The sequence below is a fragment of the Ambystoma mexicanum genome, chromosome 11, assembly GCF_040938575.1.
Source record: "Ambystoma mexicanum isolate Mex_15411 chromosome 11, UKY_AmexF1_1, whole genome shotgun sequence".
Lineage (NCBI taxonomy): Eukaryota > Metazoa > Chordata > Amphibia > Caudata > Ambystomatidae > Ambystoma > Ambystoma mexicanum.
Genome location: NC_090934.1, coordinates 682,809,255 through 683,097,612, shown reverse-complemented (window position 1 = coordinate 683,097,612; position 288,358 = coordinate 682,809,255).

The following is a 288,358-nucleotide window of genomic DNA, read 5'->3' as shown; positions in this document are numbered from 1 at the left end:
CGAAAGACAGCAAATGGTGTGCTAACATTCAAGCAGCCCTCCTAAACAAAATCTCTATGCTCCAATCTAAAATAAAAGAAAAGCAGGACTGCCTGAGGCGTGACAACCGCTCATTCTCCCCTACTAGGCCCACCCCCTCCAACTCTGCCACCATCAAACCTTTCACCTTTGCACCGCTCACTGTCACCGAAGTAGAAAACATCATCCTCAGGATGAAACCATCCAACTGCCAAGGTGACCCGTGCCCAGCTCCCATCATTAAGGACTCCGCCCATGACCTAGCCCCATTCATTACAGCCTTCATAAACTCATCCTTTGAAACAGGTATTGTCCCGGTCAACCTTAAAGATGCCTGGGTGATCCCGCTACTAAAAAAACCTTCCCTTGACCCAAGCATACCCACGAACTTCCGACCTATTACTACAGTACCATTTCTGCTGAAGATACTGGACCGTGCAGCTTACCTGCAGATCCAAAACTATCTTGAATCAAACAATCTGTTAGGTCTACGACAATCCGGATTTCGGCCCAGACATGGGACCGGAACGGCTCTATTAGACCTAAAAACCCAGATCGAAGTCCTGAAGGACAAGGGCAAATTAGCAATGCTATTACTCCTCGACCTTTCCGCCGCATTTGATTTGGTTAACCACCAGATCCTTTGCAGGCACCTCCACTCTGCTGCCAACTTCTCTCCCTCCGCAGCGGCCTGGATCAAATCCTTCCTGAGCAACAGATCTATGAGGGTCTTTGCACCTTCCGCTGCCGCAGTTCCCTCCCCTATTCATTGCGGTGTTCCTCAGGGTTCTTGCGTGTCACCTGCTCTTTACAATATCTTTACGAAACCACTCTTTGATGTGCTTGATTATCTGGGTGTCTCCTACACCAACTATGCGGACGACACCCAGATACTCATTCCCATCTCTGGTGATTATATTGATGACACCAAGGCCCTCAATGACGTCTACTTGGTCATCCAAGCCTGGATGGCCCAGCACCAGCTATGTCTGAACGACGATAAGACGGAGCTACTTATCCTGGGTACATCACAACACCTGAGCAAACTTGAGCCATCCTATCAGTCATTCATCATAGACGGCAACTCCATACAAGTCTCGAAAGACACTAAAACACTAGGCTTTTACCTGGATTCCACCTTATCCTTGTCAAGACAAACTAATGCAGTCATGTCCACCTCCGCCTACACGTGCAAACTCATTTCAGCCTGCAGACCATTCCTCACCACCCACAATAGCGTCACACTAGCGAGAACACTTATCATGGCAAAAATAGATTACTGCAGTGCTCTGTATTTAGGCACCAGCCAAGAAAACCTGTCCAAACTCCAAACCACCCAGAACAATGCAATTCGAGCGGCCCTGAACATCCCTCGTAACCACATCTCAGAAGCCAGAACTAGCCTAAAGTGGTTACCCGTGAAGCAGAGAATTTCCCTAAAAACGCTTGCCCTCACGCACAAATGCCTAGCCAACAAGGCTCCGATCTATCTCTGCAGTCGGCTTTCGCGCCACTCCACTGCCCGTCCACTAAGAATTGCTCAGACTCACTGCCTTACTATCCCTAGGTATAAGCTCCAAAAAGCGGGAGGCACTAGCTTCCCTGTCCTAGCCTCCAAACTTTGGAACACCCTCCCCGCTGCCATCAGAGCTGAAGACTCCTTCAACACCTTCAAGACTAAAACCAAATCCTGGCTCTTTGACCAGCAATAGTTGTGTTAGACATCTGTCCTACTTACCCAGCCCGCCTGTTCCTCTGCACGATTTCCGGTCTGCTACCTTCCCAACTACCTCAGGGATACTTCCTCTGCGGAGCCTAGGGACACTGTACCATGTGTAATATATGTAATTATTAAGATTGTTATTATGCTGTATTGGTATACTTTTATTGTAATCTATCTCCCTGTATGTTCTTTTCTTGCAACCCTGTACAAATTGCGCCCTGATGCCCCCGGGCCTGATGGTCTGCGCGTTATAAATAAACAAATACAAATACAAATACAAATACAAATACAAATAGCATCAGTTTTCAGGATTAAGTTTGATAAGTTGCTAGGACCTGGAGCTGCAGACTTTTTAGATTTCACAATCAGACTGGTTATATTGCTAGGGGAGATATCCAAGTCCCAGTTACATTTTTGGAAGAGTTTCTTGTACACTTCATTAAGAATTTCATATTTTTGCGTATCGTTCCCTTTCAAAGGTTTGCCAGAGCAGGGTACTTCATATAATTCAGTAAAGTGTTGTTTCCACGTATTCTCACTGATTTGAGTAAGTAAAATCTCTTTTTGTTTAACCAGGGTATCGTTTAATATCAACCAAAAGTTAGAGATGTCTTTGACCTTAATCGAGTATTTTCTCCCCATCAGTTTGATCGCTAGCCACTTTTTCAGAGATTAACCAATTTTTATATGTTTGTTTTAAGCCTTTTATCTTTTTTTTCTTTTCTGAAAGCGCATCTGTGCCATTTTTTAGCTTACGAATTTCATGTCTGAGCTCTTTTTTCTTAAGTAAAGTCAGGTTATCAAAGACATGAATGTGGGGTTTATTCTTAACCTTTGTTACCCTATTTTGACATACATTCCGTGTAATCCCATTTATGTAATCATTAAAGCTGGCGGCCGACAGACTTTTAGCGTTCTCCTCAGCAGATAAGCAGCTCAAGTCTTTGTATAACACAGATGTACATTTTTTTGTGTTAGAGTATGACCAGCATATACGAGTACCAGAAATATTAGTAAGTATCTCTTCATCGTAACTTGCATAGCAATCTATGTTTTCAGTATGTCGAATATCACCAGCTATTAACACAATATTATTTGACATTGTTTCTCCCCATGCGTCAAGTTTGGTTGCTACCTTTTTTAATTCTTTCCGCAATTGCAGTTCTGTGTGTTTAAGGGGTTCCAATATACATTAATGATACATACGTTGACTCAGGTCTCTCCTAATTTGATGTTACAAGTTACTGCCAAGAAAAATTCCAGCTCTACCCAAATATATATGTTTACCGCATCCATCGTGAACTTGCAAGCAGTAAACAAGCCACCCATCGGTCTCCCTTTTTCACCTTTAGTGGCAGGTATTTGCCAAGTATCATAATTCTCCCAAGTCAGTTGCGATGTAGACCATGTTTCTTGAATCAGAACTAAATCAAATTTGACCAAACAGTCTGTAACATCTGTGTTATTCAGCAATTGAAGCTTTGTGTTTGCACACAAAGTTAATTTTGGCTCTCCCTGCTATTGATGCTTTTCTGGTTGCCGACTCTAGTTGGACTTTCCAGGAGAGATTTGGGGTAATAACTACTCCCAAATATGAGAAAACTTCCACTACCTTAATAGATACACGATTTAACTTTAAACACGGCTTTGATATCCCATGATGAAGGTTGTTATGGATCAGAACTTTAGACCTGGATTTGTTCAGTGTTAGATGGTTTAAGGTGCAATAAGATGATAATGCCTGTAGTTGAGCTCTCAGAGTATTTGACATCCAGGCAAGAAGAATCACGCCATCTGCTGCATAAAGCAGCATTGACACAGGCTTCCCTTCAATGCTGGGAATATCTTTTGCAGCGTCTTCAACAAACTTGGACATCCCATAAGATCCTCGGCAGGTGAGTGCTTGTGGCCCCTGACCTCCACTTTCTGGCCTCCAGACCCCCCCTTCCCACCGCATCCCTCCCCAAGCGTGTCCCTGCTCCCTCCCGCCTCCAAACCGCCCACCGCCCATGATTGGTGACTGGGCTTCCGGGCCCAGGGTCTAGCGACCCGCACTGCAGGCGCTCACTGCCTCCCATAAGATCCTCGGCAGGTGAGTGCTTGTGGCCCCGACCTCCATTTTCTGGCCTCCAGACCCCCCCTTCCCACCGCATCCCTCCCCGAGCGTGTCCCTGCTCCCTCCCGCCTCTCAACCCGCCCACCGCCTGTGATTGGTGACTGGGCTTCCGGGCCCAGGGTCTAGCGACCCACGCCGCAGGCGCTCACTGTCTTTCACCAACCAAAGCCCTCCTCTCCTCCTCCCCCAGCACCGTTCTCATTGGTCCCTCCAGCCTTTATCACCGGTGCCCCCAGGGCAGCCCTCTGCCCGGCAGCCCCCAGCGGCTAAGGGCCCCGAGGCCAAGGGCGACTCCAACAGAGGCGACTCCAGGAAGTGTCAGCAGGTGTCCGCAGGGGAAGCCAAGCCAGTGGCCAGCCACTACACCCAGCAACTACAAGGACCAGTAAGGTGTGGGGGCCAGGGTTGGGAGAAGTACAGCTTTACACTAGATACCTAACCTCGTTGCCCCAAACTGCATTTGATAGAAGGGCCGCCGTGCCCAAATTGCATTGTCTGTTCTCCAAACTGCATTGATAGGAGGGCCGCCGTGCCCAAATTGCATTGTCTGTTCTCCAAACTGCATTGATAGGCCTCTCTCCTACTATACAGGTGTCTCTCAAACTTAGCAGATAGAAGGCCGCCATGCCCAAATTGCATTGTCTGTTCTCCAAACTGCATTGATAGAAGGGCCGCCGTGCCTAAATTGCATTGTCTGTTCTCCAAACTGCATTGATAGGAGGGCCGCCGTGCCCAAATTGCATTGTCTGTTCTCCAAACTGCATTGATAGGCCTCTCTCCTACTATACAGGTGTCTCTCAAACTTAGCAGATAGAAGGCCGCCATGCCCAAATTGCATTGTCTGTTCTCCAAACTGCATTGATAGAAGGGCCGCCGTGCCTAAATTGCATTGTCTGTTCTCCAAACTGCATTGATAGAAGGGCAGCCGTGCCCAAATTGCATTGTCTGTTCTCCAAACTGCATTGATAGGCCTCTCTCCCACTATACAGGTGTCTCTCAAACTTAGCAGATAGAAGGCCGCCGTGCCCAAATAGCATTGTCTGTTCTCCAAACTGCATTGATAGGCCTCTTTCCCACTATACAGGTGTCTCTCAAACTTAGCAGATAGAAGGCCGCTGTGCCCAAATTTCATTGTCTGTTCTCCAACCTGCATTGATGGGCCTCTCTCCCACTATAAAGGTGTCTCTCAAACTTAGCAGATAGAAGGCCGCCGTGCCCAAATTGCATTGTCTGTTATCCAAACTGCATTGATAGAAGGGCCGCCGTGCCCAAATTGCATTGTCTGTTCTCCAAACTGCATTGATAGGCCTCTCTCCCACTATACAGGTGTCTCTCAAACTTAGCAGATAGAAGGCCGCCGTGCCCAAATAGCATTGTCTGTTCTCCAAACTGCATTGATAGGCCTCTTTCCCACTATACAGGTGTCTCTCAAACTTAGCAGATAGAAGGCCGCTGTGCCCAAATTTCATTGTCTGTTCTCCAACCTGCATTGATGGGCCTCTCTCCCACTATACAGGTGTCTCTCAAACTTAGCAGATAGAAGGCCACCGTGCCCAAATTGCATTGTCTGTTCTCCAAACTGCATTGATAGAAGGGCCGCCGTGCCCAAATTGCATTGTCTGTTCTCCAAACTGCACTGATGGGCTTTTCTCCCACTATACGGGTGCCTCAAACTTAGCAGGGCCACCGTGCCCAAAGTGTATTGTCTGTTCTCCAAACTGCACTGATAGGCCACCCCCACACTGTGCAGGTGTCTCAAACCTTGCAGGGCCGCCGTGCCCAAATTGCATTGTCTGTTCTCCAAACTGCATTGATAGGCCTCTCTCCCACTATACAGGTGTCCCTCAAACTTAGCAGATAGAAGGCCGCTGTGCCCAAATTGCATTGTCTGTTCTCCAAACTGCACAGATAGGCCACTCCCACACTATAAAGGTGTCTCAAACTTAGCAGGGCCACCGTGCCCAAATTGCATTGTCTGTTCTCCAAACTGCACTGATAGGCTTTTTCTCCCACTATACAGGTGTCTCAAACTTAGCAGGGCCACCGTGCCCAAACTGCATTGTCTGTTCTCCAAACTGCATTGATAGGCCTCTCTCCCTCTATACAGCTGTCTCAAATTTAGCTGGGCCGCCGGGCCCAAAGTGTATTGTCTGTTCTCCAAACTGCACAGATAGGCCACTCCCACACCATACAGGTGTCTCAAACTTAGCAGGGCCGCCGTGCCCAAATTGCATTGTCGCTAAGGGAGACAGAGACTAAAGAGAGCCACTGTTAGAACCCAACCATATAACTATACAACCCTTAACTCCACCCTTACACCTCGACCAAGACAACAACTAGATTAAAACAACTCGGAATCGTACAATGCCGCGCAAACGACCCACCCAGAGGGAAAGAAGAGAAGAAAGAACAAACACCCCGAAACTTCAACTAAGAACCGCAACAACAGAACACACCCCCACAGACAGGTTCAAAGATCGGACCAACACTGAAAGAAGAGACAAATCCCTTTACCTAACTCTATACCTCGCTGAGACCTACTCACCAGATTGAACCAACGCGACGCCAAAACCAACTACACTGAACAACCTACCAACATCACGAAGAAGGACAAACCCCACCAGATACAACAAGCACACAACTGAAGCAATAACACCATACATCACCAAATCAAAAAGAACGCCCAACCCACAACCATGTCCCCTGGAAGACGAACCAGATGAAAACAAAAACCCTAGACTAAACCTAGAAGAACTACTCGAGAACGCTGACAACCTGAAACCTGCTCCTGAACAAGATCAGAAATCGACCCTAACAAAAAAAGGCAAACCAAGCTACACCTCTAAACTCCACTGCAATCTAATAAATGCAAGATCCATGTCAAAACACTCTACAGAGATCTTCGACCTACTCGACGACAACGGCATCGACATCCTCTTCATCACAGAAACTTGGCTGGACGACAACTACACAATCACACTCCAAAGCTGCCTTCCAGCAAACTTTAAATGCCTTCAAATAAACAGGAAAAACAAAAAAGGAGGAGGCATCGCAATAGCATTTAAAGAGCAGCTGAAAATAAGAACAGACAAACCACTCAACATCCCCAACTGCGAGTCCATGGTCATACACCTAACAGCTAGCCCAAAAACCAACATCACATTCATCCTGGTGTACAGACCCCCAACTTATGATGCATCCTTCGTCGACAACTTCATAAAAGCCATAACCAACATAGCCATCAACCACGAACACCTAATCATACTGGGGGACTTCAACATCTGGTTCGAAGACAGTCATGCCAACGCCCAAAACTCACTGATTGAACAACTCGCCACCATGAAACTATGCCAACTAGTAAAAGGGGCAACTCACTCGGCAGGACACACCTTGGACGCAATATTTGCAGAAAAAAAGCTCATCACCACGGCACTGCCGATACAAATACTGTGGAGTGACCATCTCATTATCCCATTCGTAATCACTCTGCCTACTCAAGTCTACATCCAACCTCCCAAACTCAGAGCCACCACAAAAAGAAACTGGAAAGACATCAAAAAAGGCAACCTATTAGAACAGCTGGAGTTAACCAAGCCCTCAACAACAGAACTAGACCTAGCTGACCTAGACGGGAAAGCTGAGCTACTACACAAATGGATTGCAGATACAATTGGACAAGATGGCCCCAGAAAAATCATTCACACCATCAAAAAAGAGAGCAATGGCAAAATGGTTTACCCCACTACTAAGCACCATGAAAAAAGAAAACAAAAAGATGGAAATGGAATGGAGGAAAGATTACAATCCAGACAAAAAAACAATGTTCCAGAAGCACATTCGCGCATACAAAAGGGAAATTCAAAAGCCAAAGAGAAGGCATTATGATGACAGAATCACAAATGCCACCAACACACAAAAAGAAATGTTCTGTATCATTAAAGAAATGAGAAAACCACCAGGCTGTGACAACACCCCAAACCCCTCGGAGAAACTATGCAACAACCTTGCAGACCACTTCAAAAAGAAAATCAATGACATCCGACAAACCATCCAACAGAGACCAACCAGCAGCGACTTACAACCAAACAAACCTAAATCAGAACCGCAGCACAAACTCAATAACTACCCTGAGGCATTTGCAATGCTGATAAAACACAGCAAGAAAGCGGGCTCACCGATGGATCCCTGCCCCCCGGACATCTACAAATCAATCCTCAGACAAGGAACACCAGCAGAATACTTCAGAAACCTTCTAAATCTATCACTGGCAACAGGAACAGTACCAAGGATCTTCAAATCGGCTTACATCAAACCACATCTGAAAAACACAAGCGGGGACGTAGATGACCTCTCCAACTACAGACCAATCTCCAACATCCCCTACCCGGCCAAACTCCCGAAACCTACGTATACAAACTAACCCAAGAATACGTTGAAGAACACCACCTGCTAGACCAAGCTCAAGTCGGCTTCAGACCCACAAGAGGTACAGAAACAGCACTACTATCCATCTGGGATGACCTAAAAACAAAAGCAGACTCCAACACAACATTTGCCCTTATCCTACTCGACCTCTCCACAGCCTTCGACACAGTAGCCATGACACCCTAACCAAAAGACTAGAAGACATAGGCATAACAGACACAGCGCTACGTTGGACTAAATCATTCCTAGCAGACAGAACTGAAACCGTCTGGATCAAATTCTTCAAATCCACCCCACGAGTCAACGACTGTGGAGTACCACAAGGATCCTCACTATCACCACTGTACTTCAACATCTACCAAACCCCAGTAATCAGAATCTTCAAGAAACACAACATCAAATGCTACAACTACGCAGACGACACTCAAATCATCTACAAGATCGAAGACACCCAAGCCGATCATTCAAACTTAACCGACTGTCTAAAAGAAGTTTTCAACTGGATGAATGCCAACAACCTGAAAATCAACCCAGGAAAAACCGAAATCATGATCATATCCAAAGACCAAGAGAAAAAAACCGCCATCCTGTGGCCAACGGAAATGGGATCTACACCATCACCATCTAAGGTAGTAAAAAATCTGGGAGTCCTGATGGACAACACCCTAACCTTAGAACCGCAAATAAACGCAACAGTCAAGAAATGCTTCTTCCTCCTCCACACGGCAAGAAAAATACCACCTTTCCTCTCCTTCACACACAAAACACTCACCATCGTCGGCCTCATCATGTCAAGTATCGACTATGCAAACAGCCACTACCTCGGTATACCGGAATACCTACTGAGGAAGCTACAACAAATCCAAAACACTGCAGCCAGACTACTCCTCAAACTATCCAGAAGAGACCACATCACCCCGGCCCTAAAAACACTACACTGGCTCCCAGTAAAACAGCGTATCATCTTCAAAACAATGTGCATAACGCACAGGGCAATCAGCGGACAAGGAGCAGAATTCGTACAAAAAAAAATAACAATCTACAAGCCAACGAGACCGCTCAGGTCAACCAACGAAATCCGACTGGAACAAAAACCTTACATCAAGAAGAAACTCGGAGGCACCGCTTTCTACCACTTAGCCGCGAAAACCTGGAACAACATCCCAAAAGTAATAAGGAACACCAAAGATCACCTTAAATTCAGAAAATTACTAAAAATCTGCCTCTTCAACACCAGAGACTAAAACCGAAACTGCAATAAGACAAACGACTCATCAAAAAAGGGACTTTGACAAACCCCTAGAATCCGACAGAAGTACCCTGAGCACCAGTAGGGCTGACGCTGGACACAGAGGTCCACCCGCGAGACCCAGAGAAACAGAGGCAACTACTCCAGCCAACCCTTACCATCCCCCACCGCCCGTACAGCCACAACTAGGTACCACGGGGCTGTGGAGCGGACAAGATACCACCAATCACCACACAATCGGAAGTATGGACATTAGCAGCTGCGCTAGTCATGTGGAGGGGGTGAGGAGCATGCAAGGTTATTAAGGGAGCGGGCGGAGGGGACAGCTAAATCCTCAAACGGCCTCGAATGAAAAAACAGGCACGTACCTCCTGAGGCTCAGGGTGTACAAGCATCCCGTCATGGAAGATTACACAAGCCCAACCGGTTCAGTCCAGGATAGAGATACAAACTAACCAATACCATTAACAATAACAATTTCCTTCTCTGCATACACCTCTCAAACTACAAACTAAACACAACCACAAACCTCTAGCGCAGCAAACCGCACGAACTTCACTACACTGCAACAACAAAACAAAAACACACAGACTCGCACATCAGCACACGACGACTACCGGCCGCATACACCCCAGGCCCAGCCGATGGAACCACCGGGCTGAGGCTGCCAATAGCACATCACTGCAATCTTGCACTTTGCCAGCCTCCACCCACTAACCCACCCTCCCTCCCTCTTTCAGAGCCGCCAGAGCGCCAGGGGACCACTCCGGTGGTGATAGTGCGCGGTACAAATGACATTTAACATTAACATTAACATTAACATGTCATTAATGTACAGGTAAAAGTGAACCGTGGCAAGTAGGCAACACTGCTTGAAGGCTCTCTTTGTCTGAATTGCTGAGTGAGTTGATCATGGGGGCCAAACTTGACCTGCACTGGGGTCCTCAAATATAGAGCCCTGGTAATGCTGAGCAGGTGGTTGTCTATTCCCATACATGCCAGCTTCATCCAGAGCTTCTCCCTGATCACTAGGTCAAAGGCTGAGGGAAAATCTAGGAAAGCTGCATATAGGAACATTTTCTCGGTCATTGCATATTTGTTTGACCGATGCCATCGAACGAAAGCGTGGTCTACCATAGAGAGCCCTGATCTGTAACCACCTTGTGCCCAATTTAATATTCCATTTTGAGCTATCCACCAGCTCAGTCCCTTGTTACTTCTTTAAGGGTACTGAACTTCTTCAATTTCAAAAACATGTGTTATCCTTACCTTCCAAGCAGCATGCAAAAAAGGTCCCCAACATCCAGGTGGCGACTTCATCAAAGTCTCACAGCTGGGATATCATCTATGGTCCCACATCACAAAATCCTTGAGGTTTAAGGAAAGGAGCTATTCGGATTCTTCATAATGTTGCAGCCATGGTTTGCTGTTGGGAAAAAAAAATAATTGCTGATTCACAGACGAGAAAGACATTATTGCTGATTTACTTATGAGAACAAATGAATTGCTAATTATCTGATGAAACAATACATTTTTGACTTACTGCTAAGAATGTCCTTGCTGATTTATTTATGTGAAATAGAACTACTAGTAACGTACTCATGTGAAAAAAATTGCCATACTGTACCTGTCACCAGCCACCCCTTCACATGTATCTCTCCTTCCCCAGTCACCGAGGAGGCCACCCAGCCCTGTTACTCCAAAGAGTATGCTACTATGCTGTCAGCAACATTATCAGATACTGACATCCTCACCATGCTGAAATACCTTCTTTCATTCCTGAGCCTACAAGTAGCCTGGTACACGCCACCTCTGTATGTTAGGATGTCCATGACACTATCATGGGATGCAGTTGTGTTCTCCACTCCTCCCCTTACCATCCTCAGTGCACATAGTTACTCCATGACTCACCCAAACAAACCCTCCCAGCAAGATGGAAGAGTAACCATCCTCCACAATTCTTCTCTTTTCGAATTTGCATTTGGAGCCACCCTAACCTGCTGATAATGATTGATAGCACTCCAACTCGGAGTTAACCCCGAGTCATGATTCCATATTCTTATCCGCTTTGAGCTTCCTCTTGCTCAGTCCCTAGCTCAGCCAACAGCTTCATGTAAGACTTCCCCCCACTATTCACACAATTATGCCAGAGCATTATTCACATCCTTGAGCCAGATATTTTAACTTCCAGTTTAAGGCGATCCCACCATGTCCCTTCTAGGGATCATGCTTGTGTTCTGGGATGCACTGGGCTAATGTTTCACCAGCCCAACCCAAGGTAGGCCGTAACAAAGTGAGAGCATTGGCAAGGACTTGGGGATGTTACTGCAGCAGTCCACCCCTAAACTTTAAAATATGTATTTTTGGCAAATGAGCTCCAAGCATATTTTACCTGCCCAGTTGCCCTAATAGATCTATACAACAAGATGGCTGGCATGGAAATAGTAAGGGGAATGCTGTTTAGGCAAGCAGGTATGTGGGGTGGACGGTGCAGAGGTCCAAAGGTGAGGGACTCCTGTAGGGTTGCGAGGCTCCAACAGAGGTGGCAAAGGTCTTGTGGATGTGGCCAAAAAACAATGGTAGATGCAGAGATAGACACCAGGGGCTGGGAGAGAATGCTGATGGTTGCTAGCATGTTCCACCTGCGTTCCAGGGCTAGGGATTGGCTGGTGCTTCGCCCAAGGGTGTGAATATATAATTCTTTCAAACATTGAATAGCCTTGACATTGAGATTCCCTCTATAGAACCCTCCATTAGAAGAAGAAACTGCCTCAACACAATTCTGTAAGGAGGCCTAATAACTTTGGCTTCTTCATCTTACATGTAATCTGGTCACTTCATCCTAATCAACCTATCCCTTACCTCCCAAACTCCTCCAGCTGTTACACTCTAATTGAAACCCACTCTCTTCCAACTTCAAGTAATAGCTCATGACATGCTTCTGAAACTTCCCGCCTTCACAGACCATAGCTGGACAATTGCTGAAAGCATTCACTGTCACCTTTATTAAAGTCAACACTTGCACAAGCCTTCAAAAAGCGAAATACTCACCCTCTCACCAAAGGCCATGCTAAGACCCACGATAACACTCATCCTATCTGGTCTCACTCCAGATAGCAACTCTCGACCATCAAAATACTTTCCGATCATGCCCTCTGCTAAAGGGCCTCCCAGTCCACCCACTACTGGGCTCCATTTTTAGCTATTCCGAATTCTGAAAAAGAGGCCACGGACCATAACTGGACAATTTCTTAAAGTATTCACTGCCACCTTCATTAGCACACAGCAGGGGGAGCCAACCAATCAGATGGCTCGGAACGTGGGCTTAAACTGCCGGTCTAAGCCGGCATTCCAAGCCGCCTAAAGGCCGGCTCCTCCCGCCACCATCTTCCCCCACACCGACCCCAATTTGTAATCCCCCTGCAAGCCCCAAACGTACTTTATTGTGGGTGCGCCAGCACTTTCCACCGCAGCCGCACCTTCATCTCTGCTCAGAACGGCCACCATGGAAAGGGAAGAGGGGCTCCGTACAGAGCCCTATCTTCCCTTTCATGGCGGCCATGATGGTAAAGGATTTTACCTCGTACAGTGGGTCCCGTTGTAGGAAAGAAAACCCTATTTTTAGCACACCGGGTTGCCTCTTTGGTAACCCGGGGTGTTAATGGCCTTAACACCCGAACCGGCCCGCCGGATTGGGTGTTATCGGCCCGGGCCCTCTTAAAACACTCTAGCTTCGCTCTGACTTTTAACTCAGGCTAACACTTGCACATTCATTCAAAAACGGGAAACACACACCCACTCACCCATCAAAAACTGATTTGTCAACTCCCTTATATACTTCAAAAATACATACTTTAAAGCAAAATCGGTCTGGCAGTAAACTAGAGACTCCTACTGAAGAAGCCTTCAGAAAGTCAGAACCGCATACCACAAAGCCATCTTCAAAGACAAACAAATGTACCACTAACTGCAAATATTATAAGCATTCGTTAATATATGAGAACTGTTTAACAAAATTCAAACTGTCATTGCACCCAACATTTCCTCCGGATCCATCCCACAAAATCCAGAGCTTTGTGGCAGCCCATCCGGTTTTCTTTTCGTGAAAGTGAAAAGAATGAATCCAAGAAGTAAATACTTCATCCCATTAATCATGTTTCCGTTAGAAAACACCCCTTCAGCTCCATTTCCTTCACTATCGCCACACAACATATCCCCTTCCAATTCCCCGGACCTGATGAGTCTTCTACTCTTCCCCTGCTGAAGGTCTCAGGCCAGCCAAGAAATACTGGAAAACCTACCCTGCTGCCATACCCCTGCTCCTCGCAAAAGCCCTGGTAAGAACCGTGATAATGCTCATCGTATGTGCTCTCACTCCAGATAGGAACTCTCCAGCCTCAGCATACTTACTCATCATGCCCGGTATTAAAAGGCCTCCAAGTCAACTAATACTGGGATCAATTTGAGCTGTTCAGAATTCTGAAGAAGAGATTACTGCACAGCTCCAGGCGCATATGGAGACCCTGCCATGCAACTTAAAATGCATTGGTAACAATGTGTGACAACCCATTGAAGATTGCTGAAAATGGCAGCCTCTCCATGCTCTTCCTGCTGGACCTAGCAGAGACATTTAATAGATCAGACACAAATATTCTGCTGTGTCTTTTGGTAGATGTAGACCAGGTGCCATGTGAAGGTCTCCAATGGCTTGCCTTCTGTCTAGCGGAAAAAGAACAAAGAGTCCACCTTGCAGACATTATCTTCACCTCCACCGCCACTCACTGTGCAGCCTCCTGGGGGTACCCCTCGGGGCTCTGCTCTTTCCCTTCTGCTTTTAAAGAAATACATTAAGAGCATCCTCGCCATCCCCCACCTCATCCACACCTTTGCATGCAACCCACAGATCTAAATTTGCATGTATAAGCACAAAGGCCAGTTCTCCAAATAACGTATGTCCACCAAGACAATCAATGAGAACAGTCTAAAACCTAAGAGCTCCAAATGAACAATAGTTGCATAAGACAACAATGGTATGAAGTGATTTTAATTAATTCAATTACAGCGAATACTGTAATAACGAAAAGTTTCTAACAAGAAAATGTCATTTCTTTGTTTAAAATGTATGTGGGGTAGGGTAAGGGGTTAAACGGGTTTGGATGGGTTTGGAGTGGATTTTAAATAAGGAAACGAGAGATTTCAGCAGGGCCCTCCAAAATATAATAAAAATAAAAAATCGATATTTTTCGTTATAAAATGTTCGTTATTACAGCATTCTCTGTAATTTCATTCATTAAAATCACATGTAACCGACAAAGACACCTCAACAGATCAATACACTCCGCCCTTCATTGTTCCAGATTGTCTTCCCCGTTTTAGAAAAAATCAATACCTGGTAATATTGCCACTTATATTGCCCTTCCCCCTTTAGCATTGGGTAAGTACAAAGAAGCGAAACAGTTGCAACTGTATGCACATGCTGGGAAGAGGTCTGTGAGTAATGATAGTGATGCTGGTCCCCTTCAAACTAGTTGCAGTAACTGAGCATACAGATGACACTTCAGAAAGTACACAGGCTATCAGGAAACATATCTGAGGCAATTGAAATGCTGCCAGAACTTAAATAGACGACTTAGTCCAACGAATGTACGGTATTCTGCTTATACTTGGTAAGCTAGCTGAGCAAAGCACTGAAGTAAAGAGGACTTTTGCAAGTATAAAATATAATGTATGTAGTTGGCCCAATCTAATACACGAAATACATGGTTAGAGGCATCACAACAGGCAATTGCAGCTGGTGTAAGATAACTTGAAGGGGAGTGCAGAATGAATAATGAACCACATGTCTGCTACAAGCAATAGAACAGAGTAGGTTTAAGCATTAGTTGGAAACTCTCCTGTTGCCCTGTGCATAATGCCAGTCATGATACGAAGACATGTCCACCCTTGCTCTGCGGCAGCATTCCCACGTAAGAATATACTTCTGTGGGCGTTGCCTTTAAAAATACAATGCAACAATAATAACATGTGTCTGAACTGGCTGCACAATGTAAGCCAATTTAGACAGGTAATAACACTTATGTTTGCTTTACCCTTAATTCCCAGTAAAAACATGTCATGTCACAGTAAGAAATGACTATACTGGCTGCACCAACATGCCAGTCTAGCCACGTAATAACATACATCATGCTTCTTTTATGGCAGATGATAGATGCCCAGTAAAACATGCTGTTGATGCCACACACCCCACCACCATTGACAGCGACCCAATCTGTTTGTGCAGAGAGGCACAGGAGTTGCCCCATGCACATTCAATCATGCTGTTCAAAAGTCGGCATCCCCAATGGGCCTTACAAGCCTTGGGAAGCAAAATACCCTGTTCTTGCAAGGGCCATTGGAAATGCTCACTGGGGAGTTAAACTGTCAAAGAAAAACCATGTTCCCTCTCAAGAGTCAAGTGAAAATAATGCATTTCAGGGATATACATACCTCTTCTCTCAATCAAACTCACTCCCACAACCTCCCATTTCCCTTCCAACCTTATTTGTCCTCCCCGCAGGTTAGCCATTACAGGAATACCCCTCTACTATCCATATTCACTATCCCATTATCACCTGTTTCCTAGGCATGGTCCTGTTAAAGTCCAATAATACCAGGCAGAACAAAACAAAACTCCATCTGGGCAGCAATTCCTTCAGCTTGATCCAGCTGTTTAGCTACAACCTTCAACGCCTCTGAGGAGCAGCCAGAATCAATAGCAATTTTAAAAATTGAAGTAAGGTCCAGCAAGCACTTCTTGACACATAAGAAATAAAAAGGGAGCACAGCCTCTTGAACCAGTAGAAACAGAGGAGTCTGTGGCCAATGGCTTGATAGAAACTCAAACCAGTATACCTCCCCTTGGTTTCCCTCGTCTTGGTGGAGTGGCTGCCATGTAAGGATTTAGATATCTTACCGTATAGATGGGTGACTGACAAGGTTTCCTGCAGGACAATAAGCTTGCCAGTCCTCGGTGGCCAATTTCCTGGAGACCTCAGTAATGTTCCAGCTTAACACTTTAAGCTTTCACTAGCTAAAACCCGTAGGGCATTGAGGACACAGTAGTCCAAGACGGGGAGGAGTTACACTCTACACCCCTACCATATCCACTTCCTCACACAACGGGGAGACCAGTCAGGAAAAGTCAGCATTTATATTCATACCTAAATCTTCCTGTACTGCCAGTCCAATAAAACACCTCCCTCTCTACCACCATGTGTATCTCTCCTGATGAGGTCTTCATCATACCCCCTATGGGGTAATCCCCTGATGAAAGTAGTCTGCATTGGGTGATTTGAAGACTGATTCACATGCCAAATCACGTGCTCTCCCTACCTTATGGTCCCTTTTATTAGCAACACCAAAATCAACAGCTGGGGTACAAAAGGATTTATCAGCCTAAGCTCAATCCCTTTGGTGTGGAGCCAATGTTCCTCTACCTTTATAAGTTATTGAACTAACTCCCTATGCCTTAAGCAGTGCCAGTATTAGATGTCAGTCCTACCCAACTGACTTTTCTTGCCATAGACCTCTCCCTGGGATTAAGAGCACCACCCAGTCTCTTATTATTTAACCACTGGGTAGTCATGTTGATTAGTGAGTCTTTATCCTCCCTAAAAAACTACACTGATCACAGGGAAGGATGTTAATCAGGACCACCACCAGTAGAGTCACCTCAGGAGGAATAAGCAATCTCAATCTTTTGGTGAAATCAGTAGCAGAGTATTGCACACAATAGGATGTATAGGAGCTAGCTGACCCCAGATGTAAAGGAGTAGGTTGAGTAGGGGACCTGTCTGGAACCCAAATAGTGAATCTACTGGCTGTAGACTAGAGCAGGAAGGGACAGTACCAACCTGCAACGTTTCAGTTCCCAGAGTGTTTGCTACTTCAAAAACTCCTTCCTCATCCCTCTTTACTAGCACCCTCAGTAGTGATTTCAACCACATTCAATATTAACATGGTTAGCCTTCATCCCCAGTGACTCCAGACTGTTACTATACTTAATTGGCACAAAGACCCTTACCTCTAAATTTCAACAAGAAATATTTCTTCGTTCAGTATTTCTCAATATGCTCCATGAACATTGTCACCAAGGTTCTAGGAACTTTGTCTTTCAGTTGTAGCATGCAGTATTTCTCAGTTCAATATTTCTTAATTGGTGGTAGCACTCTTATTTCTGGCATGCAGCGGCTCTTCATTCAGTTCTAGAAATGTCATCTTCATGTGCCAGCATACAGTTCAGTCTCTTAATTGACCCAGGGAACTCTTGCTTCAAGTTGCAGCATGCAGAGGTTCTTGGTTCAATTGCATTATCAATTGTCTCTAGGAACATCAAGTTCCTGCAGTCACCATTTTTCAGTTTAATCACCTTCTGCGTGGGCACCAGCAGCAATACCTCTATTTCCAGGCAAGAGTGTTTCTCAATGTTATCACTTTCTCAGTTGGCTCTATGATCTTTCCTTTAATATTCCGGGATTGAGCTCTTCTTCATTCTATCTATCCGAAAGTGATGTGTGAATTTTGTGTTCAAGTTCCCATATTAAAAAAATCTTGAATGGAAAGTATTAATAAAAAATATCAATGAACAAATGAAATGTAACAAACTAACCACATTTGAAACTCAACAGATATTAAGCTACAAAGTTCCTTTAACTAGTTCATAAGCACCCGCATTTAATTACTTACAAAATACATCAACATATCAAAACATACAATAACAGAATAAACAATATACACAAATTTAACAGAGAAGACCAATTACAATATGTATTGCTATCTAAAAAACAAAAGAGTACTGCAATTTAAGAAAAGCTGCTGTTTGGTATTAGCAGTCATGGAAGGAACCAACTACGTTTGACGAAGAGCCAACATTTTAACTGGCTTTGACTTCCTCAGGGCAACAATCATACTTGAATGGCAGACAACTACATCTGTTCTTGATCAGATGCAAGGAAAGCAGAAAGGATCCACTTCTGTCCCTCAGATTCTTGCAAATCTCTAATTATAAACATTTTGAAGTCACAGTCACTCCTTTTCTAAAGCTTTCTAAAATATTAGATACCTGCTTCACAGCAAATGTTATGTGCTTGAATGTCTGTTTTGCACTAGATAAAAATGTTTGCAGTGGTGGATCTTGCTTTTTACAGTAGCATGCTAGACATCTATTAATTATATTCAATGTTTACATTGTTCACTTTTGGGTAATTGATCTCATTGAAGCTAATGGCGCATGCAGTTTTGTTTTCCTGTATGAGTAATTGGGACTCCCCGTTTTATATACTACATTTTCATTGTAATTCTTTACCAGGCTGATCACCGGATTTACTCCTTTGGAGTTTCTTTTTGGTCTTTTCACAAGTGCAGATCGTGGTTCATTTATATCCTCTCTAACTCGTGACCTTCACAATTTTCCATCTGTACGTATGATGGCATCTGCAAACCTCTCTCCCATCTTGAATATTCTCACTGCCTGTTGACCAACTTTTCTGTTGGCCACTTGTTTACACCTCTTTGTCAGATACCACTCGTGCAGCTCTGTGTTTTTCCGAGTTCTTGTGTTCCATCTCTGCCTCTTGCTCATGACTCCTGTTAACAGTGATAGGTCTCCTGACTTTCATTTCACATATTTTCCCTTCCCCACTGTGGTTCACAAGCTCTCTGTCTGACCTCTCCCACGCTCAATCTGTCTGCTAAGTCCCTTTGCACCTTCTCGACATTCTCCTGCCAGAGGCATCTCTCTCAAGACAATGCCTCTTCCCCTTGTCCACATCTTTTATTTGTTTCACATTGCCTTGATCTGAATCACATAACCATTAAAAGGAAAATAAATGTACAGCTCAGTTTGTGCCTTGGTCTTATGAAGGTTACTTCGCCACACAGCTTTTCTGTCTAATTTAATCAAGAATGCAGGATGGAGGTTTACAGTTGGACCAGCTCCCTGTGGCTTTCATGGTGACATCATGTTTCTTGTTTTCTATACCTGGAAGGGGAAGTGCTTCGTTCCTTGCTCTTTTAACGTTTGCTTCTTTGTGTTCCTTTCGAGCCTGTAGTAATGTCTCGTAGCTCCTGAGACGTCATGCATCCGCTTCATATTGTTGAGCAGTTGCACAATGATCTACCTGAGGTCATTGTTACTAACAAGGCTTCTCTCAGCACCGCCGTTTTAGTTTACTGCACAAAATACCCAGACTAGTGGAAAAGGTTGCTTTAATGTGACAGGTCAAAGCTCACAATTAACCGCTAACCTGGCTCCCTGGCCTTACAGACTAACACAAAATGTTTTAACCAATTTAATACTTCAACACTTTCATTTCCCCACAACAAATAAATAATTATTAGATCCACTTCCTCCCTACCTATCCCTTGGTCCCTACCGTCTCCTTACCATCTTCTCAAGGCATCCCGCTTTCTCTTCGCTCCTTGCCCCTCCATCTTCAAAACCTGTTCCCCTGGGGTAGCCCGTTTGTGCAAACAGCCCCACCCCCATTCTTTCCTGTGCTATTCCGCCATTGTGCTTCACTCTCCCCTCATCTAAAGGGGCCATGCCCCCGGCAACCAACAAAGTAAATACCATATAACTCCCTTCTACACCAAACTCCTCCTTCCTATGACCTGCAGCCAGGCCGACCTGCCATATGAGCAACGAAAAATTTCTACATCACAACTTCCCCAACTAATGCCCAAGCCTGTCACACCAAAGCTGCATACAAAATCCTTCATACCCTTAACAATTAATCCCCTGGAAACTATTGGAGGGGAAAAACCCGACCAAACTTCCTCATTAAGAAATAAAAACCCTACCCCTGACCTGGAAATTTCAAAAACCTTTCTCCTGCTAATAAAAAAGAGGGTGGGAGGAAAGGGACAAACGAAAGTCCTAACCTTTGCCTGCTCCAGAACCTTCCCCGCCCCCTTAAATACCCCATGGGGCGCTCTAGCACAGGCCAGCTCGCTGGCCTGTGCAGCACCAAAAATCACCCTGGGGGAAACGCTTTGTGTTCCTCCCGGTGCCCCCTTTTGGCTTACTGCACAAAATACCCAGACTCGCTTGTAGTGGAAAAGGTCGCTCTAATGTGACAGGTCAAAGCTCACAATTAACTGCTAACCTGGCTCCCTGTCCTTACAAACTATAACAAAATGTTTTAACAACCAATTTAATACTTCAACACTTTTGTTTACCCACAACAAATAAATAATGAATTAGATCTACTTCCTCCCTACCTATCCCTTGCTCCCTACCGTCTCCTTACCATCTTCTCAAGGTGTCCCGCTTTCTCCCCGGGGCCATGCCCCTCTATCTTCAAAACCTGTTCACCTGGGGTAGCCCGTTTGTGTAAACAATACCACCCCCATCCTTTCCCGCGCTATTCCCCCATTGTGCTTCACTCCCCCCTCATCTAAAGGGGCCATGCCCCCGGCAACAGAAAAACCCTCCACCGAGGTGTTCTTTCTGCCCCACCCCTACCACTCTTTCTACCTCTAACTCCTTACCATCTCTTCCACCTGCAAGGTCAAATCCGCCAAGTAATAACTATTCCCGTAAATAGACAGGTGAACTCCATCATCCCTGAAAATCTTAAAACCTTCATAAACTATTTGTTTGTGCTCTAAAACCTTCACTGCCGCCGAGGCACAAAACCTCTCCATTTCTCTATTTATTCCCTTCCTAGCACGCTCTATTGCTCCCTCACTTCTCGCTCCCCTCCAAACTCTCAGCGGCAACAACTTTGACCAAACTACCTGTGCTTTGGGCCATATCTCCCTGACCCATACCAAATCCATTTGATTTTTTCTAAGAATAGCCACACCTGTATCTCTTACAAGGTCATTTTCCCCCGCATGAATTATCAGCCCCTCTGGAGACCCATAGCGTTCCTTCAGCCCGCCAGCTGATCCCAGCGAAACACTCCTAAACCAGACCACCTCACCAATGCCGCTTTGTAGCTGCAACCCACCTGCCTGCCGAAAACTCTTTTCTCTGCCTCTATCCCCGCCCACTCAACAATAGAGTGCCCCACAATCCAGATCTGCGCACCACCCACGGCCTCTGAGCAGCATCTGAAAAATAAATTACAATATCACTCTCCAATCACAACCACCCCACCATCTTCGACCCTCCTTAACTCCCCCAAACCCTATTTCAAACAGCACCTTTTCCCAGGTCCCTGACATACCCTTTGTATTTCCCAGACCTTCACCGCCCCAAACTTTTCACCTTATCCTCCGATAAGCCCAATCTACTTCCTTCAGATGCCTCACCCATCCTAAATGAATGAGTTCCAAACTCCTCCGCCTTTTCCCCTACCGCTACCAATACCTTCCGTAGCACCCCCAAAACTTGCACTGCTGATACTGCTGCCCCATCTTCATGCTGAAAAACCAAACCCGTCCTTACCCCACATAGCTCCTCCTTCCAAGCCAGACCTTTCTGCACATGGCACAACTCCTTGCTCCCCCAGCCCAGCACAACCCAAGAGCCTTTTCCTTTTTGATCTGTCTTAGACCTCTTAATACTGATGTCCAGCCGTAACTCCGTAAAATAAACATCTTCCCAACACAGTCCATTTACTCCAATCTTTCCTCCCACCAGCTCAGAAACCCTGAAGGCCCCTAAAAACAGCCATGTAAAGCAAGTCGCGAACAACTCTCCTTCCCAAGCCGACCAGCAAACCCCCCCGCCCACACCGCCCGACACAACCTGGCTAGTAGATACGCCGAAACCAGTCTCCTCCTGTCCTTCTCCCTCTTACTCTCCCTTGCCCATCCTTCCAACATCCTGCTCGCCATTTCTCCACCGTTTGGCTGAACTCCCCAAAACCATTTCCCATAGAAAGCGATCCCTGCCTTCTTCCCCGTTATAGGTGCCTTAGACCAACCGCTATCCATGCATCTCAAGAGGAAATTAGTGACATCATCCCTTGTCTGCTCTTCCGCATCCCCCCTACCCTTCCAACTACGAGCTCCCCTTTTATGAAATCCTCCCCTGCTCTCCTGTATGACTCCCTAGATGCCAGGGCATGCGAACCCTCCACCAATGAAAGCACTCTCAGCTTCGAATCTTCCACAGCTCCTCCGGAATCCACTGCCCCTCCTGTTCCACTCCTGGAGCCAATCAATGGAATCTCTGCCATTGAAAACGAGATAATGCATCAGCGATGCCATTATCCTTCCCCGGCACATGTGCTGCCTTAAACACCATATTCCATTCCATGCAACCCAGAACGAACTCTCTCATCAGTCTCGCGGCCCTCTAATCCATTGCTGACTGCCTATTCACTACATGAACCACACATTCGTTGTCAATGTTGAAATTCACTTTCCTGTTCTGCAACTCTTTCCCCCACAACTCCATTGCAACCAGCAAAGGAAAGAATTCAAGAAATGCTATGCTCCTTCCTTCCTTCAACCAACATGATTGCCACTTCTCCGCTCACTATTTTCCATCAAAAAACACTCCAAAACCTCCCGTACCTGCTGCATCTGAAAATATCTGCACTTCCCATGACACTAGATCCCCCTGCAACCACATGGACACCCTGTTAGAACTCCAGAAAACACAGCCAAATCCTGGAGTCTTCCCGAACTGCACCTGACACCCTTACCCGCTGATGTGGGCACTTTGCTCCCACCATAGATCGCAACATGTTCCTACAAAAAGTCTGCCCTGGGGCCACCACCTTGCATGCAAAATTCAAATGCCCCACCAGTCTCTGCATTTCCACTAACGTCATCTTCCGAGCCCCCACTGCTTTCTCCAGCAATCCTACCAGTTTGCTCACCTTGTCGTGCGGCAAGCGTGAGGTCATGGCCACTGAATCCAATTCAATCCCTAAAAAGGTCAACACCACTGCCGGTAACTCTGTTTGGTCTTCTGCCAAAGGCACCCCCAACTCTCCCATCAGGTTCTGAAACATCCTTAGCATCTCCCCGCACTCCCTCTCTCTGTCCGCCCCACTAATGAACAGGAAATCATCTAGGTAATGTAGTACCCCTTCCAAACCCGAGCTATATGAGAAAATCCACTGCAAAAAGGAACTGAAACGCTCGAACAAGGCGTACAAAATTGCGCCCCCCATTGGCAAAGCTTTGTCAATGTAGATGCGGTCCTCAAATTGCATTCCCAGCAGCCAAAAATCATCCGGGTGCCCGACAATAACCTGAAGGCCGCCTTAATGTCGCACTTGGCCATGAAGGCCCCACACCCCGCTTTCCTCACCAAACCAACTGCCTGATCCACACTTGCGTATACAACCCCACACTCTTCTGGAGCAATAGAATCGTTGACAGACATGCCTTCAGGCCATGACAAGTGGTGTATCAATCTAAATTCCCCCAAGACCTTGGGAACAACACCGAGTGGGGATACCACTAAATCTCCTGGCAGATCATCAAATGGCCCTACCACCCTCCCCACACTATCTCTTTGCCCAATTTCTCCCTCACCACCTCCACATGTTCCATGGCAGACTTCAAGTTCTCCGCCCAACGCCCGACCCCTGGCCCCTGGTAGCCCAGCCTGAAACCATGACGAAAGCCCCCTCCCAAAATCTCAGCCCCCTCCCTGTTCGGAAAAAATTCCAACCACCTCTCCAAAACCTCCAATTTAATTGGAGTAAAAGCCTTTCCTCAAAACCCCTCTGTTGGATCCTCTCCCCCTCTCCATGTCTCCTTGTTGGAAACACTGTGTAAGTGGGTGCTTCAATGCACACTTGCTACATTCATGTCTGAACCTACACACATTCCTTGTGCAGCTGTCCTTATTAAAGGCCCAGCATGCCGCTGAGGGTTGCCCTCTGCCTCCCCTACCACCCCCTTGTGGGCAGGGCAACCAAGAAAGGGCCGGAAAGGCACAGGCAAACCACTTGTGTGCAATGTCGGGGCAGGCCTCATCGGTGCCATCCACTGCAGCCAGAGATCCATATCTATTTCACCCCAGACCACCTAATTGTCCTCTGCCAACCGTGCCCTAAACTCTTCATCATAACGCACCCATGCAAAGCCCCCAAACTTGTAAATGCCTTTCTAATTACATCCATGCATTTTAGCAAGGCCACACACCAAGTTAAATGAAACATTTGTGTATGAGCGCGATAGAAATAAAATATCAATATCAATATCAATACCTCTCTGGAAATTTCTCGGAAAAGACACTCGCGTGAATAAATGCTGATGTCCAATTTTCGATCATCACCGGAACCCTTGGGCGCGAGGCCAGCTCCCTTTCCTCCTCCCTCATTAGAACCCTCATTTGCTCTCACTTCCCTATGGAGCAACTTAAACACATACACAAATTCCCCTGCCTGTATATTCTCCTTAGTTGATGTCATTAAATGTGCCCCCAGAGGTTTCGTGATACCCATGTATGGTAGCTTTCTCTCCTTGCCCTTCACCTCTACCTCTTTTTCTTTTGAAACCTGTACCTCGAGCGCCACTGGCTCAATCACCTTGTCTGCCTGTACCTCTACTGAGCAATTTTCCCTTTCACCCACCAGGGCTCCAATGGCCTGTACACCAATCTCTCTTCTCACCCCTTGCAATCCTAACCCTTCCCTTCTTGCCCCCGTTCTCATGTCCCCCCTGCCATGCAGTTGACCAGTCCCCTTCCCGCTCACCTCTTTCTGCCCTGCCATCACCCGTCTGCGGCCTGGCCTCCACTCCGATGCTCCTCATCTCTTTCCTTAATGGGCTCCTGCTGTGGGGACAAAACATGTCAGCAGTCTCACCCAGCCAGGTATTCTCCTGATGTCTTGCCCACCAAACCCATTGCTCCTGTCTTTCACAATCCCGCCTAGAGCCCTTCTCGACCTCCCCCTCCTCCTTATTGCCCTATATCCTTCATCCTCCCACTGCCCCTCATATCCTTCCATTCCTTCCTCATCACCCATGTCATACCATTGCTGCTGCGAGCGACACCCCCTGGGCCAAGTAGATCCTCCTCTTGTGAGCCTGGGGCGTCCGCCCTGCCACTCCTTCTGTGTCTTCTCGGCAGGTCCGCAGAAACCCCTTCCTGGTCCTCTTCTCTCGGGTGAGGTGTCCTCTCCTCCACCTTGTGGTCTTCCTCTCGCTAGGGGCCATGCTGTGCCCTCTAGACTGTCCCCGCGCAGTTCGAGGAGGAGCTGTTCCTAAACCCTCTCCATATTCATTACTAATTGATGGGGATCGCTCTCTCCTCCTCCCACCTGCACTATTCTGCAGGTATTTTTCACCCTTGCCCCTCTGCCCTGACACCCCTCTCTGCACCTCGTCACCTCCACCTTCATGCTCCACCTGACCAACACCTTTCTGGGCACTCCTGACGTCCCCTTCATCCGCCCGATCGTTATCCCCCAAGCCCCTTTCCGCCCCCTCTCCCAATTACACTTCCCCCCTGGACGCTCTCCTGTCAATCTCCATCCTCATCTTCCTCCCCCTGGATTACCAGACCAGATAATATTTGAGTAATTTTCTTTAATCCACAAAATTGTGAATTGATAAATGCTTGTCATTGGTTGAAAATAACCAATTTCTAATTTGCTGTTTTTGTAGGCGAACAAAAAACCCTATGGCTAATGCATTTCGAAATACTAATTTCCTTCTTCAGAGCCGGGTAAATCAATTCACAATTTTGTGGATTCAAGAAAATTACTCAAATATTATTTGAATTGAGTTTTATTCATCATTATACATTTTTTGACAAAAAATAAAATGCAAAATATTTAACCCTTCATGGTAATTACAGGTGTGCGGCCGACACCGATGGCTAATCAGACTATGTCCTTTTTTTCTTCAGTCCTATCAGCCAATCCCCATCCCAACTGCAAAGGGAGACACTCCTGAGTTCCTGCAGGCCAGAGAGAGGCTAGAATGTGGAGTCAAGGCCTTATACAAATATTGGCATGTGGCAGGAGGAAGCAGTAGTCAGGAGGAGGGAAGCTGGGGTAAGAAGGAGATAAGAGGATGTATGAACGACCCAGGTGGCTGGAGAGAGCAAGACCCAGGAAACTGCTGGAAGAAGGACACAGGAAGCTGCAGTTACTATGGCCTGGGAGCTTGGGTTAAGCAGTGGCCAAGAGGCTGGAGGAGAAACCTGGGGGACTGGGGAAAAAAGTCCTGGGAGAATAAGGAGAGGGAGAGACACGGGGGAATGTGGAGTGGTGGAACACAGAGGAGAGAAATGCTGAGGCTGAGAAGAGAGATTTAACCGGTTGGGGTTAACAGGTCCGGGAAGCTGGGGAGAGGCAGGTCCATGCGGTTAAAGAGTGAAGGTGGTGCTGAGTAATAGTGACCCAGGGGGTGGATGAATAAGTATTTAAGCAGGAGATGTTGGGAGGAATTAAGGTGGTCTGGGAGACTAAGGATGGAGATATGATATGTGTCAAGAAGTGAGTGGAGAGAGGAGGAGGAGGGGGTAACTAGTAGAAAAGTGGGTAGTGCCCAGAAGCCTCAAGGGTGAGGTAGCAGAGAAGCACACACTGGGGGTGGATTACAAGGGAGATCATTTAGAATGAGGTGGCAAAGAGGCAAGATGTGGAGGAGGAGGTGAGAAGAGGAGTTGAAGAGGAGGAGGGGGAATGAAGATCTGAGAAGAGTGAGGGAACCATATACCCTCAATCTTAAACTCATCTCCTTACACCCACCTTGTAAGTAATGGGGGTATAAGAAACAAGGAAATGACAGGGGAAGACCAGGTTCAGGAAGAGGAAGACATGTTATTGATGACTTCCTTACGGTTCAGTACCAAACAAGATGGCAAGGTGGGGTAGCTTTTGGAGCTGGAATGAGCCTTGTGGACAGTCTAGGGAGGCCTCCAGTCTTCCTTTGGATATGGGACTGGGCCTATGGCCAGCTCCAATGTGACTCCCACTACAGAACAATCAACAGGCTCTAATGCAGACTTGTGGCATAGGAGGTGGCAGTCTACCAAACGTCACCTAGATTCAGAAGAAAAAACAATAATGTTATGATTATTTAAGCCTGGAACATTGCTGAAAGATTGAAGAAAATGGGGAGGGGCCATGAGAAGCCATGCAAGGAATTGTGAGAAACATTGTAATTGGAGTTCTTTATTTTGTTTGGATCCACCTTCACCTATTCATCACATTTGTTTTGTTGCGTTAACTTGCTGCAAATGACCATGCCCTGGGCTTAGTAAGAACTGACAACATTTTGCTTTGAACACTTTTGAACCTATCCAAAAGACATTCACTTTTGGATTTTTCATGCAATCTTACAACATCCTGGTCGATGACTTTCCTGACATGGATTTAGTTATATTGTGCACATCCTCGGCCATGAAAGAGTTGAGTTGGTTTCCTCTGTAAACTACCCCTAGTAAATAATTATTAATGACATTGTTTGCATCTGGTCTGTGTTTGTGATAATTTGGTTTCATGGCATATGGTGTCAGAAGTGAGATCAAATGGCCTAGACAGTGTAGGCTAACTACGCCGTAGTCCATCCAGGCCAGATTGGTAGATTTTGACTGTAGGGTTCAGACGGAAAAGAGGGAAATCCCACATATGAAGCCCTTCTATAAATGCTCCACCTCTAAGAACTAGTTGCCCACCCTGTCCTGGCTTCTCCACATATGCTGATCATCTAGCTGAAGAAGACAGATATCCAGATCACCAAGACCTGTGGGCCAAACAGAGGGATGACTGGGAGAGCCCTGTGACTACACTCTAACTGCTTGATGTCCAATGTTCTGATGTCCATCAGATGATGTCCGACGTGTCCAATCTATGAGTTTTTGTCTCTAGTGAGTCTATCCTATGACATTTGATCTGCATACAATTATTTTATCGCTAAGAAGGAGAGGCTTTGATCAAATCATGTGTGCTGGCAGAGATTCCATCAAGTTAATGTGGGATCATGTTGCCATCACCCATGTCTGGATTCAGATATCTAATCAATTTAATGTCTGCTAAAAATGAATATAACTTTAATATTGCGCTCGATGCTGGAATTCAGCCTCTATGCATGTGACTGGGTTTCGAACATGAGCTGCCCTGCATTGTCTTGAATGCAAGACAATTGTTTGCCCTTGAGCTATGCTAGAATCTCAAATAAGCATCCGGGATGTCTGGTGAGCCTGACATTGAATTACTCTGAAAACCCTACAAGTGAAGAGAGAGGATCACTTCACTAATTCCTCCTGTGAGAACCTGTGGTTCACAGAAGATCTCATTAAACACACGAGACTAGGTACAAGATTCTGCAGAGAGGACTGGACCAACCGAATACCTGAAAATGGAATACCGAAGGCCTCCCACCATTGGACATGAAAGCCATTTCCCAGACTTCCTCTTTTCTGAACTCAGAAATCTGGCTCTACCCTGGCGTTCTATGAAGTAGTGCATCAAGGGAAGCAAAAAGGAGACTGCTAGATCACAAATTGGAAAAATAGCTCTGTTTCAATTCGCGTGTACACCTGGAGTATTGTCTTGTGGATTCTAAGCAAATATTTGGCAGCCTACTGCACTCTATTGCAGCTGATAAACAGGGTTCCCTAAGGGCATTGTCATGCTAAGTCCCATGAGTCACAATGAGTAAGCTGTCAGAAAGAGTGAAGAACAGCCAGTCTTTGGTAATCTACAAAGAGAATCTTTCAGCCCAGGAACGAGAGAAACTTTGTGATCTGGTGGAGTCCCATTCACCATGGACCCCAAAGAACTTAGGAATGTTTAAAACTGTGGGCTGAGCTGGAAGCAGAGAATAGTGACTAAGAGGAGGAGCTATCCTTGGAAGAGGTGTGTGGGGGAACAACTGTCCCAGACACCTCAGAACTCTGGACTCTGAAGTTGTGCGAAAAAAGACAAAAACAAACAAGTAGATACTGATGAGCAAGGCTGAGGCCATTCTGATAGTTATTATACCAGAGTAGGATCGATTTGAGGGGGGAATCCTTGGTGAAACCAAAGGAGATGGAGAGAATGACAATTAGCACAGGAAGATTGTGGGAAATCAAAGTTCCACTAGACTCTCTGGGTATAGCAAAATCCACTGGGGACATCCTGCGAATTGGAACCCAAAGGAACCTCAAACACCACCCAAGAGGGAGCCTGAAGGAACAGGGTCTGCTTAAGGGGCCAAGTGTTGCTGGGCCTGATGTGGTATAGTGAGGATGCCTGCTGCCCACCAGCCCCATGCTATTACCTGGTGGAGGAGGTTTTTCACATTTCTGCCTTAGAACTCCAGTTCCTTGAAGGGAACCAAGTGGAATGGGTGGTTCCGGAGAGCTGGCAACACATGCGTGCATAGCTCACCTCATGCTAGTGCAGATATTCTATATACAACTGCAGGAAGAAATAGCTGGAACTGAACTAGGACTGGAAACTAGAGCTGTCAACCAATTACCTCAAAAGGTCTCCACACTCATATACCTGAGATGGGTTAAGCTAATGGGAGTTCACCCTCAGGTCAGGGCCAGTGTCAGGGTGGGGCAAGCAGAGAGGTAACATCTCCTGGAGATGGACCAGCCAACCCCAAGTGCCACATCAGAAATATAAGCCATCCACAGGAGCGGGACCCTTCTGCCAATCCCCATTGCAGCTCCATAGGGAAACACATGAGTTTCCTTAGACCAAAGAGTGGCTGGAAGGTGAGGTCAAGGACTTATGAAAAGGAACCAGGTGGCTAAAGGAAATGAGTGTCAGGAGAAGGGGCTCAATTGGAGCTGGCTGGAGAAGAGTGCAGAAGGAGCTGGAGCCAGGGGAGAGAACCAGAGGCTGAGTTATGGAAGAAAGTAGAGGCTGGCTGGGGGAGACACCCAAGGGTCTGGGAAAAACACATTCTCCCCAGTGCCTTGGAAGATCCTAAAGGCTGTGGAAAGGAGGACCCTGAAGTCTACTATAAGCAGGAGATAGTAGGCCTGGGGAGAGACCCAGGTGACAAGGAAAAGAAATAGAGACTGCTGGGGTGAGGAAGACTAAGGACTGGGGAAGGAACGACTCAGCATGCGTAAAGAGAGACCCAGAGGACTGGGTATTGAGAGACCTACAGTTCAAGGGAGAGGGCACCCAAGTTGTTGTGTAGAAAGAAACCAAAGAAGCTGGGGAAAGAAAGACTCAAAACGTTGGGTAGTGAAAGTGGCACTGAGTATGCGGTGACTCAAGAGGAGGGAAGAGGAATTAAGCCAGAGGTGGAAAAAGGAGTGAAGCAGGTGGCAATATAGACTAAGGAAGGGGAACAAGAGGAACCTAGTTAATGGTGTTTAGAGAGGTTAATTGGGAGAGGTATAGAGAAGCTAAAGAGATGTTGGCAAAGGGGGGCCTAGGAGTAGGTGGCGAAGATGCAGGCATTGGGGGTGCCTAATAGGGAAATATCTGAGCAGCAGATGGCAAAGAGGATGACGAGGAGGAGGAGGAGGTGAGAAATGGTGCAAGTAGTCTACACTTGCTAGATTTTGAAATAGATCTTATTTCCAAAATTTCGTTGGTAGGAAGGAGGTTTAGTCAAGCTCTTAGACAGGTGCTCCTGAAAGTCTAATTAGGAAATTTCTTGATGTATTCTTGGACTTGGTTACATTTTTTTACCGTTGTCCGGAGGTGGTTTAGCAGTTTGTTTTCAGCTGCTGCTCCTTCAGTATGGATCCAGTCCAGTTGCTCCATTTTTTTTCTTGATTATTATCTGGTTTGTGATGAACTATTTATCGGTTCATTGCACCGATTCCAGCTGGAGTTTTCTGTTATGTTATTAATAAGACATTTATGAATTTGCAATGAAGTGCAGTAGGATTGTGACAAATGTGTTGCCAGTGGGGGCATTGCTTTTTCCTCTGTTGTGGGAGGAGGCACAACCAGCTCAGCAGAAACCTTGAAAGACTGAGGACCTTGGCCGATACATTAGGAACATTTCAAACAAACACTGTACCTATGCCATAGAATTTAATGGACCCTTACTATAAGCCTTTCTTTTATGGTCATGTCAAGTACAGTGTTATGCCTGCAGGGCTAGTATTGTTTTTTCCGATTTTCACCCATAATCCTTTACTGGATTCTAATCGACAAATGTTACATATTTTTTTATAAATCCCGGTATGTGTACCTCGTGATCGTTATCTTTTAATTGTTTCACATTGTTCTTGTTTTGTTCTTCACTCGCTAACACTTTTCAGCTCAGTCACACTTCCTAGAAGGACATGGAAGGGTACCTTACGGAGACCTTTTCTCACCTCTCCTTGCTAATTGGTGGATTTGGCCAGAGGGCGCCCGGAGACCATACAAATTGTAGCACCTGCGTTAAAAATCAACATGTATAACATATTGAGGAAACTTGGATGGAGAACATTAGCCATCTGTGTTCTCTTCCGCTGATGCTCTTCCAGTGATTTCTAGTGATTTCCCGACACTGACATCCCTTTTTCAACCTTTGTTTCGAACCATAATTATCGTGTCAACAGATGAGCACAACAAATGCATCAACGGCACATTGCCAAGTGCCTACACGCGCTGACTTGTTTCGGCATATATCAATGTGATGTTATTAGGTGACGCTCTCTCTGATGTTTATCATCAAACTGTTGACACTTGTGTGTACTATGGCACATGAATTAAAGACAAATCCTGACTAGTAATTGAATCGTGTTGAACTGCTGATGCAGAGAGTTGATGCAAATTGAGCAATACTTGAATACAACATACATGGTCTCTGACTCCCAAAATGTACATTTGTAAACTTAAAATCTCAAATATGGTATCACACTTTTTACTTGCAGCAACAAGTAGGTTATCTATTTCCCAGAATCTGAAATTTAATTTTGACGTCACTTGAAGATGACTCAGGCAATGTAATGCTCTCTTCCTCTCCACTGCGTATGTCCAAAATTATCTGCAGTTTTTTTTTTAAATTGCAGAAACAAATATGTTTAACAGGCTTGCTAACATTATTAATTATTGCAGTACAATAACATTCAGAATTTTCCTCCAGATTGCTTAATATTAAACTGAGCAATGTGGGTTACAAAGGAAATTACATCGAGGTATTAAGTCAATAAGAAGCACATTCATAATAATTATAGGTCTGGCCATTATTGCATCCATATCGATGAAATGATGAACATAGTACACCCCATTATTGATTACCAAAAATTGTACTATTTGAGGTCTAGCATGTATGTAGTTTGTAGTAACAACTTCCCTTTTAACCTGAATAATTTACCATTGCATTTCCATGATCAGTGTTGGTTTAGCTGTGTATGTTTTTTGCTTGCATCTGAATGTTCGATAGTGCTGCAGCCACAGAGAGGTACATCTGTATCCAAGCCAATAAGCAAGTATGTTGCTTGTGTGCAACCAAAAATACAAAGGTATTTTTGAGGCGAATGTACCCCTCCAACTGTGTTACTAATTCTCTCAAAATATGCCTTTAATCTCAAGGGATTAACATATCAATTTTGCAGTCGGATATGTGCGCGGAGGGGTGCAGCTTGAACATTCCATAATGCCATCTCTTATCCCATCCTTGCGCAAGGCTCCTGCAGCTCTTGGTGGAAGAGGGCAAGCAGGAATATAATGTTGAGTAAACAGTAGTAAGGGTGAGGAGGGACACTTGTATGACCGTTTAACATCATCGGAAGAATTCTAAATGTCAGTGTTTCTTTTGGCCAGTCAATGGAAGCATGTTGAATGTACACTCGCTCTTTATTGAGGATTTACTTACACACTGGCCAAACCCATTTCTTAAATTGTATGTGCAGGACCCCTTCGGTATTTATTTATTTTTACATTTATATAGCGCACATACAGCCCAATGGCATCGCAGCGCTGTTACTTGTGGGTGGCTTGGTTACAGGGCAAACTTATACGTGTAATTCAGTTAGACATTTCAAATGAAAAACAATCGCGAGATACATAAATACATTATACATTGCAAGGCAGGTGCTAAGGGGTTTGTGATGGACAGAACTAGTCTGCGCTAATGTAAAGAGTAATGTTTTCACGGCTTTGCGGAATGCTTTGCGGAATGCTTCAATGTTACACCTGTAACCTGTGATGGAAGCCCAATTCCAGACCCTCCATCATTGCATCTAGACAAAACCATTATCATCATCTTGAGTCCGCTAGCTATTCTGGCTGGTTAGGAATGCACATGTTCGTGCTTCACTAATTGCACAAATGTCCTTGAGCGTAGCACATTGTTTTTGGTGGAGAAGAGCGGATCATCAGAGTGAAAACAATGCTCACACTGGTGCACAAGAGTGTGCCGGTGTGAAAATAACGTGTCAGTATTTCTGATTATCTGCATGTTTCCGCACCAGCACACTCCAAGTTTGCCGGTGGGGTGCACAGAATAACTGGCAACTCTGAGCTGCTGATAATTCCGGCACCCCACCAACAAAAATGCTGGTATTACCGGCACTGATATAGCCGGTGCCAGTAATACCAGGAGTTCCAACCATGGAGTGCTTTGGGATTCCATGGAATGGGGAATCCCCCCCCCCCTCCCTTTACCGGCGGATTCTCAGCAGACCGAGTGCGGTTAACGGTAATTCTGTTTGTTGGTGGCGGGATACCAGCAAACATGCAATGAGGCCTCTGATCTATTTGGCTCTCAACATCTCAGCTAGCAGCAGTCTAGCTCTAGAATCAGTACTGTACGCAGGTCACTGAATTCAACGAAAATATATGTATTGCTCATTTGTAATGTGGTCCTGCAGAAACAATTTACCATTTCTGAGAGCGAATGATACATAATCAGGAAGGTCAGCAGTGCGTATGAGGTGAACTTTTGATCTAGTGCGTGAGGCAGAAGAGGTGTTTTTCCAGTCCTATTCTGAAACTCGTGTAGCTTTCCATGGAGATGGGAGAGGAGGGCGGGGGATTACTGGGTTCTGGAGTTTTGACTGAAAGTCTGACATTTCCATGGTGTGTTTGAGAAATATTGGTGTAGGAAGAAATTGGAATCTGGAGAATTAGGGGTGGCTCGTCGACTATGTCTTGATGAGATGCCACACGTCGGAAAGGCCCTTGCTCTACATCACTCTGTGGATGAAGAAGTGGGTCTTGAAAAGTATACAGGGGCAGAGGGAGAGCTAGTAACAGTGTTTCAAGACCAAAGTTGTGTGGTTTTAAGATTGTAGGATGAAGTCAAGTTTGGCAGCTTTGTTCTGTTAGGCAGCGATGGCACTAAGAAGAGAAACTTAAAGGGAGACTTTGTAGTTAACTTTGAAATCTCGATTTCCTTTGTGGGTGAAGCTTGGTGGTTGGTAGGATTTTCGGTGGTAGTTGCAGGCTTTCCAAGCTCGTTTATTTGGTTTTCCAGACAGTGTTTGTTGAATTTCACTCCTGAATTCTGAACTGGTTTGTGGAGAAGCATAAAAGACCATTCTTTTCAGGCAAGAGAACTGGTGCGAAGGGCGGAATATATGAGTGGCAGAGAAGAACTGTCAGGACTAGGACGACCGACAGGTGGTGTTGAGTTCCTCAGAAAGAAATGTCTGGATGTTCAAAAAGAGTCGATACAGTGGTATTCATAGACCTGAAAAAGGAGAGTGGTAATTGTCAAGGCATGGCTTTCCTTTAATCAGTTGTGCTAATATTTAAAGGAAAGCTCCTCCATAACGTTTCCTACGGGACGGTTGGAGATTTGGTTTGCCAATGCAGATACAGATAGGCTTGTTTTAGTAGCATGGATGACCATCAGATATTTGATTCTCTGTGAATAGGAATGCCTTGGAGTGGATTTACTCATAACAGTGAGATACTGTATGCCACCATAAACATACGCAAATTAGTCATGTAGCCATACACCAATAGGAGCATAGTGAGCCTCATTATGTAGCAAATACAACTGCCCCAGAAAGGGATTTACAAAACAACACACATTTAAAGTCGTACCACAGCCTTCCAACAGGTAAGTAGGCCTTTGTGCGCCTTTATTCAGCAACACGCTACTGTTTTTTTTTATGTGGGCAGCAGGAAGTAATATTGCAGTTAAACTGCCATGCCCTGCCACTCCATGCCACTTCCTTGCCATGCTCTGCCAATGCATGTGGCTGTTTCCCTGTGGGACTAAACTAGGAGGAATGGCTCCTCTGTCAGCAGGGACTTGCTCTGCCTTGTTCTGATGGCTACTTCTAGCAGATTCATGGCCTTGTATCGGCTCAATGGCACTAAACAACCACAATTGTATCCTGCTTGTGCACTTGTTCATCAGAGGCTACAACTGTTGCCATCCATTATTCCCCAGGGTCTCCATTTCATTACAGGCTGAGTCCAATCTCATGATATGTTCCTCATTTAAAGGGTTTATTTACATACATGTCTGACTTTGCACTGGTTCTATATTTTTTGGTCCTGTATGCCACTTTTTCTGAATTTTGCTTACCGATTTTTATTTTTAAATGAATTGCCCACTTCTCTCATGAGGGGCTTCCCCCTTCGCACCTATAATTTAATTCTATTTACTTTACCTCCGCTCATGTATATCACTGTTAACTCCATGTTTAGTTCCCTATTTGACTTTAACAAAAATGCTTTTTTCTGGCTTTCAGGAAATGTTGCTAAATCTGGGGCATTTACTTTGGGGTAATATACGCAAAACACCAATGTCCAGTCATAGGCATCTCAGCACCTGCATAGGCATGATAAACATAATGTAATGTAAGTGGTCTTGCATATTGCCCTTCTGCCACTTTATAAATTATAATTGGTTATTTATAACACGCTTAATACACATACGTTTCTAAGCATGGATCTGGGGATCAAACCTGTGTTGCTCCGCGTTGTCTTGCTTCCAAGGTGTGTGCGTTGCCCATGAGCTATCCTCCCGAGACCATTGGGTATTGGTGGCCTCACTGTGCTTGGCTCTGTAAAAGAAAAGGGGGGGAGGGATTCATTAGTCGGATAGTGGGAAAGGCAGCTACGAAACCTGTGGTGCTATGGGTGCACAGCGGAAGTACCCTGTTCCTGAGTGCCATTTTGCTTTGTATGGGTTTGGCGGAAGAGACTTGGGAATATGTTATTTATAGGCAAGAGTCCAAGACCTGAAAGACCACAACATTTTTGGGTCTGGTTAGCCACTGATTTGGGAGATTGCAACAGGGTTAAGGAGGAGAGCTCAGTCATGGCTCAGTTAGTGTTGATGTCCTAACGGCTGGGCCTATGGTGGCGCACTGTGGGGGGTTTGCGTGTGTAGTGAAAGGTGGTAGGTGATCTTAGAAGGAAGCTGATTAGTTTGGGGAAGGTGGGAGTAGGACTTACAAGGCAAAACAACCCCCAACCCTGCACTCCTTCCGCAGGCCATTTTAAAACAGGTCCTATTTCTCTAGCTCCCATTCTCTCTCTCTCTCTCTCTCTCTCACACACACACACTCCCTCTCTCTCTCTCTCTCTCCCTCCCTCACCCTCTTTCCCTCCCTCTCTCTCTCTCTCTTACATTGTACCCCATTAGGGACAAAATAAGCACCTGTGAGATTGCAGATGAAGGAGAGGTGTGGTGTGGAAACTCAGACATTACCATAACCTATTAAGGTTTATAGAAGGCAAGAACTTAAAGCTCAGTTCAAGGGCAGCTTAACATTTGAGGACCACAGTCACCGATGTCTTTCTGCATATGTTGGTTATCCGGCTGAGAGATGTCTCAAACCTCACTCTATCATGCTCAGGTGCTAAGGGCATTGGCCTGCTGCGACTTTTTCACATCCGGGGCAGGCCAAGGCATTTGTTAGGCGTTGGTCAGAGCAGAGATCAGAATTCATACACTGAGAACCAACATTCTCACATGCACGCAATCATGTGCATTGTCTCAGAGATGAATCTGGTCACCAGTCAATCCCTTCCACCCTCATTGTTCACAGACTTGCTTGACTTGAGGACAGAGAAGATGGGAAGGAAATGGCTGTCCTACCAGAAAACTCTAAGACCCAATTTCGAGGGAGCAAACAAAAGAAACAGAGTTGTGTTAAATACTGTCCTTACCACATACCCACCTAACACAGAAATTCCCCAGCACAGCACCTGAGGGGGGTGATGGGGATGTGGAGTTGGTGACAACAGAAATCTACAGAGCCAAATGGCATTAGATTGCAAAAACAGTCCAAAGAAATCCAAATAGTCTGTAGCACAGTTCCAGTGATGCAAGGCTGTTTTAGGGTGAAAAGTCCAACAGATTTCCCAGACACAATGGGAGAGTCAAATGCCCCCAGGGGGAGGCAGGTAGGCCAGGAAAGCCTGAGCATCAGGGGGACCTGTTATCTTTGATACAGCCCAGGTTTGAAAGTAAGCTGCTCTCACAGTAAACAACACAGAACATGGATACCTCATGCCCCATCCAAATGTAAATGATGTTTTAAAAATATGTGTTTAGAACAAATTGCCTTTTCATCTCTTAAGGCACAATTAAATGAAAGTTTTGCGTGGCGCGAAGGTACTTTGTGCTGAGAAAGTGCAATTTGCACCACGTAAAACTCATGTTGCCAATTGATGGATCGGACTTTGTGTGGGTCTGCACTCACTTTGCGTGGTTTCTTACCTACCTTGCTTGGTGTTGAGTGTTTTGCTTGACACACAGCGCAAAGAACCAAATAGGGGTGGAACATGCATATTCCACATTCTTTGCCCAAAGTGAGGAAGAAGGAGGAATACCGTGGGCATGTTGAGGGATGTGCCACATAAAATACTAACATGCCCAGTCAAGCGCAAACATAACGCAACTCATGGATTCCTAACTGCAACTTCACAGAGTGAAAAGGCACACGCAAACCACCTGATCTCACTACCACATGACACACGACACAACGTACAAAGTACAAAGACCATGTATAATATCACGCAATGCACACCATTACAAAATCAGACTTCCAGGATGAATCCTGCTGTAGTGTCAGTGATCGTACATGTTTATGGAAAAAGGAGGGGGCTGGTGAGGGACAAGATTTTTGATCCTCGCAAAAAGCTTTGTGGGATGCCAGATGACGAAGGGTATGCAAGGTACAGATTCCCTCCCCATGTCATCCTAGACCTGGTAAGGGATTGGACGGAAGACCTTGCATCACCCGCCATCTGCTCCCATGCACTCACACCCCTGGAGAAGGTGCTGACAGCAGTACGTTTTTGATAGGGGCTCATTCTAACACACCTCTGCCATTGTTGGGAGGCATATCAAAGGCCACACAATCCCAGTGCCTACACCAGGTATTGTGTTGCACAACATCATGTGTGCATAGGCACATATACATGCCAAGCACACTGCAATCAAGGCAGAGTGTGTGCCAGGAATTGTATAACCTAGCACATTCCCACTCGTACTGAGATCCATTGATTGTGCGCATGTTGCGCTACAGACTCCACTCACCTCCCAGAGTGAGCGAGCACATGTACCGTAACTGGAAGCATTTGCATTCAATTAATGCATGTGTCATCTGTGATGCAAAGGGAGTTATCATGCATGAGAATGCAGATTTCCCTGGAATCACACAATAGCTTCTTTTACTGCCTATCTCCACTATGCCAGCCCCTGCCATCGGGAACCTTTTGCAACACCTGGTTCATCAGTGAATATCAACTAACAACTGGACATCCTTTAAGTGTGCTGTATGGAACAAGGTAACTTGACAGCTTTCGTCTACCCAGTGACACCAAAGGTTGGGGTTGCACCCCTCTGGATGCAGGGCCCTGCCCTCGATGCCTTTGAGCTTTGCCCTCCAGAGGGGGCTATGTCACCTGTGAAGAAATCTGTTGAGTATTGTGGCTGGTACACTGCGTCAGAGTAAACTTGACAACCATGGTTTACTGAGCAGTGCCCTTTGCATGCCTGGGGTGGGCCCCTGGCACTGCAAAGCTCCAATGCATTGAGTAGCTGCCTGCCCTGCTAAGGTACCCGCAGCTACCCCCTTCACCATAAAACCACCTGGGCGTTCAGTCCTGGGACAATACATAGGGGGTGGTTCTGTGCCCGGAAAAATCTTGTGGCCTGGCCTGAGCTCAAAGACATGCTGGGGGGCTGACCCCTCCAATGGGCACCTGCCTCGAATGTTAGTTGACTGTTTGCATGACCAGCAGCAGGGAAAGCACAAATGTACCCTGGCCAGAGCACCACTGTTGCCCCTATTCACCTCTGATCCTTGTGCACCAGGATCACATATGAATCCGCTGTGACCCCTACCCAGCAGCCCAGAGCGTTCCCTTTTGAGGGGTGCTTTTACAGTGTAACACAGCATGGTAGCCCAACAGGATTTATGTATCCTGTCTTTTAGCACACTGTGTTAAACTGCCACAAGTGCTATAAATAATCCAGAAATCCCAGACGAGCCCCCAATCTGTAAGCGGTTTCAACCCAGCACTCCACCTAAGTCAATGCCTAGTATGGGATGCCCAATGGAAACCCTTATTTATATATTTTTATGTCAAAGGTTCTTTTAATTCTGGATGATGTACCCTTATATAGCACCCCTCTCTTTGAATTACCCCGGTCTCACTGAACCAAGAAATAGGTTTGTTTTGCAAATTAAAAGATTTTTTTGAGGAATTGCACAATATATGTATCAAACTTTTATGAATATGAACAATACCTGAATATCACACTTATGGATATTTATGCAATGATCAGCAACGGGTAATCTCACAATATCAACAATCTCTTTAATCAATTAGGAGTAAGAATGGGAAGATTAATTTAGCAGATAATACTTTGTATGGGTTCAAGGAAATGCAATGATAGAAAAGAATGCAACACACAAATAAAACTTGATAGGAATTCAATCAAAACACAATATGATCAGTCTTTCCCCCTGTCACTACTCACTCCCCCCAATATGCAATATGAAGAGATGGAATGTCGGGTACACAGGTTTCAGGAATACAATCAACAATTGCAGTTTCAATCCCGATTCCCCCAGCAAGCTTAGAGAGAACAGTGATGATTTTAAACAGGTCAATTGCTTTTAATTGTGGTTTGAAATGAATGGGAAAATGCTAAAATGATTTTTATTAGCTAAATGAGATTCAGAACTAGTGAGAGTTGCTTTGGATTGGTTCAGGTTACTAGCAATGATTGTTGGATGATTAGCAGATGGAAAACGAAATTCAGAAGTTGAAAGCAAGAAATAGCTGTTTTTACATGCATTGAAATTGAGCCAAATGCGAAATCGTGGCAACTTTTCCGCGTGCGAGAAATGCGATTATGGATAAACTATAAAAAATGTTGTTCTGGGTTCCTTTGAAAGCTGAGGAGGTTGGCTTCAAAATTACATTTACATTTCGTTTCTAGGACGTACGGTTCAAAGGTTACAGAGCTTTTAGTGAAGGTCGATTTTTCTCAAACAGGGTCAAGATTTTACAAATGGGATTGCGCTTTTGAAGATTTACAAACAAGAATGGGCTTATACTAAGGGGCTATGAAGATGCAAGATACCCAACAGCCAGCCACCAGAGCAGCGGCGCCTCCGCTCTGGCTTCTGTCTGCCAAGACAATTGACTTTCTTCAGAAAATATATTTAGCGCAAGGATGATTTATCGCTACAGTTATCACAAGACTATATAATGAAAAGGATTCAGGATGGACACAAGATTCTATAATGCAGTTCTGGATATGTTGAAATGGGTTGAATAGGATTACTTTAAAGTAAGAGATGATTATGGACAGTTCTATACTAAACACTCACTACTATGGCTTTGGAATGGAATGGGCCCGTCAAATATCTAGTCAAGGGTATGGCTGGGATTCGCTCGCCACCGGACAAGTCTCAGGTGCTTGGTTCTGCTCTCAGCAAGGCACTCTGGTCTGCCTGGCCTCTTAGACTGGATCTGACGTGTTCTGGGTTACAGCACTGCTCTACCGGTTTGGATCTCTGGGTTATAGCACAGGTTTGTGGCCAGAAGCAGCAAAACAGCTCAGCCAGGCTGTTGGATTTTGTGGTGCCCCTTGAAAGTTAGGGGTTAGAATCAGTTTGCAAAAGATGGTAAAGGCCAGCTGAGAAGGGTTCAGCTTTTTGGATTGCCCTTTCTGCTTCACAGTTCTGGAGTCTGGATCTAGGTTCTGAAGTCTGGATCTTCCTGCAGGGTGCTTCACCAGTGGATCAGTTGATGAGTGAATGTGTCTGTGTGTGGGTCCTCAACTGTCCCTATTTATCCATCTTCCAAAGGGGTGGGGAGGCTGATTATACATTTCCCAACCCTCTAAGGATCTGATTGGTCAGAGAATTCCTATCTCCTGATTTGAGAAGGGAACAGTGTGTCATGATGTGTCATCATGTGTCAGAGTGACAGTGTTTAGGGTCCAGAAAAAATTCCTCCCCTTTGTTCTTACCCAGAAAATCTATTTTTCCCCAAAACATATTTCCAATGTCACAAACATGTTGATAATGCATATTTACATTACAGATTACGTAAGGTACGCTTCTGTCAAAATCTCATATTCCTACAAGTTTTGGTTCACAAATTACAGTTTTTCACGCTTACACATTTTTGGATCTGTACAATATTTTACACATACATGCACATACCATCTGGGCATATTCCTGTAATTTTTCATTTTCCTAACATAATCACAATAGCTAGAATATGAACTTTTTCGTGGTTCAGTCTCTGAATGTCGCACAGATTCCAGATTAGTTTTAAACTGTGAGTGAATTTTTAATTTTAATAACCTATAAATCCCATATTTTTGTCATTTCGGTACAATATTTTATAAGTCTTTTCCCAAAACATACAGTTACTTCAGTTTCAAATCCACATTTTCAGTCTGGCCCGCCTCCAATGCTTGGCTGAGTCAGAGAGTCACATGGGCTTGTCTTCCTGTGCAGTTGGTGTCAGTCACACCTGAATTAGCATTTTCATTCATCTCAAGGGAGTCCTTTGTCTTCACTCAGAGCAACATGCCAGAGTGCTCCTCCCATTTCCTTTCACACTTGCCTGTCAGATATTCAACAGAGCACAGGGGAAAAGATTACTTTGTTTAGGGAGAAGGTGTGGAATGTGTTTGAAGCTCAGTGTGGGAATCCTCTTGGAGTTTAGCTGAATCAGGTTACCTTATGGTCAATTGTGACATAGTTTCTTGTGGAAATTAAAGTTACAAATTTAAAATAAGCAAACATATCTTCAATTCTGGCCTTTTTCAACTTGAAAATCAATGTGTGGCACCCTATATTGCATTTTATGGAAGTACCTTCTTTGGCATATTTAGCTTCTGAGACACAAGTTTCACCTGTCAGATTTAGAGATCGCCAGCATCTGACAGAGGCGAGTAATGGTATTGCACCCATTTTTGACATATTTCTTTCCAGCAAGTATCTTTACAAGTGGATTTTGTTCTGATAACATATACTTCTGCTGACATTATATTTATGCGGATTCTTGAAGTAGAATGATGTTCGGCACCCAACAAGGATGTTGGATCTTTTGGGTGGTTTGTGAGCCATGATATTTGCAAATTTGACAACCAAGAAAAACTGATTTTCACACTGCTCAGTGTTTCTTTTGCAGTAATTCTGCTCTGTGGGTAGCCAAATGATGGGGTTTGGCAGTGATCTCTGTGTTACCACTGGCATGGGCAAAAGTGGATGGCGGCCTATTTTTCAGATTTTTCCTACGCACTTCAGGGTGATTTTTAGCGAGCAGAATGCTTTCCGGCGGCCATTTCTGATGTTTCTGATGCCAGCAATGCACAGTAATGTTGCAGGGACTGGACTAGTGGGGGAAAACATCCCGCAATAACAACCAACATTGCCTAAGCCAAAGAAGGGCAATTCTAAATAAAAGGGAAAACAACTTTCCTAAAGAGCAAAACCTGAACCAAAGACATTACCAACAGTTACCCTGTGTGATAGTAGGAACTCAAAGGTGGCAGGAGAGAAGCCCTACTTGTAGAAACCATTAAGGGGAGAGAAACATAACCTGTATTGCAGGTGGCAAACAAATCAGTGGAACAAACAGCATCAATGTGTATTATATCTTAAGGAAGAAGTTGTGAATCTCAATGTTGAAAGGCAAATACTTTTCTAAAGTTGGGAAGCAAGCCTCATCACAGAGTATTTGTAGTAGTGGTAGGAGTTTTATCCTGGCAGGCGAGTATACAAGCAAAGGGCCTATTAGTGGTTAGTCCAGGTTAGTGGGCCAGGAAGTAGTTATTGAAGTATTCCGTTGTGGATGAAGTTTGTGGTGAAAAGAAAGTGGCAAGTCCACTAAGGTGTTGTGATGAACTGTGGTAAAAATCATCCTGAAAAAACATAATTGTTTATCAAGAAGAAATGTTAAAGTGGTTGTTCTTCAAAGATGAGAGGTTGTATTGAATACTGACTATAAGTGTGAAGACAAAGACTTTTTTGGTTTTGTGGAAACTTTGGACAATCATTTTGAAGAGTAACAATTCGTGTTTAGCAATTAGACAATCTGAATGCCAAATGAAAGACTCATGGAATGAAATAAACTTTGTATTTCCATTGGAACATAACTTGGATATTGAAAATAATTTTCTTGATTGGTACTTTAACTTGTAAAATCCTGCATTTATCCTGGGGAAGGAGATCCGACCCTTGTTATAAGGATACATGGTTACAAAGTTTTTGTTTGAATATAACTGTTATCTTGTTGAACTGAATGACCATATGATACGTGTATAATTTTGTTGTATGTATAAGTTCGAGGGACAGATACCTTTTATTATAGTCTTTTCCTTTAGTCTTAGTTTAATAGGTAAGGGAAATCCTCTTTAGGTTAGGAAAAGCGAGTCATTTTTCACACCCTTATTATTTAATAAAATGGCTACTTGTCCACCTCGCATTTCTATCCCTCACATATCACACATTCTCATGCTCCACTTCCCTGACCGAGTATTGTGGAGGGTTGGTGGGACAGCCACCATAATGCCATAAAAGGGTCCCTCCTCAGCTGGTGAGTACCAGCCCTCACCTTCATTGTGCCAATGGTTCGGTAGAGGCCTGTGACAGGTACACGTGTTTGACTCCATGGTCTGTTTTTGGAGATGGGTTGGGTGGGTAATTGACATCATCGCAGACATCTGGTGCCATTCTTGGCACTCCTCGCCCAGTAGCACAATGCGTTTGTGATGCACTGAGGACAGTCCACCCACTCAACAGTTGCTCTTTGATCAGGGGACCCATCCCCCATTACTGACTCAATGACCCCGAAGAGGGGCCAGGATGGTTGGTGGAGGGCACAGCAGTGGTCATTCACCCTCAGCCCCATGGACATGGCGAGACTGCTGCCAGGGGGCTGTGACATTCTCCGCCAGATTGAAGATCCACTTTCCCCTGGGACCTTACCAGCCAACCCAGGGTCAGTCGTAGTGCTCCACCATGGAGGGAATGCAATGCAGGGGCTGTGTGGGCCTGGCCAGCGGTCCCACAAGAGGATCCACCATTGTGGCCAACCAAACAGACCCCTGTGTTGAATCCTCTTAGCAAGCTGCACAAACCACACACATTTACCTCTTGATGGTTTCACTCCCTCTTGTAACTGTCTTCTGGTACTTTTTGGTTATCTGTCTCATGTTCGTATTTGGCTAACACAGAGTTTACCAACCGCTTTGGCCTGCATTCCCAAACAACACAACTCAAAGATGACCCAAACCCAGCATGCTGGGGAACACGCTACTTGCTTACCCTGCCTCTGGACATTGATTCTCCACTAGGTGCTTCACTCTTCACTTGACATTTGTGAGGGAAGCCTGGTTAGTATCCTTTCCTCCACTTAGTACTATGGTTCAATTCAGTGGGTTGCCATATTGCCATGTCTGATCTGATGTCATGTTTGGACAGCCAAATCTTGGGCCACCGGCTTGAGGGCCAGGGTAGTTTGAGGGGGTTTCACCAAGCCCCATGTCTCTGGCACAGTTTCTTGTGCACTGTTCCGATCAGCTCCAAAGGACGCCTGGGTTGGCCATTGGACACAGTCACAAGGCATGCACTCCAGGGCTGTCCCGCGCAGGCAGATGTAGGACACCACAGATGGTGATACATGGCATGGCCAGCTGCCCCGGTGTAGGGGAAGGTGTGTCCGTTTCCTATGCTGCTGCCACTGCCACCACCACCAATGGGGCAGACAGGGAGACCAGGATGCTCCAGCACCAAGCCACCATGCCAGGTCCATGGATCCTACGACAGTGCTGATCAGGGTTGCATCATAGGGGGACAAAGGGAACAAGGGCCCTTCAAAAACCCCAGCCATGCACCTGGGAGGGGGCAGGGTTATTGACATTCAAGCGACACTCAGACAAGCGATGCCCCAGGGGGCATGCAGGGAGACAAGGTTTGTTCAAAGTGTTGATCAATGTGTCCTGCAGTTAACACTGATTCTCACAGCTAGCTGCGTTCGTCATTGACATGCATGGTGAGTGATCCACCACCAGGAGTCACAGGCACATTTTATGTTCAAACATCAGCCCAAACCTGCAAGTGCAGGAGGGCTGGGAGGACACAGCGCTGCCTGTCCCGCCCACCCAAGCAGAGAGGCATGCTGACACATCATCTAGCTTCTCCACTGGGAGTTGTCCAAAACCATTGCTCAGCCCAGGAAGCCTTTCCTCCTTCCACAACCTTGTCCTTCAGCTCCCCTTTCAGGGAGGAGCAGAGGAGGGCAAGAGGCAGTCAGGGTGGGGGTTGGGTGGGACTGCTGGGGTCTTCGAACCCCAGCTCAGCCACACAGGGTCAAGCTCCAGGTACTTGGTCACGTCTCCTGCTGCACCGACAAGCACGGCCATTGCTCACCCAGCAGTGGACAGCCAGAACCTCAATGCCCATCCATGGAGTAGGCCTTGCTGCACCATGGCTCTGAGGTCAGCCAGTGTGGCAGGCCACCGTCCACATGGGGAGGCATCCTTTGAGACCAGCAAGGTTTCCCTCAGCTACCATATGCACCCATTCAGGACCTACCTTCTGACTGTGGTGACCCCAGGTCAGAGGGAGGAGTGCACCTGGTAAGCACTGCAGTTCCAGTGCATGGTTGGTGTTCTCCCAACAGGTTAACCCAAACCCGCCAGATGTACCCATCCACCTGCTGTGGCGCAGACCACTCCACTGGTCAGATAATGGCAGAAGGGGCACCCAGGGATGTGGGTGTGCATGTCTGAGACACAAAAGCTGCTCCACCATTGATGATCCTTCCACAGGTTCACCTACAGAAACCTTGTTTTGACTTTTGCTTCTCTGTATGATCAAGTTTGATCCTCTTCTCAGCGCTGTGCCGGGGCCATTGCCAACCCCAGCAGGACCAATCCAGGGAACTCAATAAACCATCCAATCATTCAGTTATAGAGAGGGAGGGTGTTCACAAAGAGCAGGGACGTAATCAAAACCAGCTCACGGCCTACACTTACTGGTAATTCCTAGTGCATGTGATATAATTGCAATCCCTGATCCAGGTTACAAACACGGTTTAACGGGTTAACCGCACCTATCGGAAAAGACACACGCAGATCCATTCAGTGTGGTGCAGTACCAGACATCTGACAGCATCGCAGATGTGTTATTGATCAATATTGTGTCGCTGAATGCCACTTGTCCCACTAAGAAGTTAAACGCCAAACACTGGGGGTCACATGAGGAGTTGCATGGAAGAGTGTTGTTCATTATCAGAATTACCCAGACAAATTAATCCACTAACTTGGAACAGACAAACACCAACACACACAAAATCAAGAAAGGGCTACCTATCTCTGAATCCTTTCTGTGTACAAGCCGGTTGGGGTTTCACATGTATGGTCAAATTGACCTGAAGTCTCCACTCCTGGTGGTGCCCTTCTGTCTATTTCTTTTGGTTTCAGATTTGAAACCATACTCCCCCTCAGTACCCAAAGACTATGGTTTCCTATAGGCAGCCTAGCTAGTCATTGTGCTTGCAGGGTGGAGCCACACAAATTGAGAGGCCCTCCCAAGGGGGCATGCTGTTAACACAGTCCCAAGGCAGTTAGGTCATTGCTTGGAACAACAGTGGAGCCCTGCCAAGCAGTCCAACCCTAGACAAGCAAAGCGTGCCAAATCAGTCCTGTGGAGTGCGGGAAGGGACATGGGCAGACCACCCTAACAAGTCAGTTGAGGTTCTTTTGTCAGTCAGGCACCCTGCTGGCCAGAAACATGGTTTGTCTCTCGGAATGCCACCACAGGCTTGCTTCCCCCCCACCGTGAGATGGTAGGACACCTCCAGCAGGCCATGCTCTGAGGTGGCATTGCATGGGTTTCTTCCCTTGGCCAGCTTGGAAGGTTACAGTGGTTTCAACACAAAGCCCACCAGCACAGTTGTTTCACCACTAAGCCCAGGCTAGCCTGGGTGACAGAGGGGGAGTTCTGGTCAAAAGCATCCTGCCTCCCTATGGACTCAATGGGAAATTGAATTTTTAAATTGACAGCCATCCAGACTTTCAGAGGAGGCCGGCCGCCTGGTAGTGCATTGCATTCCAATGGTCCTGGGCAGGAAGGTACATGTGGCCATCTGGCAAAGGGCCAGAAGCCCTAAGGTTTCTAAGGAAACTGTCTGTTTTGTAAAAATAAAATAAAATAAACTTCTGTAAATCAGGAAGGAAATCAATATTTCCAAAATGGCGACATTCTTAGACATCAATATGGCTAGAGAACACCTTTTACATAAGTTATTTGTGAGAGGTGAGTGGACTGAGCAGGATCAGAATGTGTGGTTGCAGGCAATCACATAACAGATCACTGCAACAGGGTTAGATATCTGAAAAGACCACGGTCCCTTACATGTGGCCCTGAGTGAACTATATATAGCCCCTAAGGCCAAGGATGAGCAAAATAAGATTGCCAAGATAGCGGCGTATCTATATTTATCTATGGGAGCCATACAGGATAAGGCCAAGATCTGGCAAGTAGGCAGCTGATGGCATTAGAAAAGGCCCAATCTGATCTGGACTCTTCTGAGCAGAGGCTGCAGAGGAGCCAGGAGTCAGAAAATGAAAGCAGGCAGTATATAGTTACAATAAAAGAGGATATGGGTATCCAGCAACAGGAAAAGGCAGAACAGGATACCAGAATTCTGGCCTTGCAGAAGGAGTACCAAGAAAGTTTGGACTCCCTACTGCAGAGCCAGAAAACGCTGGAGCAACAACTGGATTTCAACAGGGCATGCACAGAGCAGGTAGCCACCCTGCAAAGCCATCTAGATAGAGAGAAGGCATAGAGCAACAAATTCATTCTGAAAGACCTGGACACCCAGGCAGAGTTTGAGGAAGAGCGACAGAAAGCTGGTTCCCTTCAACGACAGAGGGACGACCTGGCGGCACCGAGGCAGGCTCTTGCTCAGGAAAGGGACACCTTAGGCCAGGAAGTCTGTCACTTAAAAGGGAAACTGGAAGAAAATCACCTGGCCCTCCAGGGACTGGATGACCTCCAAAAAGAGCATAATAGATTGTTAGAGCACACAAGGAGGCTGGAAGATGCTCTGGCAAGGAAGGAGCAGGCCAGTATGGACAGGACTCAGGAGGTAATCCTCCTGCAGCAAAAACTGGCCCAGTACTCAAAGACAAACCAGGAAGCACAGAGAGAAAATTAGGCTCTCTGTCAGAACAATGATAGGCTCCACAGGCAGGTAGCCATGCAAGAGAGACTGATAGAGACTAGTAAGGCCTTGATTGAGGAACAGAAAGCTCAGGTTCTTGCATGGCAACAGGGAGCAGGGGTTGATAGAGATGAGGTTTGCTGGGAAAGGGAAACACCTGAGCATAACCTCAGGAACCCTAGTACCAGAGGCCTTCATCTCTCCCAGTCCCTGGACTCTGCCACCCCCATGTTCCCTGGCGCACATGAGCCCAGGGCCACAGGAATGGCATATTACTATCCAATCAGAAGTATGGGGCTCATAGACCAGTACCTCCCAGGTATGGGTGGGCGGGCATCTGGGTATGGGTACCCAAGTACTGTGAAGTTTAGTGGGGAACTCCAGGAGAGTAGGCCCACTAAGGGCATCCTAAAAACCTCCACCCAGCTAGGACAGCGGGGGGTACCCATCAAATCCTGGGAGCAAGGAGGAATCAGAAGATTCCTCTGAGCGCCCCAGGCCCAGCCATTTTAGGCTCGCAGAATCCGGAAGAACCTAGAAGACCAGACAGGCACCTCTGGAAGCAGTGCCTCTGAGTCAGAGGATGATTGGACCTGGGTCACCCGAACCAAGAAGGCCAATAAGGCAAAAAGGGCCTTGCTTAAGGACCCCTTAAAACAGATCAAGGCAATAAGGAACGTCATCACGCCTTATCATAAGAATGCTAAGTATTCTGTTTGGGCAGATGATGGAAACTTTCCATCTGAAAGACAGCAGTAGCTGCATTCAGTATGTGAAATGGACATTCTCACTAGAATATTCCAGTTTCTTTGCGGGGCTGGAGGACCAAAATCATTAAAGATGGTCCACCTATAGGGCGGCCATCTTGAAGCATTTTCCTGTTCACAGAAATCCCCAAGAGGCTCGCAAGGCAGCCTACAACTTGCAATGTGGGGAGGATCAGGCCCCACAAGAATTTGTGCAGGAGTTAAAGCGTGCCTTTGCGCAGACTACCAGAAGGGTGCGCATGGACAGCAATGAATTTGTTAATACTTTTTTCCATGCTCTACCAAAGTACATCATGACCCAGCTAGTGAGAGATTTTCATGAGAAAAGATCACTAGACTGGGTCATTGAACAGGCTACCCGGATCTATGAGGTGCAAAAGCCCATAGACAACAAGAATAATCAAAAAAGCCCCAAAACAACCAACCCTCCCTGCTGCTGCTAAGGTGGCAGAGGTACAGGTTGCCCCCATTTTAGATTTGGAGATGGGGGGCCTAAAAACTTGCCTGCACAGCAGAATAATTCCAAGCCCAGAAGGCCCTTGGGCCAGTCACAGACAGGGAGCCAAGGAGGTAGTCCCACAAATGGGATCCCTCACTCCCCTGACTATATAAGTCCCCGCTACAAGGGGAACATACCCATCCTGGGTTATGTGTGGACTCCTCCAGCCCAAGCGGGGGGGTCCAACCAAGCACCTAACCCAGGGAACTTCCCTCCTCACAAGACTTTCAACCCCAGAACAATCCGTCCTTCTTTCCCCAATTCCCTGAGCCCAGACAACCTAATCCGGGAGAGGGGAGGCCAAGGGTGGAGGGGTACCCAAATCTTCCCAACCCGGGGTATTACCAAAGAAGGGATAGCTACCCTTCCCGGGATCAGCCCAGGGGAGAAATGGGAACCCCCGTATCAGCCTGAGCGGGTTTCACAGCTAGACCGTCAGGTCCAAAATATGGCACAGGATCTGGGTGGCATGCTGAGGGCTCAGCAGAACCCTCAGATGAGCATGCCGGCTCAGAATGCCCCAAACTCTGGACCTGGTGCTCCAGAACAATGATGGGGGCAGCACCCCGACAACCCACCGGTTCCCAGGGAGGAGACACAAGGGGAAGGGGGGTGTAAAGCCTTGGAGGAAGCTTCCTTCCCCACTTGTAAAAAGCCCCTGGAAACCCAGGAACGGGAACAAAAATCTCTTGCTCCTGAAAGTCTGCCACCCAAGGAGCAGAGAGGGGGTAGGAGAAACAGAGAACCCAAACCGACCCACTTTGTGGAAGAGGTACAGATCTTCCAATTTGAAGGAGAGGGATCCTCGGAGGATCCTGGGAAAAGGATCTTCTCCTTCAGAGATGGGTGAACTCCTTCCAAAGAAAAATGGGTCCCAACGGATTCCAATCCAGACTGGGGAGATGTGGGGACTGAGCTAGCGCTGTCCGTCATCCTACCCCAGAACCAACAGTATGAAAATCCCCTGGTGGGTCAAACCCATCCTGGTGACTGCCTCCAAAAAGGGGGAGGGGGCAGTCCAGAACCGGAACCAAGGGAACTCACAACTTCTCCCATCTCTAGTTGCCACCTTTTCTTTGCAGATTCCCTAGACTCCCCACAGAATTCTGCCCAAACCTCTTCTCTCTCAATGTCCAAAACTAGAAAATTAACCCACCAGTTGTCCAAAAATGTACATTATCTGTGCCCCCTTGCGGATAAGGAGGGAAGATACAATGCCCCGGTTCAAGTACAGGGTCAGGGTACAATTTTGGCACTGGTGGACGCTGGATCCCAAGCTACCCTTCTGTCCAAAAAGGCCTTTGATAAACTGAATTCAGGAAGGGGGAGAAATACCAAAAATCCTCTCACCTCTCTTCCTGGACAACTTCAGAACTTTGACGGGAAGGAATTTCCCGTCGAGGGGACTGCGGATTTGGACATTAAAATTGGGCAACACAAGGTGAAGCACCCGGTCATAGTTGTGACTATAGAGGGCACCCCTTGTTTACTAGGGAATGACCTGAGAAGGTTGTCACCCCTAATAGATCGCATAAACAAGGTCCTCTGGACCCAGACTAGCCGACCAATAAAGTTAAAACAGAGTGTCAACCATGTTAGTTTAAATGGCACCTGCCAGATGGTTGAACAATAATCTGACCAAGTAGAATTTCACTTCCAGAACAACCAAATTCCAGACGGGACAATAATAGCAGTAGGACAACAGACTGGTGATGGGGGGTCCTCTCTATTTCTGAAAATCAACCTTTCTTCCAGTTTAAGGTGGCATTCCACACTGGTAGGAAACACTCTGAAATTCTTTACCAATCCACAATCAGACATTCCCACTCCTACAGTCCAGAAAGATGAGAAATCAGCTGATCAGAGCCTGGCTGATATTCAGCAAATTGGAGAGCATTTGTTCATCCCTGTTCAGTTAAATGAAGGGAAGGACTCTGTTCTCGCCCGAGTGGGTGTGAACAACGGTAAGAGCTTCATCAGCAAAGCCATGTTCCGCCAACACCCAAAAGATCCAGCCATTCCCACATTTAGACTCATAGACAAATGGGAAATGGATCTGGAAACACCCAATTCCAAACATCTCCTGCCAAGCAGGTGTATGCTCAAAATCTCCATAGGCAACAAGAGCATAGTCCATTGTTGTTGGGTCGTGCGAGACGTCACTGCCGCCTTTTGCTTAGGCAGTGACATTCTCAATCGCTTTGCCATTAGTTTGGACCTAATAAACTTCAAGGCTTGGTCCCGATTAGCGGATAATCCCATGGGCTTTGATGATCCAGAGAAAGCATTTAGAACAGCACAATTGCTGCCTCATGCAGTTGAAATTCAGATTGGAGAGGAAGTCACCATCCCAGAAAGGACCCGACAATTCTCCCTGGAATTGAAAGTTAAAAGAGGGCAGAAATTGAAAAACCCTGATGCCTATATTCATCTAAATGCTTCTCTCCAACAGCAAGGGTTGGGGGTAAACCCAACACCACTAGTCAAAAAAGAACATGACACCATTCCAATAGAGGTGGATAACAGCGACTTAAAGAGTATCACTCTAGCCGCAGGCACCATTATTGGAATGGCGGTTGATGACCGACATTTTTCTATTGATTTAGGAAATTAACTGTTAGGACCAATCCCCAAGGACTGTTTTGACAGTGAGAGTGATGACAACACGACACCAGACAGGATCTTTACTTGGCATGGGGGAAACTTCCTGGTGTACACTTCCTGCCCTTATGGTAAGGAAGATGTGACCTGTGACTTCAGAAGGGATGAGGTGATTTTCCAGGTCCATGAGGGCTGCCTTTCCCCACTTGAAGCCACCAGTCCAAATCAGCACTCTGACCAGGGACTTCTCCACCCAGCTGGAGGAGGCCGCTGAGATAGCAAAACCAGAAGTCTTTCCAGGCTTCAGGCTGATGGTTGAAGAGAGAGTCAACCTAGCTGATGCCTGTGAGACTCTGGAACAGAAGCAAAAGTTGAAACAAGTTTTCTTGGATTTTCAAGATCTCTTTGCGGTGGACTCATATGACTGTGGTCGCACTGACATCCACACAAAAATAATTCGCATGCACGGACCCTGGCATGACTCCAGTGTTTGTGAAGCAATATCGCTTGCCTCTCGCATCAATGGAGTCCCTTACTGAAATAATTAAGAACCTTGAGTCCCGTGGCATAATCCGTCCAGTCCACAACACCTTCAATAAACCGGTGCTGGGGATGTTGAAGCCAAACGGCCAGTGGAGACTCTGCGCCAACCTTAGGGAGCTCAACAAACGGGTCCATACTTCCCGATGGCCTCTTCCCTACACTGACCAAGGGCTGGCCCAGATCCAGGGGTCACAGGTATTCACTGCAATAGATCTGACCAATGGATACTGGACTGTGCCTGTCAGTAGGGAGGACCAATACAAGCTGCCTTTACCTTTGGGGGGCAGCAGTACACATGGACCCGGACTCCCTTCGGATACATCAACTCCGGCAATGAGTTCAACATTTTCCTACATAAGGCCATGCCCGACCTGGGTGAGAGGGGTAACCTAGCCTATGTAGATGATGTACTCATTAAAAGCTTGACTGTGGAGGAACACATAGTGGAGATCTGTTATGTTCTGACACAGTTGAGGGCTGCTGGAGCAAAATGTTCCTTTCAAAAGGCACAGTGGTGTAGAACCCGTGTTAATTTCTTGGGGCATGAGATTACAGGGTCTCTGTCCCCAGGAAAACAAAGTTGGAGCCCTCCAGAAATTGAAAGACCCCACAACTCTGCGGGAACTAAGGAGCCTCCTTGGACTGACTGACTACAGTAGAAAGTTCATTGAGGGCTACGCAGAGATCACAAGACCCCTGATTCATCTTTTGAAGGCGGGGGTCAAGTGGGAATGGGGCCCAGAACAAGCCGAGGCAGTAAGACAACTCAAAAGAAGCCTCTCACAAGCGCCTTGCCTAGCTTACCCTGTCAGAAACAAGGAGTTCTTCTTGGAGACAGGGTTCTCTAATACATGCTTGACTACAGTATTAACAATTATATGATGAAGGGGGTGGAATTGCGCTAAACACCATTAAGATAAGAATATGAGTATTGTCTCTGATGTAAGAATTCATTTGGACTACAAACATTTTAAGTGCCTCATCCAAATATTTTGATAGGCCCTCTGTGGCCCAGTTGATTCCGCTCATAATCGGCCTTACTTCAGGCAAGATATCAAAAGATTTATGAATCTTGGGCAAAAAGTACATTGTGGGTAAGGTGGGATCTTTGATCAGTAAAAATTCCTTTTCCTCATCAGTCAGCCTTGAAGACGACCCGATTGTCGAAACACGTGTCTGCTGTTCTTCATCTTATTTCATTAAAATACTGTATCTTGATTGTAGTTTCTTATCTTAATGGTGTTTAGCGCAATTCCACCCCCTTCATCATATAATAGTTAATATAATATCAACCTGTGTGGCCAGGTTGACGGGGATTGGACTGCTGCTCACACCGTTCCATGGATTTATTTTCTTTTAAATCCAAACAGTGATAAATAGCGCACAGGTACCTTGTTGCGAGTCCACAATCCTGGTTCTCTGACTGCAGTATTATACCAAAAGCATGACAACGTCAATAAAGTAATCTCCTATGTGAGTAAAACTTTATCCTCTGTGGAGGAAAAATTCAACGAGTGTGAGAAGGCACTCCTGGCAACGGTGTGTGCATTGAAGAATTCCGCCCGTTTATCCAGGAGGAACACATCATAGTGGAGACCAGCCTCTGCAATATCTCCAAAGTGACAGAATACGGGCCGGAAATGTGAGTAATTCCCGAATTACTTCCTGGATTCTGTCAATGCAAGGCTTTCCTGTGGAGGTCAGATATGGCCAAAACAAGAAGAGTCCCCTTGCACAAGGTCTGGCTGACTTGCATGATTGTGCCAGAGAAAACTGTCTCGAGGACGAGAGTCTGAAAATCAAGGACACCATGGAGGCATACCTCAATTCCCCACACAAAGACTTTGAATAAGACAAGTGTGAGGGAATGCCCACTGTCTATGTGGATGGATGCTCTTATCATGTTGACAGCAACGGGGAAAAAGAACTTGTGGCCGGCGTAGGGAATGCATGGGTGAATGAGACCCCAGAACCCTCCGCTGGGTACAAGATTGGTCCATGAAGTAGTCAAGTGGCAGAGTTGATGGCTGTGCATCAAGCCATCCTCACTGCTGTCCAACATCAACTCCACGAACTGGTCATAATCACTGATTCGGATTATGTACGGAACGGGTTCGTGGAGTACCTGGTTAATTGGAAAATCAAAGGCATGCTATGTGCTAATAACAAACCCTTGAAACATGTGAAATTAATTCAAAATATTGATGATCTGGTCACCTCAAATGGGTTGACCATCTACTGGAAAACATTCAAGGGTCATTCCAAAGTAGAAGGACCAGACAAAACTGGAAATGACTTAGCTGATCAGCTGGCCAAAACCGGGGCCATCCAAGGGGATCTAATAGAGATTGAGTCCCTGTTGGAGGAAATCCAGGTCACTGCTATCACTAGGTCCCAGACAAATGCTCACAATGAACTCTCAACTGCACAATGGAGTAAGGAGACCCCAGATGCTGATTTGATTACGGCTCAAAAAGGGGATCCAATAATTGGTAAGTTTTAGCAACACATTTAGGACCCTGAGAACTTTCCCCTGACGTATACCGATTACATTGGGAAAGAGGACCTCAGAGTGTTGATGAAATGTCCAAAAATGTTCCCAATCCAAGATGGTTTGTTGGTGAGGAGATCCCTAGCTGGCCATGATCAGTGGGTGGTCCCTACCTCATTCGGAAGCCTGATGTTAAGGCACCCCCATGATGCGGCCACAGCCGGTCATAGGGGGTTTCATACAACACTTGAAATCTTAAGAGATGTTGCATACTGGCCACACATGGGGCAGGACCTTCACCAATACTTGAAGGGGTGTCTTGTGTGTGCACAATTTCAGCCAACATCCCTCACCCACCGTGCGCCTCTCCAAAAGAGGGGGATGACACTGCCATGTTCAGATTTGCAAGTCAATTTCATTGGGCCCGTGATTCGCTCCACTAGGGTAAACAAGTACATGTTGACCGTGACATGCTTGTTTACTAAATGGGTGGAATGTCTCCCGGCCCCAAACTGCAAGGCAGAAACAGCAGCTGCCCTGATGATCAACCACATATTTTCGCGTTTTGGTCTACCCCAAAGGATCGAGTCAGACAGAGGTAGCCATTTCACCAGCGAAGTAATGACAATGTGTGGGAGATACTTGGGGTTAAAAGGAAGCTACATATTGCTTACCAGCTAGCCTCTAGTGGTGCAGTAGAGAGATATAATAGAACAATTGTGAGCATATTAAAAAAGTTTGTGGCAGATTCTGGGCCGATTTGGGATATTCGATTACCTCTTGTCCTAATGGCCATCAGATCTACCACTTCATCTGCAACTAAAATGTCACCATTTGAGCTGATGACTGAACACAGGATGATGCTTCTCCAGCATCTGCTCTACAGAACCCAAGAGCAGACATTGATCAATGCCTCCACAACTCATGAGTATGTTGAAAATCTAAGAAAACACCTTCAACATGCTTTCGCCTATGCTCAGTGAAATCTAGAGAGATCTGCAGACAGCATGAAGACCCACTAAGACTTAAAGACTACCAGAAAAGAATACAATGTGGGAGACCAGGTCTACTTATCCAATTTCCAAAGGAACCAGGCCAAACAGCGCAAATGTTTGCCTACCTGGAGGGGTCCTTTTGAAATTGTAGACAAAATCTCACCAGTCGCCTACAAAATCTGCATCCCCAAAGGCAGTTTGGCAGAAGGGGAAGATAAGTGGGTCCATATTAATCAACTAAACTGTTGCCATCCTAGGCACACTCTGCAGCAACGGGAGGAGTCTTCTGGAACCCCAGAGGGGGTCACTCCAGATCCATAACATTCCAACTCTAAAATATTCCATATATAGTCTATAAAATGCAATAACAAAAAGGTGTCCTGACTTATCAAAATGTATGTGTCCGCCCCACTACATTAATAGTGGTGGGGAAATGTCTACAAATATGTTTTTGCTTTGTCATCCTAGGATAACCTATAGTTGTTTGGAAACCATGGAGACTAACCAAGGAGGACTACCCGGGGACCGGGAGGAAAGATCCAAAGGGCTCGGAGTATCGCTCAATACTCACATCAGGACTGGCGAGGAGAACCGATCGATCCACCCCTGATGGAAGAAAAGAGGATGAACTTTGCAATTTGTGGAATCAGAAGAGATGAAACTTATTCGCAGTCTTGAGAATTCCCATTGATGGACGATCAATGCCAAATCGCAAGAGGGGGGGCTTGTGGGATGTTTTCCCCCACTAGTCCAGGCCCTGCAACATTAATGTGCATTGCTGGCAACAGAAACATCAGAAATGGCCGCTGGAAAGCATTCTGCTCGCTATAAATCACCCTGAAGTGCGCAGGAAAAATCAGAAAAATAGGCTGCCATCCACTTTTGCACATGTCAGTGGTAACATAGAAGACCACTGCCAAACCCCATCATTTGGTTACCCACAGAGCAGAATTACTGCAAAAGAAACACCGAGCAGTGTGAAAATCCATTTTTCTTGGTTGTCAAATTTGCAAAAATCATGGCTCACAAACCACCCAAAAGAGACAACATCCTTGTTGGGTGCTGAACATCATTCTACTTCAAGAATCCACATAAATATAATGTCAGCAGAAGTATATGTTATCAGAACAAAATCCACTTGTAAAGATACTTGCTGGAAAGAAATATGTCAGAAATGGGTGCAATACCATTACTCGCCTCTGTCAGACGCTGGCGATCTCTAAATCTGACAGGTGAAACTTGTGTCTCAAAAGCTAAATATGCCAAAGAAGGTACTTCCATAAAATGCAATATAGGGTGCCACACATTGATTTTCAAGTTGAAAAAGGCCAGAATTGAAGATATGTTTGCTTATTTTAAATTTGTAACTTTAATTTCCACAAGAAACTATGTCACAATTGACCATAAGGTAACCTGATTCAGCTAAACTCCAAGAGGTTTCCCACACTGAGCTTCAAACACATTCCACACCTTCTCCCTAAACAAAGTAATCTTTTCCCCTGTGCTCTGTTGAATATCTGACAGGCAAGTGTGAAAGGAAATGGGAGGAGCACTCTGGCATGTTGCTCTGAGTGAAGACAAAGGACTCCCTTGAGATGAATGAAAATGCTAATTCAGGTGTGACTGACACCAACTGCACAGGAAGACAAGCCCATGTGACTCTCTGACTCAGCCAAGCATTGGAGGCGGGCCAGACTGAAAATGTAGATTTGAAACTGAAGTAACTGTATGTTTTGGGAAAAGACTTATAAAATATTGTACTGAACTGACAAAAATATGGGATTTATAGGTTATTAAAATGAAAAATTTGCTCACAGTTTAAAACTAATCTGGAATCTGTGCGACATTCAGAGACTGAACCACAAAAAATTTCATTTTCTAGCTATTGTGATTATGTTAGGAACATGAACAAATACAGGAATATGCCCAGATGGTATGTGCATGTATGTGTAAAAAATTGTACAGATCCAAAAATGTGTAACCAACCAAAATCGTGAAAAACTGTAATTTGTGAACCAAAACTCGTAGGAATATGAGACTTTGACAGAAGCGTACCTTAAGTAATCTGTAATGTAAATATGCATTATCAACACGTTTGTGACATTGGAAATATGTTTTTGGGAAAAATAGATTTTCTTGGTAAGAACAAAAGGGAGGAATTTTTTCTGGACCCTAAACACTGTGTCACTCTGACAGATGATGACACATCATGACACACTGTTCCCTACTCAAATCAGGAGATAGGGAATTCTCTGACCTATCAGATCCTTAGAGGGTTGGGCATTGTATAATCAGCCTCCCCACCTCTTTGGAAGATGGATAAATAGGGACTGTTGAGGACCCACACACAGACACATTCACTCATCAACTGATCCACTGGCGAAGCAACCTGCAGGAAGATCCAGACTCCAGAACCTAGATCCAGACTCCAGAACTCTGAAGCATAAAGGCCAATCCAAAAAAGCTGAATCCTTCTCAGCTGGCCTTTAGAATCTTTTGCAACCTCATTCTAACCCCAAATTTTCAAGGGGCACCACAAAATCCAACAGCCTGGCTGAGCTGTTTTGCTGCTTCTGGCCAAGAACCTGTGCTAGAACCCAGAGGTCCAAATCGGTAGAGCAGTGCTGTAACCCAGAACCCGTCAGATCCAGTCCAAGAGGCCGTGCAGACCAGAGTGCCTTGCTGAGAGCAGAACCAAGCGCCTGAGACCTGTACAGTGGCGAGCGAATCCCAGCCTAACCCTTGACCAGATCTTTGACTGGCCCATTCCATTCCAAAGCCATAGTAGTGAGTATTTAGTATAGAACTGTCCATAATCATCTCTTAGTTTAAAGTAATCCTATTCAATCCATTTCAACATATCCAGAACTGCATTATAGAATCTTGTGTCCATCCGGAATCCTTTTCATTATATAGTCTTGTGATAACTACAGCGATAAATCATCCTTGCGATAAATATAGTTTCTGAAGAATGTCAAGTGTCCTTGCGGACAGAAGTCCTAGCGGAGGCGCCGCTGCTCTGGTGGCTGGCTGTTGGGTATTTTGCATCTTCATAGGCCCTTAGTATAAGTCCATTCTTGTTTGTAAATCTTCAAAATGTCATTTTGAAGCTAACATCCTCAGCTTTCAAACAAACCCAAAATGACATTCCAATTCCTTATAGTTTTTCCGTAATCGCATTTCTCGCATGCGGAAAAGTTGCCGCGATTTCGCGTTTGGCTCAATTTCCCTCCATGTAAAAACAGCTATTTCTTGCTTTCAACTTCTGAATTTCGTTTTCCATTTGCTAATCATCCAACAATCATAGCTAGTATTTACCTGAACCAATCCAAAGCAACTCTCACTAGTTCTGAATCTCATTTAGCGAATAAAAATAATTTTTTGCATTTTCCCATTCATTTCAAACCACAATTAAAAGCAATTGACCTGTTTAAAATCATTACTGTTCTCTCTAAGCTTGCTGGGGGAATCGGGATTGAAACTGCAATTGTTGATTGTATCCCTAAAACCTGTGTGCCCTCATTCCATCTCTTCATATTGCATATTGGGGGAGTGAGTAGTGACAGGGGGAAAGAGTGATCATATTGTCTTTTGATTGAATTCCTATCAAGTTTTATTTCTATGTTGCATTCTTTTTTATCATTGCATTTCCTTGAACCCATAAAAAGTATTCTCTGCTACATTAATCTTCCTATTCCTACTCCTAATTGATTAAAGAGATTGTTGATATTGTCAGATTACCGTTGCTGACCATTGCATAAATATTCATAAGTGTGATATCCAGATATTGTTCATATTCATAAAAGTTTCATATATATATATATTGAGCAATTCCTCAAATAAATCTTTTAATTTGCAAAACAAACCTATTTCTTGGTTCAGTGAGACCGGGGGAATTCAAAGAGAGGGGCGTTATATAAGGGTACATCATCCAGAATTAAAAGAACCTTTGACATAGAAATATATAAATAAGGGTTTCCATTGGGCATCCCATACTAGGCATTGACTTAGGTGGAGTGCTGGGTTGAAACCCCTTACATTATCTTGTTCAAATATTGACTCCTGTTTACTTTGGCACTGACGGTTATAGCCTTGTTCAAATATTGCCTCCTCTTTACTTTGGCAATGAAGGTTATAGCCTTTTTCAATTACTGCTCACTCTTTACTTGGGCAATGATTGTTCCAATATTCTTCCTCTTTCTTCATCTCAATATGAGTATCATGAAAAAATGCTTTATTTCATTAGTTTGGTATTCAAATCGCTGTGTGCAGCCAGCGGTCTGCTATGGAGCACCCTGGGGTCACCTAATGTAGGCTAACTCACTGGTCTTTCCCTGCAGATCTGTTTGATCCTCTGCTGCTGCAACTTCTTCTTCCATCAGGACCTGGGTGTCTGACAGCTTTGGTCACACTCCCGCGACCCACGCATTTCAGAAAGGGAGCTTCTCTGACTCCTCGCATACTCCGGTGAACGCCAATCACTGGAGTAGAATGCCAGATTAGGAGAGCTTCTTTCTCCTACAGGACAGTCAGCAACAATGCTGGTTCCGCTGCAAATCCTCTGCACTTTAAAGTAGTCCTTTCTTTGACTCTTCCTGCACTGTGTCCCACTACAAACATGTTGGCTGTCCCGGCGTCTTCTACTTTCAGCTTCTGCTGCTTCCACCACTGTGGTTTACTTCTTCTACTAATGGCCTGCACCTGAAGGGGTTTTAAACATTTGAAAGGCCCGCTCAGTTGTGGGTCACTAGAAACACTAGACTGCATACTACAGTTCTGCACCTCTGAGCTCCTCTTCTGCATCCCACAACCTAGAGCATTATGGGACTTGAAGTCCCCGGTGTTCTTGTTTCTTTTACATCATTCAATTCTCACTGTTTAAATGATTTATTTATAAAACAGACCTTTAGAGGAGGTCTTTAAAGGAGTCAATAGTTGGTTCTTGAATGTATAGTTCCAACCCAAGGGGGGAATCATATCTATCAAAAGTCATAATATTGATTCTCTGACCCTTACATATATAATTCCCCTGTTGACCACAAAGGTTTTCACTACTAACAATGTGGGTAATTTTGGGGAGGGAAGCCTTACTCTGCCATCAATCCATTCGGTATTTCAGTATTATGGAAATCTCACCCTCGAAAGAAGATGAATAATACGTCTCTCCTAACAGAGTTATCCTAGTCCCTTGGTGGCCTTCTCCTCCTATGTGATCCAACTGGCTAATAGCACTCCCTAGGTTAATGCAGAGTCCATGATGACTAGAGGGTGGAGTCTATCAATGAGAACGCCATTGTTGATGGTGTCAAAGGCTGCTGATGGGTCAATCAGGATACGTGCAGCACAGCCTTCTGAGTCTGCTGTCCTTTGTGCAAGTGCAACCAGTAACCCAAAGAACATGCATGGATGATGAAGGGGACATGCATGCTCACAGACATGTGGCCCAACTCACCTCTTTAGTGACAGTCGCCATCACCAAATCACATTATCTATGCAAAAACTGTGTGCCACTGCATGCACTATTTGGGTGCAAACATCCCCAGCCATGAACATGATTGACAGTGCAAACCCTTACCAGCTGGCAGAGCTGTCTGCTGTGATTCCCTCACCACCTCCACCTAACACTCGGTTTCCGCATTGGGGAATAGAGGGCCAGTGTGCGGCAGAGAATTTTGGGAGAGGGGTGGAAAAAGGGTGATGGGTGGACCTCTCAGGTAGTGCCGGTACTGGATGAGGCAAGATACCCATAACAACATTGGACATTGGATTGGACCAGCTAAAAGAGTCATTCATGCAGACTGCACATGTGTACATCAATGCAGATTGTAATCTGCACCTGTATGTGTGAGTCTGTTGCAGTCCACTTAACCATGGCAGTTGACTCCACTATGCATGGCTGCATGTCCAGTCCTCCACTCATGAAGGCCTCAATGGGGCAATGACACATCACTCAAGATGAACAAAACGATAAAAGAAAAAGTGTCCATCTTGGATGGGGATACAAAATAAATATGTCCACTCTGAGGTGGTTTGGGGGGACAGTGGGATTGTACACATAGCTGAACAAAAGAAGTCAACAGAAAATCAAAAAATACAGTACTCCCTCCATGGGCATCAGGGCACAGATGGGAGGATGGCATAGGTGGTTTGGGACTGTCATCCTGTGGTGGATCCTCAGGAGGTGGTGGTGGTGGTGGTACACTTTGTCCATGCAGTGCCAAAGCCTGGACTTAACTGGCTAGGGCCACTCGTGATACAGATGCATGCATGAGTAACCGAAGGGTGGCAAGGTCACAATGAACTTCCTTCCGAGTGACTACAGAGTCCGAAGGTGCTGGGAGAGCATCTGCTTCAAGGTGTCCAACCCTGGGCAGTGGAGGAACCTTGTGGCCAACAGCTCATCATTCAGGGAATTTCTCAAGCTCTCCGTGTCATTGCAATTATAGGTTTGAGAAGTTAACATCTCCAGCTGCAGGCTTTTTTTCTGGGACACTGCATCCCTATGCAGGGAATACTGCAGGGACGCCATATCAGCCTGTTGGCTTTTGATGTTGGGCTCCACACCCAGTCTGTGGGAGAGCTTTGAGGACTGCATCTCAGCATGCAGTGTCCTCGTCAAGTTGTCCATCAACCTCTGCTGATCATCCTGAAAGGCCAGATGCTGTGCATCCCGTCCAGCTGCTGAGGGGATTTTCTTCTCAGCCAGCTGATGGATGTCCCTGGCCATCTCAAGAAAGACCTCAACATGTCGGATGGTCGCAAACAGCTTATGCTGCTCCCACTCCGATGTCCATCATGGGCACGGCCACCACATGTGTGGGGCCAACGGCGGTGGGATGCTGCGGTCCAGGCCTGTCGCAGTGGGACCCTTGTCATTTGCTGCAAGTCTGCAATCTTCTGGTGGACAACAGCCCCTGCTTCTGATTCCAGCACAGGCAAATGGGATCTTGCAGCCGTAAGCACCGTAGACGTGGGGCTTCCCACTGACTAGACTGGTGTCTCCTGACTCAGCTCCTCTGACTCAATGGACCCATCCAGACTGCCCATTGGGGAACTGTCCATGTCCCTCAGTGAGTCCTCCACATTTGATTCAGCAGCTTCATGTGAAGAGCATGAGGAGTAAGAAGAGTCTGCAACCCTACCGAGGAGTGCCTACAGCACCTGGGGGTTCTCATGGGGCATGAACGCCCATCCTCCACTGGTGGTCTGTCGAGTGTCTCCCTCCTTTTCCTCCTCCACCTCTGCATCTACTGCATCATCACCTGCACAAAGAGAGACAACAACATTCTGAGGTATGAGTACCTGGCATAACATGCATATGTGCATTACAATTTATACAGACATGAAATGGACAGCCACACATGCATCACACATTGTAACTGAGCACACTGTGACCTGTACTGCACAGATGAATGGCATTCGGTGACCTGTGCAATTATGGCAGGGCATAACAGGCCACGCAACATGGCATGGTTTAAGTGATTGCCATCAGTGTGAGAATGAAGGTTTGTGCATCATCAGTGAGCCCCTACTCTACTCCGATCTTGACTTATTGCAGCATGTGTTTTAGCTGTACATCTGCTGACCCAAAATTGCATGCAGGCTTATCTGTTGCCATGATATCCTCAAATACCATTGCAAAATTGCCCCCACAAGACATGTGGTTGGTCCAGATCTCATGCATCTCGACCATGTGTGAGGAGAGTGCGACATGGAAATTACCAAGGCACGCTTGCAGGGCCACTGTTCCATTGGGTATCCGGTCATATTGTCGAAAAAAATGTCGAATGTCATTTCGTCGAAAAAAATGTGCCCAAAAAAACCATTTCGAATGCATTTTTTTAATGTTATTTTTTTGGGGTTTAGCTAGTAAAAAAACTGTAAATAAAAAAAAAACAGGTGGTTGGGGGGGAACCCCCCATTTAAAAAGTGAAATAAAAATGAAACATTCGACGTTTTTTTTCCGACAAAGTCACTATTAACCGTTCCATTGACACTCCAAATGCGGAATGTGCTACAATGAAACTATCTATTGGCCATCCACATCTCATCCAATCTGGAAGACGGCCTCATGCATCTATGCACAGGCATTGTTGCTCATCCCTGTCTACTCGCAGCCAGGGACAGAGAATGGATGACTGTGACATCATGCACACATTGCTGTGATTCTCTGTGAGTCATGATTACCATTCACAATAGACTATATGCATGCATGACACTGTGAATGTGTCTGTTTGAGATGTGTGTTCCATGCCATTGTCACACATCTGAGTACTGGCACAGCAGTGCAACTCAGCAGACAGTGATATGTACTGTCACACCAACATGTACCACACACAGAAACTGTGCAACTACCTCGCTGAGTGCAGGTCATGTAATGGAAGTTTACATGGTAGCATTCATGCAGTGTCCATGGATTGCCTCCAACTGCAGCCCACTGTACCCAACACATATATGAGCAAGTCATGAAAAATTAACAACACATATGATACACACGAAGGCCATTCACCAGATGTGTTGACATAGACGTCCATGCCTCCCACAGCAAGCACCTGCTCGCTGCTGATCATTCCACTTGCAACCTCTTCAAATAGAGTCAGTGGCTTATCCTCTGGTGGCCCCATCCAGTGGCCTGGGCAGAGGCCAGGTTGCCACTGAGCTTCTCCTTTGTCCTTCAAAAGAGATTATCCAGCCACTTGCTGAACTGTTTAGCAGTGTGCCTCTCCACACCAGAGGCATTAACGAGGTCTGTGATCTCCTGCCACATCCTTTGCCACTGAGTGAGGGTACGTGTGTTGCCAGCAAATTGTTAGAGGTCCAGATGGTGTTATTGAGCATTCTCCATGAGGATTTTCAGCTTCTCATTGGTGAAGCACTTCTTCCTCTGTGGCCCCTTCTCCTTCACCTGTGCCTCATTATGGGGTGGTGCCTCTTCCTGTGCTGCTGCAGGGCTGCCCCTCTTGCTCCAGTAACTTTGGGTGGTGCCAGCCACCTGTAGGCCTCCAACCATGTCACCTGTAGGCTGAGGCTCACCACATCCCTGTCCTCAGGCTGGGGCACGTGTGTCCTCACCATGTCCACATCCTCTCCCTTTCAGAGCCTTCCCACTCATGGTGCAGCAAGCGTAAAAGCACACCCCAAAAAAATGACACTGCATAAAAGTACAGGCTATGTGATGGACAATGTAGATGAGTGATCCTTTGAGGCTCCAAGGCACCCAACAAAGGAAAATGTTGTATGCGATGCATAGAGGGCTGTGCAAGTCTCCCAGAAAAACAAAATGTGGTATGCGATGCGTAGAGTGTGCTGCAAGTCACCCCACAAAAAAGAATTCATTACACAATGCTGTATAGGCAACCACAGACAAAAAATGTGTACGCAATGAGGTATCACCACCACCTTCTAATCCGAAATATTTGTATGTGATGCCGTATCAGCAACCCCAACCAAAACAAATGCAAACAAAATGCTGCATAGGCACCCCCAGCCAAAAAAATGCAGTACACATTATGTGATGGCCACGGCTTATGAAGCACCCCCAAATGTGTGTTAGCGATATTAAATCCTCTGTCTATGTACCTTCTCGGGCACAAGTGGAAATGCACATAACGCCTCTTAAATCTCCCCGTCACTGCTGTTTTCTGCATAGGCATGATGCATGCAGTGCATAGCACATAACTTATACGTTACAGCTCTTTACTGTGTTAGCTGCTGCGTCAAATGCGACACGCAACAAAGACCTCCCATTATTTTTGCTTCCTCCTTCCCTGTATTGCCACCAAACCTCACCAACTGCTGCTGCCTGGTAGTGTATGAGTGTCTGCTTCCCAGCAGCACTACTTTGGAGTGGCAGCGTCTCACCCATTGCCTAGTCTCCTGTGTCGGCCCTGTGACCAGATCTGGCATCTTGGGACTTCCACCTCTCTGTACCACTACCACAGCTCCATAGCACATTGTCAGGACCCAGCTAGCGCACATCTGCCTCAGGGCTGCCATGTCTGCTCCATCCTCCTCCTGTCGATTGAGCGGTATCCCCACGGCAGCGGGGCAGAGGGCCGCCAACTTCACCTCCACTGAAGTTGGCATCCTGGTGGATTGGGTCCTGACACATTTTGATTCCCTCTTCAACCCAGCAGTGCAGCTTGGGACAGATGGACATAATTGGATCTGGGAACTCATCATGGCTGCCATCAATGTGGAAGGGGTCACAGTCCATTCTTTAAAGACTGTGAGGATGCACTGGGAGGACCTAAAGCACCAGAGCCATGATAAGGCAAGGCAGCCCTCGTGGCAGGTACCACCATGAAGGTGCATCATGCCGGTTGCCAACGGATGACCTCTCTTCAGCTCTGGGTCCTCCAGAAGCTCTACCCTGCACTCCAAACCCAGGTCCTTGAATGGAAGGCACGTCTGGAAGCTGCTGGTGAGTACCCATGGGGTGCACTGCTCTACAATGTAGTGTGTAATGCTTTGGTATGCATGATTTCAGGTCCTCTCTTCTGTACACAGCATGTGTGTTGCATTGATCTACACTGACATGCATGCCAATGTTTGGCGCATATGATGGCAGACAACTGTGAAGTGAACAAAAATGGGTATGTGCACTGTGAGTACTTGGTGAGTTGGTGCACTCATGTGCATGCATTGTGAATTGGTGACAAGTGCTCTGACATGTACAGATGGCAGATTGCAATGTTAATGGCATGTGAGAGACATGCATGCACAACCTCTATGAGTTTCAAATTTGCAAGTGAATATTGTATCAACCACACTCAGCAGCTGAGACTGACACAAGTGTATGGATGTCTGTAAATGTCATTTTGTTTCATTGATCTCGCAGGGATGGGAGAGTGATCTGTCAGCCCACTGAATGGGGAGCCAGATATGATGGGTGACCATGCCATTTGGTTGGGCTGGTAGCAACAGCATAGGTGCATGTACCTCAGCAATGTGTGCTTGTAGGTGTTGTATGCTCACAGGTTAAACTGTTAGGGGTGGGTGTTGCTACATGTAATTGGCTTTACAGGTGCCCAAGCAGGTGTTGAGACCTCTCCACCCGCTCACATGGCCATGATGTGCATAATCAAATAATTACATTCTCTTGTGGTCCTGCATAGAACAGGGTGGCTTGACAGCTATTATGTTCCAACAGTGCACCATGCATGCCCAGGGGGTCTCCCAGACCAGCTATGCTCCTATGCATTCAGTACCACCCTACCAAGGGGTGGTGGGAGGTGTGAGGACTTGAGGGGGCAGCCTGGGGTAGTGGGCAGAGTTGGGTGGGGGTGGTAGGAGGTGGGAGGACTTGAGGGGGCAGCCTGGGGTAGTTGGTGGAGGTGCGTGGGGGTGCTGGGAGTTATGTGGGCTTGAGGGGGCACCCTGGAGTAGAGGGTGAAGTTGAGTGGGTGTGGTGGGAGGAGGACAAACTAGCAGGGGCTGCCTGAGGTAGTGGACTGAGGTGAGTGGGGGTGGTGGGAAATATGAGGACATGAGGATGCAATCTGGGGTAGTGGGCAGTAGTAAGTGGGTGTGGTGGGAGGTATAAGGAGTCGAGGAGCAGCCTGGGGTAGTGGGCGGAGGTGATTGTGGGAGGTGGCAGGTGGGGGGACTTGAGGGGCAGCCTGGGTTAGTGCGGGAGATAAGAGGGGGTTGGGAGGAGGGCAAGCTAGCAGGGGCTGACCGGGGGAATGTGGGCGTGGGTGAGTGCGGTTGGTGGGAAGTGTGAGGATTTGAGGGGGAAGCCTGGGGTGGTGGACAGAGGTGAGTGGGGGGTGGTGGGAGGTGTGAGGGCTTGAGGGGGCAGCCTGGGGTAGTGGGCAGAGCTGAGTGGGTAGTGGGAGGTGGGAGGACTTGATGGGGCTGCTATGACTTAGGGGTGTAGGCCCACAGTTTAAGTGCTTGAACTTAGGGGTGACGGTCTGCAGTTTCGCAGGGGTGCTGCTTTCAGTTATGGGCGACAGTCCGCTTTTTTTGCCAAAGTGCTGGCTTGCATTGCATGGAGCTGTCTGCAGTTTCACTGGGGTGGTGGCTTGCATTGCAGGGCACGGTTCGTAGTTTGGCCGGTTTGCTGGCTTGCCTTGCGGGGGATGTTTTGCAGTTTCTGTGGGGTGCTGGCTTGCGTTGCGGGGGTTGGTTTGCAGTTTCACCAGGGATGGTTTGTTTTGCCACAGTGCTGGCTTACGTTGCGGGGGATGGTCCGCAGTTTTGCCGGGGTGCTGGCTTTCATTGCAGGGGACAGTCTGTAGTTTCTCCTGGGTGCTGGCTTTCATTGCAGGGGACAGTCTGTAGTTTCTCCTGGGTGCTGGCTTTCATTGCAGGGGACGGTCTGTAGTTTCTCCTGGGTGCTGGCTTTCATTGCAGGGGACAGTCTGTAGTTTCTCCTGGGTGCTGGCTTTCATTGCAGGGGACAGTCTGTAGTTTCTCCTGGGTGCTGGCTTTCATTGCAGGGGACAGTCTGTAGTTTCTCGTGGGTGCTGGCTTGCATTGTTGGGATGCTTTGCTGTTTTGGCTTGTGCTGGATGGTGGTGCAAAGGCAGGCGCAAAGGTTGTTTGTTGGTGCTAGTTTTTGTTTGCGTGGAGGAGTGTTGTGAGCATTCTGTGCGCAGCTCGTTCTTTGCACTGCAGGTTACTTTGCACGTTAGAATTCATGAATCAGTGAACAGTCCTAAACTGTATGCACGTGCAAGTAGGCGCAATGTTCTTTATGGCACGCAGTAGTTTGTGAAGACTTAGTGATTTTTCTATGAATTAGGCCCTTAGTCTTTAATGTTTTAGGAAGTGCCATCCCAAAATAAGTGCGTTTGATATATGCAGGAAGTGCTGATGTTCTGCCAAGGAAATCACTCGTCCACATTCTGAATATTCTTTCTCATGCTGTGGCACGGTTGGATTTTAGATAAAATCTGTACTTCAAACATCACACAGTGCTACAAGCATTTCTTTTCTTTTTGTTGCACCTTCTTAGCAGTTCCGCTGCGTGGTTATCTTTGGCCCGCTGTTGGTCACGAACGCGCCGGCATTAAGTAGATTGGTGTCACATTGTCTGCTGCGGATTATTCATTATGAATAATTGAATGCATAATATTTGAGGTTATTCCAAGCCCCGCAACAGGAAAGTGGATACAGAAACAATGTGGATCTTGCAGTTTTTTATCGGGACAATGCAAGCAGATTTCAGCAAGGTTGGTTCCAACTCATCTGTGATAAATGAGAAGATAAGGCAATCAGTGCACACCATGACACTCGGTGCAGTTAGTTAGGCACACTTCAGAACTATTCAGGTGTGTTCACAAAGCTTAGGCGCCTTAGAAGGGGGCGCCTCAACAGAAACCTATCATTCATGGCGGCCACTAGCCATGCAGGGGCTTCCTTTGGAAGGCTTAGCCCAGGTCAGACAGAGTTAATGCATGCTAGCTGGCACTTCGGAATATTGGGGGCTGCACTGTAGGCTCTGAAATCCACTCAGGTCAAAGGGACATGTTTTCCTTTCTTGTGTGTTCCCAGTGCCTCTGCTTGAGAAGAGCCTGCAAAATGCCACAACGCCTCTGCGGGCACCTGTCTGGGTCTCCAAAGGACAAGATTTCAGCCCCTCAGGGGCCAATGTCTATACCCAGGGGGCGCTCACGGCCTTGCACCGACGATTACAAACTGAAAATGAAAAGGGCTATAAAAATCAGGTGAGTGATGCCATTTTTTTTGTACCATTTTTTTAACGCACTAGCTGTATGCAGACAATGATTGGCACAAAGAGCTGTGACATGTGTTGTGCGGTCTCTAGTACCTGTTAGGGAGCCAGAACGCGTCCCCTATAATCTGAAAGGCAGCAGCAATGGGTCTAATTGTGCCTGCCTTTCAGGGTGGGTTGTCATATGCCGCCTCTTCCCTTTGCTGCACACTGCGCGCCGCGCAGGCAGCTCCGTATGCGGAAATGGGAAGAAAGCATTCAGCTCTCAGAAGGGAGTGAATGGGCTGTCTGCTCCAGCAGTTTGAAATGCACGTGCATTGTTTCCTATCAGATGAATGGCTGTAAAATGGTGGCCAACGTAACGCGATTTTATCTGAAAACAATAGCAGGAGGTTTGCAAATAGTACCATCGAATTTCAGGCACGTGGACCGAGAACCACAGAAAAGGTGACCCTCTGCGCGCTCTGCGCCTAGAGTTTTAGGCTGTTTTCTTGTATTTACATTATGGATAGCCACAATATTGTGAAATTATTATCCACACAGAGTGATGTGACATTCCCATGTGTACCGGTTTCATGCTTGGTGGCACACTCAAGAGCGACCTCCGTTTTTTAAAAACATTTTTATAGCTTTAGTGAGTTGCTGTTTTGGGGAATTCCTCTGAGGATGCGAGCAAAGTGTCAGCGAAACGTTACCCGGAGGTATGTTTTGGCTGCGTAGCAGTTCTATATCAACTGGGCTGTGAAAAGGTGAAAGCGTTGAATGGGGACCATTTCTCATCCGTTGTCCTCTGCAGCAAAGAAAGGCGCAGACGAGAGGGACGACATTGTGCAGCGCCTTTCTGTCTGAGCTAGGAAGAGAAAACTAGCATGACAATGGGATGGAACTCTCCCTGCATGACAAAAAGAGCTAGGAAATAAACGAACAAAAAAAAGAGAAACCCACAGCAAACCTTCAAAAAGGAGGGCTCTGTCAATCCGAGACAAGCCCAACAATAACTGTTTGTGTTCACTTTGCGTGTGTGTTGAGAGTGCCGCACCATGGCACCATCTGGAAGCGAGTGGCCATGCTTTTGGGGTGTGGAGTGTCTTAAGTGGGCCGCGGGAAATCGCCAAGTGTAATACTGTCCCTAGAGGTGCATTACCCGCTGCACGTTGGCAGTGCGCCGCTAATGGCGGTGCGGGAGCCTCTCTGCCCAGCCTTGTCCGTACTCAGTCGCCGCAGCAGGGGGCTGATGGATGTGCCACTCGCGAGTTCGTGCACAGATCTGGGGGAGGGGTCTGATGCATGGGTGATTTAGTTTAAAACACAAAAGCATTAAACCTGTCAGACAGTGTGGTTATTTAATGTCACTCAACATGTCCTCAAGCGTACCCCGTTCTCGTCGGGTCTGTTTTAGATTGTGTCATCAACAAACGTTTGGACTGTAGCTTATTTCCGTAAAATAGGCATACGCCACATGTTCAGACATTGTTTTGCTTGGCAAATGGCCTTTCTGTGCATGTGACCCTCATGTATGCAGGAATCCTGCCTTTTCATATCACTTCAGGGAGTGCATTTTACGCCTGTAGCGTTAACTGGGGAGAAGGTTTGATTACACGTGGGGCCTGATTCACAGAGCGTTTTCCTATGGGATTGCGTCATTATAAAAAAAACGCTTCTCCACAAGAAGGGGCGTTAAACTACAATTAATGACCCAGACGCTGCACACATGCTATGCTATGTTGTTGGGATTTGCACTGCACACCACTGTCATTTACACAATCTCAAGGCACTTTGGCGGATCTGACATAGAAACGGGTGGGTTTGGTGAGTTGGTAGAAAGGAAAAATGCAGGATATGACCAAAAGCACCAAACCTGAGTGTAGGATAAGAGTAAGAGGAGGGGAAAAACACAGGATTCCACAACCTGAGAAATGTCACGAGAGATACATTGCGTGAGAGTCTGTGGGTTCCGCCAGAAATGGTTTTTCTTTTCGTTTTGAAGTAGTTGTGCAGTTTAGGAAGTGATAGCATCTACAATTGTGAACTTCTTTGCCGTTGTTAGCTTGTCTCGAACTATAATTTCGACTCCATCTTTTAAGCATTTTATTTTTCTCCCAGAAGATATGCATTTAGAAATTACAATTAAGCGTTTGCACCTTTTAATTTCCATGTAGCGCCATTGTTTAAAAATATCACCTTCTGAAATTATTCTCTGTTTATTATGCATGTCTACCTTAGGAAGACATCGTTTCATTACAATGGAAGTGTCTTGTGGATTTCATGCAGAATTTTGTTCTATACGACTAAACGCAGTTCACTTGAAGGGCGTTGAAAGACCTCTTTCTCCTCAGAAGGGCAACGGATTCTAAGAAAAGGAACTGTTTTACAGTCTTGCCCCAAGGTGTACTGTCTTAGAATGCATTTAAATACATATACTTTGGTCAAAGCGCTGCTTTAGGTTAAAGACGCCAACAAGTGTCTACAGAGCCTCATGTTCTCAGTCCAAGGAAACTACATTTTCATTTGTAAAGAAAGCGTGGGCATATTTGGGCATATTTGTACACAATGTATTGTGGGGATCCTGGCTTGCCAAGGCTGTAAGTTGTATGTGAGACGTTTCACTGCACAGGAAGAACGGTGGTGATTCGCTGAAGTTCACTAACCCTCCCCACCTTGTCTTTCCACTGTGATGGTATCTATTTGTTATGCACCACTATGCCTCTGGGATGCTTTGCGCGCTATACAAATGAAATAAATAAATAAATAAAAATACATGAATATACTGCACTGATACATCACCCAATACAAGGTGCAAGGCACACTTCTTCATTGACCACAAGCAGGGTCCATTTCCAGCATCTAATGAAGGAAATGCACATACAATGGGAATCAATGGGACGCATTCGGTTTTGACTGCTTTGCTTCACCAAACACGCCGAGTTGTGAACTTTATTGCTCTCCTTTAGTTACGGCCTCTGTTTTTTTGTCATTTAATGCTGCACTTGACATACGGTGGGCAAAAGCTATTGAGATTGCCAATGTGTATTTGCCTGGTAAGTGGTTTTCCTATATACCATATAGGTTTGCAGTAGGATTGGTCTAATCAACCCACCAGGTACAGCATTAGATTCTGGTTTTCAGAATGACCCACAGGCATGATTATACTATCCTCTAGATCGACAAGCCCAGCTCTTGTTTCTAGGCTTAATGACATAATTAATCTGATGGCAGCCTTCTTACCCAGCAAATGTAAGACTCCAGGATGGCAACTTGAAAATAATTGTGTTGTTATAACTCCCCTTATCTGCATTAAACAAGTAGCAGTCATTGAGACTCTACCGAAAAGGAAGCTGGCTTAAATATGAACTGAAGATCTTATCCAAACCTCAGACCTAACCCATCATTTGAATGAAAACAGAAGTACATTTCCAGTGGGCAACCTGGCCATAAACCGTACGGACAGATGTGGTTTAACCATTACACAAACTGTCAAGATTCCTTACAAGTATTTCACAGATTGCAAGTACTTTTCAGGAATGTATCTTTCCTTAGTGTACTAGCTGCCCATTGAAGATACTTATGGAAGTGGTGAATATTATTCAGTGCGCCTTCCCTTTCATTTAAAAAGAGATAAGCTTCTCTTTATCAATATTTTACGAGTATTATAACTAGGAATGTATTTCAGTATTATGGCCTGGCAGCAGAACCTAGAAATGACAGGTATTCATTAGCCAGTCAGTAGGTAAAACTGGAAAAAATGGGTTTAGAAGGTTACTTGTGTCCAGCCTATTATGGCTGACCCGCACGAGTAGTATAGCTCAGTGGCAACACGCTTGTCTTGGAAGGAAGCAGAGCAACATCGGTTCGAATCCCGGGGTCAGCGCTTAGAAACCTCTTCAGTATTAAGCGTGTTTTAAAGAAAAAAATTATAATAATAATTATAATTTCTAGTTCACAAAGAAAGTGTAAAGTGGTCGTTAAGTAATTGGTTGTTAATGGATGAGTACCAAAAGTATTGTCCTAAGTAAAATTGTGCCAACATACTCCATTTGGATGCACGTGCAACTGTTTGGCCCGTACCCGTGCTTTTTCAAGGCACAGTTGTGAATAAGTGTACAATATTGTCTGTGCTATTACATTATTATAGTTCTACATAACATTATCACACAATACACACTCAAAATCATAGTTAAGTGTTTTTTTACACAATGATCAAGCATAAGTGATTCATATATATGATTGCATGAACTTCAGAGCAACAGAATGCTAAGCAGACACGGTTAGTGGATCTGTAGTGAGAGGGAAAGGGAAAATATAGAAAAGAGTAGTGTTAGTAATAGGTATAGTTAAATATATCTTTTGGCAGGTCAATAATGTCAATTTCACAATTACGTTCAGATTAGGCCTTACCTATGAAATTCAGATCAGTTTCTTTTCATTCTTTTGGGTTATTTACCCTAGTTGTGTCACAGTTAGTGAGGCTAGCTAGCAGTGATTTAAGATGACCCCATTGCAATAAAGCATCAGAGTCCAAAGCCTACGGAAATGTAAACATTATTTTGTAAATAATTCATATGTTTAACATGGAACTCCATATAAGAGTTTGGAGTTTCCCCAGTTTACCTTCTGTGATTGTTTGTCAGGGTTTCCTAAAGGTTAATTCGGGTATTGGTTCCAAGTGTTCCTTAATCTTGGTTGTCTGTAAGCAAACAGTACCCATATTAGCCCCGTGTTTCTGGTTTGGCACAATGCTGTGTTTTAGGTGTTATGGATTTCGTCAGGCAATATACCCTGGTGTCACTCTAGTATGCAGTACGCAAATACAGTACTTATTTTATTGTGTCTGTAGGTTCAATATTCTGAGTGATATACCACTCATATCACACCCCTTCTCAAAATACCCCCAGGTCAGAATAGAGCAGGAATCGGGCTGGTTGGTAAAGATAATAAATATTTATTTATTTATTTATTTATTTAAATTTCAAATCAAACATATGCTTTAATATATGGGGCAGCAATCACCAATGTGGTGACAACACAAATAGGAGAGTAAGTAAGGCAGTTGAATTCACTTATAGCAACGCAGAATATAAAACACAGAGAAAAGAACAGTTTTGACTTGTTTGAAAAGATAGTGCTTAAGTTAAGATTTCCCTCTGCAAATTTCTCAACTCACAAAGAAGCAATTCTACATAGAGGTAAGTAAGCAGCAGGTATTCAGGAATAAAGAACAGTGTACAGGGTTTGAATACAATCTTCCCTCCCCAAACAAGAGAGAAAAATGTTTTGGAAAATGTACACTTTTAAAATGACATTCAAAAATGGTTGAGCAAAACAAGGAAAAGTGTGCAAAAAGTCCGTCCTTAAATTGATATAAATCTCTATGGGAGCAACACTGAAAAGATCCTAACAAACATAAGCTATAATATGATCAACAGTACACACTTTGAATCAGAAAGGACATTTGGAAAGAATTTGAATTGAAATTTAAACGTGAAAACTTTTGCAGAAATGCAAATTCCCGCCTAATTTTCACTAAACAGTTTTCAAATACACTGTTTTTGGATGCAGTTTTTGGGTTGGGGTGTAGCTAAAGGTCTTAGATCTAAGTCTGAGTTGAAATTAAGTCTCTAGCTATTAAATTGAGGAAGTTATGCAAGTTAGAATGAGAGGTATTTTTAGGAAAATAGAACAGAGAAAAACAGAAAATACATAACAAGTTGCTTTTACTTACACTAGATTAAGGGCTAAGACAAAAGAAGAATGCCACCCGTGAATCTCCACAGTTACACACGGCCGCATGTAACCCTTCATGTGGTGGATATCCTGTTTTCTTTATGGGAATTACTTTATTTAATCCAATTCACTAATGGCTTATGGACTAGTAAAACAGAAATGAAGAGAAATCTGCGCTAACACTCGGAATCACAAATAGGGTTTCAAGAATGGTACTGACAATATTACAGTTTCTTAAGTTAAAGATGGAATAGGTTATAGATTGGGATAGGACAAGGCAATATATGCTATGGTTAACTATGATTCTTATTGATACTTACAGTCCACTTTAATTTAAGGTTTTGTACTGTCAAGGCCTCTGATCATCAGGGATCGGGTCTAAGGACAGCAGGGCGCATCTGGTGGAATTGGATCAGTGGACTGGCACCTCGGACTGGACTGGCACCTTGGACTGGACTGGAATGGATTGGATCAGCCTTCTGGTTGCTGGACACTGTAGATCAGTGGTATGGCGAGTTTCAGCAGGCAAGCATTTATGGTAGCAAGCCAAACTGGATCAAAATTTCTTCTCTTAAGTTTTGGGATGGTTTCAGGATTTGGGCCTAGCTGAAAAAGGAGTTCAGCTATTCTGAGGCCTTGGCTTTGTAAAGAAATCTGGAATCAGGAACAAGATGGAGAATTCAGGAACAAGGCACCACGCGGAAATCAGGATGGAGTCAGGAATCAGTGTGTGTCTGTGTGTTGTGAGGTTCCCTTATTTATCATGCCAAATGACATCACTCAGTTTATAGTAGGGGCAGACTTACAACCCACACCAACAAGGCTATATTTGGTCAAAGGCACAGTTCCTGCCTTGCTTTTTGCTGGTTGGATGACAGAAAGGGTTTTCATGTTTTATGATGTGACTGGAAACCTCCCATAGTTATTGGGACCAAAATGTAACTTTCCCACAAATACATGTTTATATACTCAAGCCCTCTAAGAAAATCGGATACATAAATTACATATTTCGGGGGTCACATTTACATCCAACCCCCAAATCTGAGGGACCTGGTTTTATCTTTCTATTGAATTTTGGCAATTTCAATCATAAAGGTTTGGCCTAACAAGTCCTAATTCGGTACATATATGTGCAATCACCCCTAGGACATGGGTACACAATATTAGATTTGCAGCATTAATAGTTTCTGCGCAATTAGTCATTTTTCATAATTTCAGTTCCTTACGCAGTAAGAAATCCTACCAAGTCTTCAAATGGCTAGCCTAAGTTCAGATTATATGTATGTATTTTTCACTTGTTTACTTATTCTGGCTGCCAAGATAAATGTCTTAAAGTTCAGTCGCAAATAAGAATTTTAAATACAAAAATCACAAGTCCGTTTTTTTATCTTCCTTCACAAGTGTGAGCAAATGGCCAGTCCTTTGAAGTTCAATGAGAAGCCTCTTCCTGGAGAGCAGAGCATCCTGCCCCTCCCCTGGAAGAATGAGTGTTCAAGCCTTCTACTGTCTTTGTCTGGGGCAAAGGCGAATGTCTAATCAGGTCCTTTGTCATGAGTATGCAAGGCCTCCCAACAGCAATTAGCCTTTTTGGCCAGCAGTGAAGTGTAAACCTTTCCCAGACTGAGGACTGTCAAAGTAGAATTGTTTTTTTTAAATAGTTAATTAATTCAAACTGGGTTACTTTAAGTTTCACCTAAATCTTTCATTTAAACATATAAAATGAACACTGTTATAGGTGGATTTTTACATTAGCAATCCTTTGACATTGTGAAAGAGCAAACTTTAAACAAAACATGCTTTCACAACAGGCGATTTTGCACTTCATTCATAAAAAGCACATCAGACTGATCTCTTTAAATATGATTTTCCCATGCAGCACACACATTTTATTCAGCACCAGTTCTTCCCTTGAGTGCTGGGATTGTTTGCAGTCTGGATACATGAATCCTGTCTTTGTGCCTTTGTTTAGAGTTTCTCTCTGCACAGCTAATTCTGTTATTTGTTGCAATTTTAGCTGCATTCCCCCCCCGCATCCCTGTGGAAGATGAACATAAGGGTTCATGGGCTGCTTTTTCAGTAGATACATTTTATAGAGCTGTCAGTCAATGAGGCCTGGTTCCCATGAGCCACACTTGATGATCCTGGGCATTGCAGTACCCTTTTAATCTCAATGATTCAATGGAAATGAATGGGTATAGTGCTAAAAACAGCACTTTTTAAGGTTGTAAAGCTAACATTTTAAAAGGCATTTTTGGTTTTCAGCACAATTCTGCTGCTTTGCTCCATGTTGAATGTGGCAGAGCCCAGTGGCATGCTCCTGCAGTGATAACTCTGTTTTCATCCCCCCTGACTGTGTGTGGCAGGGTGTGCAGCCATTTTTGGGTTGTGACCCAAACACAGTTTCAAGATTTTGGCATGCACAGGAGTCAGCGCATCCATTTTGGGCTGTTTCTTTCACCATTTTCTTACCACCGAAAAATAATTTAGCAACAATCACTCCTTATATTCAGATTGGGTTATGTATAATAAAAATACAATGGATATGCATTATTTCAGTACACAGACATGCGTGGTTGGTATGCGTGGTTGGTGGTATTTTTAGTGAGCATAATTCCTTTGTTTTATTTGTGGCAACAATATCCAGAACCCCTTATTTTTGTTTAGATTTTTCGTGTAATCACTAGAGAGACCTCAGGCTTGCATTTCAGGAACACCACATTTTCATTTTTAGTGTGCCACCATGGGCAATTTCTCGCTGTCTTATCTACGGAAGTGAGCTATCATGCGGTATCTATCACCAACTTATTTACGTCTGGTGAGCTATGTCCAGGGCCTCCCTTCCTGCCGACTCATAGACCTCCGGCAGACTATGACACACACAGTTAGTTATAATTGCTCATACTGAATGACATTGTGCACACAGCTGCAGCCAAATCTTATTTTTAGCTACCTTAAAAATGACAATTGCACTGTCTTAACATCTCCACACATAATCAGCACTGTATTGGTAAATGCACAAAGGAAAGAGAAAATAAAACACACCACCCGTCTGCTTTCAGATATTTTTGTGTATTATAAAAGTTGCATTTAAACACAATCTCACTCTTTTTACAGAAATAAATGAAATAGCACAGTAACAGCATTATTTGTGATACACTGAGAAGAGAGTGGCGGGGAACAAGAATTCAATTTGCAACATTAAACACATGGGTAAAGCACAGGAATCTCCTTTCCTACACTGACTGAATATTTTCACACACACTTAGCCCCCACACTTCAGCGAGACAATTACCAGGCTTATTCAGCATGTAACTTCTTTGGCTGGTCGCCTTCTGGAGGGGTTCACCCAGCAAGGACAAGAATTTGCTGTCACTCAAACTGGGACTTGTTGACTGGGAATCCCAGTCTCTGCAACCAAGTTGAATCTGCTTTAGGAATCAGGCATCCCCAGCTATCAACTCAGTCCTTCTCCGAGCTGTGTCAAGATGTCTCTTCGCAGCTTCTTCCTCGAGATTATACAAGAAAACTCTGGTTACCTCCTACCAAAGGATCCTAACCAATACAATTCTATCATGCCCTAACCACCCTCTGCACACAATGGCTTGGCTTATACAGTTGCAACTGTAACCAAACTGATTTCCTGCTTATTCGAGGTCTATGCTTCCTGCAGTTACTGTGGACAGAGCAGCAGAGCAAAAAGAAAAAAAAACTGAATGTGCGTTTAAATAATGACTTTCAGAGCCTGTCATTTTCCATAGGAGAACACATTATTAGTGGGTTATGATCAGGTTAGTTGTTAATGAGGTTAGTTTATTAATTTTAAAATGTGTCTCTTGCTACATAGGCATTTCAGGTGAAAAAGAGTGCGCATTTTGAATGTACAAATGTGTGCTTTAACTGTGAAAAAAAAATGATTTGCATTTTATATGTAAAAATCGTTTTTGACCGAATAACCTGCCATCACTTATATGTCCATGTTACACTGGCAACACATAGCTTGAAACAATTGCATCATAGCAATGCACCAAACCCATGCACTGGTACTGCATTAAAAAAATACATGCTACACATTGATCTTGTGCAGTAGTGCTGCACTCTGTGCTGTACTCTGTGTTGTAACACGCTAAATAACCTTACAGGGCTCCATTGTCTACATAGATGCAGAGGTCAAGCAAGGGCACCTGTTTGCTGCTAATTTCTAATGTAAAATATAGGTCAAAAGTGTTATTCTTCAGGTAATTACAGAATGTGTACAGTTCTTTCTCATTCCCATACCATACAAGAAAGACGTCATCTATATATGTTTGTCAATTCACAACTGTAGCATGTGGGTGTTAATTCCATTTATAGATGTGCACTGCACACACAATTGGTTGTTTTGTTTAGAGACTTGTTTCAATGAAATTAGCATAATTCATCTTGGATTATACATGTTCAAGGAGATTAGAAACTACAGTTCTTATTATGAGTTTGGTGGTATGTCTGCAGTAAATCCGGCAAGATACCACCAAACGGATTTACTGTTACTGCCACTTGGTCCGGCAGAATTACCACTCTATTACAAGTGGCAGTATGGCAGTGTTAGTCCCCATTTATGTAGCCCATAGGACTTCTTGGCATTTCGGTGGAATTACCACCAGCGGTAATTCCGCCAGTGATTATTCTGCCAAAATGGCAGTTTTTTGACAGTAAGGTGGTGGAATTACCTCTAGCACTTTGCTGAGGTTTTTCTTTCACCTTACCTCCAAACCCATAGTTTGGCGGTGCAGTAATGCAGTGATACTGCATTAGCACTGTTTTCGGCCACACCACCGAACACATAATGAGGCCCAGGTTGCTCTAGCATTTTACTGACCTTTCTGAAAGTTTTCTCTATTTTGTGGCAACTACTCATACTAAAAAAATAATAGACATACCACATCTGGGAGTATTTCACATCCTACAAAAAGAAAGACCAACACTGTTTGATTGATACAATACATGATTGTGCAGCAATTTGATTTTAAAACTGGGAATTATGGAGCCACACAACATTTGACAAAGAATTGTCGAATTTGATTACACAAAGTGGTGCACACCAATTTATTATAGGAGGAGAGCTTTTGAATTCATCAAGTACAGCAAGAGTTTTGTGAAAGAAATAAAAAATGAAAACAAAAAAAAAACTTCTGAATATGCCACTAGTTTAAAGAAAGTTTCTTATATTAACACACAAAATTTAGTATAGATATGTAGATGGTCAAAAAAATCAACAAAATCACACTGGTAGGTTGGGATTCGGCAGTCTTGTCTTTTTAGTGTTCATTTTGTAGCAAGTAAAATTGTCAATAATCAAGGCCATCCAACCAAAAGGGGACAAGAGGAGAGCTACACCAGACAACACCTTTCTCTCTCCTGGGAATGGCCGCATTTGCCTTAACATTTGTTATTATTCGTAAATGTGTGTGTGGAGCTAGCAAAAACTCTGCACAAATATGTATTGCTGAGGAAATATGTATCTATTGACCAAAACCACCAACCCAGGCAGATGCCAGGTCATTGCACTCTGCTTTCTCTCCAAAAAGAAGCCCCAGCTCTCGGCATACACTCTGGTGCCACAGCATAGTCAATGCGTCCTGTTCCTTTACACTTATTTTCTCTCTATATATAGTGGTGTATTGGACGACCATTTTCAAAATGCTAGCTCCCGTTCCTGGATAATTGATCTAATTCTTTTACAGTGGGGGAGTGTGAAATTCTGCAGGGCCATGAGTGATTAGAACGTGCTCGTAGAGCTTTGCAAACCCATGTACATGCTTCACAAATGGCCTGCACTTTAAACGTTCTAATCTCTATAGGGCCGACTCCGCCCTTCATCCTTCGGAGTTCGAGAAACTTTGTGCCATTAAATTGTGTAATGATATCAGCTGCCTTTTCAGGTTTTAGAGGTGGCAGAAATCCATCACGGGGCGCTATATAACTGATACAACTGATATAGTCAACGCAGTCCAGTTCTTAAAAGCAATTGGCTGTTGCTCAAGCACAAATGTTAGAAAGAGCTGCTGATAGGCTGATCCACCTGAATACAGATGAGGCAAGCCCTGAAATGCCCTCCTGATGAGAAGTAGTCTGTTATAGGTCCTCTTTGCCACAGGGTAAAATGATTGCACGTCACTGCATTTTTTGTCATTTCTGGAGGCAAATTTCGATACCGGAGATGGTCAGGGTTGCTCTAAAAAACCCAGAAGCCTTCTTTTCCCTGTTTTTTCAGTGTTGTAGGAGGGGAGGTAGTTGGACTAACCCTTGTGGTGAATAAACCTCTGACACAATGATAGACTTTTAAAATATTTAGGGATTTGTGTTTAACGCTTAATTATAAGCCACTCAAGGAAACGAGGGTCAAATTACACAACAATGGCATTGATTATTTTGGGGACGTGCAATGAACATGTGACTGTGCTATGGTGCACATAACGTTCACACGGCATTGTTCTTCTATAATAACACATAGTGCATATGATAACGGGCGTATGGCGCTTATACTTCAGTGTAACCTTGTGCCGTGAATGCAATTGCTGCCCCAGCAGAATGCCACAGACCCATCCTAAGAGCGTCTTTAGGACGGCGCAGACACTGAGCCTCAGCGTACACACCGACAGCATACTTCCCAAAATCCCTACAGAAAGTCAGGAAAAGCAGCCCACTCTCAGCCTTCTGGATGGTCTAGATCCCACCTGTGGATTATGATCAGATGGCAGATCCAGTCTGCGGTCACCGCTGGGACCACCGCCTCCGATCCTAGACGCCGACAACCAAACATCACACCAAAACCTCAGGGCTCCGACAAGCCCCCACCACTGTAGAATTGCAATTGTGTCCAAGTGTCCAGATTATGAAAATGACAATCGTGGCAATGGCTATGTCTGCAAAGTAGCACTGCATCATACAACTGGGGCTCACACCACCTCTACAGGCGGAAAGACTGTGGCTATAGGGCAAGCGAGAATAGTGAGGTTCTATTAGTGCACCCCGCCACGGATATTGGTGCGGTCTTAGTTATGAGTTGCTTGATTCGTTTCAGAATATTTCTACAGTGATGTGTGCAATGCTAATCCTGATCAAATTCAGACAATCCGGTGCAATGGTAGCTGTGCTCTGGAACGACCTTTAATTTGATTTGGGATTTACAACGCCCCACAGATAGATCCTACAGCATCAAAGCGCAAATATGCTTGAATTACTTGGACAGAAATAGCAAAAAATAAATGTGTAGTACAATTTACGGATAGGGAGAAGTCTTTTGTCTGATGCAGAAACAGGGAAGGAGTATTCCATAGACGGGGACCTGCTGCCGCAAATCTTTCATCACGGCATGACTTCAATGTGTCTCCATGAATGTTCTGTGCCAAATGTTTAGGTGCCAAACAATGCACACATTCAAAAACTAGGCAAAGCACCTTGATTGGTGCTATAGGAACCCTGCGCTCACCACCTATTTATGATTTCAGAAGATTCTTATTATGAAGGTATTTATTGAGCAAGGACCAAACTTAGGGAAGCAATAGAGCACTTTACAAGTCATAGGGGGTACTACACTGTGAGGGAAGCAGATCGCAAGGGATCAATACAAGGTAGCGGGAAACTAACAACTGGAGAGGGGGGGGAGGCAGGCAATTAGACAGCCAGGGTTCTACAAGGAACAGGGGAGAGCAGATTGCTTAGTCTAAGGTTAGGTGGAGAGTGGGTGTGGTGTGGACCTACGTGTTAAGGAGAATCCATTCCTTGAAGAGGAGGGTTTTGCGCTCCTTCCTGAAACATAGAAGCGAGTCTGGTGTAGATGGGGAGGAGGTTTCAGAGTATGGGGCACAATCATATGATATGATATGGCATTTATAACGCGCCTATAAACAAGTGTTTCAAGGCACAGCGAGGCAAGGGAGGGGGAACAGGGGGAAGACAGACAACGATCTTACTAGGCCAGGTGACATTGAGATCGCGCACATAGACAGAGAAGGCACACATCCTGGCTTCTGGTGGATCGTAGGAGTAGTTGAGCAGTGAGTGAAATGGGGAGACTGCCTGATCAGAGTTTGGCTAATGCTATATCGGCCATCAGATGTGTCCAGAGTAACGGAGGTTGACTGAAGAGCAAGAATACAGCGCACAACCTATGTTGGGGGCACGCTATGAGCAGGGCTTAAGTCGAGGGTACACAGGGGTGGACAGAGTCCCCCCACTTTTTTCAGAAGTCCCCCCACCTTTTTCAGAGGGCACCACATTCAATTGGTATGTTAATGATTCCTCCCACTTTAATTTTTAGGACTTGACCCCTGGTTATGAGGACTTGCAGTGAAGGCTGCTAAAGACCTACATTGGCCTCAATGGGTCAATTGAACATTGCAATGCCAAGAGGACAACTCTGAATTTTAGTTTTTGACCACGGTCATTTGCAGTTTATTTTCCAAAGTACTTTGTACCTATATAGTTATTTCTGGTATTGTGTTGGTCTTCAATTCCATGGTGAAGACTAAATGTTCAATTGCCAAAGTGTCTGCAATAATGAAACGCTTACAAGATATTCTACATTATACAGTGAGGATATTAGGAAAACAATTATGACGATATGCACATAGACACACCCAAACCTTATACACAAACTTCGTAAGAACTTAATGTGAATGCAAAGTGAACTTAAAACTGGTGCACTGTATTTTCTCTATGCAGTGTGGGGGTGTCGCTGAGTTGGCACTCTTAAAGGGCTATTTCTCAGCATGTCGCGCGGTGCAAGCCACCCATAAATAAATAAGATACAATTGCTCAGTGATGTGAATGCGATATTTCACTACACAGGGAACCGTAAAAATAACATAAACATGTTAATATGTAAATGCAGTTAACACATTCAGTGATGGGGGACGTGCCTTCTCATTAGAATTCCTGCACTGTAGTGGTGCTGTCGGAGGGGGTGTTGGAAGTGGAATGCCTTTGTGCCGGCTCCCAGTGTTTGAGGACAAACACTGCTGTGGGGAGAACGTGTGAAAGGGCCATGATGCTGGGGGTGAAAGAGGAAGGCTGTGCTTTCTGCCTGCCTCAAGCAGGGAAGCTGTCATTCACATGCCCAACGCAGCCAAGAAAACGGGCAACGCACAGGCATCAAAACACTTTTAAAATGATATTAAAAACTTCTTAAGCTGGATGTTGTTTCAGTATTTGAAAACTTTCAATTATGGTAGATATTTTGTTTACCCCCACGTATGAGCACAACGTGGATGTTGTCTGAATGAAAGCTATACTATTGAATATCGCTATACAACAAATATTTGCTCGGATCTTGCACTTTATTGGAGATAAACTGTACTGTATGATTGAGAGAACACACGGTAGAGCCAACACTATTTCATATGATTGATTTGGAGCATATAAAATTGAACTGTGCAATAATGAACCTATCGAAACACTTGTGTATGTGTACGAAACTGTTGTATAAAACACTTGTGTATGAGCGCGACAGAAATAAAATATCAATATCAAACAAATTAATACTGCTCATGGAAATAGTCACAGCAAACACACACACATAAAATATATGCCCTGAACAATGGCAACATCGGGTGGCATTTGGGCGCCTGGAGCATGACCTTGACCAAAATGGGCACTGATTGACTTTGGGGGTGTCCACTTGAGGCCACCAGGTAAGTAGCCAATGGATAGCCAAAGCCCTCGTCCAATGGGCACATCGAGTGGCTTGCGGTGCCCAGGACTCGAGCAAAGTGGTCAGTGTGCATGGCTTCAGGCAAAGATGAGCTGGAAGATCAGGTGCTGAAGTGATAGGGGCATAGCCGTAGGCCATTCCATGGGCAAAATTTCTGCTGCTGGGAGTCTGGGCTATGGCAGAAGGCTGTGCCCGACAATGTGTCTATTAGGAATTTGGAAAGGCTGCAGACAATGCTCGCTGTATTCAGTGAAAGAGATCTTATGGTTAGCTTTCCATTTCAGGCACCCCCAGCATTATATAACAGCCATATCTTGCCCCCCCTCCACCCCCTCCTGCCCTGAATGCACTGCTCGTACATGCTCATTTCCTCGCAGGCATATTTCTTTGCAGCCCATTTGATCTTTTTTTAAACACATTTCGCTGCAAATGTAGATGGGGGGATGGGTTTAGGTATTTATTAAGGTTGGGGGATGTGGGGAGGGGCTGCAGGGGATCTCCCCCTTCATGATTTTCAGTGAAATATGTGAAAATGGAAATTGGAACAAATAAGCGTCGATCAAATTGTTGCAAGGAAACCTCGTAGATCCGCACTGCTCATGATGCCATATTGGCCAAAACCAATGACATGCACTTAACCACATTTTGCACAGGTCCTGAGCAATGAAAGAGTACCCCAGACACGTGACTCCCAACACCACAAAAAAAAAATATAGACATTGGAAAAAAAGATCACACGAAGATCTGATTTTTCTGGGAGTCAGCACAACCAGTGATGTCATTAGCAGTGCACGAGACATATGTTTGTATGGTAGCAGATATATGGTTGCTTTAAAAAATAACTTGTACATTTTTGGGGGTTTGTTGTTTTGTGAGTTAAGGTTACTACATGTGCAAAGGTGAAGTCAATAAATGCTGGCAATATCAACATGAAGGTCCGAATGCCGAGTTCAAAGTTAGCAAAATGTAGAGTTTACAAAGTTCGAGATTGCCAACATTATTGGACACACACTTACTTCAAATAAAGTATTTCCCTAATACAAAGTCCCTGCCACTACAAATTTAACCTGATCTCACACTAAACCACTACATCACAAGACTCACTTTAACAATAGCATGAATGTGACCTGCCGAATATTTAAAGTGAGTGTTGTATTGTGAAGTAGTGGTGTAGTGTGAGTTCAGGTTTAATTTGTGGTGTGGTGGATTTTGTTTTATTTGACAAATACTTTATTTGGAATGCCATACATGTTGGCATCCCCAGACACCCCAGACTTTGTAGACAGTACAATTTGTTGCATTTGGATTGAGTATTGATTACTTAACGTTGCCCTTGCCAACATTAGTAGATGTACCTTTTAACTCATTTTCTTTTAAAGTATTCTATTAAGAACATTAAGTACATAAGGTATATATAGCACATAATACAGCACATGGAATAGTGTAAAAGCCACAATCAGCTATATTGCGAAAAAGTTCATTAACAATACATTTTGAGCAACAATGCAACCTTATATAACATATATATATATATATTCTATTACAATGCATAGAATGCAGTCTCTAATAAGCTAATAGTTATATAACGTATTTGCAAAATAAAACATCAGGACACAGAAGACATACAGGACTAACATGAACATAAGGAGGGGAAGGGAGAGTTCATTATGTATAAGAGTAAGGATAAAATACTGTACCATATTTCATAATCTTGACTAGGTATTGCATTATTCAAATATTCTATGAAAGATTGACATTTTAATAGATCTTTGTGCATCAAAGGTGGGGATACGGCATTACATTTTTCCATCCTATAAAGATTACATACTGAATTCCACCATAATTTAAAGTGTGCACTTTTAAGATTTTTCCAATTTGCGCTAATAGTCTGGATGGATATAGCAATAAATAAGTCAAACAGATAGCCTTCATTTTTATCAATAGCAGGTTGGATCAGTTCTCTGCTCTGAAATAAAACATCAAAGGATATAGCCTGCTGTATTTGGAAGATAATTCGAAGGGTTTCCCCAATCCTGTCCCAATATGTTTTAACATAAAGACATTCAAAAATCGTATGCTCGAAGGATCCTTGAGAGTTTACACAACTCCAACAATTGTCATTTTTAGACATCCCACTCTTGAAAAGCATTAGTGGCGTAATGAAAGACCGACGATGAAAGAAAAACAGTGTTTGCAGCAGGCTGGCTGAAATAATTACTTTGGAAATATTAGTCCATATATGAGGCCATCTAAATTGTGTGGTGTTGAGAAAGCAATCTTGATTCCACGCTTCTTGACATTTAAGCAGAACTTCATCTGTTGACGAGGAGGAGCAAACTTTGTAAAACGTAGATGCTGTAACATTATGATTAGATATATGAAGTAGTCTTTGAGCTGGATAGCTACTAGAATGAGAAACTAATTGTAAATTCATCAAAGGTTAATGGGGCACCTTGAGTAAACAGCTGTCTTATATACTTAATGCCAAAAGATAGCCATGGTCTCCAACAGATAGTTTTCTTATTAATTCTTATTAGAGATGTTTATATGAATGCTAGTTAAGCATCTATTATTATTATTGAGATATGGGCAGTCTAAGAGAGCATGAGGTGAGACCATTGCTTTCTCTATGAGCAGCCAATTTGGTACATCAATACTATATGGAGAAAACCGTAACTGAGGTTGTCTTAGTATGAAGGCGACATGGTATTTTTTATAATCTGGAAAACCCACTCCACCCTCAGATCTGGGTAATTTAAGTTTACACAAGGAGATCCTTCTTTTTCTTCTTGCCCCATAGAAATTCGAGGATACATGACTCTAGAGATTTGAAAATATATACAGGAATGGGAATAGGAAGCATATAAAGACAATATAATATAATAGGTGAGATTATCATTTTAACAGTTTCCATTCTTCCCCACCAAGAAAGATAGGTGACCATGTATTTGTTAATTCCTTCACTCTGGTGATTTCGTTAGCTGTGTTCTGATTAACAATATTCTTAATTGATGGTGAATTTGGATCCCTAGGTACTTATTACTTGTTGGGCACCATTTCATTCCAAGGCTAGAACAATGATGGCTTGTGCAGTGTACATTAAGTGGTCAAATGTAGGACTTACCCAAGTTAAGTTTGTACCCGGTTGCAAGAGAGAATTGTGTAATTATTTGTTTTAGATGTTGTAGACAAGTATCAGATGCCCTTAATAAAAGTGATACATCATCCGCCTATGCAACCGTTTTTATCTTAATGTCTTTAAATTGTATGCCAATTATATTATCTTCTTGCCTGATTGCTTCTAAAAATGGTTCTACTGCTAATATAAACAATATAGGGGAAAAAGGACAGCCCTGACGAGTGCCTCTATGAAGAGGAAATAAAGGGGACATTTGAAAATGTATAAAAATTGAAGTTGTGGGATTGGCGTATAACACCTTAACCATTGATATAAACAATCCGGAATCTCATGCCAGGCTAAAGCTTCAAAAATTAAATCCCATTTTACCCTATCGAAAGATTTCTCAGTGTTTAATGCTATTGCCATATAAGGATTTGGAGAGTTAATGGTACTAATGATATTAGTGAATAATCTAATTTTCTCTGAGGACAATGTACCTTTGACAGATCCCACCTGATCCTTCTTAATCGAATTTGGAAGAAGAGGAATGAGTCTATTGGCTAAAATGTTGGCAAATATCTTACAATCAGTGTTAAACAGGGATATGGGCCTGTAATATTGGGCTAATTCTGGATCTTTATTGGGTTTTGTGAATACAATAAGCATTGCTTCAGAGAAGGAGCCAGTAGCTTTTTTTTAATTAGTGATAAAGGATGTATATAATTCATTAAGCTTGGGAACTAATATTTCTTTAAAGTGAGCAAAATAATCAATAGAAAACCCATCTGGGCCTGGAGCTTTGCCCTTTTTGAGATTCTCAATGGCTTTTTATATTTTATTCAATGATATTGGATCATTTAAAGATTTGAAATTTGAATTAGCATACGTGTTCCAATGTATATTTTTAAGAAAATCCGAAGCATGGGTACTATTAGGTAAGGTTTCAGTTTAATATAATTTTTGATACAATTTGGAGAAGACTTGTAGAATGTCCTTGTCCATAAGGGCTTTGTTTCCATTTTGATCTTTGATAACAGTAATTCTTGCTTTGTCTTTTTTAAATTTGAGGTAAGATGCCAACGCCTTGCCAGATTTATTAGACCGCTCTTAGATTTATATTTCAGAAGATTGGAACACGAGTATTTGGTGGTTAGATTATTATATTGTATTCTAAATTTGATAATTTTTTGATGAATGGGGCAGCGTTCGTATGTGTATATTGTGATTGTAAGAGCTTGATTTGTTTAAGAATATCTTCTGTTTCTTTTTTAAGTCTTTTCTTTTTAGCTGCTGTATATGATATAATGTGTCTTCTTATTATTGCTTTATAGCAATCCCAGTTATTGTGGACCGATGTATCAGTGGGAGAATTTTCTGCAAAAAAATAAGAATGCTGTTGGTGTATGGACTTCACAAACTCTTCATCCTTCAGGAGGGCTGAATTGAATATCCATCTGTTAAATTTATGTATTTTTTGAGGATTGGATAATTTAATATGGATTGAAGCATGGTCTGATAAAACAATAGGTTCTATCTTTGCATCTAGTAGTACATTCGTCAGAGATTTAGATATAAAAATGTAATCAATACTTGAGAGCGAGTTATGAGGAGGAGAGAAGAAGGTGTAGTCTAAATTTGAGGAGTGTGTAATGTGCCAGGTGCAATAAGACCCAATTCTGACACAGAATTAACAAATTGAAGGTGGGACTTCATGGTTCTAAATCGTACATTTGATTTTTTATCAAGGTAGGATCCATGATTTCATTGAAGTCTCCACATACAATTAGGTTATTAGGATAAGATTTGGATAGGCAATTTGTTAATTGAGTCCAGAAGAATGCGTCAGCTTTAGTGGGGCCATATACATTAAGAATAGAGTATTCTATGAAGTCAATAAGAAGTTTGACTAAAACCCATCTTCCAACATCATCTGTTTCAGAGGATAGTACGTTGCATTGAAGGTCTTTGTTAATAAGGCTAATGACCCCGTTCGTTTTCCCATCTGCTGAACTCGAGAAAACCTGGCCTACCCATAATCGCTAAAGTTTGGCAGCTTCATCTTGTGAGAGGTGAGATTCTTGTAGGCATGCAATGGCTGGTTTAGTCCTATTGAGGTGTGAATTTTTTTGTTTGTCGTGTGACAGGCTTGTGTATTCCTTTAACCTTCCATGTTGCGATGTGGAGATCCACGGCTTATAACACATATATTATAGGCAATATTACAACTATGGTGATACACAGGTGAACTAGAACACATACAGGATTGAAACAAGAGTAAGGGGGAAATATAAACATGAAGAACATGGAGTTTTGTAAATTATGTAGCAACAAACCTGTGTATGAATGAGTAGTGGCTAACAGGAAACAGCCACTCCAAACCATGTTCAAATTAAGTCAATAATAGGCGGGGGTGGAGAGCCTGATGCGGATGGGCCACTACAAGTTTAGTTCCAGCAAAACTGTCCTATTGTAGAGTAAAGCAGTCCGTGCTCAATCTTTATTCAGTTGTGTGGTCTGGTGGTATCCATCTCTTCTCTCCTATGGTTTTGAATAAAATTCCACGAGTCTAATGGTTCTTGAAAGGTGTACATCTGGCCATTGATGGTTACTTTTAGAGGTGCTGGATGGATGATTCAATATCTGACATTAAGTTGCCGCAACGTTGGTCTAAACGTTAATAGTTCTTTTCTTCTTGCCTCTGTGGTATTTTAAACGTCCTGGGTTATGAAGATTTTGGTGCCTTCCCATATAAGAGCCTTCTTCAGTTTTACTCTATCCATTATGAACATAATATGAGCATAGTTCAATAAGGTGAATATCAGAGTTCTCGCTGCATTACGAGATGGATTTCTGGGATCTATATGATGATCTCTTTGGATATTAAACTGTGGAGGTGTGGGAAGATCCAAAAGTGTGGTGAGCATGTGATATACAAACTGGGTAGGATTGTCATTCTCAATGTTTTTAGGAATACCAACAATGCGTATATTGTTCCTCCTGTTTCTATTTTCTAGATTTTCTGCCTGCTTTTGCAAAGAAAAAATTGTCTTTTCCAGCGACCGTACTCTTCCTGCAACATCCTCGGCATCACATACTCTTCTTTCCACTTCAGTTATTCTGGATTCGACTGTGGACCACTTATATTCAAGCATTTGCAATTTGGCCGTAGTGGTTTGCATAAAGGGTTTAAGGGATTTGATTTCCATTAGGATGGCATGCATAACAGGATCTTGCACATCCTCCTTAGGTGTAGGAGAATCATTCTTCTGTCATTTGGGGGCATTCCTGATAGATGTAGATAATGTTTTCTTGGGTTGCCCTTTTTTTAAGCTATGCTGGTGCCAGGTAGATGCCCCTGGACGAGTAGATAGTAGATAGTGTGCACAATGATGGCGAGAATTTCCTTCTAATAATAGAACTTCGACCTCTGTTGTGCACACGTATTGCCCAGTACGCAGTTTCTTTCTGTGGAATCTTAATTTAAATAAGCAAAATTAAGTATCTCTAGTTTTGTGTGCTTATAGTAGAGGATAATCTCTAAAGCCTAGCATTGACTTGATCTCTCATAACCATACAGTAGAAAGGCAGGGTGAGCTTTATTTTCACCAATTAATCATTGTAAACCATTGGCACTTCAGGTTTGGTATATAGCATTTCCAGTAAAAAGCTCCTCAGTAACTCAATTTATTCCGGTGTCACCTTGCACCTATTTTGGTAGTAATTATAATAACTGAGCTTATATGAGCTACTGCTTTATGGTTTCACAAAGGGCCCTCAGTCACATTGCCATGTGGATAACACAGTGCTACTGCCCTTCAATTATTCTTATTCATTGTTAATATTCCTGAAAGTTCCCCATTCAAACTTCCACTGTAGACAGCAGGAAGGCATGTCTAGCATAGATTAGTGAAACAAATGGTTAAAAGTTTATAACTTTCTCTGTGAGCTTGAATATAAATTAAAACAAATATATATGTTGGTAGATTCTTTCCTGTTAGAAAGTACCTTGTGCGCTTATGTTATTTAACATTATTCACTCAAAATTGCTTTCCGTGTGGAGAATTACCTTTGTCATGAAGCAAACGTGCTTCCCAGCAACTCCAGAGCCTCTCAGCTGTGTTTGCCGATTAGCTGACACAGCATTGCAGATTCGTTTGAGCCCGACTCCCCTGTCATGCAGGCTGCGCGTCCTCACTATGCAGCATCCTTCACATCACATAAACTTAGGAAACGTACACCGAACCTTGGAAACCAGTGTCTATGGCCTTAGGGCATCTCCGGTTAGTATTTTATTGTAAAATATATACGTATAATCGCGGATAGATGTCAATATTTATGCCGGGCTGGGAGCTCAGAGATTAGGCTGCCATCCACTTTGGTGCTTAGCCACGCCCCCTTTTAACTCATTGTAACCGTTTTTTTTCCACTGACTTCTTTATTTTTAGTTTTGCCGTTAGGTGGTGCTGTGAGCACCACACATAAGCCGAAACTATTGGCATGGGGAGTGAAGATAGCAAAGAGATAGGATATGAGGTGACAAATGGCAATGCACCCACTCACCGAGCAACCCCGGTTATTCTGTAAAGGAGGGCGAGAAATCCCCTGATGGGCCCATAGGCCAGGGTTCACCCTCGAATGCTTGTAAGACAAGATAGCTGCACGTGAGGAATGGGGGTGCAGGATTCACTTATTCCAAAACGACTCAATAAAGAGAACTCATTAGTTTGGCAAAGGGAAGTCCGTTTAATGACAATTACATCCAACAGGGAAACAGTTGGTAATCAGCATCCTTGCAATCGCCTGTCTCGCTCCGACTTCCACAAACTTCAGTTGAACAGTGATTTTTATACACAAAACTCGTCATCATTGATGTCTAACTCTACAAAACTCATCATGCAATATAATTGGTTAGGAAAGGTAAATTAAGTATAGGTGCTATATCTGTATATGGTAACAGAGTGTGTGGATTGGATAACTCTTGTCGGGTAGGCGTCTATGTCCAACCCTCTACATCACGTGTGACAGACGTCATGACAACTGCGACATATCATTGGTTCTACAAGCTATAGGACCCTAGATTATTTGGTCCATTGTCATTGGGTGGGTTACACCCCAGACATAAATCTCCACTTTAATTAGCAGCATGCAGAATGGACACCCAGGTGCCTCGTGCCCTAGGATTCACCTTGCCTCTTTTCTATCAATCAGTATCTTTGGGCTATGTGTCAATTAGTTGGCTGGCTATGGCCTCGAAACTGTAGCCTCTTATCAGGAAAAGTTATGGCACCCTCGGGTTCTGGGTGACATCAGACGTTGGTGCCTCCTTGTGCTTGGCAGGTCACGTGTTTGTTCACCATGAATTTGCTTCAGTTTCCAGTTTTTTGTCTATTTGATTCTCTTCTAGCCTCGCCATCTGCCTGGACCCCCTTATATTGACCTTCACGGGGCAGGCTGGTATGCTCTTAAGTTTCGGTTCTCCGGAGTTGCTGCTCTCCTCCCTTCCTGGAGTTGACCTCAAATTCTCAAGCATGAGCTACTTCTTGCTGAGTTTTGATTCTGCTCTTCCCTCCTGGCTTTAGCTGTTTAGCTGGAATATGAATCTTGGCCTTGGTGGCCCTCTTGCAGCCTGGGCTTAGTTCTGCTTTACAAAATGGAGTTGCACTAGTATAGCATGCTTCATTGAGGTAGATATATATTTGGCGCATGCCGCTCTATTCTTCTACTAAGCATTGCAAGCAGTACTGTTTTCTTAGCTTCTTGCGTTCCAAGCCTATTTACACGCATTAACTGGTTGGTTGCTTCCATCTTGTCTCATAGCAATGTTTCCTTACGTCTTAACATCGTCTCTTTCCTTTGTCCATTACATCTATTTTCATAGCTACTTGCACTGGCGTGTTATCCTTGATAGCAGTTTTCGTTCATCCGCGAGTCTGTCCAGGCCCTTGTGTCATTTCCACTGGCCTTCCATTAAGGCCCTTAGGGTTTCTTCGTGGACCGTCTGTAGGTACTCTTCATTTTGTCTCAGCGGCTGGTATGGCTGTCTGATAGGGTACCGTGCTGCCCAGGGCTGTCTGGTTATAGGCGCTTCAACAGGTATGGCTCTCCTTATGTGCCCTGGGCAGAGTCCCAATGCAGCTCTCTGTTGGTTCATTTGCTCCTCATACGTCACATACCTTGGCGAGTATGTTCCTGGTACCTCAAAATGGGGGACATGCGTGCAGGCCATGTCTGGGACCTCCTCTACACTTCCCCTCTGGTCGGTTTATCGACCACTTCTGCTTCCTCATTCGGATTCATTTTACTTGGTTCTTCTATGTCTTGTTCATCGTCTTCAGGGGTTTTACACAATGGTGTGAATGTGTGCATCTTGAGAGTCCATATTTTTATCACTTCTTTCAAACTTCCTGCTGTTTTTACATGTTCATCTTTGTTCCAGGTCATTAACTGGCATTGTCCATTCGGGCTGCAGTAGATCCATTTTCCTTCATACTTTCTCCGTTTCCTGGGATATGTGAATTGTGTTCCTTTTGGCACAAATTCACTATCTTTCACAAAGTCTCTTATTTCTTTGTCAGTCAGGTCTCTGGGCTTCCATCCTGGTTCGACGTCAACCATTATTTTCATCCCAATGGCTTCCTTCGCAGTTTTCCAGCACTGTGTGATGATTATCTTGATAACACAAAGTCCTAGCAGTATCATTGCTATTAAGGCTCCCAGAACCTTGAATAGATTTGCCATCCAATGTGGGACCCATGAGAACAGGGTTCCAAACCAGCTGTCATTGTCCACTTCATCACTTTCAATGATCATCGGGTTCTTTAGGTTTGTCAACATACTTATGGCTTCTGTTAGGGTTCAATTTTCTTCATCGTGCGATGGTATAAATGTGCAACACGATTCTCCGATTTTTGCGCAAACAGCTCCACCCATCGCTGTGATCATGTCGAGTACATATCTGTTCTGGAGAGTCATCAGTCCGATAGCTCTCAGTTCTTCTCTGATTGCGTTAAACCTTTTATAGTAGTGTTGATGGTCTGCAATAACTCCCATCTGGTTATCTGTAGCCATTTAGCATTCACTCCAATTTGGATGTGTGGCAAGAGCATTGTGGTGAATACTGTTGAGGTGAGGCTGAACAGCCTGTGTTCGTATGGGATCGCATGGAATGCCTCTTCTGATTTGGCAGAAAAGTAATTTTCTCTCTTCATCCTGGATATCAGTTCCACAGATCTCCTTTTTCTTAGATGAGCATCTGCTTTCAGGAAACTGTCCAAATTCAGGTCATTTTTGGGGATCACTAGGGCGGAAACATGGACGTTCACCAGTGTGCATATGCCTCCCCAGTTCTTTGGAAGTCTTATATATGCCTTTGATCTACATGCCCAGTAATGGTCCATAATGACTGTGGTTCCTTGCGTCATTCCTGGGGTTTCAAAGATTCGTGCGCAGTTTGCATTTTCTCCCATCTTCCTCGTGCCATTAATTCTGAAGCATAGTTTTGCGCTTTCCAGTGGTACTATTTGCAGAGGTCATCCTCTGTCTTCGACCCATGTTAGCAACTTTACCAATCTTGGCCATAGAGGTTTGCATAACCTCTGTGAGTTCTCTATTGCTTCCTTGCAGGCTCCGAGGACCATCCACGCTCGGCAGATTACTACTCCTTCTTCCTATCCATTTGGGGAAACCACCATTCCCCAGATCTGCATTTGGCCTCTGTTCTTCCAGATTTGTGCCTCTTTTGCAGTTTTTCCTTGAACTTTCAGTCTCGGGCTTATTACAAATCGGGTTCCTGATCCTTTGAAGTCAGGATTTTCGTATCTGATCACGTGATTCCTGGTATGTGCCCTGTTTCTTGTCTTAATGTCCTGGACGTAGCCATCTTCATCTGGGTAGTTCTACTCGGTGGCCCATATCAGTGAGGCGTCTCTTCCCATAAGTTGTCCTCTGGTGTTGCACATTGCTACGTGTGACATACAGTGTGCGTGGGAACATCTATTTCTACAGCTACAAAGATCTTGAATTTTCCCATGCTGTACGGTAGAAGTGCACAGACGAAGCATTCTCCTTCTGATTGTCTTCGTCTTACTTCCTTCATGTGTTTGTACCATATGCTGTTTCCGAGATGGGCTGTACTGTCTAGGTAATCATTGAGTTCTTTGTTATCTTCGAGCGGGCTTCTCTTAATTCTTAGCATTCTTCTGTAGTTTGCTATTACTATGTCCTTAAAAGCGTCTGTGCTGCTTTTCCACTCTGTGCGCCTTGGTAGAGCAGGCTGCCTTGGCTGTATCGCAGTGGTAGGAGAAGGTTTTGGATTTCTTTTCCTTTCCTTTTGTAGTTTTTCATAGGGGTCTCTAACTGCCATTGGCTCACCAACTCCCCAATGCGTGGCTGTGTCGTAGGACTGGTGCTTGTTCCTTGTTTTTGAGCTGGCGTGCTTGCTGTTATAGTCTCTGTAGTTCTATTTCTCAGCTCCTCGTGCAGTTCCTTTGCTCTGACTATGAATGGGAACAAATAATCTATCAGCATTTGTGTTTTCTCTGTGAGTTCCTTTGTGGCTACTTCTGTTTCTTTGAGGGATTTTGCTATACCCTCTCATTCTGGCTTCTTACTTGGTTCTCCTTCGTTAAATCCACTGTTTTCTGGGGCTGGTTGTTCGGTAGGCAGTCTTTCCTTTTCTGCTGCCTTTGTTTGGGGCCCTGTAGCCATTGACACTTGCCCTTGTTTGTGTGGGTGCGTGCTGTGGTCAGTGCTACATTTTCATTCATTCCGAGCTGACCCTGTCTCCAGCTTTTCCCTTCATTCGTTACCTCAAACGCGTATGAATCACTGTTAAGTACGTTTAATTTTAGTTTGTTTACTTCACCCTCAGGCTTTCTTGGAACAGGGATAACTATATGCGGCCTGGGTGCTTTTGTGGGACCCAGGCATTCGTTATCTGGTGGGTGCACTGAAATTTGGGCACTTCGTGCACCGATAAAAAATGCAGTTCTGAAGGTCAATGACAGAAACACAATGATAATTACTATGCATAGCCACATAATAGACCTATAAGACAATTGACAGCATTTTCTTCCAGGGAAGCGGGGGCGCCCCTCTGCTGGTGGTAAAACTAAGTTACTGTGTTGTGCCCCCATTTCGAACAAGTCCATAGTCAGTTATTTATTATTTTTCTTGCTCTGATCTCGTAGCTCAAGAGTTCATTACTACTAAAGTGACAAGTGCTTCTCGAGTGTCCCCCCTTTTGCGGGTGATGACGGTTGTCTCTGTGTGATGGGTACAGTTCCCTTGCTAGACTATGGAAAAAGGTTAGGCTAGCATCTTTGGCACATTGCATTCATTATGCATCTCTACAATAGGTAAAGTCCCAGGGCACTCCTCGAATTTGCCTTGGCCCTGAGGACATGCTGGAACCTGCTCAATGCGAAGGAATGTACAGATGGAACTGCTAAAAATCACACAAAGATTAAATGTTGTAAAAATAAGAATAAAAATAAAAGTAAAAGTGAACATGAAAAATAAAATAGGAAAAATAGAAAAAGTACAAAGAAAACCAAAATGGTGGAGTTCTTTTTTCCACTCTTCTCGACCTGTCCCACGGCGGAAAGATGACGCATTGTCTCTCTATTTCCACGATCTGTCCCACGATGGAAAGATGAAGCACTGTCTCTCTATTTCCACGATCTGTCCCACAGCGGAAAGATGAAGCACTGTCTATCTCCACGATCTGTCCCACGGCGGAAAGTCTCACTGGAACCTCCTAAGGTATTCTCGCTGGAAGTTGGATAGCTCCACCTGGAGCATGATGCCGTGGAGGAGTGTGCCCATGTGTGTGACGTTGGCTGGATCTCTGAGGAAGGTGAGAATGTCAACTTCTGTATGCCTTCCCACCATTTCTGGATAGTCTGTGACCAGTCTGAACAGGACGTTGTGCGCCAGACAGGTATCCTCGCTAGACAGGGACATTTGTCTTGTTTTGCTGAGTTCCAATCACAATTTTTTCTTTTGATTCGAGCAGTCGCTGCACTTTCCTGTTGCGTGGATTACCACCAGGTGAATTAGTTAAGTCCACAGCTGGTTTAATTGAGCTAAGTTCCTTGGGTCTCTGATAAAGGTGCGTGTGTCCATGGTCCTTCCGACAAGTCCTGGGCACTTTTCTATTATTTGGAAGAGCAGTATGAATGTGAGTTCATCAATGTCTACTGGTGGTGGAAGCATTTGTGTCCTCTTCACTGTGCTCGGGTAGTTCAGCAAAGGCTTCCGCAATGACAGTCAGCAGTTGGGAGATTACTTTCTTGTTGGCAGGTTGTCGAATAAAGTCTGTGACACTGGTTTCTCTCCCTATGAGTGACGGATATGATATCACCATCAATTGGAAGTATGTGAGCACATCCCACTTGAGGTCTCTGCTGGGGGATATCATAAGTTCTGTAAACAAAGTCTTGACCCTGGTTGCTTCAGGATGCTGTGTTGCGCTCTCAGGAAATGTCTTATTTGCAGTCTATCAGAGTCTTGATTCTTTATATCGCTTGAGCGATGTGATTTCAGAAGTTCGATTTATCAACGTTGTTGTGGCTTTGCATGTGTAGTTCTCTCCTTTACCCTGCAACTTTGGTGCACAGAGTGTCCGTATTATTGTTTTTTATCACCTTTCTCTGGTCTGAGGAAATGTTTTTGTTTAAGCCACAATTTAAAACAGTGTTCTCTTGCCTTTATTTTTCTGCTCATGCGTCCTTCTTCCATGCCATGGATCTTGTCTGCACGTGCTGATGTTCTTCCCGCGTGTCTGTGGTTTCTTCGTGGTTGGATGAAGTTGGAGGGCTCTCCCCTATGTAAGGTTTAATGTCATTCAGGAAGAGCCACGCCCTTCTGCCCTGGACTTTGCAGTCCTCCACGATGAAAGGGCCGTTGAATCGTGGCTCCTCCCAGCTTTTCCGTGTAAAGTTCCTTATAAGTCCAGCATCACCAGGGAAGACGAGGGGCACACATAAACCTTGAACGGCATCTGTTTCAGCATTTCCTGTTGTATTTTGTACTGTGCTGCACCCTTTACGCCGTCGCTGCAGCTGGCCTGAAATGACAGAGACGCTGAATGTCATACAGTTAAAGTAATCCTGCAACTCTGTCCCCAAAACCTCTCTCGTTTGCTGGGCATCACATCTAGCCCTATCTCAGGGGGTAAGAGGGGTCCTCATCCTTCTGCCTGTGACTATCTTGTACGGCGTGTGATGATGGTCGGAGCCTGGTTGGTTCCGAAGTGCATACAATGCCTGTGGTAGACAGTGCAGCCATCCCTTTTTTAATGTGAGCTTCAACTTGGCTATCCTCTCCTTTAACAGGCCGTTGAGCCACTCACATATACCATTCCCCTCCGGATGATACACCGATGAGAACATGTGCTTTATGCCAAGCAACAAGCTGATTTGCTTGAAAATTAATTGACAAAGTGAGCCCCGTTGTCTGACCTCATTACCTCACACCCCCCCCATCATGGTAACATTTCCCTCACTAGAAATTTGGCAGCACAGGTACAGCCTGGTTGTGCACAGGGGCCTGCTTCTATCCATCTAGAGAATGGACACACCACCACAATTAAATACCTGTACCCATTGCACACTTTTATCATGTCGACGTAGTCGATATGCGGTTGTATACAAATTGATCGTTTTACAACTGCTCGAATGACAATGACCTTTTCACAATTGACCGAATTGTGAAGGTCATTTGTACCATATATGTGGGGGGAAACCCCCCACAACCCCCCACCCAACGCCAAACCCCCCAAAACCCATATATATATATATATATATATATATATATATATATATATATATATATTCGGTCCATTGTGAAAAGGTCAATTGTGACCCTTTAAATTCGGTCAATTGTTCATTCGAACAATTGTAAACGACCAATTTGGGTAATACCCAATATGCAAGTGCTGGAATGGCCCATTTGGCCATGGGATGACTCCTCTCACTACTTTTAATGTGTGCCCAGCGGTGAATTGCTGGCAGATTATGCAGTTCACCATGAAGAATGCAACATGCTCTGATAAATTTGGTGTAAACCAGTCTTCTGCGAGCGTTGCAGCGAGATTTTCTTTTGACATATGTATAGGGTAGTGTAATTGCTCCAATGCTACCTTCAGTAGGGCGACAGGCATTACTGGTTTACCAGTGCTGTCTTGCCTCCACACTCCGTCAGAGGGGTTTAAAGAACACCCTTGACGCTTCCACAAATTCTTCTCCTCCTATGGTGCCTCCCCCTGGAACTCCATTAACTGAGTCTGCCCCATGTTACTATAGGCCTCAGGTGTGGCTCGTGCTACCATCATCCTCTCATGGGTACGTGCCACTTCCACGTCCATGATCGTTTCGCTCTAGGATGCCATACGCTTGGCTTCCGTATCTGCTTCATGATTACCACATGACACTAAATCTGTCCCTTTGGTGTGGGTGGCGCATTTCACAACCAATATGCCCACTGGGAGCTGTAGGGCCTTATTCAGCCTATCCAATAAGGCTGCGTGTTGTACTGGCGTGCCGTCTGCTCGGAGGTAGCCCCTCCTTTTCCAGCGTGCTAGTCCTGCATGCACTGTGGACGTCACATAGGCGGAGTCACTGTATACCGTCACTTCCTGGTCTGCATGATTCTCACTGGCAAGTATCAACAGCAATAACTCTGCAGCCTGTGCTGAAAAATGAGATGGTATTCGTGCACTAATGAGTACTTGGAATTCTCCATTTGCCATGTGCTTTATTACAGCAACGCCTGTATATCTTTGTCTGTCTTCTTGATCAATTCTCGAAGAACCATCAATGAACACGATCTCACCACCTGCCAGGGCATTTTCTTTCACCCTGGGGATTTCATCATAGAATTCCTCGTAATTTGTACAGTCACATATAGGTTCTCCCTCTGTGACTGGTTCAGCTATGAACGTGGCTGGATTTACAGTTTTACATCAAACTATTTTGATCGATGGGTTAGGGACAATCCTCTCATAGACGGATGCCCTCTGAGATGTCAGTGTTCCCTTTTGTTTTACTAGTATGGCGAATAATGAGTGCTCGACATACAAAGTCATGGACAACCCCATCACTATGGATGATGCTTTCTTAAAGGCAAATGCGGTGGCAGTGAGATTTTGTTCACATGGGAAGTGGCCTCTCATAACTGGGTCCCGACTCCCGCTGTAATACGCTAGGGGCTTATACCCCAGTGAAGTTCGCCATGCGAGTACTGCCGTCATTAAGTTACCATCAGTATGTGAAAACAGGTAGAATTCCTCTGCATAATTTCGAATCCCTAAAACTGGGGCCTTACAAATCGCCCCTTGAGTCCTGCAAACCCCTTTTCTATTGTCTCAGTCCATTCAACTCTTTCCTTTGTTGCCTGGGCTTTCTTCAAATCCTGAAGCAAGGGCTTGGTATATGAGCTGTAGTCAAATATCCATGCTCTGACATAGTTGCACAGGCCTAGGAAGCTCTGCATTTGTTTTATCGTGAGCGGCTTAGCCGTGTTCATGATAGCTTCAGCCCTTTCTGGGGTTATCTTTTTCCACTCATGTGAGATTAGCTGGCCTATGTACAGCACCTCTTGTTGACAGTATTGTAATTTTTCCTTATCAACTTTATATCCTTTCTCGGCTAGGATAGACAGTAGCTGGACAGAGTCGTGCCTGCATTGTTCCTCAGTGACGCTGCAGATTAGAATGTCATCCACATATTGCAAAATGACACTGTCTACTGCAATATTGCTTAGGTCCATTTGCAGGACTCTATTAAAGATAGACGGAGACTCACAATACCCCTGTGGCAATTTCGTGCTTTTCAGACGCATTTGTCTGAAAGTAAACAACATCAGGTCTTGCGAATCACAGTGCAACGGGATTGAGAAAAAAGCATTTTTCAAATCGATCACCGTGAAATATTTTGCCTCAGTGGGAATGTTGCATAGAATTGTAGACAGGATAGGGACTAGAGGGAACTCGGCTTCAACAATATTGTTTAATGCCCTTAAACCTTGGATCAAACGCCAAGGCCCTGCCTTTGATTTTTTGACGGGGTAAATCACTGTGTTACAAGGTGATTCTGACGTCACTAGGATGCCCTGCTCCATCATGGCAGAAATTGTCTTCGCGATCCCTTCATCCGCTTCTCTGGACATGGGATATTGTCGTGCTCTTGGTAAAATTGCAACTGGTTTCAATTGAATTTTTACTTCACCTGCCCCCTTCAGGAGGCCTACGTCATAAGGCCCTGTAGTCCATACTGTGATGGGTACTTGGGCCATGTCAGCATCAAAGTATTCTGGATGTACCAGTGCCAACATCATTCTTTGTGGCACTTCCCGTTTGATAATTTTGACCCAAAATGTGAGAATCACTTCCACCCTTGTCTCTTCTAGGTCATGGTGCTCTTCGAACAGGTCATCATCGGAGACATCAGTCACTCGGTACCCTTCTTCAATAGCGATTATCGCGCACCATTGTCTCCCTTCATCTTCATATCCTTCAACCAATACTACTTTCCCTCGCACTGCGGCAGATTGTATCATGAAGGGAAATACTTGTCCCTCCTCTTCGTGCATAGGTATTCTTGGTCTGAATAGGAACTCATCGGGGGTTCTCATAGTTTTATCTGCAAGGCCTGGCAATCCCGCCATAAGCATCCGCACGCCATATGCAAATACTTCTGGTTCTAAGGGTATGGCTCTCATTGTTATGCGTCCTGAGTATGCTCTAATCATTTCGCATACATTTCAATAATGCATTCCTGGAGTGGAGCACACTATACCATTCTCGGTAAACAAGATTCTCAGATTCAACTTTGTCATCAAGTCCCGACCCAGGATGTTTACTGGGGTCTGACGTGAATATAATAAGGGTACCTTCATTTCGCACTCTCCTACTGAGACTGGGAGCGCGTCTGTAAAGGGAACTCTGCTGTGAGCTCCTGTGAAACTCTGAGTATCTATGGCCTCGCCGAACAAGGAAAACTTGCCCTCTCGTATGCACGAGCGCTTCGCACCGGTGTAAACTAAGAAGGAATATTCTCTGCCCCCTATGACGACATTCACCCTAGTTTCCCTATTAGGGTCTGGTGTCACTGATAGGATAGAGTACATCAGAGTCCCCTGTGAGCTGTCGTATTTTACATATATTTTTGGCACACTATATGCCTGTGGATTTACCCCATTTCCAGGGTTGACTCCCCCTCCGAAGTTAGTGCCCTGAGGCATTTGCTGCAGTGCCTGCTGGGATTGTCCTTGTGGCGGCTTCCCCATGTTCGAGGGTTGAACCACTTGCTGCGCACCTTTCTGCAAGCCTGATGTCTGCTGTTGTACTGTGTGATTTTGTGCACCGCCCTGGTGTGGGACGGCAGGCTTATTCACCATGCCTGTTCCCATTCCTTGGCCGTTTTGCCACATGCCTAGGCTTCTGCACATGCGTGCCACATGCCCTGTTATTCCACATAGCCAACACACCAGTGGTGGTCGGGCCATTTGTCCATCTGGCGTGGCTGGACTGCCCATCTGCACATTTTGAAATCCACCTTGGTTACTTCGAAACCCACCCTGGTTACTCTGCCATCCTCTTCCTCCGAAACCCCTACCTCTCGGGTAAAATCCCTCTTTACCCTGGTTATTCTGGGATGGGTTAGCTGCTGATTGCATGCTTGGTTCAGCTGGGTTTGTCAGCATGGCTCCCTCGAGAGCATACTTTGAGAGCTTCTTTTACACCAGCTTTGCCTCCTCACCCTTATGAGTTGCTTCCTTTTTTAGGTTCTTTTCTTGCAACAATCTACAGTAGTGCGGAATTGTCAACTGTATTACGGCCCAGGGTTTAGCTTCTACTCCTACTAATTTCTTGAGCTGCTTTTGCACCGGTTCAGGCAACCCCTGGCACAATATGTGGTAAAATACAGGGATAGATTTCGTCCAAGACTCATGCTTTTCAAGCACCCATGCGCCTTGAAAATTCTGAATATAAATCAACGGATCCTCTGACTTTAATTTTTCGTGTCATTATAGCTCCCATATCGGAAGTGTCAGGGTAAAGTGTTCGTAGTGCTTTCCAGACTGCTGCTCTACAATTATTAAACAGTGCTCTGTCATGGGAAGTGTTAATTGTGGTTACTCTAGGGTACCCAGCCCGTTTCCATACATCGTCTGCCCTTACACCAAGTATGGTGATCAGGAGGCCCTTAATGTCCCCTATAGCTAAGGTGACGCCCCCTGTCATTTTCTCTAACTCATGTATCCACTTCCCAGCTCCCATTGTCAACATTGGAAGCTTGTTTTTTAGGTTCTCTCGGTCCATTTGTGGCCATGGAATATATTGCGGTCTTGCTCCCCCATTTTGTAACAGTGGGAATTGGAATGCGCAGTCTTCCTTCTCTTTCCCCATAGCTCTCCTGTCTACCACTGGGGTAGCATTCCCACATTGCCATCTACCTGGCAGTGCCCTTAATCTAGCTGCATAGGCAGGTGCTGACGCCCACCTCTGACCGTGGGGTGTTCCTTCATGTTGGCTGGACAGCGCAGCAGACTTCGGTGTCCTATTTGTGGATTTGCTAGCGTCTGACCATCGTACCCCTTGATTCCCTGGGAGCCGCCATTCGCGCCGTCTCCCTTCTTCATGTGCCTCGTCCTCCGTCTCCTCACCGGAGTCAGCTTCTGATTGTTCCCAGTTTAGGCAACTCCTTGCATCTTCTTCGTTCTGCCCAATCTCCAGTCTGTCTAGGGATAGTACCCTGCTCCCACTACTTCGAGGTACATCCTCAGTGTCATATAACTGAGTGCTATCTAAGCATTCATCTTCCCTTCCTCCATGGGATATCTGTTCCAGCCCCATCTCATCGTATGTTTTGTCAATCGTTTCCCCGATGCTTCTGGTATCGAAGTCATCCTCAATATTTGACCCACTCGTACCTGGTACCGAGTCATTTGCAGGAAAGAATTCTTCTATGTCCTCCCATTCTACAACAGGATGGGGTTTTTTGACTTCCCGCTCCAAATATTCCAGATCTCGTGCCCTCTGTCTGCATTTACGTTCTAATACCTCATTTATTTCTTTGCGCTTCCTCGCTTCTTCTCTAGCCTTATCTACTTCCCTCATCCTTTCCTTCCTACGTTCCTTTACCCTTCTAACTTCCTCCGACTTTTGCTAATTCTGTCTGTGCTGGTTATAGGCTGCCTTCTGTTTGCGAATGAGCTGTTTCTCCTGCTCTTCACGATATAGTTGCTCTCGCCTCAGCCTATCCCTTCTTCTTATCCTTTCATCCCTCATTTCTGTTTCTTTCTCTTTTTCCCTTTTCTGTACCTCATCAGATCTCTCTTTTGGCCTTATACCATCACTTCCTTTCCCATCAAGCTTTAGCAATGTCTGACCTCCCATCCATTCGTCTTTCGCAACTGCTATCTCATCTGTTTTATTTTCACTTCCTTTCAATTTCTTTCCCTCTCTCTCCCTAAAGAGAGATGAACCAACTGTGTACCGGGTCCTTCCCTTCATCATTATCGCGTCTCTCCTTGTCCCGCTGGACTGAGGAGGCAAGAGTAATTTCCTGCTCCTTCTCTTTTATTTCATCACTACTGTATGTAGGCGACTCATATGCGGGGTTACTGTACCCCGTGGCTGCTATTAGTTCTCTTAGCGGGTAAAGTCCCTCTGTCTGACTTCCCTCGATGACTGGCTCAGGTGTGGCTGGTGGCACGGTAGTCGTCTCACCCCCCTCTGTGCATACGTTTAATATCCAGTCTGCGGGCGGTTCTTCCTCCTTCGTTTGTTCGAACATTTTCTAGTTTCTTGCCGGTATATGTGGCATGCATAATAAGTCGTCATATGTTGCAAGACGGCTTTAGATAAGGACCCGTTCTGAGGCCACGGCATAAACATTTTGTGGGCAGTGCCCTTAACCCACTCAGTGTTATATTTATTAAGCTTGGTTGCATGTTTTGGCAACTGCTTACATAGGTGGGCAAGTGGGGTGATCTCCTCCATTCTAAAATTCTGTTACCAACACTATTTTCATGCGATCTAAATACTTTCAACAATATGAGCGAGCACCAAATACGCAAGCTCCAATCCAATCTTTTCCCACCAAAATTCTATCCTCTCAATTTACTAAAGAATATCAGTCCATTGGCGATTCCCTCTCAGTTACGGAATCGCGTAAAACCAAAATTTCATTTCAAGCAAACAATGATACAATTCATCTTACATTCGGCATGCAACAGAACACATAAGACAGATGCTTGACAGACTAGTCGGAGACCAGCTGGTCACACATAAACCTGCCTTTTAATTAATACCCCGACATGGGGTCTAAACGAACCCCTTTGATGCCGTCTTTAATCGTCACCGTAGCCTAATCGTCCCCTTTGTATGGGCTCTGGGTTCACGTTTCTTCTGACCGCTGTATTAAAGTGCAGGGACAAGACGAATCCTTACGGTTTTCTCTCGGGTGCCCCCCCCGGTAACCTTATGTTTTTCTCTCGGGTGCCCCCATCGGTAACCTTACATTTTTCTCTCGGGTGCCCCCCGGTAACCTTACGTTTTTCTCTCGGGTGCCCCCCGGTAACCTTGCTTTTTTTTCTTATACTTGAGTCATTAACCCTTAAATATATACAGTCTTCTCTACTTCTGACTATTTTATTCTTTTTCCGCCACCCTTCGTTACTTTTCCCTTGCTTGTTCTAATGCCTACAAGACATTTGCCAAAGTAACGAGTTTATTGCTTCACTCACCGATCGCATCTTTTTCCTCTCTGGAGCTTCGGGATCACCTCCCCTTCCTCTTCAGCCTCTTGCGGTCTTTTCGTCCGATTGGCTGCCTGTGGGAGTGAGAAGGGTTATGCTTGGAAAGGCAGGTTCCTTCAGACCTACTGCAGATTTTTTATGGACTTATGCTATCATTGTCCACCGGAAGCTTCTCAGTCTACTCAGCAGGAATGGCGAAAGGACTCGTGATATTGCCGAAGGCCCAGAGTTACTTTGTGCCATCGGTCTATGGGTGTCTTAAAATATATAATCAATAATCAATAATCGATGGCCGAAACCATCCTCACGCTACCAAGTGTAAAGGAGGGCGAGAAATCCACTGACGGGCCCATAGGCCAGTCCTCACCCTCGAATACTTGTAAAACAAGATAGCTGCACCATGTGAGGAATGGGGGTGCAGGATTCACTTACTCCAACACGACTCAATAAAGAGGACTCAGTAGTTTGGCAAAGGGAAGTCCGTTTAATGACAATTACATCAAACAGGGAAACAGTTGGTAATCAGCATCCTTGCAGTCGCCTGTCTCGCTCCGACTTCCACGAACTTCAGTTGAACAGTGATTTTTATACACAAAACACATCATCATTAACGTCTAACTCTACAAAACTCATCATGCAATATAATTGGTTAGGAAAGGTAACTTAAGTATAGGTGCTATATCTGTATATGGTAACAGAGCGTGTGGATTGGATAACTCTTATCGGGTGGGCGTCTATGTCCAACCCTCTACATCACGCGTGACAGACGGCATGACAACTACAACTTCTCATTGGTTCTACAAGCTATAGGACCCTAGATTATTTGGTCCATTGTGATTGGGTGGGTTACACCCCTAGACATAAATGTCCACTTTAATTAGCAGCATGCAGAATGGACACCCAGGTGCCTCGTGCCCTAGGATTCACCCTGCCTCCTTTCTATCAATCAGTATCTTTGGGCTATGTGTCAATTAGTTGGCTGGGTATGGCCTCGAAACTGTCTTCTCTTATCAGGAAAAGTTATGGCACCCTCGGGTTCTGGGTGACATCAGACGTTGGTGCCTCCTTGTGCTTGGCAGGTCACGTGTTTGTTCACCATGAATTTGCTTCAGTTTCCAGTTTTTTGTGTATGTGATTCTCCTCTAGCCTCGCCATCTACCTTGGCCCCCTTATCTTGACCTTCATGGGGCAGGCTGGTATGCTCTTAAATTTTGGTTCTCCGGAGTTGCCGCTCTCCTCCCTTCCTGGAGGTGACCTTGAATTCTCAAGCATGCCGAGTTTCGATTCCGCTCTTCCCTCCTGGCTTTAGCTGGAATATGAATCTCGGCCTTGGTGGCCCTCTTGCAGCCTGGGCTTAGTTCTGCTTTACAAAATGGAGTCGCACTAGTATAGCGTGCTTCGTTGAGGTAGATATATATTTGGTGCATGCCTCTCTATTCTTCTACTAAGCATTGCAAGCAGTACTGTTTTCTTAGCTTCTTGCGTTCCAAGCCTATTTACACGCATTAACTGGTTGGTTGCTTCCATCTTGTCTCATAGCAACATTTCCTTACGTCTTAACATCGTCTCTTTCCTGTGTCCATTACATCTATTTTCATAGCTACTTGCACTGGCGTGTTATCCTTGATAGCAGTTTTCGTTCATCCACGAGTCTGTCCAGGTCCTTGTGTCATTTCCACTGGCTTTCCATTAAGGCTCTTTGGGTTTCTTCGTGGACCGTCTGTAGGTACTCTTCATTTCGCCTGAGCGGCTGGTATGGCTGTCTCATAGGGTACCGTGCTGCCCAGGGCTGTCTGGCTATGGGCGCTTCAACAGGTATGGCTCTCCTTATGTGCACTGGGCAGAGTCCCAATGCAGCTCTCTGTTGGTTCATTTGCTCCTCATACGTCACATACCTTGGCAAGTATGTTCCTGGTACCTCGAAATGGGGGGCAGGGGTGCAGGCCATGTCTGGGACCTCCTCTACAATTCCATTAGTTATCTAAATTCTGACCCATTGATTATCCATGCTGAGCCTCACCACACCCATTGTCATCTAGCTTCAATTAATTTTCATTATGAGAACACTGAAAGCCACCATTTTTACATTTAAGATGGTGCTTTCTTTATTTTGAGGTCTTTTCAGCATTAAAATAAAGTAGACGGCATGTTGAATGTGAAAATGTCTTTCACCCACCCCTTGCCGACTTTTTTTTCTCCATTCATTTCTTCCAATTGTATCTTTGTATTAAGTTGTTACTATGATCTCCTTAAACAATGCTGCTAGCTTGACCTTTGTTGATTTCTGTTTTGCAGTGAATGGTCTAAACAATATTACAAGATGGTCCTCATGCTGCCTGGCATTCTGATACTCAATCGCTGGCATCCATTTTCATAAATTGGTGACAGGTAGCTGTACTCAAAACATTTTTAAAACCTGCCTCTGCGGAAGCATACGCATACCTGCCTACTCATAAAAGTGACACACCAGCCATCTCTTGGCCACTAGAAAGCACGGTGTTGGGGCTCATTTCTTCCATACAGCAGTTGGTCTCATGGGCAGACCGAACAACCGCTAACAATAGTGCCAGAGTGGCTGCAAACATTGGCTGCCATGCTTAAGTGTCTTGCCTTTTGCTCAGCTCATGACTGCATACATGCAAACCCTCCCTAATTAGGCAGGAGGATCCTTATCATGGGATTAAATAAATGGCTCCCAATGCTGCCTTTTTAGAATCATACCGGTCTTAACTTTTCTCTGTCAAGTTCTCTGATCTTCAATTACAATTTCAGAACTTGCAAAGAAAAAAATTAGGCGCTGTGTTAGTCCAGTTGTGAAATCACACGAGATGGTTTTGACAACTTTTATTGGACTAACTAAAAAGTCTATGCAGAGATGGAACAAAGCATTGAAGGACTTCGTAAACTAATGCTTTGTTTAATCTCTACATACTATTTTCAGTTAGTCCTGTAAAAAGTATCAGAATCTGCATCATTATCAGTACTTGAAAAACAAAAATCAGTTTGAATAGTGGCCTGTACCAAACAACCATGCACTCTAACGTGTGTCCCTGAAGAAGATCAGTAGAGGACAGGCCTCACTGTGTGTGCATTGCAGAATGCAGAAAAGTTACCAGACCACAACATGCTCTTTCTGTTGTGAACATAACCTGTTCATCCACAGAGTGCGGCACTGTTATGTGCATGTCCATCCAACTAAATATGCTCATGGCAGGGACTCTTGTGAATAGACTTCTCGCAAGTTGTCTTGACAGAGTGGCTGTGGTAATAGGAGGGAGGGCAGGATGTTTAAATTAATTCTTGGAGAATGCAGTCCTTTCACTGACTTCTTTGTTTCCAACTCCTCCAATGACATGGGAAAGGGGAGGAGTTATATAATAGGTGCATCACCGCAAAAACACAGTGCTGAAAATATGGCAAATAATTACTAAGTGATTCCAAACCGGGGGCGGGGCGTTCAAAGTGATTGGGTCTGGGCTTGGGTGGTGTCATCGCAAGCAAGTGAGATTGCTTAAGACCTGTAAAACCACATCATATGTTATGGTAGTGTGTTTTATACTGGGCACCACTTACATTTTCATGGTCTCCAGGCATTCTGGCAGATCTGAAAATTAAGCAGGGTTCAGGGGTGGATAAGTGGAATCGAGAGGGAGAGCGCAAGAGATCTTTGATTTTAGGTTTCTGTTGCGATAGAGGCATGTGTGAGTTTTATTTTGGTGTTTGAGGGTGACTATGCAGAATAACTGGAAGTTTTATTAGTAGGGTAAGTGATGAGGGTGGCCGATGCCGTTTTCCTTGGTGTTATGATGGTTTGGCAGAGTACAAGTTCTTTTATGCTGGTCGGCATGAAAATGCTTAATTTTATTTAGCTATCCAGATTTTAGCTTCATTATGTTTAGGTTATTTTGAGTGTAGTGATGTGAGGGCTGTCTCTCTTCAATCTCTCATGGTGTGCTCCACAATCATTCACCTGGTGTAGATCTGTAACCCAGCAGGCCAAGCTATTACACAGGACCGTGGTTTTGACCACAGGGGTCCCATTCTAAATATAAGGTGGTTGATGCATGAACTCTGGAACAAATTTGAGCTCAAACGGTCCAAGGTAGGAAGATCAGCTAAAGACTTATAACTCAATATTATATACTCTGCAGATTCCACTAATATGGACCTATAATAATTTTTTTACAAGACCTGCCCTGGATACACCGAAGTGTATCCCAAATCCTACAAAGTTGCTTGCTAATAGCTCGGCCTGCTGGGTTACAGATCTACACCAGGTGAATGATTATAGAGCAAACCATGAGAGATTTGAAAGGAGTATGTAATAAAATGTATGTTGATTAACTACACTGTACTGAAACGAATCTATATATTCAGATTGTACATTTCTTGATTGAAGACTAAAAATAGAAGACACACGCAAGTTGAACTTCTCCTGAGGAAGGGAATTATCCCAAATCGCGTAGATCACTGAAATATTATCTTGTTATTTTTGCATATATGTGAATTATTTGTTCTTTTGCACTTTGTCCAGGTCGGACATACAAAAAAGAAGCCAGATATATATTACACAGCCACGTTAGTGGCTGTGTAGTTATGGTTAAGTTGCTGTTTCCATAGGAAGAGCACTTTTAGGGCGGTTTATAACTTCGCTCCCCCTGCAAAGTTTGGTGATGTGTGGTCCAGGGGGGAAAAAGTTATGGGGGGAGTCCCAAAACGTATTTTTTTACCAAAGACTGAATGGGGGAAAAACTTTGCGCATGCCTACAGCCCAAACCGCTGGATGGATTTTCACCCAATTTGCGGCAGGAGCTTGGTCCTGAAAGCGTGCATTTGTAAATTTGGTGAGAATCCGTCCAGTAGTTTTCTTTAAAACGACCAAAAAGTATGTCTCAAAAAATTAGTGATATCTATGTCTGCTCCGCGGTCTCACTTCCCTGTTCGCTACGCAGACAAGATAACGATTGGCTAATGGGTTCGCGTCATGACTGCAGACCCGCAATGTGTCCGCCGATTGGCTGGAGTGAGGCGTGATGTGCGTCAGATTGTTCGGATGCACCCGCCATCTTGGATCCGCCGACAGTGCGGCGGCGAACAGAGGTGAAATGCAGTTTTGGGGAGTGTTTTGGTGTGTCAGAGTGCTTGGGGAGGTTTGGGGAGTAAGAGATGGGTGAAATACTGTATTTGTTTAGGCGGCAGATGCTACTGATGTATTCGCCATGCCCGCCTTGTCCGGGATGTTTGTAATTACTGAAAATGAAGGGTGTCCTAAGGATAGTATTTCCGGCCGTGCTGTGCGCAGGCAAGTTGAAACTGGTGGTGTCAGCGGACATTAAAATTGAGTATATGCCGCAGTTAAAAAATGTTATTCTATGGGTGTGATACTGAGTTATAAGCCACCATGGGTGTGATATGCTGCGGTGGTTGTGGCCAGGTCCTACAGTCTTGGGTACATGGCCGCAGGCCGTAGGCTGTAGGCCACACACCCAAGACTCTAGGCCCTGGCCACAACCACCGCAGCATATCACACCCATAGAATGGAATATGTATCAGGTGGTTGTGGGCAGTGACTAGAGTGTTGGGTGGAAATTGAGTATATTGCACAGTTAAAATGTTTGCTTCTATGGATGTGGTACTGAGTTATAAGCCACCATGGGTGTGATATGCTGCGGTGGTTGTGGCCAGGGCTTAGAGTCTTGGGTACATGGCCGCAGGCCCTAGGCCATAGTCCTTGCACCCAAGACTCTAGGCCCTGGCCACAACCACTCCAGCATATCACACCCATAGATCACACCCATAGAATGGAATATCTACGGCCATACACCCAAGACTCTAGGCCCTGGCCACAACCACCGCAGCATATCACAGCAATAGATACACCCATAGTATCAACTATCTATCCGGTGGTTGTGGGGAGGGCCTAGAGTCTTGGGTGCAAGGGCACAGGCCATGCACCCAAGACCAAATTTATAAGTGGTGAAGGTATAAGCCAATTGGTGTGATATGCTGCGGTGGTTGTGGCCAGGACCTAGAGTCTTGGGCCATGCACCCAAGAACAAAGTTATAAGCTCTGAAGTTATAAGCCACCATGGGTTTCCCATATACTGCGGTGGTTGTAGCCAGGACCTGGAGTCTTGGGTGCATGGCCAAAAGCCATGCACCCAAGACCAAAGTTATAAGCAGTGAAGTTTTAAGCCATTATGGGTATGATATGCTATAAGGAGTAAAGTTATAAGCCACCATAGGTTTCATATACTGCAGTGGTTCTGGGCAGGACGTAGAGTTTTGGGTGCATGGCCGCAGGCCGCAGGCCATAGGCCGTAGGCCATACTCCCAAGACTCTAGGCCCTGGCCACAACCACCGCAGCATATCACACCCATACATCACACCCATAGAATTGAATATCTATGAGGTGGTTGTGGGCAGGGCCTAGAGTCCTGGGTGCAAATTGAGCATATACTGCAGTTAAAATGTTTCATTCTATGGGTGTGCTAATGACTTACAAGCCACCATGGGTGTAATATGCTGCAGTGGTTGTGGCCAGGGCCTAGAGTCTTGGGTGCATGGCCGCAGGCCATAGGCTGTAGGCCATACTCCCAAGACTCTAGGCCCTGGCCGCAACCACCGCAGCATATCACACCCATACATCACACCCATAGAATCGAATATCTATGAGGTGGTTGTGGGCAGGGCCTAGAGTCTTGGGTGCAAATTGAGTATATGCCGCAGTTAAAATGTTTCATTTTATGGGTGTGACAATGGGCTATAAGCCACCATGGTTGTGATATGCTGTGGTGGTTGTGGCCAGGGCCTAGAGCCTTGGGTGCATGGACGCAGGCTGTAGGCCGTAGGCCATATATCCAAGACTCTAGGCCCTGGCCACAACCACCGCAGCATATCACACCCATAGATACACCCATAGAATCGAATATCTATCAGACCGAAGTTATAAGCACTGAAGTTATAAGCCACCACTGGTTTCATATATTGCGGTGGTTGTGTCCAGGTTGTGTCCAGGACCTAGAGTCTTGGGTGCATGACCAAAGTTATAAGCAGTGAAGTTATAAGCCAACATGGGTTTTATATACTGTGGTGGTTGTGGGCAGGATGTAGAGTCTTGGGTGCATGGCCGAAGGCCGTAGGCCATAGGCCGTAGGCTATACACCCAAGACTCTAGGCCCTGGCCACAACAACCACACCATATTACAGCCATAGATTACATGTATAGATTCGAATATGTATGAAATGTTTGAAATTATACTTACTGTTTCATTAGTTGAGATTCGATATATTTTTTACATTACTTTAGTACCTGGAGGAAATATTCTTTTTCAATTTCTGTGAAAAAAGAAAAGAGCATGTTAGTGTATCTATTTTATAAAGACTTATTACATTGCATAATAGACATTTTTGCTTTATTTTAACCCTCATATTTAGTTTACAAACCAGTGCAGTGCATTTTGCTCAGTTTCTGTGTTTATTTTTCAAATCATTAGGTCTGTGGAAAAAAAATCCTTGTTGGATTAAAAAACAATTTTTTTGTTATGCTAAAAACTGTTTGTTTCCTTTGAGTATTCACTTGTTGTTTCTGGTTAATGTTCTTATCTGTTGGCTTGTTGCAGATTTTTGAAGCAGTTAGATACCTGTTGGCGTCTTCTAACTGTTTATAGTCTTTTAATTGCATTTTTTTAATGTTGAAGTACAGATTAGTTATTCAATTTTGGCTTTAATAAGCTCCATTAACTAGTCCTTGCTCCACGTCAAGGTTACGTTTAAGCATTAATCTACAATTTAAGGATAATTTTAATATTTTTTCCAACCCATCTGTGTTGGAGATTGATTTTTCTAAGGTATTTAGTCTTGTTGTGGCTTGCTAACACATGGGTAGTGTCATACCATGTATGTCTAGTTTGTGGAGCAAATTTCAATTATTGGTTGCATTTCCTTTTTTAACATTGTTTCATTGAATTTGGAACAGCTTGCAAGAGTTGGCATTAAGGCCATACAATTGACATTTTTGTGTGCTGATTGTTCCATAACATCAGTAGCACATGCGTTATTGCCATAAAGTGCATGGATGTGCCGGGTTTTTAATATTGCTTGTGCTTCTTGAGATAGTACACCAACTCTAATACTTTTTAAAATGTTGGCATAAGTGAGGTCTGCAGATTGACGCATGTTTTCTGTTAATTCTCTGTATTGGAAATGTTGCCAAAGGTTGACATTTCCTATGCTGACAACAGTTTTACGGCAGAGTTTGTGTCCTAAGGTTTTAAAAATAGGTTCACCTTTCACTGGTGTCAATTGCAGAAGATCTCGGAAAACAATAATGTGTTTTCCTCCAAAGAGTTATTCGTAGTTTGTTTTAAGTACTACTTGCAATCTGAGGTGAATCAAAGCCAACATTAGGTTGGAGACCATGCTCACTTTATCTATTAGTAGCATTTTCATTTGTTTTAATACTCTGCATATTTCCATTGCAGCTTCTGTAGAAAGTTTGTAATAGTCTAATTTGTTTTGGTGTTCTACTGGAAGGAGTAGTAATCGGTTTGAAGTGACACCGCCTATGTTGTAGGCAGCTAAACCTGTGGGGGCAGTTATAACAGCTGACAGTTTGTTGTTTGTCAATTGTTGAAGGAATTTCCTGATGATTTTGATTAAGAATGTTTTGCCTGAACCAGCTTCAACACTGACGTACAGCAGTATAGGTTTGTAATTTTGGCAGGTGCATTCTTTATATTCGTGTTGTAAACCATGCACAATTTCCTTTGTTCATTCTTCAAACATGGTGCGTTGGTCTTTGTTAAGTTTTGATTGTAGTACAGTTAAATCTTCTATATCTTTTTCATAGTGACACATGGTGTTTTCTACTTCTGTCATAGCTAATTCTGCCTCATTTGCTATTAGTGGCTGTCCCAGTGGTTCTTAGTTTCCTGTTACAGAAGGTTGACTACTGTCGGGACTGTCCCTATTTAGTTGGGCCTGGAGTTCTTCTTCGTGTTGCTGTTCATTGCGCAACATTATTTTGTACTGCGTCAGTCAGTGATAGTGATAGTGCTTTCATTTGCTTTGAAAGCATCTTGATAGCAGTCATAGTTATCTATTATCTCTTCTTCGTTTCTCCATGGGTTAAAAAGTTGTAGCAGGGACATGTAATATAGTTCTTTCTGTTGAGGAGTTTTTAATGACAATTTGACATGATTAATTAAGCTTAATTTGGTAAGTTTCAGTAGGATGCCTTCACAATCTGTCACTGTATATCTACCTTTGTTTTCATTGGGTTTTATATTATTTTTGTATGCAAAGTTTTGGGCTATGTGGTATAGACACATGGTTTCCAAAGTGGTACTCCTGTTCGGGTAGTATGTGTCTAGTAAATTGTTATTCAAAATGTCTTGGCTGTTGGGATAACTTTTGGCTATTGTTTCTAGGTCCTCATATGATTTGAGAACTCTTTTTCTAGATTTAGCAGGACCAAGACTTAGCCATACTATATTTTCAGGTTTTCCATACAAAGCAGTACCGGTTAAACGATCTGCTGATTCATAGGTACCACATTCTCCATGAGAGAGCATTTTTATGCCTAGGCTGTACAATTTCTGAGATAGTGTTTTGTCTGATGATAGGTCATTCCAGAGGTCTTGAAGCTCTATTCTTTCTGGTTTGTTAAGTAGGCTGTAACATATCGTGCAACTGCAGTGGAAATGTCTGCAATGTACTGCACATCTATGTTTGCGTTCCATCAGAGTGCAATAATTGCATTGTAATCATTGATATATTTTGATTTTTCCGTTCTTTTTATGTAATACTTGTTCTTAGGTGATTTACCTTTAACACTATGCTAACTGAAGACATGAAGTTGCTGACTTCACCTGTTTCTGTAACTGGTCTAGGGAAACCAAAGCGGCATTTGGTGTAGTATTTCCTTTTGTATTTGCGACAACAATATTAGCCACATTTGTATCTTTAAATTTGTACAATTTGTCCATGAAGGTCACTATGCCTCGTTTGTGAAGGGATTTCACAAGTGACATATTTTTGGATGAACTGCAAAACAGTGGCATCACTGTCCTGATCAAGTTTAGGTGCACCTTTAATCTATAAAAGCATGTGGATATGTGGTGCTCCTCTGGCTTGGTATTCTTTTCTCCAAAAGAAGTGTTGCACTTCTCCGAGGGGAGGAACAGTTTTATTACAAATAAAGTGTAGCATAGCAATGAAACAAGGGTGGAAATATCTTGAAACATTAACAGGATCTAGAGAGCAAAGTTCTCCAGGTGTTAGTATATCTATGTTGGTTTTGTTTTTGTTTGATATGCGTAGGAAATCATGTAAATCTTCCCATGCATATTCTGCACAACTTAATGTAACAAACCAAGTGGGTGGTCCAAGGTTTCTGATCATACAACGTACATCTCAGTGACGTCGAAACCAGTATTCTTTCGTACCACGCATGTTTGCAAACAGATTTGTTATGCTTGATTGTAAAACCTCATCTTTTTCTTGCACTTTTTGTATTAATTGCATAGCTGACATATTTTGAAAGTGGGTCCCCAATTTCAATATGTGTGCAACTCTGTAACATAGGGTTGCTAGTTCACTTTCAAAGAGTAGCTGGAATATGTATTCCACATTTTGTCTAAATCTGGGATCTTCAGAATACATTCGTAATGAGCGGTATTCTGATGCTGTTATCTGAGTGGGTCTATCATCATATCTTCCTCATTTGCCAGTAGGAAATAGTAGAGGAAAAGTGTATGCTTCTATACTTTTTTCCCATATGCTCATTGGTGAACCTTTGGTTTGTCGCATTTGGTAAGTTTCTAGTGCATCATCTAGGCTGTCATTAGAGTGCAATGGATGAATTGTATAATGGTCCAAAAGATTGGATACTGCAACAGGATCCAGAAGTTCAAATTTACCAGTTTCTGATGACTCTTGAATTATTTCAGTTGTTTCCCTTAAGCTTTCTTCAATATTTATTTCTTTGTAGTATTCATTATTGTCTTTCAGATATTGCAGGGCTTGTCTAACTTTATGTAAGTCCACGAGTTGTTGCCAAATTGTTTTGTCTTTTGTTGGTACACCATTTACTAAGACAATTAAGATTGCTCTGTTGGACGTTGCACTCCTAGAGTGTGCACATTTCCTGTCAGATCTAATGGTAAATAAACTACTTTGCCACAAATGCCTTTCACCAATTCAGAGGGAGGTAATTTTGCTGTTTTTGGTTGAAGGCGTATTATTGCTTGAAATGGGTGTACTGTTTGAATTATGATGCTCACATAAAAATTGAGTTGTTGCAGGGGTTTTGGTAGTGGGAATAATTCCAAGTTATTTGTGATAGCACATGAAGGAGTTTGGTTGTTGTCAAGTTTTGTAGTGCAGTAACTGCAAAATATTAAGGGTTCACTTATTTCGTATTTGTTTTCTGCTAAAATGTAGAGAGCTAATTCAAACCATTTGGAATCTTCATTGTCTTCTATTTTGTATGTTACGTCTATAGTTTTTGTGTTACTTTTGTAAAAAGTTCTGCAGCAACACACACACACACATGGTTTGGTACTTCAGCATATGTACTTATACATTTCAGTATTTCTTTTTTGTATGTGTGTAATAGAAGGTTGCCATGTGCAGAATTGTTGCTAGTCTGTTCTAAAGCTATTGCATTTTGTAAGTGGCTTTCACTTCCAAAATATTTTCTCTGGATACGGTCGATTTCTTCTTGTAGGTATTTGGGTGTACCATGCAGAAGAGTGTTATTTAAATTGGCTAGTTCTAAAGCAGGACTTTTAGCATAGTACAGTTTATACACTAGATTTCTTACATTTGAATGATGTGTTGATATCACTTTGATATCATGGAAGGTGCTTTTGCAAATAGGTATTGAAATGCAGGCTAATGAATGTCCTTGTAGTACTGTGTATTTGCGCACTGGACAGGTATCCATATTTTGCAGCACTTTCATTTTGATTTTGTCTTTACCTTTCACATACTGACTGAGGAACTGGCGTAAAGATTTGAAAGATTTGTTGGGAATGTTACACATTGACCTGCACAGCCATCTGTATACTGGACGTGCTGGTTCAATCGAATGGAGAGGTCATTCTGAGTTTACTGGGGATATTTATGTAATCAGTGTTTCTTGTTCCATGATGGTATTATTACTTATTTCAAATCCTCGTCCACTGCTATGGATGGCAATTGTGTTTGTTTGGTTTTGTTTGTATGCTTCTTCATTAAAATATGGTTCTGTGGTCGTGGTGTGACTCTATTCACCTCCACAGATATTTAAGAAGTTATTTTTGTTGACATTCCATTTATTGAGAAGTTTTTTTGTAGTTTAGTACTTAGTTTTGTTAGTGGTTTCATCCTGTTTAAAACTAAAATAAATAACTTTCTTTTGAGAAGGATTGCACTGTCTAGGAGAGCTTCTAGGATTAATTTTCTATGGTAGGTTGTAAGGGTTGTGGATGATTTTGCTCCTGTTCTTATTAGATTCTGAAGGACTCTGTGGTGGAATATTTTTGCTAAAATACTTTTTTTAGTATGGCTACTTGCTAGTCTATGAGGATTTATAGGAGCAGTGTTAGCAGTAGTGGTAGCCGAATTCTTGTTAAGCATTTTCTGTTTCGTTTCACATTTTGATAGAGGAGGCAAAGTTTCTGTAGTTGAAGCGTCTATTGTTTCGCTAAATGACTGCATTAGCTGTTTTGTTTGAAAGTTTTGTACAAACTCTGGTAGAGATGGATGCTTAATTTGGACACTTTTATTTTCATTTGCTCTATTTCCGTGTTGCTTCCTACGGACTTGCTTTTTGGTAGGCATTCTTTGGGGTCTGTTGAAAAAAAAGAAGGTATGGGTTGGTCTGTTTTACAATGTATGTGTGCTGTGGGCATGCGTGTATGAGTTTGATGGGGAAGATGTTTGTGGTGGTGTGTGATTGTGCATTGGGCAGTTACAATGAGTTGGGAAGGCTATTTTTCTGTTTGTATGTTACTACACTGTGGTTCAGATGAGAGTAAAAAGTGAGCTAGTGGTGAGGAGAAGCATTAATAGTAAACGTAATGGTATAAAATTGAAACAGTTATTTGTTTTGTAGTACTAACATTCTAAGGCTTGAGTATGTTATTTGTGTTCCAAAAACGGGGATTTGTGGGCAGAATGGTTCAGAAATCGATGTTTCTTTTGGTGCGTGAATTACATGAATGAACCACACAGTCTCTTTGAGGAACAGTAAGAATATAAAGGTAGTATTGTACTTACTTTTTTGTGGAATGAGCAGGTTTCTTCGGATATGTTGTTTGTAGTTTAGATGCTGTTGATTTTCAGGAGAGTGGTCTTCACTACAATTATAAAAGGAAGAAGTTAGTAATTTTGTGTGTTTATAGCACTGATGTTAATGTACACGTTGATTTTTATGTTTTCGTGGTAGTATTCTCGTTTGATATTTGAACATGGTGTATGCATGCATTTCATTTGACTATGAGCAGCCTTTATATGTTATTTGCAGTATGTTAGTTCTACCTGCTTCGCTGCTTTGCAAATTAGTCAAATTTTCAGTTAATGAAATTACCTTCTTTTTTTGCAGCTGTGTTGTAAGAGGTTTGGAAGTGATAGTTCATTATAGTAGATGGGAAAAATTTGAATAATTTCATATTATAACTAGACATTCGAACAATCGGGAGCACCTGAGAGGGATATTTCACCACAGCAATAAGGAATGTTTATTTTTCTCATACAATCGCATTGGGATTAGCATTAATTTAGGCTGGAGACAGTAAAAAATTGTGAAATTTTTTAATGGAAAAATCGACTTTCGCGCATAAATCGTGAGAGTTGGCATGTATGTATAGGTTATGGGGGAGATAGTAAAAAGTAGTGTGATTTTTCAATGAAAAATCGGGGAGTCTCGCGCTTAAAGCGGAGGCGTTGGCATGTATGTATTGGCTATGCAGATTTAGTGGCATTACTTTGTTTATATGGAATCATAAAAGTTGTACATGTACTCTGAATAAAATATGCATACCTGTACTTTGTAATCATGCATGTGGATATGCATGGAGCTGTAAGTAGAAATCTTCGAGACTTGCACAGTAGTTTTTGTAGTAGGTGCTTTCCAATGATATGAAACTTGTATTCAGAGTGATCAACAGTACATTTGAAGTGCGGAACTCTGATTATGGAGTTAGATGTAGAGGTCTTGGATGTGGTTGGTGGATGGTTGTGTGACTGCTTAGCTGTGTCCAATGAGGGAATGGATTTGCGAGTGATGTGGAAAGGGTAGAAGGGCTGGCTAAGAGTTACGTGCCGCGCGGACTGCACCTGTCCGCGGGTAGGGCGTGCCACATGCAGGGTTTTACAGCAAATCCAGCATGGAAAGGGGACTGTAGGAATCAGCCAATCAGATGTTGACATTGTGGATTTGTGTAGAAAGAGAGTGTGTGTAGTGAAGATGGCAGAGGTGGAGACAGTCAGGGTGTTGGTGCTCGGAGATATGTTTGTCCATGGTTTACAGCACTATTCTCAATGCAGGCATGTGGCAAACAATTTCGATGTTAGAGGAGTGGAGGTGGTGTGGAATGCTGCAACTGACTGCAATGTAGAGGCAATTCTCTAAGTTTGCAGAGATATGCGTAGGATGAACAGTCCCCATGTGGTAGTTTTGCACTATGGTGCTTTTCATTTGGGCTACTTTAGTTCCCCTACTTTGTTGGGAGATTTGGAACAGTTGGTTCAAGCAGTAATCAACATCCTTTCAAATGCGAAAGTAATTTTTTCTGGATTACTTCTTAGAGAAAAATGGGACAACTGTTCTGTTTTTTGTCTTGATCAATGGATTGCTAGGTGTGCAATCAATCGAGGCATGCGTGCTTTCATGCTAAGAGCTGGTATGTTTTTCTGTAGCCACGAGAACATTGTTTTGAGTAATGCGGCTTATTTTGTAGCAGATGGTGTTTCTTTATCTTTTTTGGGAAATGACATGTTCTTTTGGAATGTTAGGGTTGCTTTGGAACAGGTTATGTGAAGATTTTAGGAGTAAACTAAGAAGAAAAAATCCCCCAAAAAATACAAAATAACAGGTGTCTGTCAGGCATCTGCAAAACAAACAAAAAAAAAAGGCTCTTTTCAGAGCTCACCTTAAAGGGGAAATGGGGAACACTATTTAAATGTACATTCGCCACGCTCAGATCTTCTACATGTCTGCGGACATGGCGGTCATCTGCGGACGGGGATTCTGGGGTGGAGAGGCAAGCAAATGAGAATGAGCGGAGCTAGGGATTGGTCAGTAAAGTTTAGTGGGTGTGTTGTGTACGGAGAGTGAGGACGTCTTTTTCCTGAGAGGAGAACAGACAGCTATGGCTGTGTGTGCTCGAAAACAGATTATCTGGATTTTGGGAGACTCATGGATATATTGGTTGAAGGTGCATGCAGAACGTTGTGGTATATCTGCAGATCTTGGATTCCCTCATGCGTAAGTGCACTGGCATGGAGTGCGTGGAATGAAGTGGCTGGACTTGGTACCTCTCTGTGCTACTTTACAGACGGAGCGTCATCCTGACATAATTATAATTAATTGTGGAGGGAACAGTCTAACACATGTGTCTGGAATTTCTTTGCAATTTGCAATGAAGGAAGGACTTGAGAAGGTCATGGACACGTTTCCAAATTGCCAAGTAATTTTTTCTCGTATTGCACAAAGACAAATGTGGCTGCTTTCTTCTTCATTTGGTCCACAAATGGAGAAAGCGAGCGCAATGTCAATAAGGCTGTCAATAAGGCTGTTTGTGCCTTTCTAAGAGATGTTGGCATGTTCTCTTTCCACAATGAAAATATTCTGTTTCGTAGCACAATCATTTTTTGCAGAGGTGGAGTCCATCTTACATAAGCTGGCAATCAGATTTTTATTCGAAATGTACAAAATGCATTGCAACCTTTTTGGAAGTATAGTCATCTATTTTCCATTAAATGTTGACGAATCCAAGTTTTTCAAACACACAAAATACCACCAAAAGGCTCTTTTCAGAGCCACCACTTACTCCCAAAGTGCATTGGTTTTGTTAGGGTTGCACCCCAAAATGTTATCTGTCCTAGGACTGTCTGCGGACTTTTAAAAAAAATGCACAGGGGCCTGCAATGTTTACTTGATAGTTCTATTTTTAAACTGAGAAAGGCGGCTCTGAAAAGAGCCTTTTTTTTAACTTTTTGTTGTTTTATATATTTTTTAGCTTTTTCTACACCCGACACACTAGGAGAGGAGGGGAAAGGAGGGTAAGGAAGGGACACTAACCACGGGGATAAGAAAGGGCAGGTGGAGAGAGGAAGATGTAGGGTGGGCCTTATTTAGGTAGGTGGCAGCTCTTCTGGTGTTCCGTGACCGTAGTCTCGAAAGCACTTCGAAGACTCTCCCCCTGCAGAGTACAGCGTCGCAGTATATACACAATATTATGACCCTTGAAAGGTAAGGGTCAACAGCATCACAAATGGCCTGTGAAGCAGCTGGAGGGATGTGCTCTCCCACAGGAGTGTCTCTTCTGGTGAGAGGATCGGAAACAGAGGATGCTGCAGATGAACTCAACCTACTACGTTCTTTACATGGTACAACCTTGCGAAGTTTGGTGTTGCTTCATGGATGTCGTACCAAAGCTGTACGAACCATGTCTCCCATGACTCAGCACCAAATTGAACTGGCTACAGGTGACCTTGTTCGCATATGCTTTCGGTACATTACCATGAACGGTAAACAACTGCCACACCCACGACTCCCGGCGAGTGCTGGTATTAGGGAATTCCTTGACCTCATTCTCTTCATCCTCTTCATCCTCGTTCTCTACATCGTCATGCGTATTCCCCTCTGCAGGCCCTTGGGGAGGTGGTGGTGGTGGAGGGTTTGGGGGTGGTGCTGAGGCTGATGTAGCAACAGCAGCCATGGATGCCATTAGCGTTGGTGAGGTAATCTCTGCTAGAGCACTAAAGGCAGCAAAAGTCCATCTCCAACAGCCAGAAGTACAATGAAGATGAGCTCTGGGATGTGGCCTTTTATAGGGGAGGAGGGATGCACCTCGTGACCATATCGATTACTCAAAAGCGATCAAAAAGTTCCAAAAAATATGTGGAAAGCTATGGCCATTGTCTGGGACATGTGAAATGGTGATTTTTTTTACTGTTAAATAATTTGGATTGTCTGCATAAGTTCTTTTCAAATGTTGGGGAAGCGGACAAAGTGCGCAAATTAGGACACACGCTCAGCATGGGTGCAGTCACATGATGACGTCGTGAACACGTCTGTGAAGGGAATGGGTGTCTGCAGAACACCAAATGCACAGGAACGGTTGTGCACATGCGCACGGGTGTTCTGCGGACAGTGTTTGGGTCCTGAAACTAATTAAAAGTGCGACAAAATTCAGATGGACAGTTACGGACAGGCGTGATGTTTGCAGGACTTACAGGTATGGTGCTCATGTGCGTAGATGGTGTGCAAAGTGTACGGCCAGGTACAGTGTCCTTTGGACACCTACATTTTGTTTCACTACGGACATCCTGGACACCACGCATGTTCTACACACACTTGCATCTTGGTTGCGAACTGTACGGACAGGTACAGTGTCCTTAGGACACCCCCATTTTGTCCATTTTCGACATCCAGGACAGCTGTTGTGTTCTAAGAACAGTTCCATCTTGGTTGAGGACAGTACGGAGAGGTATAGAGTCCTAGGACACCCCCTTTTTGTACATTTACGGACATTCCAGACAGCTGGTGTGTTCTAAGAACAATTACATCTTGGTTGTGCATGTTATCGAGAGGATTACTGTCCTTAGGACATCCGGATTTTGTTAATTACGGACAGGCCGGACAGGCGCGCTATCCGTGGCCATTTCAACTGTTTTAAAAAAACAAAATTTGACACAAACAATTTAATTAAAACTAACATAACATTTTTTTTTATACACATATACAGCAATTAAGAAAGAGAGGGGGGAAGCAGAAACTGAAACAAATATAGGGGAATTAGGGGTTTGCAGAGGATGGTTGTGAGGGGGGTAAAGGGATGGAAGTTTCATCAAAACGTTTATGTTGTTGGTGAGGGTTTGGGGATAGTTCACTGGGAAATAGAGAGGGTGTACATGTACAGGTAGTACAGTGGTATCTAATTTTTCCTTTGACGTGGTCCTCCACAAATTGCTTTAAACCATTGAAATTATCTTTCAGCATGTCCACTTTCTGTTCTATGCGTTGCAAGGTCTCGTGCATTGTGTCTTTTGGTGGAATTTCTTCAATTTTTGCATGGTATGTTAAAAATAAATATATATATGTTAAGTACACATAAAGTACTGACTATTAATTTGCTTATGCAGAGAAGTGTGTACCCTTATTATCGCTAACTTCCAACATTTCGTCACGCAGAAAATTCTCCTCGAGCGACTCCAAACTACTGCACATTTCTGTGTGAAAAACACAAATACATTAATTGTTCTGTACCTCATACAAAGAGTATACAAATATATAAGAAAAATGAAGTTTACTTACTAGTTTCTGGTAGTTTGTATTTGCTGTGTTGTGTTTGCCTACTGTCTCTCCTTACTCTGCAGTTTCTGTGAGCTAATTATGTTGGAGGCATATCTTTTTTGTTATGGTATAATCCATTTCATTACATATGGTATTTAAATGGATGGTTGATGTGTTAGACATGTAGGTTCCACTGTTTATTTATTATTACTTATAATGTGTTTATGTGCTGCTTTTTAAACTTGTGCAGTTTTTACATACGGACATACGCACAGTCCGTGGCCTTCAAAAATCATTAGCGGGGGGGTTCAGTATGTTCTATGTTACATGTATATAAAGTAAGGGAATCCTAGTAAACATCTCCCAAATTCACACGATGAAAGTGTATATTCAGTAAAAAAACGTTGTTAAAGGGACGTTATGGTTAAGTTGCGCTACTAAAAACATGTGAAATTCAGTAAAAAAACGTTGTTAAAGAGACGTTATGGTTAAGTTGCGCTACTAAAAACCTGTAGAAATATATATATATTACTCTAGAGTGGTGTGAAAGCATAATTTATTTTAAAATAATTCTTTGAACGCTTATAAAACTAAGTTGTTCCTTGCATGGACCCTTCATACAAAATTGCACTTTCTGTTTGTTCTTCACAAATATAACAGTACCAACTCCTTCTGCAACAGCAAAACCTGACATAAGATGACCTCTGGTTGTTATTGGCCTGCACCACTCACATGCTGTATAACCAAAAAAGCCACACTTTTGTTCTTGTAAGTCCTGCTTTAATTTCAACAAAGCTACCATTATGGGAAACCGCTCTAAAAAGGGAATGTTGCCCCACTTCCACCAGCCACCATGCCATACATCACTTCCAGCCCAACATTTCCCCAGAACATATACTCCCTGCTGGATCTGTAAAGAGGCCAATATCTTTGCTCGACACCTCCACAGCCGCCCAGACCAACAACCTTCCAAATCAACCAAAAAGGCAACTCAGACCTGCAAGGTCTCTTTTATCTGACTAGACAATCTTATTCTATAGTGTTTTTCCTTTAAGCCCCTGATGACCTCTGCAAAGGACCGTGAAATCAGCATATCCATAGGGAAAATCTGAAATGTCAAGTTCAATAGACCTACCAACACATGCAATTGCTTCAGTGTTACCTTCCTTGCACGCAAACATTGTTCGACAGACATTTGAAAGGGCCGTACCTTAACTTGTGGCAACCGACAAACTCCCTTCTCTGGGTCCAACTCTAAAGCCAGGAAGGTTAATCTTGCTGTTGGCCCCTCTGTCTTTTCCTGAGCCAAAGGCAGCTCTGGACTGTCCACTACCTGCTGGAACACATGCAGTGTTTGGGCCATATTCCCCTGAAGCTGATGGGCCTAGGAAGAAGAAATCATTTAGGCAGTGTAATACCTGCCATGTTCCAGAAACCTCCTTGGTCAGCCATTCAAAATAAATTAACAGCATTTCTCAAAATATGAACACTAGCATGCATTTATCAAAATAGAATTTCCCCTCAAATTGAAAGCCCAAAACCTGGTAGTTCATCAGCTGCACAGGTAACAAACCAAAGGCGGATTCTATATCAGCCTTTGCCATCTATAGTCACACACCGCCAAAGGCAGGTCAATGCCTGATCAAAAGACATATGCTGCACAGAACCCCACAGCAATGGCATCATTCACTGGTGCCCCCTTTGGTAAAGACAAATTATTAATTGGACAACATGCCCCCTTCTTCTTTGACATCAGGTCCAAAGGGGAGCACACAAAGCACTGAAAGATTAGGACCGGAAATGGATCAGCCACCCTTCCAAGCACCACCTCTTCAATATTTTACTCTTAACCATCTCAGGTTTCTCCTGGCAGGAGCCTGATTCTGCAGAATCCCTGAAGCCGTAACCCCCATGGCCAGATTCCAGAAGCCTTGTTTAAAACCCCAGGACAGCACCAGCCCCTCCTCCTCCGTTAAAGGGCCCATCCTAAGCAGTGTGGACAAAGAAATCCCCCTCCCTCCCCATCACAGCAGCACATATTCCAGTGCTACTTGTGCTCCTTCTCTTTGGCCTTTCTATGGCCTTTCTATGGCACTGCACCTCTGGGCTAGACCTCTGACCAGTCAGGCCTAAACCTACATGATGATGCTGAATGGGTGCAGGACTTCCCATGGAAAGCCCAGCAGGCGCCACCAGTTCCACCAGCAGGGCTACCACTCCAAAAGTGCTGTCCCATCCTAGATAAACAAATTCCCTGATGACCACACCATAGACTGCTTGATGGCAGTGCAATTCAACCAAATATGAACTGCCTTCTTGCCCCAGTCTAACTCCACGCGCCACACTTTTACTCACCTAAATTTCCCATTGTATGCAGTCCATGCCCCATGTAGGCAATTGCGGTATGTTGATATCACCATGTGATAAGCGACCAGCTTCTGAGCTAACTCTGGAAACCTCTGCAGCATGACAGGCATGTAACCCAAAAACGCAGAGACCCAGTATAAATTGTCTTTTCAATGGTGCTTTCTGACCCTTACTTTCAGAGAATTTCTGGTCCATCCCCTCCTTCTCAGAATCGTTGGTCCCACTACTCACTGACAATGATAACAAGTCCATACACTTCTCCTTTCTGATCTTACCCTTCATTTTGGGGAGCATGTGCTATGTCAATAACCCACCCCTTATGGGAGCAGAAGTATGCCTACCTTCTGACCATTCCTTTAGGTGAAATCTTGTTGTGGCAATGGATACCCCTGTGTTAGCCACCCCAAGAGTTGATACACCAAGCTGTACTGGCTCATTTATGTTTCTGGACCCCGCCAGGGCAGTTATTTGCACCAGCTAGGGCAATAATGAGGCTCCTACACCCAACTCTCTGCCACCTGCTGTCATGGCTCAGCCATGAATGCAACATTTTGCACGCTACCTGGCAACATCCTTACAGGGTGCTTACTCCAATGGACCCCTGGCCCCTGGATAACATCCATTGACTACAAAAATCCGATGGGTGCTGCAGCCACATCCCCTGGACCTTCATACCCATTCTCCCCAGGGGGGGCCAGTCCAACACCCAACTGATGGACCCCGACTCCACTACTGTGGAGAATCGTTCCACTACTGACAACCCCAGTATGTCAAGTCCATTGGGGGAGGGCATCCCAATACTCCCAAGCACTCCTGCTGTGGGAGCCTGATGGGTCACTGATGGCTGCCCAGATCACCCTGGCTGTGGTGGTGCAGTATGCTCTCTGCTCCTTTCAGCCTGGGTCGGGTCCCTTGCTGATCCACTAATTTCCTCTAGGTTGTATACTTGGTTATCTGCTCCCTTAGGCCACTCCTTTCTGATGCCCTTTATTTGTCACCCTCCTTCTCTTTATCAGGGGGGAAACGCCACTTTGGTTGGTACCGCTGTACTTCTGGGCCTTACAACTGCTTCAGCATGTTCCTTGTACTGCCCTGGGGAGACTGCAGCCTTACGCTCTCCAGACAGCCCCTGAATCTATGCCAAAATATCCCCTCTACCACTCACCCACACTGCTGCCATTAGTGTGTCCAACAGTTGTTTGGAGGCAGCATCCTGCCTGACATCAGAACTTCCGACCATCCTGTAGGCACAGATACAAGGCATAGACGCCGCACCAGGTATATCCAACTGCACTTACCCTCCTTAAGGTCCCAAAATCAATATATTTATTTATTTTATTTTTGTCACTTATAAAGCACACTAAACCGAGGGCATCAAGGTGCTGTTACAACACCAGTTACACATACAGGAAATAACATTGGGGTGAAAAAGATCATGGACAGTTATGTGGCCACCATGTGTGGTTATGCAAATAGCCAATTTTCTAGTGCTTTCCTGAAGACCCAGTAAGAGCTCTCTGCTCTCAGGGAATGGGGAGCTGGTTACACTGCTTTGCTGCAAAAGTTGGAAAGTGGGGGCCACCAGATTGAATTTGTTTTTATTTTGGTTGGAGTAGTTTGTTGTTTCGGGCTGCTCTGCAGCACCTGTTGGGTTGATCTCTGATTAATTTCTGGGTGAGGTGGGAGGTCAGTGTTGGATAGGCATTTGTGTGGGATGAATAGAGTCTTAAAGATAATGTGCTGCCTGATGGGAAGCCAGTGGACATTTTTCCTGGCGGCGGAGTTGTGTTAGCGTCTCGGGATTTTGAGCACTGCTTAGTCAGCATTGTTCTGGCTCACCTGTAGTTTTGCAATGTTCCGGCAAGAAGTGCCAGCAAATAAAGTATTACAGTAATCCAATCTTGATCCTATGATTGCACAACAGATGTTCTGGGAGAGGAAGTATCTGGTGGCATTAATCAATTTCACAGTGTTTGCAGATGAAGAGGCAATGATATGATATGATGGTATCAGGTAATAATATCGCCACATATATGGTCGCCGTAAATAATATCGCCGGGAAAATGTTGTGGCGATATTATTTGGGTGACCATATATATGGCGACAGGGGCAAAAATTCTAAAAAAATAAATAAATTTGGGGGTTGCGGAGGTGTCCCCCGCATGTTCCATGGAATAATGTTGCCACAAAAAATGACAATTTTTCGGCGATATTTTTGCATGGCGATATTTTTGTGGTGACATTATTACATGGAACCGATACAATATGTTATTTATAACATGCTTAATACCCAGAGGTTACTTAGCGCTGACCCGAGGATTCAACCTGTGTTGCTCAGTGTTGTCTTGCTTCCAAGGCAAGCATGTTGCCGCTGAGCTATTCTCCCGAGTATTCTCCTGGCGTGTGAGTGAGATTGTGCCATCCAGGTACATGTCAAAAGTTTTCACTGAGGACGACACATGGATTTGGATATCATCATTGTAGAAGGAGGAGTATTGGAGATACAGATTCTTGAATACGGTTGGTGGCCCAACCAGAAGTAGCTCTGTCTTGTCGTCATTTAGACAGAGGCGGTGAGTGGCCATCCAAGCCTGTATTGTGGCATAGACACTGTTTAAAGACCAGGTATCTTCAAGGTAGCTGCCCGACAGGTAGAATGATTTGAGTGTCATCAGCATAATTTGTGTCGGATATGCCAATGGAATCTAGTAGGTCGAAGAGGGGTCTTGTGAATATGGAGTAGAGGCTCAGGGACAAACAGAAGCCTTGAGGAACTCTTCAGGGTATGCGGTGGGTGGGGAATTTTGGTTCTTGGAAAACACTCTCATGGTTCTTCCCTTGAGGAAGGAGACCACCCATGCAGTGGCTTCTGGCAAAAAACATGTTGCGGCGGTGAGGTGTTGGCAGAGGATGTGGTGGTTGACAAGATCAAATGCAGCTGAGAGATCCAGTAGAAGGAGGAGGGGTGATTTCCCCTGATCTCGGATCTCGTCAAGCTGGTTTTTAAGATCAAGCAGGGCAGATTCAGTGCTGTGGCCAGGTCTGAAGCCAGACTGTTGTACGCCCAGGATATGGTGGGCTTCCAGGAATTGTTGCATCTGTATATCTGCAGCTCTGTCCAGGATTTTCCAAGAGGAAAGGGGTATTGGTGATGGGACGATAATTGTTGGGAAATACAGGATCAAGTTAAGGTTTTTTAATCAGCGGGAGTACCCATGCTTCTTTGAGGTTGGCCGGGTCTTGGCAAAAAGAGAATGAGGCATTGATGAATTTTGATATGAATGGGATCAATACTGTGATTTCCTTGATAATAGATGCAGGGCAGATGTCACCTTTGCATCTGGAGGGTTTCAGGCTCTTTAGGCGGTGCTATAGTAAAACAACAGGTGTAGCTTGGTCTCTGGTATGTTTACAGGGTGGTAACAGGGCAGAGGTGCAGTAGGGGTTTGGAGCAGGGATAGCTTGTGAAGGTTTCTTTTGTGAAAGATCTCAATCTTTTCCAACATGGCTGTTTGGATCTTGGAGCACCAGGCCTCGTCTTTGACAATGATAGGTGGGGGTTGGTGGGGTAGCAGGGGTTTATAGTTCCCTGAAGTTTGTGAAAATCTCTCTAGTATTGGATTTAGCATTGGCAATTCTCTGATTGTAGATGGTGGATTTAGCTACTATGATTGCTTGTCTATATAGTTTGTCTGTTGCAGCAAATTTCAATTTCTTGGGGTCCATGGGAGTTTTCTTCATATTGACTTCAGCCAGGCATTTGCGTTTACGGAGCTCAGTGAGTTCAGGGATGAACCAGGGGTTGGTGTGCTTGGTGGTTTTAGATTTTCTAGGTGCTAGTGGTGCAGCAACATCCAACACAGCAGTGAGGGTGCTGGTGTAAAGGTCGACCATTGCAGAGGGATCATTGGAGTGCAGGTGTTGGAGTTGGAGAGCATGCAGAAGAGGCACAATGCTGTTCCTTGTGGATTGTGGGCACAGTTTGTTTGCAAGAATGGTTACCTGGCAGTTGAGGTTGGCTACCCAATCGAGTGTGTGACATTTGATGTGGGTAGGATTCTGGGCACAGTGCCGGGAGCCAAAGGCACTGAGTGGATTGACTACTGAAGATGGGTGTAGGTCAGATGGGTCATTGAGGCCAAGGTCCAGGTCTCCTACGAGGATTATTCTTGAGGTAGGCTTGATGTAGACACCTCTGCCCCTAGCCTCCTTCAATTCACATTACATTGTATTTTTGCCCTCTGAATGCAATATGAATTGAGTATTATTATCACACAAGAAAAACACTCCCCCTGTCCTTAGTGCACACAGTTGAGGTTACGTTAATCTGATACTCTACAGACAAAATGTAGTGAGAAAAGTGTTTATTCATACATTTTCCCTTACCTCACTTAGTCACCTGTTAGCCTCACCCATTAGCCAAAATGTACCAATTGATGCACATGCCAATGTTTTGCCAGTCTATAGGTTTTGTCTAGGCTATATACATTGCATTCTATTACACATTTGTCACATTTCAGAATATTTAACATTGGGCCTCATTACAGGTCGGGCGTTCCGGAAATAACAGTGGCGGCAAACCCGCCGCCACTGTTAATTCCGGACCGCTCGATCTCCAGTCCTGCAGGTGGGAGGTGACGTTCTCGCCAAGTCTGACCTGGCGGGTTTAACACCGTCCGCCTCCGGCGGACGTGGAAACACCAGCATCATCACGAGATGGTGCCAGTGTTTCCACTTCCCCATTCCCATTGAGTCCTATGGGACTGGGGATTTACCAAATTCGGCCTCCGGAATTCCCGGGACACCGGGGTCGTAATGCCCTGGTAATTCCGGGAGTCACGGAGGCGGAATAGTAATACGAGTGCAGCGGTAACCGAGCCGGAAAAAACGGCTGGTTGCCGCCGGACTCGTAATGAGGCCCAGTGTCTTTCATAATGTGAGACATATACATTGTAGAAAAACTAATGATTAACTATAACTTTCGTGATCCACCTGTACAGAAGCATTGAAAAAAGGAAAAAGAAATCAGGGAGAAGAAAAAATTCATAAGTAAACAAATTATTAAACTATATTTTTAAATATAATTAATATGCTGGCGACATTATTCTGTATGAAAACTTTTACCACATTGGTCAAGTGGTGAGAAACATAATAACATACTCCCTTACTCAGGAGAACGATGCACTAACGTAGGCACATACCCTCCCTGCACCATATCATACCCCTTATTCAGCAAGGTTGTCCAATGGCCCCATGGACCCTTAGGTCAATTCTTATAATCACACTTTAATGTAAGTGAAATGTGATTACATATCAGGGTTGCCTGTATTGGTTGTTATTGGTCAATCTCGTCTTTTTAGTCACAGTCCCCCAGGTTCTGCAATTAATAAACACTGTATTTAAATGGGTATTGTAATGCTCTATGCATACCATTGTGCATTACTCAAAAAGAGATTATCATGCAGTATTTACCTTTGGGGTTTAGTCCAACGCGAATAATGTGTAAGGGATAATTCCTCTGGTCAATCTGGTTATCTCAGTTGAATCAGTAATCACAACTCCTAGGTGTGTATAAGCAGAATGATCACCTGTACAAACAGCAATAGGATGCTAAGGTATATCTATACTGGAATATTGTATTAGATCATTCACATTCACGTTAGCAGTGTCCTGTATTTACCTGGATTTTAGTTCTAATCCTGCTCATTAGTTATGCAAAAGTCCCATCTGGTCTTTCTTAATGTCCCTCTCAAATCCCTTTGCGACTTTTCATTATTAGTGATCATGATATGATTACCTGGGATGAAATATAATGTGTTTTGGACAAATTAGTAGAGATCTGTAATGTGACTGTCGGATCAGCTATATTGCCTCTGCATTTGATTTTCTTAAAACGTACCCACCATTGTGGAGCAATTTTGTTTCAAAGCAGCGGCAGCATTCCGTGTGGTAGGCGAGCCGCTGCCATTTTGAAACAACTATTTATATTGTGAACGTCATACATGCGTGATGCGTGATGACGTCATACATCAGTAAAGTTGTATGAGTTGAATGTTATGTATCTCAGAAGACGTTACCTTCTCCTGTTCCTTTGCAGTGTCGAATATCTAAATGATACCGTTCTTAGTAATAATTCCTGAATGTGGAAAAATTAAATGCCAGTTAATTCAATATGCTCTTATTGGCTGTAATTCTCGATGCATCCCTGCACTGAATTGCAAATATTTCAGATTTTAGTATGCATCCTGTACTTTAATGTGCATATTCCACTGGGAATATCCCTTGAATACCTGTCATTGTTAGATATGGTGTTTTGTTGTATATCTTAACAACTCTGATGTGTATGTGTTGTGCTTATAATTATGGGTGCCTCAAGTACAATATTGTGGATGATTGACATCCACGTGGTAAAATTAATTGCCCTCAATTGCTAACACTTGTCACAGCACAAAGTTGGGATGGAAATACCCCTATTGCTCACTGTGAATTCATGAAATTATGTGTCTGTACAAAATTATGCATGTATGATTTTTATAACCCATATTTTGTGCTAAATTTCCAGTTTGTGTGGTGCATAGGTGAGTCCACCCACCGTTAGGCACTCACAAACATCATACTGATACAAGATATTTTTTATACCAAAATTGAAGCATAAAGTATCTACCCTATGCACCATGCACCTATTCACCTAATAAAGGTTTTGATTAATTCTTAATTGGGTTTGTAGTAATTCTTCAATATCCAATCACCGTTATTATTCAGCCATCACCAACACGTGTTTCGACCTAGCAAAATTGGCTGACTCAAGGATATTGCTTTTAGGATTTCGAGTTGCTGGGAATTAACCCGAAGTTTTGAGAAATTCTGTTTGATGATAGGCACAGAGCCATTAGGAAAGAAAGTGAACAGAATTACCATCTGAGTAGTCACTATTGAGATTAACACTTGGTGGGCGGCTATGGTTGTTCCCCTTTGGGGTACTGTTTATGTAGCCAGGGATCATGAATGTGAGTGGGCAATGTGCAACTTGGAAATTAGAAACAATTATGGGACTCTAGACATTATGTCATGTATATTTTGATTAGGCTTGAAGAGCTTGGACCTAATGTGGAAGAACGTATTGTAGAATGTTAAGAAACCTAATTATCATTGGATAACATTTAGGTAAGATTATTGAGTTTAACAATGAATGGAGGTCACTGACGAGGAGAGGTTAATTATTTGTTTATTTCCATTAGAAAAGGAGAAGCTATACCAGTAATCAGCCAGCTATAAATGATTTATTATAATCACCTATTGTGAGAACTATGGATAACCATATTTCAGGTGACGGTGCATGGAGTAGTTATGGCTGGACAAATGGGGTTTTGAAGATGACACACAGAGTGTTAGTGGTGGACACTAGAACTGCACTGGTGCTTTTTTATAAACATGCTAATGGATCAATGCATTTACATGCATGGACATGCTTACATGGTTTTGATTTGCCTTTGTGATATAATTGATGGAACAATCGTTGACCAATATATATATCACATGGTCTGCGATAGCGGCCATGTAGTTATGGTTAAATTGCTAAACTTTCTGGGCGGCTTATAACTTCTCTTTTCCTGGACGAATCCTCACCAAACCTTGCATAAAAATTATAAGGACGAATATTAATTTTTTGCAAAGTGAGGTTTGGTCCGGGGGGGCAAAATTATAGGGGGGGTACCAACATTTCTTTTTTTCCCATAGACTGAAAGGAGAAAAGATTTTGCTCACACATAAATCCCAAACTTCTGGATGGATTTTCACCAAATTTGCGGCAGGTGCGGCGGCTTGGTCCCAAAAGCTTACTTTTGTAAATGTGGTGAAAATCCATCCAGTACTTTTTCTTAAATGACCAAAAGGTGGGTCTAAAAAAAAGAGTGATATCTAGGTCTGCTCCGGGGACACACTCCCCTGTTCTCTCCGCGGACAGGACACCGATTGGCTAATCGGCTTGCGTCATGTAGGCAGACACGTGACGTGTTCGCTGATTGGTTGGGGTAAAGCGTGAGGTGTGTCACATTGTTTTGATGTGTCCGCCATATTGGATCCGCATTCATCCGCGGACAGCGTGGCATGGAAGTGAGCATAAATCCAATTTCGGGGAGTGTGTTGGTGTGTAGGAGTGCTTGGAGAGGGTGGGGGAGTAAGGGATGGGTGAAATGCTGTATTTGTTTAGGTGGGAGAAGGCCTTGATGTGTTCGCAGTGTCCGCGGTCATCACAGTTGTCCGCAGACATACTAAACACTGGGCGCACTACTGGCTATTTTACTTTACTATGATGTTGGTTTTGGGTCTTTAGTAGAGCATTGGGTAAAGAGGGTATGTATTGAAGAGTTTGTGCATTGGTTGTAATTATTATTTTAGAATGTTAATTGAAGTGGATAGGTTTTGAGGCGGATATGTTATATTTTTGGGTTATCGTTATTTGGTAGGTTTTTGTTTCTATGGGTGTATTATGCTGCGTGGTTGTGGCCAGGGCCTAGAGTCTTGGGTGCATGGCCGAAGGCTTATGCCTATGGCCATGCACCCAAGATTCTAGGCACTTTCCAAAACCACTGCAGCATAATACACCCATGTTGCCAAACGTTTTGACTGGTATGTTGGCTGCTTAGGGGATATGTTTTAAAAAATGTGAGTACTGATTGGCAGTAGTGTAATAGTGTTTATAGGGTAGTGAAATTATGTGTGTTACTTTATTTGTTGGATTGTGTTCAGAATGTTTGTATTGAAAACTGTAAGCATTTTGGGTTGTATTTATCGGTGAGGTGTTCTTTTGCATGGTTGTGTTATGTTGCAGTGTTTGAGAGTCCAATCATTATATACTTACTGTTTCCTTTGTTGGGGCTGTATGTAGAGTTTTGGCAGGCCATGCAGTTAAGATTGTAGGTTTTGGCAACAAGCACTGCAGCATAAGATACCCATGGAAGCAAAGATTTTGGATTGTGGTCTGTGGTCAGGTGTTTGCTTGAATGGGTATGTTATGCTATGGTGTTTGTGAGTCCAATCATTATATACTTACTGTTTGACTTTTTGTGGTTGTATGCAGTTTTTTCATGACATGGGTAATTGTAGCAGACATTCTTTTTCAATCTCTGTGATAAAAGAAAAGATCATATGCTAGTGTAGGTAGTTCATAATGAGTTACTGCATTGCATAGTAGACATTTCTGTATTTTGTCGACCCTCGTAGTTAGCACTTTAGAAGTAATATAGGTCAAACCAGTGTACTGTGCAATTTGCTCAGTTCCTGTGTTTGTTTATTAAATCATTGGGTCTGTGGGAAAAACATCCATGCTGGATTAAAAAAATAACTTTCTATGTTGTGGTACAATATATTTCTTTCATTGATTTCAGTTGGAGGAATTGAAGAGGTGTATGGTTTTTGATTTGGAAGTGGCGGTAGTATTGTTGCAATTAGATAGCAGTTGGTGTATTCTATTTGTTTATTTCTTTTTCCATTTTAGTGGTTTTCATCTATCTGTTGGCTTGTTGCAGATTTTTGGGCCAGTTAGATACCTGTTGGCATATTCTAATTATTTGTTTCTTGTTTCATGCTATTCCTCTATCTGTTAGCTTGTTGCTGATTTTTGGGGTAGCTAGATATCTGTTGGCATATTCTAACTGTATGTTTCTTGTTTGATTTTAGTGGTATTCATTTATCGGTTTGCTTGCTGCAGAATCTTGGGGCAGTTAGATACCTGTTGGCGTATTCTAACTGTTTATTTCTTGTTTCATTTTAGTGGTATTCATTATCTGTTTGCTTGTTGCAGAATCTTGGGCAGTTAGATACCTGTTGGCGTATTCTAACTGTTCATAGTTATGAAATTGAAGTTTTGTTTATGCTCACACACAGATTAGTTATTAAATTTTGGTTTTAAGAATATTAAGTAAGCTTTTACAAGATTTGCTGGTAATCTCTGTTTTAGAATAATGGTAGTATCATTACATTCAAACCATCTACAATTCTTTTTTATATATGCAGTGTAGTGACCTGCATTGGTTGTGGCTCCTGCGTGGTAGAGTATAACTATTGTTTAGAAGGTTTTTTAACCAAGTGATACTTGAGCATGTGTGAATCCAGTCAGCTTGCAGTTGTTTTTGGTACCATCTGCATTGTAACATAAAAGCTTTACTATTACGTATTTACTACGTGTCTGTATTTGTAAGGTGGAACGATTATCGGAATTGGAGGTAGTACATAATCTGCTATGGTTTGCATTTTGTACAAGTTGCTGAAATGGAATGGATTCGCAATTAGGTATGGATACATATACGAAGCATTCATTAGGAATGGCTTCTTGTGCTACATGGCTGCAAATAGTGCATGTATGTTTGAACATGTATGAAATCTGCAAGATTTCATTTATAGGTATGTTTTTGTTTTCTAGTACTTGTAGTAAGTACATTAGAAATTCTTGGGGATCTTCTTGTGTGTTTATCATAAATTTGACCATTCCAGCACTGTAGTCCAATTCCTGCCTTATTCCAGAAACAATGTAAGTGTTGTCAGGATTGTTGGTTGCATTTCTGTGAAGGTCTAACATTTGCAAACACAATTGGTCTGTCCTGTGTAAGTAAATGTTGTCAATAATTGGTGGCAATTGGAATAGAATATTGATTGCTACATTTGCGTAGCAAATTACACCAGTTGTATTTGAAAATTTTAATGTACCTGAAAGTTCTGTGTCCAAGTCATTTGTTCTCAGTGTGCGTTGTTTCTTTGAGGAGGTAGTTGAGTTAGTTTGAGCAATAGATTTTTCTGTTGTTGTGTTACTTGATTAAGTATTAGCTTCTTTTACTTTCTTTGGAGGAATTGCTGTGAGATCCTGCATAGTTTGAGTCTGAAGTAGTTTTCTTTTACAATGTTTTGCTTTTTGTACAACAGGATAGGTTTTTAGATGGGGGTGTAGAGTGAATGCAGGCTATTGTATTCTAGTATGCAAGGAATATTAGCATTTACTTTACTTGCATCAAAGTTGATTAGAAATAGTCCGTCAAGTGTAGTTAAGCGTGATAGTGCTACATAGCTCATGCCTTATTTAAAGACTGTGCTGCCAATATCTATCAATGCTTTATCTAGGGTAAGACCTTGTGATTTGTGAATGGTGACTGCGTATGCTAGAGTTAGAGAAAATTGTTCTCTGCGTACATACATGTCTTTGAAAAGAAGGAAGCGGGCTGTTGAGCTTCCTACCCTTTTAACATCTGATAGTTTGTCAAAGAGAATATTGACAAACTGAATGTTGTTGTCGCGTGGGTATGTTTGAAAGCCAACATCTGTACCAAGTGCTCCATTAACTAGTCCTTGGTCCACGTCAAGGTTATGTTTAAGAATTACTCTATAGTTTAAAGATAATTTAAATATTATCTCCAAACCAGCTGTGTTCAAGGTTTTTAGCCTTGTTGTGGCTTGTTGACACATGGGTAGTGTCATACCATGTATGTCCAGTTTGTCTGTGGAGCAAATTTGAACTATTGGTTGCATTTCTTTTTTTAACATTGTTTCATAACATTTTTAACAGCTTGCAAGAGTTGGCATCAAGGGCATACAATTGACATTTTTGTGTGCTAATTGTTCCATGACATCAGTAGCACATGAGTTATGGCCGTACAGTGCATGGATGTGCCTGGTTTTTTATATAGATTGTGCTTCTTGAGAACACCAACTCTAATACTTTTTAAAATGTTGGCGTATGTGAGGTCTGCAGACTGACACATATTTTCAGTTAATTCTCTGTATTGGAAATGTTGCCAAAGGTTGACTTTTACTATGCTGTCAAGAGTTTTACGGCATAGTTTGTGCCCTAAGTTTTTAAAAATAGGTTCACCTTTAACTGGTGTTAATTGAAGAAGATCTCCGAAAACTATAATGTGTTCTCCTCCAAAGAGTTCTTCATAGTCTGCTTTCAGTACATCTTGTAATCTGAGGTGAATGAAGGCTAACATTAGATTGGAAACCATGCTTACCTCATGTATTACCAGCATTTTAATTTGTTTGAAAACTCGGCATAGTTTCTTTGCAGCTTCTGGAGAACGTTTGTAATAGTCCAATTTGTTTTGGTGTTCTACTGGAAGGATTAGTAATTGGTGTAAAGTGACACTGCCTATGTTGCAGGCAGCTAAACCTGTGGGGGCAGTTACAGCAGCTGACAGTTTGTTGTTTGTCAATTGTTGGAGGAACTTGCTGATTATTTTGATTAAGAACGTTTTGCCTGAACCAGTTTGACCACTCACGTATAGCAGTATAGGTTTATAGTCTTAGCAGATACAAGTTTTACTTTCATGTTGCAAACCATGTTCAATTTGTTTTGTTACTTTTTGGAAATTGCTACGCTGCTCAATGTTTAGTTGTGATTTTAGTACAGCAAAGTCTTCTGTAGATTGCTCATACTGACACATGGGGGTTTATATTTCTGTCATGGCTAATTCTGCCTCATTTGCTATTAGTGGCTGTCCAAGTGGTTCTTGGTTTTCTGTTACAGAAGGTTGACTACTGTCAGGAGTGTCTACATCTAGTTGGGCCTGGAGTTCTTCCTCCTGTTGCTGTTCATTGAGCAACATTGTTTTGTACTGTGTAAAGTTTACGCCTGTTATAGTGCTTTCATTTGCTTTGAAAGCGTCTTCATAGGAGTCATATGTATCCAGTAACTCTTCTTCTTTTCTCCATGGTTTAAAAAGTTGTAGCAGGGACATGCATACAGTTCTTTATGATCAGGAGTGTTAAATGAAAATTTGATATGATTAATTAAGCTTTGTTTGGTAAGTTTCACTAAGCAGCCTTCGCAATTTTGTATCTACCTTTCTTTTCATCTGGTTTAATATTATTTTTGTATGTGAAGTTTTGGGCTACGTGGTATAGACACATGGGGCCTTATTATGAGAATTGCGGTAAAATTGCAGTCATTACTGGCATGGTGGTATTAGCGTGTCTGTGCACCCTCAAGGCTGCTAATAGCGGCTGATTACGAGAGCGAGAGCACGTGTGAACCCCCGTGCTGGTAATGGCTGCACCGCCATGCCGCTAAAGGCCCCCTAAACCCCCCCAAACCCCCAAAGGCACCATCAAGGGACCCACCGATACCGCCTCCGCCCAGGAGCAACCCCTTAATAACGGAACCGTCAATACCATCATGCAAATACCGGGCTCGTAATACCGAACCTGGAAGTAACCTCATCACACCGGAACGGGAAATACGCCAGCGGCCATCTTAAAAAACACAATCCATTGCAATCCTCTCAACACAGCAGTGCTACAGAGTGGAGAGCAGGCCCAATCATCCCATCATTTCAAAGGCAAGTTGGAAGTCCGACCCCCGCTTGCACAAGAAGCGCTTTTCTGATGAGGAGCTCAACATGCTTGCGGATACGCTGGCAGCCCATGCGGATGAGGTGTTTGCGCATAACTTGAAACACGAAGCCCAACTGTGAAAAAAACAAATATGGGAGGAGGTGGCACAGAAGGTGACAGCGGTTGGCACCACCCCCCGCATGGTGAAAGACTGCAAAGAGAAAAAGAGGTGGGACGATCTACGTATCCCGGTGCAAAACATACTCGCATCAAACCGCAGGGAGGCCATTGCCACAGGCGACAGGGACCACTCACCCACCAAATTGATGCGATGGGAGTAGACCTGCAGCACCATGATAAATATTGAGTCGATAGAGGGCTTTGGGGAAATGGAGACCGATGTGGCGACATCGGGAGATGGAGGTGAGTGACCCTGTAAACCCCAGTAAACTAAAGCATGATGCAGCACAACAGATGTGAAAGTGAACCAAGCCAATACATGGGCCATCATACACACATCATCCATGTCCAGATGGTGGCCGAAACCCTGGCACAATGAAATGCATGCTGCTTGCCAACGCCATTACCAACAGACACCCAACACACAGGGATCAATCACATAACACACATCACGCAAACTGCAATACAACGGTATGCCACCTAGAACACAACAGTCCAGAAATGAGAGTGCACAGCGTATGCCAAATGGCACCCCCACATTGCAAGTACCCTGAGCGTCACACCTACAAGAAAGCAATGCATGAAATGTGAAATACTGAACAGCACCAAATCATGCATTTTGCACGTACCACCACATCACTGATGCCCTGCATCTCTTGTACCCCCACAGGCACAGAAGCAGAAAGTGAGGGCCAGGAGTCTGCCCCAAAGGCCACTACATCCAGTAAGGGTACCAGGGCCAGACAAGAAGCCAGTGGACCTTCCACCTCCAGGGCAACAACAACGCTCAGAGTGCAACAAAGGCCAGCAGTACAGGCCAGGGCAGCAGAGGAGGCGACAACACCAGGCCATGATACAGCCACAATGGGGTCGACTACGCCTGCAGAGGCAGAGGGTGATGGAACCCAGTCAGCTACTAAAAGTTCCATACGGGAGGTAGCAGCCATTGCCCCCTTCCCCGACATGGAGGGCCACGTAGAGGAATTCTCTGACATGGACAACAATATCCATGTTGTATGTCCGCTTACACCCAGTCCCCAGCCCACCCCCCCTGCACTCCACACAGGGCACACCAGTATGCCCCATGCTCGAACATGCCACATTACTGGCCAATCCACATCTGTCCACAACATCAGAGGGCAGTCCAGCATTGGGCAACCCTGCCACTACACCTTCCACCTCCAAAGCCCCCACATACATGGAGGCCCGCCTCATGAGGTTTGAGGCCCGGCAGGACTGTTTGACTGAGCTGGTCCGCCAGTATGTGGCGGAGGGAGATCAGACCCACCGCGAGATTTGGGAGGCAAATGCGGCATCCATCACTGCCATGAATGCTAACACCATAGTGATCAGGGACAACTTAGCTGCGGTTACAGAGGTCCTTGGCAGGATCGTGGAGAATATGCAGCAGCAACAAACAGCGCCGGCAGTGGCACACCCATCCACCTCCACCCCATCCAGCACACCTGCCAGCTCGGCTCCCTCAAGTCCTGTGCGCATGGTCAGGCGCAGCACATGCCAAACGGACATGCCGCCCCCAGACCCTAAGAGAGGCCAGAAGTAGTAGGACTACCCTGCATGCGCCAAGTGCCACCTTGCAAAACTCTTGAATGGAAGATGACATTGGGTGAGGGGGGAGGTGGTGTTGGGGGTGTTTGGGGTGTTGGGGGCTATGGGGTGTTGCGGGTGTTGGTGGGTGGGAGTGGAGGGGAGGGTCGGTGTGAGGTAGAGGGTTCTAGCAGTATATTGTTAATATTCCAATACACCCGTTGTGTTAAAAATCATGTCATGACTGGACATTGTTCATTTCGTGTGTGTTTATTCAATTCTTGACAGTGCACAGTGCCCAACTACCCACACACGCTGTGTCCATATCCACACGATCCCAGTGCCCAGTGTATTACTAATACGGACCAATCAGCATCCCTGTGGTTCAGAGGAAATCATCCATCAGTGATTGGCGCACAGCACGGCCATCCTGTGCATTGCGAACTGGCAGGGGTGCTGCTCCTCCTCCATCATCCTCCTCACCCGGTGCATGCAGGTCAATGTCAGGTGGCATTGGTACGTTTCTCTGGATGCACATGTTGTGCAGCATGTCACAGCCCATGGTGATCTTTGCCACCTTCTCAGGCCCGTAAAGGGGTGCTCCACCAGACCTGCTGAGACAGCGGAACCGTGCCTTCAACAGGTCAAAGGTCTGCTCGATCACGACACGGGTACAGGTATGAACCCGATTGTGCTCCTCTTCGTGCCTGTTCTGCGCGTTCCATACAGGGATAAGTAGCCACAGCTTCAAGGGATAGCCAGCATCACCTGCATGGGGGCACAATGAGATATGTGTTAGTCGATATCAGACTTGTCGCCTTAGTGATCACTACCATGGCTGCAGCTATTCGGTGTTGACATGCACATGTCCCTGGATGCACGCACGCAGGTTCATTTCACACAATGGGCCTCATTAGGACCCTGGCGGAGAGGGTATTACGCCAGCGTAGTGCATGGCGTACCTCTCCGCCATACTACGAGTTCCCGTAGCGCCATGGAGGTTTTCTCCGCCTGGTTTTACCAGCCGGAGAAAACCATGGCGCTACGGGACCTCGTTGTTAATTACGCCACCGTATTTTACGGTGGCGTAATTAACTCCTTCCCCACTCCCATTATACCCTATGGGGCAAGAATGGGAATGGGGAAGGGCAGAATGGGGATTGGGGATTTACCGCTCCGCCGAGGTCGGAATGGGGCGGTAAATCCGCCAACCCCCATGGCGCTATCGGCGGCTTTCCGCCATGCTTCGCGGTGCATTTAGCACCGCGAAATCCGCCTGGGTCCTAATGAGGCCCAATGTGTACAGTAATACGTTCTGCTGGTGTGCATTGCGTTGTCCAGCTGATGCAGGGCGTTCACTTGCATGCTGATGCAGATGTACTGTGGATGCAGAACAATGTTTAAACACCCATGTTGGTGATGCGTGGTACTCTGTATGTATTCCCAATAGCGGCATTTCCACAGGTCTGATCATGTTCTGTTATCCATCGCTTGACATTCCCATGGTGGCCTGCTTGTACGTCTGGCATATTGTCATTGCTGTGCTGCATTGGTCTTATGTGTGGAATTGATGTGTCATGTTCAGGTTGGGATGTTCAGGGCTACAGTGTTTCACTACATGTGCAATGTCCACTCACCGCCCAACCTTACCCAGGTGGAGTATGCGTCCCCCCCAATCTCACCCAGGTGGAGTATGCGTCCCCCCAATCTCACCCAGGTGGAGTATGCATCCCCCCATCTCACCCAGGTCGAGTATGCATCCCCCCGAATCTCACCCAGGTGGAGTATGCATCCCCCCAATCTCACCCAGATGGAGTATGCGACCCCCCAATCTCACCCAGGTGGAGTATGCATCCCCCCGTCTCACTCCCACGCTGCACTGCCATGGGCCTGTCAGGCAACTTACCAAGCAGAAAAAAGTGTTACAGTCTTATTGGCTGTTCCATGCGCTGCTCCTAGTTTTAGTTGGTATTATATATGTGATAGCTGCGAATGTTGGATCCCTACCCAGAAGACTGTGAAGGGCAGAATTTACATATATAGAGAAGAGTTTTGAATCCAATAAATTTTCCGCGCTCACACATTCAATTTTTTATCGAAAAATAATTAGACACATTCTTTTCTTTTTGTATTTAACACCTTCTGTATTGTTGATTTGCAAAATATTATCTTCATTGAATTCACATCATTCAATTTCTACACATTTTCTTGGCAATCGTTAAGCATACAGATGTGTTCATTTTTAAGAAACAGATTGTCCTAAACCCGGCTTGTTACTAGTTTGTACCTAGCCAAATCTCTTTGTACCTAGCCAAATCCCGACACGCGTTTCTCCGTCTTTACAATGCAACGGTTATTCAGGGGTATGGTGGCTAGTTTGAGTTGATCAAAATAGTTGACAGATGTCTTTTTTATCGCATCTTACTTTCATTTTCAAAATACACTGTGCATAAAAAGAAAAGAAATGTATATATATTATTTGTGTACATCTTAGACATTCGAAACTGTAGGTCAGATAAAGTGGTTTTGCAATATTGTCATACAAAATATATGGAAATCTTTAGTGCAGACTTAAATGAGTAATTTGCTCATGAAATTACTGTTGATTGTGTGTCCTCTATAGTGGGCTTTGAAATGCTGTTTAAGTTCAGTATATTCATCAGACCAAGACGATAGTTGCTGAAACTGCAGAAAAACGGTGTGTAAATACACGTGTTACCATACGCTCTGCTTCGGTTTTTGAAAAGTATTGTATTTATAGTTATGCTCACTTTAGTGGGTCCTATTTCTTACCTTCTTATGAGATCGATTTCTTTTTCATGAGCGGTGCGATTGCCCTCTGTTTCTGTACGGTTGCCCTCTGATTTGTTAGTATTGTATTTGGCACGCGTATTTGTTATTTTTAATAAAATTTGGAGAGACAAACATTGACGTTACGTGAGTCACTCACGTGATTCGAACGCCATCTTGAGGCTCTCTGGCTGGTGCAGTTTGGCTCACGCTTAATACAAATAATATGGGCGCCATCTTTGTAAGGTTAACAAAGTGATTATAACATCAGTCAACGTGTTTTAAATAAGAGATGTAATTATTTTATTATCGTTTTATCTGGCCTTCAAGATCTGAATGTATATTTTGTTGTGCTTGATTTTATAGTGTCGCTTGAAATTCGTGTGCATAACATTTTAGTATAACATCATTTTTAAACCTGGAGGCACGACTCAGTATACGAATGTCTTAATAGAAGACCCTCTAATGTCCCTGTTGGCCTAAGTACAAAAAATTGTCAAACACACCATTCATTGAGGTAAAATAGAATAACATGTGTAACTAAGAATTAGGCATTGTCTAATCTCCCCGCCCAGTCTTATTTCTCAGACAGTATTCATATAAAATGGTGTAATTCGTGGTCCACATTCAAACCTGTGTAAATTGCATCCATATTACAAATCCAAAATGCTTCTTTTTTGCGTAGCATAGTTTCTAAATTGCCCCCTCTTTTTGGGAGCGATAATTTTTCGATTCCATAGCATTTCATTTGTGATGTATCTCCACAAGGGTGTTGTTCATTGAAGTGTATGGCTAAATGAGATTTTGAATCTTTGTTTTTAATTGCTCTTAGATGTTCTCCAATTCTGATTTTCAATTTTCTAATCGTGCTACCAATGTATACTTTCTTGCAAATGCATGTTATCGCATAGATCACATTTCTGCTGTTGCAATTAATCAGCTGCTCAATTCTAATCTTATTTCCATCTGGTTTCATGAAATCCTTTTTGGCGTTGCACATATGTGGACATATTGAACAATTGTTGCATTCAAAATTTCCGTTTGTAGGTTTTTTTAGTCATACTTCTATTTTTTCCTTCTTTGAACTTAAGCTTTTCTCATATTACTTGTTGTCAAAATGTTAGGGGCTTATCATTTTATTGAGGTTTTTGCAGTTTCGAAAGACCATGTTGGGCATTTTGTCTAGAAAGTTGTGCATTACTGGATCTGTTAGTAGAATGTTCCAGTTTTTCTGTAGAATTCTTTTAATAATTGTGTTGTTTGTACTGAACGTTGTAATTAATCTTAGTTTATCCTGTTTTGGAATTTGTTTGGGTTTTTCTTTCAGCAATTCTGTTCTTGTTCTCATTTTTGTTTTTTTCAACATATATTGCAGATGTTTGTTGCTGTAACCACGATTTTTAATTTTTTTAACTGTAATATCTTGATGTTTGGTACATTCCAATTCTGATGAGCAGTTTCTTTTAATTTGAAGTAGTTCTCCATACGGTATATTCTGTATGATATGCCGTGGGCGGTTGCTGGTTGCGTGTAACACAATATTTAATGTTGTGCTTTTTGTATATAGAGTGGTTTTGATCATTTGGTCTTGGATGTAGAGATGAAGATCTAAAAAATCAATGGCATGTTGACTGTATTTAATGGTGAATTTAAGGTTGTAATCATTGTTGTTCAAAAATGCATAGTAGTTGTTCAATTGTTTTTCAGTTCCGTTCCAAATCAGGATGATATCGTCAATGTATCTTCCCGAAAAGACAATCCTGTTGTTGTCTGTGAAATCTGGATGTTGCCATGCAAATTGGCTTTCAAAATGACCCATGTAGAGATTAGCATACGATGGAGCAAATTATGTGCCCATGGTGGTTCCTTAGTTTTGTTTAAAGAGGGTGTCTCCAAAGAAGAAGATGTTGTTAGTTGAACTGAATCATTTCCAAAATCATGTGGTTTTGATCTTGTAGAGATATTGACAGAGTTTTCAAAAAGTGGTTTGCTATAGAAATTCCTTTATCATGGATAATGCCAGTATATAATGCAGTGACATCCAGGGTTACAAACCAAAAATTGTTTTCCCAAAATATATTTTCCAGTTGTTTAATGGCATGAGTTGTATCCTTGACATAAGAGCTCAGACTTGCGGCAAGTGGTTGTAAATAGTAATCTATGTATTCTGAAATTCTTTCCGTAAAGTAGCCAATGCTGTTAATGATGGGTCTGCATTGAGGAAGATCTTTAAATGATTTGTGTATCTTGGGTAAAAAGTTAATTGTTGGAAGAATTGGATGAGTGCTGTTCATATATGTGTATTCTCCATCTGTGATTAGGTCTTGTTCTTTCCAATGGTTACTCATAAATTCCCAATCTTTTTGTAGTTTCTTGATGGGATTTATTGTTGGCTTTTGGTAGTATTCTGCATTATTCAGATGGTTCATTGCTATCTGAATATAGTCTTTAGTTTTGAGTAAGACTATGTTGCCACTTTTGTCAGCTGACTTGACAGTAATGTCATGATTTTCTTTAAGTTCCCTTATTGATAGTATTTGTTGGCGGCTGAAATTATTTTTTAATTTGGGTTTCGATCCTCTAAGGTACAGTTCTCTCAGTTCTCCTTATAGTATTTTTTGGAAAAGATCTATTGCATTGTCTGTAGATAAAGTAGGGGTGAAAGTCGAATGTGGTTTCAATTTAGTATGTTCAGATAGACCCAGAGTGATGTTTTGTTCCTTTGCAAAACTTGATATTGTGTGCACATCCTCCTCTTCTGCTAGGTTTAATAGGTCAATGGTGATTTCTACATGACTTGTGGATAATTCTGAACACATCTCTATATTATGCTTCTTTTTTTGTTGTTTGTCCATGTCATGGAAGAATATTTTAAGTTTGAGTTTTCTGCAAAAGCGGTATAGATCTGTAATTGTTTCAATATAGTTATAGGTATTCGATGGACAGAAAGTGAGACCTTTGTTTAGTGCTGAAATGAGTTCTTTAGGTATTTCTTGGTCGGTTAGATTGATTACTAGGTTGTTCTCTTTCGTTGTTGGTTCATTGATCTGGTTTGAACTCCATTGTTTTTGTCTGTGTCTTCATTGCTGGTATCCTTTGTCCCCTCTTTGTGTTGATGTACTTTGTGTCATAGTATTTCCCCATTTTTGGTTTTGCCTAAAGTTGGATCGGGTTTTCTTGAAGTATCTGCATTCTTCTAAAAAAGAAGAGGATGTGGTTGGGTTTACAGAAGTTGTTTTGTCCTGACATTCTTCCTGATTTTGTTTCTATTGGTATTTGCTCTGTTGAACTTAGAGATTCTGATTCTGAGGATGATGGAGTAACAATCTGTGGAAGATTGTATTTTGTTTTGTAAGAGGTTTGTGAGTATGTTTGTCTATTTGTAGGTTTGTTGAAAGTGTAAACTCGTTTAAGCTTGTAATCTAATGTCTCTTGCAAAAATTGTCTTTGTTTCTTTAGTTTGATTTCTTGTGCAAATTTGTGTATAATGTTGTCCAAAATTTCATAGTTTTTGAAGGTTTTTTCTGGGATGTTCAAGGTTTCAATATTTTCTTTTATAGTGGTGATATCTTTAATATTATCATGTTCTTTTTTTTGCATTGTCTGAGTTTGTGAATCATCTGTCTCGAGGTATTCGTGAGTAGTTCTTCCCAATCTTGTAGACTTTCAACATCTTCCTCATCAAATGGTGGGAATATGCATATTCTAAGTCCTCTAGGTATCCGGCCTACTTTTAAGTATTGTTCTAAGGTCCTTATCTCCCACCAGCATTTCTCTTGTTGTTCAAAGAGTAATTTTAAAGAATTTGAGTTTGTTTTCTGTTCTTGTGTGGCTACTGGCTTGTGATTCGAAAATAATGATTCTGCCTCCTTGTTTCTTTCAGCGAAAATGTTGAGCATGTTTGGTTCTAATGCGCTCAATGGTTTATATTTGTTAGACTCGATCTTCTGAAGTTTGCAGCATTGAACGGCTTCTTGAGATACCTGAAAAAAGTGTTACAGTCTTATTGGCAGCCAGGCACGTCGTCCAGCATGTCGCTCCATGTAGCGGGATTGCGTGGAGTTCCGCAACACCATGGCATCATGTGTGAATCCGGGATATCGGGTACAACAGTGTGTGATGATCTTGCTGGAGTCACATATCATCTGCACATTGATTGCGTGGTATTGCTTGCGATTGCAGTGCACCGCCTCTATGGCATGAGGGACCGCCAATTCTACATGGGTGCAGTCGAGGACACCAACGCAATTGGGCATGCCTGCCAGTGCGTGGAAGCCTACTTTAGTGTCAGCATGTTCCTGGGCAGTCCGTGGTAGGGATATGTGGGTGCTTGCGTGCTTCAGGAGGGCATCCATCACTTGGGTCAGCATGCGTGAAAACAGAGGTTGTGATATGCCATGCAGCTGCCCCACTGTGTGCTGGTAGGTGCCTGTGGCCAGGAAAGTGGAGCACAGTCACTACCTTCAGTAGAGGGGGGATGGCAGTGTGGATTTCTATCAGGCTGACGATGTCATCGTGTATCATGTCCACTATGTTGGTGATGGTGTCCCGGTCCAACTGGTACAGGGTGTGGATCTGCTCAGAGGTTATATTTAATGGACTGGCTCTGATGCGAGGGATTAGTGGCTGCCTACGTGGTACCACTGGCTGCACTGGTGGGACTTGCTGGGCCTGTCTCACCCTCCTTCTCCTCCTGTGTCTCCTCTGTGCTGCCTGTTGTTTTTGTAGTTGTTGTTCTTTTGTTGTTGCTGGTGTAGCAGTAGAGGCATGTCCTCCAGCCCCAGGATTGCAACAGCTAGTGGGATCATTTTGGTGTGGGAGGGGGTGTGGTGTGTGTGTGTACTCCTTTTTTACTGGGCCAGGCTCCATTGATTCCACCTGTGGTGATTGTGTGCACTTATGGCAGTTGGCTACACTGCAGGTTGCTATTTGCGGGTGGTCCGCGATGCCTGTATTGCTGCCATCGTGCAGGCCCCATTTACCGCCTTCGGGATGCCGGTAAGTGCATGCTCATGTTACTTGTGATGTCCTCCTGTTAAAGGCATTTCCTCCGTGAAGGTGTGCGTGTACGCGTGCATGCCGGTATGAAGGGGCATGGTACGGGCGGTGGCGGTATTGCTGGGTTGTCGGCTCGTAATGGCCCAGACCCGTTAGCGATGCCGGTTTTACCAGACGTCCAGAATGGATCCCACAAGTGGACCAGGGAGCTAACAACAGGCCAGTCGTAATCGGCCCATTGTTAGTTCCCGCACCCATTCCCATTGAGCCCTATGGGGGCTCAAATGGGAATGGGGAAGGTCCGGGCCCGGGTTCCCTGAAGGAGGAAAAACCGGGCCCTCCAATCTCAGAATGGCCCGGTAATTCCCCATTCAGGGAACCCGGACCCGATTTTGGAGGCAGCCATGCCCTTAATAAGGGCATGGCTACCTCCAAAGTCGTAATGAGGCCCTATGTCTTGTTTGTGAAGGGATTTCACAAGTGACATATTTTTGGATGAACTGTAAAACAGTGGCATCACCCTCCTGACCAAATTTAGGAGCATCTTTAATCCACAAAAGCATGTGGATGTGTGGTGCTCCTCCGGCTTGGTATTCTTTCTCCAAAAGAAGTGTTGCACTTCTCCGAGGGGAGGAACCGTTTTATTACAAAGGAAGTGTAGCATAGCATTGATGCGATGATGGAAATATCTTGATACATTAACAGGATCTAGAGAGCAGAGTTCTCTTGGCGTTTTTTTATCTATGTTTGTTTTGTTTTTGTTTGCTATGCATAGGAATTCATGTAAATCTTCCCATGCATATTCTGCACAACTTAATGTCACAAACCAAGTGGGTGGGCCAAGGTTTCTTATCATACGGCATACATCTCTGTGACATAGGAAATAGTATTATTTTATACCACGCATGTTTGCTAAAAGATTTGTAATGCTTGACTGTAAAACCTCATCTTTTTCTTGCACTTTTTGCAGTAATTGTGTAGCTGACATATTTTGAAAATGGGTACCTGATTTCAATGTGTGTGCAACTCCGTAGCATAGAGCTGCTAGTTCACTTTGAAAGAGAAGGTGGAATATGTATTCCACGTTTTGTCTGAATCTGGGGTCTTCAGAATACATTTGTAAAGAGTGGTATTCTGATGCTGTTACTTGTGTGGGTCTATCATCGTACCTTCCTCCTTTTCCAGTAGGAAAGAGTAGAGGAAAGGCACATGCTTCTATACTTTTTTCCCCATATGCTGATTGGAGATCCTTTGGCTTGTTGCATTTGGTACGTTTTCAGTGCATCAACTATGGTGTCTTTAGAGTGTAATGTGTGAATTGTACAATGGTCTAAAATATTGGATTCTGTAGCAGGATCTAGAAGTTGAAATTGACCGGTTTCTGATGAGTCTTGAATTATTTCAGTGGTTTCCCTCAGTTTTTCTTCAATATTAATTTCTTTGTAGTATTCATTGTTGTCTTTTAGATATTGCAGGGCTTGTCTAACTTTATGCAAGTCGAGTTGTTGCCAATTTCTTTGTCTTTTGTAGGTACAACATTTACTAAGATAATTAAAGATTGATCTATTGGACGTTGCACTCCCATAGTGAGTACATTTTCTTTGAGATCTAATGGCAAACATACTACTTTGCCACAAATGCCTTACACTAATTCAGAGGGAGGTAGTTTTTCTGTGTTTGGTTGGTTAAGTTGTTGCAGGGGTTTTGGTGGTAGGAATAATTCCAGGTTATTTGTGATACCAAGTGAAGGTGTTTGGTTGTTGTCCAGTTTTGCAGTTCAGTAACTGCAAAGTATTAAGGGGTCAGTAATTTTGTATTTGTTTTCTGCTATAGGATAGAGAGCTAATTGGAACCACTTGGAATCTTCATTGTCTTCTATTTTGTACGTTATGTCTACTGTTTTTGTGCTATTTTTATAAAAAGTCCTGCGGCAACACATACACACATGGTTTGGTACTTCAGCAGATGCACTTTTAAACTTTAGTACTTCTTTTTTGTATGTGTGTAGTAGAAGGTTGCCATCTGTAAAGTTGTTACTAGTCTGTTGTAAAGCATTTGCATTTTGCAAGTGGCTTTCACTTCTAAAATATTTTCTCTGGATATGCTCTATTTCTTCGAGTAGTTCTTTGGCTGTACCATGTAGAATATTGTTATTTAAATTGGCTAGTGCTAAAGTAGGACTTTTGGCATAGTACAGTTTATGAACTAGATTTCTTATAGTTGTATGGTGTGTTGATATCATTTTGATATGGTGGAAGGTGCTTTGGCAAATAGGTCCAGAAATGCAGGCTAATGAATATCGTTGTAGTCCTGTGCATTTGCGCACTGGACAGGAGTCCATATTTTGTAGTAGTTTCATTTTGAATTTGTCTTTGCCTTTCACATGCTGATTGAGGAACTGGCACAAAGACCTGAAAGATTTTTTGGCTATGTTACACATTGATGTGCACTGCCATTTGTAGACTGGACATATTGGTTCAGTGGAATGGAGAGTTGATACTAAGTTTTCTGGGGATATTTTTGTGAGCAGCGTTTCTTGTTCCATAATGGTATTATTAAGTTTTTTATACCCTCGTCCACTGCTTTGTATGGCAATTGGGTTTAATTGCTTTTGTTTGTATGCTTCTTCATTGAAATATGGCTCTGTGCTCGTGGTGTGACTCCATTCACCTCCACAGATGTTTGTGAAGCTATCTGTTGATATTCCTTTTATTGAGAAGTCTTTTTTGTAGTTTAGTACTTAGTTTTGTTAATGGTTTCATTGTGTTTAAAATTAAAATAAAGAATTTCCTTTTGAGAAGGATTGCACTGTCTATTAGAGCTTCTAGGGTTAATTTTCTACGGTAGGTTTTAAGGGTTGTGTGTGATTTCTCTCCTGTTTTTAGAAGGTTCTGAAGGGCTATGTGGTGGAACATTTTTTGTAAAATACTTTTTTTGGTAGGTTTACTTGTGGCTACATCAAGATTTATAGGTGCAGTGTTAGCACTAGACTTGTTAATCACTTTCTGTTTTGTTTTACATTTTGAAGGAGGAGGCAAAGTTTATGTACTGGAAGCTTGTTTTGTTTCGCCTAATGACTGTATTAGCTGTTTTGTTTGAACTTTTTTTTACATATTCTGCTAGAGGCAAATGCTTATTCTGGAGACTTTTATTTTGATTATGTCCACTTTTGTGTTGCTTTCTACAGAGTTGCTTTTTGGTAGGCATTCTTTGGGGTCTGTTGAAGAAAAAATAAAGTGTGGGTTGGGATGTTGTGCAGTGTATGTGTGCTTTGTGCATGAGTGTCTGAGTATGATGGTAAGGATGTATGTAGAGGTGTGTGATTGTGCAATGGGCTGCTACTTCCGGTTGGGAAGGCTATTCTTGTATTTGTGTGTTACATTACCTGTGTTTAGATGACAATACAAAGTATGCAGCTGCTGAGGGGAAGCACTAATACTGAATCTAATGTTGAAGGGTTAATACAATTGTTTGTTCTACAATATTAGAATTCTACGGTGTTTGATTATCAGTTAGAACATTATGGCAGTATTGCACTTACTTTTTTGGATGAAAAGAGTAGGTTTCTTCTGAGTTCTAGTTCGTACTTCAGACACTGCTGCTTTTCAGGAGAGTGGTCTTCACTGCAATTGTGAAAGAAAGAAGTTAGTAAATATGTGTGTTAATAGCACTGTTGTTAACATAGACATGGATTTCTTTGTTTTTGCAGTAGTAGTGCTTTCTGATAACTGTGCATAGCATGGACATGCACTTTCCTTTGCCTATGTGCATTATGTATATTTTACTTAGAATCTGTTAGTTCAACGTGCTTTAGAAATGAAAATGATTACACTAATAAGTGCACAGAGCACACTTGGATGTAAAGAGATAGTAGAAATAATCGTATGCTATTTTTGCTATTTGTACAGGGTAAATGGCAGGAACTGTAGGTAAAAACATGCAATGTATGCATTTGTAAAGGTGTGGGAAATAAAGCAGAAGGATTTGACGGGTTCAGAGGCTTATTACTCAGCAGGTGATTACCAAACTACTGGGTGATCCTTTGGTGCTTGGAGATGGGAGAGTCTGAAATAAAGTAAGGGTTGCAATGAAGGATCTGGTACGTGTGTTGCAGACTAAAGGGAAGGGGGAGATGTTGTATGTCTTGCTTTACAACACTGTTTGTACATAGTTGTGCATGATGTGGTATAAATGACTGCACCTGTGTATAGTTGAATGCTGTTGAAAATTCTACAACGGAATGGGCAACCAGCTGAAATGAGAGAGCTGTCTAGATTGGAAGAAAAGTTGTAGAGGCAGTGGTGTTGTTTCAGCTGGAACCCTTTAAAATGATATTGGCTATCTGTGTGCATGAATAAAAATGCATTTACTCATCCTGGCTGCGTGTCATTTTATAACACACTAGAAAGCCTTCTCCTATAATTATACTGTTATTTGTCCCATCTTTTAACATGAAATGACACTGTGTTTGATATCTGTGTGTGTTGTGTCTGATTACTATTATAATCATTTCTAAAGGAAGTACAAATGATAGAATGTATGTTAAATATGCAGAATGTACAGAAAGGACATTGTATGTACATCCTATGCACTATAATGCATTACATGCTATTATGGTTGAAATGTGGATAAATAGGTAGCAGTGGTTACACAAATGATGGAATAAATGAAGAAAATAATAGTTTGCACATTAAAGTTAGTAATATGGGTAAATAAAAATTTGGAGAGCAGACAGATTTGCAAGTGACACTTGATCATAGCAGAAGGGAGAAATGACAGTAAGCTTTTTTACAGGTTATACAGGGTAAGTGGCAGTTACTCTGTTTATATGCATTTATACAAGAACGGTACATGTACTGTGCAGAAAATATTCATACCTGTAGTTTGTGTTCATGCATGTGGATGTGCATGAATCTGCAAGTAGAAATGTTGGAGAGTTTTGTAGTAGTTGCTGTTGGTGCTTTGCAATCACAGCCCAATTGTACTGAGGGTGATCAACAGTACATCTAAAGTGCTGAACTGTGATGATGGAGTTAGATGTAGAGTTCTTGGATGTGATTGGTGGGTGGTTGTGTGACTGCTTACAGTAGCCAATGAGGGAATGGTGCAGATAGTGAAGTGGAAAGGGTTGAAGGGCTGCCCCAGTGTCAGGCACTCCGTGGACACCACAGCTGTTCACGGACAGGGCGTGCTACATCCGGGATTTCTCAGCAAATCCAGCATGGAAAGGGGACTGTAGGGATTAGGCAATCAGGTGTTGAGTTTGTGCTTTGTATTGAGAGAGGCTGTGTGTAGTGAAGATGGCAGAGGTGGAGAAAGTCAGGGAGATATGTTTGTGAATGTTTTGGAGCAGTATGCTAATGTAGGAATGTGGCTAACCATTTTGACGTAAAAGGAGTGGAGGTGGTGTGGAGCAGTGTGCATGGTTTCAATTTGCAGGCAATGCTAGAAGTTTGTCAAGATGTGGCTAGGGTTAACAGTCCATGTGTGGTTGTCCTGCACTGTGGTGCTTTGCATTTGGGCTATGTCAGTGCCCCTACTTTGTTGGAAGATCTTGGAAGATCTGGAAAACTTGGTTCAGGCAGTAATGAAAGTACTTCCACATGCCAAGGTTATTTTTTCTGCTTTGGTACCCAGGGTAATATGGGAAAATAGTTCAGTTTTTTTTCCTCTGCAAAATGTTCCTAGGTATTTAATCAACCGAGGCATGTTTGCTTTTATGATTAGAGCTTGCATGTTCTTTTGCAACAATGACAACTCTGATTCTGGTAATGTTGTTTACTTTAAAGAAGATGGCATGTTTTATCTTTTATGGGAAATGCCATGCTGTTTTGGAAAATAAGGATTGCTTTGGAGAAGCTAATGTGAAGATATTTGGAGGAAAATAAGGAAAAAAACATTTACACAATGAAAGGTGTTTCTGAAGCATCTTCAAAAAAACAAAAAAAGGCTCTTTGAAGAGCCATCCTCAAAGGGGAAATGGGCACATTATTTAAATTTTCATTCCCCACTCTCAGATTTTTTCGATTTGTCCACGGACAGCGCTTATTACATGTGGTGATTTTGAGGCTGAGAGGCATGCAAATGAGACTGTGCAGAGCCAGGGATTGGTCAATAAGGCTTACTGGGTGTGATCTGTAAGGAGAGACTTTTTGTCAGAAAGTCTTTTTCCTGAGAGGAGAGCAGATAGCTATGGATGTGTGTTTCAGAAAGCAGATTGTCTGGATTTTGGGAGACTCGTGGATAAATTGGTTGGAGGTGCATGCAGATCGGTGTGGAGTGGCTGCACATCTTGAATTCCCTCATGTGGAAGTGCACAAATGGAGTGTGAGGAATGAAGTAGCTGGATTTGTTACCTCTTTGTGCTACTTTGGTGACACAGCGTCATCCAGACATTATTATTATTCATTGTGGAGGGAACAGTTTAGGACATGTCTCTGGAATTTCTTTACAATTTTCAATGAAAGAAGGACTTGGGAAAGTCATGGACATGTTTCCGAAGTCCCGAGTAATTTTTTCTCGTATTACGCAGAGACAAATGTGACTGCGTTCTTCTTCATTTGGTCCACAAATTGAGAAAGCGAGGCGCAATGTCAACAAGGCTGTTTGTGCCTTTTTGAGAGATGATGGCACGTCCTTTTTTCACAATGAAAATATTATGTTTCATAGTACACACATTTTGCGCAGAGATTTATACTGGCAATCAGATTTTTCTGCAAAATATACAAAATGCATTCGAACCCTTTTTGGAATTATAGCAATCCATTCTGCAGTAGGTGTTGACCATTTGAAGTTTTCAAAAGACAAAAAAAAACACAAAAAGGCTCTTTTCAGAGCCACCACTTCCTCCCAGAGAAAAGTGCAATGGTTCTGGTAGGGCAGCACCCCAAAAATGTTAGAAGTCGGCGGACTGTCCATGGACTTCTAAAAATGCACTTCTATTTTTAAACTGTGAAAAGTGGTTCTGAAAAGCCTTTTTGGGGGGGGATTTTTGTTGTTCTATATTGTTTTGGGTTTTTTAAACACGACACACAAGGTTGTGTGGATGCAGCAACTAGAGAAAAAACAATGTAGCAATGTGCTCAGTTCCTCAGACCAAACACTCTGATGCACTCCCTGCGTCTCTCTGCTTCCTGCAGGGGGTTTTAAAGTGATGCTGTTAACACTGAGCAATTAGAGCAAAAACAATGTAGCAATGTACTCAGTTCCTTCGACCAAACACTGTGATGCACTCTCGGCATAAATGTGCAGGTCTGCGGGATAAAATAATTTTGACCCTGGAGGGTTTATAGGACTTTCTCTAATATGAATATGAGGTAGGTCATCGGTTTGTGTGTATTTGTGTTCTTCAGTTTCTAAGGTTATCACTATTTTCATTCCTACCACCATGTTGGCAGTCTTCTTACATTGGCTTATTGTTATTCTCAGGGTGCAGAATCCCAGTAATACCAATAGCAGTATGGTTATTAGTATTTTGACGGCATTAGCCAGCCACTAGGTGGTCCCGGTGAATAGATAAGAGAACCAGTCATCATCTATAATGTCTCCGACCTCCTCTATCATTTTGGTCTGTAAATCTGAGTTATGGCCTCTCTGAGGGTCCCATTTACTCCATTGTTAGCATGTATGTAGGCATAGCAAGATGGTCCTATTTTTGTGCATACACCACCTTCCATGGCTTTTATTAAGTCAAGGACAAACCTGGTATGGAGGGTCATGAGCCTGGTGGCTCTTAATTCCTCCCTTATGGCAGCAAAGCCTTTCACTGTTGTGTTGATTATTAGCAACAGCTCCCACCTGGTAATTTGCAGCCATTTTGCATTTGCAGCTGTCTGCAATCTGGGGAGAAACATGGCTGAGAGGATGATTGCTGTCATGCTGAATAACTTTTGCTTACCCGGTACATTATAATAGGTGTTTGTTGATTTTGTTGAAAAATAATTTCAAGTCTTAATGTGTTTGAGGGTAAGGGACCTCTTCTTCCTTAACTGTGCATCCATCTAAGGGAAGTCATCAATTTGTAGGTCACTCTAGGGACTACAAGATCAGGTGTGCCTACCGGTTCTAAGGAACAGAGTGCTCCCCAATTAGGAGGCAATTTCATATAGTTTCTCGACCCACAGGCCCAATAGTTGTCCGTTAGAACAGGTGTTCCTACTTTCATTCAAGGCAAATCATACATTTTCTTACACCCCTTGTTTACTCATACTTGTATTGCTTTCTTTGTTTTGTATACATAGTTATGCATTTTCCACCATGAGTATGTGCCGCGGGCCTCCCACGTTAGCATTCTGATATATTTATTCCAATCCTTATAAGATTCATCATTTACTTTGCGGACAACCACATGTGTTTGTTCTGTAAGCACTTCAGCCTTACAGCTGATCAGTCCATCAATCCATCCTTCTTGGTTAAATACGTGACTCTCTCCCAGCACCAGGGATTTATTTTCCTCTTTTTATCATTAAAATTAACAAATTGGTGCTCTTCAGTTATTATTTCCCCTCTTCTCAGGCCTGAAAGTATATATCTTATTACTTTGTTATTTTGATTACCATCTCTTGTGGTGGATACTGCTTTTATGAAATTATCCACCCAGGTAGAATCTTCCCTTGCCTCCCAAAGCATTGAGGTCATCCTACCTTGAAATTGTCCCCTTGTCATGCATGTTGCAGGCTATGTCAGGCAGTAAGTACATGGATGACTCTTTGGCTACAAAGATTCTAGAAATGCTCATGGAGTAGTGAATGAGGGAGCACAAGTAGCAGCTCTCTTCAGATGTCCCATTCCATAACTGGCTCATGTGCTGGTACGATAAATTGTTAGTTACTTGGGCATAATCAGCCATATAAGCATTCCTGTGTTGGAAGTCATCGATCACATTTCTTTGTAGTCCCTTTATCTGCTTAGTAGTTGTAGAAAATTCTTGGATTATGAATTCATCTATAATAGTAATAGGAGTTACATTATTAAACGTTGGTTTGGATACATTATAGAGAACCAATTCTCATAGTCCAGAAAAATAAAAAAAAAGCTGCAAAATGTGACAAATGTAGCTCCAAGCATTATTGCTAACGTATCTGCATTTTGCAAAGAACCATGTGCGTTAGGTTCTCTGCGGGCCAAAAGCAAGTATCTAACAACATTTCTCTATGCTATCTCCAAAATGTTCTGCAAGAAAAACTGCATAATTATAGCAAGAAGAACTCTTTTGAGAATGAAGCAAGTCTTCATTCTCCTTAGAAGAGCAATGCGAGTTACGTTCCTCGTTCGTAAAGCAGGATAAGTGTCCACTGTTACACAGCAGCGTCTGTAGACTTCTTAGGTTTATTAGTAAACTCTTTAATTGTAAGTTAGACAAGTTGTTTGTCCCATCACCCAGGCCCAACTACCCAAACATCCATGGGCTCGCACAGTGTTCCATGCCAGCTCACCACTGGGCAGTAAGTACATTACAACACATCTCCTCCCTTTCCGTTGGAAAAAGAAACATGAGATGGCCAACACACTCACACCCCTTCTTAGCACAGGCAACCCCAACATGGAGAAACCCTGGGAATGCGGACCAACGAACTATCTGGGACGATATCCCACACTGCACTTCTCTGTTTCTCATACTTCACACCGCAACCTACTTCACCACCTCCCTAACACCGCTGTGGCACTCACCCACAAGCACTCAGAGGCGTTCCTCCCTAACACGGTTGTGGCACTCACCCACAAACACTCGGAGACGCTAGTATTAGAAACGGAGAAGTGTGGTGTGGGATATCATCCCAGATATTTTCAATGAATTGCATCATCTCTAAAAAGATGCTATACATATCTCTCTGAAGTGAGGTTCCCCTGTAGGGGTATTCTGGTCTTGGTGGTGCCATGCAAGGAGGGGTATGTGTGTGTTGGAAGTGTTCGGTTGGTTCTCCTTCCCAGGGTTTCTTTCATGTATCTGTTTGCCTGGGGTCACACAAACCCACTTTCGCTATTGTGGCTCAACTTTACTTTCCCCTACTCCTTCCTCCCTTCAGGTTCCTTATCAAAGTACTTCTTCTTCTTGCTACAGCACTTCACTTTTGGGCACACGCAGCAATTTACAGAGATTGTCCCCTACCTGTAATTCAGGTCCTGCTCTGTCTTCGGGCACCTGGGTTTACTTTCACAGCCCGAACACTTCAAACATCAGCCTGCCACTTCCATTCTCGAGGGGTGTCTCTTTCACAGCCCCCACTCCACTTCTGCCTGTGGCGCAACTGGGGTTTTTACACTTCTTGGCCCCTTGCTTTCTTTTTTCGATTTACTTAAAATACTGCAGACTTCAACCTTCATCCTCGCGGGGCCTGAACTTCTATTTTGGGGCTTCATTTGTCTTCAGGGGCTTAACTTTTTCATTTCTTCACTTCCCCCATTTATTCCAAACCCCCTGCGCTCTGCGCCCCTGGGTGATGGGACTTACTTCTGGATGGTTGGGGCAGTGGTCTCTCTCCTTCTTCTGCTGCCCCCCCACAGCTTTCTTCTTCTCTGCGTGGGTTCTTAGTAATCCTCATCGCCATTGCTAGAAAAGAAGCTTCTGTAGACTTCTTAGGTTTATTAGTAAGATCTTTAATTGTAAGTTAGACAAGCTGTTAGCTAAGAGAGATCACTGGGTAACATCACCCAGCTCAAATTACAGTATTGGAAAACTAGAGCTGAACTCATAGCCAAACATTCCACGGGCTTGCACAGTGTTCCATGCCAGCTCACCACTGGGCAGTAAGTACATTACAACATCCACTATAAAAGAATAAATCATAAACAGTAGCGTCTGTAAGGGCAGCATTTAGTGTCTGTATATCTCTCTTTGCAAAAGTGGTATCTTGTATTTTGTGCAGGTAAGATTCTTAGGAGAAATGTTCACTCATTTGATTAATTTGCTGATTAGGAAAGATCAGTTTATTATCTATCTCAGTCTGCTGGTGGCTGTCTAATCTGTATTCTTGCCATCTCTTCTTCACTTTCTGATACACGGACCTGCGGTAGGGGGTCTCTCCTTTGTAGAGTTTGATGTCACTTTCCTTCCTTGAAATCTCACTGCAGTCGGGGAGACCTCCTCGACAAGGTATTGGCCTTTGAAGCGTGGCTTGATCAAGATTAGGTCTCTTCGGTACAGTGATGGGGGCTTCAACAATATTTCAGGATCAATTTGTTTGCTTTGTTCACCATTCCTCTTTGACCTCACCTGCCAGTCTCAAAGCTGTTGAGACATAAAAGCAACACTCGTCATCATAGTAGTCCAGCAGTCATGCATTTTAGTACAAAGCACACTAGAAACAGTATGGCCATCAGTTCGCGCTAGAGTGGGAGGAGCAATGGTACATGCATACGGCGTCCCGTCACCAGCTCGTGAGGATTCAGCTGAGGGTCTGCGCCGGGCTGATTGCGTAATGCAAATAGGGCTAAGGGTAGACAATGGAGCCATCCTTTTTTCAGACTCACTTTGAACTTGGCAATCTGTTGAGCTGCTCACTAAGTCCGTTTGCCTGCGGGTGATAAGTGGAAGAGAATTTGTGCTTAATACCCAAATAGGATTGTGATGTGCTCAAATACTTTGTTTACAAAATGTGGTTCATTATCAGAATTAAGGACTTTGCACACTCCCCACCTTGGAAGACCTCAGGTACAAGGAACTTCGCAACTCATCTGGCACCAAGACATGTGCATGGACCGGCCTCGATCCATCCAGAGACAGGATATACGACTAGTAGCCTATATCTGTAGACTTTACAAACTTGGAGCATATCTACATAATCGATATGCAAATGCTGAAAGGGTCCAGTAGGACGGAGTATTGCTCCTCTCACTGTTTGCAGTGTGTGCCCTGCAGTACATTCCTGACAAACTAAACAATTTGTGATGAAATTGACAACGTACTCAACCAGGTTGGTCACAAACCATTCTTCCGATATCAGAGCTGCAAGACTCTCTTGTATTGTATGTGCTGGTTATAACCCGTTTTCTCATGCTGTCCTGCAGCCACATTGCATCTGCGGTGGACAATGAGCACCCCTGTGCTTCCATAACTCTTGTTCTTCTGGTGGGGCTCATCCCTGCAATTCAGTTATTGGTGCTAGGGGAAATATATTGAAGCCTTCTTTCATTACCATACTGTGTGCGCATGTGTATGTATTAGGTGCTCTATCAAATTCATATACTTTGGGAAAATATGCTGCTTTTTTGGCCTTTAAGTTGGCAGGTTTGTTGCCACAGGAAATACAATCTGTAACCTTAGTTTGGGCTGCGCACTTCACCATGGTGATGGCCGATTGTAGTTGTAGTGTGTTTATGAGCCTGTCCCAATAATGGCGCATGTTGCAATGGAGTGTCGTCTTCATGTAGAAAGCCATGCCTCTTTCAACATGACCGTCCTGCATGCCCTGTGACATCTGATAGGCGGAGTCAGACTACACTGTTACTTCCTCATCCTCATGCATTTCAAGTGCCAAAATGAGCACCACCAATTCTGCTGCTTGCGCTGAAAAATTCAAAGGGATTCTCACACTTGCTACAGTTTCAAAGTTCTCATTCAGTTTTACTTTTACCACTGCAGTCCCTGTGAGCCTTTCGCCCATCCTCTGGTTGATTGTCAAGGAACCGTCAATGAATAGGACACCCCCTCATACGGCATTTTCTTTAACGTGAGGTATATCATCATCGCTGTGCTTTCTGGGCATATAATGCTGACAGAAATTCTCGTGCATTTATGTAGTGAATCCCTGGAGTAGAACACACTATTCCCTGGTCAGTGAAGGATATTGTATTGTTACATTTTCTCTTTAAGTCTCTCTCCAATATGTTAATTGGTGTCTTGCGGGAGTACAATAATGGCATAGAAAGGTCATGTTCCTCTATAGTGAGAGGTATGTCGTCAGTAGAAGGAACCATATTTGTAGCCCCAGAAATACCATGTGCATTCATGGCAATGCCTGGCATTTGGCACTTCCTCTCCCTAACACAGGACCAAGTCACCCCTGAATCAACAAGGAAGGACAATTTATGGTAACTACAACCCTTGGTTCCTCCTGTGGGTTAGGTGTAAGTGATAGGATTGAACACATCAAGTCAATCTGTGGACTGTCCTATTGTGGATATAGGTTCATCCCTATACCAGTAAATGGGCTTCCTCCCACCATGGTCAGAATCCCCATTCTGTGTGTAGGTGTCTGCAGCCCTGCATTTGCGTTCCATTTTGACATGGTATTCTGTTGTACGGGTGCTTGTGGTTGCATCTGTATTTGTTTTGTCTGCATGGGGGCTTGCTGTGTTTGCATCAGAGCTTGTTGTACTTGTGGTGGTGTCGGTTGTACTTGCACTGGCCTCCCTGCTGTGCAAGTGGCATTTGCGGTGCAAATGTCTGATACTGCATTGATCCTGGGCATAATATTCAGGTGGCTCTGCACTATAAGGTAGAGGATATGCTGTCCCCCCTCTTGGATCCTACCAGTTTTGCTGCATCCCTCAAATACTGTACATGCTCCCAAGATGTCCCCCATCTTTGCACACGTCCAGCGCTGTTCAGACTGTCCTCAAAACCTAGGCTACCCCCCATTGAACCATCCGCCCTGTAGAGCTTGAAATCCAAATCCTCTACCTCTGGGTGCACCCTCGTATTCCTCAAAATGATCCAAAAAAGAGCTGACTTCGCAATTATTGCACATTCAGCTCAGCAAAAGAAATCAAAGCCCATAATGCCGAACATGGGGAGCAGGGGTGTCCCTTGGTCCTGGTGTTTGGCATTACTGCCTCATGGGTTGCGGGTGCACCCCCTGCTTCCATGACATAGGAAGCGGGGGACAATAAAGAAAACATTTAAAAAAAGAAAAAAGTGACCCTGCGGCATCAGCTCTGTCCCACGTTAGTGGGCGGGAACTGATGCCGCAGGGCTACAAGAAAGTCAGCGGTACACTTCTGTGAGTGCCACCAAAAAAGGTAAGTGTGGGTGAGGTAGAGGGATGCAGGATGGCAGACAGTGATCTATGTGATCGCTGCGCAACAGAGTTTTTGCAATTCAATCTTTTTGGATTCGCAATATCCCAATGCGCAGTGATCACGTAGATTTGTGAACCCCTTCTTCCTCGAGGGCAGTGTATTCTCTTCCTGCAAAGTGACATCCAGCCATTGACTGCGCCTGCTGTGTTTCCTGTGCATTCATTCCCTCTCTGCTTGTTAACACTGCTCTTTCCACTGAAAACTTTGGTAACTTTTTCTTGACCAGATTTGATTTCTCTAGCTTTCTTTCCTCGAGTTTAGTTCTGGTGTTCTCTTGTATTCACCGACAATGATGAACTATAGTCAACTGAATCTCTGGCTGTGGTTTTGCTTCCACTCCCCTATCTTTTTCAACTTTCTCTGTACTGGCTCAGACAATCCCTGGCACAATATGTAATAGAATCAGCCCTATCATATAAAATAACGATTTTATGTAACATTTTTATGTAACCATTTTTGTAATGCTTGAAATTGGGGTAATTGTATGTCCTACAGACACGGTTTTGGTGTCATTCCATTCCACATTTCGCCCACTTTAATAGTATGCTGTCCAAATCTGCAATTCCTAAGGCATTTGAGGTTTATTCACTGATGAAGTTCTGTGTGAGTGACAATCTCGTGTAATGGTATCCTGTCCAAACTGCAATTCCTAAGGTGTTTGAAGTTCATTCACTTGACTTCATTCACTGATAAAGTTGTTTATAAGTGACAATTTTGTGTAACATTTCATATGAGTCTGGTGGCATTCCGTTGAACATGCATCCAACTTTGATTGTATACTGTCCATATACACAATTCCTAAGGCATTCAAAGTTTATTAACTGACATTAACTGATGAAGTTGCGCGATGAACTTGTGTAAGTGATAAGTGATGGAACAGCAATGCTTTGAATTGGGGTCATTGTATTTCAGTCCCACATTTCTCTTTGCTGGTTTACTGTCCAACTTTCCAATTTACCAAAGGGGAGTATCCCTCCAATCAACCAAGTCACCGAGTTTAACGCGCAGCAGTAACCAGGTGGGGACTGAATAAAGCCAAAAGCACCAGGGGGGTGGAGCCCCCAGGGTTGGGCACCAAAGGTGCCAGGGGGGCAGAGCCCCCCTAGTATAGATATATTTTTATTTCACAGTTCTCTCATCTCAAGACAACAATTCTCTTGAATCTCCTGAATATAAGCAACCAGATCTTCATCATCACGCATTTTGCATGTCATGATTGCACTCATGTCTGATATATCAGGATATTGCACTCTGAGCACTTTACATACATCAGCCCTGCAGTTGTTAAATGGTGCTCCGTCATAAGCAGTGTTCTGAGCTGTTACTCTGGGATACCCTGCTTGTTTCCAAATATTATCAGCTCTCTCAATAATGGCAGCAAGCAAGCTCTTTATGTCACCCACTGCTAGCGTCATTCCTGCTGTCATCTTTCTACTTCATAGATTCACTTGCCTGCTCCTGCTGTCAAAGTCGGTAATTTACACACTAAGTTATTCTTGTCCATTTGTGGCCACAGTATATATTGCTGCCGTCGTCCACCCTTTTCTAACAATGGGAATTGGGTGAAATCTGTGGTTCATCCAATCATAGTTAGTCCCGGTTTTGTGGGTATGGCACCTATGACATCAGCTTTCTTCCACCCTGGTAAATTTCTCAACTTATTCACTTAGGGAGCTCCTTTGTCTAAACCATTTGATTGCACTTCCAGAGCCCCAGAGCTTTTAGCGTGCTCTGGCATTCCTTCTGCTCTTACCAAGCCCAACCACATTCTCTCTTCCCCTTTTTTTAAGCATGTCGAAAGGGCGTGTGCACCCTTTTCCTCTTCCTCATTTTCACCTTCCTCTCTTTCCTCATCCGAGAGCATCATCACCCAACTTACATCGCTTCCTTCATCTTCTTCATCTTCTAAATCTAACCTCTTTGGGACACTGTACTATGCAATCCCTTAATTGCTTTTTCCAAAAAACTCTCTTCTCCTCTCTGTGGAGACCCTACTACACTCATACTTACCCTGTGTGCATCACTGTCCCGCCTACTTCTGTATAAATGACCAATCCTGCTTCGTATTGCTTCTTCCTCATTTTCATCTGGAATAGTTTAGTTTCTGAGTATCTCCTCTACCTCCCTTTTATGCCTTTCAAAACTCCTTTCACTTTTTTCCTGTCCCTTTTCCTTGTTCCTCTCTTTTTCCTGGAGCAGGTGTCCCTTGACAATCTTATCAATTTCTTTTATTTTACTTTTCTTAGCTTACTTATATCTCTCATTCTATATCCCTCTCTCTTTCTTCCTCCATTTCCTTTGCTCTCTCTTTCTCTACTTCCTTTTGAGTTTCTCTTTCGTCTCTTTGTTTTCTTGCACCCTTGTTTTCTTCCTTTTGTTTTCTTGCTCATTCCCTTTCTTCTTTCTCTCTCTTTCTTCTAATCCCCACCTGTATTCTTCTTTTCACTACCTCTCCTTCTCTCTGTCTGCCTCATGTTCCTTGTCCCTTTCCTTTTCTACCTCAATTATTCTGTCCCATTCTTTCTTCCTTCCCCTGCTCCCTTCATTGTCATGTCTCTTGTTCTTGTCTTTTCTCCTCTTCCTCTTTTTTCTCCTGTCTTTCTCTCACTTCCCTTTCTCTCTCTTTAGAATCATCCATGTTTCTTCCATCTAGTTTAAGCAGTATTTGTACACCCACCCACTTGTTAGGAGTGATGGCTGTTTCTCCCTTATTGCCCCGTCTGCCTCTCTGTCTCTGGATCTCTTCCTCCGCCTTTGTTAGTTTCACCTGCAGCTCGCAGCGTTCATTATACTAATTGCACGCGGACACTGGGTTTTGTTTATTTATTTTAGCTCTGTTTAGAGCCTCTTCACTACTGTAAGGAGGGGGCCCATATGCGGATTAGTGTATCCTGTCACTGGGGGTCATTACGACCCAAGCGCTAATTGCGCCAACTTTACCACCATGGTGTAAACTATGTTTACACCATGGTGGATGGCGGATTTACCGCCCCATTCCAAGGTGAGTGGGGCGGTAAATCCCCATTTCCCATTTTCCCTTCCCCATTCCCATTTTTGCCCCATAGGGCATAATGGGAGTGGGGAAGGCGCTAATTACGCCACCGTAAATTACGGTGGCGTAATTAGCATCATGGCAGGTTAGCGCCATGGATTTTAACGGCTGCTAAGAGCAGCCGTTAAAATCAGAATAGGCGTTAAGGGTTAACGACGGCGTTAACCCTTAACGCCTGGGTCGTAATGAGGCCCACTGCCTTTAATTTGTTCAATGGATATGATCCCTGTGTTTCGGCAGATGGATTGATGCTCTGAGGAGGAGGAGGAGCTGATGGCTCTTGGGTGGCTCATCCGTCTCATCCTCATACATGTTCCACAATTCTAGAATGGCTAATTGCTTTTGCAACTATTTCCCTTTGTATGCAGCATGCAAATATGCTGTCATGTGTTGCAGTATTGAACCTGAAAGGGCTCCCTCTTGGGACCAGGGCATGAACATTTTGCCCACTGTGCCTTTAACCCATTCTGAATGGTATTTGTGGATCTTATCTTTGTATCTAGGCAATGATTTATGTAAATGCATAAGGGGAATGTCACACTCTTGACTGCTGATACTCACCAGACCTTAGCATACCTCAAACGTATTAGCTCTCCACTTCTCCTTCACACTCTCCTTCCAACAATATTTCCCACTATTTACAACACTTCTACATCTCTTCCCAACACATTCTCTGCTACAACAACTATTCAGACAATTACCACAAACACCACCCCACTCTCAGGACAATGCCCTTTGGGTCCAAACCACAGTTCCTAGTGCTCTGCAATCTAGGCCAAAATCCACAAGTCCTTACTTTTCACAATTCAAACCACGTTCCACCCTACCTCTGGCACCAGCAATCACTACAGATATAGGTGCACCTCCAATATAAATAATGCAACAAAACACGTCCATCTTCCTGTATCTGCCAAAGTATCCTTATCTCTTAATAAAACCCAGGAATGGGGTTTGTGACACACTCTTCTGTGACCGTGTCTTGGGTAACATCTTTATCATTAATACCTTAATACCTCATCACAAGGTTTAGTGCATCGCCTTCCAGAACCGTGTTATAGGTGTTAGCTCATAAATCTATCCTTTATCATCTCAGAATTTCCCAATATACAGATAATTCCCTTCCTCTTTCTGTTTTGCCAAGTCGATGCTATACTTACATCCATGGATCAGCCAAGGCCTTTGCTATCGATCTACCCTCAATCGGCATCTTCAACATCACCCTGTTGGGCGCCTGCGGGGATCGTGCGGGATGTTCACCAAGGTGGACCATGTCGACCGTCTCAGTTTATGCATGATTCTACGTTCTCCACAGGTCACTCTGCAGTCCTCAGGCTTATGGAGGTGAATCTCAACAATCCACCCAAAATAACAGAAATTGTTAAAGTAAATGTCAGAGCCCGCTTTATTAACAATCCATATAAAGCAGGGACAGCAGTAAGCACACAGGTTTCAGGAGCTCTCAAATGTTTCAATGCAAAACAGTGTGTTATAAATGAGAAATGCATCACAACTGACGTAATACCACAATCTTAGGTGCAAAAACCTACAGGGTTGAGGGATTGGTTGCGGGAATTGCCTACATATATGAGATATAGGGGTTCGTCTTTTCATTGGATATAGATATCTGATGGCCCCACCTTGAGAGTTTTGATTGGTTGGCATCTGTCTTACCAACCTTGAGCACTTGGCATGTCATCAGCAAATGAGCAAAATAGTGGTAGGGTGAGTGAAATCCAGGAACTGCTTCTTCTAATTAAATAAGACACCATCCCTCATTTCCTAGGCCACAAGCCAGGGCATCTAGCTTTGTACTTGGCCTTGTCAGGTGCCTCTGTTGTGGGAATTTGTGGGGAGTCAAGGCAGGTGCATATCTATGTCTAGAGTGAATTAATAGACAGTGGGCCTCATTACACGGATGGCTTAGAACCATGGCGCTATTAGCGCCATGGTTCATGCCGGTAAAATACCGGCACCGCCTTGGCGGAAAGGGGAATTACCGCCCCATTCCAAGGTTGGCGGGGTGGTAATTCCCCCTTTCACCATTGCCCTTCCCCATTCCCATTTTTGCCCCATAGGGCATAATGGGAATGGGGAAGGCGCTAATTACGGTACCGCAAATTGTGGTACCGTAATTAGCTCCCTGGGTCCCTTTGCGGGTTGGTTTTTAACACCTGCAAAAAGCAGGCGTTAAATCCCCCAACCCGCAAAGGGACCTCGTAGTAAGGCGGTAAGGTAAATCCGGTACCGGTAAATCCTTACCGCCATCCGTGTAATGAGGCCCAGTGTCTTCCAATTATAGGTCATGTGTGAGAAGACCAAGTTTTGAGTTAGTTTACTCTGCTATTACTGTGGTTTTAGCTCATATTAATATGGGTGTCATTACCCTCTCTGGCCACTGGAGACTTAGTCGATCTGTCCCTTGTTCAATATTGAGCTTTTACTAATTGGCACCTGACATTCAAAGGCTAGTTGTTCTTTACTTAATCTAAGATTAATATGTGTCACGCTTGGGAATTATTATCTTCTGTTCTCTTCAGAGCTATCCAGACCTCCCTTATTTCACAGTAACATTGGATAGGAGCCGCACAGCCACTGTCTGCCCTCCATGAATTTGTAATTCATCTATTTCAGCAAGTCGAGCCTCTCTGCAGCCTTAAGGCTCATCCTTCACTCTAATGTGGCTCTACCGTTCATTTTATAAAAGATGGCTACTCATTACTGTTGTGTTTCTACGTTTAGCAAGCTATATGTGTTGCGTTTCAGTGTATACATTGGTTATGCTATGTTCTTCAAGTCTATATGGTTCAAGCAATATTCTTCATGTCCAAATGAGCATTTGACCTAGTGTTTGTGTTTCTTCATGGGGAGTGCATATCTGCTTCATGTCTATTGTACTTGCGTGTGTCAGTTGCCAGTGAGGTCATTTGTTCTCGCCATCTTCGATTACATTGGGTCTATCTCCTCTTGTATTGATCCGGGATAAGGCTGGTATGGTTGACTTAGTGCATAGCATTTCTCACCTTATGGTATTGGAGTGGGAGAGGGGCATTCTCCATGAATGACGTATTCATCTTTCTCTCGGCATTCCCCCCTTTGGTTGAGTCCTTCACCACACCTCTTTTAGGGCTCCCCTCCCTTAAGGCCACTGTAATCCTGGCTCATGCACTAGTTAGGCCTAGACTCTTCACTCCAGACTCTTACTCCTTGGAAAGCATCTTGTAAATCCAGGAACATGCCACTGACTTTACACTTCAGGCTCACGATTCCCACGAACACCATTTCTCCACTACTGATATGCATCTCCCTAATGCGACAAATCTTCAGCCCTACAGGTTTACACTCTGATATAGAAGGTATCCACTCCGTCTGATGCCTGTGTCAACAATTCTCTATTCCAGACTAACATCTCTCCAAGTCACCACCCACCCACCTAAGCATTACAACTCTCGCAGGAAACCACTATCCATTGAAGGCTCAGTCCGGTTCACTATATTATGTTCCCTCCCCCTCATTTCATGGCATCCAGATTCCCTTTAGGGTGATTCCCCTAGCATGCTTCTCTTTTAGATTCCAGTTTCAGTGCTGGGGAAAAGGTTATGCAGAGGTTTTTTGAATACTTTTATGTTGCCTTGTTGAAACGTTCTTGAAAACTTTCTTATCAGTCTGATTGTTTCCCAGGACAGCTTTTTCAGTGTAGTTTTCCATTTATGAAGAGTTAGAGCTCCCTAGCCCACATTTGTTAATAAACATAGTTTTACCCCACACAAAACAAGATTCCTGTGTGCACATTATTGACAAATAAAGAGCTTCAGTACATAACATATTTCTTAAAAAGGGTATGTTTAAATAAAAAATGCAGTTTATCTCCGGGTGTCAAAAAGTCTGATCTGGCGCTGCACAGTTAGACATGTATGTCTTAGCTATGCAGGTGATCTCTTGGGTTAGTTGAGCTCTAATATTCTATGATCCATTATAGAGCTATTTTTATATTTGATCACACTTGTTAAATAAATTCTTGTGCTGCAAGGAATAACAACGTGCCCTGACATTTCACCTGTTAGTGTCTTTTTTAATTATTCAAACAATATTCTAATATGTTGAATATCCCCCGTTCTTCCATGGCCTGCCCAGCCCAACTGGACATGTTCTGGAACCAGCGCCTTGATGCCCACGGGTTTAGTGCACTTCTTCAAAAGTAAAATGAATAAATCATAAAAGCAAAAAAGCACAAACTAAATGTCAGTTCTCTATGTTGTTTATTATGAAGTTTTGACTTTTTAACAATTCATTCAATATACATTGTATGGTGATTATAAGGTTCCAAATTCCAATGTTGGTCAACAGAACTCCATAACCACGCAGAGTTGAACTAGAAAAGAGTGAAACAACATCTAAGATCATTAATTAACAAGACACAAGAATGAACAACTAATAATAATGAAATAGGATTAGACATGGACATTCTTTAAGAATAGATAGAATAAGCTCAATAATCCAACACAGAACTACAGTAAAACAATGAGGAAACTAAGTGGCAAAACTAAAATAATTAAAGGACTGTTCAATGCTAACAACACACAATAAGTAACGAAAGTTAGTTAATTTGGCCTTGAAGAAGTTCACAATAAATGGGTTCATAGCTTATGTAAAACCCATTTTGTGAAACACGTGTTGGCCTCAGTTTCATGAGCAAAATTGGAATTTGGAATCAACATTAGGAAATGTAACCAAGGGAATATTTTTTCTTCCTTGGCTAGGAAAAATCATTGTTAACATGTAAAAACATAGTAATAGGCAACACAGAGAATTGACATTTAGATTGTGCTTTTTTGCTTTTGTGGTTTGCATGAACAGTTGGAGATGTAGTTAGGAGTGCTCCCTGCATTGCCACCTGAGCAGCGCTAGTGTAGGTGCACATGTTAGTTCTGGAGAGAAGATCAACTGGATTAAGTGCAGCTCGCAAAGCTTCCATGCTGTGTGCTTCAAAACAATAGACACAGTATGGAGTGTCCACTCCTGGATGAATTGAAAAAACAGGTTTGTCCTCGGTGGAGTTGCCTATCGGCTGTTAAAACATACTTTCACTTCCCATCACAGATTCACAATATCTGACCTGTCATATAAAAACTGGATCGGTTTACTGGAATCCATTAATGGTATCAGCACCTGAACATTTGATGGTGAAATCTGGCACTTGTGTGAACGCCTGGCATTTTGGTGTAATAGCAGGTATATGATAGCAATGCGCTTCATAGAGTTTCAGTTGTGTGAAATTGTACAAAGTCAGAATCCACAAACATCAAATGCATGTAGAGAAAATGACCAGAAATCGATTTCTCTTTATTTAGGTGGCCTGGGAAGTTAGAAAGATGCCCATGGACATGTGTTTCATCCTCCAAATGTTATCAAGCTGAGAACATAGAACAGAACCTGTTCATATACAATGGCCATCATGTAACTCTCTGTAAATATATATGTAGATACTACCCTTAACGTGGGGAGTTCATTCCCCTCAATAAAACTGCCACACAGTATACCTTTAAAGTTCTATCTAGCCCGTCTATGACTAATATAGAGCCACGTAGATCTGTCCCCCTTTGCCACAAATAATCCAAGAACCAGGCCAGTGTACAGAAGAATATATATTTATTAAAGAGTATGTCCAATCAATCTCTGGCCAGAACTACAAATCACACCACCTTAACCCGTGGCCCAAATGCTTTTCTTTCCTACCAATTCTTTGTACGTCAATGGAAAACACTAGTTGGTTTGGGATACACAGATTACAGAGTGCTTAACCCGACAACAAGTATGGTGAAAAGACTTTGTCTGGGGTTCACTTTGAATAACATGTAGCACCTTAAACCATGACAAGATCATAAGGTTGACACTCTATGTCAAAGTGAATTTAATTTAATAAAATGCAACACTTTTCTATATGTAAAACAATTTTCCATATGCAGCGCTCTTTATTTACGCACGTCAAAACTAGCAATGTGACAGCACAGACTTTGAAAAACAGTACATTTATCACATATGGAACTTTTCTTCCTTTGCCTCTATGCCATGCAGAATGTCTCTTTATCAGGAGTCCCTCTCTCACTCTCTGGAGAGAGTGAGCCTTTCAATTAGTGACTTCACTTTATTTCGTTTAGCAAGACACTGCTCCGCAAGACACTGCTCTGCACCAGCACCAAGAGCCCTGACATTCAGTGTACATTTATCATCTTTTTTTGGGGGGTTGGAACCAATTTGTACAGTGGTGCTGGGTCCGGTTTTCACCTATTCCAATTTGTAAAGCTCAATGTTCATTCGTCAATGATAGTTGACCTGTGTTTCAACCTTAGGTTTTTGTCAAGTCATTGATTACTAGACGATCAATGTGAGACCAGCAACACTACTACCACCCAGCCGGGCATGGATGCTACCCAGCCATCCATATAGGACCCACACTTTACCCAGACCCACAAGGAACAAGAAAATACTGAGCTTATGCCTTGACAAAAACCTAAGGTTGAAAAACATGTCGGCACTGAAAGTACAATAAAGCAGCCTATGACTCAATGCAATTGTACACTAAGATACATGTTACACTTGTGACAAATATTATCTGACAAACCGTGCACATGGCCGTCTGGCACAATAAACACAAGTGTTTCCAAAACCCAACAATGGTGTCAACTATCATTGACGAATGAACATTGAGCATTACAAATTGGAATAGGTGAAAACCGGATCCAGCACCATTGTACAAGGGGTTCAAACCCCCCATAAAAGTGTACTTTTTCAAATTTGGGACTGCAAGAGCTCTGTTCCTTGGAACCTTACACACATGCAAGCAGGAGTGACAACCACAAGCTGATAAAATATCCATAATTGATGGACAAATTCAAGTGCTTATGCTAGCACAGAGAGCCACAGTTCCGTTAAGCTCCAAACACGCAACTTATACATTTAATCACCGCTCTGCTTTAAGGCCAGGTCTGAGGAATGGTTGGTGAGAGGGAATTTCATTTTTAGGCAAGGACACCCCTACCTTGGAGGAGCTTTGGGGTTGGGAATGGCATTCGGAATACTCACACAATTTAAATGACTATGGGCCTCATTACGAGGTTGGCGGGATGGGTTTACCGGCACCGGTAAACCCATTCCGCCCTATTACGAGGTTCCCTCGCAAGACCCGGAAAGGATGTCTGGTAAACCAGACGTCCTTTCCGGGTCCCGCGAGGGGACCAGAGAGCTAATAACGGGCCAGTTATTAACGGGCCCATTATTAGCTCCATCCCCATTCCCATTGAGCCCTATGGGGGCTTAAATGGGAATGGGGATTGGTTTTGTGAATGAGAAATTACCGGTTCCTCCAAGGTTGGAATGACCCGGTAATTCCTCATTTACAGAACCCGGACGGAACACGATTTTGGAGGCAGCCATGGCGCTAATAGCACCATGGCTACCTCCAAACTCGTAATGAGGCCCTATGTGTTCATTATTTTAGCTGCAAAATGCACACACTTCCGTGATCACGGTTTCAATGTTTTCAAATGCCATGCTTTCTATGTAAAGTAAGCCTGTAGTTTGGGGCTTTGTCAATCACATGCAAGGCCCAATCAGTTAGTGGATTTCTCTTTTTTTTAAAAAGCATTTTGATATGTGGCAGATGTGAAGAAAATACTGCCTTTTAAGTTCAGCATTCATCTCTGTGCGTTTTCAATGCTCTGCATTTTTAGGCCCAATGTGTCTAAATGCAGTTTCCTTTTTCTTGGGCAGACTATATCCCACATCTCACGATCACATAAAAAAAGAAAGGTGCTGCTTCATACAGATAATGAATTCACAATTCAGTGTGGCTTGCCTAATCATTTTTTTAAAAATCCATTTATATATTTGTTTGTAGATTTTTCATTTTCTATTTTTGTTGTTTATTGTAAAGAGCTATGCTCTATGTTTGAGTTTTATTGTGCGCCAGTGCACCCAAAGGATTTATGGTGCTAACACTTAAGAGCAGAGGGAGTTAAGCAGAGTATATCCAAGTCTTTAGTGCTTTCCCAAATGGGAAGCAGCCAGGAAGAGCCACGAAGAGCTCTAACAGACAGAGCAAGGGAGTTCTGAAGCCATGGCGAGATGCAGAGTGGAAAAAGACACTCTTCTGTTCTTCGTCCTGTGAAAGTTTAGATGTCTGTAAGAGTAGTGCAGTACTAGAATGTAGAATTCTAGTGGGACAGTAAGGCCACAGGTTTTCAACAAGAAATGGAGGAACTCCATTATGGAGAACTCCAAGGGCAATCACCAAGCCTAAAAACAATGCACCTCTGTATTGACAGCCAACATAGACTGCAAAGTAGTAGGATGCTTCGTCATGTCTATGATTGGCAATGGAATGATGGGTGGATGCCGTTTGGATCCCCTAAAGGAGCCTAACCAGATATGATGGACTGCACAGATGTAGTGCTTTACTGTAGTCCATCCTAGATGATGTAGTAACTGTGATCACATAAGCTTATTATCTGTCAAAAGAAATTGTAGAATCTTGTGCATAATAGCAGATGTTAATAATAGAGCAGAACTGACCTGGGAAGAAATGACAAAGCAGCATCTAGTTGAAATCCCAGGCCCTTCAACAGGGGGATAGTGTTGGACAAAGGCCTACAGTAGGTAGCCAATACTCTGCACCGCAGAGGTTCAGAGTTACTCCTACTATTAACATGTTAGGCTCTTCAGAATTATAATTCAACTAGTGGCTGCACATCAGTCCATTAATGGCCATTGGGTAGGCTTGTAAATGTAGCTGTAGTATAAAGGGATGTCAGCAGGCAATTGAAAATATTAAATATTATAGGAGAAAGGGGTGAGCATTGTGTAACACCACAAATAAGAGGGCAGGGATCTGAAGCAAACTGCGGGGAGAAACACTGACTGAGCAGTGAACTAAAAAGAGAAACCCATTGAAAGGCAGTGCCAGTCAATTTGGACTCCTTGTTTATTCAGGAGTGTTTTGTGGTTCATGGTATCAGAAGCAGCTGGTAGGTTGAGTAGAATTAGGATAGAGATAGTCTCCATCAGTTGCAATCCGGAAATACTCTGGTACTGCCAAGAGCACTGACTCAGTGTCCCTATCAGGGCTAAAACCTGCCTGGTGTGGGTCTAGAAAATGTGGGGAGTCAATGCAATATCTAACAGCTCTGATGGCATATTGCTTCATGATTTTAGCTAGAAAAGTAGGAGGAAAATGTGTTTAAAATTCAACTGAGAACAGGTGTCAAAGAATGTCCTTTGAAGCAAATTAATCATACGCTTTAGTGCAATGGTCAATGTTCCAGATCTAAAGGAGCAATTACCAGCAAAAAAACAAACAGCAAGGTTATCAGTGCCAGAGCGCAGGAAGCAGGAATAAGGTTCAGAAGATTGAGTTGTTGAACTTCAAACAATTCACAAATGTTCTGATTTCAGAAAAAAAGGATGCTATTTGGATTAAAATTTCCTGAAAAAGCCAATACTGTTAGTGCAGGCTTCTGACATGAGGAGCTAACAATATCAAATGTCCCCTTCTGCATATTGAAGCATATAGCAATACGACTAGATTAGTGTGATGTTTGTATGTGCAATTTAAAAAATAGCTTCAAACTTGAAAAGTTCAATTTTTGATGTGGTCTTCTAATCTTCATCATAGTTCAGATGCTATTTGCGGTCTAGATGATGATTATGAATTGTTTATGTTAGATGGTTCTGGTGTGAACCATTTAGCTGTCCTCCTGAAAGGAGTTTCTTTTAGATTACTGTGTATGATTTGATGAAGTGCTCTCCTGTTCATGGTCACAAGTGCGTGGGAATGATATCACCAGGTCCTCAAAGTCAAAGGCACCAGGAAACACTCTTGAGATTATATCCCAAGGACAAGAGTCAATGTTTCATTACCAAACAAATTGAGGCCACATCTCTCAAAATGTGGGTCTCACAGAGAGAAATCCTTTCGCGGAACTGGAGGACTCAACCGCAGTACCTTGCACACACTGAAAAGAACAGCAATGCTATGAATCACCTCTCTCCTACTTAACATCCAGGTAGATAGATGGGAGAAGCAAACATCTTTGCTTTGCAACAATAATGTCTACACTGAGAGGACCCCACTTAATTATTGTATTGTAGAGAGACCTGAGGGAAGGGAGACTCTTATTTCCCATACATATGCAATCTCGGTAGAAAGACAGTCTCCTGCATCCCTGCACCCCCATTGAAATGGATGTGAGAAACCCCCCTAAAACGCAGAATGCCAGAGAACTATTTTCCAATCTCCCAGTCCAACCAAAAGGTTGTGTACTGCAACACTAGCATGCAGACCAATAGCGACAGTCAGACTCAACTCCGGGATGGGGAGGCATGCAGCAAGGGGGGGATTCATGATGCTACAATTTTGGTGCACCCCATTTCTTAGGTTAGAGACACATTTTATGTATGTTTATAGGGCCAATAATGGGAACCCCTTGGTGGGGATGCCCTGCACTTTCTCTGAAAACATACTTAAACGAGTTAAACACTTGCAACAGAAATATGTGATCAGCCTGATTCGAACCCGGCACGGCTGACTCAGCCCTTCATCCTTCCAAGGTTGAGACATTGAGTACTGTTATGAAGCTGCTTAGAAACAGGTGCAATATGGCACGAAGTTCTGTACAAAAACAGCAACATTGTTGATGTAGAGTCATCCCCTTCTGTGATCTAAAGTGGTTCCTATTTTTGTGAAGGAGGTTTGTGGCCATTTTATCCATTATTAAAACACTCGTATATTGCTGCAAACACTTTACCCTGCTTGACAGCTGCATGCGCTGGTTTTCTCTGTGCTCTTTTCCTGGAACAAATAATAAGTTCAGGTTGGTCTTTTTGTTGGTACAGATGGGAATGTAGGGGGCATGGGTTTGAATGGTAGCTCATGTCCATGTTTGGCCCTCTTTCCCCTTCCTTTCTGATGCTTTCGATACATATCCAGGTTTAGCATGCCCAGGCGAGCCTTGTCTCCTTTTGCTCCTCATTCTAGAGGCATGCGTTCTATCAGTATCCAGGGATATTGTCGCAATGGGAAAGGTTGCTAGGGGGTGACATTTAACCAAATTTGCACCCTGAAAGAAATCAATTACTTTCCCCAAATATTCTAGGACTGACGTTTAACATAAACAATAACACCAATCCTTGAATGTGCTGGGAAAGGCTTTTTAGTGATCAGGACACGCCTCACTGGCAACCTTTTCCTGGTGACATTTTCACATACAACTGTTCTATCTATCGTGTTTCACTGCACTCAGCATTGAACAGTATCAGTTATTAGTTGCATTCATGGCTATATTGCACATTTCACCTGAGTGGGATTTATAGTGTTGTTTGAATACACAGCCACATTGCACATTTCACCTGAGAAGGATGTATATTGTGTTGGTTGAATACATTGCAAATTTCACTTGAGTGGGATTTATATTATTTTGGTTGCATCCATAGCCACATTGCACATTTCACCTGAGAGGGGTTTAGATTGTGTTGTTTGAATACATAGCCACGTTGCATATTTCACCTGAGTGGGATTTGTATTGTTTTGGTTGCCTCCATAGCCACATTGCACATTTCACCTGAGAGGGATTTATATTGTGTTGTTTGAATACATAGTCACATTGCATATTTCACCTGAGTGGGATTTATATTGTGTTGTTTGAATACATAGTCACATTGCATATTTCACCTGAGTGGGATTTATATTGTGTTGTTTGAATACATAGTCACATTGCATATTTCACCTGAGTGGGATTTATATTGTGTTGTTTGAATACATAGTCACATTGCATATTTCACCTGAGTGGGATTTATATTGTGTTGTTTGAATACATAGTCACATTGCATATTTCACCTGAGTGGGATTTATATTGTTTTGGTTGGATCCATAGCCACATTGCACATTTCACTGGAGTGGGATATATATTGTTTTGGTTGCATCCATAGCCTTACACCTTTCACTTGAGTGGGATTTATATTGTTTTGGTTGCATCCATAGCCACATTGCACATTTCACCTGAGAGGGATTGTTATTGTGTTGTTTGAATACAAAGCCACATTACATATTTCGCCTGAGTGGGATTTATATTGTTTTGGTTGCATCCATAGCCACATTGCGCATTTCACCTGAGCGGGATTTATATTGTTTTGGTTCAATACATAGCCGCATTGCATATTTCACCTGAGAGGGATTTATTTTGTTTTGTTTGAATACCAAGCCACGTTGCACATTTCACATGAGAGAGATTTATATTTTTTAATTGCATTATCACAGGCCTTTTACGTTTGACGTCCAGTTTCTTATAAATCTAAAAATGAGCCACTCCATTTTGGTGTTCACGTCTGTGATAAGACTAAGGCTCTCGGTCTTGCATTTTTACTGACTTTTACAAATAAATACAGACTGCAATCACTGTGTTTCCTTTTTGCATTTATTTGTAAAAAAAAAATTAAATTAACATGTCTGGATTTTCTCTTCAGGTTAATTATAACTCACAGGCCAATGGCTGTGCAAAGTAACACAACTGAGATGTTAAAAAGTGATTATTTATCCTTTAAAGTTGATCAGCAGAAGGAGCAACTGTTTGTTTTTAAGGTGAAAATGGATCTTGACTTGCGCAAGAATCCAGATGTATGAGCTTCCCATTACAGGCATCAAAACACTATAATGTTAATTAATGCACAAAAACACTAGTTGCAAATCATTATGTACAGAGCAAATAAAAATGTGGATAAATACTGATAAAGTAATTTACAAATAAATATGGATAGATGCAGGTGGAAAAGTTGATAAAATAAACATATTCAATTGGGTGCCTTAGATATGACAGCACTTTCAATGTGCAAATGATTGGCCTTTCAGACAGTGACACATGGCAATACAAATCTATTTGAGATGCACCTCTAGCGACATGCATGCATTGATATATTTTGCGTATTGGGTGCAAGGAGATGCAGTGTGATTGGTGATTGCTGGCTGAGGCACTTGCGGCTCAAGTTCAAATCCTGACTTCCTGGTTTCCCACGTGACCAAATTGCGTAATCCTAGACATAGGGCCTCATTACGACCCTGGAGGTAACCATGCTGCTTTTTCAGGCATGGCTACCCCATTTCGGGTACTGGGTCCAGGTTCCCCGAATGGGGAAATACCGGGCCATTCCGACCTTGGAGTGCCCAGTATTTCACCATTCAGGGAACCCGGACCCGGTCCATCCCCATTCCCATTTGAGCCCCCATAGGGCTCAATGGGAATGGGGAGGATGCAAACAACAGGCACGTTAATGATGGACCCGTTGTTTACATCCTTGTCTGCTCGGGGGACCCGCTAAGGATGCCTGATAAAACTTCGTAATGAGGCAGTAGGGGATTAACGGGGCCGGCAGCTCTACCGGCCCGGTTAACCCCCTACCGCCTAACGTGTAATGAGGCCCATATCCTTTCCCCCCATTCCCTCAACTGTAAACAATGTAGGAGTGCTTAGAAACTGAAAACATGTCTGCGTCGGGCCCTTTACAGACAGGTCAGATAGCTCATAGAATCAGGCCCTTTCTGCTGAAATTTGTATTCTTAAAGTCACAGGTTTGAATCACGACAGGGAAAAGACATTTTTCGTAAACAACTAAATAGTTCAGTGAGTTAAGAGTTTGCCTAGGGCACCTGTGTTCAGCTTGCAAGACAAGTTCGAATCCTGGCAGGAGGTCAAACCTAAACGTCCTTCCTGCTGAGGTCGGAAATTGCAGACCTAGTAATTGGGTAATAATGATATTTAGAATTTAGAGAAATCTGGCATAAAGCATTATCCAAAAACATGTTTTTATATAGCCTTATATCACGCTAGAACAAATGAAATCCACTCAGTATAACCCCCTCTGGTAGGCTACAAGTGGCTTGTACCGTGATTACAGAGCTCTCTGTTTTCACAAAGCAAATGAACAGCTACCAACGGCTGCTCCTATGGAAAGGGAAATGGCACCTCTGTATTAAGACAAAGTCCTCTTTCCATTTCCATGGTGGTGTTTGTAAAGGAGCCGAACAGGGGGCTTTGAAAATGGGAGGAAGGTAAGAATGTCGCTCGTGCACATGCACCAGTATTGCTGTGCACAAAAAGAAACGGACAGCCACAGAGGCGTAGGTGTGGAGTCATGGACGGATATTAACTGCATTTACCTCTCAGCAGGGCAGAGGCAGACTGGGTGGAGCACTGCACAGGGGGAAAGCAATGCATGCTATGGGCCAAACTGCCTAGATTTGAAAATACAAAACTGAGATTTCTGCTGTTGGCTCTGCGTGGCTCTCACAGCTCAGAAGAGTTCTAAATTATACCATTTCCTCACACAGGATAAAGAAAAAGGGCCTCATTACACGTTAGGTGGTAAGGGTTTACCGGTACCGGTATTTTACCGGTACCGGTAAACCCTTACCGCCTTACTACGAGGTCCCTTTGCGGGTTTGAGAATTTAACGCCTGCTTTTTGCAGGCGTTAAAAACCAACCCGCAAAGGGACCAGGGAGTTAATTACGGTACTGCAATTTGCGGTGCCGTAATTAGCACCTTCCCCATTCCCATTATGCCCTATGGGGCAAAAATGGGAATGGGGAAGGGCAATGGGGGAAGGGGGAATTACCGCCCCACCAACCTTGGAATAGGGCGGTAATTCCCCTTTCCAGCAAGGCGGTGCCGGTATTTTACCGGCATGGACCAAGGTGCTAATAGCACCTTGGTCCACCGCCGTCCGTGTAATGAGGCCCTAAAGAGTGTGTGTGTGTGTGTGTGTATAATAACATCCCCACATTTAAGCAACAGAAACTGATGTGCTCAAAATCACACACTTTAAATGGTAAAACTGGAAGTTGAAACCAGTCTGCAATTTAGGGAATTGACTGCATATTTTCTCAGGTTTAGTTGGTAGAAATGTGTTCAGTGCATGGATTGCAAGCCACAAGTGACAGATTGCAATTCATACAGAATACTCCTTTTTCAAGCGATTACTTGACAAGTACACACTTCATATATTAAAGGTTTTATGTCCATTTATTGACGGTCATTTTTTGATGGTTTTTTTTGCCTAATTTGTTTTTTTCTCCGAAAAAATAAATTGAAATAATGTGTCTATTTGTGGGGCTTCCCCCCAAACCTTCCCCCTATGAATGTAACACTATGCCCTACCCCACCCCTATATACCCTTTCACACACCCACTATGTTTTCCGATGATTTGTTTTCAAAGAAAAACAATTTGACAAACAACCCATCGTAAAAATGAATGCAGGTAAATGAACGTTGTACTATAATAAACACAACTGACAAATATATAAACCCTGTAGAAAAATGTAAAACAAAAATAGTATAATTGTAGCCTTCTTTCCTTCTATTCTTGATTGGAAGACTACAACTGTCAGAATGCTAAGTAATATGTGTCAAGTAACTTGGTATAGTAACAGGCTGTTAAATATAGGTGATTGCACAGCCTACCATGTAATGCCCCCTTCAGTTTGCATACCATCCCCGGAACGTCTCGACTTCCCTGAATGTTTAGTCAGCAGACTCAAAACCCATTAGACCCAGTACTTGCAATATAGCTCGGTGAGTTACACCCTGCAGGGCATAGGTTAGAATCCACTTATGAGATGCAAGCCTTATTCTGCCCCTTACTCCCATTTGACAGCTGTGGCACACCAGAAATCCCCTGAGTCTGCCTCTCTTCCCCAGAGACTCGGAGAAAAGCTCGAAAGCCTGGGTCTCTGGGACAAGCCCTGAGGTTAGTCCACTCTGGTTATTGGATCAGCCAAAAAAAGGAATTCAGAGGAGGTGCACAAAAAAAGAGAAGGCTTGCAATGCGGCGAACACCGGCGGCTAATGGGCCCCGGGGGCATAACCCGACCGGTAATGGCCCCCCTCTGAAGGCCATATTGGCATTAGTGCCCTGGCACGTTGTACCGGGGTATTAATGGAAATGTTTCTCGAGTCGAGAAACGGCACTTTGGACAAAACAAAAACAAAATGGCCACCAAGGTGCGGGGAGAAGGGACTACGTGTAGTCCCTTCTCCCTTTCCATGGCAGCAATTAAAACAAATGGAACAGGGCGAAGGGACTACAGGTAGTCCCTTCTCCCTTTGCATGGAAACAATGGTTAGGAACGGTACGAGAAGCACACCGCAGAGTCAGAGGGATTACCTTCTGGAAAGGTTTGGAATCGCACCAATCGGTGCATAGATGTTTATGTCATTGCGGGCACCGGGTACTAATATCCTTTTGCGTTCATAAATGGAGTCTGATGAAACTGGCTTACAGTAATAACACCACCTGTTTACAGCGCCATGAAATAGCAAAAAGTGGCAACAAGCGCTTTATGAAAGCATATTATCAATGGATAAGTAGAACACTTTGTGCACAGTACTGGCGCTTTTAATCTACACCAAAATGTCAATAAATGCACTTAAGAAATGCATGGGCAGTTTAGTGCCATTAAAGCAGTATGTAGCATTTTGAAACATCAAGGAAGATTAGGCATTCATACTGAAATTCGAGAAAACAGTCTTCCGCTCAAATGGAAAGTTGATTACCTCACCATTGTTTCTTCATATATTCCATTCTCATGCTATCGTATTGATTATGGATTTGTGAGATGACATGTGTGCCCAACCCACGACCAACCCTTCTGCCAAAGAAAGTAGCCCACCCTTTTGTGAAGTATTTTAGGAACTCTACGCGTGTCTTTTCATAAGTGTCATGCCTTCAGCAGCCCCAGCATCAGTTAAATGAAGTGAAAATTGTATTATGGTCTTGATAGAGATGAAAATGGATTTCTGGTCATGAAATAGATGCAGTTGTCACTTTTTTTCGAAAGGTGTCAGCAGTTTGCTTCAGCGAATAAGGTGCCAATTCGGGATGACAGTAAACTTGTGATCGGCGCAATCAATAAAATGCGCCAATAACTCCTGCTTCATTACACTTATAATAAGAGGCTATAGATCAGCGGCACATAAAATCTCGCCAAAGCGGCGGATCCACGGGCATCGGCGCCTAATGGGCCTCCGAGAAGAAGAGTAAGTGCAATATCGCCATCTAGCGTCTGAGCGCTGGAAATTATTCAGAGGAATTCAGCAACGACGAGATTGGTTCTTCTTTTTGGTTATTTGATGTAGATCTGTGGTATTTTGGGCCCTTTTACAAATCGCTTTTCAATGGGATTTCGCCCTTTACCTGCATTGACAAAGAACTACAGATACTTGAAAATCCTCCAGCCATTCAATCGCTTGCATTCCATACGGTACATGAGCATAAAACAATAGGATTTTTTTTTCCAGACTTTCATTAAGGCCTGATTTACAAAGCATTTTCCAATGGGATTTTCCTATTGAAAAACGCGTCTGTAAATCAGGCGTTAAGTATCAGCTAATGCATTTATAATGTTCTATTTGACATGCATATACCATGGGTCTGTAAAACAGTTATACATTTTTGGTTTTACGCAAATAGTTCATGAAATCAAGATCCAACTACTTCACTTGAAAATTGTGTAGTGTCCCTTATGTGTAATGCTCCCCCCTTCCGCGCATATGTTACACCTGTGATTTCCGCTGGTTGCGTGAATCCCGGCAGGGCCATTCCTCAGACCCCAATAAAAGTAGGCGGTTACTCAAAAAAGTTCACCTTGTTCACAAGCAAGTATGCACAAATAGAGTTCAAAAGTACTGAAGGGGTTAATGTGTGTGTTTTCAGGTATGAGTCAGTATGCTTGCTCTGTATCAAATGTGTGTATGTATTTGGAGGTCGATAGGCGTGTGTCTCTTTCTCGGTCGATATTTGTGTTGGAGATATTCCAACATGGAAACACTGTAGTTTGAATTGTATAACATTTGCAATAGATATTCAGTTCCCTGGTGAAACAGCCGCACGTTAGATAAAATGGCACAGGAAACGCTGTAGTGGTTGACATACACACACAGAGAAGTCACGTAAGTGCTAGCCAAGTGTGTAGCCTTAAAAGGCCGTGTGCATCATTATAAGTGTTTATACCCTGCCATAGAAACCTTAAGATGATATACACCATTCTAAGAGTCCGCCATTTTATGGCTATAGATAGCACGTGGTCAGTGGTAAACTGCTCAAGGGGAAGCAGCCCAGACCAACTCTGCAGAGTAGGAGACTGGCCAAATCTGCAATAAAGACTGAACCCCGAACCAGAGCATAATCCCAGAATGCACCACTCAGCAGAGGGTGGCACGCAGCTTGGGGAAAACGCGAACGGCTTGAGGTAGCAGGAGCAGTCTACAGCTGAGTGCGCAGTTAAAGCAGAGACCCAGAGGCAACGTTGCCAGCTATCTGTGGTATGAAAGGGCAAAGGTTCAGTGGGTCGCAGAGTGATAACCAATCAAAATGCAACTCGCAGTCCCAGCGATGCTCTTCAATTAGCTGATCCGGGGTTGAGAGTTGAGCAGTCAGCTGTGTTCCTCGGTATTCAGAAGCTCTGTCCCTGGTTCACCAGTGGTTCAGAGCAGACAATATGGTTACTCCATCCACACAGATGTGTTTGAAATGCATCCCGCCTGAAATCCAGCACCCACAGCCTTGCAGGAAAGTTACGTGCATTATGGGTAGCATAGAAGGGTGGCCCACGCCTGCACAGCGTAGCTGCTGCAATGATTTGATTCAATTATTCGAAGCACGAGCAATGCTATATTTGAACCGTACAACTATTACTTCTCCTGTGAGGGATTGAATCCACCATTATTGGTCATCCTATTGGAGATAATTGGTAGGTCAGGGTCACCGCGGCCCCAACCTAGGGCCCACAGCTATTATGATTGAATATAACATTGCATGCATTCTTTGCGGCAGGCTTCAGTTAGTAATAAAATAAATAAAGCACCGGGAAGATAGCTCAGAGACAACACACTTGTCTTGGAAGCAAGACAATTCCAAGCAGCATGGGTTTGAATCCCAGTCCCACGCTTAGATGCTGCAGCATAAAGTATGATATAAAAACCCAATTTATTTACAGAGATTTAACCATCATTTAGTTTGCCTGAATATATTACCCAGAGTATTTTTGTGACTTGCAATATGTTTTGGTGGCTCTACATAATAGTGTGTCAGTAACATCTCGTCCAACCTTTATTTCAAATGTTTATTCAACAACCACTCCCGATATGTGATTCCATCAGTGATGTCATCAATGATACCATTTGTGATGCCATCTTTGATGTCCTGGGTGTTAGCCTTAGCAGTGCATAATGGTGGTGGCGCGAGTTATGTTTGCATAGCTTACTATAACTGGCACATTTCTTTGGTTTTTTACCTTGCAACCATAACGCCATTTTAACAATGTTTCTTTCAATACTTTTCATAGGTTTTTATTAGTGCAACTTAGCCATAATATCCCTTTAACATTTTTTTTCATTGAATTTCATAGGCTTTTATTAGTGAACATGTTTGATGATGTTACATCACTGTATATACGTTATTAATAATTCCTCTTTCAAAATATATGAAAGAATTATAAGCCTCCTTTAACAAACACATTTTTTCAGCACATGTGTGTCGTTTTCAGCAGTGCATACTGGGGATGCAAGTCATCATTGAATTACCGAGGGCATAAAGCTCAACCATGACCCCAGCCCCACCAAATCACCCCTGTTATCCACTCCACCTAGCCTGCATCCTAGTTCAGTGTCAACTATACCCTCATTTGACCAAAGGCCGGTGCTCATGGCTTGCAGACATGGCCAGTCTCCGCAATCCATGGGGCATGGGCTTCGGCCATGCTGCATTCCCCAATAAGCAAAATCAGAGTAGACATTTGTCATTGTCGAGGGCCTTGCCCACTCCCCAGACACCAAAGTTATATCACAATTTTTTGTACTTATATTTTGACACTTTGGAAAAAATAAAACACAGGACAGATTTGCAAAACCATGCTTTCAGGTCCTTGCTGATACTTCTCGCAAATGACTTTAGCAGCGAGCAGATTTCTTTTTTCCATTCAAACCTATCCCGATTTCGAAAAACATTACCACATAGCCAGTCCCTCATGGCCATGCCCACTTTAACCCCATTGTCACACCTTGGTGACCATGGCCAGTGGCCAGATTGTCTGGGTCAGACTACACTCTACACACTGTGAAGTACATAGCTCCCATTGTTTCTCCAACTCTTCCCTCTTCAACTCTCTTGACAATGCCACTTGCCAGCCAAACAGGCTATGGCTTCCTTTCCTCATCCTTCGTCTCTTCTCTCCTGACTACCTTTCTTGCTCTGCTTCTGCTCATAACCTTGATGTCATCTTCGACCCATCACACAACTTCTTGCTCTTCATCTCCAATTCTGCCACTGCATCCAGACTCACCCTCCTCAATATCAGAACATTCTATAATCGTCTTCCTTTCACTACTGTTAAACAGCCAATCTCCTCCTTCACCTTTTCTAGATCTAACTACTGTGCCTGTCTCCTCTACGGCCTTCCCAACTATGCTTTTTCACCTCTGGACAAAGTCCTCAACTTTGTAGTCTGCAGACATTTCAAACTTTCTTGCTTTGTCACTTTACTTCTACCTCCTGCCCAGAGCCAGATTGGCTGCCTATCTACGAACAAAGGGCTAAGTATACACTTCTTCTCACCATCTTTAAACCTATGCATGGGCTCACCCCACCCTACCGATCTGCTCATCTCACTCCTTACTTTCTTCCTCGCTCTTTAAGATCATCATCAGCGTACCTCCTTTCCACCACTCCAGCCCCCTGCGTTCCCTCTCATTTCCGCTTTCTCTCTCTCTCCTCGCTCCCCTACTATGGAAGGCTCTCCCTCTCCCTCTGCGTACTACTCCAACTCTACCACTATTTAAATCCAGCCCCAAAGCTCTTCTCCTTTCTGGAGAACTTGCTTCCTAGCACTCTATGCTACGGCATCACCCTGTTTTCTCTCTCCATACCCTTCATGGACAACCCTACAGCACTTTCCATCACCCCTCCATCCTTAATGCAGCACTTTCTCCACCATCCTATTCCTATGTTATTTTGTCCTGTGCTCGTCCCTGGTTTGTATTTTCACCTTTCGCTGCAACTTCTGGTCTTCCAGTCACCTATGTCCTCTTCTCTGTTCTGAATGGTAAATTCTGTACATGTGTTTATGGCAAAAATACATTGCTTTCCCTGTGAGTTCTATTAATAAATAAATGAATAAATAAATGAGGAAGGCCAGAAAATGGAAGAAGCTATTATTAAAGATCTGTGAGCCATATTTAAGCAGAACAGATTACATTCTAGTGCACAAAAGCGCATACAATTCGATATCCGGGGTTATAGCCCAAGGCACAGTTCGTCCACAGTCCATCTGATCCAAGACGCCTGCAAAGACCGTGGTTCCTATCCAGAAGGGTAAAGAGCCCAGTTAAAGACCTGGATAGAAGGAAGCGGGGCTATACAAAGGAGTAACCAGCCTACGTTCTGCCTCACTGCTGTATTCTCAGCTACAGACCCTTTAAAGTAACTTGTATGTATGTCCTTTATAACCAAAATATACTATAGTGAATTACCTTTTGTAGATTAATTGTAAAAACTAAAGTCCCAAGGCTAAAGCAATGGTCTATCTGCACTTGTGATCTCGGCGTCCATCTGACATCACAGTTTAAAGTTGGATTATAAAACCTCATACTTCGGCAAGAAGCTTAGTTGAATTTATGTCCCTTTAAGTGCATTTTATAATGTATAGTGGGCTAGGGTGGAAGTCTTATTTCATGGAGCATAACACACACTAACCTATGCTTTATAATCAAGCACTACACTAGCTTTACCATGTATAATTCACCATAATTTTAAATTCTGACCACTTTGACTGTGTAACATAATAGAGATTAACATGCTTTTGAAGCATATACAGAAATCCAACACAATGGCTATGGATTGTACACACGTTTTGTCTAATAGCCTTTTCTACAGCACATTATATCAATGTTTTGTCCAGATTTAATTGTCATTGTATTGCCAATATTTTAGATGGGGACCCACATTGAAACCCTTTGTGACTCCTGAACCAAGTCATTTTACATGCCATGAAAATAACACACAAAAGATCAGTCACTGGTATTTTGATTGGAATGAATGTATAGCAGTCGTAGTTTTAAATACTTCTTTTATGTCAGTCATATGAATTAAAACGTGCAGACCGCATTGCTATGTGTGATGTCTCTGTTCAAGCTTGCCGCTGCAAACAGTGAAATATATAATCCAAGCCTTTCTTTTTGGGTGTAAGTAATCTGTATGTTATAAGACTTTCAATACAAACATTTAAAAAAAGTATTGTATGAGAACAGTTTGTTTCCTCTCTCAGACTGTTCCGTGGGATTGTTGTATTTTGGAACCATTAAACTGGGGTTGCTCTCATGCATTCGAGAATATGATACAGGTAATTGTGTGAATCTTGCTTTGGGGTAAGGTTTTTAAATTTCCTTTACAGGCTTTTCACTAGTGGAGACATTTGCAGTTGGACGAATTTAATGGGCATGATTACCGCCAAGCAGGAGGCACCATCTACACATACGCAATGCAGGCCTTTTATATGCATTATGTGTTGACCAGTGTAGGTTAGCACAATTAGTTATGACACTATTTGAGTGAAACATTTACTATGATACTATGCCTGTGAAACATATGATGAAAGTGCACTTCCTATATGCATTCTTCAAGTCCACACAATGTTTATGAACACACTCACAGAGGCATGTTAGGATTAATGCAGAAGCTATGTTATGTTATTGGGCATTCGTATAGCACCTTTCACCATTGGTATGGTCTCAACGTGATCTCAGTGCAACACCCTCGGGGACCGTAGTCCATGTCAGTGGAGCAGTCAGAGTAGTATATAGTGCATGTGTGCACTCTGAATGTGTGCAGTTAGGCCGCATTTACGTGGTGATTAGCTCCACTCTAATATTAGAAGTAGTGTGAAGTTTATGTGAGACAAGAAGTATGTGTGCAGATAGGCCGAATTGTCTTGGCGTTGCTGCATTCGAGCAGAGGTGGTGCTTGTATTTCAGATAATGGACCCGATTCATGGAAATGTGCGCAGAAATCCTGCAGGGGCGCGTGCGGAGGACATTGCGCAAGCCTGCATGCAGATTGAAAAATGTGTGCCCTGGGTATTCATGGAATTGACTGCACAAAGTAACCGTGTTCGCAAGTCGCACCCACAACGCCCCCGACATGCCCCCACGCAAATCAAAAACAGCCAGAACAGCTACCTTTGCATGCTCCCCGAGTGAGAATACACGCACCCTTCAAACAGTGTGTGTGGTCCCACGCAAGCAGGCCTGCATTTCAGGGACATGCAAGGTCCCCGGTAACCGTATCTGGCACCCCAACAACATGCGTATGAAAAATCGTAACTCGAAAAATCTGTATGCGAACCTCTGTAAACCATCCCTGCACCCTGGTACACTGTGATTGTGCACCGCTAAATTGGATAGAAAACCTGGTTGTGTACACGCACCCCGAAATCCGACATGCAAACCCACCTCAGTGCTGCCATTCCTATGCGCAAGTGTACTTACGCCTGCCTTTGGGTGGTGGATAGTATGAAGGAAATTTCCTGGTTGCGAGGTAGTGCCAACAAATCCAAGAATATGTCTCATGCCGGGCAATAGTGGGCGTGCGAGGGACTGCCTGCAGGCCATCCCTTGGAAATCCCACTTTTTCACAAGTTCTCCCCCATTTTTGATATTCTTCCCCTTTCCCAGCTGTCTGTGCAAGCCAAGTCCATGCTCTGCATGGAGCCTTGCGCAAAGCTCTCAAAGGCTCACAGAGGCGTGCCGAGCCTGCGCGAACTCCACTCAAGATCAGGGAAAGTACTGCACATTTGATTCCATGAATCGACTAACGCAGATTTGCACGCAGTTTGGCACACAAGTACCCTATTTTCCACGCAAATAATTCCATGAATCGGGCTTTATGTATGCAACTAGGCCGACATTAAGTGTAATTATGTGTGCGGAAGTGAACAATGTAAGGCAGTACTGGCATTTTCAAAGAGTTTTTCCTTACAAATTAGCTATATAGAAAGGGTCCTGCAATAGAGACTATTGGCCTGCCCTTTCAAGCAGAGAAGTGTCCTTATTTGAGTGATGGTCTTTTCCCAGGGTAGTGTGTTTCTCCCAAGGTAGGCACCAGTTTGTTGCATGCAGTAGAGAAACCATTGTATTTTATGCTTTACAAAGCCTAAGCAGGGGTTTGATCTGAATGTTGCCCCTTTCCCAGTTGTCCAATTGAAGGGAACACAGAGGGCTTGACAGCCACTGTAGTGAGGCAGTTACTGACTACTCCCCCATGTTGGCCCAAACCCCATGCCAAAGGTAGCCACACATGTAGGTAGCTCCAAGCAGGGTGGTCCTTCTGTCGTGGGAGGCATGGAGAAGGTCTACACATGGAGAATCCACTGAGGTTTTAGATGTTACTACTAGGCGGAGTGTTTCTGGTGAGCTCCCACATGAAGAAGCATAGTTCTGACTTGGGCAGAGGTGCCTCTTTTCCCAGATAAACATCTGCTGTGTTATATGGCATTGGGATCTGGCCCAAAAATATTGGGATAGGGCCGAGGTGAAAAAACAGATTTCCCTGCAATGTTACATGGCATAGTATGAATATTTCTCCAAACCGTAATAAGGTCACAAACTAGCAAAAATGGCTTAAACCCGTGAAGCCAAACAGCATCACAGACCGCAGATCTAGAAATGCAATGCACACAAACATTAAACTAGACACGGGGCATCATCAGGAGTTGGCCGGTATCCCGGCAGTAAATCCGCTGGAATACCACCTACCGCAATAACTGTTACTGCCACTTTGGTCCGGTGGTATAAGTCTCAATTTTTCGGCACAATCACCATGGCAGTAATTGCGCCACGGTAATTGTCGAAAAAGGACAGGATGTCAGCGCATTCACCTCCAGCTCAGAGCTGAAGGAGAACCCTCTGACTTTCCCGCAAACTCGTGATTGTGCAGTGCTGTAATGCGGCGGTAATGCTATTACCAGCACTTTTTTACCACACTGCCCAACTTCTGATGAGGCCCATGGTATGTAACAACCCACACAATGAAACTGTAACCCCCTAAACGGCGAGGCAGATGCACCAAATAGCCATCACCAGGGTTGTTCAAAACAGAATTGTACGGCACAGGAGGACAACCAGGTCACCAAATCTGCTTCTCTCTTTACCTGTTCCAAGGCTGCCAGTCCTAAATAGTCGCGCATTTTCCCCTGACTCGTCACTGGCCATTTAAAAAAAGTAAATAAATAGCATGTTCCATACCATTATTGTTTACAAATATTTGCGCATTTCACCATTAAATCATTCCACCTATTTGTGAGCCGTATCCCTGGTATGTAAACCTCTTAGTAGAAAATGAAGGAAAGTGGCGCCATGCTGCTGTAATGAACCTGCATTTCCCTCTGATGCCATTTCCAGCTTTGAGGGTTGGAGCACAGCCACAGTACTCATAAACCTTTCAAATGAAAATAAAATCAAATGAATGGAAATGGCTTTGCAATGGAGAATTTCTAAAATGTAAACAAACCACAGAACAGCAAACTTGCTTTTTTAAAATAAAAGTCTATGCTGACTTTGAGCACCATGAAACCAAATGCAGTTAATTGTTGTTCCCTTTATCAAACGCACATTTTCATCACGTAACTTGCATGTTCCTGAAACCTCGTGGTATAAAAGTTATTTTTGAAATGTGACCATCAACAGTCAGCTCAGAAAGCAAAATATCTCATTGCCCAACGCTGACACAGTGGGGCATCAAAAGCGGGTATTGGCTCTTGGGTACACAAGGCCTGTCCCCGAACAGATACAAATCAAAGTTCGTACCATCACTCACCTCTGCCTCTCTAACTCGGCTCCGCCGTACCTCTCACAAAGATTCATAAAGCCTACCTCCACGGGACTAAGGCACGCTGCCAACAGCCACCGCCTCATCGCCCCCAGATTCAAACAGAAGAGAGCTGGAGGTTCGAGCTTTCCTGTCACTGCCGCCCTGCTCCGGAAACACTTAAAACCATGGCTTTTCAACTAACCTGATGAACCCTCTTTACTGATCTTTTCTCCTGCCACCAATCTTGCCTCCAATCCTCAACCAGGGCCTAGCTGCCTTTGGGTTAAGTGCGCTTCACAAATGTAAAAATAAATAAACAAGGCAGCACTGGCATCTCTAGGGTGGGAGCAGAGGTGGCACTGGTCTCCCGTTCATATTATCTGTCGTAATAGTGCTGTGCAGCAAAAATAAATTGTGAGAAGCATCACATTGTAATGTGTGCCCCTCTCATACACTCATCAGCTGGAGTGTGTTCATATTGCAGTTAGTGAGAGCTGCAGTATGTCTTTTTCACCACAATGTCTATACAAGCAAACAACTAAAAAACTCCTCTTCCCCGAAGCCTTCTTCATATCGCGTTTATGTTGACTTTCTCCAATGTGCAGTTCTTGCAGACATATGCCTGGAGTGCAGGTGTCATTCACAGGCAGACTGCATGCCCAAGAGCCAAAGCTTCTTAATAAATAATCTTTTATACCGGAGACCCGTCTCTAAGCGAGGGACTGGGATTCAGTGTTGTCGTGCTTCCCAGATAAACGCGTTGTCCCTGAGCTATCTTCCCAACCCATCTAGAGTAGTGTAAACAGGATTGTTTTTCTGATTCTGTGGCCTGTCATTGTGTACGTGCCAAAATACTCCACGTTTTAATGTTACTGTGGCCTAGATTTGATCCCACCCGGCTAAATTTAGACTTCTTTTGCTGCTTCCTTTCCTCTCTAAACTTCTAGTGAGGATTGTTTATTCACAAATCTCATTATAACTTAATATTTATTCCCTTCTTCCCCCCGCTGCAGTCTGGCTTTAAGCTTGCTCACTCCACTGAAACTGCCGTCCTGCATGTGTCAGATGCTCTTCTCTCTACTGGAAACAACAGAACTTTCTTCTATTCTGATTCTACTTGACCTTTCTGTCGCTTTTGATACTGTTGATCACCCCACCTTGAAATCTACTATTTCATCCTTGGATATTTCTGGTTCTCCTCTTTCATGGTTCCAGTCCTATCATTCTGGGTCCTGCTAAACTGTGTCCTGGGCATGCCAGCTCTCTCGTCCCCTTCTCTATGGGGTTCCCCAAGGTTCTGTCCTTGGCCCTCTTCTATTTTCACTATACACTATTCCTCCATCTTCGCTTATGTTTTTGTGCAACCTTTCCTGTCATTTCTATGGGGAAGACTTGCAATTCTTATTCTCCTTTTCTGAACTTACAGAATCCATTCACTCTAAAGTCTCTGCTTGTCTTTCCCCCATCCAAGCTTGGATGGCCTTTCACTTTCTTCTTTTAAATCCATCAGAAACAGAAGTTATTTTCTTTCCTCCCTCCTCTCCATCTTTCCTTCCCCTCATCTGCCCATAACTTAGGGGTTCGCTTTGACTCATCTCTTTGTTATCCTTCTCATATTTCTCTTACTGCGTGCAACTGTTGCTGTCTCCTCTTTAATCTTTGTCACGCTTGTCCTTTCCTTTCTTTTCATGCTACCAAACTCCTTCTCTTTGCTTTAATCTTTTCCCACATTGATTACCGTTCTTCTCTTCTGATTGAACTACCAACTACCTACCTTGCCCCTCTTTGTTACATCTATAACTCTACCAAACGTCTTCTTTTTGGACTATGCCCTCAAATGTTTATTTCATCTGCTCTTTTTAGAGCCGCCATTCTTTCCTTTGAGTCCCGTCTGCTGTTTCATTTTCTTTCTATGGTATTTAAATGTCTCCATGGTCCTGCTCCTCCTTATCTCGCTTCTCCTGTTTCCTTCTATTCACCTGCTCAAGCTCTTCATTCCCAACCCACTTATCCTTTGATTGCCCCCAAATCTCCTTCTGCATCATCTCATTTTCGTTCCTTTTCCCTTCTTGCTCCACTTCACTGAAATTCTCTCCTTCTATCAATGAATTCCTCCTCTACCGACTGTCTGTTCCGTACCTGCCTAAATTCCTATCTCCTATCCCTATCTTCTGCCTCATAACTTCATTCCCAGATCTTCATTGCAGGATTGCACCGTTTTTGTTCTTTTAAATTGTAATGGCACTTTGGCGGAAGCACGGTATAAATAAAAATAAATAAAATAGTGATATCACATGTGCATGTATAGCACTTATTTCCTGATTCCTCCTGCTTCTAAGTGCTGTAATAATAGGCGTTACTGCAATCAAGTATCATGGTACTCAACGTATCACTCGCGGAAAGACGAAGCGCGGATACGGCCCAGCCGAGGTTTCACCATGGAAAGTGCAGAATGCCACATGTCTGAGTTGAATGTTGAACTCACTGAGCCCACCCACGCGTACTGCAGTATGCTGTTTGACCAACTGTGCAGTTAAACAAAAAAATAATTTATTGTATCTATGCAACATCCTCTACTGTGCCAAGCCCCCTACTGTACTTAGTATTACAAAATAAAACATTAGTATTATCATTTTTGTAAAATGTCTGCCATGACAAATGCCTCCTGCTTCCAAGTATTGCCATAACAGGTGTTATATCGACATGTAACCCCAGAGTCAAGGCAAGCACTTTTCAGCAGCAATAGCAGGCAAGATAGTTCTGCAGGTTAGGTACTCACTGCTGAGGTCTATGTGGGATCTACAGGTTGCAGGTTTGAATCCTACACAGGTGCAGCGAGCCTTTCATCCTGCCGAGGACATCAAACGCGTGCACATTTCACTTCAATGCATAATTGATTATGAATGTGTTCTCTAAAAAAGCTTTTTGGTAAAAGTGCTATATATGTAGTAAATTATGTTTATAAAGGCCCGGCTGGCACCATCGTTTGTTTTCCTCGTTGGCTTCATTGCATCTGATGTAAAGGTGACGTCACAAGTGACGTTTCTTCTCTGAGGGAGAAGTAGTTTGGTCGACGACGGCACAGTTTTACAAGCGCATGAAATGACCATGCACGATTCATTAAAAAAAACCTACTGTCGTTTCATGTTCCTACATAGAACGATCCCCAGCTGACATGGTTACCATAAAGATTTCAAGTTTGAAAGTGTAGTCGAGAACCGGACTGCTGCTTACTTCTCAAACCCTTAGCAGTCTGCAACGAGCTCGAAATCAGAATTTGCTCTGGGGATTTGCATAGTTCCATGAATGAGGATTTCCAACTCTTTAATTGATGATCTGAGCTATTCCTTGTGCAAAAAAATGGAGCACAACAATTTAGCACCAACTATGCTGCTTGTATAATAAGTAATGGAGCAAACACGTGTTGCCCAATCCATACTGTATAAAACAACATTCCCGAAGGCTAACATTTGTTTTTGTGAAATGTCTTTCTTTTTATGTTACATGGTAAATTTAGCACGCAAACATTCGCATTTATTTTTGCGCTAGTGCAAATACTATTAATACAGACTGGGGACGTGATTTACAAGGTGTTTGTTAATGGGATTACACAATTGGAAAAGGCTTCTTTGTGAATCAGGTCCCCAGGACTGCCTTCCGTGTTATCCAAACAGAAAAACTGCTGCAAAGTGCATTTGCCCAATGTTTAGTACCGTGGACATGTTAGATTATATGGTCACATTTCATATAATAAGTGCCTGGTATCGTTTCTTAGTAAACAGGATTCCAGACAAGATGCAACTGCCAAGCCAGGCATAGGTCCTTTTTTTGGCAACTGAAAACCAGCCGCGCACTTAGACATTTTGAACGGATCAAGACATATATCCAGTTAACATTAGAGGCAAGGCTGCGAGTCTTTCTTGAGATAACTCCGCCACCTCCAGCTATTGTTACCCGATTCGTCTTAACACGGGAATGCCTTGGACGGCCCCGCAGACGTTCTGCAATGAGGGGAAGCGTGTGTGATGGATGTCCCCGAGCACTTGCAACACCCACAGGTGCTGTGCGCGGGGGCCACAATGGCGGGGTTTCAGCTGGTTAGAGAGGGCGCCGCATTCCATCTTCACCTGACAGCCTCTCTGTTCTGTCAACATCCTGTGCCCCCTGCCTGCCACCCACTCGCCCGGAACAATGCCCTGCGCGAGAGACATGGATGCGCTTTTCTCTTTCAGGCTCCCGGTGGCTCCGAAGTCACATTGCTAAGAGAAAAGAAATGCAGCAAGCAGCGGAGGAAGGGTCTCCTTCGGAATGATGACTGCCACTTTCCCCCGCCTTCCTTTTGATGCACGCCTTCCTCGAATTCCAGAGACTATTCAAGCCTTGAATCCGAATTTAAAGTGGGAAGGGAAGCCCCACAGAAGTGGCATTCCCTGCAAGTCTCCGCTGGGTGTATTTGTGGTGTCTCCATGAGTGGCGGACATTTTGAGAAGAAAAAAAAAATCACCATTTGCTAGAGAGCTCTTTTGAAAGCGTCATTCCTATAGATTTGACATGCGAAGGCAAACGTATGTTTGCAAAACATTCCACAACTTTAGCAAAACAAATGCCTTTTGTGATTGACACAAGACCCGATTCCAATATATGTTTTAATGAAACGTACACTAGTATAATACTGTGGTCAGTGAGAACTCCATCAGGCAGACCAGGCAACACCACTTTCAACACTAAAAGAGTGACGTTCACGATTGGTTATATATTCGTGTGTGTTCAAGATTGGGGGATGGTACCCGATGTGAAAGTTATTAGGAGGGAGGACTGTGGCCATCATATTTTGCCTGTGTGGCTTAAGGCAGCTCACTTCTCTGAAGGTGGCACTTATGGTGTCTATGTAACAATACCTGCAATGGGTAACTACTGATGTGCAACATATTCTAACCAGTAGCAGAAAGAGAACTGTGTCTTATTGCTGACGCCTCGGCCACAGCATGTGTAATAAGGCCCGTATGCTTGTAACAGCCCCATGCAAGATGTTTAGTATTGAAAGATGTCGTGCTTTTTCTGTTAATTGTTTACATAGATTTAACAAAAAATCTAATGTTTTTTTTTATCCAATATCTTAATAATACTGAATAATAATGATTTCATATGCAGCGCTGATCATTTATAGATGTAATTAGCCCTTTCCCTTATCTTTCCTGGTGTATTCTGTCTTGTTTGTCTCCCTTGTTCGTCCTAAATGAAAGGGGCCCCTGCCAAATGAGTGGGACAAAATGGTGTGCCACAAAAGTTGAGGGGGAAACCCCTCCTTGTCCCCAATTAAAATTAGGCCCATGCGTCCTACTGCACACGGTCCAGAGATGGCTTCCAAGAAGAGTTGAGAGTGGACGTGCGCAGGAATTCGGAAAGAGTAGCTTAGCATACTTACCAGATTGAGAGGCAAGGACAGGCATGGCAATACCTGCAGGCCGGGTTTAAGCAAAAGCTGGACTACATTATGAGGCTGTAAAAGGCTAGAGAAAACCGGAAATTAGGGAATCTGTCATGGAGTCTGGGAAATATGTTTCTAGCAACACAAGTACATGTGTTAGAAACTGGAAATACAGTAAGAAAAAGTGGTACACTGCAAACGAAAGGAGTCAGTGAAAAGACAGGTTGGCTTGTAACTAGACTTCGAAGTGAAGGGGAATTTGAGTTAAATTAATTCCTCTAAAGGGAAATCTGCTTTGATGAAAGAGAACAAGATTAAAACAGCCCCGTGAGGCCACATTTACCCATCCCACCAATGAACGTTGTCAGTTTAACAATTTAAACAAGTTATGCTACATGTTCCCACCCCAGCTCCCCACCCCTCTGAGGACACAGTTCCAATACTTCGTTCACCACACTTCTACTTCTGGGTGTAACTAGGAGTTGTACACACACAGCGAAAGATTGTGGATTTACATAACAGTTGGACACAAACAGGAAACGATAGGGTTGTCAAGAGAACCTGCACATAAACAGGTAAGGAGGTGCTAAGGAACTGAACACAAACCAGAGCAGGCCCAGTGTATAAAGGTGCTATACACAACCAGGCAGTGGCGCAACACCATTGAGCTGTCCCGGCTTCAGCCCTCCGATCGTTGGGCAATGTTGACCCGACCTGGCTGACCTATAGGGCCGTGGCCAGACCGAAAAATAATACAGATCTTAAACTGCGCCTGGGTTTTGCTGTTAACAAAGTCTCGGCAAGTACTTATGTAAAGCATTTCACTGTTAGGACCTTCACTCACTGCATACGTGTTTAGGCAATTGATATTGTGATATGAGGTTAGTACTTGCATGCCAGGGGAGAGATTGGAAGGGTAGAGAGGGGTCAGGATACCCCTTATTCCCACATCATTCCTTAAGTGGGTGTTTTCAGACTTAAAGGAGAAAGCTGTTTGTATCATTGAACTGCACTAGAATAGTCTCATTAGAATGTGTAAAGAAGTTAGATGCCCCCAAACAAATACGTTTGCCCCACCCTCCTGTCTCTGAAGTGAGCGTCTCTTCCAACATTTGAAGGCTTAGCCCCCTTCCCCCAAAAAATGTAGGTTTCAACCAGGGGCAGGCTGAAAATGTACAGAGGAGCAGCTGATTACAAACTGGAGTGGGACTGGAGCATCATAGCAAAGCAGGGAGCTGACTGAGGAGCCTGGTTCAGTGTGCTATAGGTTCCACAGTGAAGAGCATTTCATGCACTCTGGTTTAAACTGGTAACTCACTCCCTGGAGGTGCACAGGTGGATTAATACCTCAACACTTACCATCAAGACTGAAGTCAAAGCCATAGTCTGGGGAGGTTAAAGACTGAATGGTGTTTCGCAATGCACGTGGATGATGGTTTGAAGCAGATCCTGCAACACGTCAGGTGTTTGTAGACATGGATATGAGTTTGTTAATTAACGAAGCTGCAGAGCAAGTACGATCTTCCGTTCAGAGTTCTGGCAGAGCTCAGTATTAAAGGGAACGAAGACTGATCCCTTCCAGGAAGGAACCCTGCCTGTTGGCAGAGTGACAGTTGTTTTGTGACACATTTGAACATAAATCTGGATTGCTGATTGAACATTACTCACTGCTGTATAATAAATGAAAGTCATGCCAGCAGGATAAGGGATGCCTTATATGTATGAACAAACACAGACCAATTGCTATTGTTCTCCAAATCAAGCATACTCCATATTGGGTCAACTGCCTGTCAGCCTTGATCAGGCAAGTATCAAAATAATGTGGAATGGGTGTACACTTTTAGCTGCCTGATCATCGAATTCTCAAGATTGCTCCAATGGGCTCGTCAAGATTTTAAGCAGCCCAGCTAGGTGAGCTGATGCAATGGCTTTATTCTGCGATTCGCTGAGAGGCTTTCCGGCTTCCTCATTGAAACCATGGTTAAGATCTACTCCGCTAAAACCATTCCAATCACACGTTAAGGAGCTGCAGTCTTGGATTTAGCCAACTGTGGTGATTTCCAAAGCAAACAGAAGTCCCCTTTTCCCTTGTGATCTTGCAGTGCCCTGCTGCTTGCTGTTTGCTCCAAGAACTGGCCATGAGCTATCTCGAGGGTCTTGTTACTATCAGCCAAGTCTTGGTATGAGCACAAGATGGAAAGCCTTCAATCTTTCTGTAGCACAGACTCTTACTGAAGAAAGATGTGAGGCATAACGTTAAGTGGCGGAATTTTAGTCAAGAAAGTGGGCCATTATCTTCATCATCATCATGATCATCTACTGTATGTCGGCACAGAAACCCCTTACAAGCTTATCCAGGTATACATGAAAACAATTTTTAAGCAAACCTTTCATCAAGCCTAAAAGCATTAAATATTCCATTACATTAAGCATACAATAACCTAAAACAATTCAGCTTTTAATTGCACTTGCGATCTGTAGACCTGCATGGTCTGGCAACACAGAATCAATGCCTAACCACCCACAGTGTATTTACCCTATGCTCCACGATGGGGCTGCTCATGAACAAATACACAGAGCAGGTTACCTCTCCGTAGTCCAATTAGGGCAAAAGTCAAATCTGGGCACGGAGGACTATTTAAAATGATGACCGTTCAGTGGAGCAAGGCTCATTCTCATGATTAGGTCCTGATTCACAGAACCTTTCCCAATGGGGCTTTGCCATTGTAAAACGCTTCTGTGAATTAGGCCCTTTAGACTGAACAGGCCACCACTTGTTTCGCTCATTGGCCTATGCTGTCATATTAAATACATTTGTAATGATTTGACAGCAGAGTTCCAGATGCACTTCATACTTTTTTGCCCACGTTATGGACGTGTGCCATGAACGTCTGTCTCTGTGCTAAGACTTTGGGCCTCATTACGACCCTGGCAATAATGGGTTAACGGCGCCATAAAAGGCTGCGGCGCCGTTAACCCATTAGCGCCTGATTACGAGGTCCCTTTGTCGGACCCGCAAAGGGACCTTGGTGCTAAGTACGGTACCGCAATTTGCGGTACCATACTTAGCGCCTTTCCCATTCCCATAGAGCACTATATGGGGCGAAAATCGGAATGGGGAAGGGCCATGGTTCAATGGGGAATTACCACCCCGCCAACCTTGGAATAGGGTGGTAATTCCCCATTGAACCATGGCAGACCCGTTACAACACTGGCACCAACCATGGTGCTAATAGCGCCATGGTTTAGCGCCGGTGTTGTAATGAGGGCCATAGTAGACTTGAGCATGTCAACAGGCCTTTTTTGCACTCACTACTGATTCAAGATGTGCAATTTCATAAGCTCTGAAAAACGTTCTCCTTGAAACACTTAAATAAGAGAGAAAATGAGAGTTGTTAAAAAGTAAATGAGATCATTTGCTGTCTTGGGTTTCTATGTTACCAATGCGGTACCTTACACTTGAGCCATGCCCAGGCCATACGCTGTAGATCATTTAGGAAGAACAAGCATGGTAAGAATTATCATGCGCAACTGGTCTGCTTTCCCTTTCGACCCATTCTCGACTTTAATTATTAATGATGCACTTTTAATTAAAGGGGATATTCCAAATTAGTCAATCTAAATTTACTACGTCCACACTGGTTGAACAAAACTTCATATTTAAAAATCTATTTACTTTAATTTGATTTTTTACTTGAAATGATTTAATTGCATTCTTTTGAACATATTTAAAGCAACTTACGTCTGATTGTTGTGCCCCTTGAATTATTAATACAAATATCCTTAAATAAAATCAGGTTTTATGAACATGACTGTTTTATTCGATTTTGTACTGATTAGAAATAAAGAAATGTATTGAAAATGTGCAAATTTTTTAGGTGGTTTATATATTTTAAGTCAACACTTGTAAGTCTCATCGCTTTCTCTCTCACAGAGTAAACAATGAGTGACTAAAAGCAAACTTTGTCCGCAAAAGTGATACACCAGTGATATATTGAGTGGTTATGTTGATGAAATATAGTTTTGTTAGAACGACCAAAGTTTGTTGCTGTTTTATCTCCTCGTGCCTCTTGCCTGTGAGTATCTGCACAGTGTTGTGACATGAACCCGATTTCAGCTCATGGACATTACTGCAAATGTCACTGAGCAATGGGCACGACGTTCATTAAAACAATCTGATGTCAGTACTGCTGAAAATCAAAGCAGTGTGTCCCAGTGGCAACAGCCTGTGCATTGTGCTCCAGTGTGTGTTTGTTTTAGGGATGGGCAGCTTACTCTTGGCTTTATCTGGTTTGGATTTTGATTTAAAGTTGCAGAAACAGGTTGGGCTACAAATGTGGGCTCCCTGCCAAAGAGGTAATAGATTTTGCTTCAACAAAACATTCGGAAGGCCCTTCTATTTTTGAGTCACATTGGATGCAATTGTTCGCGGCCACATAGGGCCTGATGTACACAAGTGTTTTTCAATGGGGAAAAGCCCACTGAAAGGCGCTTTGTAAATCAGGCCCTGTATAGTTGCAATTGTAATTCCAGGCTCACGCACACTTACAGGTTGGATTATGGCAATGCGTCTCACATGAGGTTAGACCAAAGTGATGTGATTGGCTGTGGGTATTTAGAATTGTGCTTGCCTGGCCTTTTCTGATGTTTCCTTTGACCGTTTTTGAAGATGTTTTTGCATCAAAAGTTATATAAATTGTGACTGCTGTATACATTGTTTTAATAATTAGTGGTTTCTTGCACAATACACAATTTGCGGAAGCTACAGCTGGAAAAACAAACCAATCCCCTCTACAATACACAGATTTAGCTATGGATGGGTGTACCGGCTTGAATCTGGATGGATTTTATTTCAACAGAGGTTTACATCCGTTTGACTCATACGAAGAATTTGGTGCTGTAACTAAATGATTTAAAGGTTGTAAACCCTGGTTTGACCCGCTAGAAATAATAAACGTCTTGTCTTGACTTTGCCCAAATTGTTGGTTATAATCAGTTTGACAAACTCCGTGGCATTACTGCACTCTGGCAAAGCGGTGGTCAAGTGAAACCAGAGGTGGCAGGAAGTAGGTTATTATGTGGTTTTATACTGGCTTGAGATCATTTTACCAGATTGAAAAAAAAATAACCTGTGGCTTCTACTGGTTGGACGTGAAACAAATCACAATTAAAGCAAATGCGTCATTTTATTGTCTGGTTTTGAATTTTCTTGAAGCCGCCCACTGAGATGTTTGCTTGATTCAACCTGATCCAAACTGTTATTTTTGTGATCCAAACCATGACTTCATTTAATCATTATAAGGCTCTGCCAAATAGATGTAACCTATGGTTTTACATTACATGGATTTAGCAGGCTTTAAATTGATTTGTAATTGTGCTGCTATCTCTGCAGTTCTTGAAGGATCTATCTGTATTTAGGGAGTAGGAGAAATGTGGCAATCCAAAATGTCCATGAAGTTACTTTGCAAACTTTTATGTTAGCGATGACCATTTAGTCAAGTACATTTACCGAGTGTGATTGATTTTTAAAATGTTTCTGAATAGGCATTACAAGCCCAACTGGTTTCAGGGATGAAGATATTCTAAGAGGCCATTAAAGTCCACAGCTGTCATTTTTGATGTAGATGGAATCCCTGGACTACTACACAGTTTTCTCCCAGACACTACAGTGTCACACACATCATTTACAATCATGCATACTATTCTTTCTACCTTCCTTCTCTAGTTACATTATTGCTCGTTACACTTTATCACTGGTTACATTTCTTAATATGCTGCCAATTTAACATTCACCACATGACAGAGTCCAGGAAATATGTGTACAAATAAAGACCATAGCATGTCAAGTCAAATTACATTTATTTAGGCAATATAACCAGAGGAGTGGGGGTATTATCCGTAAGGTAATGCCCCTGGGGCCATAGTTAAAAGCCCCAGCGAAGCAAGTGCTTAAATGTAGCCCCGGGGGCATTACCATACCGGCAATGCCCCCCTCCAAGTTTTTCATTGCCATTAGTGCCCTGGCCCATCGTACAGGGGTATTAATAGCAGTTTTTCTCAAGTTGAGAAATGGCGCTGCAACCTTTCTCGACTTGAGAAAAAAAAGCATGTAGTCCCTTCTCCCTTTCCATGGGCGCCATTAAAATGAATGTAAAAAAAAGTGAACAAAAAAATGGCTGCATGGTGGCCGATCGCAGAAAGAACTCCAGGACGCAGCAGAGCTCCGAGCCTTGTCGGGTAGGTAAGGCCTGGGCGAGGGCCAATGAGCTTGCTATTTACAAGCTCATTGACCCTTGCCGGGTACTAATGTAAAATAAAACAAACATATAATCATGTAAATCGAACAGCATTACTGTACATTACCACCCCACTACAAAACATTAATTGAAATTAGCATAAAACATGTTCATTCTGAACACTTATTACATGATAGAAGAAATGACTTTAGGGGCACTAGGCACATCATTTAGGGAACCCATCATGTGTCTGAAGCATTCACACACTACACTAATATTTGCTGCATTTTACACTGCAGCATACCCATAATCTTCACCAAGGAAAAAGGCATAACATGCATACATGCCCCTCCTCAGTGGCAGTAAAGGAAGGGAAACACTCCGAGGCACAGCCTGATGTAAATGTCAACATTAAGCTAAGTAGCTGGAATACTGAATGTCTGAAAAATAATATGGATGAAAGGAATTAACAGAGAATCGATTGAGGGATTTGTGAGTTTTTTTAATACCAGCCTCCAAAGGCAACCTCGGATAACCCAGTATAGGGTTAGTGACATGTGTGGGCATGGAACTGGGCACTGAGTATGATAGTTTGTGCACAATTCTGGTGACTACCCAAGAAGTATTTGTTTGTTAATCTCCTTCTAGTTAGTATGTCATGTGTGCACAGCAACAATTGGTTGTTAAAGTAGCGCTTCAAGATTAAAATATCCAATTGGAATAACCGGATCTAATTGCTTTGCGATTATTCAGTCAGTTCCATAGGTTGGACCTCCTGATGTCATTAAAATTAGGGCATACAAACCATTAATGCTGCAGTGTCTCGTCACAGTTTAGGCAAAAAGAGCACTGCTGATTATTTCCTGAGCTCAAATATTTTTTATATGAAGCCACTGTTAGATTATTTAAGTGGAATTTGACGTGCTGTCTATACACATTTGGTTGAAGAACCTTATCTAGGCATTTGTCATCACACACCTCTTCTTTGTGCATAAGGTATTCCTGACCCAGGTGCCTTCTGTAGCATTGGCAAACATGTCATTGAACACATAATTACTGCACAATTCTTTAACCTCCAATCTAGTAGTGTTTCTGATAGTTCTCCATATAATTTCACTACCCATGTTCATACACAAATCTCTCAAATAATGTGCCCATGGTAAAGTTAAACCATCTTCGCCCACTAGGAAATCCAACCAAGCTTCCCTGTGTATGTTCCTAAAAGTATGTGTGTTCAAAGATGAAACCAATACAATAATTATTTTAATACTGCCAGGTGCTAAATCCAATTTAACTCAAGTTGCACCTACAAGTTTGGGGCATTTTTAGCTAAGACTAAGATACTGTTTAAGAACAGGTTTTCCAACCTGATGATGTTAATTGGGCAGTAAACCCAACTTTTTAACTGTAGAGTGCTGCTTGTTGCCATTGCATCATAAAATGCAAGTGCCAGCGGAGATGAATAAGGTGAGCGGTGTTTACTCAGAGCAAAAGTCTTGCGTGAAAATTCAAGAAAAAAGACTTAACATTACACATACAGAACTTCTATGGGCCTATCTTTTAGGTTTAGTTGAATGGCATCACTGGAATGACATCGATGGGTGCCTGGCCATCTAGTAATGGACACTTCAGAAGAACAGATGTCCATATAAATCCTAAACCTTGACCTCCCAAAGCCATAAACCCTCTTGTAAAATGTTAATTGATCCCTTTGTTTCTAAAGTTATGTTTCACAAAATGCTTTGTGTTATTTATTTATTTGTTTGGTTGTTTTGCTTTATGGTTTCACAATAAAAACTATTTTAATGTTTTCAAAAGATTAAAACAAATGTACAATATTTAAATATAGTTAAAATCATTTAAACCTCTGTTCTTGTAGTGCGATGATACTATATCATCGCACTACAAGAACAGAGTTCTTTCAGTGTGATGATATATTATCATCCCTTCTAGGTTTTAGAGTATATAAATAATAAACAAAATCACTAACATGTAATTGTAAATCCTGCAAGCTTTCTTTCACAGTTGATACACTGATGTGTAAGGGTATCACTAGAGTTGGATTTGCATGGAGGATATAATCATAATCACAGAACACCCGCTTGTGCTCCAATCTCTTTGTATGTAGGCATCAGATTAAAACGAAAGAAGACATGTTGCCTTATAAACATTTGCGATGTAAAATGTGGCGTAATTTGCCACTTGCAGAAGCCACAGATTACTGTCCAGAAACTGAACTTTTGCATCAAGACAATTTTGGAAAAATGTATTGAAACAATGAAGCCTTCATAGGGTTAGGCTTTTCTTCATGAAAAAAGAAAAAATACAAATAAAACCTAGCTGATTGCTCAAAATCTTTCTGATATATTTATTAAGAAAACAATAACAGCCAGCAAAATAGCGTTTCTTCATTTGGGTCAATAAGGTATGCAATATTCTTAAATGGGCCAACATAAAAAGAAATATATGACCACATTCTCCACAAATTACTTGAACTGGAAGGTATTCTGCTAAATTGAAGACAGTTCTCCTAATGTAGCCTTTCCGTATATTTAATATTTGATCAGATAATTTATGTAAACTGTTAATCCCATAAAGAAGTATAGAAATCCGTTTTTGGATGTACAATGATAAGAGGACAAGTGCAATAAACACACTGTTGAAAGTAAAATGACTCCAATTTCATAACAAGTGGAAGAATTTAATTAAATTTAGATACATAATGAGGTGAATTAGTGAGATAATTCGTAATAGTGTATTATAAGTATGTAACCTGGCTTAATTAGTTAGGTGCTGAATCATTGATACATTATTTGTTTTTTCTATGTTTAAGCGACTTCCATGAAAATTGCATAATATGTGATTTAACTATATTAATGTGTAGAGCATTGTCAGTGGAATAATTCCAGATAGAATCCAAAGCACGCTGGAAGTCTATCTGTGTTGGATTAAACATTATTAGATTGTTAGCATAAAATAGCCAAAAATATTTATGGGGGGAATTTATGACTTCAATATTATTAATATTTTGTACCTTCAAGTCCAGATCATTCAAATAAAGGTTGAACAAGCAGTGGGCTAAAAGACAACCCTGTTTAAGGCGTGTTGTGGTATCAATGGGTTAAGAAAGAATACGTATAGAATTTAATCTGATTGGGACCGAAGTATTGTATAAAAACATCATACATTGTAAAAGACCTTTGGGAATACCCCATCAAATGAGTTTATGCTAAAATCTAGTACAATCCACCAGGTCAAAAGCTGTTTTGAAATCCAGAAAGAAGAAACTAGGTTTATCATTATTTACTAAAGCTTCATACTTAAAAAAGTGACTACTAACTGCCGTATTAATTCTAGGCTGAAATCCTGGTTGAAAAACAGGGAGGATGTTATTATTTGAAATCCATTTCTCCAATTCTGTAATTCAGGTAAAAGTAATATTTGTTTCTTGTCGCGGATTTTGGAGTGGGATTGTTGTGGTGTTTTTTTTTGGAGTAGGGGCATGTTGTTTGTGGTGTCCAACATTGCAAACATTATAAAATTCATATTACCCTTCTTATAGAAAGGTATACAATCCAAGACAATCCATAAAGTGGAAAGCTGATACTATATTATTAAAAATGATAGTCAACATTAAGGCCCAAAGAAGGGGATCAGCCTTTAAAACAACATTAGAAAGGCCATTTGGACCTAGGGTACAAGAAGGTTCTGTCTTCTAAAACCTCCAGAAATATCAATTGTAGAAAAGTTACCATTCCAGATATTGGAGGATGATTTTGCAACCAACAGGATTGGATGAAGGCATAGACAGTGCTTCAGAGAATTCTCAGTTCTAATAAGAGATACATTGGTAAATTCATTAGTGACGACGTCCTGATGCCTCTTGCGACTTGCATTCCTACTTCTTTTTTTCTTTTACTATGTAAAACATGAAGGAGCTGCAAAAGTTGAGGCAAGGAAGCTTCCATCATGATTGGTTGTGTCCTGCAATTGATTATAATAGAGCAATTGCTGTTGGATTCCGGAGTAATAGGGGAATCAAAAGAAGCGGTACAACACAGAGGAGAGGTGACTGGCTCAATATGTATTGTTTGAGCATTCAATATTGGTGCCTCTAACTCTCATGGGGTATTAGATGGCATCTGGGCAGTTAGAGATGTCTTTTTGTAAGATCGAGACAAATGGTAGTAAGATTGCCTATGTCATCCGCCACCACCGCCGTAATTGGCGGCTTCTTCCACGTTGGAGACTGCAACCCGGACGAAAGGGTTTTTAGTCTTTCCTTTGTTTCTGGTCCGGGCCCATTGGCCGGACGCAGGGCTGCCGGGTGTTATCTTCTCTCTCTACCCGGAAGTCGCTGCGTTTCAACCGCTCGCTGACTTCACTCCAGCGCTCCTGGTTCCTTCGCTCCCCTTGGCCCCGCTTGATCCCTCCGCTTGCCTCGGCTCCCGAAGCGGATCTTGGCGCCTTCTAGTTTCGCTCCCCTAGCAATACTATTTTGCCTGTCTTTTTCCCTTCCTCTGCCGCTTCCTTCGTGGTACCCTCTCTCCCTCCGCTTCCCTCGCTCTTGCTGCCTCAGCGGCGTGCGTTTTTTCTCTTTCCTCCCTTCTCCTCCCTGGCCGCTCTCTCTCTCTCTCCGCGGCGGTAAGGTTCTCCTGCTTCTCTTCCCGCTGCCTTCTTCCTTCTCTGGGAACTGTTCTCTTCCCTTCTCTGGGGCGTGTTCCTCGGTCCATCCAGCAAGTACTAGCCACCTTTTCTCAGCGGTCTGCTCCTACTCTTAGGATTGTCTCACCTCCCTACGGATTACATCTCGACCCTTCAGCTACCTGGCTCATCTTCGTTGGACTCCACCGTACCTGCAATTTTGGACTGTATCTCCTCCAGCCTTGTCTGCGTGGATCTTCCAGACTGCAACAATCACTCTGCATCCTCAAGGTTTTTTTTCCCCGTGTGGATTTTTCCCTTTTCCCGGCTTGTTTCCGGAAAAGGAGTCCCGGAACTGCTGTCCATTCAGCGGTAACTGTGGCTTCCTTCCGTGACAGGCAAGTGCCCCTAAAAAAGGAAAGAGACTACCTGAGTCGGCGGAACGTACAAGACACAGACAACTCAGGAAGTTCAGGTGAGGAGAGTGTGGAGGTACAGGGGAGAGACGTGGTTCGACAGCATGAACAGTCACAGATTGAAACGCCAAAGGTTATCAGAATGTCTGCAGAGGAACAAGTTCAGGAACTATGGAAGGCTTTCCAAGCAATGTCTCTGGAGTTACAGGGTGTTAAGACTGAGAACGCTCTTCTTAAACAGATGGTAGCAGCCAGGAAAGCTTCCCACCCTCCAGAACTACCCCCCATGGCTCTTTCGTCTGGAAAGTTTGATGGTTCACCCAAGAGAGTAAGAGAGTTCTTAGAGGCCTGTGCCATATACTTTACCTTCAAACCCCACATGTTTTCGACGGATCAGGCCAAGGTGGGGTTTCCCATCTCCAATATGACAGGAAACGCATTAACCTGGGCCACTCCCTTGGTGACAAGTGGAAATGCCATCCTGCAAGATTTCTCTGGGTTTCAGAGCCTTTTGAAGCAGACTTTTGAACGTCCCGAATTGTCTTTCACTGCCTGCGAAGATTTTCTTGACGTAAGACAAGGTTCTCTAGATGTACTGTCTTACATCTCCTCCTTCAAGATGCTTGCGGCAGGTACGGGGTGGGCCGAACAGGCGCAGTATGCTGTTTTCAGGAGAGGTTTGAGAGAAGAGATCAAGGATGAGTTGGCCAGATCTCCCCGCTCTCCCACATTCTCAGATCTACTGGCGGCTGCTCTCCACATTGAGTACCGTCTCCAAGAGAGAAGGACTGAACGCCGAAAACAAAGAGGATCAGGAATTCCAGTGGACCCCCCTTCACACTCATCCTCTGGGCGCTCCTCTTCTAACCCTGCCGACGAACCGATGCAGATCGGCACCACAAGAACACCACTGTCATCTGCAGAAAGAAGACGAAGAAGAGAGAAGGGACTGTGTGCATACTGTGGTTCCGATCAACACGTCCTAAAAGACTGCTCAGAATTACCAGAGAAGAAGGCGGGAAACGATTACCCTCGGTGCCAATAGGGACTGGTGTCCGGGGGAATTCAGAGTTTTTTCATCGTCCCTATGTTACTCTATCTGTGTCAGCATCAGATTCCCAAGATGATTCCAGACTGATGGTAATATCAGTTAGCCTTAACATCAAGGGTAAATCTGTAGAAACCATGGCCTTACTGGATTGCGGAGCGGCCGGAAACTTCCTGGACACGCTATGGGCAGACAAGATGAAACTGACGCGGATAGCCCGGAAGGAGGGTCAGAAAGTGGAAGGAGTTGACGGTACCCCTTTGTCCTCCGGGCTCATTACTCATACCACCGAGCAACTGTCTTTAGTCATCAACCGACACACGGAGGTCCTTCAATTCGACATCATCCGGGCCGCCCATTTTCCAATAATCTTAGGAATCCCGTGGCTTCGCAGGCACAATCCTCACATCAACTGGACCGAGAACCAACTGAGTTTCGGTTCCCCATATTGTGCTGCCAACTGTCTTCCTTCAGAAGCCAGGAAGGATCCACAGTCTGTCAGGATTCTCTCGAACGATCATGTGGGGATTCACACTCTCCATAATTTTTGTGCTGAATTTACTCAAGTTTTCCAAGAGAGCATTCACGCCCGACTACCACCTCACCGGCCAGAAGACTGCTCAATTGATCTCGAACCCAATGCTCTGGTTCCATTTGGGCGGATGTTCTCCCTTACTCAATCAGAAAAGAGGGTTCTAAGGAGCTATCTTGACACTAATATGGAGAATGGACTGATCCAACCTTCGAAGTCTCCCGCCGGAGCCTCCTTATTCTTCAATAAAAAAAAAGACAGCACCGACCTCAGACCCTGCATAGATTACAGGGGTCTCAATAAGGTGACCGTCAGAGATCGATATCCTATGCCGCTCATAACCGACATCATCGAGGCGGTGCAAGGAGCTCGGGTATTCACTAAGTTGGATCTCAGGAATGCATATCATTTGCTCTGCATCGCCGAAGGGGACGAATGGAAAACAGCTTTTCGCACCCCTTACGGTCTCTGAGTATAGAGTTATGCCATTCGGTTTGGTGAATGCTCCAGCGGCTTTTCAGAGATTCATGGATAGGATGTTCTCAGATCTGCTTTCAGTCTCTGTCATAATCTACCTTAACGACATCCTTGTTTTCTCCTCTACCATGAAGGAACACGTGAAACACGTTTCTCAGGTATTGTCTTGTCTTCAGGAGAATCAGTTGCTTGTCAAAGCTGAAAAATGCAGGTTCGCGGTTTCTTCGGTGCACTACCTAGGCTTTATTCTTTCCGAAGAAGGTGTTGCCATGGATCAGACCAAGGTTGAAGCTATTCTCGACTGGCCGGCACCTACCTCCATACGAGAGGTACAAAGATTCCTGGGCCTAGCGAACTACTACCGAAGGTTCATCTCTAACTTTTCTGAAGTGGTGTATCCCATTACGCGACTGCTCATGAAAGAAGCATTTCCGTTTTCCTGGTCGGACGAGGCCGGAAAGAGTTTCAGTCATCTTAAGAGTCTTTTCTGCTCCGCTCCAATTCTGCGACACCCAGATCAGACACAACCATTTATTCTGGAAACGGACGCCTCAGCAGTCGCGGTAGGAGCCGTTCTTCTTCAGGTCATACAGGATGTGGAACATCCGGTGGCCTATCTGTCAAAGACTCTTTCTCCCAGCCAACTCAATTACTCCGTGCTGGAAAAGGAACTGCTGGCCATGAAACTTGCCTGTGAGGAGTGGCGTCATCTGCTAATGGGGGCCAGACATCAATTCCTGATCAGAACTGATCACAAGAATCTCAAGGTTCTTCAAGAGATGGAGTGTTCAAATTCCAGACAGGCCAGGTGGGCTCATCTTTTTGCACAGTTCGAATTCCAGGTCACATATATCCCTGGATCCCAGAATAGTTTGGCAGATGCTTTGTCCCGCAAAGACTCCATTAAAGAGCACGCAGCAATCATGAAGGAGTCCATTTTTAATCGCAATCAGATTCTGGCTTGCATCGGATCTTTCCTTCAGGATGTTAAGACGGCCCTGGTTCAGGAAGGACCTCAATTGTCCTTACGCTCCACTTACCCCTTTCAACAAAAAGGGGACTGGCTTTTCTACAAGAGAAGACTGTACATCCCTAAGGGTCCTCTACGCACTAAGATCTTAAAGTGGAGCCATGACTCTCGCTCGGCCGGTTATAGAGGTGCAGATAACACTCTTGAGCTCCTTTCCAGAACTTTTCTGTGGCCCAACGCGAAGAAGGAGACCTACAAATATGTTAAAGCCTGCCCGATCTGTGCCAGAGCCAAATATCGCCTGGGTAGACCTTTTAGGTCTGTTGACTCAAGTCGAACTCCCTGCTCGTTCTTGGGTGCTAATCTCCACCGATTTCATAGTCGATCTGCCAGCCTCTGAGTCCTGCACTTGTATCATGGTTAATGTGGATGCTTTCTCCAAACTGGCTCATTTCTCCCCTCTTCCAGGTCTACCCACTGCGGCCAAAATGGCAGAAGTTTTTTCTCGAGACATCTTTAAGCTGCATGGTCTACCCGATAAGATAATTTCTGATCGGGGAAACCAGTATATCTCGAAGGTTTGGATGGCCTTGTGCAACCGGTTGGGCATTGAGAGGGCTCTGTCTTCAGGTTTTTACCCAGAATCTAATGGTCAGACGGAACGACTCAACGCTACACTAGAACAATACCTACGGTGCTACATCACCCAACACCAAGACAACTGGGTCTCTTTGCTTCCTACGGCTGAGTTCTCGTATAACAACACCAGGCACTCTGCCACCGGACTCTCTCCTTTTTTCTGTACTTATGGGGTCCATCCCATTCAGTGTTTCCAGAGGTTCCCGGGTATACCAACTCCCCGGCTGCGGAGGAAGTCTTAGGAAACATCAAGGAGGCTCAAACTTCTGCTATCCGGAGTTTGGAGGCTAGCAGGAAACGGTCCAAATCCAGCGCAGATCGACACCGCAAGGATTGTCCGGCTTGGGAGCCGGGTGATCAGGTCTGGCTATCCACCCGGTTTCTGCCCAGATGGACACGGCCTTCTAAACTATCCCCTCGATTTCTGGGACCTTTCCTCATTCTTTCCAAGGTTAATCCGGTTGCGTATCGCCTCCGGCTCACTTTCTCTCTTCGCCGTATTCACCCTGTTTTTCATCCTTCTCTTCTCAAACCTTACTATCCTGATCTGCACCTTCGGCCCATCCCAAAGCCTGCTCCAACCCAGTCCCAGGAATCAGAGGAGTATGAGGTATCCCGCATCCACGATTCCAGGTTTTATCGCGGACGTTTAGAATACCTTTTGTCCTGGAAGGGATACCCTGAGTCGGAGGACTCATGGGAACCGGCTTCACAGGTTCATGCTCCGAGATTGTTAGCCCTGTTTCACCGCCGTCACCCAGGGAAACCCAGGGCGGTTAGGTGGAGAGGAGGGCATACTGTCATCCGCCACCACCGCCGTAATTGGCGGCTTCTTCCACGTTGGAGACTGCAACCCGGAAGAAAGGGTTTTTAGTCCTTCCTTTGTTTCTGGTCCGGGCCCATTGGCCGGACGCAGGGCTGCCGGGTGTTATCTTCTCTCTCTACCCGGAAGTCGCTGCGTTTCAATCGCTCGCTGCCTTCACTCCAGCGCTGCTGGTTCCTTCGCTCCCCTTGGCCCCGCTTGATCCCTCCGCTTGCCTCGGCTCCCGAAGCGGTTCTTGGCGCCTTCTAGTTTCGCTCCCCTAGCGATACTATTTTGCCTGTCTTTTTCCCTTCCTCTGCCGCTTCCTTCGCGGTACCCTCTCTCCCTCCGCTTCCCTCGCTCTTGCTGCCTCAGCGGCGTGCGTTTTTTCTCTTTCCTCCCTTCTCCTCCCCGGCCGCTCTCTTTCTCTCTCCGCGGTGGTAAGGTTCTCCTGCTTCTCTTCCCGCTGCCTTCTTCCTTCTCTGGGAACTGTTCTCTTCCCTTCTCTGGGGCGTGTTCCTCGGTCCACCCAGCAAGTACTAGCCGCCTTTTCTCAGCGGTCTGCTCCTACTCTTAGGACTGTCTCACCTCCCTACGGATTACATCTCGACCCTTCAGCTACCTGGCTCATCTTCGTTGGACTCCACCGTACCTGCAATTTTGGACTGTGTCTCCTCCAGCTTTGTCTGCGTGGATCTTCCAGACTGCAACTATCACTCTGCATCCTCAAGGGTTTTTTTCCCCGTGTGGGCTTTTCCCTTTTCCCGGCTTGTAATCGGAAAAGGAGTCCCGGAACTGCTGTCCATTCAGCGGCAACTGTGGCTTCCTTCCGTGACAGGCAAGTGCCCCTAAAAAAGGAAAGAGACTACCTGAGTCGGCGGAACCTACAAGACACAGACAACTCAGGAAGTTCAGGTGAGGAGAGTGTGGAGGAACAGGGGAGAGACGTGGTTCGACAGCACGAACCGTCACAGCCTAGTGGTGATGGGATTCATCGCACAACTTTTAACAAAATGTCAAACAATTTAACCAGTGGTTGAAGTACTATGTGTAAATCCCCAAAAGAAGGTAATGCTGGAGTGGAAACTGTGGATGGTGATCACTGAAGGGTGCTGGAGCTGTGTGATAAAATGGATTACTTACTGAGGTTAGCTGAGGAAAATAATCATTAATTTCCAATACAACATGCACTACACTTGAGCCTCCTCTTGAAGAATCATACAGGTCAGTAAAAATATGGAATTCTGAAAGTAATTTAATTCAGAAACCCTGGAAAAGATATGAGCAGACTGAGGAGTAATGTTAGATTCTCCTTTCTGCACTATTGGTCATTTAAGACTCTCTTCAAGACGTTGGGGAGTGAAGACGTCTATTACTTCATTTGCAGGTTTCAAAGTTGCATGTTTCCCCTTAGATTACACAGATTCGAAGGCCAAACCAATATAATTTATGCCATGTGTCTCAGGTTCTATGGAACTGTCTCCTCCCATGTTAACATCCTGATCAGGCTGTACAGAAAGTATATCAAGACAGAGACCCAAACAGATTTCTTTCACGAATTATAACCATCCATTTAGGAGGAATAACAAAGTTGAGCAGTACTCACATAGACGGTCAGCCATGACAATCTTGGAGAATACAGGGCCTCATTATGAGTTGGGCGGTAAGGGGTTAATGGTGCCGGTAATAGTGCCAGAGCCGTTAACCCCTTACCACCCTATTAGGAGGATTGCTCGTGGGACCCGCTAAGGACGCCTGGTTTTAACAGGCGTCCTTAGTGGGTCCCGCGAGCCACCCAGCAAGCTAACAATGGGCCCGTCATTAATGTTATTAAGCCACGTGATTCTTTGCCACTCTGCCCTGCCCAACACGGACCGGATAATAAAGTGGCTAAGGAATGCATGTTCATTAGCCCACAGCTGCACCCAAAACAGGGTCAGAGCAAGCGCCCACTGATCCTCCCAGAACTCTAGTCCCAATTCTCGATGTATAGAGATAGAGGCCACAGAGTTTGGGAGGCCCAGTAGTCTCCTTAGGAATTTGTTCTCCTTAACTTGGACTTCGTCGGCCCTTTGAAAACCCCATATCGGGGCACCGTACATTGTGACTGCCTTGGCTTGCTCAACATATTGAAATATACTATCACAGGTCCACACATGAAAATATAAGAGAAAGACATATTTGAGTTCAATATGATCATAATTCTGGGTGGAGGGCTAAATCACAATTAATTACATCCCCCTTATGCCATGGAAATATACATTGTACCAATCAAAGGAAAGAGGAGGATCCTTGTGGGTGTGAGTATGTGAAGGGAACCTATCACAGGTTTTGTCAAATCCAAATTTACCATGTCAAGTGATGCTGCATGGGTCGAGTTTGCTGGGTATTTAAAGTTAAACAGATTGAATGTTGGGAGAGGTTTTGCAAAGCAACCGGGTATGAGAGCCTCTCTGACAGGAAAACAGCTGGGTTGGGTGCCATGTGAATGTAGCTGATGGACATTCTCCTTAAGAAGGGTTTTTTCAAACGGAGCTGGATGCCGAAGCTTTTTCCAATACAGAAACAGATTGTCTGAGAGGGTTTCGAAGTAGAGGGATATATTCAAAGGAAGAGCCTACCTGGCAGAGTTGCCTTGTGCTGTTACTGTCCCTATCTGTCTTTAAAGACAAACAAAAAGCGAGTACTATAGCCTAGTTGCATTTGTATACATGTCCCAAGAATTAATTAAATCTCATAAAACAATTATATGGTTTTGGGGTTACCCTGTTTACAAGCTATGTCACTAAATTTGGACTGGGCCTGTAAACTTCATGGAAGTTTATTTACAATAGAATGCCCTAGAATCCAAAATTGTGCAGGGTATATTACTCTGTGACAGTAACCAAATATTAATTCCTTGAGGTTTCATAGGAGCAAATTATATCTGGGTTTGTTAGCATGGTGTACAATGTGAAGCTCAGATAAACCTATTGACCTGTTAAAACCATGGTTTATATATAAGAAAAATCACAAATAAAGTTGTTTAGCTGTCATTGGGGTATACTATGAAGGTGAGTTTGCCCCTTCATTGCCAAAAAATTTGAATTTGAATAACCAACAGTATTGTATAGACATAGAAGGATTCTCTCTTACGTAGACTCCTAATGCCAGTTTAGTTAACTTGCTGATTCTTTTTCCATTATAAAGTATAATTTAATGCTTGTGTGACCCCTTAATACATAAAGATATTTTGTCAAAAACTAAAAATGTGTATCCTAAACCTAAATATTAAGCATAAGTAGCCTAGTTAATGTTACAAAACATTCTTGTATCTGTGTCTAACATTTTAAAGTGAATCAATTGGATTTTAAAGTCGGTATTTTTCTCTAGTTCCAATACTGAAATGTATATTTGTAAAGTTTCTTCTAAGAGTGTTTTTTTATTTTTTTAACTCAATGTCTGATGACAGTTTGTATGTTTATATTGGAGAGGATAGTATAACTCTGTGTAGAATACTTATCCAGATTTGCTGTCATGTCAACATATGTAAATATGCATTGTGAATGTAAATGATAGTGAGATAGTAGCAGGCAGGTTGTGTTTCTGTAGAAAATCTGCCTGTATTTATGTGGAATATTGTAAGTGACTTCCCCTGAATTGAAAGTCATGGGACCACCTTTAAGTTCTTGATTTATTATTTTAAAACAGCCTGTTTCTTGTCCCAGATTTTGGAGTGGGATTGTTGTGGTGTTTTTTTTTGGAGTAGGGACATTCTCTGTAAAAAGGATCAAAGGTTAAAAATAGAGACATATTACATAGATTTAAGTCTTTTAAACAAATAATCATAAAGTAGAACAATATAAAAATTAAAACATTTCTGGGAAAGAACAGTAGGGTTTAGAGCAGGTGAGCAAGGAGGGAAAGGGTTGCAGTGGTGCTTTAAAGTGAAGGTGTTGACTGGGGTTTCCCTCATTTCAAAAGTTTACATTCCTTGATGGAGATAGGCAAGTGCAAAAAGGGATGAAGTTCAGCTTAAGAGTTTGGGGCATTGTCCTGATAGCAATACGTCTATAATCTTTGCCGTTTCTGCAATCTCCAAATTGAATCCATCGAACATCTAATTACAAGCTGCCCTGCGATCAGCACACGAGTGTGCCATCTAGGAGACTTAACACCTGTTGATTCCGATTCCCAGAACTGGTGGTCTTACGCGGCAACAGGCCAGAACATCAAGCTGACCTGTGCCATTGTGAACTTTGTAGACTCTCTACACTTAAATGGGAAATAACTTTAAGGAATTCATGCAAAACAAATGTCAAAGCAGATGACAAAGTTACATAATGTCTTCAAAGGGAAAGAAGTCCTCTTTCTTTTTATCAACTGTCAATGTTTTGTAGTTATCAAAGGAACAATGATGTCCCACTGTAACAAAAGTTTGGTTGCCTGTTAGTTCGCTACCAAGGTCACTGAGCTGAAGTTCCAATAAAAAAAAAAAAGTCTATAAGAAACTAAAAAACATTCTAAAAGCAAATAAATATGTTTTGACATGGTTTCCCTTTTTTAGGAAAAACAAGTAATATTATATTTTTTCTGTATTTAACCTTTCTTTATGTTTACTGTTTATTTGCACCCAGCTGGAGGGCTCTGGGGACTTGCAGCCAATTAGAAAATTCAGAAGGTGGGATATACCTCATGGCATTGCCCATGTTCGGAGCTTCCTCCGAAGTGGGAGGCCGCCATCTTCCTCCAGGGAAGGTAAGACCTTGCGGCCCATGACCCCTTTGACACCCACCCCCTCACCGTTTTCACCTCCCCCATGCACTCCTCTCCCCATCCCTATACTGGCCCCACTTACCTGCACCCGCCTTCGAGCATTAACCGCACTGGCATGGCAATGAACGGCGTGGAAAGAGCAGAGGGGCTGCATGGAAACTGCCATTTTGGTAAGATAGCACCACATGACAGTGCCATTCTTTTGCATGTTTTTAACATGAGCATAATAAAAGCGGTAACTGTTGCGAATAGTGTAGGAGCATTCATCGAACGTATGTCTCAGTAACTGCGCATTTCCAATATGTAAAGGATGGTTCGCTCAAGATCTTCCATTGGTCAAAAAAGGTGATATATATATCTGTAGGCTGTTTTGCAAATGGTTACAATTAACTGACATATGCGAAACTGTCATTGCTCGTCACGACGACCCTTTTCTATTTTTGCGCAGACTCCAGAATGTAGCCTTGCATTTCCGGGTGGTGAATATACAGCAGGCCTTAGATACACATATTCTCCTCCCTTTCCCTCAGAGGAACCGATTTTGATTCAACATTTTCCTTGTGCCGCTCGTTTCACATAGCTGTTTTTTTTGCATGTCCTATTCTGTTTATGTCCTCACCAGTGCATGGAATTAGGCGTAACTGAAAGCTTTGGCTTTTTTTGTTTTGTCAGAGGGACTGTTATGCTTTTTGTTTAGTGTGAAGTGCATCGAAGCAGCAGCTTTCGGGCTGTAAAGAACAAATATTAATATAAGTTGCAGCGCTTTCGGTTGAACGATGTATGCAAGGTTGAAGCTGAAAATGGTGCCTTGTCTGCTTTCTAGACTGCTCACAGCTGCTTTGGGGCCTAAGTAAATATTTGTCTCCTGCTTTAGCTACGTTCACAGTAGCTCCATTACCAAAGTTCTGGCCTGGTGAACCTGCCATCCAGAGGCGTTGCTAGGAGGGTTGGGGGGGCGGGGGGCTGAGGGGGCTATAGCCCCAGGTCTTTTGGTTGTAGCCCCGGATAGAAGCTCAGGGGCTACAACCACAAGGGTAAAGCTATCTCCGAGTCCTACAGTCCTGACATTAGCATAGCCCCTGATCTTTTCCAGACCTAGCAACACCCCTGCTGCCATCAGAGATCCACTGAAAACGCACCATTATTTTGTTGTGAAAAGTCAAAGCACACTGCAGAGAATATTTCTTTGCATTGCACCAATTTCATCGGGACTTTTGCAAGTTATCAGAATTGGCCACTATTGCAAACATTTCTTTAAAACAGAAAAACTTTGAAACAGTGGGCAAAAGCTTCCTCAAAGTAAGGGCCACAGCATGCACAATCTGGGCAGCAGATACATTGCGACATTGCTGTGGTTTCTGACTGTCACGCCACAGTCTTATGCCAGGCTCTGGCTGATGTCATGAAATGGCATAGTTGCCACCTTTAGCATAGGTCCTTGCCACGTGCACTCAGGCTCCCCCCCTCCATTATAAGGGGCCAGTTAGAAACTATGCGAAGGTGGGGCGGGGAGGGGGGCATTCGTGTCCATCACCTGGGAGAGAAAATGTTCAGGTGGCGGGGGAGATGGCACATCGTTTGGCAGTGAGGCAGAAAGGCAGATTCGCAAGGTCCTGACGTGTACCTAACACTATTTCAGATGGTTCTATTAACTTTAATGACTGTTTTTTGTGGGAAGATAAAGAACACTATTGAGACATATAACGTTACCCGAGTCATACAGAAGGCTCATTTAATAGCGTATCGTGAACAAATTGCACGTGTGTATGGCCGTATTGAAACATATGCTCTCACTCCGACGGATGCTTTTTCCCAGTGCTAGTTTAGGAGTTATATTGTCTGCTAGAAGGACATTAAATCCGATCTCGGTCATCTGCTTCCTGTCACTTCCCATTAGGATCCACTTGCTCGTCAATCCTTGGGGGAGATGGAAACCTGTGTGGCTCCATCTCAATTTGCATAATTCCAAGTGATGGCTCGGTCAGAAGTTGTTTCCTTATGATATTTAAAAGCCTGCCGTTAAGAAAGCTATTAACCCTTTGAAGGCTTTCTCGCTCGCTTTGTGAATTACATTAGCTTGTCGATAAGCACAGTAAAAGAGAGGGACGAACAAACATATGCACACTAAGTAGGTTTTGAAACATGTCTTAATCAGAACAGGTGTTCAAAGCTGATGCATTTCTGAGACACACATGCATGGACGAGGATGCCTTTTTAGATTTTTCATGCCGACTATAGTTGAGACGCAGGTGGGGTAACCATATTTTTAATAAGCGACACATTGTAGGACAATTGAGCTCCAAGTTGAGCTGTTTCATTTTCAATTCAAAAAACGAAAAAGTTTGCCTTGATACTATATACAAACAAGCAAATTGGGCATTCTGTTCCTGATAGATATTGTAACGCAACTTAAGCGGTTTAGTATTCTACTCCCAAAATATGTTTGATGCTGTGCTATCCAGTTTTTAAAGAAATCACAACATTTTGGGTTTTGATAGCTTTTATTGGATTCTGTTATGAAAGATTAATTGTTTTTTTAAAGTCCCAAGGACCTTCTTCATCAGCTATGCACCACTGTACTGGTTTAAGGGTGGTCAGTAAGATGTGGGTGTCAATCTTTAGTCATGCTAAGAGACTTTACTCCTTAACTATTTGTGCACGCTCATCCTCTCATGGCTCTTCAGGTCTTGTTGCAATGCCCATCAGCTTGTGCATGGTCACTGATGGCTGGTATCTATAACTTTTCAGGGTTTGCAACAGCTTCGACCAAACTAATGTCGAACACAATAAAGCTGGTTAGATAATGTAGTCTGATTTCCCTAATGAATACTTCATATAACGCTTCCGGAGAATAGATCTTGGAAAATGATACCACATTTTCAGTTTTGGACAAGAAATTGATTGTGAATCGCAAATATCTTGTATTGTTTCCCAAACCAATATTTCCCACGCACGTTGTTACTATATAACATATTAAGGTGCAAGCTTAACAAAACAAAACTCCTGAAACTCAGCTAAAGCCATTTTAACATTGCACCCCCTGCTGCGCAGCCTATGACCACAATGATGACATCATAGATCACATCACTGATGACATCACTAATTACATTACAACAGTAACTGGTATTAAGCATGGCCTTCTGCCATGGTCAGTGTGTATGGCCAAATATAGTTTAACACATAAATGGGTACTAGTCATGGCCTTCAGTTATGGACAGTGGTCACAACCTTCACCCATGTGCACGGAATATTTTAAAACACTAACAGGCTACTAACCATAGATTTTGGCCTTTATCAGTGGATAAAGCTTTCAACCATGTCCACTGTATATTATATACACTGATCACGCACTAGCCATGAACTTTAGAGAAATATTGACCAGTGGCCAGAATTGTTGGCTGTACCCACTATGTATTCTAACATAAAATGGGCCATTACCCATGGCCTTTGACCTTGAGCAGTTTGTAACATCTTTGGCCATGCCAACTGTATATTTTAAAATAATAAAATGCAATAAATAAGTGATGGCATTCGGCCGTGCCCACTGTGTATTATGCAACACGAACCTGCCACTCGCCATGGCCTTTGACTGTGCCCACTGTATATTATATACACTAACCAGCCACTAGCCATGGTCTTCACCACAATACTAGCCAGTGGTCACAGCCTTTGGCTATGCTGCCTGTATATTCAAACATATTAATGGTCACTAGCTATGGCCTTTAGCCGGTTCTATGTGATTACAGAGAATACATAACAGAGAATGCTTTTTTCACCTACATCAATAACAGTGAAAAATATACATTTTTTGGGGGTTCCCCAAAAACCCTGTTTCTCTATGTGTTTATGTGCTTTAACTAATCCCAACCCCATTCGCACCCATTTTAACCCCTTACCCCACCCCATATCTATTTCTAAAAAATGTTGATTTATTTTTCTCTGTTTTTTTCTCTGTTATAGCATTTTCTGTAATTGTATTCTCTATTATCACTGGATACCCCTTTAGCCATGGCCACTGACTACAGCTTTCAACTTTACCGACGGTATATTTTAAAACAGTGATGGGCTACTAGACAAGGCTTTTAGCTATGCACATTGGCATTTTTTAACATTAACTGATCACTAGCTATGGCCATTGGTGCTGGCCAGTGATCCCCGACTTTGGCATGGCCAAGTCCACGGCCTAAATTGTTATTAAGGTAATGAAAGTAGTCATGAGCTCACTTATAAATGATGTTATGTCTAATTCCATTACTGATGTAAAATACAATGTAATTAGCGTTGTCACCAGTGATTGCATCAGTGATGTGATCTGTGATGTCATCATTGTGGTCATAGGCTGCGCATATATGATATCCTATATGATTCATCTACTTAATCCCAATGAACGCAGACAAGATGTTGAATTAACATGGATGTTTCCAAGGTTTACGGCGGCTTGCGTGAAGGTCCACTCCATAAAAACGTACCACAAAAATTGCACATAACCTCCTTCCTCTGCTTTTTGCTGTGTTGGTCCTTTATATGGAAATGTTACCAACTGTCAAAAAACTATTTTTATGCACATTGCTCCTTCCATACTGGTAAAGCTGAAGCCACCCACACCACCTCATCATTACTCCTCGTGTTAGACATTTTGAAATGTAGGATCGTGGAGGAAAAATCAATACTGTAAAAATACATAACACAAAAAAAAACACAGGACAAAGGACAAAAGTATACGAAGAAGAAAGGTAAAAATGGAATTGATAAATCAAAGTACTGCTCTTAAAAGTTCCTGAAGGCCTACAAAGAAGTTCACCCACCAAGAGACAAAAAGCAATCATAGGAACAAGATGCTTGGAAGAGGGGTCTACCACAGCTACGTGATATAGTGAACCTGAATGTGTTTTCCGTACACACGGACACACCTAAGCGCATTGACGTGTTCTCTCCTAAATTATTGACCAATCACTTAAATCAACACGAACTCGCACCTATACGTAGCCGTAGCCACGTTGAGGAAAGTCCCAATCACCTCGAAAGCTGCATTAATGCAGTTATATGGCTTTGCACCTGTTTGTGTCAGGTAATCGGATCATGTAACTGTTTTGCTTTTCCAGCATATCTTGAATGTGTACATTTTTCTAATGTTATCCAAGTAGACAGTTTAAAGTACAATTAGTACCCGACAATGGAAAATCAGATTGTTACAAACAATTTGATTGGCCCTCACTGGGTCCAAATATATACAGTTGTAAAGTGGTACAATTATTATGAGATCTCATTAAAGTGCATCAACTAAACTCTGGTCAAATGTCACACAGATCAAGGAATAAAAGTAACCAACAATAGATATAAGAGGAAAGCAGTTGGTTAGAACAATAGGCAGAATACTGGCCCCTACCACTAGACACAGTTCTGTGTGGAGATCCCCCAACCTGGGCACCCTGTAGAATAAAGATATGCCACAAGCCCAGTTCATATATTGTTCACAAGAGACTTCCCAATAGTTCTGCAACCCCAAAGTACCTGGCGAAGTAGCATTCCTCGTCACAGAATCAACAGCCCTTCTTGAGTGTCCTCCCTTTAAGGCAGGAGTCACGGGTCGTCGAACGTCCGACAGAGAACAGGGTGAGCTACGACAGTGAAGTGGCAGCTTCTTTCCTAGCGGTGCTCGTTGACGGGGAAGCGTAAATGTCCTGCAAGGAAGAGGCGTGCGGGGCACCTCGGTGTTGATAGGTCTGGACCGCAAAAGAGTTTGAAGAACTGTGGCCCAGCAAGGGCGTTGCGTCGTCGGCGTCTCTGTGGTCTTCGGGTGGCGGGAAACCCACCGGTGGATGTTCCTTGGTGCGTTGACGGTAGGCCTTCTCCAGCGGGATAAGACGGCGGTGATGCGGACAAGAGTGTCCCTGAATCAAATGAAGTTCTTAGGCAAACGGGAGCACAGCGGCTCTGGTCGGCGACGGTGGTCATCGACAGTGGCGGACAACAGTCTGGATGCTTCTCCTTGGGATTCCGCGGCAGTCCCCGTCTCGGGTCAGCAGCCTGTCGAAGGTCTGTCTACCAGGGAGCTTTGGTAAAGATCAGCTGGTGCACAATGGTCCCTCGCAGCTCGGGAAGAGGGCGCCTTACCAGGTCCTCTCTGGTTCAGTCCTTGGAGACACAGCAGCTTTCAGATTGTGAAGGAGAGCAACAGCAATTCTTCTCTTCCAGCAGGGCTTCAAGGTTAAGCTTCAGGTTTACTCCAGTTACTTGTCGTAGTGGACTTCAGCTTCTGAATACAAATTCTAGCAGTGAAAGGCCCCCAGATATACTATTTGGTCTCCCATTCATTCTGCTGGGTCACACTCAGGCAACCAATCGGTCAGAAGGGCATTCATGCAGGCAGGCAGCAAATCAGGTGCATAGTGCATTCAGGCCATTCACTTCTCTCCATACACTCACAACAAGTTATGTGTATTGGGACAAGTACCCAGCCATTCAACACTGCACACTGCATTCATACCAGTTTCGGCAGGGCTGTCTCAGTCATTGTGTCAAACACCAGATACTAGACATCCACAACACAGAATGCGTATTCGTCACACACTCCATTCACCCAGGTCCCACCCACAGGGTGTACCCACAACATACAGTTACTGGGAAGGCTCCAGCCAGTCTGGCCGGGACTTCGCAACAACACCATATATGGAACTTCCACCCAACAGCCAGTCAGGGAGAAGGGACAGAGTCAGGGCTTCCCATGACTTTGGGAAAACAAGGGAACAGGTAATAGAAAGCAAGAGGCCACAGGGGCCATCTTGTTTCCTATCAGGAATCAACTGATTCCAATGGCAGGGCCTGGGTATCCCAGAATGGAGGATACTCAGAGCATCTGTCAAATTCAGCATGGAGCTGCCACCAGCCCATACCCTGCTCTGTGGGCCAAACACAGGTGCCCAAAAACATACACTAGGGGCACAGGATTGTACCCCCCACCTATGGGTGCCATAAGGGTATCCCATGGGTTTGTTACCAAAACCAAAAGAGAGAGCTGCACCGCCAGGAGTCTCACATGAAGTACAGGCAACCATGGAAGAGGAAGAGGGTGAAGAAACAAAGCCCACAGGGCACATGGTGGCCACACACCTCCGACTACACCACAGAAAGAGAAAAGTGACAAAAGAAAAGCACTGAGATTGATGATAAAAGAAAGCATATGGCAGAAAATATCCTCACACAGCTCGGTCCAGCAAAATGTCACCTCGCAGGAGCAGTCAAGTGAAGAGAAGGCGGAAAGGCTGTCATCTTCCAATGATGATAAGGACAAAAAAGCTCTAAAGAAAAGAAAGACCAATTGTTTGTTTGTTTGTTTATTTATTTGTAATGTGCGCCAGACCCAAGGGTAACCGGGCGCAGTGAAGAGAATATGCAAAGCTTACAATGTTACATAGGATTACAGTGTTGTAACAAATTACAAAGTTACATAGAATTACAATGTTACATAATTTACAGTGATAAGGAGAAAGGTATGTAATTAAAATCAGAAGGATAATAGAGACAACTTTGACCCAGACACCCTCATTCATCACTGGTCATCAGAATGGAAGCCACCAAACAAAAATAGCAGTGTTCCTGATGAGGAGGTTGAGAACACCACTGTCCAAAAAGCTATAAACAAACTACAGAATGAGCCTCGAAGACAACATCTGCCAAAATGAATTGCAGAAACACCTAAAAAAGACAAAATAATGCTCACATGCATGCACAAGTATACTAAACACATCAAGAAACAGCTGGATGCATCTTGGAAATCATACCAAGATGAATTACTGGATGGGTTGACATCAATTTCAAAGAAACTCCACCTAGCTGATAAGGTAAAAGAGAAAAGGGAGGAGCATAGACCCTACAGTTCTGACAAAATGGGCCCTGAATGTCACATGCCTAATGCGTAATACAAACAGTACAATCACAACAGAATGGAAAAGGACCATCATAGTATACATTTATCCTATTTCCAGCAAGATACCAACATCAAACCCAGCAGCAGCCAAGGGCAAATTATTTTGCAAATCATTCATCAAAGAAAACCCTAACAAACAAAAATATTAATTTTAATTCATTCTTTCAGACTTTGTGCTTCCCCTATTTAAGAAACACCAGCTTGGTGAAAAATAAACATGTTTTCCTTGTTCTCTTTTGTGTGATTTGTATATAAATCACTAGCTTAAAAATCTACGAATACATACCCTGCTGACATATTTCATATATACCCTTGCTTTGGACATTGTCCCTTTTTTGGGGAATCTGCGAATCACTTGCTCAAACCTTACAGGAAAACTGCTCAGCACAGAGAGGGAAAAGCAATGAAAGAAAGTTACAAAGATGTGCATAAGTATGCTAAATATTCGCCTTAACTCCATGGAAGAATCAGTGCAACCAGAAAATGGTTGCTGACAGCTGGCATTATTTCTGTGTCAAGCAGCATCGTAGTAAGAAGGACATTAAAAAGGTTCAGTGTGTTTCCTATTGTAAGCTATTGCAGATGGAAGCTTCCAATAAACCATCCCAAACTTTTTCAATCTCTAATTTAATTAAGCACCTTATCCAGTCCCATTATGACATTATAGTCAAACCCTATACAAAAGCTAATTTATATAAAACTCATTACCAACAATCTATGCACAGGTATCTGCTGTAGAAAAGCATGTCTGCGTCACTCTCTTCCACTTCTATTGCTTCCTATATTCCAGCCACCTCCACCCAACCACATCCTATCCTACCTATACCCAAACTGCACGACTGCAATGAAATCAAGTTATTAAGATGTGCATGGGTATGCTAAATATTCGCCTTAACTTCATGGAGGAACCAGTATCCCCAGAAAACTGTCATTGGCAGTTGCCAGTAGTTCTCTATCAAGTAGCAGTAGAGTAACAAGAACATTAAAGAAATTAAGTCTGTTTTTTCTATTTTAAACTGTTGCAAATGGAAGCTTCCAATTTACCATCCCAAACTTTTACAACCTCTAATTTGATTAAACACCTCATCTGAATCTATTAAACAAATGAGGAGAAACCCTATAGGAAGTCTATCTTCCATCAACATGTACAAACCCATGGCCTATAATGTGCGCATAGGTATCTGCTGTAAACAATCACATCTGCGTCACTCTCTCCCACTTCAGTTGCTTCCTCTGTTCCAGCCACCTCCACCCAACCTCCTCCCATCCTACCTATGCCAAATCTGCATGACCGCAAAGTAATGTGTTTAAAATGTGATAACTACATCATGGTGTGAGATCGCACCCTACATGGTTATAGAAGAGCAATTTTAGAACACCAATGCAATTGCTGCCAGTATTTTCAGTGGCAATTGTTTGAATCCCCTTATTTTATAAAATTGATCACAAACAACTCATAAGAAGATTAGACACTACAAACCCATACTTCAAATATTGTGGCTAGAAATTGCAGTGCTGAAGGTCATAGTGCACCTGTATTTATTAGGGCAATTTGCACCAGAAAAACTATTCTATTTCCTTTCAACATAATAGGAATTTGCACAACTAATACCATTCCTTCTAAAACAGCTTGCATTGGACATTGTCAATGTCTTGGGTAATTTGAGAAACACTTGCTCAGACCTTACAGGAAACCTACTCAGCACAGACAAGAAAACGCAATAAAACAAAGTTATGAAGATGTGCATGGGTATGCTAAATATTCTCCTTAACTCCATGGAAGAACCAGTGTGCCCAGCCAGTGTCCCACATCAAGGTCCTTTCACCTTATTGTGCACCTCTCTTCAACCCTGATAATAATTGGAATCAAATCATTAACATTAGGCTCAGGGGTAAATCCCAACAGGTGTCACATTAAAGTGAGAGAAATTGGATGATGGTTACTTTCATGTTGCTGTTTTAATATGAAATAACAGGCCCACTTCCAACGTCTACATTCAATAAGATACAGTCAAACAAGCTGGCTTTTCAAATTGGATCTGAAGGTTTTCCTTGCTGGGTTAACATTCTCGAGCCTTGCATTGCATGCTCTTAAAACCCAAGGACATAATGGTGCTTGCAGCTATTTCCACATTGTTATATTTCCATTTGGGGGGGGGGCTCAGCAGCCAGGTCTTCTATGCCCCAGAACGTATCTTCATGTTCAGCAAGCCCTATCATAATCTCTAGGATTTAAAATTGTAAATTGAAATCTCCCATAATTTGTATTTTTGCAATCCCTATTAGTTTCTCCCTTTAGACCCTAATTCTTTCTTCAAGGAGGCAAAACAGGGTGAGCCCACTGTGATGCTCTTGTTGATTATACGTGTTAATTAACAACAGTTTAGTACTGTCTTGACAATTTAGGTGAAGTTCTAAGAAATCTTTGGAGTCAATATTTGGCATATAGGGTGAAGATAAAACACCAGTGCTGACCCAAATGAGCAAACCCCCACTTGGTTGCCCCCCTCCCTTGTACAGCTGCTGTAGAAAAAGTGTCATAGCCATGTAAATTGGGGCCATCATAGCCCAAGTCTCCTGTAAACTGATGATAGTATGGTTCTGCATGAATTGGATCCATCCATCCTCATCCATGTGCTTCTGGACCCCAGCTATGTTCCACGATAGCAGTCACACCTCAATTACCGGAATGGCCCTACTCGCTTCTATTTATATGCCAATGCTCAGAGGAATACCCAAACTGGTACTCTCATCCTTTCTGGTGGTGGGTGCTAACACCTCCTGTCGGTCCACAACCATCAATGAATTATTAATCTCTCCCCCTTGCTAATCTCCTTCTACCAGTGTTTGGCTAGTCAGCTCACAAGTCCCACCCAGTGATGCTCCTTCCACCACCAGGATTGGTGTGGGATCAAGTAACTTTCTAGATTTGGGGAACAGCGATGGGGTGATGAAAATCCCGGGACTCAATCCAGCATGGTCTATAAAATGCTCATTGGAGTTTATTGTATTCAACTTGCCCCCAATCTATCCCCGGTAGGGTCAGCTGGCCCTGGAAGTTCTTGCTGGGCTATCACTAATAGGGACGGTACACTCAGAATGATTGATAATTTCCAGGTTGCTCAGGGGTAGAGTTTTCTGCTCCATGGACAATAGTCCCCCCACTAACAGTTGATATATTGATTTGACTTTAATATGGTCCCTGAACTTGGTAGATGAGAGGCGTAAGCAAGTGGCAATGTCACTCCTGATTATTGACAAACACACCCTCTTAGCTCTCAACCAATAGCACACCTTATTTGTCAAACTCTAATCTGATTCCTTATGGTGTCTTAATGTTCTTGTGACATTTAATATGTAAAAATGGGAGGAACAATTCTGCAGGTACAGCTGGGGCCGAACTTCAGTGGGTGACCTATGCACACATTTGCAAGGCTTGGAAACCTGTGGAGAAAGTGTTTTGTGCTCAAAAGCATTAATAGCATTCTTGACCCCGGCTTGTAAGAGTGAACATACTCTGGGCAATTAGCCCATCTACAATACCATTTGTTCGAGCGACCTTTCTTAGCTCAGGAACCATGACTTTAGGGCAATTGCCTGCCCCCAATTCCTTTAATGCAGTCTTGAGGGCAGCAATTTTCTCAAATAATAACATATTGTGCCTCATTCCAAGTCTGGTGGTAACCCTGCCGGTGCCTGAATTCCTGGTGCCACTGGGGGATTACAACCCTGGCGGCCCGGAAAGTCGGGCGCCGGTAAATTGTAATTTCCCATTCTCATAGAGTTCTATGGGAATGGGGAACATGCAAGCACTGGCACCGTTGTTAACGGGGCTGGTGCTTCCGTGACAGTCTGCCTACCGGGGGGGCTGTGTCCGGCAGGGTCTGACCTGTTGGGCACAGCGGCTCCCCCCACTGCCAGCCTGGTTTGTGAATCCCAACTGTTTACAACTGCAACAAAAAGTAGCCTGCATGAATGGTGTTGAAAGACCTGGCTCTGGGCAGGACAATTGGCCCTGCCTGGTGTATGAATGGAATATAGCGGGGAGGTGTGAAAACAGGTGCTACAATCACGGGAAGTTGAAACTTTGAAAGTAATACGAGAAATAGAAGACTTTCAGATCGGAATGATGGGCCCCTTCAGGTAATAGCACAGGCCTTGTGACATCACAGGGCCGTTATCTCAGCTCATTATCTGCTCTGGGAGACCTCTGTGTAGCAAATGCATCCCCCATTTACGATCTGCAACCACCAACCTCAAACAATCAGCTTCAAACAACCGAGGAGACTAATAAAAACTATGGTCACAGGCTGGCCGAGAGAGGCAAATGGCCTGCAGGAAGGGAACCTCCTATTTGTACATATGAAGATTCCCTTTGTTTAATAGGCTGTCACAATTGTTGCATTTTGCCAGAAATGCACAGAATACATCTTTTTCATCTTTAGATAATTTCCAGGTAATGTTGTTGAAATAATAAATCATCCACCTGCGACTTAGGGAACTGTAATGACCAGCTCAAATGGGGTTCTGGCTGATCTGAAAATGTCCTTAATTTAAGAGTTGGCGAACTGGTGGAGTAATGTGGAGAGCAAATTGCATGTTAATAATTGTTATGCTTTTTTCGCAAATGGTAGAAAATTGCCGCACTGCCATGCAACATGATGCGCAAATTTCCCATGAGTAGTTGAATCGTAATATATACATATATATATATATATATTTATTATGCCAGTTACTAGTAAATCACAACAACTCCTAAACCAATAGTGAGAGACTGGAGTTGGGAGGAGAAAGAAGGGTAACTGTCCAATCCTGGGTGCGAGAACTCTTGCAGGGAGTGGCCAAAGATTGTAAACTTGATGGTGTCATCACTGCTATATATAGTGGATAGGATACGATTAAAGGAGAGAGCTCCTAAAATTACCATCGGGATTAGAGCTGCTAAAACTAAACATCAGACAGCAACAAGGAAATAACAAAAAGAGGTTTTGCAGAGATTGTCTCTGGGTAGAGCTGTCTGTTGCTGGGAAGGCCTAAAAGCTGACTGGGTCTGATGGTGAAGTGTTGGGGGGGCCATCCTTGCGAGTGGGCTGAACTGTAAACAGAGGTTTTCAATGTAGTAGACTTGCAAAAAAATGAACTTAATCATGTCAGTAAACAAGGACAAGTGGGCCAGGTATGTGATGTCATCAATGACATTTGTGATGTCATATTTGATGTCCTGTGTGATAGTCTTAGCAGTAACCGGTGGTGGTGTGAGCTAAGGCTGCTTACTTTACCATGACTGGTGAATTTCTGAGGTTTTTCGGTTTTCCTTGTAACCATAATGTCCCTTTAACAAAGTTTTTTCACTGAATTTGATAGGTTTTTATTAGTGAAACTTAAGCATAATGTCCCTTTAACAAAGATATATATATATATATATATATATATATATAGAGAGAGAGAGAGAGAGACAGTTACTTAGTTATTTTATACATAACTAGATTTTTGCCAAAATGTGACATGAAAACAAAAGGAGATTGGAAATGGGAATTGCCATATCTCTGCTCCAGACTCCTAAACCAATCCATAGAGGGAGGATGGAGTTAGGAGGAGAGTGAAGGGTAACTGTCCAAACCTGGGTACAAGAACTCTTGCAGGGAAGATTCAAAACTTGGGGGTGTCATCACTGCTGTATAAAGTAGATGCATTATGAGAAAAGGCGACAGCTCCTATAATTACCATCAGGAAGAGAGCTGCTAATATCGACCATCTGACAGCCACAAGGAAACACCAAAATGAGACTTTGCAGAAATTGCCTCTGAGTGGAGCTGTCTATTGCTGGGAAGGCCTACAACTGACTGGGTCCTATGGTGTAGTGCTCAGGCCATCTTTGAGGGTGGAGTGACCCGACCCCTGCCCTATCTTTCCATAGGATCCTGAAATGCAGCTGGCTTTCCTGGACTTTAAACAGAGGTTTTCAATGTAAGTAAAGTTGAGCTCTTTGTAACCAAACGCTGGGGGAATCTCCTGGCCTTAAATCCTTTCCCTTTATTTTAGGCGGGGAGGGGGGGAACAACTGTGTAGATCTGTAGCATATTTAACAAAAAATAACAAAGCTCATTCCCAGTGTACACTAAAAACTACAGACTGCAATTTAATTGGGTAATCCTATGTGTCCATCTTCCCCAACACAGGCATTTAAGTGAAGGGGCCTGAAATCCAAAGTGGACGGGGTATGATATCAAAAATTCCCAAATTATTCAAATGTTTCTGTCCAACGTACCCAACACAGACCAAAGTTATGGGGTCTGAAAAACAAACTACTAAATCACCCAGTGTTTATTTTAAAGCAAAAGTGTGGGTGAAATAATTATTGCAATATGCATTTGCAACGTTTGTAAAACTAAACTGCTAGCCTTTTAAGCGAACAGAAAAATCAAAATTGGATAGCATTGCATATGTAAATGAGATTCATTCATTGACCAGTGCTGATTATTTCTTAAAGTGAAGTCTGTAGAAAGAAAGGTATTGTAATTTGTGTTTTCCCCAACCCATTGATGTGATTTATTTGGGTAACACAAAGTTAATAGTGAGCCACAAAGAAGGTGATGTGTGTAGTTTAGTGTGATTTATATTTCCTGTAATTTAAATAAATACACATATATTTCCTGTTCACTGGCCTGATTCTTGGCTCATTGGTAGCTCAGGGGGAGGAATCCAAAGGGCATGATATGAGGCTGAGATAGGGCTGAATTAATGAACTGACATTAACCATTTATTGTGTGACACATATCTTGGGGATGGAAGGAACTCCCTGCGTTGAGGGTGGCCTCTCATTATTCTGTTACAAATTGCCAATAGGCATCTGGCTTAATACCTCTATGCATGACGGCTGAAGTGGAAAACTGTGATGGTAACAGACGCCTTAGAATAACAGCAAAAGCAATTGAAGATCTCTCAGAGATCTATAAGTCAGCCACGCACCACGCAAACAGTGAGAATTGGGCTACCATTGACTACAACCCGTTATTGATAGCATATAAGACACAGAAGCCTCCAAACGCCAATTCGACTAAAATCAATCTTCCCACCTACGACAAAACCTTGGAGGAGAAGCGATGGCTGGTGAGGCGAGCATGGAGGATTGCTAAACGATCAAGCAACCCAATATCACTCACCAACGCTAAAGCAATGGAAAAAATTTACAAATCGTTGCTGCAGCATCAGCGTTGTGAACTTTACCAATCCGACTCAGAAGCAATGTTACGCACTCTGTGTGGGAAGAGGTCCAGGGACTTCTGGACATTAATTAAACCAAGAGCCATGGGGACTAACACCGCTTTATAAAATAACGTTGTCGAACATACTTGGATAGCCCATTTCACCAACCTATACAAGTCACCAGCGAACGAAAAACTCACAACCATGGTTTCCCATGACTTGGATTGGGCCATTCCCAATTAGATAGCGCCAATAGCGATGAAAATTAAGAAATTGAACAATTCGAGAGCAGCAGGCCCTGATGGGATAACCAACTACGAGCTAAAGAAACATCCAAAAAGCTGGGGAATGTTTGTGAGTGCTATATTTTCAAATTGTAAGAAAACCGGAGAGGTACCGCCATCTTGGAAACAAGCTCACGTCGTCCCTATTTTTAAAAAAGCATCAAAAGATAATCCCTGCAATTATCGACCTATTGCTCTTTTGGACACTATCGGCAAACTTTTTGGCTTCTTTGTACTGGTCAAACTACAGCAATGGACAGTGACTACTGTTTATCAAGACCCTTTCCAAGCTGGTTTTGTCAAAGGCCTGGGCATCACAGTGAACATTCTACTGCTTAACATCCTGAAAGCCAAGACAATGGAGGGAAGCCCCCTGGTGTATTTAGTCTTTGTGGACTTGGACCAAGCCTTTGACCGAGTCAACCCGGACCGACTCTGGGAGAAGCTAGCCCAGCGTAAATGCCCGAACTCCATACTTACTCCTATAAAGGCATATTATCCATGCGAATTAGACTGAACAGGGTGGGCCTTTTGTCTAAGGAAATTCCGACTGCACGTGGAGTGAAGCAGGGCTGTCCCTTGGTGCTTGCGCTATATCATGCTTATATAGCTGATTTCATGGATTCACAAGAAAACGTCCAAGCTTTTCCACCAATGATAGGAAATACACAAATTCCAAGACTACTCTACGAGGACGATATAATCTTAATTGATCAGACGCCGGTGGGTCTTCAGAGACAGATGCAGAATTTAATCACCTACCTGAATAAAAACAACCTACGGCTAAACAAAGAAAAAACAAAGGTCATGTCCTTCACCAAAAGCGGGACCGAGAAGAAATCCACAAAGCTCTTTGCAGACGGGATTCCGCTTGAGAAGGTCAAAAGCTTCAAATATCTCAGAACAGTTTTGAACATCAGCAAAACGAAGACTCAGATGCAAAATTTTCTTGATGAAAAGATGGAATCTCTGATAACCCATACAAAGGCAGTGAACAGAAAGTTTGGCCGCTTCTCTCTACAACCGACATTGAATTCTTAAAGAGCAAAAGTCATACCAGCTTTGACTTATGGCGCTGAGGCTTTTCTGGCATTACCAGCAACAGGGTGGAAGAAATTAGAAGGCCAATTTCGGAAGAACGTCCTGACACTCCCTCAGTCACCTCCTATGGCCTTGATTAGTCGAGAACTTTGCACGTCATCTCTTAAAGCCATTGTGGACCGAAATGGGTTGATGCTCTACATAAAAATCATTTTACCTTCACCACAGACCCTTCTCAAAATTACAAAAGGCGAAATGGAGGGTGACCATATTGCAATACTGACCACCTGGAAAGATAAAAATAGACAGATTCTGGACAAAATAGGAAGTTCAGAAGAAGAATTGTTACTAAACCCTGTAAAGGTTAATGACAAGTTACTCATTTTCGATTGGATCGAAACTCAAGAGGAAACTTCTTCATATAGTCTCACTCAAGACCTTCCACCGAGACATAAAAAACTGAATGAACTTCCTGTCTACCTAGCTAAATTTGCAAATCAAGGATTTCGGAGCAGTTTCTTAAGGATCCCATTAAACCTGCTTCATGCCAATGAAATCTTAGCTAAAAGAAGCATAATAACTTCAAACTACTGTCGCTATTGCAAGATCCCAAACCAGGATGAACCAATAAAACATATCCTCCTAGATTGTTTGGGAGTTACTGAAGCGAGGACGACTTGGTTAAATTCCCTCTTTAAAGACTTCCAAACTCTTTGCGAGTTTGGAAGAGTTTTACTAAGCTGTTCATTCATGGTGAATGGACAAAGGCGAATGAAGGGAGCTTGCAAGCTAAAATGATATAAGATGTCACATCAGTGTGAAGGTGAGATATGGCACAAAGCATTAGTGGCATTTTATATGACCCAAAATGCTCAAGAAGAACTGAGCAAAATGGCTCATCTCACAGCTTATCTAGATTTCCACTTGCAGTTAGTGGAAGAACGAGTGCAGAAGAGTAAAGCCTGTGTGCGGAGTCAGACTGAGATTCTAAATGAGGAGCAGAAAGAACTTAAACAGTTAGAAGATCAAGCACAGCAAAACCATAATTTTGAGCTAAAGCAAGAAAGCTTAATGGAACAACTCAAAAATTAGTTAAAAACCCAGCAGCAAGAGAGTGCAGCACGTGAAACACAGTTTTCTGTACTGCAAGATGCACGTAAAGAGAGTGTGGAAAATTTGAGCACACTGCAATCTAAGGTAAATGATCAGACTATTTATAATAGAGGGCTGTTAGATGACATGATGGCCTTTCAATTACAAATAAAGGAGTTGAAAAATGAAAACAGTTAGTTAATAAATTATAAAAGGAGTTGATTCCCAAAATGACTTCAATTAGATATACCAGCAGTTACATACTTTAAAACAACAGAAAATTAACTGCTGAAGGAAAAACACCTCTTGAACCAGGAGAATGGTGTCCTTGCACAGCAAGTGAACCATTTGAAAATGGATTTAGAAAACAGTCAGTCTCAGGAACTGACGGGAGATAAGCAAGAAAATGTAGAACTCATGGAGCAAGTGAGGCAAGCAGAGGCAGACCTGTTACAAGCAGTGCAGTGTAGAGACAGAGATTGGTATTTTGAAAGCAAACCACTTTGAATATGCGCGTACAATGCAGGCTACACAAAATGAAAATGAGTCAAGTCAGAATGAAATCAGGGAATTAAAAGAGTGATTAATGGCCCACCGTCAAGTGCTCAAGGCCAATCAGACCCTGGTCTCAGAGTTAAAAAGCCAGTTCTCTGAACACCATCAGGAAATGAGGACAGAGAGAATCAGGTGTGAGAGTTTGGCAAATGAAATTGAAAAACACAAACAGGCATTGAGGTAACCTGACAATCAGGACATGGGAAAAGGCCCTCTGATCCAGGGGTGATGCCCTCCCCATCAGGAACCTCATGCCAGTTAACCACAACTTCCTATGAGCAGACTGCAACAGACCTCATGCTTTCCACCTATCAAGCCCAAGGAAACATGTGGCACCTAGACTTACCCAGGCCTAGCCTAACTGATCCAGAAGGTCAGTCCATATCCGAGATTGAGGAGTACTCACCTTTATCACACAGAAGGGATGGTGACCGGACAAGTGTGTCCTGCAAGTTACGAACATTCTTGTGAGTACTTCAGACCATGAAGACTCCCTTGATGATAAAATTAGGTAATTAAACTTAAAAAAATGAGATTACAGAGAGACCAGTTAGCTTGCTTCGCTGGAGAAGAACACTCAAAGCTTCAGCCAAGTAGGCGCATATTAAAATTCTACCTGCATTCAGGCAAGGGGGGAATTTCCCCAGACTGTCTGGAAGGGTTGGGGACTACACAGTTGACTCTGTCAGAGGAAGAGACTGAGTATTATCCTGTGCCAAAAAGTGACTATAGTGGAAATGGCCCTGAGAATTCATGGCAGCACTGGCTATAGGAACCCAGACACCATGGTCATGGGAGGTATTCCCAGTCTCATAGTAATAGGGAGCGCCTAGAAGATAGGGAATGTAGTACCAGTAGCAGTTCTGAGTCAGAAGGTGAATGGACTCCGGTGCAGAAGAAGAAAAAGACAGGGAAACAGAGCAAGAGTTTTGTGAAAGACCCAATAAGACAAATCTAGGCCATAAAGAGCTTCCTGATCCTATACCACAAGAAGGCCAAGTATTCGGTATGGGAGCACCTGGAACTTTATGAGTGGACGATGGCATCATTCCAGATCAGAAATAATGTGAATTGCATTGCATTTGCTAAATGGACTTTCTCATCTGAGTACTCCAGTTTCTTTGCTGCTGGACCAGATCACTATGAATGGTCCACCTATAAGGCAGCAATTTTAAAACATTTCTCCTCACATATGAACCCACAGAAGGCCTGGAAGGCTGCATATAATTTGCAATGTGGGGAGGATCAGGCTTTTAGGGAGTTTGTGCAGGAGTTGAAGCAAGCATTTGCTCAGACTTCCCCGTGGTGAACATAAATAGTAGGGAGTATATAACTCCATATTTTCATGCACTCCCTAAATACATAATGACTCGATCGGTGCATGATTGTTATGACCAAAGGACCCTGGATTGGGTGATTGAACAGGCCTCCAGGATCTATGAGGTCCAGAAGCACTCTGAGAGTAAACCCCCACCAACCGCAACCATCTAACACCCCTGCTGCTGCAAGGTTGCAGAGGTAAAAATGACCCCTGCTTTGGATCTGTAAATGGGGAGACCTAAAAGTAATCCTTCTGCCAGCACGCAAAATGGAAGGCAGTAAGGGCCCCCCAAACAGCCCAATTGAATGGTAGTCAGGCAGGGGACAGAACAATGATCTCTCAGACACTGCCACCTAGGTATACGTGTAACCCACCAATCCTAGGGTATGTTTACACTCCCCAAGCCCAAGGGGGGGGGACCAATCAGGTCAGTACTGCACCAGGAAACTTCCCTCCAAACTTCCCTCAGGAGAGAAGTATAACTCCACCTCCCAATCTGAACTTTTTCCCCTGTCCCCCGAACCAGAACTTCCAAAATAATTCTCCTCTCTCTCCCCGGTTCCAGGACAATTGATCCCTGAACCCAGGAGAAGGAAGATTCAGGATAGGGGGAATTAACAGTACCCAAGCTACTCTGGGAGAAGGGAGAGTTAAACTTTTCTGGAGGAGGAGAGGTTTGACTCTAGACCTCCTTACCACCCAGAAAAGGTCTTGCAGCTGGAGCAACATGTCCAGCAACTGACCAATGACCTGGGACGCATGCTGAGGCTTAGTTCTACCCTCATCATAACCCTACTTCACAGAATTCCCCAACACCCAGGGCTGCTGCCTAAATGGGGAATGATGGGAGGAAACATCTGACAAACCACAGGTTACTGACGAGGGGGCCCAGGTGGAGGTGATATGCAAAGCCCTAGAGGAAACTTCCTTTTTCACCCAAACAGAACCCCTAAAAACCTCTCAACCTGCAGGTGTCTCCTCTACCCCCGAAATGTTAGAACCCAAAGAGCAAAGGGTAAGTAGGAGATGCCAAAGAAGAACCCCCTTTGTGGAGGAGATCAAGATTGAAAGAGAAGAATCCCTGGAGGAATTAGATAAGCAGATCTTCTCTTTCAAACATGTGGGTATCCCTCCAAAGTAAAATGGGTCCCAGAAGACCCTGAATGGGACAGGGTACGTATGGAGACTGACTAAGAAAATATTCAAACTATTCAAACCCCAAAACGGGAGACAGATAGTCAAGGACCACTACCTCGAATCCCTGGAACCTACTGCCCATGTCAACACCATCAAAAGAGATCTCTCTACACAACTGGAGGATACTGCTGAAATTGCCAAGGCTTCAAGCAGATGGTTGAGGAAAGGATCAGTATTGTTGATACCTGTGAGACCGTGGAACAAAGACCAAAGCTAAAACAGGTCTTCCTGGAACTCCAAGATATCTTTTCAGTGATCTGACATGACTGTGGACGCACATCTATTCATTCAACCACCATACTCATGGACCTGAGATGGTTCATGTATTTCTGAAACAATACCGGTTACCTCTCGCATCCATGGAATCCCTCACAGAGATTATTAAGGATTTAGGATCCCCTGGGATAATTAATCCGATCCATGGTACCTTCAACAATCCGGTACTGGAGATACTCAAACCAAATGGCCAATGACGACTATGTGCAGAGTTGAGGGAGTTGAACAAACGGGTCCACATGTCAAAATGGCCACTTCTCTACTTCGATCAAGGGCTGACCCAGATCCAAGGGTCAAAGGTGTACACTGCCATTGACCTGACCCATGGCTACTGGACAGTACCGGTGAGTAGGCAAGACTAGTGCAAGTGTGCCTTTACCTTCGGAGGTCAGCATTACACGTGGACCCGAACCGCATTTGGATACATAAACTCTGGCAATGATTTCAACATCTTTCAATATAAGGCCAAGTCCAACTAAGACAAAAGGGGAAACCTGGCCTATGTAGATAATGTTCTGATCAAGATCTCAACTATAGAGGAACATAATGAAAACATTTCCTATGTGCTAACCCAGTTACAGAAAGCCGGAGCAAAACTGTCCTTTCAGAAGGCACAGTGGTGTAAGACGCGAGTGAACCTCTTAGTGCACGAGATCACCCCTGAGGGTCTTAATCACCAGCCGAATAAGGTGGAAGCCTTAATGAAATGAAAAGACCCTACCACTCTGTGATAATTAAGAAGCCTTCTTGGACTCACTAGATATAGTGAAGTGGAAGTGGGGTCAGGAACAAGCCAAGGCAGATAAACAACTGGCTCCTTAGTTGGCTTACCCCATAGAGAACAAGGAGTTCTTCTCAGATACTTGTCTAACTGCGGTGTTGCATCAAAAGCATGACAAGGTCTACAAAGTCATCTCGTACGCGAGCAAGACTTTGTCCTCTGTGGAGGAAAAATTCAATGACTGTGAGAAGGCACTCCTGGCAATGGTGTGGCCAATGAAAATATTAGCACCCATTCATCCAGGGGGCGCACATCATTGTCGAGATTCCTCACCAACCCTTGCAACATCTCTAAAGTGACAGAATCTGGGTGGGGAACATCAGTAGTTCCAGAATTACTTCCTGGATACTGTCCATGCACGGCTTTCCTGTGGAGGTCAGATATGGCCAAAACAAAAAGAGTCCCCTAGCACAACGGTTGGTGGACCTGCAATATTGTGCTCAAGAAAACTGAGGACAAAAGTCTAATGACCAATAACAACATGGAGGCATACTTAACTTCCCTATGCAACGTCTATGAAGAAGACACATGTCAGGGGATAACCACAGTTTATGTGGATGGGTTCTCCTACCATGTTGATAACAACAGGGAAAAAGAACTAGTGACTAGCATTGGGAATTCCATGGTGAATTATACCCTGGATCCCTCTGGTGGTCACAAAATAGGACCCTGAAGTAGTCGGGTTGCACAGTTGATGGCCGTTCATCAAGCTATCCTCATTGCAGTGCACCACCAACTCAATGAACTGTTCATAATCACTGACCCTGATTATGTCAGGAATGGGTTTGTGGAACTCCTGATCAACTGGAACAATCGAGGAATGCTTTGTGCTAACAATTAACTCTTAAAGGATGCCAAAGTGATCCAGTCAATTAATGATCTGGTGACCTCCAATGAGATGAACATCTATTGGAAGAAGATAAGAGGTCATTCCAAGATAGAGGGGCCATATAAGATTGAGAATGACCTGGCTGACCAGCTGGCTAAAATCAGAGCTCTGCAGGGTGATTTCATAGAAACTGAATCCCTGCTGGGGGAAATCCAAATTGATGCTGTCACCAGGTCACAAACTCATACGAATAGTGAACTCTTTACTGCCCAATGGAGTAAAGATACAGATGTTGCATATTTGATCACTGCACAGAAAGAGATCGAGATCATTTGGAAATGTTATTGACACATTGAAGACCCCATGAGTTTCCCTCTGACAGAGTTGGATTGTACCGGTAAAGAGGATCTCCGGGTTTTGATGAAGTTTTCCAAGATGTTCTGGATCCAAGGTGGCTTGTTGGTGAGGAGCTCTCCAGTGGGCTGTGACCAGTGGGTGGTACTTACCTCATTCCAAAGCCTGATGTTGAACCACACCCATGACGTGGCCACTGCTGGTCAGAGGGGGTTTTACACATTAGAAATCTTGCATGAGGTTGTGTACTGGCAACACATGGTCTAGGACCTCGACAGTTACCTAAAGGGGTGTCTTGTGTGTGCTTAATTTCATCCCAGTTCACTCACACACCGGGTTCCTCTACCAAAAGGGGAATGACACTGCCTTGGTCAGATTTTTCAGTCAATATCATTGGGCCAGTGATTTGCTCCTCTGCAGGAAACAAGAACATGTTGACTGCGACATGCTTGTTCACAAAGTGGGTAGAATGTCTTGCAGCCCCGAAATGTAGAGCGGAGGCAGCTGCTGCACTAATGATCAACCACATCTTCTCTCATTTTGGCCACCCACAAAGTATTGAGTGAGATCGAGGAAGTCATTTTACTAGTGAGGTGAGGCCAAAGATGTGGGAGATTCTAGAGGTAAAAAGAAAATTCCATATTGCCTACCACCTGAGCTCAAGAGGAGAGGTAGAGAGATAAAGCAAGACAATTGTGAGTATCTGAAATAAGTTTGTGGCAGACTCTGGATCCAGTTGGGACATACGATTACCGCTTGTCCTGATGGCTATTAGGTTTACACCATCTTCTGCAACAAAGATGTCTCCATTTCAGCTCATGCCTCGACAAAAGATGATGTTACCTCAGAATCTGCTCTATAGAGCTCAGGAGCAGACACTGATAAATATGTCCACTTTTCATGAGTACACTGAACATTGAAGGAAGCACCTCCAGCATGCTTTTGGTTGTGCTCTGTGCAATTTAGAAAAGTCGGCTGAAGAAATGAAAATCTATTATGCCCTAAAGACCACCAAGAAAGTGTATGAAGTAGGGGACAAGGTTTACCTGTGCAGATTTCAATGGAATCAGACCAAGGAGCAGACGTTTCTTCTGTCTTGGTGTGGTGCCTTCGAAATTGTAGGTAAAATGTCACCTGTTGCCTACAAGATCTGTATCTCAAAAGGAAGACAGACAGCAGAAACATGGGTCCACATAAATCAGTTGAAAAGCTGTCATCACAGACAAGCTTTATGACTGATTGAGGAACCAAAGTAAAGTCGAGCAGACAAACCATTTTAGGAATGAAATGGAATGATGAAAAATCGGATGGAAACTAAGATATGTATATATAATGTATGTATTGAAAAAGAAAACTGAGCATTGTCAGCTGGCAGCGGCACTCCTTCATAAATACAGGAGAATCATATCGACATCAAGGGCCTCTGTTAAACCTCCTTTATTTGGTACATGATGGACAAGGTGAAGCAAAGAAAAACAAAAACACGTTTAACCCTGTCGGGCTTTGGCAGACATGCATATATATAATACAGGGCCTGCGGTAGCGGCTCTGTAGCTATGGTTAAGTTGCTCAAGCCATAGGAAGAAAACATTTTTGGTGGCTTATAATTTTGCCCCCTTGGAAGAATCCTCACAAACCTTTGCAAGAAAAGTATATAGCCTGTCAGATTAAGTCTGCAAATTTTGGTGTGATTTCATTAAGGGGGCCCATTTATATGGGGGGGTCCCAAAATGTGTGGTTTTTCCTATAGACGCAATGGGAAATACATTTTTCTCACGCCTACATCCCAAACCGCTGGACGAATTTTCACTAAATTTGCAGCAGGAGCAGCGGCTTGGTCCCAAAAGGGTGCTTTTGTAAATTTTGTGTAAATCCGTCCAGTAGTTATTTTAAAATGACCAAAAGGTAGGTACAAAAAAATGTGATATATGGGACCAGTCCGCTGACTCACTTCGCTGTTAGCTCTGTAGATGGGCCTTCAATTGGCCCATAGTGTGGTGTGATTTCTTATTGGATGGTGAAAAGCATGAGGTTCGTCAGAATTTCTGAAACCTCTACCATGTTAGATCTACGGACAACCACGGCTGATCGCGGACAGCGCAGTGGTGGAAAAGTCTGGAAAACACATTTTTGGTTATTTGATGGTCTAAATAGGGTCTGGGAAGGGTGGGGGGAGTAGAACAAAGATTATATGGGGCTGTTTTTGTAGGTGGAAAAAGTTTGTGCAGCTGTCGTAGCAGTCCGCAGACACTGCAGTAGTACGCGGACAGCGCCGTGAATGGACAACTTGGAAAAGACATTGGGGGTTATTTGATGACTGAAAGAGGGAGCCGAAATGGTAGGGAAGTGGAATGAAGGTAATGTGGAGCTGTTTTTATAGGTGAAAAAAGGGATTGGATATGCTGCTGAGTCCCCTGTCAATTACAGTGTCCGCCGACATCATTTCGATTGCAGGGGGGTCAGGGAGAGTTTTATTAGTTCATGGTATATGGTATGTACTTTTTATACAGTTAATGGTATTGTGATGGTTGTGGCCAGTCGCCACCATAATAGTAATTTGTGTATAGTAATTATAGGTAATGTAGTATAAGTATGGCCCGAATGTCATGGCCACAGGCCCCAGAACACAAAAACCACACCATCTAGTGATGGGGGCAATGAGTCACTTGACTCACTTATGTCCCTTTGGGACCCATAAATACAGGGGCCCTGGCTGGACTCAGTCCTGGTGCCTTTGACCCCAGGCTCATATAGAGATGTGAGCAGGAACACCTTATTTCAGTGCAGTAGTGCTTTTACTTTATTTCAGTGCAGGAGTGCTTTTATTTTACAAGAGCTTTCCAGGAGCTGATACATCCTCATGTGCTGACTCATCGGGTGTGGCTCTCTAGTCCTGGTCTTCATGTGCTGACTCATTGGGTGTGGCAGGGTGTGGCAGGCAGCCTGAACCTGGTGGGCGTGGCTTCAGAAGCTCAGCTATATAAGCTGCTCCATCCTTAAGGCTGGTGCTTCGCATTACTGTGCACTCGCGTGCAACGTGACGCTCACCGCCACTTGGACCAGTTTAATTACCTTTAAAACCAGGCATTCTCCTGCATACTCACCTCCAGGAAACCGGTGCTTCATCGCTTCATCTGCAGACTCATTTCCTGACATCCAGTATCTTGATCCCGACTCCGCAGCACTGCGCTCTGCATCCACAATCTCGGACCCTATGAAGAAGAAGAAAGCCAAGGTTAGAACATCCGTCCTAGGGCCGTGCTGCATTTGAACCCTGTGCGCCCCCTAGTTAACAACTTACCAGCTACTGTATCGCTGTAGCTTCGTTCCTCATTGCCTCTGACTGCCACCTTGAGCTCCGCAGCTTCTGCCGGGGCGGCAACATCACCTGCAAGGGAAGAAATCAAAAGAGCAAACATCAAAAGAGGAACGTACAGCAATACAAGACAACAAACTTTACAATACAACAAAAACAGATGAGGAAAGACAAAGGGAAACAGGAACACTTATGAAGTATAGTGGCTTAGTCGCAGCAGGACTGGACTATCACGTTCAAGGGACCAGTGAAGGAACTTGGTCCAGATCATACAAGCTCCCCTGCCAGAAGCGGCAGGAAGAAGTGCTCGCCTAAACTAATCAACAAGTGAGCTTTCCATGGACAGCGCATCCCACGGGTACCACAGTTTGGGAGAAGGGGCCTGGAAGGGGATCAGGCGCACAAGCTGGCATACTCATGCCCCTATTCTCCATGCAGGAGCAGTCCCAAGCAGCATCACCTATTACCACCAGTGACCACATAAGCGCAGAGGGTGAAGTCAGACCCGAGCGACCTCTCCCCCAGGAGGGCTGCAACCGTGCCCCATCGCCTCCGCAGAGACCAGGTGAGCGTAACAGAACGCAAAGCCTCTTTGAATCTCTGCCTGGGCATTATGGAAACCTCTGTAATGGACCAGTTGGCCCGATTACGGGCTGAAGTTCATGCCTCAAGGAAGGAAATCAATGCCCTAATGTGAGATATCTTGACCCACTCAGCTGTGCTAGGCTACATTACTTTACTGCATTGGTGCAAGAAACAGCACAAAATGGCCGCGCTGACTCCTGTGTGTGCCAAGATCTCTAAACTGCATTTTTGTAATAACCAGAAAATGGCTACACCCCCTGCCACCCACATTTCAGGTGGGGTGGAACAGAGTACTCACTGCAGGAATGTGCCAGTGTGCTCTGCAACATTTAATATGGAGTGAAGTGAAAGAGGCAGCATTAGTTTGCTGAAAACCCAAAAATGCCTCTTTAAAATGACACTTTCCCAACCTTAAAAGTGCTGTTTGGCCCTAAATTCATCAATTTCTCATGTACCCCTGTGATTAAAAAGGCCCTGCAATGCCCAGGATAATTCATTGTGTCTCAGAGGAACCGGGCCTCATTTGAATGACAGCTCCTGTCAAATGTATCCTTGAAAAATCAACCAGGTGCTTTATTTTCATTTTACACGGGAAACACATCTATTTTCTTTGTTACAGTATCAAGAATCAGCTGTCCAGAGAAAGCCTCTAAATAGATGCCTGTTAACTGTATCCATGCTGCAAAACAATTCCAGAACTCAAGAAAAGAACTATAGCTGCACAAAGTCTATATTTGCTGGAGATGAAAACCGAATTTAAAGAAATAGTAAAATGTGCCTTTTCCTGACTGAAGGGGTAAAATCGCCTATTTAAAAGTTCATTGTTGTGTAAAGGCCTGATTACTTAGAAATGTAAAAGGATTTGTTACTGTTAAAAATACACTGATAAACTGTTTTAATTCTATAGGTTTAAATTCAAGATTTAAAAGGAGAAACTCAAAGCTAAAACCCAGGCTGAGTTGGCAAACTATATAAAATAAAAAAACTTGCTCTGCCAGTTGCTAGCCTAAGAAAGGGTGACACCTCATAAACTGCTGTAACAGGAAAGTGGCTAATTTCTAGCTTGGAGGCTTTCAATACCCAGAACCAAGGGACTTCCCAAGTCGCATCAGAGATTCGTCTTTGCTCCAGGCTGAAACAATAGCAGGCTGAGACTCTCACCTTTCAAGTGTGAGGGGCAGTAAACTTCAAACAAAAGAGAGGCCCCTCATCCTGCTTCAAAGGAATTGAAAGTTGCCTCCCTCACACACAAAGCACTGAACAATACGGCTCCTCCCTATCTCACTGAGGGATATGTAGAAAGAAGGTCCTCCAGACCCTCAAGAATCTCTAATGCCAATACACTTATCATTCCAAGATTCAAATTAACCAAGGCCAGAGGCGCCAGCTTCCCCATCCGGGCGGCACAAGTATGGAACTCACTGCCCCACACTATACGTGCTGAGAAATCCTACTTTAAATTCAGATCCAATTACATCAACCACTTGAAGCAATCGATCAACTAGCCAGTGCCTCCTTTCTACCCTGCACCTGCGTCTACATATCCTGCACCAAGTATATTTTCATCCCCATTACAGCCTATTAGTGACTAGCTATGACACAGATATGTCCTGAATATCCCTATCTGTGCATTACCACCAGCAGTATTGCCATTAATTGCTCACTATCTGTAACCATTCATAGCACTATCTACTGTCCCATACTCATGCAATCCTGTATATTTTTACTATGGATACAGCCTGTATACTGCCGACTGCTCTGTTTCCTATTGCCCATACTATGACCCCACTGATATACTATCTGCAACCTGTATAATACTTGTATATAATTTACTGTATTATTGCTATGGCCTATATATATTATTAACATTATGTAATTTGCAACTTTGTAACCTAAGCTTTGCATATCCTTTACTGCTGCGCCCTCTTACCCTCGAGTCTGGTGCGTATTATAAGTGAATAAAACAAACAAACAAACAAAGACATTTGCTTGCAGTTGGAGAAAAGAAAAAAAACGGATGAAGTGACAATAGACATCCTGTTGGTTCTAAAAAGCCTATTTTGTAACTGAACTTTAAAGACATTTAACTTTGCAGCAAGAATGAGGAAAAATATGAAAAGTTTATAGTTTTAAATCTAATTTTATGTTCTTTCTTTAAAAACTTGGTAGAACTCATTACTGCATAAGGAACAGAAGTTGGAAAGAATGACAGATTGCAGGGAATGTATTGATATTGCGAACATAACATTTTTTACACACATCCCAGGGGTAAATGCACATCCGTGTACAAAGTTGGGAAGGACATTTTAGGCCAAATCTTTCATGGTTAAAATTGCCAAAATGTAGCAGAAAGGCAAAACCATGATCCACAGACTTGGGGTTTGGATTGAAATGTAACCCACAAAATATGTAACCTGTGTATCTGATTTTCTCAGAGGTTATACATGTATAAATATGTATTTGTGAGAAAGTTCAATTTTGGTTCCAGTAGCTAGGGGAGTATTCTAGTCATTGTAAAAATCATCCCATAAACATGACATTCTTTTCTGTGATCCAATCAGTGAAGAGCAAGGTGGAAACTATGCTCTTGCCCAATCGTAGCATTCTGGGTAAGGGTAGTAAGCCTGCCCCTGCCATATACTGTAGTGATGTCATTTGGCAAGATAAATAATGGAACCTGACAGCACACAGACACACACTGATTCCTGACTTTTTACCTGATTTCATGTGTGGCGTCCTGTTCCTGATTTCTTTATCCTGCTTGATCCAGATCCCAGATTTCATTGCAAACCCAAGGCCTATGCATTGCTGAACCCCTTTTCAGCTAGGCGTCAAATTCTAAAAATCCCAAAAACCCAAGGTAAGCATTCTGATCCAGTCTGGCTTGCTACTGCCAGATGTATGCTTGCAAACTCGCCATCCCACTGATCTCAATTCTCCAGCAACCAGAAGGTCCAGTCCAGGGCAGTGCGGTGATGAGAACGGCCTAGATGATCTTGTCCCACCAGAGGGGCCCAGCTGTCCTTGGTTAGACCCGATCCGTGTGATGATCAGAAGCCTTGACGGTCCAAAATCCTAAATTAATGTGGACTGTACGTATTAATAGGAATCATAGAAAACCATAGCATACCTTGCTTTGCCTTATCCCATTCTCTAAACCATCCTATCCTTATCTTAATAACTTGTAACATTGTCAGAATCGTTATTGCAATCCTGTCTCTGATTTATCTTGTGAAGAGCCATTTCTTTAGTCATTTTTATCTTGTTTAAATCTTAAACTATCCATCCTACTTTGAGTGATCCGACTGATTCCGCCGGAGCGGGCACTGAGGATCTGGTGTTGAAGTCATGAATCAACTCTACAGCTTACTGTGTCCCTCCTTGGTATTCTGGCCAAAATGCTCTAGCATAGAGTAAAACTATAGTAAATATTTTCTTGTCCAAACTGAGTTTCACTACCCGATTTTTCTAAAAACGCATATCTTCCTCCGTTTAATAGCTAGAGACTTCATTTCAAATCTGGATCATAACTAAGATTTCACCCGTTTTTTTCTAACTGTTTAGTTAATTTTAGGCGGGAATCCACAATTTTGCAAAGTTTTACATGTGTGATTTTTAGTTTAAATTATTTTCAACCTTCCATCCATTAAGTGTTTATTTTTGCTCAAACTACAGCTCATGATTGTTAGTATATTTTCAATGTTGCTTCCAATGAGATTTGTACTGATTTAAGGTTTTTTGCACACAGTCATTGTTTTACCCAAACCATTTCCGAATGTCACTTTAAAGTGTAAGATTTCAAATCCGTTTTTCTCTCTTGTTTGGGGAGGGAAGGCTGAATTCGAATTCTGCCTTCCATTACTTATTCCTGATTACCTGCTGCTTCCTTATATCTGGTTATAATTGTTTGTTTGTAGGTTGAGGAATATTGCAGGGGGAAATCCTAACTTAAGTGCTAGCTTTCCAAACAAGTCAAAAATGTTGTTTTCTCTGGTGTTTTATATTTTGTGTTGCTAAAGAGTGAATTTAAGTGTATTAGATACTTTCCTATCTGTTAGTGTCACCACATTGGCGATTGCTGCTCCCTATTAAAGTATATGTTTGATTTGAATTTTACATACATAAATAAATAAATATTACCTTTACCACCCAGCCTGATTCCTGGTCCATCGTGACCTGGGGTATTTGAGAAGGGGTGTGATATAAGTGGTATATCACTCAGAATATTGAACCTATAGATATAATAAAATAAGCATTTCAGCTGTGCGCTGCATACTAGTCTGAGACAAGGGTGTATCACCTGATTGAATTACTTAACACTAAGGAGGGATCTAATTGTGAACTGGGAGCGGACAGATGAACTAGCAAGGCAAATGCTCCAGGCAGAGGCAGGCCAGGTCCCACTGCCGGGGTATACCCCTACTGCCACACCTCCACAGCCCACTCTATTAAAGGTGGTTCTTCCAGGGGGGTTCCCCTGGCCCCGGGTTCCCCTGGCCCCGCCAGAATGCTTCACAGGCAATCCAAATAAGTATGCCATCTTTATGAATCAATGTCTCCTACAGTTCTTGTGCAGACCTGGGGCATTCCACAATGATCATGCAAGAGTGGCGTTGTACTCTCATATTTGGAAGGTAGTGCAGCAGACTGGTAAATACCCTTGGTAAATCAGGATGATCCTTTGCTTCGAGACTTCGGAGGTTTCCAGCGTGAAATGGAAAAACTATTTGCACGGCATACTCAAGGACGGGCTCTGGACAATTAACTGTTATCATTACGGCAGGGTAATCAAGACCTACTAACATATACTGCTTCCTTCAATCGTCTGATAGCACAAACTAACTGGCCAGAGGTGAAAAGGACTACACTCTTTTACCGAGGCTTGCAAGGGGAACTTAAGGACATATTAGCCCAAGTAATAAATCCCCCAGAAAGATGTGCTGAATACATTGACCTGATACTGCAGCTCGATCACAGATTGCAGGGTCAGAAGATGGATCGGGCCAAGGCAGAGGGGCAGTCGGTCTATGTGCGACCCCGTGATAATCAAACCAAATCCCACGATAAGTCTGAGCCAATGCAAATCGGAGGCTTGCGGAGCCTACTCACCAAGGCATAAAGGGAGAAAAGGAGACAGGAGCAGCTTTGTTTGTACTGTGGTAAGGCAGGTCACTATCTTCGAGAATGCCTGGTGAAACCACCCAGGAAAGCAGCTGGAGCAACTGACAAGGGTGAAGGTGAAGAACAGGACTCGGGAAACTCCAACGCCTGGCAAGCGTTGGGGTCCAATTGTTGAGCGGTGAAAAGGAACCTATACAGACCTCACATCTAGTCATCCCTGTGCTCCTGGTAAACCACAAACAACCATCGAAAATACATGCCTTGGAGAGTATCCAGGCATTGTTTTGAAAAAAATTTTTGAATGCAAAAGTTTTGAAAAATAATACATCGAAAAAATGCATTTTTTTGCAGGTAAAGTTTTTTTTGTACTAAAGTGGGTTTTAAGGGTTAAAAAACAGGGGTTGGGGGGACCCCCCATTAAATGTTTTTTTTTTATTGATTTTTTCGATGCATTTTTTGTAGAAACTTTTGCATTCGAAACTTTGACTGTCAAAATAATCACTATAAACCCCTTGGAGGCATACATTGACAGTGGGGCTGTGGGAAATGTACATGTACCAAGATCTGGCTACACGGCTAGGCCTTCCTCTCCGACAGAAGCAGGTTTCGGAAAACACCACAGCAGTTGATGGATCTCAGCTATCATTCGGCCCAATGACGCATTACACAGAGAAGGTCACGCTTCTGTGTCAGGACGGTCACCAAGAGGACATCATCTTCGATCTCATTGGTGCTCCTCAGTTCCAGATGATATTGCGAATGCCTTGGCTGGAGACCCACAACCCCAGGATTGACTGGAATCAACGAGTTCTGACCTTTCCCCAAGACTGTGCCGACACCTGTTATAGCAAGGGATTCTCATTAAAAGGTCTTACCAACCCAGGTTCGTTGAAGAAAGAAACCATACTGGGCCTCACCAGTTCACTACCACCTGAATGCCTGGATTACCAAGATGTCTTTCAAAAAGAGCAAGCAAACACCCTACCGCCACACAGACCATATGACTGCCAAATTGATCTGGTACCTGGAGCTCAAGTTCCTTGCAGCCAGATTTACCCCCAACAGAACAGGAAAACCAGCATCTAAAAACCTACCTCGATCAGTATCTGGCAAATGGCTTCATTCATCCGTCCAAGTCCCCTGCATCCTCGCCCCTCTTCTTTGTGCCTAAAAAGGAGGGAGACCTGAGAACTTGTATTGAATACAGAGCACTTAACCAGATCACTGTAAAAAACTGGAACCCGTTACCACTTATCGCTGAGCTCTTGGATCAAGTCAAAAACGCTAAGATATATGCAAAACTAGACTTATGAGGGGCCTACCATCTAGTAAGAATCAAAAAAGGAGACGAGTGGAAGACGGCCTTTTGCACGAAATATGGCCTTTATGACTATTCAATGCCCCGGCGGTGTTCCAATTTTTCATGAATGACGTGCTCCGCGAACTGTTGGACGTCGTGTCTATATTGATGACATTCTTATCTATTCGACCTCCAAGGATGACCACGTGAACCATGTCCAGGCAGTTTTGGAGAAACTGCGGCAACACTGGCTATATGCCAAATTGGAGAAATGCTTCTTTCATGTGACAGAGGTAGAATTCCTTGGCTTTATTCTTACACCACGGGGCGTACGCATGGACACGAGCAAGGTAGACACTATCCTTAAGTGGGCCTCACCGTCATCCATAAAGTCAGTACAGAGTGTACTCGAGTTCGCCAGCTTTTATCGCCGGTTCATTCAATGGTTCTCCTAGATCGTCTACCCAATTACCTCTTTACTACGGAAAAATAAACAATTTAATTGGTCCGCAGAGAAAGCCATCCAGGAGCTAAAACAAGCATTTATCACAGCACCAATTCTACGGCATCCTCGACCAGAACTACCATACGTGGTCGAAACTGATGCTTCTAACATAGCAATGGGAGCAGTCTTGTCACAACGAGACCCCGAAACAGGTCAGTTGCATCCCGTGGCATTCTGGTCTCACAAGTTTTCAGCCCCTGAATCGAATTATGCAATCACTGATAAAGAACTGCTAGCAATTAAGGCAGCTTTCAAAGCCTGGAGACATTGGGCCTCATTACGAGTCCGGCGTTAACCGAGGCGGTAAAACCGCCTGGTTAACGCCGGACTCGTATTACCATTCCGCCTCCGTGATTCCCGGAATTACCGGGGCATCACAACCCCGGTTTTCCGGGAATCACGGAGGCGGAATGGTGTAAATCCCCATTCCCATTGAGTCCTATGGGACTCAATGGGAATCGGGATCATGGAAACACCGGCAGCATCTTGTAATGCTGCCGGTGTTTCCTCGTCCGCCTGCAGGCGGGCGGTGTTAAACCCGCCAGCTCAGACCTGGCGGGAACATCACCTCCCGCCTGCAGGGGTCGTGATCAGGCGGTCCGGAAACAACGGTGGCGGCGGGTTTACCGCCACCGCTATTTCCGGACCGCCACGGTCGTAATGAGGCCCATTATCTTCTTGGAGCTAGACATAGAGTCACCGTCGTCATGGATCATCGCAATCCACAATATCTGAAGATCTCTAAAGCGCAATCATAACGCCAACTCCGCTGGGCTCTCTTCTTTGCGGAATACGACTTCGTCATCACCTATAGACCCGGAGTATGCAATGGAAAAGCAGACGTCCTGTCTCGCATGAGTGAGGGAGAAAAGGCATTCACTACACCAGACCCCATGGCCATCATCCTGGAAGGACGAATCCAAGCCATGATTGCCGCAACCACCACTCTAGACAACTTAAACTCTGACCTGCAACACTTGATGAGTCCACCAGCGCAACAGAATTGGCTAGGGAAGGGAGAACGGCATACGATCGTGGACAACCTACCAAGAATCAAATCATCGCAAACTATCAGGATTCATTAGTAGAAGGGTATCCCGGAATAACCAAAACCTTAGCTAAAATAAAGAAAAATTACTGGTGGCCAACTTGGCGAAAGGACATTGTCCAGTTCATCGCAACCTGTGGCACCTGTGCACAACAACAGTCCCAAAAACAAAGTCCTGCAGGTCTGCTACGTCCTTTATAAGTACCCCCAGCACCTTGGAATATGCTATCAATTGATTATATTACAGACCTTCCCTCCTGTAATGGATACAATGCCATCTTAGTCGTCGCAGATCTGTTTTCCAAAATGGCCCACTTTATTCCCCTGAAAGGTCTCCCAACTGCTTCTACATAGGCTACCGTGTTTTTGGAACAGATTGTCCGGCTACACAGGTTCCCATCAATATTGATATCAGACCGAGGAACTCAGTCTGTCTCTCCATTCTGGAAAAGGTGTTGTAAAATTACCAAAATCAACCTCTGGTTATTTATACGCCTTCACCCCCAAAACGACGGCCAGACCGAACGGACTAACGAAACCCTTGAGCAATACATAAGGTTTATGCTGCAACAAACTGAGGATACATGGAACTACATACTTTGGTTAGAAGAATACGCATATTACAACTCCATTCACACCAGTACGGGACAAAGCCCATTCTACATAGTGTACGGTTGACATCCAAGGACATCTGTTTTTGACCCACTCGAATCATTAGAAATGCCCACTGTAATGACCTTACACAAAACCATCAGCCAGGTTCTTAAGGAAACAGCAGAGTATCTTGCCAGAGCCAAAGAGAAACAGAAGCAGTTTGCGGATCAACACCAAAGGGAAGCCCCAAACTACCAAGTCGGAGACAAGGTTTGGTTGCATCGAAAAACATCCCCCTGAAAGGACCACAGGCATTCCGTCACAGATATCTGGGACCCTATACTATCAAGGCTGTGATCAACCCTGTGGCCATGAAAGTAGAATTACCGGCCCACATGCGGATCCACCAAGTGTTTCATGACTCCCTTCTAAAACCATTGAGACCAGGTACGTAGATCGATACTCCACCGGATTTCGAAATAGTTGAAGGAGAACCAGAATATGAAGTTAAAAGGATCCTAGACTCTAAAATGGTCTGGTCCAAGTTATACTACCTTATAGACTGGAAAGGTTATGGAACACAAGATCGTACCTGGGAACCCAGTGAGCATGTCCACGCTCCACGATTAATCAGGCAGTTCCACCGCAATAACCCCACTAAACCAGGGCCAGGGGGAAACCACCCATGAGAGGGGCCTTGAGGGGGAGTGCTATCATGGCCACAGGCCCCAGAACACAAAGACCACACCATCTAGTGATGGGGCAATGAGACACTTGACTCACTTATGTCCCTTTGGGACCTATAAATACAGAGGACCTGGCTGGAGTCAGTCCTGGCGCCTTTGGCGCCAGTCTCATATAGAGATGTGAGCAGGAACACTTTATTTCAGTGCAGGAGTGCTTTTACTTTATTTCAGTGGAGAAGTGCTTTTATTTTACAAGAACTTTCCAGGAGCTGATACATCCTCATGTGCTGACTCATCAGGTGTGGCTCCCTAGGTCTGGTCTTCATGTGCTGACTCATTGGGTGTGGCAGGGTGTGATAGGCAGGCTGAACCTGGTGGGTGTGGCTTCAGAAACTCAGCTATATAAGCTGCTCCATCCTTAAGGCTGGTGCTTCGTGTTACTGTGCACTCGCATGCAAAGTGATGCTCACCACCATTTGGACCAGTTTACTTACCTTTGGAACCAGGCATTCTCCTGCAGACTCACCTCCAGGAAACTGGTGCTTCATCACTTCATCTCCAGACTCATCTCCTGACATCCAGTGATCATGATCCCGATGCCGCAGCACCGCGCTCCGCATCCACAAACTCGGACCCTGTGAAGAAGAAGAAAGACAAGTTTAGAACATCCGTCCTAGGGCAGCGCTGCATTTGAACCCTGTGCGCCTCCTAGTTAACAACTTACCAGCTACTGTACTGCTGCAGCTTTGTTCCTCGTTCCCTCCCACTGCCGCCTCAAGCTCTGCAGCTTCTGCCGGGCCAGCAACATCACCTGCAATGGAAGAAAGCAAAAGAGCAAACATCAAAAGTGGAACGGACAGCAATACAAGACAACAAACTTTACAATACAACAAAAATAGACAAGGAAAGACAAAGGCAAACAGGAACACTTACCTGAAGTATAGTGGCTTAGTCACAGCAGGACTGGACTACCTGTCATGCGCCCGACCGCATGGAGACTGTGGCAACGGTTCAGTTGGAGTGGTCATTAGGTTGTCACACGCTTTCTTGCCCTTGCATAGGTGGCGGTCTAGTCTTTCTCACATTTTTCACGTTGTGATGTCGCCGTAGCTCGGAGGCATTACTTCCGTGTTTCTCCGGTGGACGGCGCGTTGCAACTTTGAGCTATCACTTGCTTACTTTGTTGCTGTACGCTAGTGTGTACTTTTGCTTCCTCTCTCTCTCCCCTTCGGGGCTCCTTTCCTCTCCCAGTATCAGTTTTTCTCCCCTTTGTAGCGACGTGCCCTTGTTCACGCTGCTTTTCCGCTGGACTCGTATCCTTTTCATTCACGTCCACGCCTCATTGGAATCCTATTTTCGGCCTGTTCCGGACTGCTCCTGAATTCCACATCGATCTCCGCAATTTTTTTTTGTCATTTGGCTTTTTCCCCTATTCACCCGCCTTCGGTGATGGGGCCGCAGTGGCCACAGTTCACAGGTGGCCGCTGTGGCTTTTCACCACAGAAGGGATTCAACTTCAAACTGTCGTCAATACCGAGAAGCCCCCAGATACACCACGGATTCCAGTTCATCAGGTGAGGAGTCGGAGGAGGGAAGTGGGACTGACGGTTCTGATATTCATAGCGACAGCTTTGACAGTTTGCAACACCTAACAATGGCTACCCCAGAACAGATCCAAGAACTTGTCAGGGCTATACAGAAGCTTTCCCAAGAAGTACAAACTTTGAAGGTGGAAAACCAGACATTACAACAAATCTCCCAAGAAGTCCAGATTTTAAAGGCTGAAAATGTTGTGCTCAAACAACTGATGACTACAAGAGAGAACCCGCAGGGCCCGGAATTGCCCCCTATGTGTTATCATCCGGGAAGTTTGATGGGTCCTCCAAGAAGGTGAAAGAATTTCTCGACTCCTGTAAGCTGTATTTCACGTATAGACCCGTCCTTTTTGCTACAAGTAAAGCTAGAGTGGGTTTTATGGTCTCGAATATGGTGGGTAACGCCTTGTCTTGGGTCACGCCGTTATTGATAGGAGAGGATCCCGCTCTCCAAGAATACAAGGAATTTTGCACCTTATTCAGACAGACCTTTGAGCGTCCCGAGACCACCTATTCAGCATGTGAAGAGATCTTGTATGCACATCAGGGTTCTATGGATGTGCTGTCTTACATCTCTAATTTCAAAGCTTTAGCGGCCCAGGCAGGCTGGCCAGAAAAGGCTCAGTATGCGATCTTCAGAAGGGGTCTGAAGGAGGACATCAAAAATGAGCTCACTCGCTTGCCGACACCCCCTGACTCTCGCAGAACTATTCTCTGCCATTCTTCAAATAGAACACCGACTGGCTGAATGAAAGAACGAACGGCGCAAATACAAGAGCCAGTCATATTTCGGTGGATCTCTATCAAATGTACTTCCCTCTTCCTCCCCTCTCCCGAAAGATGAACCGATGCAGATTGGGATGAACCGAGGCCCACTTACCAGTGAAGAACGACGTCACCACCGAGAAAGAGGTTTGTGCGCATATTGTGCATCGGAGAAACACTCTATAAATAATTGTGAGGAACTAGCATCACAACGGTCGGGAAACAAGCATCCTCGGAGTTGAGAGGGACAAACTACAGAGGAACCAGATATTCTTCTCGTCCCTATGTTTCTCTATCAGTTTCTTCTCAAACACAAAACAGTTCTGAGGATTCCCGTCTGATGGTGATTGTGGTTCAATTGCAGATCAATGGAAGCTGGGTGGAGGCTTTGGCCCTACTAGATTGTGGTGCAGCTGGGAATTTTGTGGATGTCCACTGGGCAACCAAAATGGGAATACCACGGATTGAAAAGCTCGACGATCAGAAAATGGAAGGGGTCGATGGTACCCCGTTATCTTCAGGCCCGATTACACATTCGACCGGCGTATTACAACTCAAGATTTTTCAACACACAGAGAAGATCGTATTTGACATTATAAGGGCTGCGCATTTCCCTATTATCCTGGGAATCTCTTGGCTTCACCGCCATAACCCCCGGATTGATTGGACCAACAACTTCCTGGCTTTTGAATCGGAATACTGCAAGAAACAGTGTAGCCTGCCCTCGTGCACTGTGAATATTCAAGCTACCAACCCAACTTCAGCTCTTTCCGTTGGGATCCACTCCTTACCGACGGAATACATCAGATACCAACAAGTCATCCAAGAGCAGTCCACATTGGAGCTATGGCCTCATAGACCAGAAGACTGCACCACAGACTTAGTTCCCGGAGCTTTGGTACCATTTGGGCGCATGTTTTCGCTCTCTAATACTGAGAAGCAGGCCCTTCAGTTGTATCTGGATAGTAATCTACAGAATGGACTGATACAGCCTTCAAAGTCCCCCGCAGGGGCACCTCTGTTCTACATTCCCAAGTGAGACTCCACCGAATTGAGACCCTGCATTGATTTCCGTGGACTTAACAAGGTCACAATACGGGATAGATACCCGATGCCGCTCATACCAGACATCCTTGAGGTAGTACAAGGAGCCAAGATCTTCACAAAACTCGATTTACGGAGTGCGTATCATCTCCTCCGGGTTTGAGAAGGGGATGAATGGAAGACTGCTTTTCGCACCCCCTTTGGGCTATATGAATATCAGGTGATGCCCTTTGAGATAGTCAACGCGCCCGCAGTCTTCCAAGGGTTCATGGACCGCTTGTTCTCTGACATGATGTTTGTCTATGTCATCATATACTTGGACAACATACTTATATTCTCCAAGGACCCTAGACAACATACCATCCACGTCTCCGAAGTAATGTGTCGCCTCCAAGACAATCATTTACGTGCCAAACTTGAAAAGTATGTTTTTGGCGTTGATACCATACCCTATTTGGGATACATACTATCTCATGAAGGGGTTTCTATGGACGAACGGAAGGTATCTGCCCTATTGGAATGGCCTTTGCCAAGTTCTGTAAAAGAGGTCCAAAGATTCCTGGGTTTGGCTAACTACTACCAGAGATTCATTCAGAACTTTTCAGAGGTAGTCCTCCCGATCACTTCTCTCCTAAAGAAGAGTTCTTCTCCGTTCCAGTGGACCTCTGAGGCAGAAGTGACCTTCACCCATCTCAAGACTCTCTTTTGTTCTGCTCCGATTCTCAGACATCCAATTCAATCTCAACCCTTCATAGTCGAGACGGATGCCTCTGCAGCAGCCTTTGGGGCACTGCTTCTCCAAACTTTCGAAGGTATAGAACATCGCATTGCCTACCTATCGAAGACATTAACTTCAAGTCAAAAAAACTATTCCGTACTGGAGAAAGAACTGCTGGCTATGAAACAAGCTTGTAAGACCTGGAGTCACCTACTCCAAGGAGGGATTCATCCCTTTACCATTCGGACGGATCAAAAAAATCTTAAAATCCCCGAGTCAATGGAATGCATAAACTCAAGATAAGCTTGGTGGGCACATTTTTTTGCTCAGTATGATTTCCACATCACTTACCAACCAGGAAGCCAGAAATGTTTGGCAGATGCTCTGTCTAGGAAGGATGCCAATAAAACCTCTACATCTGGCCCAGAGCAAATGTTCCCTGATCAGATTCATATAGCAACCATGAACACCTTACTACAGCAAGTAAGACAAGCTACGGCGAGTGAACAACCTTTCATCACTAAGGATTTCCAGATGAAAGATGGGCTCTGGTCTAGAGGGCAGCAGCTCTACTTACCCACAGACGATCTCCGCAAAAAGGTGATCCATCTTTGTCATGACGCTCGCACTGCCGGACACAGAGGAGTGACAGAAACACTAGATCTTGTCCAGCATTCATATTTCTGGTTCCAGATGCGCAAAGACGTGACTGAATACGTTCAGAAATGCACAGTATGTGCCCAAGCTAAGTATCATTTCGGCAAACCCATAGAACTGCTTGAACAGTCCACCATCCCTACACATCCTTGGAGTATTGTCACTACTGACTTTATAGTCGATTTACCTCCTTCAAATTCATGCACCTGTATCATGGTGACGGTAGACACTTTTTCTAAGAATGGCACATTTCTACCCACTACCCAAAATACCATCCGCTGAGGAGATGTCACAGGGTTTTTTTTCGGGACATTTTCCATCTACACGGACTGCCGGACAAAATTATCTCAGATAGAGGTTCACAGTACACTTCTAGATTTTGGAAGGCTATGTGTCATCATTTGGGCATAGAAAGAGCACTCTCTTCTGGTTTTCATCCACAGACCAACGGGCAGACAGAGAGGACAAACGCTACCCTAAAACAATATTTTCGATGTTTCTGCAATCTGCAACAAGATAATTGGGTGGCGCTTCTACCTACTGCAGAATTTGCCTATAATAACGGCAAACACTCTGTCATCAGGATGTCTCCTTTTTACTGCATCTACGGTTTGCACCCCAGAAGCATTCTTCCTGTGGCACATGTACGATCTCAGCTCCCAGCCATAGAGACTATCCTTGCTACCATCCAGGAAGCCCATTCCTCTGCTTCTTCCAGTCTCAGAGACACAGCGATATACTACAAGAAACAAGCGGATGTTCACCGTCAGCAGGGCCCGGATTGGAAGGTCGGTTCAAAAGTATGGTTATCCACCAAATACCTCCCACGGTGGGCCATCCTTCCAAGCTTTTTCCCAGATATTTGGGCCCGTTTTCCATCGTAGCTAAGATCAATCCTGTCTCTTACAAACTGCATCTTCCCCCCAATCTCAAATGCATCCATCCGGTGTTTCATGCTTCTCTACTCAAACCTTTCTTTCAATCTCATGGACACTCCACATCGAACCATGCACATCTTCGAGCCACCACAGAAGGTGACGAATATGAGGTTTCTCATATTTTCGATTCAAGATACCATAAAGGGAGACTGGAGTACCTAATTGGATGGAAAGGATACCCCAGATCAGAAGATTCATGGGAATCTTTGGCCCACATTCATGCCCCGAGACTACTCCGGAGGTTTCACACCTGTCATCCAGGCAAGCCATGGGGGGTCTCCTTCAGACGGGGTCATACTGTCATGCGCCCGACCGCATGGAGACTGTGGCGACGGTTCCGTTGGAGTGGCCATAGGTTGCCACACGCTTTCTTGCCCTTGCATAGGTGGTGGTCTAGTCTTTCTCACGTTTTTCACGTTGTGACGTCGCCGTAGCTGGGAGGCATTACTTCTGCATTTCCCCGGCAGACGGTGCGTTGCAACTTTGAGCTATCGCTTTCTTACTTCGTTGCTGTACGCTAGTGTGTACTTTCGCTTCCTCTCTCTCTCCCCTTCAGGGATCCTTTCCTCTCCCAGTATCAGTTGTTCTCTCCTTTCTAGCGACGTGCCTTTGTTCACGCTGCTTTTCTGTTGGACTCGTATCCTTTTCATTCACGTCCACGCCTCATTGGAATCCTATTTTTGGCCTGTTCCGGACTGCTCCTGAATTCCACATCGATCTCCGCAAGGGTTTTTTTGTCATTTGGCTTTTTCCCCTATTCACCCGCCTTTGGTGACGGGGCCGCGGAAGGGATTCAACTTCAAACTGTCGTCAATACCGAGAAGCCCCCAGATACACCACAGATTCCAGTTCATCAGGTGAGGAGTGGGAGAAGGGAAGTGGGACTGACGGTTCTGATATTCATAGCGACAGCTTTGACACTACCACGTGCAAGGGACCAGTGAAGGAACTCGGTCCAGATCATAAAAGCGTCCCTGCCAGAAGCAGCAGGAAGGAGTGCTCGCCAAAGCTAATCAACAGGTGAGCTTTCCAGGGACAGCGCATCCTATGGGTACCACGGTTTGGGAGAAGGGGTCTGGAAGGGGATCAGGCGCACATGCTGGCATACTCATGCCCCCTATTCTCCACACAGGAGCAGTCCCAAGCAGCATCTCTTATTACCACCAGTCACCACATAAGCGTAGAGGGCGAAGTTGGACCCTACGGACCTCACCCCTGGGAGGGCTACAACCGTGCCCCAATGCCTCCGTAGAGACTAGGTGAGTGTAACACAGAATCACCACAGTAGTAATATGTGTACAGTAATTATAGGTAATGTAGTGGGAGTACAAAGTGTTTGTAATATGGAGGAATGATGTAATTGAACTGTATATGGTACTTATTATTGTAGTACAATTGAGGATAGCGCTCATAGAATATGTATTTGATTATAATTGCTATGGTTACTTAATGTCATAGCATTATGAAGCTGGAATCTCTGGTTTATTTTCTGTGGAAAAATAAATACAATTTGTTAAGCAGGACAATTTAAAACCTTTAGTTGTATACAATTTGACATATACATTATTTTTAGACCCTCATAAACAGTATGGCCCTCATTACGACCCTGGCGTAAATCAACCGACCGGACCGCCATAGCGTAAATAGCGTTTCCGCCATTGCACGATGGAGCAAAGTGCGGCTCATTCCGACCCATCGGGCACGAGCACCACGCCATGGCGGAAGTGCAAAGTCCGCGATGGCGGAAATGACCCCAAAACGGCCCACACCGCCGCCGTACGGCGCCCTAGGTGCAATACCGCCACCCATCTCAGCGGACACCGCAGTGAGCGCCAACCGGAAAGTACGGTGACCGTAAATATACGGAAACGGAAGTAAAAGCATGGTCCCGGAACGGGAAACATCACGCCGTACACCTATAAAACCACAAATTCCACACAACCATTAAAAATACTACCCTGAGACACATCCCAACCCGTCATCCACCCTAGTGAAACCAAGAAAAATGGGAAAAGTAGCGAAGAAAGCGTGCGACCGCAAGCGGCAGGTCCACTTCTCCCGTGAGGAACTCACCGTGCTCACAGAGACCCTCCAGGAGAATGCTGCCGCCGTCTTCTCCACGCAAATGACCAGGACGGCACTTGCGAACAAGAAGGCCATATGGGCCCTGGTGGCACAGCGGGTAAGTGCGGTGGGGACCGCACCCCGCAACCCACAGCAATGCAGAAAGCGATGGGACGACCTGCGGATACGCGTCCGTAGCATACTTTCTGCCAACCGCAACATTGCCACAGCCACCGGGGAGGATCGGAATCACCCATCAAGTTGACCCCCTGGGAAGAAATCTGTGCCTCCACCATTGGAATGGAGAGCATAGAGGGAGTCGGAGGGATAGAGAAAGGAGTGCAGACATCCGAAGAATCAGGTAGGTGTCCCAAATAAAACAATGCCAAAACCACAATGTCCAATCATGTGAAGTACCACGTGCCCACATAGTGCAACAGTAACACATGTCCAGGAGAACGTCCACATACATAGGCCTGATAGCACACTTTAAAACTCACATCAAATACATAAATAATTAAAAATCCTAAAAACACCCTCTACACGTGCAGCAGGCACACCCTAACTGCAGGCTGCCAAACAACTGCACCCTCACTCCACACACAAATGAAACCACCTCCAAGGCCCCGACCCAAATCACCCTCAGGTACCACCCCAATGCATGTGATACATTGCCATTCCAATTCCCACAGACCCATTAATAACGCTCGCCCTCCTTTACTCCACCACAGGGTCCGATCCAAACGACGAGCTCCAGGACACCCCTACCAGCACACCTGCAAAGAGGGCCAAGACCAACGGCCAAAGACCCTCCACCTCAGCTGCACGCATCAAGACACGGAAGCAGCACAAATCAAGTGGCAGCACAGAGGAGGGAACTCCAACAGGCACCCCAGCAGCCAGCATGCCCACAACACCACCACCACAGGTCCCCCCAATGGATGCCACAGTAGGCACTGCTTCTGGTGGCAGCAGCACCATAGGTGACACTGCATTAATGGCAGCATGCTCCGACACAGAAAACGGGGATGTCGAAGTCAGATCCATCCATGACCTGTCCCAATCCCCCTGTCTGTTCCATCCCGTACACCATGAGGATACCACGCAGGGGCACCCACAAGACGACGACTGGCCATCCCCCACAAGCCCTGTGGCAAGGCAACATGAGGTGATCAGCCACTCTGTGACACCACCGCAAATGGCCATGGCCCAGCAGAGGCAACAGTCCCTCGACCAGTTAATCGTGCAACAGCAGCAACTGGCCACGCTCCTCAAGGACCATGCCGATGAATGTGGGGGCACTAAGGCAGACATAGAAACATCAACTGAGACACTTAGGGCAGAAATGGAGAGAAGTACAGAGACACTAAGGGCACAAATGGAGAGTAGCACCGAGAGCCTGAGAGTACAAATGGAGAGAAGCACCGAGAGCCTGAGGGGGGAACTGCATGCGACGTGCAAAGACGTATGTGCCGAACTTGCCGCAGTGCGCCGTGTGCTCACTGAGCTCTCACAAACCCTTAGGGACATGCATGGACGTGAGCAGGCAGAGACATCATCCGTTGCAAGTTCCGTCCAGGGCAGCCCCCAACGTAGATCTGGGAGGAACCTGCGCTCCACAGGCAGGGGTGCCCCTGATACCCGCAGAGGGGGCTTGCAATAGCGACTGCCCACTGACAATGAGCATCTTTGGACACTGGTGTTCGGGGGGAGGTAGGAGGGTGGAGGGGGTGTGTTGGGCTCACTTGGGTGGCGGGTCGATAGGGTGTTTAACATGATATCACATATGCCATAAACAATGCACGATCATCCAATGAGATGTGTGGACATTGATCTTTGTGTACGAGGCCATTATAGGCGTACAGTCCATATTGTGCATGTTCCAGACACACACAGTGCCACGTGTCCCGTGTCCATGTATCAGCCACCAGGCGTGAGTGCTAGAAGCATGCATCTATGAGATGCTGACGAATGTCACGGCCCTCCTGTGCCTCGCAGACTCCTTGAGGTGCTGCCACATCCCCACCCTCATCATGACCATCTTCAGGTGCTTGCAGTTCTGCGTCAGGGGGCATGCCACATTTCTACGTACGCACATGTTGTGTAGCATGACACATGCCATCACCATCTTTGCAACCTTCACATGGCGGTACAGGAGTGCCCCGCCAGACCTGCTGAGGCAGCGGAAATGAGTCTTCAGTAGGCCGAATGCCTGTTCTATGACTACACGGGTACGTGAGTGGGCATGGTTGTAGTCCTCCTCATGCTGGTCCCGTAGGTTCCGGACTGGTGTGAGGAGCCATCTCTTCAGTGGATACCCGGCATCACCTGTATGTGGACAATAAACGAATTATGTGGAATGCCATTGCTACGTACGCACCCCCCCCCCCTTCCTGCCAGGTCATTGCCGCATCACAAACCCCACATCATCATGCATGAAATGAGACTCACCGAGTAGCCAGGATCTGTTCCCTGCGTGTCGCTCCATGTAGCGTGGTATTGTAGAGTTCCTCAAGACCATAGAATCATGGGTTGATCCAGGGAATCGGGCACAACAATGTGTAATGATCCTGTTGGAGTCACACACCATTTGTACATTCAGAGAATGAAATTGTTTTCGGTTGCGGTACTGGGCCTCCATGGCATGTGGGACGACCAATTCCACATGGGTGCAGTCGATGGCACCAATGCAACCCGGTATGCCGGCAAGTGCATGGAATCCCACTTTTGTGTTGGTAATTTCCTGCTCCGAGCGTGGTAGAGAGATGTAGTCGTCTGCGTGCTGCAGGAGGGCATCGAGCACTTGCAATAGTGTCCGTGAGAACAGTGGCTGTGATATGCCATGCAACTGTCCGACTGTGTGCTGGTAGGTGCCTGTGGCCAGGAAGTGGAGTACAGACACCACCTTCAGTAGGGGTGGGATGGCGGTTGGGCTATCTATCATGCTGACAAGGTCAGCCTGTGTCATGTCCACAATGGCGGTTATGGTGTCCCGGTCCAAACGGTAGAGGGTGTGGATCTGCTCATCAGTGAGGTTGAACGGATGTGCTCGGAGGCGTGGGATTGCGGGCTGCCTGCGTGGTGGTAGTGGCTGTGCTGGCGGCCCTTGCTGGCCCTGCCTTGCCCTCCTCCTCCTCCTGCGTCTCCTCCGTGCGGCCGGTTGTAGTTGGTGTTCGTCTTCTTCTTGAAGTTGGAGTACTTGCAGTGCTATTAGGTCCCCCAGGGCCAACATAGCTAGTCCTGCCGGTAGCATTTCGGAGTGGGTGTGGTTGTGGGAGGAGACTGGGTGTGCAATTTATGTGTTTTCAGGCTGTATGGCCTCCACCTGTGGTGATTCATTCCACCTGTGCAAGCTGCTCTCCCCTTTGGGCGAGCACGTCCCGCACACAACGCTGCAATTCGATGAATGGCATCTTGCTATTACAATCATGTATTTGTACCCGATGGCAGTGTAACATTGGTTGATATGTTCATTCGGCTATGGTCCCATTGTTTCACATACTATCTTTGCAGTCGCGAACAGACTTGTGAAGGGTCAGTGGAACGTAGTACTCGAGTAACGGTGGACCCTCATGCAACACTGTACCGAGGTTCACCGACGGGCGGGGCGTCCCATTTGTGAGTGAAGGCAGTTGCCATTTTCACACACAGCCGCACTAGATGGATTAATTTGTGATTTCAAGCGGCCACAGATGCCTTTTCGACGTGATGTTGCAAATGAGGAATTCGAAGGGCGGCGCTTTCGGTTTTCAGCTAGCGGCGAGGAGATGCCCACAGGTCTGACTGCAAATATAACGTTCTATTGTTCAATGTCCTTGGGACAGGGGCCATGGCGAGGATGCAATGATTGATATGAATAGTTTGGGATGCGCAATAGCGAAGTGGGCGATGAGGCCGGACGTTCCCAAATACATGTTACTTCACAACACTGGAATTACGGGCTGGGGCACAGTGGATTTTGCAGGCTGCATAACGCACAGACTCAATGGAAATTTCACATGTTATGTGAGTATGGAAACAGGCGTTTTCATTACGGGATGAGGGAATGATGTATGGATGCATGGACAGATGATTTGATACAGAGTTTGCCATGTACAGGGCTTCTTGGAATCTATCCGCCTCCCCTGCGCTATGTGATGCAGGGCTTCCATAGTGGGACCATCGTCTATCTGGCCTTGTTGAGCCCTCCCTGTCTCGACGCGCCTTCAGACACTTGTGTCTATGCACGTTACCAATCCCATCTGATGGATTCTGTTTTAACAGACGCATGCACAGGTACACTCGTTTGTGATGGTGTTTTCACCTCGATATAGATAGTTATGATTCGCAAGTGGTTTTTGGGTGGTGATGATCCTTTGGAGTGGGCTAGCATGCATATGGCTGTGGATTTGGTGTGATCATTGAAGTGAGTAATTCAAATGTAGTTCTGATGGCCATACTATTCTTTTTCATTTCATTTGGTTGACAGGTATCTCCTCCCCTTTTGCCACTGCCATCTGTATGCCACTCCTGCAGATGGATTTTACTCCCGACACCTGCTGCTTCGTGTTAATCAGTGGAGCAGCATTACGATCTTATGGGACGATCGCCAATGGGCCACATGCCCTTACGCAGTACTAGTGGCTAGGAGCAACATTTCGGCCTTTCAGCTGGACTAGTGCCTCCCTATTGGGACGGCCCTGCGGTTCTAGGCACTTCCATGTTGCCTTTTCGTACGAGAATGTAGCCCCTGTGTACCATGAAGGAACAGGGCGTCACACAAGAAGTAGCTGGTCATTTATTGCGGATGCAGCCCACAATGGTGAAATGTGTTTTGGAGTTCATGGCCTAATGGCTGTATGGGCTTGGTGAATTTGTTGTGCATTAAATTTCTATTCTGATATGAACCGTGTTGCGTTCTTCTTTGCAAGTGATGTGGCATATTCCTATTTGGGGAGCGATGTATTGTGAGGAGATCTGCATTGGGTTCCAGCTTCGGAGTATAGTTGCGTGGTACTGTGCTGGGCGCGTTTGCCTACGAAGCCCAGTGAGGTCAGGGATAAGGGCTGCCAATATGACTGTTTTGATGATGTCATGCTCAGGGGCGGGGGATTAGCTTTTGTGTAACAGATGCCGGTCAGCCAGTTGGATTTGTGGAATGATGTGATTATCGGAATATTGCTGGTCACAGGTGCCTGTGTTTGCGTGCGTTTCTTGGTGGGAGACTGAGGTCATGTCCATTTGTATGGCTTCTGTATTCGTGCCATCTGTGCCCTGCAGCTCCCATTGGCCCCTCTTGAGATTCATTTGTTCGTTGGCAGGCATGGATGACTAGTACATTTCACTGGTTGCATTGTGTGACTTCATTGCACCTACGGGGAGTTGTACAATGTGGCCAGGGAGCGGTGTACAGGCACTCAGTAGGGCCGTTTACGGTTGGTTCGCGATGCCGTACTTCTCACCATGGCGGAATGGTACTTTCCGCCGTGCTTGATGGCGTTAGGTGCATGTCCGCTAGGGTCAGAATTCGCGTACCGTTGCGCCATGGTGGTAATTACGGTTTGGCATGGCGCGCGCGCGCGTACTTGGTGCAGTTAGCGTTGGCGTTCACTACGGTGTCGCTAATGGCATCGTACTTTGCGGTGACGGGTCATAATCGCACCGAGCGCTATTCGATGGCGGTATTGCATTTCCGCCATCGTTTTTCGATTTCCGCCAGGGTCGTAATGAGGCCCTATGTCTTAAGTACTATGTTTGGTACAACATTAGTGTATGACACACTGCAGTTGTTTTGAATTTAAATAATCATTGGGTCATTGGGAAAAAAATCCATACTGGATAAAAAAAAAATGGTAACAATTATGTGAGTGTAATGGTCATAATATATTTGTTTGTGGTATGTTGTGATTAAGGGAATGCTTGAAGTAGTTAGATACCTGTTGGAGTATTCTAACTACATTAGACGCTAGAAGATATTTTGTCCTATAAGAATTGAGATGGCGTATTTGAAGTGTTTTAGAATGAAGGGTATTTTTCAAGTAGCTAGATACCTGTTGGCGTATTCTAACTAGATTGACTTTGAAAAGTAATATTGCAGTATTATGGACGTAGTTAGATATTTGTTGGGCGTATTCTAACTGTTAATTCTGCTATAGTTTAGTGACTAAATTGGGTTGAAGTAATATTAAGTAGGCATTTGTTAAATTTGCTGGTAACCTATGTTTTGGAGTAACTGCGGTATCTTTACATTCAAACCAACCACTTATTTTTTTGACATATGCAGTGTAGTGCCTTGAAGTGGTTGTGGCACCAGTGTGGTATACTATACCTACTGTTGTGAATTGTTTCTTTTCAAGAGATACTTGCCAGTGTGTGAAGCATGTAAGCTTACAGTTGTTTTTGGTACCATCTGCATTTTACTTTCGGAGCAAACGTATGTCATATTGGCTATGCGAGTTTATTTGTATTGTGGAACAATTGAATTTCAAAAAGGGCATAATATGCCATGATTTGCATTCTGAAGCAGCTGGTGAAATGGCATGGATTCAGAATTTGGTATGGGATGTGATCTTGATTAGATCCTTCATTAGGGATGTGATCTTGTGAAACATGGTTGCAGAGAGTGCATGTATGTTTCCATGTGTACGAAATCTGGAAGATTTCATTTATAGGGATGTTTTTGGTTTTCAGTACTTGTAATAAGTACATTAAGAATTCTTGTGGATCTTCCTGTGTGTTTATAGTAAATATTACCATGCCTGCACAGTAGTCCAATTCTTGCCTTATATGTAAGACACTGTAACTGTTGTCAGGATTATTATTGGGGGTACCCAGTCAATATATTGAAAACATTACATAGTGGTACATTTCAGAGTGGACTATAACACCAAATAACTACTGAAAACAATAGATAAATATATAAAGGGTATTGGGGGAAAGGAATAAAAATGGGTGGTATAGGGTTGCAGTAACGTTATAAGGGTAGAAAAAAAGGTGGCTTGGGGGGACCAAAAGAAAAGAAAATAATAATTCAGTGTTTTTCAGTATTTTGTCACCAATTAAATGTACCACTCTGTAATGTCTGTCGGTATAATCACATATAACCTTTGTTTCATTTCCATAAAGGACGAGCATTTGCAAACATAACTGGTCCGAGCCGTTTAAGTAAATGTTGTGAAAAATTGGTGGCAATTGAAAGAGAAGATTTATAGTTACATTAGCATAACAGATTTCTCCAGTTGTGTTGCTGAATTTAAATGGACCAGAGAGTTCTGTTCATGGATCGTTTGATGGGCCTGCATATCTTTCTTTTCTGATGAACGTGCAGTTGAATTCGTACTACACAGTTTTGTGGTTGTATTGTTTGATGCAAAAGGAGTTTGTCATTGTTTCTTTAGTGGTATTGTCAGGAGATGTGTTATAGATTCTGTTTGTATTATTTCTCATTTTAAAGGTCTCTTTTTTGAGGTACAGGGAACATATCTAGATGGGGGGTATATAGTGCCCATAGCCAGTTGTATTGCAGGATGCAAGGAATTTCAACATTGACTTTGTTTGCATCAAAGTTAACTAGGAATAGACCATTGAGTGTAAACAGATGTGAGAGTGCTACGTAATGCATACCTTCTTTAAAGACTTTGCTGCCAATGTCAATCAATGCTTGATCTAGGGTTAGACCTTGTGATTTGTGAATAGTGACAACATATGCAATAGATAGAGAAATGTGCTCTCTGTGTATGTACATATCTTTGAAAAGAAGGAAACATGTTATTGTCCAGCCAATTTCTTTAACTTCTGCAAGTTTGTCAAAGTGGATGTTCACAAACTGAATGTTGTTGTCCTGTGGATATGTTTGGAAGCCAAAAACTTGTACCGATTGCTCCATTAACTAAATCTTGTTCTACGTCAAGGTTACATTTTACAAATACTCTAGAGTTTAGATACAAAGTCAATGTTTTCTCCAATCCAGCTGTGTTGAACATACATTTTTCTAAGCTATTTAGCTGTACTGTTGCTTGTAGAAGTGTCATGTTGTGCACTTCTAGTTTGTCTGTGGAGCTGATATGCGTTGCATTTCTTCTTTCAACATTGTCTCGTTGAATTGACTGCAGCTTGCAAGGCTTGGCATTAAGCACATGCATTTTAGATTTTGTTAAGTTAAGTATTCCATGACATCAGAAGCAGATGTGTTTCGTCCATATAGCTCATTGATTAGTCTACTATTTAAGATGGATTTAGCATCTTTAGTAAGCAGCCCAGTTCTAATGCTTTAAAAATGTTAGCATAGATGAGGTCTGCAGTCTGAAACATGTTTTGAGTTAGTTCTCTGTAGTGAAAATTTTGCCAGAGATTTACATTTCCAATGCTGCCGAGGGTATTGCCGAGGTTATTGCAGCATTGTTTGTGACCGAATGTTTTAAAAATCAGTTTTCAGTGGTGTTAACTGTAGGAGGTCTCCGAAAACAATAACATGTTTTCTGCCAAAAAGTTCTTCATAGTTGGTTTTTAGGACTTCTTGCATTCTGAGAGGAATTAAAGCCAACATGATGTTGGAAATCATGCTTACTTCATCTATCAGGAGCACTTTCAATTGTTTTAGAATTATGCGTACTTCAGTAGCAGTTTCTGTTGATAATTTGTAGTATTCCAATTTGTTTTCGTGTTCTATGGGGAGGAGCAGTAGTCGGTGGAAAGTTACAACTCCTATGTTGTAGGCAGCTAAACCTTTGGGGGCTGTTACTACAGCCCAAAAGTTGTTGTTTGTTAGGTTTTATAGAACGTTGATGATTATTTTAATTAAGAATGGTTTACCAGACCAGCTTTACCACTTACATACAGGAGGACAGGTTTATAATGTTTACAGCTACAGGTTCTAGATTCATGTTTAAAACCATGTTCAATTTCTTGAGTGACTTCTAGATAAATGGTGAGTTGTTCATCATTTTGCTGTGATTCGAGAACTGACAAGTCTTCTTCAGATTGTTTATATTGATAGATGCTATTTTCTACCTCATTCATGACTATTTCTGCTTCATTTAAAATGAGTGGTTCTCCGAGTGGTTCTTGGCTTCCTGTCAGGGAAGGTTGACTGCCCCCAGGAGTGTCTTTGTCTAGTTGAGCTTCAATTTCTTCATTTTGTTGGTGTTCACTGTCCAACATTTGTTTGTTTCATTTGAAATTGTCATTTGTTATACTACTTTCATTTTCTTTGATTGAGTTTCAAATGAGTCATAGTCACCTAATAATTCTGTTTCTTTTCTCCAAGGTTTACAACGTTGGAGTAAGGCCATGTAATACAGTTCTCTATGTTGTGGAGATTTAAATGATAACTTTATATGATTGATTAAACAGGGTTTGGTGAGTTTCACTAGGCTTCATTCACAAGTTGAGACTGAATATTTGCCCGTTGTTTCTTTTGTTGTGACATTATTTTTGTAGGTGTAGTTTTGGGCAATGTCATACAGACACATGTTTTCCAAAGCAGTACTTCTGTTTGGGTATTATGTGTCAATTAAATAGGTTTTTAAAACAGCCTTGCTGTTGGAATCATTTGTGGCTATGTTTACTGTCTCTTGGTAGGATTTTAGTACACTTTTCCAGGATGAAGCTGGTTCAAGGTTCAGCCAGACAATGTGTTCAGATTTGACATACAAGGCTGTACCTGTTAAACGGTCTGCAGTTTCATAGCACCCTCATTTACTATGGGGGACCATTTTTATACCAACGCTTAACAATGTTTTTATGATAGTGTTTCGTCAGATGATTTGTCATCCCAGTGGTCTTTTATCTCTGTTTTCACAGCTTTGGTGAGATAGGCTATGCCATATCCTTCAACTGCAGTTGAGATGTCTGCAATGTATTGTATGTCTATGTTTGCATTCCACATGAGGGCAATGATTGAATTCTAATCATTGATGTACTTGGATACTTCATCCCTTTTAATATTGTATGTATTTTTAGGGGATTTGCCTTTTACGCTGTGTCTAATAGAAGACACCAAGCTATTTACTTTTCCTTTTTTGCAAACTGGTCTAGGGAAGCCAAAGCAACATTTGGTGCAGTATTTGCTTTGTTTTTATATGTACATGGCCAGTATTTGCCAAAATTATGTTTTGCAAGCGTAAGATTTGTTCACGGCTGACTGGGTCGAGACTGTGAATTGTATCGCCTCTTACTCTACCTACAGGGAATATTCTTGCTTTCTGCATGCAAGAGAATGTATTTCATTATATCTCAAACGATTTCCTTGTGCTAATATTCGCATGATTTACATGTGTTTTAGGCTCAATCAGTTTCCCACCTATGAGAGGATGAAGTTTTGGAAGGAATCCACTATGCTGTTTGACAATTATTCTTCCCTACACCACTGTAGATTTTGTGGGGAACAGGACTCTCCTGAAACTTTGAGACACTTATTTACTATGTGTTCCTATTTTGAAGTAAAACGTTTCAAGTGTTTCAAGGATAACTTTGACAACAACGTGGAGGTGTCCATTAATTTATGCTGGCGCAGATGTATGTGGGGCACTAACATCTCCCTGATTCCAGCTTTAAACGTATGTTGCAGGTAATGTATTTTTCTATAAATTGCAAAAACAGTGGAATCACTATCATAGCCAAATTTAGGAGCATCTTTTATCCACAAAAGCATGTGGATGTGTGGTGCTTCTCTGTATTGATATTTTTTTCTCCAAAAGAAGTGTTGCACTTCTCTGAGAGGAGGGGTAGTTTTATTGCAGACAGAGTGCACCATGGCATTGAAGCGATGGTGAAGTATCTTGATGCATTGATAGGGTCAAGAGAAAAGTGTTCTCCTGGGGTTTTTTATCTATTCCATCTCTATTTCGGTTTGCAGTGCATAAGAAGCCGTGCAAGTCATCCCATGCATATGCTGCACAACCTAAATTAACGAACCATGTGGGTGGGGCTAGGTTCCCTAGCATACAACATAAATCAGCATGACATCAGTTCCAGCATTCCTTTGCACCACACATGTTTGCGAAGAGATTCAGTGATATTTGACTGCACAACTTCATCTTTGTCTTTTATCTTTTTAAGCAGATGGGCAGCCGATGTGTTAAAAAAGTTAGAGTCTGTTATTAATGTGTGCAACTCCATATTATAGAGTTGCTAGTTCACTTTTGAAGAGGAGGTGGACACATTATTTGACATTTTGTCTGAATCTGGTATCTTCAGAATACATTTTTAGAGAGCGATATTCTGATGCACTAATTTGCGTGGACCTTTCATCATTTCCTCCTCTTTTTCCTGTAGGAATGAGTCGAGGAAAAGAATGTGCTTATACATTTTCTTCCTATATGCACATTGCGGATCCTTTGGCTTGATGCAATTGATATGTTTCTAATGCTTTGTCAATGGTGACTTTTTAGTGTAGTGGGTGAATTGTATACTGGTCTAACATACTGGCTGCAGTAACAGGATATACACGTTCAAATTGGCCAGTTGCTAGTGAGTCTTACATTATTTGGATGGTTTCTCTTAGGTTTTCCTTTATGTTTATATATTTGTAGTATTCATTGTTTTCTTTTAGATATTGTAGCCTTGTCTAACTTTGTTTAAGTTGACTAGTTGTTGCCAAATTGTTTTGTCTTTTGTTGGCACACCATTAACTAGTACAATCAAAAATTGATCTATTGGTCGTTATACTCCTTGAGTTTGTACATTTTCTTTCAGATCTATTGACAAATATATTACTTTGACCCGGATGCCCTTTAGTAACTTGAATGCAGGTAATTAGGCTAATTTCGGCTGAAGGCGTATTATAGCATGAAATGGGTACACTTTTTGGATTATAAATTATTAAGCTTTGTATTGCAGTGTGTGCAAACTGTTGAAGGGTCAGTTATTTTGTATTTAGTTTCTGCTGTTAGATGTAAAGCTAATTGGAGCTATTGGGATTCTTCATTGTCTTCTATTTTGTAGGCTATGTCTACAATTTTTGTGCTCTTTTTATAAAACGTTCTGTGCAACAGACACATATTTGGTCTGGTACTTCAGCAGATGTGTTTTGAAATGTAGCTATTTCTTTTTTGTATGTCTTTATTAGGACGTTGGTGTTTATGAGGTTTTCGGTAATGTTTTCGGGAAGTACAGAATTTTCTAAGTCAACTTCAGTTCCAAAGTATTTAGGTTGGATTTTCTCTATTTCTTGACGCATTTCTTTGGTTGTTCGATGTAGGAGAAAGTTATTTTAATTTTGCAGCTCTAGAGCAGGACTTTTTGCATAGTGTAGTCGATGCACAAGATTCAGTATGGTAGAATGGTGTGCTGCTAACATTTTCATGTGGTGGAAAAATGTTTTGCAAGCAGTTCCTAAAATGCAGGATAATTAATGTCCTCGTAGACTGGTGTGGCTGTGCACTGGATAGGAATCCATGGTTTGTAAAGTTATCATTCTACTTTTGTCTTTTAGTTTCACATATTGATTGAGGAATTGTTGTAAAGATTTAAAGGATTGTTGGCATGCATTACACATTGAGCTGCACATCCATTTGTACACTGGACAGTTTGTTTGGGTGAAAGGAGCATTTGGTTGAAGATTTGTTGGGAATTATTTTTCTATAAGGGTTTCTTTTGCCATAATGGTGTCTTCCACCATTTCATATCCTCGGCCATTATTACCTATGGCAATTGTTTTTTATTGACACTGCGCAAGTTTAGAAGTACTTTTTGTAATTTATTGATTAATTAAGTTAGTGGTTTCATTCTGTTTAAAAACAATATAAACAATGTTCTCTTGAAAAGAACTGTCAATTTGAGTTTGCAGGATTAGTCTTGTGCAGTAATTTTCAAGGGTAGATCGTGACTTTTCAGCTGTTTTTATAAAATTGTGAAGAAATCTATGGTGGAAAATATTCTGCTACATAAATGTTTTGGATTGCTTTACCGTGACTACGTTAACACTGGTAGATGCAATGTTAGGTTCGTTAATAGGTCTGCTTTTCTTTGTACATATTTTTTTTACATGGCTGGTTTAGTTTTGTTGAGTGAGGTTACTAGCCCTTTTGTTTTAATGTTTTCTATAAATTGTGGATGACTATATGGTGTATTTCTATTGTTATCTGCTCTATTTTTCTTTATTTTCTACAGAGTTGCTTTTTAATAGGTATTCTCTTGTGTCTGTTGGGAAAAGAGAAAGTTTGGGTTGGAAAGTTGTACTATGTATATGCATTTGTGGTACATGGGTTTGTGGGTGCAGAGATGACTAGAGTGCTGTTTGATTGTGATGTGGTATAGTAGGTGTGGTTGAGAAGGTTGTGAGATTAAGAACCTGCAGAGGTGTGATGGTGTTCGGTTCGGTAGTAAAGGAGTGGTGGTGTGTTGGAATCTGTAGGGACATTGTGCTGTTTTGAGGAACAGAGTGGGTGTTGCTATGGTGGTGTTTAGATGGGAATAGGAAGAGTGTCAAGAGTGGAATATAATGGCTTAGAGGGAAACAAATGTTGGTTTGAAAAGAGTAGTGTGGGGTAATATATAGTGGAACTGTACTGCTTTAATTACAGACTTATACATTGTCCATTAATGTACTTACTTTGTTGGATGTGAATGGGATTCTATTTTCAGTTATTGTCTTCTGTAATGTGCTTCTTTCCTGTAAGTGTAAAAGAAGGTTAGTGGGGATATGTGGAAATGGTGAAATACTTTCGCATTATAAAAGTTCCAGATTTTAGTGAAAACATTAGGACTGCATAAGCAGCTGAAGATCGGAATGAGTTATGTTAGGAAGTATACCTGCACTGTGAATATATTAAACTGGCGCACACTGAGTGCCAATAAAAAATGGTGTAGAAATCTATTTTATCTGCTTTTACGAACAATTGACACAGTGCTGCTATAAATGCAGATATGCATTTTTTAAGCTTTTTCTAAATGCTTCCCAAAAAATCATTTTGAAATGCGCAGCATTTTATATGTTTATTTGATACACATGTCACAGTTTAGAATCTTGAAGTTCAGTCATGTTTTTTCTTTGCATACTGGGACTTGTACTTTGAGTTTTATAATGGGTGAAGTTGAATTGGAAGTGACAGAATGCAAAGGAAAAAATAAAGACTTAATAAGCACCTATAGATTGGAATGGGTGATGTTAGAATGTATGCATGTGCTGCCAACATACTAAACGGGCAGACACTAAGTGCCACTTAAAAATGGTCTACAGATCTATTTGATCTGCTTTTGCTTTCTTTTTACAGTGTCAAGACAGCAGACAGTTTTAAAGGGCTTTTCCAGCCAATAAGGTATTTCAAGTATTGCCCTTACCCTTCCACAGCTCCAAGATACATTCTTGGTTGATCTGACAACTTTTTGCAACTTTTCAAGGCTTTTTTTGTGACTCGGTAGTCCACAGACAATACGACTGTCCACAGATGATTCCTCCAAAGGGGCCCAACAATTACTTTTCCTCATTCTCAATCTGGCTATCCAGGGGAGAGCATCTTACAGCACCTGCATTGCAGAACTTAGCATAACATTGTTTGTGGACAGCATCAGGGGATCTGTTCTGGCCATCACTTCTTCGCAAACACCCCCACCATGACACCCTATTGGCTGGAAAAGCCCTTTAAAACTGTCTGCGGTCTTGATGCTGTTTGTGGACATCCATGCTGCACGGGCGCTGTCACAGGATGATATCCGCAGCCCTGACGGCCATACGTGGACACCCATCAGGTGGAAATCGCTGGGTGCATGTGTCGGGTGTCCTCAGAACAGAAATGGTGTCCGCAGACTAATTTAGAGTGCCTCATGCAAAACCTGACATGTCCGAACATTGCGCCTGCCCGGAGACACCTCCATTTTGAGTGTGGATAGCCAGTACAGTCATAGTCAGATCCTTTCTTGTGCTGGCTCCTAAACTGTGGAACAGCGTCCCCGAATCCCTTAGGTCTGAAGTTAATCACTCTGCTTTTAGGAAGATGCTGAAGACACACCTCTTTAGATGAGATCTTGGGCGTAGGACTTCTCTTAGAGACCTCGTTACGCAATAGCTATTTGTACCCATCGTCCGTCTCATACGTGTTGTCCGTCTTGTAGTACCAGTGTTTTATGTACAAGCGCCCTGATGCCCTCGGGCTACCGGCGCTATATAAAAGTTAAATACATATATACATACATAGTGTCTGCGGACTCATAATGGGAGAAAAAATATATTACACCACAATATACAAAACATTTATAGTATAAACAATATATTTATTCAAGAAAACGGTGGGGTATCATAATGGGAAACATAAATTGGAGAGTTAGGGATTTCTGTACAACAATTATGAGGGGATGAAAGGAATGAGGTTTCATAAAAGGTTCTTTGATTAAAATGTTCCGAATTTGATATGGATGATTGCTGGGGACAAGGGGGACAGGTGCTGGAAGGACGGTGATAGGAAAAATGTTTAATGACATGATTTTTGACATATTGTACAAGTTCCTTAAAACCATTACTTAGACAAGCTCAAGATTTGATTATTTACAGTTGGGGATAGGACTTCTAATTGTGATTCTTGAGATTGTGTATAATTAAACTGGGTCATGGTTTCTTCATGGAAACTATGAACTGTAAGAAAAACAGAAATTATTATTTTAGTAATGTGTATACAAATTACATTATTTGTTTACATTAAAATATGTATTGTATACCATTAGAGTTGTGATCGTCACTCATTTCTTCATTTGGGAATTTCTCATATAACCATTCAAGTGCATTTGCCATTTCTGTGAAAACAGTGCTTCTGTCTTATAACGCATGTTTATATAATGAAAGCTAATAATAGAGAAATAAATACAATGCACTTACTATTTAGTGAGAATTTGTTGTGCAATAAGCACCTGGTGTGTGTCAGTCTGTATGCAGATTTGTAATGAGGAGATTATATGAAGTGTACTGTTATGGTTTGTGATTATTAAGCACATATGACAATAGCATACCATTGTCATATGTGCTTAATAAAACAAATGTTCTTTTAAAGTGTTTGTACAGAAAAGTATATTTGCATGTTGTAAACATTAGTTGTGATTTTATGTACATCTGTTTGTTGGTTGATAGGTACATCTTTTTTGTATCTCCTCTACTATTCTGGGCCTTGTGCCTTTCTAGACCCCCCAACCAAGTGATGGAAGGCGAGGCTGGAGAGCCCACTCGCTAATGAAGGAAGTAAGGGGGTGCTGGGTTACCCACAACTCAAAGAAAAAAGGGGAGGCTGGAGTGACCACTCCCCACTAAAGGAAATTGGGATGCAACAGCAAGAAAAATATGAAAAAAGAAAATGAAAAGAAAAAAGGGTACTTTGGATGAAAACCCCACTCTGCCCTGCCTTCTCCATGGATGAATCATGGAAGAACAGGGGCAAGGGGACATGTGGGGTGTAATCAGAATCCCCAAACCAAACAACCTGAAGTGTCCACTGAAACAAATGACCTGCTAGCATTTATGACAAAACCTTTGCGTTGAAAACAGGCCTATTAAGGCAGACTCTGGGGTTTCTGCAATTAACCCTATCAAGTGCCGTGTGAAATATGTCTACCTGGCATTACAAAAGGAAAAACAGCATTTTAATTCACAAAGGTAGACGAAATTGAAAGGTCCTTTTCACATGGCCAAGTTGTCAGAGAATGAGGAGTTGATGATTTTGGTGATGAAGGGGACAAGGGCTCCAGAGCAATCTTTGATAATCACTGCTGGGCAGATGTCTCCTTTGCAGTTGGAGGGTTTGAGGTTTCTGAGGTTATTGGTTGGTTCTGATTCTGAGATGTTTCTAAAGTGGATTGGGGGTGGTCCGTCCCCGTCACCGTATCCGTCGCCGTATCCTCTCCCGGTGAGGGGGATGAGGGGTCCACCGGTCCCGCAGGCACGAAGGGCGGAGCAGGGTGGACTCTCCTCCGCTTGTGGTATGTATTCTAGAGATGGACCGTGAACTGGACGAGGTGATTAAGGTTAGTATGTTAGCAATGTGTTGTTGTAGCATGCGTATATTGGTGAACATGGCATTCTGGATGTTATTACACCAAGTTTCACCTTTATTGAGGATGCCAGGGGCAGGGACAGAAGATTCTAATTCCGTAGTATTTGAAATAGTTCTTTAGATTTGAAACTGGCTTTGGCGATTCTGGAGTTATAAACTTCTGCTTTGGCTGCCGAAATGGCTAGTTTATAATCTATGACAATCTTGTTAAATCTCATTTTATGGTGGTTGGATGGGCTTTTCTTCCAAATGGCTTCCATTTGTCTCTTCTGTGAGCTCAGAGCTTGGAGGTCAGCAGTGAATCAAGGGTTAAGGTTACCTTTTGGGGAGGAGCAGAGCCACCAGATTTAGTGCATATGTCATGGTGCTGGCATAAATGTCAGCTAGGCTTTGGGGGTCTGATGCCTTAAGTAGATCTAAACTCAGTGGTGAAAGTGAGGAAGTAATTTACTCTTTGGTGATTCTGCAGAAGCTGCAGGCTAATGTGGGTGGTAGTGTGGGTAGTGAGGGGGTGGAGGTTGTGCAGGCAGAGAGTAGCTCAGCGTGTGGTGGTCAGACCATGGTCAGGGGATGTTGGTGGTGATAAGGATCTGGCTGTTCAGATCAGCGATCCAGTCCAATGTTTTACCTTTGCAGGGGGTGGGTGAGGCCACACAGTGTTTAAAACTGAGGTCTGTAAGGGCACTGGCTATTGTGGAGTCTGCTGTATCTAGGGGTCGAGGAGACATAGGTTGGGGTCACCCATTAGGATGACTCTGGATGTGGGATTGATGTTGTCACCTATAGAGTGAACAATGTCTTCCTTGAAGGTGGTTCATGGGCCTCAATGGCGACAGAAGATATGTATAGTGATAGTGTCTGTGGGGGAAGTGGTGAGTTAATAGAGACGCTTGCAGTGCGCTTTTGTAGAAATGCTGCCAGGTCCAACTTGGAGGGAGTCTCTGTAGATGAGTGCTACGCCGCCACCCCGAGTGAGTGGTTTGTCGCACCTCAGGATGGAATAGCCATCTGGCAAGGCTAGAGAGAGTGCTGGGCCAGAGGCTAGGTGAAGCCAGGTAGCTGCAGGGCCAGAAGGTCTCGTTTTTGCAAAGTTATCAGATCATTGATATCCATCGCATGAGCTGGGAGTGACCTAGCGTTAATGATGGCTCCGAGTAGAGGGGGGGAGATTGCACTTCGGGGGTAGGAACAGGGCGGCGGGTGGTAAGACGGTCAAGGGCTTCAATGGCAAGATGGTGGGGTGCACTAGGTGAGGTGTCATATTCTGTGTGGTGCTCAATAAGAGGCTTGCTGAGATCCTCAGTGTGGGAGCAGTACACAGTGGTGGCATGGTTCAGACATGAATTCTGGATGTGAGTGGCAGGGTGGGGTGGCAAGGGGTAGGTAGTTATTATGCTAGCTGGTTTGTTGGAGTCATGTGTTGTCTTCATGATTGAGGTGGTGCATCTAGGGTGAGTTCTGGCGCTGAGGTGAGAGTTTCATTTTAGGCAGGAGACTGGGAGATGGCAGGGGGTAACTCTGGATGTCCTGGATCAAAACCTTGCATTCCTATCAGGTATGGGAGCTGGTGCGGATCTAAAGGGCTCCCCTGGAATAGTGTCACGAGTCCCGTTAATAGTTGGGCAGGTGCTGTCTATGGGGGATGGCTTGTTAGGGGCTATAGCAGGGTGGAGCGCAGTTGCATCGCTCTGCATGGGTTTGCGCGGGACTGGGGCATGGTGGAACTTGAAGGCTGCACACTGTGTGCACTTGATCGGGGTTGTGCATAGTGCAGACATCGCTCTCTGCATAGGCTTATTCGGGGCTAGAGCAAGATTGAGCGCAGTAGCTGCTCTTTGCGTAGGCTTGTTTGGGGTGGTGCAGAGCGCGGTAGCCGCTCTCTGTGTAGGCTTATTCAGGGTTGAGGCAGGGCAGTTATATAAACTATAACAGTCAATAAACCCCAAAACAATCCTATAAATAATACTTTGTAAAACATATAGAAACACAATTAAATTTAAAAAAAAATTCAATTTCACAAATTGCATACCCGTGGTTACACTGAGAGGACTTTCCCAGCTACGGGTACATGTACATTTTTCAAATGCCCTGAATAAACATGTATTGTAAAGGTTTCAAATTTAAATCACACATGCCTTGAGGTGAGAACATCCAAACGGAAAGACAAGTAAAAATCTGTGCTAAAACACCCATAAAATAATATGACCACTGCACTAAAACACAAACAGCTATAACCGTGGCTACAGTTATCGGGTTCATCCCTGCGGCTACAAAAGCCCACCACAAAGTACAGCATCCTATTGGAGCATAGGTAGCCCTTGAGTCTGGTCAAATGCCAGTAGCTGCAGCTACCTGTAACATTTTGCAAGATTAAAAAAGACATATTAACACGGTGTGAAAATGTAAACAACACGAAGGTACAAATGAGGGCATAAAAATAAAAACTCATGCAGAGTTGCATACTGTAAAATCCATGAAATATCATTATCAATGTACAGGAATTGGTACTGTTGTACCCGCAGTTAAGGCAATAGTTATAGCCGTGGCTGCAACCACCAAAAATACACAACATCCTACTGGCCCGCTGGAACCCGAGGTTATACCCCCTGTGATGGGCAGCGACATCTCATTGGCTGCTGCCGTAACCATAGGTATTTAAGAAAATGCATCAAGGGTATTTTCCTTTTCCAATATACTTAGAAAGTTCTCGGGGTGGCTCTTAAAAGAGCTTTTGGGTTAATTTACCAATATACAATCAAAAAATATATTTTCAATTACAGAAAAAATCTTCACCAATATGACAATTAAAAAAATCTAGGAACATTTCTCTGTGCTCTTTCTTTACATGATTAATTAATTTTCTATTCCCGAAGGGTAAAAAACCTGTGCTCCCTGTCAAAAATATTTCTCCACAATTGCAGCATAAACTTAGCATAAACCTCTAATTTCAAACACTCCGTCTAAAATAATATCATAAAACCAAAATTCTTAGTAAGCCAATGATTTGGCAACACATCACCTATGTACTCAGCATCACTATGAACCCCATTCTAAACATTCTCAAATTCTCCAGTCTTCTGAACAATGAAATTCTTCTGCTTCTGAAATTGGCTCCATGTTTCAAATATCCAATGCAACAGTAAATATACACCAAAAATAGCACAATCTTCCAAAACGACACCTCACTGTCACTCAATAAAAATGTACTATGTAGAAAAACTCTTAATATAATGAAACAATATAATCTACATTTTTATTGGCATATATAAATGTCACTCATACAAAAGTACATTCTCTGAAAGGTTCAACAGTTGAACAGCATCTGAGGTACTTGATATCCTATTGGCACTCCCCCACCATACAATCAATAAACAATCACTCAAAAATAAATGCAAGAAATTCCACCTTCTCTCTTCATGTACCCTTGCTCCATTGCTTATTCTAATATTTGAATTGACAAGCAGTATTACTATCTACCACCCTAAAATGGAAAACTACATGCAATGGCTGGAGGAAAATTATCCTACAGAGGAAGAAATTAAAAAAGAAGATGCTCAAGAAAAGGAACCAGATGAAAATACAACACATTCCGGATTTTTGTGAGTCCATTCTTTATATTTCTGTAAAATGAGACTGTATTGTTTAAGGAGCAAATATCATTCACAAAACAGATATAGTTTATCTAACTACTATTAAATGTCTATACAACCAACACAAATATGTTTAAAGTGTATTATATCTTCAATTGTTTAAAGATATTTTAAATATTTTCAAACAGATGAAGTACACGTATCACGAACAATTAAACAAGAAGCACCAGAAGAACTACCCATGAAACTAATCATGGATTCATTAACTGAATTAAAACAACTATCAATTAATGTTAAAAAAAAGTACAATCAATGAAAAAGTACATTGAAAATGTAGGAGAAATCATGGAAAGTAAGAATCCAGATAATTCGGCTAAAGAAGATGTATCATGTGTTAAAACTAAAAGAAAAAGGAAACCCAAACCATAAACCTGTTTTCAACAAACTTTGTTTTTTTTATGTATTTACCTTTTTCAAGTATGTACAGTTATATGTATTCTTAATGAATAAAAAGTATTACAAATGTTACAATAACTATTTACAAATACTACACTCAATGGGCCTCATTACAACCCAGGCAGTAAGGGGTTAATGGCGCCGTAAAAGGTGGCGGCACCGTTAACCCCTTACCGCCTTATTACGAGGTCCCTTTGCGGGTCCCTACCTTAACGGCTGGTTTTACCAGCCATTAAGGATTGGACCCGCAAAGGGACCTCAGAGGTAATTACGGTACCACAATTTGTGGTACCGTAACTACCGCCTTCCCCATTTCCATTGAGCCCTATGGGGCAAAAATGGGAATGGGGAAGGGCCAATGGTGAATGGGGAGTTACCGCCCCACCAACCTTGGAATGGGGCGATAATTCCGCCATTCACCATGGCGGAATGGGTAAAATACCGGCGTCAACCATGGCGCTAATAGCGCCATGGTTAACGCCTGGGTTGTAATGAGGCCCAATGCATCTTAATACAACTGTCCAATATGACTACTCACACACATTACACATGTAACCTAAAAATGCAATTCATTTGTATAGCCGCATCTACACAACACACGATGAACCAGTGGCTCTTTCCTTTGCGTGGCTGCATTATATACCCATGGGTATAAACCCAGCACACGCATTGGGTTTGAAATTGCCGCGGACAAACACCACAGTTAGTGCTACTCCTGGACGCAATCATGAACACACCAATGATGCCCCATTTTGTGTAGCCATGGTTATAGGATTGTGCTTTTTAGAAATTGAGTATGGCATTTGAATGACCAAAGAGACAGTACAATGGTAGTTATAAAGAGCTATGTGAAGTACATAACAATAAAGAGAGCACTCCAAATGAGCTAAAATACTACACTCAGTGTACTCCAAAACAGTCCATTTAGGGATGACGTATCACATATAAATATACAAATACAATAACAATAATATCAAATACAATAACAATAATATCCATCACATATAAATACACAAATACAATGAAAGAACATCCAAAGACTTTTTCTAAAATGACTCACCACTCATAATCACAGCTAAAGTTCATTGCCCTTATTGCTTACCTGTATTTGAACCTTATCCACCCTACCTAACCCCAATCTTTTATCTCCTAACTACTATAGTTTATCATCATCCACTTTAAATAACTTAATGAGCAGTCATTTATTGTATAGACAACTTTAAAGGGCACTGAATCAGTGCTGTCTCTTTTGTCATGTATATTCCATGCTCAGACTTCTTTTTTTAAGAATTTGATACCAGCGGCTATATAAAAAGGGAAGTGATTGGTGTGTTAAGGATCACGCCCAGCGTAAACAACTGTGGTATTTACCCATGGCTATCCAGCACCCATCCAGTGCGTGACATTGCTTCCTGTGGGTATAAGTGGCACGGTGTGCAGCGGTGGCTATATTCTGGCAAATGGCATGCCGTGTGTTTGTGGATGTGTGGTAGCCGTGGCTATCCGACATTTTGGGTGGAGTAGCATCATAGATGTATTGAGTTTTCTGGGGATTTGAGAGAGACCAGGGGAGTGGAGGAGGACCTTAGGCAGTGGAGGGGGGCTGGTAGGTTTGTTTGGGACACTTGTTTAGATTTTGGGTGAGTGGAAATACATGTTTTAGTCATAGTTTTTTCATGTAGCCACAGCTAACAGCCAAAGGCCATGTATGGCTTTTCTATAACTGCATCTATGAAAAAGCATATGCATAGGCATGTCAGCGCTTTTCATCATTTTATTAGTTGTATCCATATGCGTGGTTATATTTATAGCCATACATTTTTTGTACAATAATCATATTGTTATGTGCATTTTATATGCTTAGGTGTTTTCTTATTTCATTTGAAGTTTTGAAGGCCGGCTTAGTTTGATTTTGGGCTTGAAAAAAAAAAATGTACATGTAATCGCAGATACAAAACAAGATCTGCAGCCACATTTAATAGCTGCATCTATGAAAGTTTTTGGGTGGGGAAAAAGATTTCTGTGAATTTCATTGTTTGTTATTGGTTGTTGTTACTTTTCTTTTTGCGTAGGGGTCTGTGATAGGTTGTGGTGAGCATGTGTCATCCATTTTAGTAGTTTTATTTGTATATAGTCCTCTTTTTTTGGTATTCATTTTGGAAAGTATAAAGCCACCATTTTCTGCAGTGTCATCATTTTGGTTGCTAAACTCTCACTGTGCACATGGCAGGAGTGTGGCTGATGTGAAAATAAGTGTTAATAAATATATATTTGAAGGTTCATTTGCAGTGTTGTGTTTGTTAGTTATATTGACCACTGCTATCAGATGGTGTTCTTGATCATTATTTTCATTTACTGTGATTCTGTTCCAAGTATTTTTCAATGTGTTTTTTTACTTTCACTAACATTAACCTAAAATATTACATTTGTGAATCAATGGAATTTATATGCAGGCATTTAATTTTTGTATTCATGTTAGTGAGGTTGAAGGTTTATTTGATTGAATTTGTTGTCATTTTAATGCACTTTTCAGCTATGCAGTAGTCTTAGCTGTTTTGAGATTTCTCTGATGTAGTACAATTGATGGTGTTTTTGTAAGTTCATTTTAGTCATTTTTCATTTTGTATTTTGTGGTAGCTGCATCATTGTCATCATCCAGTGGATTTGCACCTGATGTTGTATAGTTAACTCTTGTGAACGTCCAACCTATATTCAAAACATAGTGGTACTGCAGGAGATGGGAGCAGCACATCTGTAGACAGTGCATGAAAAGCCTTCTTTGTGCAGCTATCTAGCATTTCTGATGATTCTTCAAATGGAGTGCTCCAGTGGTGCATGTGTTTCAAGCCTCTTGCTGTTGGTGGCAAAATCATTAATGTGTGGATTTTGATTCTGCACAAGCACTGCTCACACCTAGCTTTTCTTTATAGAAGTAAAGCTAAAGCCACTCACAGCAGAATAGATTCCAAGTTTAATTATCCCACCCTATATTCTCTTGCTGTCTAAATTGAAAAATACCAATAGCTCACAGACGTTCTATG